The sequence below is a fragment of the Solanum lycopersicum genome, chromosome 1, assembly GCF_036512215.1.
Source record: "Solanum lycopersicum chromosome 1, SLM_r2.1".
Lineage (NCBI taxonomy): Eukaryota > Viridiplantae > Streptophyta > Magnoliopsida > Solanales > Solanaceae > Solanum > Solanum lycopersicum.
Genome location: NC_090800.1, coordinates 2,031,092 through 2,297,568, shown reverse-complemented (window position 1 = coordinate 2,297,568; position 266,477 = coordinate 2,031,092). Strand labels below are relative to the sequence as shown.

The 266,477-nt window shown below is 31.9% G+C and overlaps 24 protein-coding genes, 1 long non-coding RNA gene, 17 other non-coding genes and 1 pseudogene across 63 annotated transcripts; 28 read left to right on the top strand and 15 right to left on the bottom strand.

The window, feature by feature from the left end:
- The first annotated feature begins 24,976 nt into the window (after positions 1-24,976).
- On the top strand, positions 24,977-25,861 carry OFP3 (OVATE family protein OFP3). The gene has a single exon (XM_010317128.4). It carries the CDS (start codon positions 24,977-24,979, stop codon positions 25,859-25,861), a length of 885 nt encoding a protein of 294 aa, XP_010315430.2.
- Positions 25,862-41,181: 15,320 nt separating this feature from the next.
- Positions 41,182-41,385, top strand: LOC138340786 (uncharacterized). Its single transcript, XM_069293010.1, is given in 1 exon segment — positions 41,182-41,385. A coding segment is annotated over 1 exon segment (204 nt).
- Positions 41,386-48,139: 6,754 nt separating this feature from the next.
- LOC101254931 (uncharacterized) lies at positions 48,140-57,646 on the bottom strand. Of its 3 annotated transcripts, none has more exons than XM_004228517.5 (13): positions 57,502-57,646; positions 57,225-57,329; positions 55,938-56,011; positions 55,779-55,850; positions 55,630-55,658; positions 54,161-54,211; positions 52,951-53,001; positions 52,797-52,856; positions 52,608-52,690; positions 51,845-51,992; positions 50,138-50,188; positions 49,636-49,740; positions 48,140-48,540 (listed from the first exon to the last, which is right to left on the bottom strand). In XM_004228517.5, the coding sequence occupies exons 1-13, from the start codon at positions 57,555-57,557 to the stop codon at positions 48,391-48,393; spliced, it is 1,035 nt and encodes a 344-aa protein (XP_004228565.3). In that variant the 5' UTR covers positions 57,558-57,646; the 3' UTR covers positions 48,140-48,390. The 3 variants fall into 3 exon arrangements, with proteins under 3 accessions (XP_004228565.3, XP_069152127.1, XP_069152124.1); XM_069296026.1 differs by having other exon boundaries at positions 57,567-57,639; XM_069296023.1 differs by lacking the exon at positions 52,951-53,001.
- A 9,685-nt stretch (positions 57,647-67,331) lies between these two features.
- Positions 67,332-72,017, top strand: LOC101255231 (putative HVA22-like protein g). Of its 4 annotated transcripts, none has more exons than XM_010317155.4 (7): positions 67,332-67,519; positions 67,972-68,002; positions 68,132-68,178; positions 68,345-68,443; positions 69,382-69,438; positions 70,199-70,472; positions 71,624-72,017. In XM_010317155.4, the coding sequence occupies exons 3-7, from the start codon at positions 68,147-68,149 to the stop codon at positions 71,822-71,824; spliced, it is 663 nt and encodes a 220-aa protein (XP_010315457.2). In that variant the 5' UTR covers positions 67,332-67,519; positions 67,972-68,002; positions 68,132-68,146; the 3' UTR covers positions 71,825-72,017. The 4 variants fall into 4 exon arrangements, with proteins under 4 accessions (XP_010315457.2, XP_069152117.1, XP_010315465.2 ...); XM_069296016.1 differs by having other exon boundaries at positions 67,972-68,019; XM_010317163.4 differs by having other exon boundaries at positions 67,972-68,035.
- On the bottom strand, positions 71,987-72,660 carry LOC101255523 (uncharacterized). The gene has a single exon (XM_004228519.5). It carries the CDS (start codon positions 72,658-72,660, stop codon positions 72,136-72,138), a length of 525 nt encoding a protein of 174 aa, XP_004228567.1. The 3' UTR covers positions 71,987-72,135.
- A 5,581-nt stretch (positions 72,661-78,241) lies between these two features.
- LOC101259362 (transcription factor E2FA) lies at positions 78,242-83,792 on the bottom strand. Its single transcript, XM_004228853.5, has 14 exons — positions 83,338-83,792; positions 81,322-81,511; positions 81,099-81,149; positions 80,911-80,996; positions 80,750-80,838; positions 80,582-80,636; positions 80,342-80,394; positions 80,213-80,263; positions 80,075-80,123; positions 79,908-79,973; positions 79,755-79,831; positions 79,406-79,637; positions 78,850-78,916; positions 78,242-78,772 (listed from the first exon to the last, which is right to left on the bottom strand). The coding sequence occupies exons 1-14, from the start codon at positions 83,578-83,580 to the stop codon at positions 78,642-78,644; spliced, it is 1,440 nt and encodes a 479-aa protein (XP_004228901.1). The 5' UTR covers positions 83,581-83,792; the 3' UTR covers positions 78,242-78,641.
- A 2,307-nt stretch (positions 83,793-86,099) lies between these two features.
- Positions 86,100-88,569, bottom strand: LOC101255820 (protein SEEDLING LETHAL 1, chloroplastic). Of its 3 annotated transcripts, none has more exons than XM_010317178.4 (2): positions 87,503-88,569; positions 86,100-86,521 (listed from the first exon to the last, which is right to left on the bottom strand). In XM_010317178.4, exons 1-2 carry the CDS (start codon positions 88,406-88,408, stop codon positions 86,468-86,470), a joined length of 960 nt encoding a protein of 319 aa, XP_010315480.1. In that variant the 5' UTR covers positions 88,409-88,569; the 3' UTR covers positions 86,100-86,467. The 3 variants fall into 3 exon arrangements, with proteins under 3 accessions (XP_010315480.1, XP_010315482.1, XP_004228568.3); XM_010317180.4 differs by lacking the exon at positions 86,100-86,521 and adding an exon at positions 86,549-86,855 and having other exon boundaries at positions 87,503-88,559; XM_004228520.5 differs by lacking the exon at positions 86,100-86,521 and adding an exon at positions 86,935-87,185.
- Positions 88,570-91,560: 2,991 nt separating this feature from the next.
- 2-CP2 (2-Cys peroxiredoxin 2) lies at positions 91,561-95,834 on the top strand. The gene is given in 7 exon segments (NM_001329054.1): positions 91,561-91,815; positions 92,943-93,017; positions 93,600-93,681; positions 93,793-93,872; positions 94,743-94,868; positions 95,282-95,395; positions 95,487-95,834. Coding segments are annotated over 7 exon segments (804 nt in total). The 5' UTR covers positions 91,561-91,605; the 3' UTR covers positions 95,604-95,834.
- Positions 95,835-95,965: 131 nt separating this feature from the next.
- On the bottom strand, positions 95,966-98,777 carry LOC138347713 (pentatricopeptide repeat-containing protein At3g49730-like). The gene is made up of 2 exons (XM_069296029.1): positions 96,598-98,777; positions 95,966-96,288 (listed from the first exon to the last, which is right to left on the bottom strand). The coding sequence occupies exon 1, from the start codon at positions 98,641-98,643 to the stop codon at positions 96,775-96,777; it is 1,869 nt and encodes a 622-aa protein (XP_069152130.1). The 5' UTR covers positions 98,644-98,777; the 3' UTR covers positions 95,966-96,288; positions 96,598-96,774.
- Positions 98,778-102,597: 3,820 nt separating this feature from the next.
- Positions 102,598-108,592, bottom strand: LOC138347685 (cytokinin riboside 5'-monophosphate phosphoribohydrolase LOG7). Its single transcript, XM_069295988.1, has 7 exons — positions 108,356-108,592; positions 106,892-106,989; positions 105,357-105,387; positions 105,087-105,186; positions 104,930-105,000; positions 103,349-103,492; positions 102,598-103,061 (listed from the first exon to the last, which is right to left on the bottom strand). Exons 1-7 carry the CDS (start codon positions 108,464-108,466, stop codon positions 102,981-102,983), a joined length of 636 nt encoding a protein of 211 aa, XP_069152089.1. The 5' UTR covers positions 108,467-108,592; the 3' UTR covers positions 102,598-102,980.
- Positions 108,593-122,584: 13,992 nt separating this feature from the next.
- Positions 122,585-126,537, top strand: LOC101261145 (protein SMAX1-LIKE 3). Of its 2 annotated transcripts, none has more exons than XM_010317255.4 (3): positions 122,585-124,209; positions 125,088-125,340; positions 125,445-126,537. In XM_010317255.4, exons 1-3 carry the CDS (start codon positions 122,969-122,971, stop codon positions 126,477-126,479), a joined length of 2,529 nt encoding a protein of 842 aa, XP_010315557.2. In that variant the 5' UTR covers positions 122,585-122,968; the 3' UTR covers positions 126,480-126,537. The 2 variants fall into 2 exon arrangements, with proteins under 2 accessions (XP_010315557.2, XP_004228584.2); XM_004228536.5 differs by having other exon boundaries at positions 125,442-126,537.
- A 6,579-nt stretch (positions 126,538-133,116) lies between these two features.
- On the top strand, positions 133,117-137,747 carry LOC101261441 (uncharacterized). The gene is made up of 9 exons (XM_004228537.5): positions 133,117-133,344; positions 133,405-133,488; positions 134,833-134,942; positions 135,089-135,139; positions 135,825-135,968; positions 136,063-136,152; positions 136,366-136,472; positions 136,972-137,056; positions 137,235-137,747. Exons 1-9 carry the CDS (start codon positions 133,233-133,235, stop codon positions 137,331-137,333), a joined length of 882 nt encoding a protein of 293 aa, XP_004228585.1. The 5' UTR covers positions 133,117-133,232; the 3' UTR covers positions 137,334-137,747.
- Positions 137,748-138,032: 285 nt separating this feature from the next.
- Positions 138,033-138,644, bottom strand: LOC138340785 (NDR1/HIN1-like protein 2). The gene has a single exon (XM_069293009.1). It carries the CDS (start codon positions 138,642-138,644, stop codon positions 138,033-138,035), a length of 612 nt encoding a protein of 203 aa, XP_069149110.1.
- A 1,974-nt stretch (positions 138,645-140,618) lies between these two features.
- Positions 140,619-141,625, top strand: LOC101261735 (NDR1/HIN1-like protein 3). The gene has a single exon (XM_010317263.4). It carries the CDS (start codon positions 140,839-140,841, stop codon positions 141,526-141,528), a length of 690 nt encoding a protein of 229 aa, XP_010315565.2. The 5' UTR covers positions 140,619-140,838; the 3' UTR covers positions 141,529-141,625.
- Positions 141,626-145,216: 3,591 nt separating this feature from the next.
- LOC101262036 (NDR1/HIN1-like protein 1) lies at positions 145,217-146,503 on the bottom strand. Its single transcript, XM_004228539.5, has one exon. It carries the CDS (start codon positions 146,337-146,339, stop codon positions 145,704-145,706), a length of 636 nt encoding a protein of 211 aa, XP_004228587.2. The 5' UTR covers positions 146,340-146,503; the 3' UTR covers positions 145,217-145,703.
- A 7,967-nt stretch (positions 146,504-154,470) lies between these two features.
- On the bottom strand, positions 154,471-162,295 carry LOC138347658 (glycine-rich protein 2-like). Its single transcript, XM_069295964.1, has 2 exons — positions 159,842-162,295; positions 154,471-154,727 (listed from the first exon to the last, which is right to left on the bottom strand). The coding sequence occupies exons 1-2, from the start codon at positions 160,299-160,301 to the stop codon at positions 154,696-154,698; spliced, it is 492 nt and encodes a 163-aa protein (XP_069152065.1). The 5' UTR covers positions 160,302-162,295; the 3' UTR covers positions 154,471-154,695.
- A 5,805-nt stretch (positions 162,296-168,100) lies between these two features.
- Positions 168,101-171,981, bottom strand: LOC101262337 (uncharacterized). Of its 2 annotated transcripts, none has more exons than XM_004228540.5 (4): positions 171,464-171,981; positions 170,879-171,007; positions 170,549-170,798; positions 168,101-168,512 (listed from the first exon to the last, which is right to left on the bottom strand). In XM_004228540.5, exons 1-4 carry the CDS (start codon positions 171,701-171,703, stop codon positions 168,457-168,459), a joined length of 675 nt encoding a protein of 224 aa, XP_004228588.1. In that variant the 5' UTR covers positions 171,704-171,981; the 3' UTR covers positions 168,101-168,456. The 2 variants fall into 2 exon arrangements, with proteins under 2 accessions (XP_004228588.1, XP_010315572.1); XM_010317270.4 differs by having other exon boundaries at positions 170,549-170,759; positions 171,464-171,954.
- A 3,042-nt stretch (positions 171,982-175,023) lies between these two features.
- Positions 175,024-176,955, bottom strand: LOC101262645 (uncharacterized). Its single transcript, XM_004228541.5, has one exon. The coding sequence runs from the start codon at positions 176,023-176,025 to the stop codon at positions 175,291-175,293; it is 735 nt and encodes a 244-aa protein (XP_004228589.2). The 5' UTR covers positions 176,026-176,955; the 3' UTR covers positions 175,024-175,290.
- Positions 176,956-180,894: 3,939 nt separating this feature from the next.
- LOC138347647 (uncharacterized) lies at positions 180,895-186,521 on the bottom strand. Its single transcript, XR_011220266.1, has 2 exons — positions 185,561-186,521; positions 180,895-185,135 (listed from the first exon to the last, which is right to left on the bottom strand). It is a non-coding gene; the product is annotated as an uncharacterized lncRNA (long non-coding RNA).
- Positions 180,896-181,012, top strand: LOC112940781 (U5 spliceosomal RNA). Its single transcript, XR_003245046.2, has one exon. It is a non-coding gene; the product is annotated as a U5 spliceosomal RNA (small nuclear RNA).
- LOC112940850 (U1 spliceosomal RNA) lies at positions 181,942-182,102 on the top strand. The gene has a single exon (XR_003245090.1). It is a non-coding gene; the product is annotated as a U1 spliceosomal RNA (small nuclear RNA).
- Positions 183,351-183,511, top strand: LOC112940854 (U1 spliceosomal RNA). Its single transcript, XR_003245094.2, has one exon. It is a non-coding gene; the product is annotated as a U1 spliceosomal RNA (small nuclear RNA).
- Positions 184,116-184,232, top strand: LOC112940776 (U5 spliceosomal RNA). The gene has a single exon (XR_003245041.2). It is a non-coding gene; the product is annotated as a U5 spliceosomal RNA (small nuclear RNA).
- On the top strand, positions 184,970-185,130 carry LOC138341134 (U1 spliceosomal RNA). The gene has a single exon (XR_011213940.1). It is a non-coding gene; the product is annotated as a U1 spliceosomal RNA (small nuclear RNA).
- On the top strand, positions 185,640-185,756 carry LOC138341142 (U5 spliceosomal RNA). The gene has a single exon (XR_011213945.1). It is a non-coding gene; the product is annotated as a U5 spliceosomal RNA (small nuclear RNA).
- A 1,432-nt stretch (positions 186,522-187,953) lies between the features above and the next one.
- LOC112940779 (U5 spliceosomal RNA) lies at positions 187,954-188,070 on the top strand. The gene has a single exon (XR_003245044.2). It is a non-coding gene; the product is annotated as a U5 spliceosomal RNA (small nuclear RNA).
- Positions 188,071-188,983: 913 nt separating this feature from the next.
- LOC112940847 (U1 spliceosomal RNA) lies at positions 188,984-189,144 on the top strand. Its single transcript, XR_003245087.2, has one exon. It is a non-coding gene; the product is annotated as a U1 spliceosomal RNA (small nuclear RNA).
- Positions 189,145-190,223: 1,079 nt separating this feature from the next.
- On the top strand, positions 190,224-190,340 carry LOC112940775 (U5 spliceosomal RNA). Its single transcript, XR_003245040.2, has one exon. It is a non-coding gene; the product is annotated as a U5 spliceosomal RNA (small nuclear RNA).
- Positions 190,341-191,080: 740 nt separating this feature from the next.
- Positions 191,081-191,241, top strand: LOC138341133 (U1 spliceosomal RNA). The gene has a single exon (XR_011213939.1). It is a non-coding gene; the product is annotated as a U1 spliceosomal RNA (small nuclear RNA).
- Positions 191,242-191,831: 590 nt separating this feature from the next.
- Positions 191,832-191,948, top strand: LOC138341139 (U5 spliceosomal RNA). Its single transcript, XR_011213943.1, has one exon. It is a non-coding gene; the product is annotated as a U5 spliceosomal RNA (small nuclear RNA).
- Positions 191,949-192,719: 771 nt separating this feature from the next.
- Positions 192,720-192,879, top strand: LOC112940852 (U1 spliceosomal RNA). Its single transcript, XR_003245092.2, has one exon. It is a non-coding gene; the product is annotated as a U1 spliceosomal RNA (small nuclear RNA).
- Positions 192,880-194,099: 1,220 nt separating this feature from the next.
- LOC112940853 (U1 spliceosomal RNA) lies at positions 194,100-194,260 on the top strand. The gene has a single exon (XR_003245093.2). It is a non-coding gene; the product is annotated as a U1 spliceosomal RNA (small nuclear RNA).
- A 968-nt stretch (positions 194,261-195,228) lies between these two features.
- LOC112940774 (U5 spliceosomal RNA) lies at positions 195,229-195,345 on the top strand. The gene has a single exon (XR_003245039.1). It is a non-coding gene; the product is annotated as a U5 spliceosomal RNA (small nuclear RNA).
- A 593-nt stretch (positions 195,346-195,938) lies between these two features.
- LOC112940851 (U1 spliceosomal RNA) lies at positions 195,939-196,099 on the top strand. The gene has a single exon (XR_003245091.2). It is a non-coding gene; the product is annotated as a U1 spliceosomal RNA (small nuclear RNA).
- Positions 196,100-197,133: 1,034 nt separating this feature from the next.
- Positions 197,134-197,250, top strand: LOC112940773 (U5 spliceosomal RNA). Its single transcript, XR_003245038.2, has one exon. It is a non-coding gene; the product is annotated as a U5 spliceosomal RNA (small nuclear RNA).
- Positions 197,251-197,493: 243 nt separating this feature from the next.
- LOC138341136 (U1 spliceosomal RNA) lies at positions 197,494-197,639 on the top strand (annotated as a pseudogene).
- Positions 197,640-198,565: 926 nt separating this feature from the next.
- LOC112940777 (U5 spliceosomal RNA) lies at positions 198,566-198,682 on the top strand. The gene has a single exon (XR_003245042.2). It is a non-coding gene; the product is annotated as a U5 spliceosomal RNA (small nuclear RNA).
- A 1,156-nt stretch (positions 198,683-199,838) lies between these two features.
- Positions 199,839-203,787, top strand: LOC101262944 (uncharacterized). Its single transcript, XM_004228542.5, has 5 exons — positions 199,839-199,986; positions 201,015-201,123; positions 201,205-201,307; positions 202,630-202,822; positions 203,503-203,787. The coding sequence occupies exons 2-5, from the start codon at positions 201,043-201,045 to the stop codon at positions 203,543-203,545; spliced, it is 420 nt and encodes a 139-aa protein (XP_004228590.2). The 5' UTR covers positions 199,839-199,986; positions 201,015-201,042; the 3' UTR covers positions 203,546-203,787.
- Positions 203,788-208,497: 4,710 nt separating this feature from the next.
- LOC101263238 (multiple C2 domain and transmembrane region protein 14) lies at positions 208,498-211,890 on the top strand. The gene has a single exon (XM_004228543.5). It carries the CDS (start codon positions 208,715-208,717, stop codon positions 211,742-211,744), a length of 3,030 nt encoding a protein of 1,009 aa, XP_004228591.2. The 5' UTR covers positions 208,498-208,714; the 3' UTR covers positions 211,745-211,890.
- Positions 211,891-212,313: 423 nt separating this feature from the next.
- LOC101260855 (protein CHROMOSOME TRANSMISSION FIDELITY 7) lies at positions 212,314-217,608 on the bottom strand. Its single transcript, XM_004228858.5, has 6 exons — positions 217,314-217,608; positions 215,839-216,094; positions 215,644-215,739; positions 215,454-215,522; positions 214,802-215,151; positions 212,314-212,848 (listed from the first exon to the last, which is right to left on the bottom strand). Exons 1-6 carry the CDS (start codon positions 217,478-217,480, stop codon positions 212,713-212,715), a joined length of 1,074 nt encoding a protein of 357 aa, XP_004228906.2. The 5' UTR covers positions 217,481-217,608; the 3' UTR covers positions 212,314-212,712.
- A 6,571-nt stretch (positions 217,609-224,179) lies between these two features.
- Positions 224,180-234,181, top strand: LOC101265667 (coatomer subunit beta-1-like). Of its 4 annotated transcripts, none has more exons than XM_069291318.1 (7): positions 224,330-224,475; positions 225,459-225,545; positions 227,491-229,561; positions 231,386-231,895; positions 232,389-232,474; positions 233,174-233,417; positions 233,825-234,181. In XM_069291318.1, exons 3-6 carry the CDS (start codon positions 227,513-227,515, stop codon positions 233,376-233,378), a joined length of 2,850 nt encoding a protein of 949 aa, XP_069147419.1. In that variant the 5' UTR covers positions 224,330-224,475; positions 225,459-225,545; positions 227,491-227,512; the 3' UTR covers positions 233,379-233,417; positions 233,825-234,181. The 4 variants fall into 4 exon arrangements, with proteins under 4 accessions (XP_004228599.1, XP_069147420.1, XP_069147419.1 ...); XM_069291314.1 differs by having other exon boundaries at positions 225,444-225,545; XM_004228551.4 differs by lacking the exon at positions 225,459-225,545 and having other exon boundaries at positions 224,180-224,475.
- Positions 234,182-240,839: 6,658 nt separating this feature from the next.
- Positions 240,840-258,275, bottom strand: LOC101261149 (uncharacterized). 10 transcript variants are annotated; one of them, XR_011212357.1, is made up of 20 exons: positions 258,082-258,260; positions 257,913-257,985; positions 256,940-257,062; positions 256,037-256,206; positions 253,449-253,598; positions 252,811-252,960; positions 251,804-251,861; positions 250,715-251,037; positions 249,838-249,969; positions 248,205-248,324; positions 247,802-247,888; positions 247,406-247,525; positions 247,154-247,271; positions 246,923-247,048; positions 243,930-244,064; positions 242,844-242,992; positions 242,598-242,738; positions 241,961-242,180; positions 241,471-241,589; positions 240,840-241,238 (listed from the first exon to the last, which is right to left on the bottom strand). XR_011212357.1 is itself a non-coding variant. In XM_010317303.4 (20 exons), the coding sequence occupies exons 1-19, from the start codon at positions 258,136-258,138 to the stop codon at positions 241,491-241,493; spliced, it is 2,643 nt and encodes an 880-aa protein (XP_010315605.2). In that variant the 5' UTR covers positions 258,139-258,275; the 3' UTR covers positions 240,840-241,238; positions 241,471-241,490. The 10 variants fall into 10 exon arrangements, 7 of the variants coding, with proteins under 7 accessions (XP_010315605.2, XP_010315603.2, XP_069147371.1 ...); XR_011212356.1 differs by having other exon boundaries at positions 240,840-241,302; positions 255,938-256,206; positions 258,082-258,252; XR_011212355.1 differs by having other exon boundaries at positions 255,938-256,206; positions 258,082-258,252.
- Positions 258,276-261,547: 3,272 nt separating this feature from the next.
- CF-10 (STKc_IRAK domain-containing leucine-rich repeat receptor-like protein kinase) lies at positions 261,548-265,403 on the bottom strand. The gene is made up of 2 exons (XM_004228558.5): positions 262,455-265,403; positions 261,548-262,316 (listed from the first exon to the last, which is right to left on the bottom strand). Exons 1-2 carry the CDS (start codon positions 264,835-264,837, stop codon positions 261,808-261,810), a joined length of 2,892 nt encoding a protein of 963 aa, XP_004228606.2. The 5' UTR covers positions 264,838-265,403; the 3' UTR covers positions 261,548-261,807.
- Between the last annotated feature and the right edge of the window lie 1,074 nt (positions 265,404-266,477).

The window sequence follows — 266,477 nt, the reverse complement described above, 5'->3', positions numbered from 1 at the left end:
AACGAACCATAAATTTTGCCAAACATGTAATGATGTCCCCAACTAAAATATTATGATGGGCGGAGGCAGTAATTTGGACTGAATTATCTTCTTGCAGACAGCTTCTTTCGTTTATTATTATGATAAAAATATTAGTTTACATGTCTTTGGTTTATTGTGTTTCGATTATCACATATTTGCTGATGTTACCGATCTTTCTTGTAAACTTTACACTGCCTTTCTTAATAACTGCTATGCTTCTTTATTGTTTTCGTCTTGTACTTAAGTTTGATGCACTTGAGCCGGGGGTTTATCGGAAACAACCTCTCTACCTCCTCGAGGTAGTGGTAAGGTCTGTGTACACTCTACCGTACCTTGGCCCCACTTAGTGGGATTGCAGTGGGCATGTTATTGTAGTGTACATGTCTCTCTTTCAAATTTTATTGGCACACATTCTCAACTAGTTAGAAATTGATATTGCGTCAACTTATAGATTCAATTGATTGGAGGGAGATGTTCTGCATTTTGTACAAACTCCACTGACTTCTCCGTTATTCCAAGCTCCTAAATTGAGTAGTATTCCATTCTTGTGATATATCTCATACTCCAATATAACAGATTAACTAATTAGTTAAGGAGGAAATTTGTAGATAACAAAAACATGTTAATTTTGTAGATATTTGATTGTTAGGTACACTCAAGGAAGAAGATCTCGATTATAAATGTTTGACTGGGTATGTTATTGTGTGTACGTCTCTCTTTCAAATTTTATTGGCACACATTTTCAACTAGTTAGAAATTGGTATCGTAGATTCAATTGATTGGAGGGAGATGTTCTGCATTTTGTACAAAAGCCACTGAAATCTCCGTTATTCCAAGCTCCAAAATTGAGTGTAGTATTCCATTCTTGTTATATATCTCATACTCCAATATAACAGATTAACTTATTAGTTGAGAAGGAAATTTGTAGATAACAAAAACATGTTAATTTTGATATTTGATTGTTAGGTACACTCAAGGAAGAAGATCTCGATTATAAATGTTTGAGTTCATTTTGCTTTTAGAGGACCTTAAAATGCTAAAGAGTGACAAATAAGAGAGAGTTATTCATCAGAAGTCCCAAGGTTACCTGGGAATTAGAGACTTGTCAATACATAACAAAAGCATGTTGATGAAATGATTATGCAGATATGACAAGTGGATCAAGCTTTGCGGAGAAAGGGTTGTGAATGCCAAACATGGTACTGAGAATCACTGGAGCACCACGGTTGTTAGTTCCCCTTATGGCGTGGGTCCTTGGAAGTAGTATATCAGCAAGTTAGGGGTGGAACTCTATCTCAATTGTAAGTTTTAAGGTGGGCAGTTGATTAAAAGTTAGGTTCTGGAACATTACAAGCTGATTTTCCTAGTCTCTATGCAATAGCCACAAGCAAATCTTCAACCATCTCTCAAGATAGAGCTGACAATACCTGAAAGGCTGGAACTCTCAATTCAAAAGGAACTTCCAAGACTGGGAACTACAAAACCTTCTCAGCTTACTGGAGAGACTAGGAGTTGTCCAAATCAGTGATTAATCACCTGACAGACTCATTTGGGGGGATAAAGCGATTGGTAAATATTTTGTGAAGGCAGCATACAATTTACTACGTGCTCAAAATAAAATGCTAGTGAATTGGCAATGGAAGTTAATCTGCAAAACCAGGTTATCCCCCTAGGTGATTTGTTTTAGATGGCTAGCCCTTCATGAAGTCTCCCTCACCCAAGACAACCTCATCAGGAGAAAAATCCACATTGTCAACAGATGCTTCATGTGTCACCAGACCCTAGAGATCAACAGACATCTTCTTCATTGTCAAGTAGCCACAGGAATATGCAACATGTTCATCTCAGTTTTTGGTCTAAAATGGGTTGTGCCAAGTAGTGTTAAAGATGCACTGGTTAGCTGGAGCTCATGGAAGGTCATAAAACCCGTCAGGAAAGTGTGGAAGATGATCCTGCTTGCATTTTTTTGGTGTGTATGGACAGAAAGAAACAATAGATGCTTTGAAGGAACCTCTTCCTCAAGCTACATTCTTGAGTCTTAAAGAGTTCTAACCCTCTGTAGCTGGAGCAATTTCCCCCTGTCAATTCCCCTGAAACTTTTTTGGACTTTGTTAGGTCCTAACTTTAGATATTAGCCTTGGTAATAGAGCTAACAATGTAAATTATGCATCTTCTTGATGCCTTCTATGAAATCTTTTATCCGGTTTATGGCACAGTACTCATGTTGAAATTTGTTATTAGGTACAGTACCATATTACTTTGATGACCTTCGCATGAAATTTATTGAACTTGTACAATGCTTATTGGAGTTTTGGAATGAATTTAGGCCAACTTAAACAGTGAGTCAAATGGAGGTAAATCTACCTAAGGTCAGATCAGGAGCACTACAAAGATATGTATTGCTTAAACAAAGGGCGAGCACAGGTCAGTAACGATTGAGCTTTGTTCATTTTTCTATTTTTGTGTGCGTTTTTTGTAGCTTTGATCACTTCAGTACAATATTATGCTAGATGGCTTTTTGCCAAGTGTTAATGAGAAATTCTTGAGTACATATCTTCTGATAATCATTAATTTTAAACCAGTATCATATTTCTGTCATCCTTCAGTTATGTTTAAACCCCGTGCGAAAATGTCTGCACTTTATATGATTAGTAGTTCCCAATTAGTTGATGATGTAATCAGTTGATGGAGGCTGATGAGTTTTATGACGAAGATAGTAGATACTTGCTTACTTACACAGAAGTACAATACATTTCTTTTGGTATTGCAATTTGAGTAGTCTACCAAGTATTACTCCCTCCGTTTAAAACTTTTTGTTGTTTTTTTTTGGACAGGGATGTACAAGTATCAATAACAGCAACTTGGCGTTCTCTAGTTGTAACTAGGAAAATACTATTATAAGTTGTCTTACGGTTTGTGTATTTTGGTCAATGTAGAGTTTGAGACAGAAAGATTGGGCTGCTTCTTTGTTCTGGCATGGTTGGAGTTGCCTCGAGAACGTTCATCATGAAGGTTAGAGTTGTCAATGCATTCGCAAACTTACTTTTTTCTCAGCAGTGGAGGAAAACTTATTTTCTTGTCCAGTAAAGTTCCTTGTTGAAAAGGTGTTTACCACATACATGGCAATACAAGTATGCCAGTAAGACCAGATTCGATATCCCTATTATACAATCGAGACAGAGATCTCAAACATCAACATCGTTGAAATAGTAATTTGTTATGTTATATAAGGGGTATATATTGTGTTCTTGAACTGATAATTCATCAATACTTGCACACCATTTGAATAGAGGGACAACATGCGTTGAGATCATTGGACAATTTTCGCATTCTAGGGAGGTCACTCGCCCTATCATTCTGTGTCTCAACTAGTTCTTATTTTGTTAAAAATCTTTTGGTTGGCCCAGTGATGGGTTTGAGACTTTCATGTCGGAGGTCTCAAGTTCGAAATCCCTTGCCAGTGAAAGGAAGGGGTTTGCCTTCTGGGTCGATCTCATTGCAACGGGCTTGTTTAGGTGGGTTACCTCTCCTATATGGTTTGCGAGTGATTTCCTAAGAACATAGGACCCTGTGTGCACCCAAAGGGGGGGGGGGTAGCAAACTTAGAACTATCTACTCTTATTTCAATTCAAAACTAAGATATTCTCTATTTATATTTCGCAACTCCTAAATCCAATGTCGTATGTGACTTTGTTTAAGATAACAAGATTCATGCACCAAGACTGTAATTGTTGTATTTCTTAAAATTTTGTGTCTAGTCAAAACTAAGATACTTACATTAAATCGATAGAAATAACTATTATTTGTAATTTCCTTGATAATAAGATAGGACCACCCTAGCCTCAAGCCAAACAGTTGGTTTGAAAATGAAATGTCCATTCAACTAGAGTATAATGTAGACATCAATTTAGTATTTATCAAACAAAACTACCATATCCTCTTTGTTTAATATCAATGACTATTCAAGGACCATTTAGGGGCCCAATATCAAAATGTGACCTTAGGTCAATATCAAAATTAAAATCTTATGTCTATGCAATTTCTTACATGAGCTTGAAAGTCACTATTTGGTACTTTTAATCCATTAAACAAAGCAGTACAATGTGATATAAATGTTGTTTGATGTTTATCTTCAAGTTCTTTCTTCATAATCCAGCTTGCCCCATCTTCATGTTCAAAAATAATTTCACCAAGTGTGGCAAGCTCTTGAAAGAAGACAACATATTGATAAATTATGCCAACTTGTTTTCTCCGAATTTAGCTAGATAGTCTCTTGTCGTAAAACCTTACCAATTGACATACATTTTTTTTTTCACAAATCATAATGATTGTTTTTAGTCATGAGTTTCTGCGAACAGTGTTGGTTAACTAATATCGAAAATAAGCAAGCTAATATACACAAAAAATATTTAAAATTTTGAATTTCTATTTGGTGTCATCAAAATGCTAAAAAAAGAGAGACAAAGTTCCCTATTTTAAAAGAAAGGTAAAAGAAAGTCAGTCATTAATGAAAATGCAATGAATATTGGTCACTAGTCTATAGACCAACGCACAAGAAAAATATTTAAAATCTTGAATTTTTATCGATTAAAAATTATAGACTAATACACACGAAAAATACTTAAGATTTTTAAAGTCCTATTATGGGGAAAAAGGGTAAAAAAAAAAGTCTTGTAATGTTTTTGCATAAAATGTAGCTTTATCGAAAAATTCATGTGTTAACACACATGGAAAACTGAAAAATCTCTTATTTCTATTGAATTGCCCCTAAATGCTAAAAATAAAAAAGTAGTGTGAATCATGGTGAGGATAAAGGTATTGTTTTCCTAGATCATTAAAAACGTTTTTTTTAAGTTTCTAAAAAAAAAAAAATTTGAAATTCATATCACCAAAAAATTCATATACTAATGCACACTAAAATTGAAAAAATCACTTAGTTTTTGTTGAGTGGATACTAATGTTGAAAAAGTGGTGTGAATCATGGTAAGACTGTATGTATTGTTCCCCAAGTCATTATGGAGGATCATGCCAAGATTTTATATATAAAAAAAGTGTCTGAAATTCATATCACCAAAAAATTCATGTAATAACACATAACGAAAAATTTAGAAAATTGCAAAATTCATGTTGAGTGGCCCTAAATGTTAAAAATGTGGTATAAATCATGGTGAGAATATAAGTATTGCTACCCATGGTCTTTACAGAGTTTTTGCGACGAAAGTGTTTGAAATCTATATCATCAAAAAATTCATGTATTAACACATGAAAAATTGAGAAAATCGTCTAAATCCGAGTGATCCTTAATTGTTGAAAAGGTGACATTAATCATGGTGAGGCTATAGATATGATTCCCCCATTTTATTTTGGAAGGTCATGTAAAAAGTGTGAAAAATTTCACATCACCAAAAAATTATGTACTAACACACACGAAAAACTTAAAAATTACCCAATTTCTGTTGACTATCCCCTAAATACTTAAAATTTGGTGTGAATCCTGGTGATGCTATAGGCATTATCCCCATGTATATACGAGGGTCCTATAATGATTTTGCAGAAAAAAAGTGTCTGAAATTTATATCACCAAAAAAAATTTATATACTATAATAAGCATCTAAAATTGAGAAAATCACTTAATTCATTTTGAGTGCCCCGTAGATGCTAAAAAGTGGCTTAATCATGGTGATGGTATATGTATCGTTATCCCAAGTCATTTTGGAGGGTCTTGTTAAGCTTTTACAAAACAAGTGCTCGAAATTCATATCACCAAGAAAATCATGTACTAACACACATGAAAACTTAAAAAATCACCTAATTTATGTTGAGTGGCCCCTAAATGCTAAGAAGTGGCATGAATCTTGATTTAGGCTATAGGTATGTTCCCCGAGATCATTATGGAGGATCTTGTAAAGCTTTACAAAAAAATAAATAAATATTTGAATACATATTATTGAAATTTTCATATACTAACATACACGAAAAATTGAGATAATCGTCTTAGTCCTTTTGAGTGGCCCATAATTGTTAAAAAAGTGGTGTGTATAATGGTGAGCGTATATATATTGTACCCTAGGTCATTACAGCGTGTCCTGTAATGTTTTTGTAAAAAAAATGTCTAATATCTATATCACCAAAAATTTATGGACTAACACATATGAAAAACTAAGTAAATTAAATGTCAAAAAAATGATGTGAATCATGGTGAGGCTATATATGTTGTTCCTTGGAGCATATGGAGGTTCATGTAAAGTTTTTTTTGTAGAAAAGTATCCAAAATTTAAATCACTAAGAAATTCATATAATAATACATATGAAAAATTGAGAAAAACGCCTAATTTCTATTGAGTGGCCCTAAATGCTAAAAATTGTGGTATGAATCATTGTTAGGCTATAGTATTATTTCCTGAAGTTATTATGGAGGAACCTGTAATTAAAGCCTTGGAAAAAAAAAGTGACTCTTTAATAATGAAAAACTCCATGTATTAAAATGAGGATAATTCTAAATGAAACAAATTTTTTCTTCTTGATTATAGTATGAGGGAAAATACCCAAGTACCCCTTCAACCTATGCCCGAAATCCCAGAGACACACTTATACTATACTAAGGTCTTATTACCCCCCTGAACTTATTTTATATGTAATTTTCTACCCCTTTTTAGCCTACGTGGCACTAGTTCGGAAAAAAAAGTCAATCATCGTTGGGCCCACAAGATAGTGCCACGTAAGCTAAAAAGGGGTAAAAAATTATTAATAAAATAAGTTCAGGAGGGTAATAGGACCTTAGTATAGTATAAGTGTGTCTCTGAGATTTCGGGCATAGGTTGAGGGGGTACTTGGGCATTATCTCATAGTATGAAATACAACTTATTTTGAAACAAAGTGAAAATAAATTATCACTTATTTATCACTTGTTTAAAAAAAGAAGGAAATAGTAACAAATATGAATCTAAAGAGTAATAATTGATTAGAAATTTAGTTGAAAATATAAGGAAAAATCATTTTCTTTTATAATTGAACGTCATATTCATGGACTTATTAATAGGTACTTAATACTATTTTTCATCAATATGTCATTAAATGGAGTCACCTACAAAATTTTGTGAGCCCAAAAAGTCATATATTATCATTTGAAGTATCTTCAATGTCTCAATCTCTTTTAACTCTCCCTCCTCCCCCCCCCCCCCCCCCCCCTTTTTTTTAAACTAAAATGACGGTCTGATGCATAAAATATTTTATATTTATATATAATTCAAAAGATAATCATACTTTAAAAAATGTGATGTACACAGAAATATAACCATTTGTAATTGTTTTTATAACACAAATTCATGACGTACAAATTACGCGATGATAACTTTATTTATGACACAATCAACCAAAAGCCCCATGTTAAGAAAATAAAAACATGACTTAATTGTTGAATAAATCAAGAAGAAGAAGAAGAAGAAATTAGTCAAAGAAATAAAATTGATAATAGTGAAGTGAACTATATATTTGTCATAGCACAGGAAAATCGACGTAATAGCGTTTATCTGCTTTGGACCTTGTTTGAACTTGAAAATGCATTCATTTTTTCTGTGGGACGAATTAGATACATTGTCAACGTTTTAACGGAGGTCCATGAAAATTTTCGATCATTTCATTTTGGGAATTGCGGATAACAAAATTTCATGGATTATAGCACACAAAAATCGGTAAAATCTGCGATTACCTACTTTGGGGCTCGTTTGAACTTGAAAATGCGTCTGTTTTCTCCGCGAGATGAACTGGACACATTGCAAACGTCTTAACGGACGTCCATGAAAAATTTCAGCCATTTCGTTTCGTGAACTCTATATTACAAAAATTTCATGGACTATAGCACACTAAAATCAACAAAATTTGCATTTACCTACTTTGGGACTCGTTTGAACTTCAAAAGGCGCGTGTTTTCCACGCGGAACGAACTAAATGCATTGCAAACGTCTTAACAGACGTCCATGAAAAATTTCAGCCATTTCGTTTCAGAAATTCAAGATCACAAAAATTCAATGGACAATAGCACACGAAAATCGATAAAATCTACATTTACCTGCTTTGGGGCTCGTTTGAACTTAAAAATGTGTTCGTTTTGCCCACGGGACGAAATGGATACATTGCCAATGTCTCAAGGGAGATTCATGAAAATTTTAGTCATTTTGTTTCTGAATTTCCGAATAAATAAAAATTCATGGACCATAGCACAAGAAAATCGATAATATTTGTCTTTGCCTGCTTTGGGGCTCGTTTGAATTTAAAAATGCATCATTTTTTTCCGCGGAAAGAACTAAATCCATTTCTAAGGTCTTAACGGACATCAAGAAAAATTTTGGCCATTTTATTTTTGGGATTTCTAGATCAAAAAGTATCCATATGCTATAGCACACGAAAATAAAAAAAAATTTAACTTTGCCTGCTTTGGGGCTCGTTTGAATTTGAAAATGCACCATTTTTCCCGCATCCATTTCTAATGTCTTAACAGACGTCCATGAAATTTTTTGCCTATTTTGTTTCGGGATTTCTGGATTAAAAAAAATTCATGGTCTATTGCACACAAAAATTGGAAAAATCTACCATTGCCTACTTTGGGGCTCACTTGAACTTGAAAATGCATCATTTTTCCTCGCGGAACAAACTGGTTTCATTTCTAAGGTCTTAACAGACCTTCGTGAACATTTTTTAACCATTTTGTTTAGAAATTTTGGAGTAAAAATTTTTATGGAGATAGCACACAAAAATTGGTAAGATCTATCTTTGACTGCTTTTGAGCTCGTTCGAACTTGAAAATGCACCATTTTTCCCCGTGGACCGAACTGGTTCAATTTCTAAGGTCCTAACGGACATCAAGAAAAATTTTGGCCATTTTATTTTGGGATTTGCAGACAAAAAAAATATCCATGGGTATAGAACACGAAAAATAATAAAATCTGTTTTTTCCTTCTTTGGACTCGTTTGAACTTGAAAATGTATCATTTTACCTCGCGGGATGAACTGGTTCCATTTCTAAGGTCTTGACAAATGTCCATAAAAAATTTTGGTCATTTATATTTTCGGTGAAATGTGGTCAATATCACGAAGAATAAAGATTCGCGAGGCTTGCAAATGGAGCCCGGAACTAGCTGCTGCTTGTGAGGTATGGAAAGAGATCGTATTTAATTTTGCAGCAGTGGACGTTTTGGATAAGTAAAAACAGTAGACATTAAAAAGATACATGGCTATAGTACAAGAAAATCGAAAAAATCTACCTTTGATGATTTTGGGATTGTTTGAACTTGAAAATGCACCAGTTTTTTCGCGGGACAAACTTATTCCATTTCTAAGGTGTTAACGGACGTCCATGAAAAACTTTAGCCATTTTGTTTTGAGATTTTTGGATAAAAAAATACATGGGCTATAACACACGAAAGTTGGTAAAATGTGCCTTTGCCTGCTTTAGAGCTCATTTGAACTTGAAAATGCACCATTTTTCCTGTGGGACAAACTAGTTTCATTTCTAAGGTCTTAACGGACGTCAATGAAAATCTTTGGTCATTTTTATTCGATATTTCTGAAGAAAAAAAAGTAGGCAATAAAAAGTAGGCAATAGCACATGAAAATAGGTAAAATCTCTCTTTGTCTGCTTCAGGGCTCGTTTGAACTTGAAAATGCATCATTTTTCTCCGTATGTTGAATTGGTTTCATTTTTAAGGTCTTAACGGACGTCCATAAAAAATTTCAACAATTATGCCTTGAGATTTCTGGGTTAAAAAAATTCATGGGGTATAGCTAAAGAAAAATCAGTAAAATCTCTTTCGCTGCTTTGGGGCTCATATAAACTTAAAATGCATCATTTTTCCCCACTGGACGAACTGTTTCCATTTATAATGTCTTAATAGATGTCCAAGAAAAAATTTCAGCCATTTTATTTCAGGATCAAAAAATTTCATGGACTATAACATACCAAAATCGATAAAATCTATCTTTGCCTACTTTAAGCTCGTTTGAACTTTAAAATGCACCAGTTTTTTCTACGAGATGAACTTATTCCATTTCTTAAGTCTTAACGGACGTCCATGAAAAAATTCAGTCATTTTGTTTCAGGATTTATCAATAAAAAAATCAATGGGCTATACGACACGAAAATTGATACAACTTGTCTTTACCTGCTTTGTGGCTCGTTTGACGTCAAAATGCACCATTTCCCCCATGGAATGAACTGGTTTCCTTTATGAGATATTAATGGACGTCCACAAAAAAAATTGGCCATTTTATTTTGAAAATTTTTAATAAAAAAATTCATAGGCTATAGCGCACGAAAATTGGTAAAATCTACTTTTACCTTCTTTGAGGCTCATTGAACTTGAAAATGCATCATTTTTCCCTGCGGGATGAACTTTTTCATTTCTAAGGTCTTAACGGTTATGCATGAAAAAATTTGGCCATTTTATTTCAGTATTTTCGAATTAAAAAAATCTATTGTCTATACCACATGAAAATCGATAAAATTTATCTTTGGCTACTTTGGGGTTCATTTGAACTTGTAAATGCATCATATTTTCCCATGGGACGAATTGATTCCATTTCTATGGTCTTAAGGGACATCAATGAAATTTTTTTGCCCTTTTGCTTCGGGATTGCCGAATCAAAAAATTTCATTCACTATAGCACACGAAAATCGATAAAATCTTCTTTTGCCTTTTTTGGGGCTCATTTGATCTTAAAAATACATCATTTTTCTCCGCTGGACAAACTCTTTCCATTCTTAAGGTGTTAACAAACGTCCATGAAAAGTTTCTGTCATTTTATTTTGGTGTTTTTCGATCAAAAAAAGTTTATAGGTTATAGCATACGAAAATTGTTAAAATTTGTCTTTGCCTGCTTTATGGATTCTTTGAACTTTGAAATGCACAACTTTTCTACGCGGGATAAACTGGTTCCATTTCTAAATTTAACGGACGTCCATGAAAAATTTAGGCCATTTGTTTTCATGATTTACGAATAAAAAATAATTCATGGGCAATAGCACACGAAAATTGATAAAATCTATTTTTGCCTTCTTTCGAACTTATTAGAACTTGAAAATGCTATATTTCTCCCCTCGGGATGAACTTGTTCTATTTCTAAGGTCTTAATGGACTTTAATGGAAAATTTCGGTCATTTTATTTCGGGATTGCTGGATAAAAAACAAAGGTTATAGCATACGAAAATTGGTAAAATCAGTCTTTGCCTACTTGAGCTCGTTTAAACGTGCAAATGCACCATTTGTCCCCACAGAATGAACCGGTTCCATTTCTACGGTCTTAACGGACATTTTTTAAACTTTTGACAATTATGTTCCAGAATTCTTGGAATTAAAAAATGTATGCTATACAAATGCACCATTTTTTCAGTTTAAACTTAAAAATGCACCATTTTTTTCAGTGGGACAAACTAATTCAATTTCTAATGTCTTAACGGACATCTATGAAAAATTTCGGTCACTTTTGTGTTGAAATTTTCGAATAAAAAAATTCATAGGCTATAACATACCAAAATCGATAAAATCTACCTTTGCCCGCTTTGATGCTCGTTTGAACATGAAAATGCACCATTTTTCTCCTTGGCATGAATTGTTCCATTTCTAAGTTCTTAACGGACGTCCATGAAAAATTTTGGTCTTTTTATTTCGAGATTTTCAGATAAAAATTTCATGAAGTATAGCACACAAAAATCGGTAAAATTTGTTATTGCATACTTTGAGCTCGTATGAACTTGAAAATGCACCTTTTTTCTACACAAGATGAACTGATTCCATTTATAAGGTCTTAACGGACATCAATGAAAAATTTCGGCCATTTTGTTTTAGCATTTTCGGATAAAAATAAATCCATGGATGAAAATTGGTAAAATATGTATTTGCATGCTTTTGGGGTCGTTTGAACTTTAAAATGTGTCACTTTTCCATGCGGGATGAACTTATTCCATTTCTGAGGTCTTAGCGAATGTTCATGAAAATTTTCAGTCATTTTATTTTGGAATTTTTGGATTAAAAAAATCATGAGTTATAGCATACAAAAATCGGGATAATATGTATTTGCCATCTTTGGGGCTTGTTTGAATTTGAAAAATGTACTATTTTCCCGGTCGAACTAATTCAATTTTTAAGGTCTTAATGGACGTCCATGAAAAATTTCAGTCATTTTATTTTTGTATTTTCGGATGAAAAAATTTAATGGGCTATAGCACACAAAAATCAGTAAAATCTATCTTTGTTTGCTTTAAGGTTCATTTGAACTATAAAATGAATTATTTTTCCCGCGGGATGAACTGGTTCCACTTCTTACGTCTTAATGGAAGTCAATGAAAAATTTCGGCCATTTTGTTTTGGGATAGCTTGAGCAAAAAAAAATTATGGTTTATAGCACACGAAAATCGGTAAAAGCAGTTTTTGCGTGCTTTGGGACTCGTTTGAACTTGAAAATGCATAATTTATCCCCATGGGATGAACTGATTCCATTTCTTTGGTCTTAAAGGACGTTCATGAAAACTTTCATCCATTTTATTTTAGGAATTATTGATAAAAAAAATTCATGGCTATAACACACAAAAATCGATAAAAAATCTCTCTTTTCCTACTTTGTGGCTCATTTTAACTTAAAAATGAACAAATTTTCCACGCAGGACGAACTAGTTCAATTTCTTAGGTCTTAACATGCACCTATGAAAAATTGCTAGCCATTTTCTGCAGGCATTTCCGGATAAAAAAATCCATGGGTTGTAGCACACCAAAATCGTTAAAATATACCTTTGCCTGCTTTAGGGTTCGTTTGAACTAGAAAATTCACCATTCTTCTCCGATGGACGTACTAGTTCATTTCTAAGGTCTTAACAAACGTCCATGAAAAAATTTTTGTCATTTTATTTTGGAATTTTCCGATAAAAAAAATTCATGGGCATAGCACATGAAAATCGGTAAAATCTGTCATTGTCTTCTTTGGGCTCGTTTGAACTTGAAAATGCACCAGTTTTCCCCATGGGATGAACTGTTTTCCTTTATGAGATCTTAATGGACGTCCATGAAAAATTTTGGCATTTTGTTTTAAAATTTTTGAATAAAAAAAATTAATGGGCTATAGCGCACGAAAATTGGTAAAATCTATTTTTGCCTTCTTTGGTGCTCGTTTGAACTTGAAAATGCACCAGTTTTCCCCGCGGGATGTACTTGTTCATTTCTAAGGTCTTAACGGTCATCCATGAAAATTTTTGGTTATTTTGTTTTGGACTTTCTGATTAAAAAAAAATCTATGTGCACCATACGAAAATTGATAGAATCTGTCTTTAACTACTTTGAGATTCGTTTGAACTTGTAAATGCACCATTTTTTCTCCGGGATGAATTGATTCCATTTCTAAGGTCATAAGGGACGTCAATGAAATTTTTTGGCCTTTTGTTTCAGGATTGCCGGATCAAAAAAATTCTTCGGCTGTAGCACACTAAAATCAGTAAAATCTTCCTTGACCTTCTTTGGGGCTCGTTTGATCTTAAAAATGCATCATTTTTCTCCACGGAGAAAATGGTTATATTTCTAAGGTATTAACAGACGTCCATGAAAAATTTCTGTCATTTTAGTTTGGTATTTTTTTATCAAAAATTCTTTAGGCTATAGCACACGAAAATCGTTAAAAATTTTCTTTGCCTGCTCTGAGCTTGTTTGAACTTCGAAATACACAATTTTTCTCTGCAGGAAAACTGGTTCCATTTCTAAACTTAACGGACATCCATGAAAAATTTAGGCCATTTACTTTCATGATTTTTGAATAAAAAGTAATTCATGGGCAATAGCACAAGAAAATGGAGAAAATATGTTTTTGCCTTCTTTGGGTCTCATTGAAACTTGAAAATGCAATATTTTCCCTCAGGACGAACCGGTTTATTTCTAAGGTCTTAATGGACGTTAATGAAAAATTTTGGTCATTTTTTTAAGGGATTGCTGGATAAAAAAAAACCATACGCTATAGCCTACTAAAATTGGTAAATCAGCTTTTGCCTACTTTGAGGCTCGTTTGAACTTGAAAATTGCACCATTTATCCCCTCCGGATGAACTGGTTCCATTTCTAAGGTCTTTACGGACGTCCATGAAAACTTTCAATATTTATGTTTCAGAATTTTTTGATTAAAAAATGCATGGGCTATATAACACGAAAATCTGTAAAATCTGTCTTTGCCTGCTTTGTGATTCGTTTAAATTTGAAAATGCACTATTTTTCCTGCGGGATGAAATGAATCAATTTGTAAGGTCTTAGTGGACATCCATGAAAAATTTTGGTCATTTTGTATTGGGATTTTTGAATAAAAAATTTCAATGGGCTATAGTACACCAAAATCGATAAAATCTATCATTTCCTGTTTTGGTGCTCGTTTGAACATGAAAATGCACCATTTTTCTCTGCGGCACGAACTGGTTTGATTTCTAAGGTCTTATTGGACTCCCATGAAAATTTTTGGCCATTTTATTTTGGGATTTCTAGATTAAAAAACATCCATGAGCTATAGCACACGAAAATTGATAAAATCTGCCATTGCCTGCCTTGGGGCTTGTTTGAACTTGAAAATGCATATTTTTCTACACGAGATGAACGGATTCCATTTATAAGGTCTTAACGAACTTCAATGAAAAAATTTGGCCATTTTTTTTCAGCATTTCCAAATAAAAATAAATTCATGGACAAAAATCAATAAAAATTGTCTTTGCCTGCTTTTCGGCTCGTTTGAACTTTAAAATGAGCAAATTCTCCTAGCAGGACGAACTTATTCAATTTCTGAGGTTTTAGCATACGCCCATGAAAATTTTCAATCATTTTGTCTCGGGATTTTTGGATATAAAAAAAATCATGGACTATATAGCACACAAAAATTGGTATAATCTGCCTTTTCCTTCTCTGGGACTTATTTGAATTTGAAAAATGCACTATTTTCCCTGCAGGACGAACTGATTTAATTTCTAAGGTCTTAATAGACGTCCATGAAAAATTTTGGCCATTTTGTTCTGATATTTTTGGATGAAAAAAAATCATGATCTATAGCACACAAAAATTAGTAAAATCAATATTTGACTGCTTTAGGGTTCGTTTGAACTATAAAATACATCATTTTTCTCGCGGGGATGAAGTGGTTCCACTTCTTAAGTCTTAATGGACGTCAAATAAAAATTTCGGCCATTTTATTTTAGAATTGCTTGAGCAAAACAAATTCATGGGCTATAGTACATGAAAATTGGTAAAATCTACATTTCCGTGCTTTGAACTCGTTTGAACTTGAAAATGCACTATTTTCCTCGTCGGATGAACCGATTCCGTTTCTAAGGTCTTAATAGACGTTCATGAAAAAATTTTGGCCATTTTGTTTTGAAATTTCAGGAATAAAAAAATACAAGGGATGTAGCACACGAATACCGGTAAAATCTGTCTTTGTCTACTTTCGACCTCGTTTAAACTTTAAAATGCACCATTTTTACCACGGGGCGAACTAATTCTAATTCTGAGGTCTTAACTGATCTCCATGAAAAATTTCGGACAAATTTTATTTTGAAATTTCTTGATATAAAAAATTCATGGCTTATAGCACAAATAATTGGTAAAAAATTCCATTACAAAGGTCTTAAAGAACGTCGATAAAAAATTTCAGTCATTTTGTTACAAGATTTTTGGATCAAAAAATTCATAGGCTATAGCACATGAAAATTGATAAAATCTGTTTTTGCGTGCTTTGGGCTCGTTTGAACTTGAAAATGCATCATATTCCCCGCAGAACGAACTGGTTCCATTTGTAAGGTCTAAACGGATGTTAATGAAAAATATCGTTCATTTTGTTTCGGGACTTCCAGATCAAAAAAATTTCATGTGCTATAGCATAAAAAATTTATAAAATTTGTCTTTGTCTGTTTTGGGGCTTGTTTTTTAACTTGAATATGAACCATTTTTCCTCAAAGAATGAACTGATTCAATTTCTAAGGTCTTAACGGAAGGCCATAAAAATTGTTGCCATTTAGTTTTGAGATATTTGGATAAAAAAAATTATGGGCTATATTACATGAAAATCGATATAATATGTCTTTGTTTATTTTAGGACTCGTTTGAACTTGAAAATACACTATTTTTCTTCCGAAATAAACTGGTTCCATTTCTATGGTCTTATAGCACACAAAAATCGTTAAAATCTGTCTTTGCCTGTTTTGAGGCTCGTTTGAACTTAAAATTTTACCATTTTTCCTTACTGAACAAACTCATTCAATTTCTAAGGTATTATGGAACCTCCATGAAAAAATTTGATCATTTTATTTTGGGATTTTTGGATGAAAAAATACATGGACTATAGCACATGAACATCGCTAAACTGTGCATTTTCCTGCTTTGGAACTCGTTCGAACCTGAAAATGCACAAGAACTGGTTTCATTTCTAAGGTCTTAACGGACGGCCATGAAAAAATTTTGATCATTTTATTTCGCGATTTTCGAATAAAAAATACAAGGGCTATAGGACACGAAATAAAATTTGACTTTGCCTTCTTTGAGGCTCGTTAGAACTTGAAAATATATCATTTTCCCGTGAGGTGAACCGGTTCTATTTCTAAAGTCTTAATGGTCGTCCATGAAAAAATCTCGTCATTTTGGTTTGAAATTTCTAGATTAAATAAAATTAATGGGCTATAGCACACAAAAATCAGTAAAATCTGTTTTTCCCTACTGTAGGTCTCGTTTGAAGTTCAAAATGTACCAATTTTACCCGCGGAACAAATTGGTCCATTTTTTAGGTCTTAATGGACATCATAAAGAATTTCCGCCATTTGTTTCAGGATATACGGATAAAAAAATCTTATGGGTTATAGAACAAGTAAATCGGTAAATCTTTTTTTGCCTGCTTTAAGGCTCATTTGAACTTAAAAATGCACCATATTTCCTCGCGGGATTAACTCGTTTCATTTCTAAGCTCTTAACATACATCCATGAAAAATTTCCTTCATTTTCTTTTGGAGTTTTAGACCAAAAAAATCTATGGGTTATATCACACAAAAATCTGTAAAATCCTCCTTTGCGTACTTTGGGGCACATCTGAACTTGAAAGTGTACCATTTTTTCCAGCGGGACGAACTAGTTCCATTTCTAATGTCTTAACGAACGTCCATGAAAAATATCAAACATTTTGTTTTGAAATTTCTGATTAAAAGTAATTTATGGTCTATAGCACACGAAAATTGATAAAATTTGTATTTCCCTGCTTTGTGGCTCGTTTGAACTTCAAATGCATCATTTTTTCCCGCGGGATGAATTGGTTCCATTTCTAAGGTCATAACAAATTTCCATAAAAAATTACGATCATTCAGTTTCGAGAATTATTGATCAAAAGAAGTCCATGGGGTATAGTAGACGAAAATTGATAAATTTTATCCTTGCCTTCTTTAGCATTCATTTGAACTAGAAAATGCACCATTTTTCCCCGCGGGACGAACTGGTTCCATTTCTAAGGTCTTAACAGACATCAATGAAAGATCTTGGTCATTTTGTTTCGAGATTATCGGATTCAAAAAATCCATAGGCTATTGCCAGCTTTTTGGCTCGTTTAAACTTGAAAATACATCATTTTTCACTGCGGGACGAACTCATTCCATTTCTAAGGTCTTAATGGACGTCCTTGAAAAATTTTAAATTTTTTGTTTTGGGATTTTCCGATATAAAAATTTATGGGCTATTGCACACGAAAATCGATAAAATCAGTCTTTGCCTTTGGGGCTCATTTGAACTTTAGAATGCACCATTTTTCCTCGCGAGATGGACTCATTTCATTTCTAAGGTATTAATGGACTTCCATGAAAAATTCTAATCATTTTATTTCGAGATTTACGGATCAAAAAAATATATGGGCTATAGCACACCAGAATTAGTAAAATCTGTCTTTGCCTGCTTTGGGCTCGTTCGAACTTGAAAATGTAACATTTTTCCCCAGGACGAATAGATTTTATTTCTAAGGTCACAATGGACGTCTATGAATCGAAAATTATATTTTGAGATTTTCGGATTAAAAATTCATGCGCAATAGCATAGGAAAATTGATAAAATCTGTCTTTGCCGACTTTGGGGATCATTTGAACTTAAAAATGCAATATGCTTATTCGCGAGACGAACTATTTTTCTAATGTCCTAACGACCGTTCAATAAAAAAATTAGGCCATTATGTTTCGAGAATTTCGAATAAAAAATTCTCACAAGAAAATTAGTAAAATCTGTCTTTGCCTGTTTTGGGGCTCGTTTGAACTTGAAAATGCACCATTTTTTCCCGTTGGTTGAACTGGTTCCATTTTTAAGGTCTTAACCGACGTCCATGAAAAAATTCTATCATTTTGTTTCTAGATATTCGGATAAACAAATCAAATAAAAAAATCTGCATTTGCCTGCTTGCTCGTTTGAACTTGAAAATGCAATATTTTTCTTCGTGAAACGAACTGATTCCATTTCTAAGATCTTAATGGACATCCATGAAAAATTTCGCTCATTTACTTTTGAGATTTTTGGATAAAAAAATTACATGGGAGCACACGAAAATAGATAAAATTTGTTTTTGCTTGTTTAAGGCTCGTTTGAATTTGAAAATGCACTATATTTCTTGAGAGCGAAATGGTTCCGTTTCTATGGTCTTAACAGACGTACATGAAAAAATTTGGCCATTTAGTTTTGAAATTTAAGGATAAAAAATATGGGCTATAACACACGAAAATCGGTAGAATCTCCCTTTGCTTGTTTTGGGGCTCGTTTTATTTTGAAAAGTCATCATTTCACGCGGGATGAACTGGTTCCATCTTAAGGTGTTAACAAACGTCCATGAAAATTTTTGGTCATTTTATTTTGGCATTTTCGAATTAAAAAAAATTCATGGGCTATAGCACATGAAAATAGGTAAAATTTTATCTTTGCCTGTTTTAAGGCTCGTTTGAACTCGAAAATGTACCTTTTTTCTCGCATGTCGAACTGGTTCCATTTCTATGGTCTTAAACGACGTCCATGAAAATTTCTGTCATTTTATTTCTACATTTTCAATAAAAAAATCCATGGACTATAGCACACAAAAAACAATAAAATTTGTCTTTGTCTTCTTTGAGGCTCGTTTGAACTTGAAAATGCAATATTTTTCCTCGCGAAACGAACTGGTTCCATTTCTATGGTCTTAAAAGACATTCATTAAAAAAAAATCGATCATTTAGTTTTGAGATTTTTGGATAAAAAATTACATGGGTTAAGCAAATGAAAATCGATAAAATTTATCTTTGCTTGTTTTAAGGCTCGTTTGAACTTGAAAATGCACTATATTTTCCGAGGGCGAACTGGTTCCATTTCCATGGTCTTAACGGACGTACGTGAAAAAATTTGACCATTTAGTTTCATGATTTCAGGATCAAAAAACATATTGTCTATAACATACGAAAATTGGTAGAATTTGTATTGCCTATTTTGGGGCTCGTTTTAACTTAAAAATTAATTATTTTTTCATGTGGGATGAACTGGTTCTATTTAAGATGTTAACAGACGTCCATGAAAATTTTCAGCGATTTTATTTTAGAATTTCCAGATAAAAAAATTCACGGGCTATAGCCCACGAACATTGATAAAATTTATCTTTACCTGCTTTAGGCTTGTTTGATAATTGTAAATGCACAATTTTTCTCCGTGGGACGAACTGGTTCCATTTCTAAGGTTTTAGCAGACATCCATGAAAAATTACTGTCATTTTGTTTTGAGATTTCCTGAACAAAAAATGCATGGGTTATAGCACATTAAAATCAATAAAATCTTCATTTGCCTTCTTTGAGGCTCGTTTGAATTTGAAGATGAGTCATTTTCTCCACGAGATGAACCGGTTTATTTCTAAAGTTTTAACAATCTTCCATGAAAAAATTTGTTCTGTTTATTTTGGGATTTCTGTGTAAAAAAATTAAGGGCTATTGCAAATAAAAATCTGTAAAATCTGTCTTTGTCTACATTAGGGCTCGTTTGAACTTTAAAAGCACGATTTTTCCCTGTGGGACGAACTGGTTTCATTTCAAATGTCTTAAATGACGTCCATGAAAAATTTTGAATATTTTATTTCAGAAATTCCAGATTAAAAAAATTCATGGGCTATAGTAAACGAAAATCTGTTAAATCTATATTTGCCAATTTTGAAGCTTGTTCGAACTTGAAAATGCCTCATTTTTTTCCGTGGGACGATCGGGTTCCATTTCTAAGATATTAACGGATGTCCATTAAAAATTTTGGTCATTTTATTTTGGAAATTTCGAATAAAAAAATCTATGAGCTATAGCACACAAAAATCTCTAAAATATGTCTTTGCCTACTTTAGAGCTCGTTTGAACTTGAAAATGTCTCATTTTTCCCGTGGGATGATTTGGTTCCATTTCAAAGATATTAAAGGATGTCCATGAAAAATTTTGGCCATTTTATTTTAGAATTTTCGAATAAAAAAACACATCGGCTATAGCACATGAAAATTGATAATATCTATCGTTGCCAGCTTTGGGGATCGACGAACTGGTTCCATTTCTAAGGTTTTAACGGACGTTCATGAAAAAATTTGGCCTTTTTATTTCAGGATTTTTGGGGGAAAAAAATTTATAGCTAGCTCACGAAAATCAGTAAAATTTGTCTTTGCCTCTTTGAGGCTCGTTTGAACTTGAAAATGCACCATTTTTTCCAGCGGGACAAACTCGTTCCATTTCTAAGGTCTTAACGGACGTCCATGAAAAATTTTAGCCATTTTGTTTTGGCAGTTCTAGATAAAAAAATCATGGGCTTGCACACAAAAATCGGTAAAATCTGCATTTGTCTTCTTTGGGGCTCGTTTGGATTTCAAAATGCACCATTTTTTTCCGCGGGATGAACTGGTTCCATTTCTTAGGTCTTAATAGACGTCCATAAAAAATTTCGACCATTTTTTTCTGGGATTTTAGGATCAAAAAAATTCATGGGCTATATCACACGATAATTAGTAAAATCTGTCTTTGTGTTCCTTAGGGCTCGTTTGAACTTGAAAATGCACCTTTTTTTCTCGCGGCAATGCGCCCATTTTTCCCGCGGGATGAACAGGATACATTGTCAACGTCTTAACGATTGTCTCTGAAAAATTTTGGCAATTCCATTTCGTAAATTTCGAATCACAAAAAATCCATGGACTATAGCACACGAAAATTGATAAAATATGTGTTAAATTGCTTTAGGGATTGTTTAAACTTGAAAATACGCTTGTTTTCCCTGCGGGGTGAACTAAATACATTGTCAACGTCTCCATGAAAAATTTCTGTCATTTCATTTCAAAAATTTCATGGACTATAGCACACGAAAATCGACAAAATCTGTATTTACCTGGTTTGGGGCCTGTTTGAACTTGAAAATGCGGTCATTTTACTCGCGGGACAAACTGGATACATTGTCAACGTCTTAATGGACGTCTATGAAAAATTTTGACCATTTCATTTCGGGAATTTCGAATCACAAAAATTTCATGGACCATAGCACATGAAAATCGAAAAAATCTTCATTTTCGTGCTTTGTGGCTCATTTTAAATGTAAAATGCGCTCGTTTGCCCCACGAGACGAACTGGATACATTGTAAACGTCTTAATGGACGTCCATGAAATATTTCAGCCATTTCGTTTTAGAAATTTCGAATCACAAAAATTTCACGGACTATATCACACGAAAATCGATAGAATCTGTGTTTTCCTGCTTTGGACCCGTTTTCTCCGCGGAAGGAGCGCTCAAAGAATCTTTTATACCATCAAATTATTTTTATTTTGTAGCAAATAACTTTTTTTTTTATGTTTTCAAAAAATTAAAATTTTCACATATTATAAAATTTACATGTGGATATTTAATTTTATGGATAATTTGAAAGTATAAAAGAATCATTGTTAAAATTGAAGTAGAATCTTCAATTCTTTTGCAGTATTTACTGTTGAAAAACGGGGGGGGGGGGGGTTGAAATTAGTATATTGCCCTCATAGAGAGGGATAAAAGGAATAGAAAATCTTCAATTCTTTTAAACCTTGGGAAATTTACTTGGTATATTGTTATACAATGACTCGAATTCATTTTCATTTACATGATTTAAATTTGAGATTTTAACTACAAAAATGAAAACAATAGAGGCAAAATGTAAAAGATGGAGAAAGTGATAATGTTATTTGATTGTATTCACTTGTTTGATCTTTAATCGGTCATTTAGCTATCCCCTAAGCCTTTATAAATGGCATCATAGTATACTTACCGCAACATAAGATGTCTATTGCGTGATAAGATGGATGATGTAAGTCCATATGTATCAATTCGTCTTTCAATTTATGAGACTATTTGATGATGGTATGTTGTATTCAATTTCAAATTTGAAATATATATATATATATATATATATATATATATATATATATATAATGAAAAAATTATATATATTAAGAAATTTTTTCAAGTTTCAAGTTTTCCTAATAAAATATGAATCGTTATTTCATGTTAACATAACTCTAATTTTTAAATATATCTTTCAATTTTAATCATAAAATTACTTTTTAAAATCTCAACCATTGCCAAACCATCTAAATATATGTTCGTTAATAATCAGAAATATCTTCAAACACTTAAATTCAAAACATCTGATTAAAGATAAATAAATTCTTTTTTAACATCTCATTACCACCTAAGTTGGTTTCATTTTGATGAAAATATTAAATACTAGTACATCTATATTATTTAATTATACAATTAATAGATGGGACCTTCTGATTTATTTTTTTTCAGAACTAGTATTTAATTCACTTACTTATAAAATAGTATAACGTATATATATATATATATATATATATATATATATATATATATATATATATATATATATATATATATATATATATTACATATAAATAAATGTAGTATACCCCACCTACCCCTCTTTCTTTTCATGGGCCAATTTCTTTAGAATCATATGTTTTGAACAACAAACTGTCCACATTGCATTAATTGCATTCCACAATTAACAAATATAAAATTCACTTTAATTTTATATTTACTTATTTACAACCAAATAATTATAACACGAGCAATGACGGAATTAGAAATTTAATAAAATACATATAAATTTCTTTAAATTAAATGTATATCCATAATCGTTAGTATTTAATTTAGAGAAAATGCATAAGTACCTCTTTAACTTATGTTTGAAATCTCAGAAACACACTTATACTATAATAAGGTCCTATTATCTCCCTGAACTTATTTTATAAGTAATTTTCTATCCCTTTTCAGCATACGTGGCACTAACTTCAAAAAAAGTCAATTGGCGTTGAGCCCACACAAATAGTGTCACGTAGGCCGAAAAGGACAGAAAGTTATTCATAAAATAAGTTCAAGGGATAATAAGAACTGTGTCTCTGAAATTTCGGACATATATTTAGAGGGTAATCGTGCATTATCCCTTTAATTTATATATATATTACATAATTTTTTAATAAAGAATATACATTGAATCATGTTTTGCCAAAGGTAACTTCACTCATAAATATATTTTTAAAAGTCTCATAAATTTTTTACTCACCAACTATTCAAATTTGAAGAGTTAATTCTCTCCTCTCATTATTTTTCATTTTATTCAAATAAAAGAACAAAAAAGAAAATAATGGAACTCTCTTGTAGACTTCATCTATCTATGATTTAGCTAAAATTTTAATTAAAAAATATTAAAGTATAATAAAGTAAATTACATAAAAGTTAAAAATAATAATATGCAATATATAATACATTTAAATTTATTTTTACCTAACTACTATATAGTACAATTCCTCAACGTATATATTATTCCACCACTGACAATAACAACCTCTATTTTTTCATGGGTCTTACTCTTTTAATTTGAATTTAAATTATATATACTAATAATATCAAAAAATAATAAATATTGGGATAATTCACAAACACCCCCTCAATTTATGCTCGAAATTCAGAGACATACTTATATTATACTAAGGTCCTATTATCCCCCTGAACTTACTTTATAAATAATTTTCTACTCTTTTTGGGTCTACGTGACATTATCTTGTGAGCCCAATGTATGTTGACATTTTTCTTCAAATTAGTGTCACGTAGGCTGAAAAGGGGTAGAAAATTATTTATAAAATAAGTTCAGGGATGTAATAGGACTTTAAGTATAGTACAAGTGTGTTTCTGAAATTTCAAGCATAGATTGAGGAGTTATTTATGCATTTTCTTTAAAATATTTGATAACTTTTAACTTGTAATAACAAGGTTGATTAGTTGATATTTTTTGTTAAATTACATACTAATAATTATTTAGTAATCTAATTATATAATTATTATTTTTTATTGTCAACACATAAAACTTAAACACAACAATAAACTACTCCTTCCTCCGTTCGGTATTGTTTGTCATCGTTTTCATTTTTAGAGTCAAATTATAAAAACTTTGACTAGAATTTTAAGATGCATTTTTCCATCATATTAATATGAAAAAATTGTAATTTATAGTACTTTTCGTATAGTTTTAAAATATCTAATTTTTTATATTTAAAATATCGAATTAATATGATATAATTTACCTTTAAAAATTAATAAAATTGACTTTCGATAAGTGCAACATAACAAAAGACCGAGGGAGTATATAGCATTAATTTCACTCACAACTATACACAACCAACAATACTCCACATCCCAACATAGCTAGAAGAAGAAAAAAACAAACACCCCTAACCCCAACCCTAACTTCAACCAAATAAAATAAAATAAAATAAAAATAAAAAGATCTCATAAATTTTTACCCACCATCACACCAACTATTCAAATTTCAAGAGTTAGTTCACTCCTCTCATTATTATTATTTTCATTTCATTCAAACAAAACAAAACAAAAACAAAAAAAAAAAGAAGGTCAAATATGAAACTCTCTTCTCTCTTCAAGAACTCATCACAAAATTCTTCTTCTACTACTACTACTACTCCATGGCCATGGTCATTACCAACTTGTGGAAAGCCAAAAACCCTTTCATTTAGATTAGAAAAGAATCAACACAACATTTACAACTCTACTTTTCATCTTGATGATATTAATGACACAACAAGTTGTAGTTTTGATGACTTCTTTAGTGAAATTGATGAAACAAGTTCCTCCTCTACAACAACTATCAATGGTCAAGATTGTATAGAGAAAGTGATTAAAGGGTTGAGATTAGAGAAAGAGAGGTTATTTTTTGAGCCAGAAGAAACAAGTTCAATTCTTGATTTTCAAGAAAACAAGAACATTAGTATTACTAGTAGTAATATTAATATTAATGTTGTTGATGAAGGTAATATTATTAGTTTTGTTCCAATGGGATTGGACTCAAATGATCCTTTTGTTGATTTTAGAAAATCAATGGAGGAAATGGTGGAGGCATATGAGATTAAAGATTGGGAAAATCTTGAAGAGTTATTGACTTGTTATTTAAAGGTCAATTGCAAAAGTAACCATGGTTATATTGTTGGTGCTTTTGTTGATTTATTAGTCAATCTTGCAACTTTTAGTGACAACAATAATAATGTTGGCGTTGATATTGGTGCTGGTGTTGATGAGTCTACGATAATAATGACAACGATCGATGAAGAACAACAATGTTTATCATCTTCAACAACAACAACAACAACGACAACAAATCATTCTTTCACATCTCCATTGTCATTTTGTTCTTCTTCTTGTTCTACTAGTTCATCTATTACTAGTACTAGTGCATGTTTGTCTTTGTTGTTAGAAGAAGATGAGGTTATTCAAACAAAAAAACATTAATGTTGATAGCATTGTTTCATTATCTTTTGATTTTTGATTTTGGAACAAAGAAATTAGAAAAAAAAATTAAAATGTATATGTATACTAGTGGAGTAGTAGTTTTTTTTTTTTTTTTTTTTTTTGCTTCTATAAAAGTTGTTGTTGACTCACTTTTAATGTTTTTGGTCTTTTTTTAGTAGTAATAGTAGTAACTTTTTGTTATTTTTTCTTGTTGGTGTAGTTAGCAAGTGCATAAAATTAATTGTAGTGTTATATTGATATTAAAAATTTTATTGCATAAGTGTGTTTTTAAATTTTATATCTGAGGTTTAATTTTTATTTTGGGGCCTGATTAATATGAATTTGTATTTGGAGTCTGATTTTAGGAGAAAAAATATTTTTTTTTAAAAGGATGACTTTATATAATTAACGTTTGAATTATATATTTTTAATTAATTAAGAATAAATGCATATTTACTATTTCTATCATATCTAAATTCAAAATTATGAAGTAGGAGAATATTAATGACCCTTGTCAAGCTAGCGAACGGTCGATAAGTGACTTTGATTTCAGCTCATCAGTTACTAATAAAAGGATTAGAATTTAATAAATCAAGATCGAGACTTTATTACGCTTTTTACGTAGTCAGATAACCATTGAGTTTAATTCACGTATATCTAAAATATGTTTTGCGTATATTTTACGTTTTTCAAACTTCATTTTATGGAATTAGTTTGAATATATCATTGAAGGATTTTTTTTTACCAAATATGTAACAAAATTGTTCAATAAATGCTGAGCTGAAATTGAAATATATGTTGGTTGGGTAAATTTAATTTTTGAGGACTAAAGAGTTATCAAATGGTACAATAGACAACTCTACACTTCTTTTATGAGTTTCACACAGTTATAGTAACACAAATTATGGTAACTTAGGTACACTGATGTTAGGCAAAAATTTATCGCGTATCGATTATTTATATCAAGCCAATAAATATATAACTCAATGTCTCTTTGGTTTTCGAATTTGTTTAAATTATTGAATTATAAATTAACATTATATATACATATACAACACATTTTTAAGTTAAATATTGAGTTTTAACCAAAGTTACTAGCGTCACTTTTACATGTCTGTTGTTGATAATTAATTTATATTTTTACTTCATTAAATCTCATAATCATGACAAGATGAATTATTTTGATGTAAATATTCTGTGAGGCTAAGTATTTATCTTGATATTAATCACGACAAGATGAATTATTTTGACGTAAATACTCTGTGCAGATAAGTATTTACCTTGATATTATAAACATGTTGTAAGCCTTCGATAGATAACCTGACTTATTTTTATTACTCAATCAATTTCAATTTGTTTGTTTGACTTTGATTTAATATAGAGTTCAAAAATTAAGAAAATTTTTAAATCTTCTGATCTTAAAAACACGTAGAATTAAGAATGTATCAAAATATATTTTAATCTTATTGTCTTAAACAAAACAAGCAAAAAGTTAAAATTAAAGAAACAAATCGAAACATTACGCCCCGCAAGTTACTAGTGTTGCTATTTCCGAACAATTATTTGAATTGACTTATTTTATGAATTTTTCAAAATAATTTTGTATTATTTGAATAAAAATAATATAATATTATGATCAGATTTTGCAGAAATTTGCAGTTTACAACACATACATTAACTGCTGATCAAATAATGAAATACCAGATTTTTAAAAAATTGGAAAGTCATTATCTTGATAGTTACAATACTACTGGGCCTGAATTTTTTGGAGTGGTCCTTTTTTTCTGCAAAAAAATTTATTATAAACATAAACCTAAATTTGTGAATTAAAAAAAAAAATACATAATCTAAGATTCATTTTTTTTAATGTCCTTATATATGACTGGATTTGATTCCTTAAAAGTTAAAATCAGTAATCAATATCGTTGGCCTCTATGATAGAATCAATCGAAAATATTTAAATTTTTTATATTAAAAAAATTTCTCGTACATCACATGCTATGACACATGATAACTCATGCATCACAATATTGTGTTGCAATATCGTGATGCGTGTTTAATCATTTTAAATGTTTAATGTATCTCCTTAATGTATTCTTCGTTTGTATGATATTTTTATTTTAACGATCTAACCTTAGCACACAGAGGTGAACTCAGGATTTGAAAACTTTGGGTGCACCAATATAAACATAACTCAAATATAAAATAAAAAGGCTTAAGTCCGATTTGACCACTGATCTAGAGGGTGGTATCTCTAGCTTCTACCAATTGCACAAGAGTACTTCTATGTTTTTTTATGGAAGCTATGTCTTAATGTCTATCAATTTTTCAAAATAGATATACATATATACAAATGATTTTTTCGGAAGTTACTGGGTGCACGTGCACCCCCTGTATAGTGTGGCTCCGCCCCTGTTAGCACATTCAATCGATGAATATGATTTGAAATTGTAAATACTTTTTTTCTCCTTCAATTTCGAATTATACTCTCATATTTTTTACTTTCAAAATCTAATGAAATCGTGTCTTTTTAGTTTATGATTAAACTAATTCAAATTCTCAAAAACAGGATTTTGACATCTCCATCATGTTACAAAATCAAGATTTTCATTAAAAAAAGATTTAAAATATAAAAAACAGATAAAAAAGAAGTGATCGAGGGATCGAAATTCAATAATCAATCATCTACTATAGTCCATATATCTAAACACTATTAATAACACTATGTCTCAATTACAAAATAAGTTAGAATCAACTATGTAAACCCTTTTATGCCCCATATCTCCGACCCTCCTCTCCTCTCCCCTCCCGGGTCAGGGACGGGGTAATCATCATCTATCATATATATACGCATCATTAGTAACTATGTCTCAGTTATAAAATAAGTCAGAATCAACTATATTAAGCCCTTCTATGCCCCCAATCTCCGACCCTCCCCCCCCCCTCCTGTGGCGGGGGCGGAGAAGGGGGGGGGGGCTTGAATAATGAAAAACAATATGTTGGAGGGAAATTTTTGTTTTGTTTTAGGGTAGGGTTACCTTATCACTTCAATCCTCACTGGCTAAACAATGGAGAAACAAACAAAGAAACCTTATGGGATTGAAAGGAAGAATGTCACTGCCACAAGATTAAACTCCATGTGTTCTTGTGGTCCTTATATAATTTTATACCATATTATATGGCTATTTATCATACCATGCCACTAGTTCCATTTGAGCAACTACCTATTACATAACCATCACGAGTTTTGATGCTATGGTGAGACTGTATTATTTCATTCTTGATAAAAAAAAATCTTGAATTTGAATTGTTGATATATGGAGAAGACTATTGGGAGCGTCATCTCTTAGTGAACCCTGGAGGGCGCGGTCTGAATTTAGTCGAGGCTCAAAACAAGCTACCTATTACATGTGCATCTGTTTCATTGGTAGAGTCAGAAATTTTTATTTAAAAAGTTTAAAATATAAAAAAAAAAGTCATGAAAATTCAGTATCTATTTTATAACCGTCTAGAGACATAAAAAATAGTTTTTAAATCTTATACATATAATACAATTTTTCGCCAAAGTAAATCTCCTTGCACCAATATGGCTCCTCCAACCTTTCATTGCATGAATCAACTTGTGTAGCTAAACAACAAAAAATCATCAATAATTTTAACGAGTTATTTAGTGGTAGATTATATGGAAGATAAATTTTATAATTCATTTCAATTTATTTCTATAGAATATATATTCTCTTCGTTCGCTTTTATTTGTCATGATTTTTATTTATAGAGTCAGCTTAAAAAAATATTGACTAACATTTTGAGACGTATTTTTCATCATATTGATATACAAAAATTGCAACTTACAGTACTTTTCGTATAATTTTTTAATATTTAAATTTTCTGTTTAAAATATTAAATTAATGTAATCTAATTTAATTTTTAAAATTATTCAAATTAACTTTCGTAAAGTGCAATATTGACAAATAAAATTAGACAGATGAAATATAAGAAAGGAATAGAAGAGTGAATAATAAATAATATTATATTTTACACAATTTTTCATAAATATAAATTTAAAAAGGACCACAAAACCAACAATTTTTTTGGAAACAACTTTAGCATAATATACTCCACTATTTATGCTCTCTCTCCCAAAAATCGAGTACTTTATATATTATATAGCAATATGGAAATAAATAATAATAAATAAATAAAATACCAAAAATTAATTATTGTCAACTATCCAACTTAACGTTACAAAATAATATTAAAATATTATATATATACTTAAATAAAGTATATTAGTGCTAATATAATTAAATGATGGCCTTAATCTCAGAGCCAATAAAGATTCTTTTTTCTGAGTGGTGAACCTTCTAATTAAACTTTGTGCTATTAACCATTTTTTTTATATGGTAGTTTCACATTAATCAATAATAAATAGACGTAGAGTTTAATTTAACTGTAAAATTATCTGAATCATATAAATTAAGTCGAGGACTTCATCCATCAATGATATATCATATATTCTTCACCATATTTGAACACGGTGTAGTTTCAGGACGTTACATGCATATGTGGACGCCGTTTGATTTCAGTTCGTAATAGTGAATAATCTGAATCTGATATCATGAAAATGAATTTTGAGTCATTTTTAATTATTTTTTTTTAGCTGAAACGACGATTAAAATAAAACGAAAAAAATAAATAGGTAATGCTAAGTTAAATTAAAAATAAATATATATATTTCATTTTAATCTTATCCATAATTATTTGTGGGGTTTCATAGAAGCATTTCTACATAAGCTATGCAGTATGTTTTTGTCTTATTTCAAGACAAGATATATCTATCTTTGTCTTTGTTTGTATTGTTATTCGAGAAAAAATAATTAATTTTGTGGCTGTAAAAAATAAGTATAATCTATATATTTAATTATAAACCTAAATAGTTTCAATAATTTGTGAAATTAAAAAATATGTGATTAACTTGATATATTGGATAAAATATTATGTTATATAAAATTTGAATCATGCATAGATAATTTTGGTATAATTTAGTTATCAATTAGGAATTTTTGGGTTAAATTAAAATTATAATTATAGCCAAACATTAAACAAATCATATCCCAAAGTATTATTTTGTACTTTAGCTAAAATAATATAGAACAACACTAAAGTAGATTAATTAATACACAATTATCATTTATTTTAATAGAGACATAAATCTCGAATTTAACTCAATTTTAAAAATAAAATCTCGCAAATTTAAAATCAAATATCTGGAATATTTCTAGTATAAGACGGGGGTCCAATATTGATAATAAACTAGAGGGAATCGAATTTTGATACTATGATAAAAGAAATAGATCGATATTAAATTTAATTTAATTCATGCAAAGATTTTCGAACCTAAAAAAAAATAAACCACAATTTGATTAAAATTTAAAAGTTAAAAACCATTAAAAATAAGATAATTTGAATGTTGATCCCAGAAAATGAATTAAATCAATGGGCCTTTAATCTGCAGGCTATAAACTGTCAATTAATCAGTAGAAAACAAGAAATAATTAATTTTTATTATATTTAAAATTTCGAGGTTATCTTCTCTGTTAATTAATTAATGACCATTAATGAAAGTTTCATTTCCAAGAACAATTAAAAATATTAATTATAATGACCTAATAACAAAATGGTACTAAAATTGGTACCCCTTATTTTTATTTTTTTTAATTTTAATTTTTAATTTGAAAATTATTTTGAAATTATGATTTGTTGTATGGGCTAAAGCCCAGTAATATTATGTCATTCTTATATTCAAATTTTGTATGGATTTAAATGTAGATCTCATAATATATTATGGACCCAATTATTGGTACACCACTTCATAGATTGATGATCAAATTTATAAAGGCCCATTTTCTAATGTTATATTGCTTTGATTACACTTTTTTGAGTCGATTATCTATCGAAAATATACCTCATAAGGGTAGAGGGAATGTTTACGTCCATTTTATTGTTTTTTAGATTCACTTGTGAGATTTTACTGGATATATATTATTGTGAAAGGTTATCCTATAATTCTTTGTAAAAACTCTTTTTAATTTTGTATTGTGTCGTTTAAAAGTATATTAATCATCGAGCATATGTTATATTCTTCGTTAGACGTTTGTTATCGTGTTGAAAGGGTTGTTGGAGCAATCGTTTTGGGCCTTTTGCAATTATTTATTTGATTAAAGCGAGGAAGATGTTCAGTAAAATAGGTCATTCGATATAAAAAGATTCATTTATTTCTTTTATTTCCAACCATCTTTAATACTAAAACCATTACTCCCCATATTCTTAATTTATTTGCTTTTTTTCTTCTTACTTCATTTCTTAACAACTCCTTAATTTCAACTTTATGACATGTTTAAAATTACGTAATTAAATAACACTAAATACTTAAGATCAGAGGATTAAAAAACACTTCAGTACACTCAACATATCTTTAATTTAAGAACAAACGACTTAAAAGTTTTCTTTTAACAATCGTGTCAAGTCAAAATTAGATAAACGAATTGAATGTTAATCCCTACATTATAATTTATATCACTCGTGTTCTTTTACATAATCAGTTCCAGAATTTACTAACAAATTAATTTTAAAATATTCATTTTTTCTCTTAATGAGCTGATTTATAACCTAAATTGTTATTGAATTATTTTAGACCACAAATTTTCAAAAATAAAACAAAACAAATCTCGTATCCAGTCAAATTACATCATATAAATTAAAACGGAGAAGGATTAAAAAATAAATAAAAAATCTTGACAATGGTATCCCTATGACATGATTTCTAGGAAGATAACTTGCAAATAAGGACTTTAATAACTTGTTTTGGGAATTTGCAAGGAAAGAGACTTATGAATCTGAATCTGAGATATATGAACTGTCAAAATAATGCTACAAGTTTTCCTATATTGAGTGTCAACTTATTTATGAGATTTTGCATTCAATGCTAATGTATATATGCAATCAAGGAATCCACCAATAACTTGTGACCACATGAATAGGGTGGTATTAAAAGGGGTGAGGTAGCATATTTAAAATTTGAAATTTATGAATTCGAAATGTTACTATATTCATCGACCCTTTTTTGTTGGGGTGAAGGAATTGAGATAAAGTAGAGACAGTGTTAAATTTTGAAATTTATGAGTTCGAATGTTCTGCCCTAAATGCACCCATTGAGGCAGAGGAATTCGATGACATTTTCTATATAAAAAAAAAATTAGTACTCCTTTCGTCCCATCTGAATCAGATTAGAAACCATACAGTCTGAATACAATTTTAGCTAGTCGCTTTAGTTTATTGATCGTAATAATTTGTAAATATATTCAGTATCTAACGAGTATTTCATCGGTATATATATCGATTATTTATGAATTTTCTTATTAACTAAAGAGTATACACACAAGAAAAATGCAAAATTGGCATGAAATATTTATGAAGGGAAAATGCACAAGTACCCCTTCAACCTATGTCCAAAATTCCAGAGACAAACTTATATTATACTAAGGTCCCATTACTCTCATGAACTCATTTTATAAGTAATTTTCTACCCCTTTTCGATCTACGTGACACTAGATTGTAAAAAAAAGTCAATCAGTGTTGGGCCCACAAGATAGTGCTACGTAGTCCCAAAAGGGATAAAAACTTATTAATATAATAAATTCAAGGGTAATAGGACCTTAGTATAGTATAAGTGTATATCTGAGATTTCGAGCGAAGGTTGACGGAGTACTCATGCATTATCCAATTTATGAAAGACAAATTCATCACAAAATTCTAATGTTTACAAACTTTGTGAGGAATTTATGGAAGATTTTAATTTATTATGCCATGGAAAAAGGTTTTTTTTTCTTTACTAGATGACTATCTTATATTATTCAATGACCATGGCAAAAGTTTCAAATAAAAAAAGTAGTTAATATTGCAAATCAAAACTTTACATCTCATTGGGCAAAATAATAGTTTCTACCCCCACTTTCCCCTAAAACAAATACAATAATCCATTCTATTTTATTTTTTGCTTTTAATTTTTATATATGGAACTTACATTTTTATCAAATCTTTAATATGGGCCCTTGTTCTCCAATAAGGTGATTTGATAAGAACTCAATTGCTCCAACTATTAACTATCATTTTCATTTGTCAAATCTTGAAGACACTTCTTTTTTAAAATAAAAAATAAAAAAAATTGATACAATGAAAAAAAAAAGTCAAATAAAAAAATCTTAAGATTAATGTTATAAGAAAAAATGTTAAGTCCTTTAGAATTATTTTCTTAAATGGCTTTGACTTTTGAAGTAGTGAGGGAGAAGGCTCAATCAATTATTTTACTGTAATTTAAATTCAAAACTTATCAATTCAAATTACGTTATATAAATTAAAACAGAGTGATTATAACTTTCATAAGACCTAATTAATGTCTTTATCAAACCACAAACATTGTTTGGATCTAAATTTTGCTCATTTTCTCTTTCAAAAACTTTTTATCATGTCCAAAATGTGTAGTTACTTTCCAGCCTATGTTTTTCTTAATTTTTCTATTTTCTGTCTCTTCTTATTTGGAGACAAATAATATTGTCTCCCATTAAGAAAACAACTAAATAAGAACTTAGATAATGTTTGTATTTTTGTCTACTTATCAACATACTGTTTATTCATCCCTAACTAATCATAGAACTCCCTCTAAATATATAATATTTTAATCAGAAATTTTGAATTTAAATATCAAAATAAAATAAATTTTACGTAGTACGAATTTGAATTAACTAAGTCATTAAATTTTGAATATTAAATAATTAAACATGTTATAGAAAATGGCATTTTTTAAATGAACTTAAAATTTTAATTATAGGAGTAATACTTTTCAATCTTATAGATTTATATGGAATGTCTTGTCTCATTACCAAGTATACATGGTATTTGTCCATATTTATTTTTCTTTATTGTAATTTTAAAAAATGAAGAACCTAGATGTTAAATGGCCTTTACTAATTAACATTGATGGTAGCATGATAGTTATAAATAAAGTGGCGGAGTCAAGAATTTTACGAAAAATATGTAAAAAAGAAATTATTGTGTTAAGGATGTGTAGAAATAAATATTCATTTATAATTATTAATATTTAACCTCGATAAACTATAAAATTTTTCGATAAAAATTGTGTATAAAATCACTGTTCACCTAAAATTGATGATTCTTAATTAGATGTCTGAAGTTTAAGGTCTTGAAATCGAAAAACCCTATTGGAAACTTTGTCCTAAAGAAAATGACTCATACTTTATGGATATTTTAACTAACTAGGATAAGACTTTTAGACACAAAGCCACCAATCAAATTAAACCACATTTTAAAGTCTCAAACTTAATGCTCCAAACCAAAACCATTATTGCTAGTGAGTAGTTAAGAATCACAAGTTCATTGCCTTCATTATCTTTTTATTTATAAAATATGGGACTCTAGTGTTTTGTCAATTAATCTTTAACAATAAGGTGATGTGATTAATAACTAAATTGCTCCAACAACTATCATTTCAATAGAGTCACTTTCTATTTCTATGCACATTTGACATGATACCACTACTTGAAGATCTTATGTTATAAAATTGTAATGAATTTTGATATTCATTTACTTATTTTGGTGTGTGTGTGGGGTGGGGGTGGGGGCTAATAGCTATACTATAGTCACTCTACTTTTTTTTAGAGCATAAGGCATTAAGCTATTTTTTTTATAACAAGAAAATTATTTAAATGCGTATAAATATTATTATCACAGAAAATCACTATTAACCAATTAAGAAGTATAATATTATTATCATAGAAAGTCACTATTAAACAACCAGGAAAGTTTCATCGAAATCTCAAAGTGCAACACAAAAAATGACATAAGACGTAATAAACAAATTAAAACAGATGGAGTAATAAAAATTGCGCCTCTAAACGACTTTTGGATTAGTTTTTAAAATAAAAAATAAGTTAAGCAATAATTAGAATTTTCAGTTCCATGAAAACTAATACAACAATACTTTAAGATTTTATTTTTTACTAACCACTCTCCATTTTTGGACTTAGGTTTATATTAGTCCCTTAAAAATATTCCTAAGCAATTTTTGTCCTTTTAGGTTTCCTAAACCTTGGAGTATATTTAGTTTTCATTAAAAAAAAATCACAAATTTTATTTGTTAGATTTGTGGAGAACTATGGTAATAATTTAACTCAAAATATCAGAAAAGTTACATTAAATTCTAAAAATTATAACATTAAAAACTATATTGTATAGCTAGGTAAAAACATTATTTGTATATACTTATATTACATATTGACACTCTTTAACTTCTACATTTTTTTATAAAATTCTGATTCCGTCACTATTTTCTAATCATCTATTTAGAGTTTGACAATTCTACTTTTGTAGTCCCACATGTTTCCAATAAACTTGTTTTTGCCCCTACTAACTTTTTTCTCAAACAAAAATAACCACAATTTGAAAAAACTATTTTCTTTTTTGTACAAACAACTCTCCAATTTTTAGAAACAATTGGACCCAAATTTTTTTCATTTCTTTATCAAACACCTTTTATTAGGTCCAAATATTCAATTATTTTCAAGCTTTTGTACTTTCAAGTTATTCTTTTGTCCTATCACTCTGTCTCTTTTTTGTTGTCAAATAAATAATGTCTTCCATTAAGAAAACAAATTAACATGAAATAATATATAGTTAGTTTATGTGTCTACTTATCTACTAGCTAGGTATTTTTTCTTTCGTCGTATAAGTTAGGGCTAATTATAAATCTGATTTATAATATTTTAGATTACGAAATATATTTTATATTAAATATAGTAATAGGTTATACTGTATATGTATATTATTTGTATGTATCTATTAGATATATTTTAATTATATTGATAAACTAATTAATCGAAAAAATATATTCTTAATTTTAATTTTTAAGGCAATGAGAAAAGTCCAGCTAGAAAAGATATAGATATTTTGAAGTCCAATTATTAGGACAATTTGTTTTGTTTTCTTAAAGTAATGGGGGAATTTTCAAATTAGTTTTTGAATTATTCTTTGTTAGTAATTGAAGCCAAATATGTGGCTTTTCTTATAAAATAGGTTGGTTCAAATATATATTTACAAATTAATTTAAGAAGGATTTTAATTAATGCGACTTTTATATTAGGAAAATATATTTAAATTTGTAAAAATTATTAACAGTTGATTTGGGTATTACGCTTGATACATTGACTATTCGTCTGTAGGTTCCATGAAAAAAATTGGATTGACTTGTTGTAATCTTGTCGTTCATGTTTATTGTGAATATTAATTCACGATGAGGACTAGAGACCTATGATATGTTTATGATTGTGGAAATAACAGTATGTTATCTGTTTTACTAAGTTGTGATTATCGGTCATATTTCATGTAACTAGAACTAACTGATAATTCTATTTATACACTTCGAATTTTACGTATATTGATACTGCATTTGCTATTCTTTTTATTATGTATGACTCATATGTCTGATACTACTTCGTAACCTCCAATGTGATCCTAGCGTTAACTAAATACAAGATGAAGCTACGTCTTTCAAATTATCTTGAAATCGTCTTGTTTTTAACTTTAATTTCTAGATTGAGACTTTTGTTAGTTCTCTTATTTTTCTTTGTTTTTATTATTTATCGACGTGTGTTCTTTTATTAAAAATTAATACAAATATTACTCACAATAAATGAAAATCATTTAACAAATTAAAATATTTATTATTTTCATTCGATATTCGATATCTTTCTGGCCACAAATAAGTACAAGGGAGCTCGTGAACACTTTATTTTTCCAATGTGTAATGATTGTTAACACTGTTGAAATAGCAAGTTGGTAGTTACAAAAAAAAATATTGAATAAAGACAATTCTGAATAATAATAATTACTGCCACCAAATTAATTTTAAAAACAATTTTTTTTTTGGTACTTTAAGCAATTGAAAAAGCCTTAAAAGAAGAGGGTTGTTTTCTTGTGAAAATTAAAAACTTTTGTACTGAAAAAGTTTTATTAAATATGACTATTATTTGCCTTGGTAAAGTAACCTATCACAATTCACATGACATTTTTGAGTAAATTTACTCTCCATATAATTTTAACGTAATGCTAAATGATCAAAAAAATTTAATAAAAATTTGATTAAAAAATTTAGAAGTTTACGATTTTTTTATTCTAAAATAAATTGATTTTTTTATTTTTAATTAAAAAGATAAAAATATTTTTAAAAAATAAAATAACATATGTAAAGTATCATTCTTGTCAAATTCTGATCAATTATTTTATTTAATTTTAAAAAAATAAAAAGTAGTTTATTATTTTATATTTACCATCAGAATATTAATATTTTTTCTATATGTTCTTAAAATTAAATTTATAATATTTAAAGAATAAAAATGAACTAAGAGAGTATCTTAAATCTTGTTTGCTTTGAATTTGTGAAAAATGGTACAATCACTTTAATGAATACAGGGTCCTTTATTATGACTAAGACTAATGCATGTTTAATCACATTTAACACTCTCACTTTCTTTGAGATTTATTGTTAAGTATTATTTGATAATATATATAATATAATAAAAATTTAAATAAAATTAGTATATATGTTTATATTTAAATTAATAATATAATTAGTAACAGTCATCCAAATAAGTTAAGGATCCTTTAAAAATTAACCTCTTTTTAATAATCTCACGATATTGTAATCGCAGTATAATTTTGATTTCAATCTCTACTCTTCGGATGAGAACTCTGTAGTGAATATTTTGTGTGGACGAGATGAACCCTTCACTGTGTAATAGTGCACACGATATCTGAATCGCATTTAGTAAGTTCTATGCGATAAATTCGATTTAGAAAATGTTGAAGAAGATTCGATCCCAGAGTATTTACCTATTATTTGATAATACACATAGTATGATAAAATTTAAATAATAATTAATACATACGTGATATTCAAACTAATAATACAATACAATTAGTAACAACCATCCAAACAAGTTACGAATCCTTCTAAAATTAAAGTTTTAAAATAATTCCATAATAATATGTAAACACAGTACAATCTCGGTCACTATTTATGTTCTTCGAATGAGCACTCTATAGTTAGTTCTTCGTGTGGGCCAGATAAACCCTCCGTTGTGCAAACTATACATGAAATCTGAACCGTATTAAACAAGTCCTATACGATAGATTCAACTCAAAAGATATTGAGAAAGATTCGATCCCAAATTATTTACGTAAATAACCACCTTTCAAACTAACTGAATCATCCGACGGACTAAAAATAACTTTTTCTAACTTTTTAGTGGGGTGGGGTGAGAGGGGGGGGGGTATTTTCACATGTCAAGGCAGGGGAACAATCAAGAGGGGATGACCACATTTTAGTTTTAATGATAATTAAATTGTTTGTATATGTACAAACTTCCAAACCTCACATAAAACCCTATTTACCACTCTCATTTAATTGCATTTAAAACAATTTTGTCTTTTTTTGTTACTATTTTATATTTTTATACTCATATTTTATGGTCCATTTTCCAAATTATTTTATTTTATTTTATATTTCCAAATCCCAATGTATATATTTCCCCACCATAAGAGGACTGCAGCTCCAAACCCATGAAGGATCTTTGACCAAAGTATATTTTATATTATATAGTTTTTTTATTTATATTTATAGAATAGAATAGAAGAATAGAAGCATCAAATTTCAGAGTATTACTCATCTTTGTTCCCTTGATATATAAATATATAATAATAAACAATTTAAATTCATTATTTAATATTTTGATCCAAATTATGGAGGGAAAAAAAATCTCTCTCAAGTCAAACTAGGCTCCCTAAAATCGCATCTAAGATTTAAAATAATTATTTGAAAATTAACTATATGTTTTGTTTTTATAAACGATTTAGATATAGAAAGTTCACACGATAAGCTATTTGCTTAGTAATAGAGTGTCTGTATGTTAATTGTATCGTTACGTATTAACTATAAAAAATCTCATACAAGTCATAGAAAATAATGAAATATGCTCATCGTTATGTTCATCGAAATATTAATTTTTAAAATTAAATTAAATTAAAATTGTGTTATATCTTTTTATTTATACTTTATATTATTCCACAACCATGATTTGCATAAAAAGCAGTACATGGTTTTTTAAAAGTAGCACCTTTACTTGGACTAAAATAAAAATTACTTTTTTGAAATAAAACATTTATTCTAATTTACATCTTTTCACTTCAAAATAATTTATATTTTAAATTTGAAAAAATATTTTTAGTTAGAAAAATTGATCAGAATTTAGTTAGAATGATATTTTATCCATGTTATTTTATTTTTTAAAATATTTTTCTTCTTTTAATTTGGATACATTTTAACTAGAAAATAAAAAAAATTATTTTAAAATAAAAAAATATATTGTAATTAATTATAATGCAGCATATTTTACTGAATTTCAACTATTTTGCCTAAATTTCAGCAACTGAATTTAATATTATAATTATTTAAATTTCATTATATAAATTCTCTCAAAATGAAGCGACATGTAAACTCAAATTTTTTAAAAAATAATTAAAATCCGTCTGTTTTAGATTTTACAAGTCTTCAAAAATAAAAATAAAAATTTAATATCAACCTCATCGAATGTACCATATCTATGACCGATAATGTTATACATATATAGTAAAACTCAAAAATTTTGACTAAATTAAAAACAGAATGATACAAAAAAAAAGTAATCTTAATATCAATCTCATCGAGTGCACCATATCTATGACCGATAATGTTATATATATATATATATAGTAGAACTCGAAAATTTTGACTAAAATAAAAACAAAATGATACAAAAAAAAAAGAAAAATAAAAGTACATTACTAATAATAATAGATTACAATTTTCACAGCATTTTTAATCACCCCTTTCACTAACAAAATACAACTTAATTAAATCAAAAAGGCTGTGAAAATGGAACCCCTTTTTTTTTCTCCTAATTCTAAAAATTCAAACAAAAATAAAAATACTTCAAAAAAAAAAATTACTATAAATAAACTATTCCTAGAAAACCCATTTTATATTAATAAATATTTATGGGTCTTCAAAACTCTTCGATATTACGATATTTTTGAAGAGTTTGAACAAAATATTAACACCGACTAGAGCTACGAAAAAAAAAAAGAAAAAGTCACGTGACTATAACCTAAAGGTCACGTGAGTATCACCTATAAGTCACGTGACTTCCGCCATGCAAGAACGGCGAGCTAGCTCCGGCGACTCCTGGCCGGAGAGAAAAAACCCCATTCCAGATCTCAGTAAAAGCCCTAACGATAATCCCATGATAATACGGAGAATTTAACTGCAAAAAGCAATTCAAAAGCTCTTTCAAATCGTCTTTAGAGTAAATCTCTTTTTCCAAAATCATCTGAAGCATTGATTGACGGAAATCTAAATACGGGTCGTCGGAGTCTTTTTCAACGGCGACGCTTTCGCCGCCGATTCGGCCGAATCCTTGAACGGCTTTTGAGGTTTTGAAATCGGAAGATTCGTTGGTTGTAGAATCGGAATTAGGGGAGAAAGTCGTCGTCGTCGTATCCCATGAACTGCAAGAGGAGTAATTTGAGTAATTTTTGTTTTGGGTCTGAGATTTTGGGGATTTACGGGGTTTTGGGTGGAAAATGCTGGAGAGTTTTGGCCGGATGCAACTACTGCTGCAGCCGATTTTAACGGTGACGTTACTGAGAATGATTCTTCTCCGGTGAGTTGACATTGCCGGAAAAAGTAAAAGTTGCAGAGATTTTTTTTTTTTTAAAGCTGTTGAGAGAGTGAGGAAGAAGAAGTGAGGAGAAAGTTATATATATAAATGGTTCATGTTGGGGTAAATGGGTCGAGATATAACGGATAACTAATTTCGAAATTAATTTTTCTAAAAATAAATAATATTAAAATTTTCGTAACAACTCGGAAATAACTTTTCTTTTCGTTTTTTCATTCGATATTCGGAGTTCATGTTAGAATCTCGACTAAATTTGGATCGCGCATTACGAGGTCCTTTTCAGGGTGGCGTTTTCAACATGATTTTTTTCATACCCAGAGATCGAACATGAGACATCTAATTAAGAGTGAAACGCTCTCGTCAATGTATCATAATCCATGTTGGTTCAGATTTAACTTATTGTTACTAAAAACGAGCTCAGAAGATATTGTATTTTAATTAGAGGTTATGAGTTTGACTCTTTATGAGTACATAATTATTTTCGTAAGGGAGTGTTTTACCCTTTTAATTTGAAACTTTTTTTTTTGCGTAAAATTCAAATTTGATTGAATTTTTATATGAATATCAGACTTCAAACTGATAAAAAAAAAAGGAGAAAGTATATATATATATATATACTTTTTGTAAAAAATTATCAGTAATTAATATTTATATTAAGTCAATAAAAATACGAGAGGCATAAAGATGATTTTATATACTGTTTAAAAGTCATGATTAATTAATTAATATTTTTACTTTATTATTATTATAGCATAGATTATAATGAATTTTTTTTTTTGAGATATATAATATTTGGCATCATATAATTGCAAAGACAGAGAGAAGTAAGATTGTTTTATATGTGTATATTGACGAAATTTTATTTTATTTTAATAAAAATTTCAATTTTCTCTTTTGTCTTCGAAAATTGTTCTTTTTTAATCGTAAAAACTTATTTAAATTTCTCTTTCTACTTTTATTTTCTGACAAAAATAATGTTTTCTTTGACGAATAGCGTACAAACTTTTGATATTCAATCCGCTAAAATAAGTGAAGCTATAAATTATTTCGTACCAAGTGAAATAAAAAAAAATATTTATTTTTAAAGTTATTTTTTTTTAGAAATTAAAAAAGAAGCGAATATAAAATAATATATAAATTAAAGGTATCTTAATTTTTACGATAGTGTAACAGCTAGTTAACTTATTGATAATCGTCGTTTTAATTTTTTTCACGCTCGTTAAAATAAATAATAGATGATTTATCGGCTATATTTCTAGATTGAACATTTGTGGAAAATATCTTATTGGATTATTTCATCTCACATTTAATATAAGATATTAAATTCATCATTTTAGTATAAATGATTAAATGAAACTATTTAAGAAATTAACCAATACCTCAAATCAAAAATAAAATTAAAAATAATTGTCAAGTTTTACGTTTTCAAAATAATATTTATTTTGAAACAATTTTTTAAAGTTAAAGTGATTGTTATGTTATAAATATTTGCCTTGAAATTTTGATTATAGAATTTTTTTTAAATAAACAAGTATAATTAAAAAAATGATATATTCTATGTTAATAATTTAACTAACTAAAAGATAGATAAAGTAATATAATAAAAACTAATCGAAACGTTCAATTAAAATAACAAACTTAGTTATTGATTGATACACACAAGTAGAGATTATTTAAATGAAATTATTATTAATAATTAATATGCAAGTGAGATTAATTAAGGTAATTAAAATATATAGTGCATGAATGAGTAATTAAATTATTAAAAATCTGACAAATACAGAAGGTATAATGATTTATTAAAATAAATAAAATGATAAGCCATTGATTTTCTGCCAACCATTTAGATTTAATTACATGTTGTGTGAGCTTCCTACTAGTTTACACATGTGTTTTAAGCCTCAAATATATGAAATATAATTTTATTCCGTGTTCTGTTCGGTTAGAAAAGATAGTTCGATTTCTTCCCTTAAAATCGTATTTAAGAATTTCTTACCTCATACACGATAGATGATAATGAGAAAGGGCGTTGCATCGACTTGTCGAATATATTGGCACACTTAGAGATTTCATCTCTGGTGATAATTTTTTACTTAGTGATAGAAATGGAGACAGTTATTGGCTTAAATAATATATCAAAGTTAATTATATTCATACACCTTATATGTAATTTCTAAATCATTTTAATTATCAATTTAAAATTTTACTCACACATTCAAAATAAATAAATAAAAAATGCTTTATGGATTTAATTTAACTTACTACAATAGATTGCTAAGATATGTTTTTCTTTTCTAAGAAATGAGATTTTTTTGCCATTTTAAATATAATTAGAAAATGTTTTTTATCATCTAGAGCATTTATTTGAAAAAATGAGGTTTTCTTATAAAAAAAATAAATCACAAAATTAAAATAAATCATAAGTGACTTAAAAAATCAGTTCTCCCTATATTTTCAGGTTGATATAGTGAAAAAGTAAGAACATAGATATTTTTACGAAGTCAAGAGCCTATTATACTTTGTATTAAATATTACTCCCTCGTTTTTTTTTCACTTTATGCGATGATATTTGATTAAAAATGACAATTTTAACGATAGAAAGAATTTATAATTTAAAATAGGTTATATAAGATATAATGAAGCTAAAATCATGATGTAGAGAGTAAAATTACTAATTTAAAGTTTTTTTTTTCAATAAAAAACTATAACAAAATAATGAAACAAGCACTATAATTTCATTTTTGAGAAAGTTAAAGGACAATTTTTGCACAATATAAAGTTAAAAAGTCAAATATCTTATTTAATATAGTATAATATATGTCTTATTACACATGTATATTTGTGGCTCAGAGAAATACTATTTTTCTTGTTTTCCTTTTAATTTGTTTCCAAATTAAATTTGACAAAAACTTATTGTTAAAGTAAAATAAAATCTTGTTAATTAAATTTTACTATGTAAGTTATATAAATTGAGGTGAAAATGTTTATAAATTAATTATGGTTTAGTAATAAAAATGTACTTTTTTACCATGATTAAGTTATAAATAATTTTTTTTATTAATAAATATTTTTTGGTGTTTGGTTTATTAATCTCATATGAAAAAGAAAGAGAATATGTATGTTGAAGGTTAAATAAATGAAAGCAAGGACCACCTATGGATATTGCGAAATAATAATGGTTTTGTACTCTTTAATCAAAAGCCTTTTAATCGAGGATGTGATGAGTCGACATGGAGAAAATCGAATAGAATAATTATGTCGATAAAAACTCATGAGAGTCATCAACCTATTAACCTACACATACCAGATGGTGTACATTGAGCGAAAGCTAGTTTTGACTTTAAATCCAATGAATAAATCTTCTTCGATGAAGAAAGCGTTATGATTAATCTCAATTGTCTAGTTTCAATATACGGTAAGCGCTCCGATTAATTATATCGCGTTAGTGAATATTGAGCCTTGTTAAGTGCAAAATCATCATTATTAAGTTCTTTGCTAATGTGGATTAAATTTTTTTGTTATATATTTATCAATATTTTAGGGGTTGGGGGGTATGGGATGGGAAAATCGAACTTTCACTAACAAGATAGGAATACAGATAATCAACTAATTAAACTACTGATTAGATTTATCATTTTATCATGGTGGTTTAGTATATGCATACAATACATATTGAGATTTTGAAATTATGGAAAAAAATTAGTTTATTTACGATCTTATTAATTATTCGATTAGAATTAAAGAGAAATATACATACAATAAGATATCAGATTCAAACATGCTAACCTTTATAAAAATTCTTTAAGCTCTAGTAAATAGGATAAAATTATATTTTTCAAAATTCCATTACAACGTACATACTAAACATTGAATGAAAAAATAAAATAATATAAATAATGATTTATCCACTTGCTAACCAACTAGGTCATGAATGCAAATTAAAGACAAAAGAATTAAGAAAATGAATATAGCATTAAAGTAAATTCAGAGATTTCTTGTATTTCATGACAAATCTATAAACTTTAGGGGCAGTCAAGGGTAGGCCACAACTCATAAATACAATTAGTACAATTGGGTGGCTTTTTTTTAAAAAAATATAATGATTGAGAAGCTAAAGAAACCCTATTTTTTTTAAAAAAAAATATATAATGATTGAGAAGCTAAAGAAACCCTAGCAAAGTTAGAATATCATGTCACGATACGAGTTTAAGTTATATATATATATCGTTAATATAAAATAATATTACAAATATTTAGAGGTAGAGTCAGAAGTTTAATATTACATATTCTGAATTTTAGAATGACGAATTCAAAAGTTTGAGCATAGATTTTAAGTATTTCTTTTTACTTTGTTTGAAGTTTATGGAATTAGAGTTGAAGATAGTGTTGTGTTTAATTATATTATTTGTAAAAAAGAATATTTAAAATAGGGTTCATAGTGAAAAAATAATAGGAAAACATGTTATAAGCTGTTTTTCAAATTTGAAACATAGAATTTTGAAATTTTCATGGCCAACATGATTTTAATATTTAAATACATTATTCGAACAAAAGCTACTCATTTTGACCCGAATTCGTACTTAAATATCTTCCCTCGCCTAATTTGAATGTATCTTATATTTTTGTGCTTACAAATTTCACATTTTAAGAAGACGAATTTACATATAGATGTTATTCAGATGACTCAACTATCATCTTTTTGCGAGTTTTACACATCAATTATCAATTGTTTTTTTTTACTAAACTATTAGGAAAAATGCATAAATACCCCTCAACTTATGTCCGAAATTTCATAGACAAGTTTTACTATACTAAGGTTCTATTACCCGATAAACTTATTTTATAAATAATTTTCTACCCCTTTTCGGCCTACGTGACACTAGCTTAAGAAAAATGTCAACGGCCCACAAGATAATGTCACGTAGAACGAAAAAGGATAGAAAATTATTTATAATATAAGTTTATCGGGTAATAGGACCTTAGTATAGTAAATCGTGTCTCTGAAATTTCGGACATAGGTTGAGGGGTACTTATGCATTTTCCAAACTATTAATTGACAATTGAAATGTGTTTTAGTGCATAGATAATAATAATTCAGATAAAAATAAAAACTGATAGTTGATATATAAAGCTCGTATAAAAATAATAATTCAGATATATTTTTTCGACTAGGTAAAAAAAATACCTTTTTCCCCTCTGAGAAATAGGTGGACAGACTCTTTTGTACAAATTTATTTTTGGCTGCAAACAATTATTACAAAAATTTAATTTTTTTTTTATGATAAAAGGGGGTCACTTTGCAACCATAAATTACAAGTCCATTCATGTTAAAAAGAAAACAAGTTTCATCATTGCAATGGGGGCTCACACCCCTCTTCATTGGTTTCTGCAGCCATTGCTACAAATAACATTACCAATCAATGGCAAAGAAAAAAAACGCAAATATACCCTCGAACTATCGTAAATGATATGCAGATATTCATCGTCATACTTTTGGGATATTGGTGTTCCTGTCGTCCAAAAATTAGAGCATATATGCTCTTCACTCTAGCGAAAGACACGTAACATTTACGATAGTTCGAAGATATTTTTATCCTTTTTCTCTTGAAAAAAAATAACTGATATTTTTTTTCAAAAAAAAATTTTAAATTGTGATCGAACGTGTATATAATACAACAATAAACTTAGTGTAACTCCACAAGTAAAGTAGAATGTATGCGAAGTAGAGAGGTTGTTGTCTTTCGACTTTTGCTTTAAAAAAATAGTCTAAAGTAAAATTAGAAGAAATAACATAAATGAAGATAATCGTGACAAAATTTTATAGACGAGCGAAGATATTGTATCGTCCTAAATAATAGTCATAACAAACCATAACAATAATCAAAGTAATAAGAATATCACAAATAATAATTAAACTCAAAGAGTACAAGAGTAGTAGTACTAATAAGCTAGACAACTCCACCTACATTGATTTTTTCTTTTCTTTTATAGCTTTAAAGGGTCGTTAGTTGAAAACAAGTTATCGAACGATAAGTTATTCCATTATATATATACAAAATAACTCGTCCCCCCTTACTATAACAAAAATGGTGAGATAAATAATTCAAGAATACCTAATATCTCCAACCAAACGTGAGATAATATAATTCTACCTTTCGTTCTGAAATTATTATACTTCAAACCTCACACCAAACAACTCTTAACGATGATGGTGTTTGAGCTACCATTAGTATATTTCTTGAATATATTGCTTACCAAGACTTCAGCTGATGAAAAAAAAACCCTAACATTTTCTGTTTCTGCCCAAATTTGATGTCGAATCTTGCATGATTTTCATCGACTTCATTGACTGTTAAGACGATCCTCGGATGCAAGCAAGGTTCGAGACTCTTACTCGATCGTCACCGGACGAAAGTGCACAAATAACCACTTGAAGGAACAATGTTTAAGACATAACACAAAATTTATACTTTTAGTTCTCTCAAAACCAACTTCAGTTCCTAGGAGTTGAAATTGAACACTTACCATTGTTGTCTTTGATACAAGATATGATATGAATTTCATAAAAATCAAACATTCTCTTGAAATAATGATCTGAATTTTGTTGAACCAGAAACAATCGATCACATATTAGCTCGATTTTATTGACTGCCTGAAGGCGTTTCCAGAAAGAGATAACGTCTACTCGGAGTCTATTTTTGAGAAATAATTCTTGATTAAGCCAGAAACATGCTTAGCTACCCATAATGAGCCAGCCTCTGTGCAAGAAAAAGCATGAGTAAAATTCTCTTTTTCTACTGCTACAACAGCACCTGGTACCTTATTGGAGATCTGTAAGAACAAAAGTGGTTATTAGATCAAATATCAGTGTATACGGGCAGCTTTCAGGTTATATATTTCTTGACAGAGATACGTAGACGTTATTATCTAGGCAACTCAAGTAGACAACTCGAGCCTCACGGTGCACCTGAACAAGCCTGATATGATATCAAAGGCAACTCAACTAGACTGCACACATTCACTCCATCACATTTGGGACATCGAAAATAGGATATGCATACTTTACTTAGTAGTGTAAATCTCAAATTCGTCATTTCAACTCACAGCTTCACTTTGACTTGTATACTTTGTCAATATCTAATTTCTCTAACAAATGAGTTAATCACTTCCTAGTTCTTCGAGAATTGATCATTGACAATGGTTTCTAATAAGATAATCAAGTCGTGGAAAGAGTCCACATCCATTTTTTTATATGTATAATCGTGATGTCTGGGCCAACTTGTCGCACCTCGATTAAGTATACGGGTACCAGCTACCTCCCACCAGGCACATGTATCCAGTAACTCTATCGATCATGATTGAATAGATAGGAAGAAATCACCAAGTGTTTTTGCCTCTGCTAGGATTTGAACTCAACCAACTTTCATTGACCACGAAGCTATACCCTTAGGTGCAATAAGATGATTAAGTTGTTGTGGGAATTTACATTCTTCAGCAACATCAATGGAATTTACAACTAGATACATCTATTTTGTTAATTTCAAGTTCATAATGTTATGTAGGGATCATTATATTGTAAAATGTTAAACAATGAATAAACTGATAACCTAGGCAAACACACTTGGAAGTCTTAAACAACATGCTCATTTCTCTTATTTCCAAAATGCAGTAATTTCGACCATATTGTAGAATTTAAATAGAAATTCTAGATATTATCTCCTCCTAAAAACTCATTAAATTGATTCTTACAGTCAGCTTGCACAGCAGATTTAAAATGATAAAGCATGAGAAGTTTTAAGAATGCTGGTCGTAGCCGGATCTAACGTTAACGTGACATCATAGAAACGGTAAATCTTTGTAGTTTCACATTGCAAATATAAAAGGGAAAAATCTTCTCAATCAAATAAACAGTCAAACAATATTTACCTCTTCATAAAGATCTAAGGGACCCCAGTGATCGTCGACTCCAAACAAAAATGCCATCTGACTTTTCTTTTCCCTCATAAATGACCAATCAGGTACCTCAGAAAGCTAATACAGAAGGAGAATTAGGATAGACAGAGAAAACTTCTACGGAAGATTTACCAATATGCATGGTTTTGGGGCAGTTGAAAATTAATGTTTTTCTATGGGAGAATCCTGCCGTAGACTCTGGTCCAAGCTATTAGTGTGACATACATGATACATGCAGCTGTCGTGAAACAAAAAACACATGGTTTTTCACCCTTTATATGAAAAATTACAGTCAATAGCTTCCATAACCACCATTATCTTTAATAAGAAAATTTTGCATGAAAAATGTGCAAAATATGCACTACTTTGGAGGATCCAACATGTGGAACTTAAAACCAACTCGAAAGTAAGCCGCAGTGGATCAAATAATGAATACCCTTGGATCAATATATATCACGTAAAAGGACAAATTTACCTTTTCGAATTCGGTCATTGCCATGTATAGCATGTTCTGAACAGTATGGTACTGAAAAGCATATTGCAGTGGGCAGCAATGATTAGTATTCAAACTAAAAAAAAGATATACATGTGTGACTTCAAAATATCAAGTATCACAAAGAACAAAAAAAAAAATTGTTTCTTGATGAAAACTGCAATGAAACCAATAGACAAAAAGAGGTTATTGGTATTGTGCTTCGTTTTGAACAGTTGCCCTCAAGATCACAGCGAGTAGAACTAGAAGCAAACTGCAGCCATCTAGTTACATAATTCTTCAGTAACTAGGTAATCTACAACAAGCCGTCATAAAACGTTTCAGCAACTAGGTAATCTACAAGGAGCCATCATAAAACACCAAAACAGAGGGCTGAAATATGGAGGATTTCCAAATAACAGTGGGTTTATACATGGATCTACCAAGAGTGTACTTTTTTACCCTAGTTATGATGAGTTAACCAATAGAATACGAGATTGGTGAGTACTGTTCGGACATAAAACCGTGTTAATGGACAACTATTAGGAGAGTCTATCAAAATCTTGAAGGACAGAGGATGAATCTAGAGCATTCAGATTTTAGGAAGAGTTGATAGAAAATATGAATAGCAAGTTTAGACTTCAGTTAACATGAAACGAAATTAGAGTGAGACTAGATGAGATAGCAGTTTCCAAAATGCAGACTATTTATATATTTAGGCTAAGGCTCTAGAGAAATGCATTGGTAGATGAAAATGAAAAATATAGAATTAAAATAGAATGGCTAAAATAGAGGAGTCCTACCAGAAAATTATATGATAGGAGGATACCTACTAAACTTGTAGACACAGTAAATTTGATACTCTAATCCCCAACATATCCACAAGATGAGTTACTTAGAAATAAGGAGACATAACAATGCACTTATTCGTCAATAAGTACAAGTTGCACATGGAGAGGTAATAATAAGTTGTTCTACGAGATTGTTTGGTTGTGTCTGTTGTGGACCTCCAATTGCACGGTCCGTAAGTGTGACAACAGTATGATCAAAAGTTTTGAATGGGGACAAAGTAGATCTAAAAAACACATGGAGGAAAGACTCAAAAGACCAACAATTTCTACTTTCTAGGAATCCGTATGAACAAGCAAAAAAAAAAAAGCAGCAACGTGTCTTTATATGTGACACCAAATAGTCGAATTGAGGTTAGTCGTTACAAGAACACTTGTTTGACAACAGTTATATAAATTTGGTAAGAAATATTATAAGAGTGTAAGGATATATGTGAGATTTTGAAAATCATTGTCCTAAAAGAAATTAGAAGATAGAGGAAAGAAATGAACACAAATGGATACTGATTAAGGATTCCTATAGCTGATTTAAACTAATCTGAAACTGAAGTGTAATTATTCTCGTAAAAATTAGGACTTGACCATGTTTGCCTACATATTGTATTTCACCTTTGATGGCTTTCAGAGGGGAAAAAGGAGGCATGGTTTGCTTGCCATCAAAATTGACGTGGTTTGGCTTTTCATAATTGTTTTGGTAAGAGCTTTGACTTGGCATTTTGGGAAAGAATTGACTTACAGATCAACTTGGCAAGTAGAACTCATCACTCATTTATGCTAAACAGAAGTGAGTAACTGGTTGATCTAATACTTCAGATATGATTACCACCAGCGATAAAGAGAACCATAAGAAATTGATCCTCACCCTGAGGACATGTGAACAAAGAGCCTCCACTGCAGCTGGGGACCAGGAATTTCCCACAGAGTTTTTCACCAGAATCCTGGAGATCCAGACTGGTAACAATCCCAGAATTGCTACAATTGAACTAAAGCCTGTAGATAAGGTGCGAGATCTACAGAAGTTATAACCAAAGAACATCAGTTTTGTCACAGTAATTGCATGAGGAAAAAAATGCCCATGCTAATATCACACACAAACAGGAAAAGAAATGATAATATACTCAAAATCAAAAGTGTCCCTCAATTTGTTTATTGGATATTTCTGATAGATGCCACGAATTAAATCCGAGATAAATAAATTAGAAACTGCTCAAACTCTAAATGTACAACTTCAGTTCGGAGAGCTTCTTAAAACAAGAAAAACAGAGGCAAGAACCAGTTGCAATCAGAAAAAATGGACATACAAACTAGAACAATAGAAGTTACATGTCGAAAAAATAAAAACTACAGCCACTAAGTTGGAAATGCTAATCAAGTCATACGATCTGCAAAGAGAATTTAATAATTTCGAGCTAAAAGCAATCTGATTGCACATGCTCGTTACTCAAAGTACATAATATAATATTAATGGATTCTACAAATTTTTCATTGAGGATTGAAAACAAAGGTACAGAACTGATCTAAGAGAAAACAAAATACTCGCTGGTCCCAAAATGGACAGGAAGGGAAGTACAAAGCTCTCACTTAGCATAGAGAACAGAAAATGGAAAAAAGAAGAAGAGATTTACGCTGCAATCTTCTTTATAATAGATTGTGTTGAAGACTTGGTATTTACAGCTAGAAATGGATACAAGCAAATGCAGTATGCCACCTAGAAACCAAAATAGAAGTATCAGAATGATAATTAGAATTTTGATATAAAGAGGCATGGTAGTGAAAAAAGATTATACATAATATAAAGAAGGCATTCTCATCACCTTTCCTTGGAATCTTTTAAAAATGTCTAGAGATATGTATGATCCAATAGAATGACCAACCTAAGAACGGAGATCAAAATCAGCCAATAGCATAAGTTAATATTACAACATGAAACTTCTAACACAGCCAGAAACTGAGAATCTGAATATCTACCAGTACTATAGGAACTTCAACATCCTGAAGTTCATGCTCTATGAAGTTCATCTGGAAAAAAAGATTTGAAACAAATTAAATCAAGAATGCAGATTGATATAGACCATTGTTTTGAAAGGAGCTTTTATGGCGATTCCTGGGGCGCAAACTGGAGTGGGCATACGAAAAGACATACTGGGGGATATCGGGCTGTAAGTTCTGTTGGGAGCATCCCTACAAAGTGAGGCACATGACGTACCACAAGAAGGCTCACGCCTTTTGGAACTTATAAAAATAGAGGTAATTTACACAATCCCATTGTTTTTTCTAAATCCCTCTTTGTTAATACTCAAATTCTTCCCACACCAAAGAAAAAGATCCCTAACTCATATCATCAAGGCTAACCAGCAACCCTGAACATAAAGAAATCATCCTCAGACCAGTCCTAGCGACTTTGGCATGATCATCTTGCTTTACCCTTTCCTTTTTCAGTCACATTAGATTTTGGATTTTCATTTTTTTGTGCCTTAGGCATGTTATTTTCTTTGATGTTGATTCACCTTCTATTTTCTGCTTTTTTCTGGTTGAAGAATGCAATAAAGCATTAACTACATGTTCAAAATTTAAATTCATGTGGAATGTGACTTTGGAAGAAGTACAAGTTGTTGCATCCGGAAGTGGTAATATGGGTAGTTAATCTGGTTCTATAACTACGGCAACTCCAAAAGACTAGATATCTGATAGATGACTTTAATAGAGCTAAAGCAAAAGCAATCTACGAACTCCAAAGTAGGATACTATATACAAATCCTATTCCTATTCCTTGTTCGAAATTGCACAAATCCTATTCCTACTATAATATTAATTATTGAAATGTAAAATTGAATACTGATGGGACTTATGCCCTGTGGATTACGCATTTCTCCATGCCCTCAAACACCAATATAGACGTTGAACTTCCTCCTGAGGAAGAATAGACGAAGCTAATCCAATAATGAGTATGAGTAAAAACTGCTCTTGACTACATCCTTTAGCCACAAAATGAATGGTAATTTCAACGTTCCATTAACATAGATATAGCACTAATGAGGAAATATTAGTGCTATTGGCACCCTAACCATAAAAGAATTGCTAATGATATGCTTTTCACCATCCCATCCGCCACACCCCCTCCCCCAAAAAGAAAGGATTTCTTTTTTAAGAAAATTCTAAAATGTGGTAAGAAAATTACCTTGTGATCTGTTTGTTCTTGCAGTGAGAACAGCCTTCCATGCTCCCAATTCTAGCAATTGGAACAAATCATACAACTATGTTAGCCATGCAGTTGTTGGGGTATTAGTGCCAGGTGAAAGTGTAAAACAAGATATTAACATACACCAATGAATATTCATCTTTAAAGACTATCGAATCAGTCTATGACAAATCTTAGTTCAATCAAACTGTGAACTAAAATTAACGGTCAGAAAGGAAGAACAAACACCAGAGGCCCTTACAGCAACTCAAAACTGAGACTCCATTTTATCAAATGGATATCACATGTTCCAATAGAATGATGTGTGCAACCTAACTTGCACAGCAATACCAAAGCTCGACTTAGCTCACTGCATCCTTTTTGATAGACGGTCTTTTAGTTCCACATAGAGTCATATTGAATGCTAATGGAGTTCAGAAGTAGTAAGCTGGTGCAACTATTTCCATACCATGTTAGTCTTCTCGATGCTTGTATTTAAGAAGAGGTTCCAGTTAACGATGATCCCTTGTCATGGATAGAAGAACAGTTCGTGCACACATATCTGAAAGACATGAGTGTATATATACATGATAGACATGTCTCATTGGTCTCCAGTCTTTTAGTTCAAATATTCTTGAATTGACCACTTATACATATTAATTAGGGTACTTTTTAGGTTTTGTAACTTTTACTACTTTTTTCTCCTGCAAAAGAAACTGTTTTTTATGAAATATAAATACTTGGCAAAGACTAGGAATCTAAACCTGTTGTCCTATGAATTTTATCCCAAGAAGCAGGAATAAAGCTTAGGAATATAGAGTTAAGAGAAAAAATTATAGTAGGAATTGAACAATGCAAAAATATATTTAACCAAGTTTCTTTTCATACTTTATACAACTTCAACGCGCCAACCGCAATTTTTAAAACCTTATGGATAGACTATCTGCATATGATCCTGCTAACTCCCCTTTGCTAAAGGAGCTTCATAAACTCCAGGAAAGTTTCAGTAACCAGTAGGTTGTGAATGCGCGTACAATTGTTCCTGGTATATATCTGATTTTAAAGGGTTATGGGACTATGCGGTAAGGGTAGGGGCAACTTTTTGCTAATTTGTAAAGTTTTGATGAATCCAAGTGAAGCTCTCATTCCCATATTGCAACCGTTTGAATCAGAAAAGTAGCCATTGTAACATGGTACTCAAAGAATAAGGAGGTGGTGAAGACAGGTACTAGGCAATGAAGGGGATGACAAATCATAGAGGTAAGCAACAAATACATGCTGTTTGCAGTTCAAAGGTTATTGCGATAGTCAAAATGTTTTTATGTCTTGAAATACTGCTTACTTCATTAAGAACATGGGAACTGAAGAAAATGAGGGTGATCTTAGACAATAGAAGCAAACTTAAGCTGAGTATGGAGGTTGTGAACCAGCTGCCAGTATTCAAATTTATGTTGGCCTAAAGGCATTACCTTTTCTGTTTGAGCAATGTGTGAGATTGCTGAAAGAAACAAAACCAAAAATGGATCAATTAGTACAAAAGTTCATATTTTAAAACCACAAATGAGTATTTCTAGCTGATCAGGAATCTCGCTATTCAAGATGTGAAACTGTATCTTGCCTGTCACAGATGCAGTTCCATCCAGCAGAACATAGAGTGATTCCAGAAAATCAAGATAAAATGAGATAACACCTGCAGCAGTATACATAGTTTATTTACTGTAACACTTCATTAACACGTACAAAAACATAGATTCAGTGGCTTACAAACTATAACAACCTGGATTTCCAGGAATAAACAAAACATGAAACTTCGGGTCCTTCGCATGAATTTCCAGCAGATCCATCTTATAACTGACCCAGCATTACATGCACAAGATGAGAGACTACCCTCAATAATAAACACTAACAACATGATTTGATCTTCAATCAGCAGCTCATTTCTCATAAGTAAAAGGCAATTGGATAGTAAGTAAAATGCCAATCAGTTCGATATCATAGTAACCCATGAGAGTACCAAAATGCTATCTCAGCTATCCTAACTACTCCATCCGTTCCACTTTGTTTGGTACTATTTCCGTACTAGTCCGTTCCAAAAATAAAAAAATAAAAAATAGCACACTCTTATATTCCTAAAAAGGATGAAACTACTATAAACAAGAACTTTTAAAATAGAAAATATTTTTAAAATGCTTCAAGAATTCCTAAAAAACAACTCTTTACTCTCAACTACTACATATAAAAGCACCCAATGTGGCCTAGCGATCCACGAAAGTGGGTTGAGCACCATGAGGTCACAAGTTCAAATCCCATTTAAGACAAAACACTAGTCGAGGTGCGCGCAAACCAGCCTGGACACCACAGTTACCAAAAATAAAGACTACTACATATAAAAAAATATGCACAAAACATAAAGAATGATAATTTCTACACCAAAAGACTAGATTTTTAAAATAAAAAACTCACTATACACAATGACAAATGTGCTTCAAACTGAAACTCCAATAATCGAGTCTGTTGTGACTTGTGATCCAAACTGACTCTGACACTCTGTAAGGGCCTATGGGCTATTAGAGTCTTTTATTTGGAATCCAGACCCAGTAAGCATTTGTTAAAAAGGACTAGAAGTTAGAAGAATGGTTAGACAATTATGTTGAAGCTTTGGCTGTCAGTTATCTCATCCCCTTTCACTGTTCTAGTATCTCTTCTTCTATGTTAATCTCTCCTTAGTTAGTGCTTTCTTACTTCGTTGTGCGCATTATAGTTGTAACTTGTATTCAACGATAAATATATATTGCTTGAGTTGGATTCGAGTTTGTTTCAGAGACTATATTAGCAATGTCTAATATCTAGTACCCCTATCTATCTGATCACATTCACAAATCAGCCAGACAGACTCGAACCCCGAAAAATTACATTTTGCATATATATATAAACTCAAAATTAGTTCTTCGTGTGCTTACTTCTTTATATTATGAAAAATCCTATATCACATTAACCCTTCTCACTAACAATATAAATTAAATAAATTTAGAATCAAAAAACACAGCTGAGAGTGCAATAATACCCTGAAACGTTACTAAGCCGAAAATTTGCACGCTTTCTTGTATCAATTAGACTCAAATTTTCAGAACCCATTTGTAAATTTCTACACTTCGATGAAATTCTTCTCCTGAAAATCAAAAAACCCAGAAAAAAATCATTAATCATCGAATATATATCCAAAAAAAAATACGAATTTGACGTCTATTTGCATAGTTTACAAAAAAAAAACACAAAATGGGTATCAAATCTAACAAAAAAAGGTAAAATTATTTGGGATTTTTGCAGAGAATTTGTAGAACCTGGAGAAGTAAGAGAGAGTTCGAGTAATGGGAGAAAGATGATGAGCAAAAACCATGGATTTTACCTGAGGATTTTGTTCGAACTCAATGGAAGTGTTTCTAATTTTTTATCATTTTGTTTTTTCGAGACTCGATTAATAATTTCATATCAAATACATTTAAATATATGTATTTTTATTATCGGATTACGTTAAAATAGGGAGAGAGTCGGAGTAACACTTTTCGGATACATGTGAATGAACTAAAATACATGTATGTTAGGACCAAATATTGGGAGAGAGACGAGCGGAGGCGAGAGTAGAGAGAGTCAAATACGCACCTAATTTTGATCTTATGTATACGTTATACATGTATTGCAATGGGCTAGATATATGTATTTGAACTTCGAAAACCTGATACGTAAACATGACATTAAACTTGACGTCAGTTAGTAACTATAACTTTGGTGTGCACTAGCAGACACTTAAACTATTATGAAATTTAACAAATAGACGCATTCGTCCTACGTGACACCTTACGTGACAATTTTCTGTCATATGTGGCGTCCGAAGCGTATTAATGTCATGTAGGACACGTATATCTACACTTGTCCAATTTTTGTACCAGTTTAAATGTTATTTGTACACATTCAAAATTGTAAAAATTAGTGTTCACTAAAGCTAAGTAAATGACATATTTATGTATTATATCTATTAAAATTCAAGCAATTCGCGCCTTGACCGGTAGAAATTCGTAAGCTTACCCTACATGCACTCTACATATGGTTTTCCACCTCATATCCCGAGATACGAGTCGGATAAAGTTGATAGATTCATTTAAACCTTCTTCAATACAAAATCATCACGTTTATATATAATTAGAATTAATTTTTTGAAATATTCAATTTTTTTTAAATATTTACTTAAAATTATGATTTTATTTCATATTTAACATCTATATTTCAATTTAATTAATCTGAATTCGTGCATTGCGTAACTTAGTTGAGGATATCGTTCCTCCCACCTGTCATTCTCCAAACTCCAAACAACTTTTATTTTTCTTATATTACAAATTTCTATCTTACTAAATGCATGTCTCATTTTTGCATTTTTTTGAATTTATCTTGATTTCCAAAAAAAAAAAAATATATGATTTTTACTGAAGATGAATAAAATGTATTAAAATATCTTTAAATTTTGTGTTATATTTTTACTTAAGGTAGTGATGTCTATAATATATACTTGAATAAAACATATTTTTTTAATTTAGCTGAAAATATTCTTTGTGAAATGTTATATGTAAAAAAAGCTTAATTTGTTAGTTTGAAAACTCGTTTTGTAAATTGTATCAATCTTAGTTGCGCGGACTCTCCACTTTTGATATCGCATCCGTCTCAGATTCTTTAAAAATATATTACTTTTAGTGAATTTCACACACTCTTAATATTTTTTAAAAATCCGAACAACATAAATATCAATATTTATCAATATATATATATATATATATATATATATATATATATATCACAAAGTGAATATCATGATTCCCACTCATAATATTATTATTATTATTTTTAAAAAAAATTAGAAAAGTATAAAAAGTACACAAGTTCTAGCCTCTATATCTTAAAAACAAAGCAAGTTTGTCTTTTGAAGGAAAAAAGGAAACAAAATTAAAGGAGTTAATTTAATATTAAGTTGATGAATCAACATTCAATTTTTGAAACCTAGCTTCATTATTTAAACTACATAATATATGGGAATTGTTAATCTATTATATGTTTTCTAATTCTCCAATTATTTGTTGTCAACATATTAATATCGAAGACTTTTTCAAAGATGCATAGAAAGGGAATAAAAGACGGTTATCTCAAAAATTTATATAGTATATACAGATTTTTAAATTTCATATTCTCAAATTTAAAATAACAAAAAAGAAACTTTTTTTTCAGGTAAAAAATCAATATAGATTTAACTCGATGCAATCTAACTATAAACCCAATATCAATATGCCTTAGGATGAATTATTGAACAGAGTGGCCTCCTATGTTACAAATAATTACTTGGATTTTTTCTTTTAATTAATCCATCTTAACTCATTAATAATCCAATATGTTTTTCTGAAAAAGCAGAGTTACATCAAAATCAATTATTGTTTATTATTGGGAAAATGCACAAGTATCCCCTCAACCTATGTCTGAAATCCCAGAGACACACTTATACTATACTAATGTCCTATTACCCCCCTGAACTTATTTTATAAGTAATTTTCTACCTCTTTTTAGCCTACGTGGCACTAGTTTTTAAAAAAAAGTCAACCATTGTTGGGCCCACAAGATAGTGCCACATAGGTCAAAAAGGGGTAAAAAATTATTTATAAAATAAGTTTAGGGGGGTAATAGGACCTTAGTATAGTATAAGTGTGTCTCTGAGATTTCAGGCATAGATTGAGGGGGTACTTGGGCATTATCCCTTTATTATTTCATTTTGGCCTTCTAATTAAGTGGTTAATTCTCCTTTTTTTTAATCGATAATGATCGATCTGCTGCATCATATTTTTTGATAATGTACATGACAAGAAACTTCAAATGACTTAATTATACTTTGATATAAATTATATACTAATTTATTTCAGGGTCAATGAACTATCAAATAGATACATTGTATTGAATTTGTGGTATATGAACCATGTTAATGAACCTAATAAATGAGTCTATAAGAAAACCAAGTCTACTAGAAGGGGAAGCCTAGCTTGGAACAATATATGTCACGAGTTTGAGCTCTGGAAGTAATTATTAATTTTGTAGATTATATTTACTATATCACACCTTAAGAACTTTTTTCGAATTTAGCTAACGTGAAATATCTTGTGCATCAGAATGTCGTCCCACACTTGTGTAATTTCTTCTATCGCTCTCCTCATTACCCTCGACGGCAGGTAGGAAGATCCGTCACAGGCACGGCGCTCGGTTGAGAGTCTCCGTTCCAAAACACTTCAACTCTGAAAATCTGGGTACTGGGAGCGACTCTCTGAACTCCGCAACGGAATTGCAGCACGGACCGTCGTAGATACGACGGACCGTCACAAGTTTCATTACTGAATTTAACTCTCTGGACTTTGTGACGGACTTGCGGGACGGCCCGTCATGAATACGACGGACCGTCACAAGCTGCGTAACCCCGACTTGGTTAAATTTCTGCTAAAAGTTTTAAAGGGGTGTTTTGGACTATTCATGATTATAATTATGGAATTAGTGGGGTAAGTTTAATAATTTATTTACTTGGGGGTTAAAGAAGTTAATAAGGAAATAAATAGTGGGTTACTTTTATCATCTTTTATAATTGATTATATGATAATTAGGATAAAAGAAAAAGAATTTGGAGAGGAAAAATAAAAAGAACAGAGGAGAACGAACGAGCGAGAGAGAGAGAACGAGGAAGAAAGCAAAGGCATCGGGAAGTAGCTTGCTTGATCACGATTCTTCGGTAGAGGTAGGTTATAGTTTATTTCTATGTGATAGATAAACTCTAAATAGCGATCGATATGTATTGGGTGGTATTGTAAAGTCTTCTATATGCTTGATTGTGTGTTTGTATGTTGTGATTGTGTAATTGTGGTGGTCAGAATGATGAGACTGTTGAATCTTCAATCTTAAATCCTCTCTATTAAGATGGCGCCTTGACATAAAGAAGGCTTGATGAACTAAAATAATGAGATAAATGGATGGGAGTGTCACGTTCCGACACGGTAGTATTAGGGGATCGGAGTGTCACGTTCCGACACGGTAGTATTAGGGGATCGGAGTGTCACGTTCCGACACGGTAGTATTAGGGAATCGGAGTGTCACGTTCCGACACAATAGTATTAGGGGATCGGAGTGTCACGTTCCGACACGGTAGTATTAGAGGATCGGGTGTCACGTTCCGACACGATAATGATAAAGAGAATGAATCTTGAATTATGTTAATGTCCTCAAATTTAAAGAACCTATTTCCCAAATGAGTATGGTGTGGAGGCTTGAGTCCTCATAGGTGTGCTTGGTGTTGTTGTCAATGGTTCTTATACTTGTTGATTGTCACCTGTTAAGTATTATGGTTGATTTTATATTATTATTCAGTATATATTGTTTTCTATTTTGAGTTGGCCGATGATACCTATTCAGTACGTGTTCCTTGTACTGACCCCTACTTGTAATTTTCTTCTTTGTTATTTGTGGAGTGCAGCAAGCGTGCCATCGACTTCGACTCGTCCTCAACTCTAGCCAGTCTTCAGCACATCAGATTTCAGGGTGAGCTATTATTCCTAGCTCATGTTGGATTCTCTCCTTCACGTCGTGATGTCTTGAAGTTCGGACATGGACCATCTTTTTACTATTTTTAGCTTCTTAAATACTCTTAGATTTAGAAATTTGAGGATAGATGTTCTTGTTGTGATGACTTCCAGATTTTGGGAATAATAAGTTTTTAACTTTAGAAGTTGTGTTAATTGATTTCCTTTATGAGTTTTGGAGCTTCCGCATTATTTATATTATTTATAGTTGAACTACTGGTAAATGTTGGGGTTTAGATTGGTTGGTTCGCTCACCTAGGAGGCTAAGTGTGGGTGCCAGTCGCGGCTCGTTTTGGGTCGTGACATTATTAATATTTGTGTAGATTATATTTACTATATCACACCTTAAGAACTTTTTTCGAATTTAGCTAACGTGAAATATCTTGTGCATCAGAATGCCTTTTTATACTGAGTCACGATTAAGTCCTAGTTTAGGCGAAGGAAGTATGACTGTCTTAACAATAATTGAAAGTCAATTCACTCATTCTAATTTATATGACATGCTTTTTGCTTTATCGTTTCAAAAGAATATTATTTTATATTTTAAAATAATTAAATTACTTATATTTATCCTGAATAACTTTTATAATCACACAAATGTTACGATATAACTAAGGCTACTTAAAAAGTTTTATAATCATATAAATGCTATAGCATTTTTAAACAATGATTTTTTTTTTTTGCGTGATTCAAACTATCTCACATAAACTAAAAAGTAGTCTTGTTTTTTTTTTAATTATTTTCTCCATGCATGAAAGAGGGTTCACCTAACATAACTAACTTTACTTAATTTTCTAATGCTAGTTAATAATCTTAATTAATAAACAAATTAGGTGATCAAGATGATAGAAGCATGCATTTTCTTAATTCATAAAAATATCTAAATTTGACCTTTATTTTGTATATAGTATGGTACTATTTTAGAAAATTCAAGATAAACGTAATTTTTTTTTACACTATCAATTATTTTTTAAGACTACGAATATCATATAAATCAGATATGTCACATAAATATTTACGAAGTGAGACTATATCTTAATTAAGATTAAAATAGAGGATAGAATAATTTTTTTAAAAAAAATTATAATTATACGATAAATAATTTGAGACGAAAGAAACATAAAAATATACAAATTTAAGGTCTTATGGTCAACCATTTACGTGTATGCCAAGCAAAAAAAGACTAGCTTGTGTATAAAGACACAAGTCCATAAAGCAATGTGATGAAAAAAAATAATTATCTTTTCGATTTGTAATTTAAAAATCTATGAAGAAATTAATGTATCATTTTATGCAGAATAGAATATAGAATAAAATGATATGTTTATAATTAATATTCGTATAATTCTAATTAACTATCAAACGATTTTTTAATGACTTACTTATCAATTGCTTAGAATGGAAAACAAATAAAAATGAAAGAATTTAAGTTACATACTTAAAAATATAATTATTTTTTTGATTAATTGAAAATAACAAATTAAAACACATTTTAGGCTGGCCTACTATAATTAGTAAGTTTTTTTAACAAACTCTAACCCCAAATTGTTATATAATTTAAGTATTGCAAGCATTTCCAACCTTTAATTCCTTAATTCCTTCTATAAATGACCCAAAAAAGATGTGTTTGTGAATTGTGATTATCTTTTGAGAGTTTTACTACACGTAACTATCTAATAAAATTGAACTTTAATATAAATGTTCAATATCAGATGAAAAATAAAAAATATCATATAACGTTTATGATAAAAAGTATTTTAAAAAAAAAAAAGAAACATTATCTGTTATATAATTAGTGTATATTCTAAATATATATTGGCGCTAGGCAAGTGAATTTTTTTGACGATGGATTGAAAATGTTAAGATCCATTTTCTTTTCATCTTGCGGAAAAACTATTATAATCAATATAATTAAAGGCTTTACTCGAAAACATTCTTTCTATTTTTACGAGATAAGATAAGACCTTTATACTCACTATACACACTATTTCTTAATTAATTCTTTAAGAATCTCCATTCATGTATCAAAGCTACAACTACTTAATTATCTCATAATGGAGATCATGATACCCACTGATCATTTTAAATTATAATTAGAATAGGATAAAAAGTACACTAGTTATCTACCTCTATCTTAAATATAAAGCATGTTTTTTAAAATTAAAAAAAAAACACGATAATTGAATATGCTTTAATTTCGATTATAATAACTGCATGTCAAGAAATTTTGTACTTACTATATATCAAAGATAACTTTAATATTTTCAAAATTCAAACTCGAGACCCCAGATAATTAAGGATCAAAAAGGTAGTTTACTACCTCACTACAACCTTGATTAATTTGTTGGTTAAAACATAAGAAAAAGTATGTTTGTCTTTAAATAGGAAAATTAAAAGAAGGTATTTATAGATAGGAAGTGGATGGATTAAAGTTTATATTAAATAATAATAATAATAATAAAATTGTTATGTATGGACAAAACCTACCAAGTTGATATGAAGAAGCTACTCATTTTGTATATTTTGGTTCTAATAAAGAGGAAAAAAATATTGAATAATTGTTTCTTCTTATCCTAAAAGTATATGAATTAAAGATATTAATCCAATTTGTCTTTATTATTACAACTAATTATTTGTAAATACTAATCTTGTTACCTTTTCTTTTAAACCCATCTTAATTTAAAATTCAACATGTTTTTTTTTTACTTAGCCTTCGTCATTTTCTATTGTAATTCAAATTATAATTAGGATCCACAAAGCGTCGAATATGAAACTTCTGATAAGATTTTTTAAGACAGGTGGAATAAGGGTCAAAAGAGGTAAAAATTGTTTAAAAGGATAGTGTAAGCTACAAGGTAAATTAGATCCATATATTTGTACATAATTCAAATAATGTGACATGAAGCTTCCTATGGCTCATAATTAGTCCAAATCATTGATTAATTAATTTAATTACTTCTAGGATCTATAAAATATAAAAAAAAATATATCAAAGTCCTACACATTTAAGAGGTCAAATTTGCAACAAAGAAAATTAATTTGGGTAATATTTGATGCAGACAATTGAGACAAACTTTGAATCTAGAACATATATAAACTATATATATTAACATCCTTGATGATCTATTAAATGATACTTATGTTAAATAAATAATTTTTTAAAAATATTATTGATCTATATTTTTTATTTCGTTATAGTACATTAAATAATTTTTTATAACGTCATTACATATAACTTAAACTTTTTATGATTATGTTATTGTCCTTTTTTTTAATGTGTGTGGGGAACATAATTATGTCACATGAAACTTCCAAAAGGTTGATAAAACCAACCATAGGCTAATTTTATTATTTGTGGGTCAATTAAACATTAAAACAATTGTTGTGGTCAATTTAATCAAAGAATATATATGAAAGTATTTATAAAATCCTTGCTAGATAAGAAAAAAAAAACAATTGTTGATCGCGATAAAAGAATGGTCGAGATTCCTTAGTTTTTATTCATAAATTTTAAGTTTGGATTTTGAGAATGAAAATAAACTCATTGAAAGCGATATCTTCATATTTGAACTTTGCAATACGAAATTATAGATTTTATTGGACTTCAATACGGATACTATACAAAAATCTAAATAAAAAATAATAAAACATTGAAATTTAGCAAATGTATTTAATTGAGACAAAACATTGAGTCCAAAAAATTATAATTAAGCAAAGAATTTTCATTTAAACCCTTCATTTCTCCATTGATTCTTTTCCATGAAACTTCTTTTCATTTCTTATTTTTAAATTTTCAACTCTATTTTTCTATAAAACCTCAACCTAAAACTTTCATACACATTCAAAGGTAATTACATAAAATTAATTATAATAAAGTGATAAATTAATATGAAAAAAGGCAGTAAAATAATTATATGATTTTCATTACTTTAAAAAAAATTTAATTTGAGCAATAAATTTATCAAAAATCTCTTTATTTTCACAAGATACCGACAAAACTACAACATCCTTTCCTATAAAGTATAAACTCAACTTATAAAATATTACTGAATATATTATTATTATTATTATTATTAATCGATAGCTAATAAAGATAATTATAAATAAATTATAAAATATTAGTGGTATATTTTGACCTTTTCTCTTTGAATATAAATAAATAATAAATATTATCAAAATTATCCCATGACTCCACGAGACTTTCAACCGCTAAACTCGCCGTTTGAAAATAAATAATAATAAAAAAAGAATCCCAAGAAATCTCTTTCACTCAATTTCTTGTAAAATAAATGAGAAAATAAAAAATAGCTTTTTTAAAAGAAAACAAATAAAAAAAAACTGATTTTTTTTCTAAAAAAAAAACAAACAGAAATATAAAAATATAATACAAGGCGTCCCTCCTAAGAAATCGTCAAATGCCTTTCTCTTCTAAGTTTTACTTTATCCAAAACCCTCACTCACCTTTTTCCGTTAAGGATCGTGGTGACGTAGTAAATATTTTTTTATTATAATTTAAATTAAGAATTTTAAATATTAAAATATTTTATTCGCATTGTGAATTTGTATTGTGAAGTTTGAATAATTTTTTTTAATTAGGAAATTTAAATATCAGAATGTTTAATAGAAGTCATAGATTATAGTAAAACGTATTATTTTGAGATGTTCAGTAATATATATTTGTATTATGATATTAATTTGTCCTTTTCATTAATAATAGTCATTTCTCTATTACTTTTTTCAAAATATTATATTTATTACATGTAAAGATTGATATTATAAAATCACTCTTTTATTCAGAGTTTCTTAAAATATTTATAAAGTCAATAGAAAACAAATATTATTAGATAGTGAGTAAGTAAAATTTTGATTTTATTCAAAAGATTTGGCTATCAAGGTACTTATATTAAAGGACTGTGATAAATAATAAATATCCTTTCATTTTTAATCACAAATTTTAAAAGACAAGATACTTTCTAAAAAACATGATGACGTAATAAGTATTTTTTTTCATTTTTAATCAGTATTTTTGAATTTCAAAGTACCCAAATAGGGATTATGATTTTAAAAAAAAGTTTTTCTTAACTTTTAAATAAAATATCTTATATAATAAATTACTGAATCAGAATCATAACAATAATAACATATTTAGTAGTAAAATCTTATTAAGTAGGAATTCTGGGAAGACAAAATATACACATACTTTATCGCCATTTCAAAAAAGATAGAGCGATATTTTAATAAGATTCTCAACTTAAATATATGAAATTCAAGTTAAAAAAGAAGAAAACAATCGTTATGTTTATAATTATCGAACGATCACATAAGAAATCACCTTTATTATAGACTCAAGTTAAAAAAAGGAAAAAACAATCGTTACGTTTATAATCATCAAAACGATTGCATAAGAAATCACCTTTATTAGAGAACGTTTACTTAAAAAAAAAAAAAAAAAAAAGGTCTACCCCACCCACCCCACCAAATCATTATGTATATATATATATATAAACCTTACACATTCCAATAATAACAAATACTACGAAATTGTTCTCTTCATCATCCTCTTCTTTCACGTTTTCCCCTTGTTATATATATTCTTTTTTCCAGAATTTAAGATCCTTTCTAATGCACAAAAGAAACTATATTATAAAAAAAAATTATAAATTTGAATCCCTTCATATTATTAAACCCCTTTGAATCATTTATCTCATAGGTAAAAGATTGCAACTTCTTTTGGTTAATTAATTTCTGAGTTTTTTCTCCCATTTTTTTTAGTTTCAAGATTCAATTTTTATTGTTTTTTTTTTCAGATTTTTTACTAAAGGTTGAGTTTTTTTTTTGTGTGTGTGTGTTATTTTTTGTATTCCCTTTTAGTTTTTGGGTTTTGGGTTCTCACATTTGCAGTTCAGCAAGTTTTTTTTTTTTTCAAGATTCAATTTTTATGGGTATTTCTTATAATTTATGCTAATGGGTTGATTTTTTTAAAAATTTTCTTTTTAGGTATTTTGAAGATCTCTCAAGTTTTTCTTTGTGGTGATTTTAGCTTTTGGGTTTCTCTCATTTGAGTTTAACAAAATTTTTTTACACAGTTTGATCAAGATTTGATTTTTATGGGTATTTCTTGTAATTTTTGCTAATGTGTTGATTGTTTTTGCTGTTTTTTAGGTATTTTGAAGAACCCAAGTTTTTCTTTTTGGTAAATTTAGCTTTTGGGTATCTCCCATTTTGAGTTGAGCAAAAAAAAAAAATAGTAATAATTTACATTATGATTAAAGATTCAATTTTTATGTGTATATTTATTATAAATTTGAGTTTTTCTGTTTAGGTATTTGAAGAAAAGATGTTGGGAGAACTCATCACCAGCAGTTTAGTGTATGTGATTTTTTGTTTTCTTTGTTTTTAAGTATTGCTTTTGATGATTCCTTCTGTTTTTGTCTTTTGAGTTTTTTTGGGCTTTTTTGCTTTTTGTTTTGTATGTGTGGGGTTTATTAGTGTGTTTTTTGATTTTTGCTTTGTGATTATTTTGTTTTTTTGACAGATTGGTTCTTGGATATGCATATCCTGCTTTTGAATGTTATAAGACTGTTGAGAATAGCAGAGTTGAAATTGAAGAACTCAGATTTTGGTGCCAATATTGGTAAATAACTTTGTTTTTTTACTTTTTCGTTAGTTTGACTTGACGCATAATTTTATGTCGGTGTGGGGTTATGAGTTTCTTGGAACTTGTAGTTTTGAATATGTGTAATAGCTATATATAAGTTTCTTAAGCTCCCCCTATCCGCAAGGTCCGGGTCCCGGGGAAGGGTCCACGACAAGGGTCAATCCTTATCTTGCATTTTCTGTTAGAGTCTATTTTCAAGGCTTGAATGATCACGTAGAGTGTGTCGTAATAAAGAAATAGTGTCAAACAAAGTGAAACGGATAAAGTATTATTTTTGGATTATATTGGGGGGTGGGGTGGGGGGTTGTTAGTTGAGGAGGGGTGGGTGGGAGAGTTGAACCATCAAGAAAGCAAAGTTGGCAAAAAGGGATTTGTAGAAATGATTGGTATTGAGTAGTTTTTTGACATGTTCAAGCTTTTTGATTAATTAAAAGAAGTCTTATTTAACTTCTAATCAAATTATTTTCTTTTGATTAACTTTAGGTCAACCAATGTTAATCAAAAGTCTATTCTTTTAGTCCATATAATTGATGGAGTAGTTAGCAATTTACAACTCCACATATGAAAATGACATAAAAAAGAAGTATTAATGAGATTCTAGAAAGTAAATGGTAACATACTTTGGTCTTATTGGAACTTTATTCCTTTCTTGACTTGGTCCTTATCTTACATTAGAAGGGACATTACGTTGTTCAGATTGTCTAATATTGTTGTATCAGTGTTGGATCCTTAATAGATGCTTAGCCTTGTAGGATCCGACACACATTTTGACTATATTTCTAGAGAGACTGAGTAACATAGAGCAATGTTGAGTTTTTGGGGTTGGCAAGGGAGAGTCAACCATTTTGCTACATGTTTTCTTCTAATTGAACCGTTCCGATTGGTTCTAATTTGTTTTTTTTCTTCTTGTTCAGGATTATTGTGGCATTGTTGAGAATATTTGAGAGCTTTGGTGATGTATTCATGACATGGTATGAACTCAATAAACTTCTAGGTTCATCTGATACATGAAATCTAAGAATATGCTCAAACTCTAAATGTCGACGCGTTTTTGTCGTATTCTCCAAAAGAAGAAGACGTGACACACACCCGTCGACATTTTAAAAGAGTTTGAAAAACATAGCATGAAACTTCAATTCACATTCTTTTTTTAAAAAAAAATTATATTCAAAATTCATACTTATTTCGTGGAAGACTCATTCATATCATTAGGTTGGCCTTCCATTTGATACATGAAACCTACATTGCTAGCCTCTCGAAAAATGTTATCGCGGTCATGTCAGATCCTCTAAAATGAAGTATTTTTTGTGAATCATAGTACACCCACCGACTTTCTTGAAGAGTCCGAACAACATAGCATGAAATTTCAATCCACTTTCTTATCTATTACGAGTATGACTCATTGATATGATGATATCACTAGGTTATATACGCCTTTGTGGTCTGCAATTTGCATAGACTTCGAAGGCCTTCCATTTGATACATGAAACCTCCATTGCGTTAGACTTCCCAAAAATGTCATCTTACTCTGTGTCAGATCCTCCGAAAATGCACTACTTTCAAAGGATCTGAAGCACATCCATTGCCATTTATGAAGAGTCCTAAGAACATAGCATGAAACTACATCTTACATTCATCTTTAAAAAAAGATTTGACCGGTATCACTAGACTGTAAGCCCTTACGATGTGTGAATTGCATTTGACATTCCATTTTTGTGTTGTTTATTTCAGGCTACCAATGTACAGTGAAGCAAAATTGGCACTTATAATATACTTATGGTATCCAAAAACAAAGGGAACAAGATACATATATGATACATTATTGAAACCATATGTATCAAGGCATGAACCAGATATTGACAGGGGTTTTCTAGAGTTCAGAACAAGGGCATTTGACTTGGCTATTTATTACTGGCAAAATTGCACTGAATTGGGACAAGCTAAGTTCTTTCAATTGCTTGATTTTGCTTCTCCATCTAGAAGAGATTCACATCTTATCTCTGAGGTACTTTCACTCCCTACGTATTTTCTTCGAAACATCTCTTACTTAAATGTAGAATAAGACCGAGTATAACAAACCCTTGTAGTCTTGTCCTTTTTCAGGATACCCTGCATAAGCTTAGTGGACTAAATGGTTTTTCTTTAGGCAAAACATATTTTCTTGATTTCGTGAGTGTTTTTTCGAGTTGGTTATTCCTTTTTCGAAATTTTCAAAGATATACGATCTATATTAACCTCTTGCTGAAATGCAAGACTATCTATAACAGACCCTTGTAGTCTAGTTCTTTTGTGGACCCCGTGCATAAGCTTAGGGTATCAAACTGTGCTTTTTTTAGAGAACACGACTTTTTTTCTTAATTTCGTGAATGTTTCGTGTGTGGATGATTCCTTTCTGAAAAGAAGTTGAGCGATATTTGACTTATATTTTCTTCAAAAAAACCTCTTGCTGAAATGAAGAGTAAGATGATGTATAATGGTTTTCCCCTTTTCTGATCCCACGCATAAACTTAGTGCACCAGACCGTCCTTTTGTATTTTCTTGTATTTTTCGAAGATTTTGGGTGTGGATTAGTCCTTTTTCAAAATTTTCAAAATATAGGACCTTTTGAAATCGAATTCCATATTGGGCTCTAGGAAATCTACTTATTGGGCCTAGAAATCATATTGGACCGGCCCAACATCCATACATTTACATGATACCGTCTTTTTCATATTTCTTAAATTTTGTATCCAGACAAATTACTTCATTGAGACGATTTACTTCATATAAATTGAAACGATGGAAATAACTTATTTACCAACGAAGCTTTCACATTAAGTTACAAGAAACTATATAATAATGAGACAAATCTTACACGTTTAAATTTCATAGATTGTCTTAATTTTCTATTTTCCACTATACATAATTCATAAAAAAACAATCATACATTTCAATTTAAAAAAATAAACAATACTAACAAAATTAAATTCACAAATAATTCCCCGCCGTTCCTTTATTTTCCCACTATCACTATCATAATCTATTTTCTCATTTCCTCGTTACTTCCTCCTCTATTTCAAATATTTTACGAAGGTGTTTGACTAAGCTTATAAGTAAGAAACGAGTCACGATCTATAATATTTACGTGATTATAAATAATTTGACCAATTCTTGCAGCAAAGAAATGGTACTGACCTTTCTCGCCGATCGCCACCACCTTCGGCCCCACCATCACCATCATCGTCATCGTCATTCGGGTTCTTTCGGAGAAGTAAGCCATCATCCGATCGGAGGCAACCACCACCACCATCACCACGATCAGATAGAAGGCAACCACAATCTCCGCGGTCTTACTCCTCTCACCGGTCCATATACTAAACCTAGCCGACCCGAGTACACCTAAAGGATCGAACTCGATACCTAGACCCGGAGGATTATCTCGAACCCGGTTCGGATCCCAATATGGATTCTAATATAGACGCTCTAGTAACAATACATTTGTACATTGTAATTTGTATATAATCAAAAATGACGACGACAAAAAAAAAATCACAAGTATTTTTTTATTGAATTTTTTTCCTTTTTCTTATGGTTTATACATATAGAAAAATGAAATTCGTTCGTTGTACATTTATGATGCTAATTTTTTTTTTAATCGAAGTATATGTTCGGATTATTTGTATTTGTTGTTATCTGGAGCTCCGGATCCGAATAGCACGAAGTATCCAATCAACAGCTCTACTCAAAGGAGCAAAAATGCACCGATCAACGAATTCGATTACTCCGGCAACGGGATTGTTAACCGGAAATCGGAACCAGAGACGGCTAAATAAGCTCCGTCCGGATGAATCCGGCGAAGTCGACATCGGCTGAAGATAAGCCCAAGCGGCTTGCTTCACAAGTCGATTCCGTATTGAAATCTCGGAACCTGATTGGCCGTTACTAGCCGTAGCCATAGGCCGGGGAGAATTAACAGTTGCCGGCGGTAATAGATCTCTTAGAGAAGTATACGATACAGGTTTAATTGAGAAAAGCTCAAAATCATCGCTTACCGAATTCGTCATCGAAGACGAAGCCGATGACGTGACGGTAGCTGTAGTAGTTGATGCTGATGATTGAAGAGGTAAACTGAGCTTTGTAGGTAGCGTAACGGAGTTGCGACGACGGAGGAGAGGATTTTCCGGTGCGGCGGCGGTTGGCTCAACGACGGCCATAGCTGAGGGTAGTGAGAGAAAGTTCTAGAGAGAGAAAGAGAGAGACAGTAGTCAATAAGGGAGGCGTGTTTAAGCTGAGAGGGTTGGCTTTATATATAAAAATTAGAGAGAATTTTGAAAATAGAAAAATATTTATAATAATTTATTAGGTATTTATTAGAAAAAAAATTTAACAAATTAAGAAAATATAATAAAATTTATTAATTGAATAAAAATAAATATTTTTACACCAGAATGATAGAGTTTAGGATAAAAAGTTAGTAGGTAATAAGTATTATCTGATTTCTTATTCGCTAATTTTATTACTTTAAGTTATTTTATTTATCTCAATTATCATATTACCTTGTTGTTGGTACTGCTCTCGTCTATATTATTACTATTATAATATTTAATTTTGATATGTTTTACTTGAATTGATTGTTCATCAGAAAAATAACTCTACCTTCACGGTGGCGGAACCACCAACCGTATCTCCTTTGGCGAAAAATTGTACTTATTATTTCATATGGTTAAAATAATTTTTTAGGTATATATAGTAAATGTCAAACTCCCTTCGGTTACTTCGTGTGTCTATATCTTCAAATTTTGAATTCTCTTATCAAAAATTTTGACGTTGTCTCTGTTCACGAGAGAAAATGCATACACGTCATCTTTTCTCGTATCCCAATTACTCCATAAAATACATTGGTCAATGGTATGTTATTGCTATTAATTGTACTCTTTCTGTTCTTATTTAGTTGTCATTGTTTTAAGTCTCAGGTTCCTTAAGTAGTCAAGTAAATTTATCATTATCTATTTAATTAGTGTTTTTTTAAGTCAAATTTTTCAATAAGTAAAGACGAATCATCAATGTTTTTATATTTTATAATATTTGGACAAACGTATACTTTCAAAAGTAAAATAGAAAAAATAGTATGCATTTATTTTTTAAAATGACTTTTTTTTCTTTTTCAAAATAATTAACTCCTTTTAAAAAACTAAACCTTATAAATCGTGAATTTGAATTAATCAGAATTCTAATCGATTACAAAATGCTACATGAATATATATATAGCATATAAATTGATTTTATTTTTTATTAGAGAAAAAAATGTGTGTATAAGAAAAGCATGGTGATAGTGGAAGTAATTTTTTAAATTATAATTTTGGTTTGTTGGAGTAACGCAATTATTGACGTATATTGTCATTGTCTTTTTGTCTTTCTTTATTATTAATTATTTTTCTTTAAGGAATGTTTTCAAATAAATGAATTCTTATTTATGACATATTTTTATGTTATTGATTTCAATTATGGCAAGTTTTATTAACTAAATTTCATTATTTGTCCACTTAGAACCATTTACGTAATTAATTAGATAATATAATTAATCTGATCTTAAAATTAAATATAGAACCATTATAATGATATGAGCAAAAATTTAAACTAAAATTAGCTGGTGAAAGTATATACATAGACATTTAAATTGGTATAAAGTGAATAAACAGATACATTAGTCCTACGTACATGATAATTTTGTGTCTTATGTGACGTTTTATGTATATTATGTCACGTAAAAGATGTATATTTACTTGTTCAATTTTGTATAAGTGTAAGCAGTGGCGGATTCAGGTTTTTGATTTAGGAGGTTCGGGAAAAAGAAAGAGTAGTGCTTTGGATTTGAGGTTTGAACCCGTCAATCACTGAGTCAACCTCTAATCTTATATTTAATAGGTTCAAAATCAATACATAAGCACAAAAAATCTTTAAAATACTTTAAATATACAATGTAATTTTTTATCGAGAGGGTTCGAGTGAACCCCCTTGGAGACTCTAGGTCCCCCCCACAGTTGAAGTAAAGTTAAACGACATATTTCAGTATCCAAAGAGAGGAGTTTGAATTCGAAATTTATGGACCCAATAACTCTTTTAAGTTAATATGCTCTATATTAATATTTTTATGTACAAAATAAATTTCTTATAGAAAAATATAGAATTTTGATTAAAATTATTAGGTTTTATCACTACGATACGATATACTCTCTAGAAAAAAATAAATAATGAATTTAATCGATTATTGAAAAAGACAAAAATAAATTATGTGATTCATTTGAGTTTAGTCTTTATCATATTCTAAACAATTTTGTTTTGAGTAACCAACTTCTGAAAGTGATGGTGAATTAACGTGTATTTTATGTTATTAAATTAAAAAAAAAAATTGTCTTTTTGTTAAAGATAATCATTATTACATTTTAGTCAAAAGAAAAAAATATGCGTTTTATTGGTATTAAAAAATGCTAATTATAATGATTAAGCTAAGGATAATGACGCAGCATCTACGTGATTATAAAATGGAAAAAGTACAAATATACTTTTGAACTATCGTAAATAGAATGCAGTTACTCTTTGACATATTTTTGAGAGATTAGTGCTCCTGCCGTTAAAAAATTAGAGCATATATGTCCTTCACTCTAATGGAGACTAAATACAGACACGTGACGCAATCTTATCCGTAGATAAATTTTGGATTGATGGATAAGATTATAACACGTGTATGTCTGTTAGTATAAAGGGTATATATGATCTAATTTTTCGACGGCAGGGGTATCAATGTTCTAAAAGTATGACGAAGAATGTTTATATATCATTTACGATAGATAGGGGATATATTTGTCCCCTTTTCCTTATATATGTGCGTAAACCTATAATTTTTCTAGTAATTGTTTATTGATCATTACGATATTCTATTGTCACTCTTTTTTTATTTTGAAGCTCGTTATCCTTCGATTATATTAATTATCTTTTACAATTTATGACATATTCAACATTTCAAAAACATTTATTAAATTGAATAATTGAGGTATACGATAAACTTGTCCAAATACTATTGTTAGGTAAAATAAAATGAAAGGAATAATTTATATTAATTTATGAATTTTGGGGGATAAATTATTAATTCTTTTAGCATGTCGACATAAATAAATAGTAATGACCAACAAAGAAAAATGCAAGTACAACACGTGGTTCTTGTGATTGAAAGAGGAAGAATAAAAGAGACAAATAAAATAGATTAACAAACGCTCGATACGGATAAATTTTACCCGTTAAAAACATTTAGATAAATCATATTTTTGGATAAATACGTCTTTGTTTAATAATTAAATGCAGTTTGAGACGTTTGATAAGTTGTATAAGAATAAAATGAGGTTTAATATTATAATGTTGGTATTATTTAGTTATACAGATATTATTTCTTATGCATTACTTGATTTAATGCACTGAAATGAACATATGTTTCATAATTTATTTTAAACAGATGTCTTTTTATAAATATACCCTCCACAAATATTGTAAAAAAAGATTTGAGGAGCATTTGTATGTTTTTAATCATGGTAATGTATATATTAAAATTTCTTAATATTGTTAATATTATGATTTATCATGTATTAGTTATACATAATATAATGGGAAAATGCACAAGTACCTCCTCAACCTATGCCCGAAATCTCAGAGACACACTTATACTATACTAAGGTCCTATTACCCCCCTGAACTTATTTTATAAATAATTTTCTACCCCTTTTTAGCATACGTGGCACTAGTTTGGGGAAAAAAAATCAACCATCGTTGGGCCCACAGATAGTGCCACGTGGGCTAAAAAAGGGATAAAAAATTATTAATAAAATAAGTTCAGAGGGGTAATAGGACCTTATTATAGTATAAGTATGTCTTTGAGATTTCGGGCATAGGTTGAGGAGGTACTTGGGCATTATCCCTAATATAATATCAAATAAAGTATATAAAATATAAGTAATACACAAAATAAATGGAATTGTTTTTATTTTTGAAATTGTTTTTAGAAGTACTTTTTATCTTTTAAGCTATAAAGTTAAGTGAGTTTGAAAAGTCATAAATTGGAATTGAATGTAATTAGAAGTAAATGAAATAATTGTATGATTTGATATGTTCCCTTCCAACTAATTAATTAATTAATACTTATTTACTTGTAAGCCATTCCTTTTTTTTTATTGATTGATGGCAAGTCTTGGTCCACTAAAGTGCATGTTTTTAACCACTTATTTATTTTAATAATTAAATAGGTGTGAATTATCTGAGTCTGTTTGGTATTGCGGTTGGAAGTCAAGAAACATTTATTTTGAAAAAAAAAAAATTAATTTTTTGAAAAATATAAGTGTTTGGCAAATTTATAAAACTATTTTTAAATGAAAGCAGAAACTGTTTTTTTGTTGTTGGCATTTGATAATAAGCTAAAAAAATTAAGATTGATATATCTCTTCTATATATATATAAATAATTGTGGAATTAATATTTGAAATTTTATTTTTTATTTTTTAACTTATTTTAGTTACTAAATTTACTATTAGACTCATGTATTTAATTATTTCTTAATGCAAAACATAAAATTTTTATGTAATAAAAAATACTGAATTCATCTAAATACATATTTAATATTGTAACTTCGTGACAATGGTCTTCTCTTGACCACGTATATATATGATTGTTGAAATTTTTAACTTAATTTAGATGGCCTTAGGTTTATTTGTATCTGGCATCCGTCCTAGATAAACTGTTCATCTCATAGTGTAATGACTTACCACAAATAATCGATTTGGCAGTGAAGTATTCTTAGACGAAAACTAGGTTTTTAAGATTGATCATTACGTGCCATCGCCTCTCATCTATCCTTCATATTCAATTAAGGTGTCATTGGGAAGCGATAATGTTTTTTTTACTAAAGGCAAATCTAAAATAACAGACAATTAATTAATTCAAAAAAAGGCAAAAAGTCAAAATTTAAACTTATAAGAATTTCATGAAATTTTGAATTTATAACGCGTACTGACAAGACAAAGCTACTGAATTACAAATCTTTTAACGGTTTTTGTTATGATAATTCAAAATTTAATATTACAAAGACATAAATTAAAGTTGAGATTAAAAGTGCAGAATTATTAGAGCATTTTTAAGATTACTTTTTCTGTTAGGTTAATTACTTTAAGTTACTTTGTGTTCCATTAAAAAAACTTTTAAATATGTGGTGGTCATTAGTCACATACCAATAAATTCTTTATTAATGGCTTAATTAACAAGCAGTAGTTATTTAAATTTTTTATTTTTTGGGTCCAAAACTAAAAAGTCACTTTTTAATTAAAATCACCTTATTAAATTATACTATTTTTAGTCAATAGTTTTAAGATTGATGTAAAAAAAAAAATTAAAATTTTAGCTCTCAACAAGTGTTCTAAAAAGGCAATTGAATTTAACCTATATATATCTTCTGAGTCAAATCTTATCGTAATTTTAAGTCTATCTCATCTCCTTTCATAAATTTCGATCACAATAACGTTGTACATGAATCGACGTATTTATAGGTCACATGTACTGTCTCGAATATGATCATTTCTAATCTTGTCTAGCTTCGTATAAATCGAAGTCGTAAAAAGGAATCTAGGGACAAAAAAGTAAATTTCTTTTTTCTCAAAACAATAATTTATCCTAATTAAGGAGGTTGTAAGTGAGCATTATTTGATGGTAAATATTAAATTCTGTAAACTGTACCTGCAGAATCATAAGCTTATGAACTGAGCATCAAAAGAACACTCCAATATTGTGCTATTTCAAGCCAAAATTGCACCAAAGTGTATCATAAAAATGACATAAAAATATAATCTGATGTACCTGTTTTTGTTTATGAAGAAGAATTTTATAAATACGCGAAGTTTCGTTCCCATACTTTCAACTCAATCTGTTGCAGCACCTTCTGTGCAGCTCTGTTTGGTTACAAGTATAATAAAACCATGTCAAAGGGGTCAAGCAGATTCCGCAACTGTACAAAGTCTCAATCTTTTTGGCTTTGAGTAGTAAGTAAACCGTCCTGAGCCCTTCTAAAGGGCGAAACAGCAAGAAAGGAGAAGGTGAATTCTTGTTTCCGACTAAATAGACTGGAATTTTTCCAAGTTGAGCTTATTCGCGAGAGCCTGTATCATCTTGGTGGTACGTTCATTGGATCTGGTACGTCAGCATTAGTAGATGGAGGAGTGTGTGCCCGTGGGGTACCTAGATCATCTATTCCAAAATCATGGAGCAAGGTTTCCCCATCCCATTCAACTGTAGCTATTACGGAAGTTAAGGGGAACGGGGATTTAACAAAAAGATCTATGAATCGAAGAAACCTTATACGAAAAGGATACAATCTGTCTTCCACATATCTGTGATGCTAACATTTGCATCTGATAAGAGCCAGTAGTCTGAGTCATTCTGCAACAAACACAAAGTATTTATAACTTTAAATTTAGCGCTAGAACAAAGGAATTCTATTTTATTTTCGTGAATCTATGAAGTGTCACGTCATGAAGCAATATATTAGTGCATTTTCTACCACACGGCAACACTTAGTAGCCATAAATCTGTCATGACTAGAACATATGACCATGAGTTCAGATTTTACTATTTTATTTTCGTGAATCTATGAAGTGTCAAGTCATTAAGCAGTATATTAGTGCATTTTCTCCACGCGGCAACACTTAGTAGCCGTAAATCTGTCATGACTAGAGCATATGACCATGAGTTCAGATTTTACCATGTAGTTGGCGACCTTCTTATTGTGTATATGCAGTAATGACATTGACTTTTGAAACAGGAATTGAAGAGCGAGGTTTATTGATTGCCTTGTTTGGTGCGTAAGCATATCTAGCTTAGACCACATCATCTTGTTAATAAGACCAAGTTCTAGAGAAGCACACTTACATCAACATCTGAAGGGAGAATCTTCATCATTCCACCATTGTATTCCTGTGAAGTACCAAGATCAGAACTCAATTGATCAACATTGTGTGTTTGTCCTTCGTTCTCGGTAACACTGTTTGAAACAGTTGATATTTCCATGGTAGGATAATCCTTTGAGCCTGAACTTGAAGCAACTGGGATGGTCGTTGGAGGTTCAACACCATTCATCTCCTCAAACTTCTCCTCAAATTGACTAATCAAAACGGAAAATACCAGATAGGAGAGTCAGATGAGCTTTTCCGGAAGTTAGAAATACGAAATAAGGAAATAGCGACCAGGACAGATTAATGGCTCTACAAGCCGATGATACCTGACAAGGTAGACATCAATGGGACCCATTGTGCTTCTGAGTATAATTCTATATCTCCTCTGTGGATAGTCCACGGCCTGTGGATGAGACATGTTATTTCACCTCTGAGATATGTAAGATGTTATCTCATATTCGCTTCCGTTCTCTACTTACCTCATCGGGATCTGGGACTTCCAGGGTGGTGCCATGAGGAGCTTTAACTGCTATTAGAGTCTCATTCTGCCGTGATTAAAGAGTATAAACTAATTCATAGGTTCTTTGAGTAGATCACTCCAAAAATACAATGGCTATAAAAAAAACACATAAATGGCAAAGTTAACCTGAAAACAAGGTAGGCTCTTTATATCTTCTTCAGTTACAAAAAGCCACCTAATTCAGAGTTGAAATTGTCGTCAACAAACAGCGAAACATCAAATCTAGGTTACAACTATGTAGTTAGGACAGTTACAAGAAGTTACCTTTGGTTGTTTTCGTCTTCACTCATATCCCTCAACTTTTCTTGCATTTCTCTGCAATAATCCAAACATCAGCACAATGACATAGTTCAAGAAAGAAGCACAGACATTTGACTCTGACAAACCACAGACCTAATCCGCTCATCCAGTCTTCGCTCCTCCACTGAAAGTCTGTCAGTTTCGGCCTGCAAAATTGCAAGCTACTTACTAGAAAGTTCAATTTTTGGATAATACATTACTTCAAAGTGAAGTTCTCATACAACTAGAGTTCTATTCAAGCGCTGAAAACTAGTCTAACAGTGGATATCTATCATAACATAGATGAAGACACTATCTTAGCAATCAAATAGTTTAGGAAGCATACACGAATACCTTTAAAATGGAAGCATCATTATCCACTTCTCCAGGTCTAGAAGATTCAACACCCCTAAGGAGTGATTATGGAATTTTCACATCAGTATAGCTTCGGATGATTAACAGATCACTGCAAGAAGTGTCTAAGTAGAAATATGTGTTTATATCCAAGCAAAGCTAGCTTACTTCCATTGTATTCTGTTCTTGAGCTTCTTTTCAATAAGACCAATTCCTTCAAGCACATTTGTTATATCGTAGATCCTTCTTTTCTGCACCTGTATGATCCAAAAATTATAATCAGAGTTTAACAATGCAATGAGAAAACTTCTTGCTAAATGATATATTACCTCCAAAGTGTCAGCAGCTTGGTTAAGATCAAGCATACCATCTTCAGCATGCTTGATCAAGTTGATAAATTTCTTGGTTAGTAGACCTGAACAGAAGATTCAATTTTGGGTTTATTCCACCATAAACTCACGTTTTCCATAAAAACTTTTACAACAAATCAATCCCTGGGCAAAAAATCATGGAATACCCAATGAACTGTCGTAGCGGCAGCTTGCAGGTGTAAGGGGAGAAGGAGAACCTGCGAAATCGCAATCCACAAGTTAATTAAGACCATATAAACCAGTGCAACCAAGACAGTACAGACCGTTTTCTATAAATAACGTTTAGATAGATGCGGAGGGAAATAAAATTTGAACATTTACTCGTGTCCAGTTACAATCAAGACATAAAAAATTAGACACAAGCCTCACCAGCATTATAGACAGGAGTTTGAGGTCCAGATTTATTATTTTTTGTGGCTCTTGACCGTCCATGTGCTCTTCCTCCTTTTCCAGACACAGGCGTTCCAAGAGGACTATTGGCCACATCTGCATACCCGGAATTAGCAGTCCAGTCACTGGACTCAACCTCTTTAATATAGCCTGTCTTCCGCTTTAGTGCCTACAGGCGCATTAAGTGTGCAAAGTAGAAATAAGTGATCAACAAGTAAAACATAGCAAACTGAGGAACAATTACGACTAAACTCTGAATTTTCCCTGGGATAAATTAGAGTATATAGAATTAAAAAATTCTTGACTTGGGCACACAATTATCAAACTATAAACAACAAGGGTGGACAGCAGTGTAAGAAGGCTCCCTCTGTGCAGGCTCCAGGGAAGGTGACTGTAGACAGATAACTTCCTTATGGAGAGGCTGGTTCCAAGACATAAGCACTAAACCTTTCACACCTAAAATAATATACCTATAGAAGGAAAGCCATAACTAACAGAGCTTCAGTTTAATTTAGTGCTAACTAATTAGAGAACACAAACAAGTCCCAATTGTTACTTAAACAAAGGAATTAATTCTGAAGATGAACAAACAATAAAAATCCTCCCACTCAATCTTCTCTAGCTATCAATAGGACTCAAAACATGAATGACACCAATAATATCCACATACAAAAAGAAAATGGCATTCAGGTTTCATGAGGTTTATAAGATCAACAAAGCTACATTACATGTTCAACTATGTAACCAAATTGGTTGTCACGTGTGCAAACATGAATGACAGAACAGCATAAATCACAACCAACTCACTTTGACTCATTTACTCCTTTTTACCAAATTTAGCCAGCAGTATCTGGATGTTTCAGCTAACAAGAGGCAAATGACCTCCGGGGAAATTAGAAATGAAAAACCAAAGGCAGCTTAACATCTTAACCCAACAAAAGCCAATTAGCTACATACCAAATACCATCCATTAGCTTAACAAACCCAATACCAGGTTCCAACCACAATAATTAGCCTCAAAAGTTATTCACACATTGAAATACAAATATTGCAGATCAACAAAATCGCAAGTACCACAAAATGCACAAAACAGCAACAACTTAACTCGAAATTACACCTTTTTAACGACATATAATCAAACCCCACAATATATCTTTCTTCAAAATATCTTATTCATGTCTCTACTAATCAATCCCAGTTATAATCTGAAGTTCCATTTCAAAAGGCAAGACACACTACCAAAGTCCAACATCAATCCCAATTAAAAGCATCCATAAACGACAATCTTAGTTCAAACAAGAATGCTAGTAACCACAAAATGCACAAAAACAGCAACAATTGAACTCAAAATTACACCTTTTTAGCTACGTTTAATCAAACCCCACAAGATATTCCTTTGAAATCTCTAATTCACGTCTCCACTACTCTATCCCACCTCTAATTTAAAGTTCCCATATTTCAAAATGCAAAACTCACTAATAAAATCAAACAGCAATCCTCAACAACTACACTATTAGCTCAAACAAGAATGCAAGTAAACACAAAATGCACAGAAACAGCAACAATTGAACTCAAAATTACATCTTTTTAGCTACATTTAATCAAACCTAACAAAATATCCTCCTTCGAAATCTCTAATTTACGTCTCCACTCCTTAATCTCACCTCTAATCTAAAGTTCCCATATTTCAAAACGTAAACCCACTATTAGAATCAAACAGCAATCCCCAACAACTACACTATAAGCTCAAACAAGAATGCTATTTACTGCAAAATGCACAAAAACAGCAACAATTCAACTCAAAATTACATCTTTTTAGCTACATTTAATCAAACCCCACAAGATATATTTCTTCAAAACATCTAATTTCAAGTCTCAACTACTTAATCTAAAGTTCCCATATTTCAAAACACAAAAACCCACTACACAAAATCAAACAGCAATCCCCATAAAAAAACAACACTAATAACTCAAACAAGAATCCAACAAACTCACAGGTGACTTAACCACAATAGCTTCAGGCTGCAAACTAGCAGACCCAATTCTAGAATCAACACCAGGTATAGAAAATCGGTGGTAATCCTCAGGTGTAACAAAAGGTGGCCTCATAGAAGCAAAGGGTAAGTATCTTTTGATCGGATGAGAGATCTGACTCCTCCCTCCACCGTTTACAACGGCGGATGATGACTGAGCAGTGGGTGGCGCCGCCCCACCAGTGGATGCACTAGAACCTGTCATTTTTTCCCTAGTTTTGTAATCAAAAGATATACCCTTTGAACTCAAGATTTTTGGATTGTTGAAGAGAAGGGTTCTGAGGGGATGGGGTGGGGGTGGGGTAGGGGTAAAGGGGGTAGGGGGTAAGGGGGGGGGGTAGGGGGTAAGGGTTTCTCTGTGAAAGGCAAAAAGGAGAAAACGAGGGAAGGGAGGGAATTTTGGTTTTTGTATATATGTGGAGGGAAGAGAAAATGTTAATGTTTTGTTTTTATTCATTTTGGTCCATATGAATACTTATTATTTGCAATTTGACCCTTCTATTGGTAAAAAATTTACTATTTTATTTTTATTTTTTTTGGGCGATCAAATGACGGAAGTCAAAAATTAGGGTAGAAAGTTACGTCGAAGAAACATGATTCTAGTAGGTAGGGGTGGCGTTCGCCATTCGTCGTTTGGCTCTTTGGTTTGCAGTTTTGAAAAAGTGTGGAGTGAATACCAAACCAAACTTAGTTCGATTCGGTTCGTTTTTTTCAATTAAAAATGATTTTTTCGATGAGAATGAAGAATAAATGAGGGTAAAATAAAAAAAAAGGTGTGAGATATATAAGAAAATTTAAAACTATGTTAAGTGATTGATGTTTCTCGTCAATATGGAACAGTTATTGTACTTAAATATTGTGTCACGCCGCTGCTCGAGGAAGACAAGGACGAAGATGAGTTTTTTACGTAATGTATATCGATAAAAATATGTTTGAATTTCTCTATTTTTCAATATTTATGTTCACCCTAATAATAGGAGCAACTTTTTTTGTTTGCAGTTTTGAAAAAGTGTGCGCTGAATACCGAACCAAACTAGTTCAATTCAGTTTGTTTTTTTTCAATTTGTTTTTAAAAATGAATTTTTCGATGAGAATGAAGAATATAAAACGAGGGTAAAATTAAAAAAGTGTGAGATATTTAAGAATCTTTAAAACTATGCTAAATGATGACGTGTCTCGTCAATATGGAACAGTTATTGTACTTAATTATTGCGTCACTCTGCTGCGCGAGGAGGACAAGGATGAAAATGAGTTTCTTACGTAACGTACATTGATAAAACTACGTTTAAATTCCTCTATTTTTCAATATTTATGCCCATCCTAATAGTAGGAGCAACTTTTCTACTCCCATCTTATACTAATCACTACTATTAATCCTATATTTTCTTATAATCTTATTATTTTTGTTTTAGATACTTCTCTTTTTTGCATTTTTATTATCGTAGATTCTACAAAAAATATTTTTCTTTAGTTGAGTGTTTATCCGAAACCTATCTACCTTACATGAAATGAGAGTAAAGTTTGCTTATAATTTATCCTCCATAATCCATATGTCACATTTTTTAGGTCACATTGAATATATTGTTGTTGTTTCAAAAATAGAAGCTATAATTCATTTTCGATGCTACGAAATTTTAAGATTTATTACAATTTTAAAGGAGGATAAAATCGTTTCATTTCGAATGACATGAAGGGTTGTGTTGGTGCTCGACACACACGAAACAATATTTTTAAAAGAGTCCAAGCAACATAGCCAGAGTAGTATACACAGGCAGAAACCACAACATAGACAGTACAGCCTGTGAGATGATGAAGAGATAACCCAAAGAGTAGATCACTACATCCTGTTAAGTTTTATTTCATACGTCTAACGTAACGTAGAAAAAAGACAACTCGATGCACAAAGAATCCTGCATTCACGAAGGATCCGGGGAAGGGCTGGTATGATGCAGAATCAAGTTAAAATTTCACAGTAAGTAAGTCAGGAGATCACAACGCTACTCTCAAGTACTCACCAATCACCAATCAAAGACGATAACGTTATTGCTACAGAGAAACCAGAGAGGATTATAGTGCCAGTACTGAGAAAATCGTTAACTAAACAACAACCACAACATAAACGGTGGAATCTCACAAGAGAGGTCTGAGGAAGGTAGAATGTACGCAGACCTTACCATTACCTCGTGGAGGTAGAGAGGTTGTTTCCAAAGGACCCTCGAAAAATCTTTAACTAAAACAAACACTAATCACATTATGAATATCAGTAGACAAGTCCTAGGCCAAATATAGCATATGTCAAGGCACACTGAACATCAGGTTAATGTACTCTCCAAATTGTATGATCATATCACAACTTACATCGACTATATGAAACAAGGACGGTATAATAAGCAATCGATGCATCAAAGTTCTAGCCTCTAGATGCTACAAATATTTAGAATGATCATTGATTCTTCAAGTTTCCTATGACGGTGCAACATTAGTAGGACCAAGAAGGCGGGGAATGATAGAAATCAATACGATTTTCAACACTGGTTCACCAAGTATACCAATAAATATCTATCAACTTGTTCGTCATCAACATAACCTCGTAGTTTTGTTATAGATATCTTACACTCGCTAACTGAATCTGCTTCTCACAGATGTAGAAGGCCAAGACTAGAGGAAAATGTTTTTTCTCCAATGACCAATATCAATGCAACTTTCTTCCTAATAGCAAAAGGATTTAATCAGAGAAATGTTGGAATGGCAAATGATGAATTGCCCCGTCCTATTACATGGAAAAGTATGTAAGATATATACTTCACGATACTCATGAGAGAAGGGATGGATTGTAACGGAAAGCAACGCATTGTCCTAGCATCTTAACATCCTTACTCGCATTATCAGCAATTACTCCAAAAATTATCAAGGAAATTCATGCATCTCGATTCCGTGCTTATTGTGTTGATAGTTTCTACATGTACAATGATAATGCAGTTCACACACTGCTGCATACCAAGCAGAAACACAACAAAACAAGCAAATTTAATCGAACTGGAACACCATCAGCCATACAAAAACTCTCCCCTTTTTACTTACCACATAGTCAATTAACTTGATTCTACGGTATAGTGATTAGCACTCTGTACTTTGCATTCAGCAACCTGTGTTCGACTCATATTAGGAACGACTTTATCAATCAATACTTCACTTATCACATATTCAAGCAAGCCACATTAGGTACCGCAACTTCAATGCATACAAACTAGTTTTTACACGTATAATGGCATCAAATATCCAAATGGATACTCGCATACAGATAGTGCAGTACACACACTGCTGCATATTAGAAAGCAGAAACACAACAGAAAAGCAAATTTAATCAAACTGGAACATCGTCGGCCATACAAAAAATCTCTCCCTTTTGCTTACTTACATAGTCAATTAACTTGACTCCACAGTATAGTGATTAGCACTCTGGACTTTGCATTCAACAACCTGTGTTCGACTCATATTAGGAACAACCTTATCAATCAACACTTTACTTATCACATATTCAAGCAAGCCACATTAGGTACGCAACTTCAACGCATTCAAAAAAATCTAGTTTTTACATGTACAATGGCATCAAATATCCAAATGAATACTCGCAGACGGATAGTGAAGTACACACACTGCTGCATATTATTAGCAAGCAGAAACACCACAAACAAGCAAATTTAACCAAACTGGAATGCCATCAGCCATACACAAAATCGCCCCCTTTTGCTTACCACATAGTCAATAAACTTGACTCAACAGTATAGTCTGGACTCCACATTCAGCAACCTGTGTTCGACTTATATTAGGAACGACCTTATCAATCAATACTTTACTTACCACATATTCAAGCAAGCAAATTAGTTACCACAACTTAAATGCATCGAGACTAGCATATAACAATTACGTTTTGATCGCAAGCAAGTTGAGATCAGCTGTGAATCCTCACTTACCATGTAGGTAACAAGATTCTATAGCATCAGGAAACAAGTAATGATCATCAAAATATATTTTTTATAAACAAAATGGGGGCAATATGGTTCAAGTTCAATCTATGTTTACATTATATGATCAAAATTTGTACACCAAAAGGGAGATTGTCTCACCGGCATAGACGAGCTACAACAAACTTCCAACCTATCACGAAATCGCGATTCGTGGGACTTCAACATCACAGGCAATGACAAGCACACACCTTTCTCAACACACATCTTGTGCCTTGGCTTTATCCTATTCTCTAAACTAAACGAGAAATACTGAGGAAACACAATCAATTCCTTCAACTCCCTTCCCATTTCCACCACAAAGTAATCGAATTTCGGCTCCAAATTCTCCTCTATACTGTAACAAAACAATGAAGGAAACCTCCTAAACATCACCTTTGCATCTCTCCTCGAAAACCCAATTCTCTGTAAGTAATCCAATCGAGGCATAAACTTAGTCTCCACTGAACAAGATAGCAAAGTCGCACATTTCGAAACATCTTCAATACCAATAGTACTCTGTAAGAAGTAAAGGGTCGGTCGGAGATTCTTTTCTACACACTTTGTGAGTAGCCGGGGTCGTCTACGGAGAACACCCGGAAGTTTTTCTCCGGTGACAAGAGCTTCCCGGAGTAAAAAAGTGACGGCGGGACGGAGGGTGGTTGAAATTCCGGCGGTTAAAATATCTGGGCACATGTGTAAAACTCTCCGAACATCAAGTATGGTGAGATTAACAGAGTAAAGGAAGTCAATAACCGATTTGAGGTCAGATAAAGAGGAAGAGACAATAAGGGGTTGTGAAGAAAGGCAATGTAAAGAGTCTACACCAAGTGAATCCAAAAAAAGAAGCTTTTCTTGAAGATGGAAGTTTTGGGGTGTGGGTGTGGGTGGGGTAGTGGAGATAAGGGTGGGTGGTTTTGGGTGTTGAGGGTATGAAATAGTGGAGGATTTGAAGGATTTGGGAGGAGAAATGGAGGATTTAGGAAGTGAAAAAGAGGAAGAAGATGAAAAATGGAGAGTTTCTTGCATGGTGAGTTCACTCACATGGTGATTTTCTGGTTGTTTGAGATGAAAAAATGGAGGATTTTGGGGTGGGGTGGGGTGGGGTGGGGGTGGGGGAGGGAATTTGTATCAGTGGTGAGGAAGATGGAAAGGGATAAGGGGATGATGTGAGTGAGATGACATTTCTTGGATATGTTTTCCTTTTGTGTGTTATCTTTGAAAGTTTCTTTCAAATAGGGTTTAACGAGCTATCGAAAATAACATTTTTACCTCTCTGAATTTATGATAAGATTCGTGAAAATAAACATCACTGTGTGGAATTACACTAAAGTTATTGTTGTTGTTGGTTTAGAAAGAAGAATGAGGGACAATTGCTTGGATTAAGGTTGTGTATCGATCGGTTCAGTTTGATTCGATTTTGAAGTTTATCGATTTGATATATTGATTATCGGTTTGTAGACAGACTAAATCGTTATAAAATCAATAAGATTACTCTAAATTTATAGTTGTTGGTTTAGAAAGAAGAACGGGGGGCAATTGCTTGGATCAGGATTGCGTATTGGTTCAATTTGATTCGATTTTGAAGTTTATCGATTTGACCTATTGGATATCGGTTTATAGACAGCTAAATCGTTATAGAACCAATAAGATGTCACTTTATAGATGATAAGTTTATCGTTTATTGAACTTTATCGATTCAGTTATTGGTTAAGGTGTTAAGATTTGACACAAAAAAATTATATTAAGAATCACTTAAAAACAAGGTGACAAACCAAATGAACCGTGCACATGAAATGATAGATTGCATCTTGCTCAAAAGTATTATTGAAAATCACTTAGAAACATGTAACAAACTGAATGAACCATGCACACGAGTTGACAAATTGCATCTTGTTCAAAAATAAGCCCTGATATATTATAGAATAATTGAGAGTTTGAAAAGGTCAAAAATAAAAGTTTTGAGTCAAAAACTTTATACATATTTATTAATTTACTGTAGCATACTTTTAACATGTTAAGAAAAAATATCAAACTGTTAAAAATTGACAATTCAAATTATAAAATATATTAAAATCGTTATCGAGACCGCTAAGTCAACCATTGTCAATAAATCAATTTAAAAATTTGATTCAATTTTTAACATCATAAATTGAATAATGTATATTTGACCCAATGGGCTAAGATAGGCCCAATTATATTACACCCGATGACATTGAAAATAGATAGTCTTAAATTTTTTTTTTCGGGGGGGGGGGGGGGGGGGGGGATTTTATAAATGATAAAAGAGAAATACAAATAAGATAATTTAGGATTTACCAAAACTTATAGAAATCAGACGTATCAACAAATCATTTACAAACAAGATAATTATATACAAATTCAAAATTTATACAATTGTGAACTTTTCATAACACATACAAATCAAATGCATCAACAAATTGTATACAATAGGGCAATTATATACAAATTATGAATTTATATAATTAAGATTCTCCCATAACTAATTCAAATCAAATGTACCAACAAATCAGATATATTCTGAATAAGTATATACAAGTTATATATTTTTACGCTTAGAATTTTTGCATAACTTATACAAATCATATGTATCAACAAGTCTCTCTCTCTCGCACACACATATATATATATTGCATAATATATATATATATATATATATATATATATATATATATATATATATATATATATTATGCAAAAAATATTTGATGAATATAAAAGAATCTAATGCGTATAAATGTGTATATATCCCCGGTAGACAAAAAATAATAATAATTAAATGTATATATTTGTAAAACAAATTAAAATCTAAAAATAGTGTGTAAATCATTCCGTAATGTTATAAAAAAATGAATTTATCAGAATATACAAATTAATTCACATAAATTACCACGATTCTTTCCCATGTTGTTCATCTTTTTGAGAGTTATTAGTTTCAGATTTCGAGTCTTTTAAAGGATTTAAGGTTATAAATGATTTTTTTATATATTTTTAAATGTTTTAAATTGTTAATTATTTTAAAGTAATGCATTTTACGTAATTTATAAATATATAAATTTTATTTTAAGTAAAAATTTTATATTTAAATTCTCGATCAAAATTAAATATGTTGACTCTTTGAAAATTAAAATGTGTCATATAAATCAAGATAAATAGAGTGTAATTTATCCAAACACAATACAATGTTATCAGTCTCACTTTTCACTTTATCGCGGAAAAGAGTCAATCGATAATTATAGCAAAATTTTATTTATTTCTAAAAATTTATGTCTTGTCAAACAATAGCACATAAAATGAAACGAAGAAAATATTTATTTTTTCTTTGATATATTCTCTAAGAAGAAGCAAAAGTAATGAAAAAAGTATATTCATTCTTCATTCTTCATCATATTCTGCATGGGTACAAAGTCGCCTTTTGAGAGAGCTTTATAGTTTTACCCTAGGGTGGACGTTCAATATTTCATTCGGATTTCTCAAATTTCGAATTTGATAATTCGATAATTGATAGTTAAAAGTAAATATCAAAAATTTAAATTTCGATTCAGTAAACAGTAAATTAAATTTTTATTTGGTTCGATGTTTGATAATACCATATTAAAGTTATAGTCGATTATATTACAAAGATAATAGTAATTTTCCAATAATTTGCTTTTCACGAAATATCGAATACTGAATATTAAATGATACTAACGTCTCATACTGCACACAAACCAGAATACCATGATACGAAAATTTTACTCTCGAATACCATACTAAATATCGAATTATTGAATACCAAATGGTACTAATGTCTCATATCAAACACAAACACGAACACCATAATATTAAAATTTAACTATCGAATATCATACTAAATATCGAATTACCGAATACCAAATGATACTAGCCTCTCATAGCGAACACAAACCAGAACATCTTAATACGAAAATGTTACTATCGAATACCATTCTAAATATCGAATTACCGAATACCAAATTATCACAAAATTTGATTCGATAACTTAGTTTTTGGTATTTTAAACTATCCCTAACTTATCCCAAATACGAAATTTCTCGATACGAATTCGGATTTAATCGGACTTCATTTGCGGGACACGAAAACCAAAAAGAAAAAAAAGAAAGGGAGGGTATATATATCCATTTTCAGTCTATCACTCTTTTGTCACACACAAATTCTACTGCTACTGTTTCTTCCTCCATTTTTCAATGGCTTCCATTGTTACTTCTACTGCTCTTCTTTCTTCATCAAACCCTAGGGTTTTTGCTTCTGCTTCTGCTTCTTCTGCTTTGCCCAAATTGCCTTCGTTTTCTCAGTCGACAATTGTTCCTTCTTCTTCATCTTTCAATGGACTCCGCAGCTGCAACACTTCAGTTTCTCGTATCAACAAATCCCGATCCTTCGTCGTTCGTGCCTCTGTAAGCTTACATCTGAAACCCCTTTTGTTTGCATATTTGTTTTGAGTAGTTTAATGGGAAAAAGTTAGGTATGATCGATCAATTGAGCTACTAAGATTTTTCCGTTTGTTTATGATTAGTTATCTCTAGCATTTCCCAGTTTTTTTTTTGTTATTGTATGAGTGAATCTACATTCAGGGTTTTGAATCTGCATTTACGAGGTAGGGTAAGGTCCGTGTACACTCTATGCTCGGGATAGACTCTAATTTTGGTATGATTGCTGCTTGGGTGTATGGGATAGGCAACTTGTGATTTGTGCATTAGGTGCAAGAGCTTGGGGATTACTGGTTATTGTAAAGATTGTTTTTTTTTTTTTGGTATAGTGGAGTTGAGTATTGGAGTTCAATGTGGTTTCGTTTTATTTGCGATATAAAATCTTCTATGTGCGTATCACAAGTGTGTTCATATGTCAAATATTAAGATTATGCTTCTATATATCATGTTATCAGTTTGTTTTCAAAAGTTCTTAGTGCTTGAAGTATTTGTTTTGGATATACTGAACTGAACTGTAGTTGGATTTCTGTGCTATTTTTCGTGCATTTATAGGACATATTTAGTGAAATAAGTCTCCTTAATTGGCAATATAGAATTCTCTGCACTTGGATCCTACTTGCACAGATTCACAACAGAACTATATCTTATGTACAGGGTGAATTAGTTACATCCTGGCTCTGCAGGTTTAGTCTTTTTGAAAAGGGTCGAGAGATTACATAACGTTGAGTCTTCACCTCTCCCTTGCCTCGCAAGAACGTTATTAAACTAGAAGAAAACAAATTCTAGGCATGTCTTTCTAAATGAAAGATGTTAGATCACTTAGATAACTAATTAGACATAATCCAATCAACTATTGGTGTTTTAGATAGATATTAAAATCTTCATGTGTGTCTGTACTTTTATATGATAAAAATAGATAAACTACTTTAGAAGACCAAGTTAAATAAACACACTCCTATTTCCTATTGTAGAGTGTTGAAATCCCATTTACCCAACAATTTGTTTTTTGCTTTACTTTGTATAAAGGTGTATTTCCTTGTTTCTGGATAGTGATTCATCTCTTTAATGTCATTTCTTGATACTTCTCCCAACAGAGTGAAGTCCCTCTTGTTGGAAATAAAGCACCAGATTTTGAGGCTGAGGCTGTTTTTGATCAAGAGTTCATCAAGGTAATATATTGGTGTTAAATGAATAAACAGTGTTAAATTATTAATTGTTAGTCCAAGATCCTCCCCTCTGTGTGTGTATGTGTCTATGTGCATGTGTTTCGCTTTTCTGCTTATCAAATTAAGAGGTTTCACCTTTTTTTCTTTTCGACTTCCTCCTTTTTCATTCATTATAAGGACCTGCCACTTCTTCATTAAAGGAGAAAAAGAATTATCCGCGATGCTGCAAAAGTTTGTATCTTGCTGTTAGGACATCTTCTATTAATGAACACCTTATTCTTTTGATTGACAAAAGAGTAAAGATTACTTCAGGAAGGCATTTTACTTGTTAGCTAACCTTTTTGTACAGCAATTAGTGAAGGAATTAGGATATGGAAAGAACAGAGTGCAGCAGAACTTCAATATACAAAGTTTTCTTTGTGCATTTTAGGTTTATTTTAGACTTTGAAACAATGTTTTCCTCAACTAGAACTGCTCTTTTCCTTCCTTCATCCCTTAAATAACTGCAAGGCGTTCCTTTAAACATCCAGTCACTTTGAGTGGTTTTCTTGGGCTATTTATAATTGAAGTATATTTTCTCTGCAGGTCAAACTTTCTGAGTATATTGGGAAGAAATACGTGATTCTCTTTTTCTACCCTCTGGACTTCACTTTTGTTTGCCCGACAGGTCCGCTTGTCCCTAATATCACTCAGCTTCTAGCTTCAATTATAATATATTTAACTGATTATGGTGATTTCTTAATGTATTGTTTTGATATAATCTTTCCTTCTACTGTAGAGATTACTGCTTTCAGCGATCGTTATGAAGAATTTAAGAACGTGAACACAGAAATACTGGGTGTCTCGATAGACAGTGTGGTATGTCTTTCTTTCGTTCAAAATTTTCCTGTAGTAGTTGATTTGTTACTTGGGAAGCGTACCTAAATGGTCTGTGCCTTGTTGCATTGTGCTGCTGCTTCTACAGCCCCTTTCACTTATTTAGAAAAGCCGTTTTCACTTGTTTTGAACTTTGTGCGCTGTGCTCTTAGATGAAGAAGTGACTTAAAATTAGCTTTAGAGATTTTCGAGGGTATATATAAATAGTTGGGGAAACAGTTGAATAAAGATAAACATGAAAACTATATATTGAACTAGAGGCGACAAGTGAAATGTCAACTGGGCACATTACAAAAGAAATTGTAGTTGGAAAAAAAGTATCATCTTGACTAAGGAAGTGAATACATATGTGAAAGATCAAAATAAGGGCATCCCGGTGCACTAAGATCCTGCTACGCGCGGGGTGGAGAGAAGGGGCGGACCATAAGGGTGTATTGTATACAACCTTACCATGCATTTCTGCAAGAGGCTGTTTCCCTAGTGGTAAGAGTGCAAAGTGTGATGTGTGGATAGGCGAATATTAAGAATTCGAATGCTAATGCAAACAAATTCTGATGTTTTAGTGGAGAAGGGTTGAGGGACAGGCTCATTATCACTGAATTTGAACCATGTGCTAGCTGACCATTGGGGGTATCTCGGTTGTTTGAAAAAACAAGAAGAATAAGTGAATAAAAGTAATTTAGTTAGCAATACTAATAGGATTTACTTATAGATCAAGATATCACGTATGCTAGAAGAATGGGCTTAGTACAAGGCACAAGTTAATAACAGTTATTCAATTGTACTGATTTTTTTCATTGGTCATGTTAGCATAATTTTTCCTAACATTGTTGATCTCATGTATTCTTGTAGTTCTCTCACCTTGCCTGGGTCCAAACTGATAGGAAGACTGGTGGTCTTGGTGATCTGAATTATCCATTAATTTCAGATGTGACAAAGTCAATTTCAAAATCTTACAATGTGCTGATACCGGATCAGGTATGATTGTTGCTGTTTCATACTGCATAGGTAGCTTTTAGAATTATTTGTTGATATTTTTCTGGCATATGCCTCTCATTAGTTGTCTACGTTTTTAAATTACGAGATAAACAAGTGAGAAATTTTGTAGTTTGGGGAGAGTACTTTAGATGCAGTGACACAAGCAATCAAGCACATAAACATGTTGCATAAGTGCTTTAGGTTGGATTTGTGTGTACTTTTCTCCATTTCATTCGACTACAGACAGTTTTTTTTGTTGCTATTATCACCTTAGATTCCGTTCAACCTCATAACCATGAATTTCATAGCTGTCAACCATGGTCTTTATGATTTATTCCGAGACTGAATGGGAAGCACCTTTATCATTTGAAGCGGAATCAGCTCCCTGATTTTTTTTTGTTATGTTGTTTTAGGGAATTGCGTTGAGAGGACTGTTTATCATTGACAAGGAAGGAGTTATTCAACACTCCACCATTAATAACCTTGCAATTGGTCGAAGCGTTGATGAAACATTGAGAACACTTCAGGTAATAAACACATCGCGACCCCAATATCATCACTATCATTAGACTATCTGCTGCTTAGATCGTAATTAACTATTTTGGTCTTTCGCGATAGGCATTGCAATATGTTCAGGAGAACCCAGATGAGGTATGCCCAGCCGGGTGGAAGCCTGGAGACAAGTCAATGAAACCAGATCCTAAAGGCAGCAAAGAATACTTTGCATCCATATAAGTCGATGAGATGATGGCTGCAGTATGTCTATTTGTTTGTTGTTAAGTGAGATCGTAGAGTTCTGTAACTTTTTTCTCTCGACCTACCTGCTTCGAGTTTTGAGCATTTTTCTGAATATTGTATGACCAAATCTTTCTACATATTCTGAACTTAGATCATAGATTGATAATGACAGCTTGTAAAAGGATGGTTCTCAAAACTTCTATGTTTGAAATTAGTCACTTGTGTCAAGATTCAAGTGTGTTTTGTATGTGAATTGTGACAGTTGATTGAGTCTTTTTGTCTCAGCCTTAGTGGACACATACATTAGCAACTTGTGCATACAAGACCGACTTGATGAATTAGTTATAGTCGAGGTGTGCACAAACTGGTTGATACTATGTACAAAAGATATATTACAACTTTTACACCTTTGCTTCTTTTTCTCAATAGATGTACTGTAAAGTTCATGTTACAATTTCACTATAACATCAGCTACAAATGAAGTCTTGAAGGTGTATTTCTTCCCATACAAACATGTCAATGGGAGGAAAACAAGAATCATAATGAAAAATGCGTTGACAACTACACGAACAGCAACGTTGTGCTCTACCATATAAGTATAAGAATCGTACACCATAGGGGAGACCTATCAATGATGTTGAAGACGATCAAGATTCAATGGAACATACACCATAGGGAAGACCTATCAATGATGTTGAAGACGATCAAGATTCAATGGAACTAATCATACACCATAGGGGAGACCTATCAATGATGTTGAAGACGATCAAGATTCACTGAAACTTATTGTCGATGTTACATGGGAAGATTACATAATCGACTTTTTCTCATGGTACATTAGCAAGCAATCGACATCCAAGTATATATTGAACCACAGGGTCACTAGTGATGTAGGCTTGTTTCATTCTAGTCTTGGAACAACAATCAACAGTAATGAACCTAACAATTCAATAGATTTCAAGCATCTCAGAAGTCAGATGTCAAATCTTACCAGAAAACACCTCAGTTTCTTCAAAGGGTAAATCTTTTTACCATTCTGAATCGACCCTTTCAAGCTCTTCTGCGTTTTTGAACATGAAGCTTGCACTGTACAGAGGTCTGTATCCTTCGAGTAATATGCAGTCAAACAGCATCAATGTAGTAGCATCCTCCTCAGTGATATCTCATATCATAATGTCTTGTCCTGACTTTGATGGCTACCCCAACGTCTTCGACGAGCTCTCCTCTTTCTCCCATCCAGTTGTGTCTTAACTTTTTCTTTCAAGTCTCTTTCGCCACGCCTCTTGTACATCTTGAAAGTCATATTTCTCTCTTCAGCCATTTTCCGCGCTTTTTCTGTAATCTCTGCAGCAATCTCTCTATTATAAAGCTTCCTTAGACCTTTCATAAGCTTGGCGAACGTGTCAGGCTGAGGCATCAATCCAGCATCCATCATATCTAAACAGTATGCACAAGCCTCTTTCACATGTCCATTTGAAAACAATGCGTGAATCCAAATGGTCCACGCAGACACATTAAGCTCACATCCTTTGGTCGTTATGCAACTCCAGACGTCTTTACTTAGTTCAAGCTTTTCTGCTCGTAAAAGTGAATTCAATAGGTCCTTTAGAGTACCATATTGAGGAGCAGACAGAAGACCTCTTCCAATCATTTCTTTGAAGTGATCACACGCTTCTATTAGACGACCTTGTTCAACAAAACCATTAATCATAATGATAAAGGTGTCAACCCCCGGACTGATCCCATTTGCTTCTATTTGGTTCCATACTCGCACACCTTCATCGATTTCCCCCAATTTACACGCTAAGCGGATTACTATACTATAGATGCTATGGTCAGGAGGTATACCGATCTTTTCCATTTCCTTCAAAAGTTCCAAACACTCTTCCAACTCTTCCTTCTTCTCATGAGCCAACATTATATGCAAATAAGTAGTCTGATTCAGGTTATACCCTTTCTGCAGCATATTATCCAAAAGTTCATAACCCTTTTCAATCTTTCCCCACTTACAAAATCCACTTATCAAAGTAGTATACGTCACGACATCAGCTTCACATCCACTTCTCTCCATATCCAAGAATACCCGCATAGCTTCCTCCATCTTGTCCTGCAAACAAAGTGCCTGAATTACTATCGTAAACGAGGTTTCATTAGGATTACAACCTTTTCTTCTCATCTCCTGCAACAGATCAAATGCATCAGCCATTTTCCTAGACAGAGCATAACCATTGAGCAAATTGTTATAAACCACGATATCAGGCTCAAAACCTGCCTCCCTCATTTTCATCAACACAACTTTCGCCTCTATAAGCTTACCTTCTTTACACCAACCACACAACAACGACGTAAAATGCTTAATCGTAGGGCTAAACCTAAACCTCATTTCATCAAACAATGCAGCTGCCTCTTTCACACTACCATTTTTGCACAAAGCATCCAACAAACACCCAAAGACATACTCATCTGGCTCAACACCATATTTAGGCATTTCATCCAATACTTCAATTGCTTTCTTTACCATCCTCCCCGACGCGAATCTCCTCATCAACACAATAAACACTTCTGGTGTCAAAAACTGAGGATTTTCTATCCTCATCTCTTCAACAAGTGCCCATACAGTACCAAACTGTCTCATTTTCCCTAAAATCTTTATCATTGCTTTATAAGCATCATGACTATGCCTATAACCAGGTTGCTTTGACACCCATACAAAAAATCTATACCCTAAATTACCAGCATCACCACAACGATTCAACACACGTTCAGTTAACCCTGAACGAGCTACAACACCAGATTCTAACAAAGCAAGTTCAAGTTTAGGAACCCTTGAGTGAAATTTTCTTAAAATTCTATAAACTTTTTCTACATCAGCTGAAAATTCATCATGATTTTTGTTCAAAGAGCTTAAAAGGGTCGATTCAGAATGGTAAAAAGATTTACCCTTTGAAGAAACAATGGCGTTTTCCGGCGAGAAATCCAGTGAATAAGCTGCACGGAAGCTCAGTGATGAACGCAAAAGAGTGACAGTTTTCAACATTTAGAGACTTCCAAAATTTGGTTTTCCGAACTGGGTTTTGGATTTTGGTTGAGATTATCGAGAGTTTTGCGATTTTCCAGATGAACACGGTGGTTCACGGCGGAGGATGGTGGCGATCGACGGGGCTACGGTGGTTTGGTGTATTATGGTTGGGCCAAGATAATATAACTAATTTTTGAAGAGAGCCCAACTTAATAATTGGCCCAATTTAGTTGGGCTTTAAATGGTGAACTATGGCCCAAACAAAATCATTTGGATGGTTTAGCCATATATCAAACAAAAAAACGGAATAAACTACCTTATTAGACATACATTTCATATATACTTTACATACCAATTACGTATCTTGTCGTTCATTAAGAATTTTTATAATATATTGAGGAAGATACACCTAGATACATGTATTTTTGTCACCAGATATAATAAGATAGGGAGAGAGGTGAGCGAGACGAGGAGGAAGGCGAGTGAGATCGTCATGTATCTGGAGATACATAGGAAAGTGGCAAGCGAGATGGGAGGGAGGGGAGTGAGATTTGTTATGTATCTCGAATACATGCAAATCTACTTATATATATATATTTCATATATACCATGTATACCAATTCTATTTGTATGTTTATATAATTATGTATCTTATTGTTCATTAAATTTTTTTATAATATATTGAGGAAGATACACCTAGATACATGTACTTTTGTCACCAGATACGCTAAGTTAGGGAGAGACACGAGCGAAATGGGAGGAAGGCGAACGAGATAGCTATATATCCCAGATACATAAAAGAGCGAGATGGGAGGGAGATGAGAGAGAAGAGTGAGATTTGTTATATATCTCACATACATGTGAATCTACTTAGATATAATGTATCTAGAATAAATTACATATAATTTTAATCACTGTATCTCGAAATGCATGTATCTAGACGTATTTGAATGAATCAAATCTGATGAGATTTGTAATATTGCAAACTAGAGTATATCTAAGTACTAAATTTATTTATTTTTAATAACTAATTTACTATTTTAGGTAAAGAAGAGAATTCTTTTTGTGATGACATTTTTTTTTTGTCACTTAGTGTAGTAAATTATCAAAACATTTGGTCAAAATTTTCAAATATATTACTGTTCTATTTATATATTAAAATAATATTAAGTATAAGATCAATTAAACATTAATTTTTTTAAGGATAGAATAAAACCCTTAATAAATTCCAAAATATTTATTTTTGTTAATATGAATTTTATTCGAACTTCTTTTTTACTTTTATGATACTTCTAAAATGCAAAAGAAAAAGAAAAAGTTATATGCACGATAGCTTCTTATGTTCCATTTCTTATTATTGCTAAATTTGAATTAATCAAAATATTAATATTAATATCAGACGCCAAATAAATAAAAAACGGTTCCCTAATTAAAGATCTTAGTGTTGATAACAAAATATCTAATAGATACATTAATGTTGCTCACATGTATATACCCACCCATTGTGGTAATTATTATGTTGATCAATTGTCTAATTCCCTTAATCAAGATGCTTAAATAATTAATTATCATATAGTAAAGGTTAGGAAATAAAATATATTTGTTTATATAATAATCAAATCATTATAAGTAACTACAAAAAGAATTCCAAATTAATTGATAACCTTATATTAAAAATAAGAACTCACATGTAATCACAAGTTCAAAATATATCTATAGTATATCTTATATGGTCAATGCATATTACATAAATACTTTATAATATATTGATATGATTGATTATGAAAATTAAGTATCTAAAATATGATGAGATCAAGAAGAGTTTCATTATTAATATTTAATATTTAATAAAAATATTAGTTTTTGTAGATTTGCTCAAGGAAAAAGAGACAAAATTGTTTGCTTCCATTTATATACACTTAAAATATTTTGGAGCTTATTTATGGATCAATTATAAATGTTAGACAATTTTGGGGACAACACCTACTACATAATTCTAAAGCCATGACAAAACTAAAGTTTAAAAATATATTAAAAATTAGATTTGTCTCAACATTGTGTATATTAATCATGTGAATACAAATTGGAGGACTCTTAAAATAAATAAAAAATTAAATTTTGCGTATCATGTTAGTCTATATTCTAATGGATCCTAATGTATCGAAGAGCTAATATCCAGAATGTTCTTGATTAATAAAAAACAGACAATCAAAGAAATGGAGAAATGATATGATTAATATTTTTTTTGCAATGATCGATTGACATAAATATCAATAACCCTTTTCAAAAACTAAAAAATTTTCTCCTAAATTCTTTTAAGCAACAAAAAAATTATATAATATATATATATATATATATATATATATATATATATATATATAATTACATATTTTTTTATTTTAGTTTTTAAAAAATGCAACATAACATGGAATACAATGATTTAGTTATAGAAGAACAATCAATTAATTTTGAATTGTGCCTCCAAAGTCCCCAACAAAGAATATAATATTACAAGGTCTTTTATAAGTTATTTTCTCCTTTGATAAGAATGGAATCAAGAATCCAAATAATGCCTATTTTATTTTTATTTTTATTTTAAAAAGATGGATCATATATGTTTCTTTTAAGAAAAAAGATAATGATTGTATATTGACTTTTTTTAAAAAAATTAAAAATATTGATCACTATTTAGTTCTTATTCCTATTTCCTTCTAACATTATTAGATATCCTTCGTCGTACTTTTGGGATATTGGTACCCCTATTGTCGAAAAACTAGAGCATATATACCTTTTATACTAATGAACATACACGTGTCATAATCTTATTCGTCGATCCGACATTTATTATATATCAGATCAACAAATAAGATTGCACTGTTGTCCCTATTTAGTCTTTCATTAGAGTGAACGGCATATATACTCTAGTTTTTAGACGACAGATGCATCAATGTTCCAATAGTTTGACGGAGGATATCTGCATATCATTTACGATAGTTTTAAGGGTATATTTGTCCTTTGTCCCTTATAATTAACAATAATGATCTTAATAATAAGACAAACAAAGTACTATAGCATAAATTATTAATCATTAATCATTAGCAATATAGTACAATAATTGAATATTACAATCTTGATTAGCACAAGACGTGTGTAATGGGCCAGGCCCACCTTTCTATCCGTTGGACTGGCAGTTAAACTGTCACTATCTAAAGCCCAATATATGGGCCCATTATCTCATAATTAACGGGTCTAAGGCCCAACAAGTTTGGCAATTTCAACAGATTTAATGGTTGATGTTGCTTCATTCATTTAAAAAAATGACAATGATTACCTATTTTCGCGATAACGAAAGTTGCGGTGGAATAATAAGTACTCATTTAATCTTAACGAAAAATCTCGAGTTCAGTTTCCATTATGTATGGAATCGTCTTTGCTAAGAAGCATTTTACTATTCAATGTGATACTTTTCAATGTAAATCTTGATTTCATCATGACCCCGATGGAACCACCTTATGATCGGAGGGTCATCCAAACCCCTTTCGGCGAAAAATTATACTATTCATATATGATTAAAATATTTTTTTATACATATGTAGTAGATGTTGAATCATCTTTGACTAGTACGCGTGTCTATTTTTTCAAACTTTGAATTTCCTGATGAAAATGTTAGGTTCGCCACTAACAGTGATGTCAAACACCGAATAACAAATCAAAAACATATTTCATGGTTAACGTTTGATATTGCTTTATTCCAAAAATGATATCACACCCTAACGCGGAACACATGATTACAAAATTATGCACCAACAAGATCTATAGTAGAATAGTCAGTAATTACTCATTCAATCTTTGCCAGAAAATCTCGAGTTTAAATCTCCATAAATAAAAGTCATCCTTTTACGTGAATATGAATCAAGATTTCGTTATACCTCAATACGAATATAATAAAAAAACAAAAAAAAATCACATGTATTTTCTTTCTTTTATAATTATATATTTATATAAAATATAAAATCATGTTAACATGATACATTTAAGGCAAATAAATTGCCTCTCCATAAAGGGACACACTAATAATAAACATACACAAAAAACATAAACTAAACCCTATTATAAAATCTACAAAAACAAAAAAAAATAAGAAAATTAAACATATATTTTCTTCATATTTCCTTTTTTTTTCCCTTCCAAAATATGTATGTTGCAATTTTAAGCCATCAACCCCCACAAAAATAAAAACATTTTTCTTCCAACAAAAACCCTTAGCAACATCACTATATATATATACTATATAATATAATATAATATTATATTTATATACCAAAGTTCCCAAAATAAAAACATATTTTATTTAATTAAGTAGTGTAATTAAATCTTTGAATTTCTTCATCCCATATCAAATTTGATGTAATTTCATCAGTCTCTGGAATATGTTCCTGTGAATTAACCAAAAAAAAAATTAAATATTCTTCCTTAAAAGCTAAAAATAAAAGTTGATCATAGGTTAAAATTCAAAAAAATGTTAGAAAAAATTATTAAATAATTCCAAGATATTTATATATCTATAAATCAATATGTTAAAAAACTTTAATTTTAGTGATTTCTAAATAAGATTATATGACACTTTAATATATATATATATATATATATATATATATATATATATATATATATAATTATTAATAAAACATAGTGTTTAATTAATTAAATTAAATTAAATTACCTCAAGTTGTTTAACTAATTGTTGAGCTGTTTGAGCAGACACAATAATTTTACGAGCTATTGGTGAAATAAAGCCTTCATCCATTGCCTTATCAAGAAAACTCAATAAAGAATTATAGTATCCCTCCACATTCAATAGCCCAACCTGCGTTACGAGTTTGACAGAACTCAATAATTTAAATCAAAGCTCAAAAAATTAAAATTTCGACGAGTGGACGTTTGACTTATAACTTAAAAAACTTATGAAGCTAGACACAAACACTACTTAAATAAAAATAAACGACAGATAAATTTTATAGATAAACAGTTAAATCTGTTGTTAATCTTAAACATATTTGACGATGAATACACTCTTTTAATTAGTGAAAAGATTTCTAGACTTTTATCGATTGAGTTAACTTCGAATAATAACTCTATCATAATTATTTTGACAGTTCGATCAAAAATATTTTTAATATTTTATAGAATAGTATGTAGATAGTATTTATAATTATCAAAGCCTTAAATAACCTTTCATTTGACTAAGATTTCCCTTTTTTTTATTATTGTTATTTTAATAATATTGTCATAATAAAGCATGATTAACGATTAATAGAGATTAGAACTCACATGACATAAGTTTTATCTTTCCATGTGAACCAAATTTTAAGGACCATGTGATTTGATACTTCCTTAACCTACTTTTTAATTTTGATTAAATATTGTTGACTTTGAAAAGAAAAAAAATAAAATCTCACAAATAATAATAATAATAATAATAATAATAATATATTTATTTTTATTATAAGTACTTGAGAATGTGAAAAGATGGTATGTTGAGAAACATGGTGACACAACATGTCAAGATCCATATTTTCAATTCTCAAGTTGAGTTAAAAATAAGGCATAGGAGTTTGAAAATCTTGAAAGTTTGAAATGTTTGTATATAATCACCACAACAACGACATATTCAGTATATTCACACATATCTAGTCTGAGAAGAATGATTTGTCCGAATTTTCATCCTATCTTTATAGAGGTAGAATTTTTTTCTTCTGAAAGACCTTTGTTGCAAGTACAGAATTTGAAAAATGAAAATATCGAAACGAAGAATAGAACAATATCAACAATAAATAATACGATAGCGTCGAATTTTTTTTTTCTTTTGGAGAATGATTGCATGGAGAATAATTTTAGTCAAAAGGGATAAATTTTCATGGTATGACCACCTTTAGAAAGCAAATTTTCACCAAATTTCTTCATTACTTTTGAAATTTATTTGTAAAGAACTTTTGAGTTAAAACATTCCATCATTCTATTGTTAATTTTTTCATACTCTTACCTAAGTATGTTTTTTTTTTTGCGTCGTGACGTATGCATGACACTCAGTGTTACTTAACTATGTCAATATAGTGTAGTCTCATCAGTAAGGTCTGGAGAGATGATAACTAGTTTGTACGTTACTTTGTGAAGGTAGTAGGTAGATAGGTTATATCCTGAACTCATAACGAGAATTAAAATCCTGAATCCAATTCTGATGACAAAGCGCGACGATTTGCACATTTTATGGCTAAGTATAATATAAAGGACAGATTTTTCTCACAGGTTTACGGTGGATTCCAAGTTGAGCCCATGTAATGACTTCAAGAAGTTCTTCAAGGGTACCATAACCACCTGAAAAAATTCCGAAAAAAGTAAACGTTAACGTGTAATGGATCCGATACACGTGATATTTTTGAAGAGTTCGAGCAATATTATACCAGGAAGGGCAATGAAAGCATCAGCTTGCCTTGCCATTTCAGCCTTTCTTTGATGCATTCCAGACACTGCTTTTACTTCTCCGATTGTTTCGCCCGTTATCTATAAGCAATGAGAAATCCGACACAGGTGCAACAACATTCTTTAAGAGTCCGAACAACATTGTTAAGTATATAAAACATGTCTCATAAGTATATAAATTAGCAAAACATAAAAAATAAATGAGATTTTTACACTATGATTTTTTCATGTTTAGTATAAGTATTTATTACCTCTCTAGGCATTAGAGTCCTTGGAATTACTCTGCAAATTCCAAAAAAAGAACACATAAATATAAACATAGATTAATAACATTATAAGAATATATATATATATATATATATATATTGCACATAATTACTCATGTGGAACAATGTTGCTTGAACTTCTCAAAAATATCAGATCGATGCATGTCAGATCTTCCAAAAGTAGAACATGGAGTAACATTTTTTTTGAAAAATCCGAGCATCATAAATGAGGTTAAAAAATGAGGCGAAAATCAAGAAAACTATTGTTTATTATGGGACAATGTTGCTCGAACATTAAAAAGGTATTGACGGATGCATATCAGATCCTTTAAAAGTAGTACATTTTTGGATATCCGAGGAACATAAATGTGGGGTTAAGAAATGAGGCACAAAGTTGTCAAGATAACAATTATTTGGCACATATTTACTATGAGACAATGTTGCTCGAACTTTTCAAAAATACCGCTAGATGATGATCATGTAACATCAACATGAATGTGGGGTTAAGAAATGAGGCACAAAGTTATCAAAGAAACTATTTCTTGACACATATTTACTATGAGACAATACTGTTCGAACTTTTCAAAGATACAGACAGATATCATTTCACATGATCTAACGTTGGACGTGTGATAATCATTTTTGGAAAGTCCGAGTAACACAGGTGTAATGTCCCTTTTTATCAAGATTTGGAAAATGCATCAATCAGTGCCCTAAAAAGGCTTCTAACTTTATACACTTCCTTTTTGCCTTTGTGACACACATTCCCACAAACCAAAATGGATTTCAAGGCCATACCACAAAAGACACTTTTATAGGATTTCTTGTTACTATAAAAGATTTACAGAGTACTTTTTTTCAGTTTTCACATGTTAAGAAGCTGTTCACTATAAGTGTAACAAAAGGATTAGTTTTTGTTTCTTCAATATATGACAAACACCAAACATTAATTATCAAGAAAACCAACATTTGATCCAATGATGTCTGCCTTTTGCATGGTCTATAGTCTAAAAACTAACTAAACATCATTGCCTTTGTTCCATCTTGTTCAACACTATTTCTTTGTCAGTCTGTTCCGAAAAGAATGACACGATATGATTATACTTCACTCATAAGTAAAACTTTATAGCTCTACACATATGATGTTAAAAAGTCTTGATCTTTTTCATAAATACTGTGTCAATATCCAAACTATATCACATATAAAACGGAGAAGAAAATAAAGCAAGAGGAAAACATGTTATTTTTCACCAACCCCATTAGCTAGAACGAAAAAAGGAGCTAGTCTGGTACACAAAGCATCCACCCGAATCAAAAGATAGACCAAAATTATGAGGTTTAAATGATGGATGTCTTTGAAGACCTCAACATCAAAACCTTTTTCCTATGTGTGTTGTCTTATCTATGTTTGTGTTATAGTGAGATAAAGTGTTCTATATATAAAGAGAGAGAAGTGTGTGTATAAATAGTATATTGTATGTATATATTATGTATAGAAAAGAGGATAGGGGATTAATTACCCAAGAACATGGCGCCCACCATCATGAACAGCCTGAGAAACAAGTCCCATTAGTCCCACACTTCCTCCTCCATACACCAAATCAATCCCTTTTTCCACCTTCAACACAAAAACCAATAAATCAAGAAACATTACACCCCATCATCACTTCAATCTTTTTTTTAAACTATAAACAACAATAGACAAACATAGTCGCACAAAGTGGAGTCTGAGGAAAATAGAAACGCAAGCAAAAAAGGGTAACTTTACCATATACAACAACGCACCAAAGTAGTCGTACAGAGCGGAGTCTGAAGAGGATAGAGTATACACATACAAATTTCAAACATAACAAAAATAGCAAAGGAAAAAATTTACTATACCAACTCAAAATTCACACACACACAATCAAGAAAACAAGCATGAAAATCAAGATTAGCTTAACATATGGACAAAAGTATTACTACTAGTATATGTTTAAATCCCACATGCATACTTTTTACATCAAAAACATATTTCATGACACCAAAAAAAACAACATCTAAAAGAGAAAGGGGGTCATGATATCAAAGTGGCATATTTGGCTTCTAATGAAAGCCATTTTTTTATAGTGACCCCATAAACTAAGATCATGCAAGAAGGCTGCTCAAATGACAGATATGTAACAGCTAACCACACCATTTTTTTTTAATCTCTCAGTCATGCCAAACAAAAGATAAAACCCTACATTAAAAAGTTCTGTTTTTTAAGAAAGAAATGTGAGAATAGAAAAACCCCATGTTGGAAACTCCAAAATGGGGTTTCCTGATTTCAACCATTTTTCAACTTACATTTAATGATTTGATGATAGTATCCAAAAAGAACAGAACTTTTTGAAGAAAAGCACAAAACTTTCTTTTTCTTGAAAATGACAACAAAAAAAACATGTTGGAATCATTTAAAAAATGGAATACAATATAAACAGACACTCAAAACTCAAAAATGGGGTTCTTGATTTCAACCATTTTTCAGCTTACATTACTAAAAAGAACAGATTTTTATCCATAAAAGGCACAGAACTTTATGATTCTTGAAAACCAGAGAATGAACAAAAACTCAAAAAACTCACAATGGGGTTCCTAATTTCAACTAACATTACTAAAAAGAACAGATTTTTATCAATAAAAAGTACAAAACTTTATGATTCTTGAAAACCAGAGAATGAACAAAAACTCAAAAACTCAAAATGGGGTTCCTAAATTCAACCATTTTTCAGCTTACATTACTAAAAAGAACAGATTTTTATCAATAAAAAGCACAAAACATTATGATTCTTGAAAAACAAAAAATGAACAAAAACTCAAAATGGGGTTCCTAATTTCAACTAACATTACTAAAAAAACATATTTTTTATCCATAAAAACTAAAAAAGCACAAAACTTTATGATTCTTGAAACCAAAAAATGAATAATATAATAAATAAAAATTGGATTTTTTTTTTGTTTACCAGTTGTTTTCCTAATTCAGTAGCAGCTTCTTGATAAGTAGGTTTATTTCCAGAACTACTTCCACAAAAAACACAAATTCTCTTAAACTTTGATCTTCTTTCTTCTTCCATTTTTGGTCTTTTTTTCTCTTTTTTCTAGATGTATATTTTTTGTATATATTGTGTATATTTGTGAATAATGATTTGATTAGACTAAAAGGAAGTTTAACCAAAGAAGAAGAATTTTGGGAATGAAAGAGAACAGAACAAAAGCTAAGTTTTTTTTGTTTTGTTTTATGATTAGGAGAAAAATAGAGAGTATTTATAGGCCCCATGTTCAAAGTATTATTTTACCATTTTTTTTAAAAGAAGAATTTAATTTTGACTTTTTATTTTACTTCTTTTTGACGTATCAAGAAAAAGATAATAGTCTCTCCGTCCGAGTTTCATTTTATGTGATACTTTCAAGATTTTGTGATTTAAATAAGTTTATTTTTTACAGTAAGTTTTTATATTTTTTTAAATTTTTTTATGATTTTTTATCAATTATTGTGACTTATACAACACAGTTAGCAAATATATAAATTTCATCTTTAAAAAATTGGAGATTTAATGCACGAATTTTTTATCAAACTTAAATTATTTGACTTTTCAAAAAAATAAAAAATATCATATAAATTGAAACAAGTGAATTTTTTTTTTAGATATTTAATATTTTTGAAAAAGGTAAAATTAATGAGTAAATTAATTTTTTAAATTCTATCAATTTCTTAAACTTTTTGTTAGTCCCTCTTCCCAATTCATTATTACTTATAACTTTTTGATTGTGGAGTCTTTATAAATTGTTTGATGTAACGTATAAGGTGGAGTAATTTCAAAAATAAAATATCAAATTATTTTATTCAGTGTTTGAACAAAAGTATTAGACAATTTTAATATTATTTATTTTATTTTTATATCGTAGTGATAAAACAAGTTATCTCATATATAAATGAGTAAGATAAAAATATTTTTAATCGAATAAAGATTTTATTTTAAGTAATAAAAAGAAGTCACCTAATAAATCATAACGATAATAAGAACAATAATAATAATAGAAAGAAGGAAAAAAAAAAGGTTGTTAGTTTAAACTTATAAGGGTAAATGTGTCTCATAATTATTAGGATTCGATCAATTTATATTTCGTGTAATATAAGATTCATTTTTGAAAAATCTCTTTTTAATAAAGACTTTTTTATATCTAGTGCTCAAAATTGTTATCTTTGATTAGAAACGGAGTTACACTCTTAAAAAGTAAATAACATCACATAAATTCTATATAACGATTTTGATTGAATAAGTAAAAACAAAATTTTAAACCTGATATTTCTTATTTAATATGTAGATCAATTGATCAAATCGACTCGGTCACTTTTATGTATACAGTTTGAAAACTTGTTTTGTTTTCATTTGTGAAGTGCTAATACTGTTTTCAGTTACTGGCTAACCAGTATAATTTAAGAGATTTAGTTTCTCATTTTAAATGTTTATTTAATATATTATATGTTACTACTTATTTTGTACTTACTACATACATTCTGTCCCTTCAATTATTTAAATATTGTTTTCCAAAAAGTAATATACTGTTATTATACTGTTTATACATCTGTTTTTAGTCCTTTTGCCCCATCTAAAGTTATTTCAAATAATCATTTATACCCCTTTGGACCATTTTAATTTGTATATACAGGATGGGGCGTACGTATACTCGTTAACTAATTGTTCGTTATGGCTATAGTCAATTTTTTATTGTATAATAATATTTCACTAGTTAATTGTTTCATATGAATATAGTCAATTTTATATTGTATAATATATCATTAGGCATTTTGAAAGGCAAAAATTGATTTGATGCATTGATGTAATGATCTTGTCTTTAACCTATTTTGTTAACTAATAATAATTTGTTTGTGTAAATAGTAAGTAAGATATTAATCTTATATTTGTATGATAATTGCTATATATTCTTTTGATTGATGATATACCTGACATGTGATTCACGTGTAAATTAAAAAAGAATTAATTTTTAAGGGGCCATTAATATTTGTAAATTTATAAAAAAAAGTTGATAATATATTACTATTTAACTATTTAATATATTGTCCTCTAGTCTCGCTTCTACCTCGCTCGCATCAAGCACATTCTCTCTTGAAGTTGATGAGTGTGTCCTCATCTAAGTTTTGACGTTTGATATAAGATTATAATAAGATTTTTTTTAAAAAAAATGTTATTATAGCCTCTTGCTACATATATATGTTATTAATTATTTATTTTTAATCGATCGATCAATAATTTGATTATAAAAACTATATTTGAAAATTTGGCTCAAGAAAACAAGACCCTTATTTCTATTGGGCCACAAATAAAGGCCTACTCAAACTTAGTAGGCTCAAATTATGAGATGTGTATAACATAAGTGAGGAGAAGTTATACATATATTCGCGCGTTAAAAATAATTATATTCGCTGATTAAAACGTTATATATAACACAAAGGGTAACGATGAATGATTTAATCGTGAATGGATCTTACAAGAAAATAACAATAACGATAACATATATATAGAGCGGATATATAAGTGGTTTCTGAGGATGCTGGTGAGTATGCAATGTTATTTGTTTCTTGTGAAAATAAGAAAATTATTTTTAATAGATTATCAGATCAAGTAGTTCGTATCAAAACCAATAAAAATAGAAATTCAATAGTTTAAATAATTAAGAAATATAACAACAATATATATTCCTCTTATTTTATTTTATTCAACATGTATATCAAAAATAGAAATTACAATTTACTTGTTTATTTTAACAAAATGAAAATAAGTAATAATTTGAACAATATAAAATAGTACAACAATAAGAAAAAAGAAAAGTATTGAGAACACCATTAAACGTGACATGAATTATTAATTTCATCTCCAAACTGTTATAACCTTAAAAATATATCTCTTTACTTCACTAACTGAACTTAATTAACTCTCGATCTTGTAAAATTATTAAAATACACCCCTAAATTCTCGTCATGTTTAAAAATATTTTCAACATTTTCCTCGTTTTTTATTAAAAATGTCGTACTTCTACAAGAGTTTTAAACCACTTGCTATGTCATTTAACATATCGAGAATGTGTCTAAGCTTACCTAATCAAGTAGAATGACGTGTTTAATACTTTCAATAGTTCAAAAATATTTTCCAAGACTTCTCTCTACGAACAAAAAACTAACAACTTATAATACAATCGAATCATAAAAATAAGGAAATATGAATCTTGTTTAGTATAGACTCGATATAATTATAATACAGATATCGAATATCGAACGGAAATGACAAGGAAGGTAATAATAAGTGGAATAGAAATAAGATTGATCCGACAAAGTAAGGCTGCAATGTGTTAAATCAAATTGGAAAATGTGAACCTAAACCTAAAGCCAAAAACTCTATAAACTTCAAATCAAATGTAATCACAAACTGAGTTTGCAATCATTGTGCTTTTCTCTTCTTTCCTTTTCCTTTGATTGATTGATATTGTTTTTTTTACTCCCTCCTTTTATTTTTGGAAATTTTTAAAAAATTTCATTAGCTTAGAAGTTAATTATTTCGAAATATAATGTAATATTATGATTTTTATAAAATTTTAGTGTGTTTAAAATATGTTTAGATACATGTATTTCAGAATATATAAAGTCAAAATTAGATATAATTTATTCAAAATATATTGTGTCTACGTAGATTCGGATGTATAAGAGATATATAACAAATAATTAGGTATTTTATACTCGCTCGTCTCCCTTCTATCTCACCCATCCCTTTTACTAAGTATCTGACATCATATACATGTATCTAACGTGTATCGCGTGTATCTGGGATGCGTGACAATCTCGATCGCCTCCCTCTTCATCTTACTCGTTTCTCTCTCGTCTGATAGTAAGAACACATTTATCTACATGTATACTCCTCAATATATGGAAATAAATTCTTAATCGATGGTAAAATACGTAATTACTTAAAAGTATATTAGATAAAACTAATACATGAGATATGAAATATGTACGTCTAAAAAGATAGTTTTCCTTTATTTTTACTTGTCTGGTTTTAATTTACAAGTCTTGTAATAAATAATTATTCTTTCTATACCGATGTTTTCGTCATATTTTGATTTGACACAAAAAAGATTAAGAAAGTAAAAAAAAAAATTCTTAATATTTTAGTTTTAACATAAAGATATATTACACGTATCTAATCTCGTAATTTTAAATATATCACGTAAAAATTATTTATTTATTTTTTTGCATTGAGAAAAGGGACCTTAATTTTCTTTCTACCAAATCACTTCACTCTGTTGGCTATGTATTGTTTGTAAGATGTGAGATGTCACAATTATGCCTTACCGACTAATCACTAGTCCCATTCCTCCTTCATTCACGCTATGATAATTCACTTTTTATTTTTATTTATAAAAAAATATTTTTTTTCAAAAAAAAAAATCTAAATTTTTATGTTTTAATTAGATCTATTGTAAGGATAATAAAGAAAATTCCTCCATAAAATGCTGTCAAACACGAAATATATTTAGATATCGTTGGTCTGAATTCAATCTTTTATGGATTCATTCGAATAATATCCTCTCACATGGATTGTTTCTCTCAAGTATTAGTAGTAATATTATATCTAAGTGATTTTGTCTGACCTCGAAAATATACAAAAATATAATCATCGATCTATCTAGGAGCATTCATAAAAATCTGACTCTACCATTTGATTAAATACTGCAATACGTCTTGAAAATCTGACTCATTAAATTTATGAAGGTTGTAATTAGTTGACTTTTAATTCAAAAAGAAAAAAGAAAAAAATATATATTTATCTTAAACTCATAATGTTCATTGGTCCGTAACGAAATATTAATTATAAATCATAATTCCGTATATATATTAGTAACGAAAGTTAAAAATACAAACCTTATTACATATACCTAATACAAGCATTACTGATCTAAGTCGTAAAATTTCACACATGTATATATATTTTATGTCACATTGGATCTAAGTCAAAATTAGTCTCTAGACAAGAAAATCCAAATGTTTATAAACACAAATCATAATTGTCCATTCGTGTAATTTTGACAAAGACTTTTGTAAAGCCTTTTATAATACACTTGTGGTGATTCATCATCTTTGGATTTTTGCTCAACAAGAAAAATATTTTAGTGTCCCACCACACGTAATATTATACGCGACGATATAAATATATATATCTATCGAACGCTACTTTGGAAATTAAAAAAAAAAGCATATGGAAAATAGGTTTTATAATAAGTCTCTTCTTGCCAAAGAAAATCTCTAAGTTATTTAATGGATGAAACGTTTTGTAAAATTAAATTCATAAGGTAGATATTTCAAAATCCATTTTGTATTAATTTAGTTATTTTCTTGTATTTCTTCTTTTTGTTTATTAGATAAAGTGACCAACTAATAAGTGGTATTAATGTATAGAAAAAAAATTAATTCTATTCATTATAGACTAAGGATATATAACAACAAAATTCAATAATAATAATTAAAAAAAGTGAACCATATCCTTTTGAGTAGACCTCTTATATATATTATTATTATTTGTCAAAGAGTGTGTAAATAGTTTGAAAAAAATGGAAAAAGCTACGTATAATACAAAGGTATAGGGATAATCTTGTTGGTGTGAGTCCATTTAGAGAAAAAAAAAATGTTGATTTAGTTTACGAATAATATTACACCATATTAAAAATATTTTGACTTGATCGCTTAGTCGTTCAATAACTGACATCATAAGCAATGATTCGACGAGATGAGACGGTGTGATATTGCTCTTTTTATTGACGCGTCACACAAAATTTAGTTCGAAAGGAAGATTATATATTAGGTTTGTGAAAAAAGTTTTATATTGATCAAAGGTTTGAAAAAGTTTTAGAAAAATTGCATATAAAAAGTTTTACAAATCCTTTTGGAGAATATTGCACACAAAAATGTGCAAGTGATTGGATTATTATTGTATTAGACTTTTTTTCTTTAAAAATTTGAATTAATTAAACCATAAAATGTAAAATTATATTCGAATATCGAGTGTGAAATCAATAATTAATAAGATACTAAACTATTAAAAAACTAGAAATTGGATAACCTATCTATTGACATTTTGCTAATAGTATTTTGTGAAGAAAAATCTTAACAATTGCTTATGTTCCTAAGTGTAACTTAATTAATATTCTAAAAAGATACTAAATATCTATAAATAATAATAATAATTTGATCATAATTGTCTATTTCACTAGATGTTGGAAGACTCTTTTAAGTATCTATAAAGATTATTGAATTAATCAAATATCTTAATCATATAGTTTATTGTTTAGAGAAGACACATGTTTGGATTTAATATGGACACCATAAAAAATTGTGATAGAGTAATAACTATAATTCTTTTTAATCAAATATTTTATGTTTTAAATTTAAAAATCGACACGATCTTTTCTAAGAAGTACAGAGTGTGTTACCCTCGAAGTAGATTGTGCAACACCGATATGAATTATTCAATTTTAATTTTCACTTTCTCACGAAGACGACAATAAAAGATTGTGATGAAATAATAAATACTATTAGTCACTAAGCAGGCATTTTAGGATATATATGATCCTTGAATATGAAATGACTTTTGTAAGAAATGTTTAACCTGAGATTGACTTCTCGATAAGATTTCAAATTCAATTAAATCTCCAAATAATTATCATATCCTGAATGAATAATCTCAAAAATATGTTTGATTGTCATACACATGTCTTAACTTTTAAAATAGTAATAGATATGAAATGATATGAAAATCAAATTTGTTATTTCAAAGATTTCTCCTTGACTAGAATTGTGTATATAGTGTGTTTTTATATGGGACCCAAAATATCTTATAAGTATTTATTTTTTGGGAATTAATATGAACTAAAAAGATTAGGTCATAAAGATAAAACAATTTCTTGAAATTATTACTTCAATTTTTGAAAGCTATAATTAAAAGTGAAATTGATAGTGACACTCATTGATCAGATACTTTGTACTTTAATATAGACAAAGGTCTATATCAGCCCACAAATTAATATTATCTGCCCCCCCCCCCCCCTCCAAATGAATAAAAAAATGTTTGTTTTTGAATATAATTAAATTAATTGGTTAGTGATTATGCTTGTAATAAATTTGAAAAAAAGAACATATACAATATGATTATACATTAATCGGTTTGATTCAGGTTTTCTTGATTAACTTTACTAAAGATCAAGATCTAATTAAAAGAATTTTGTCATATATCAAGAAAGATACATATACATATATGTATTTTTGCTACAGGTGCACTAAAACAAGGAGAGAGAAGAGCGATAGGAAGGGTGTGAGCGAGATTTATGATGTATCTCAGATACGTGCGGATCACAGATACATACTAGATAATATATTTGTATGAATCTGGTATGTTTCACATGTACCTCGGATACCTTACATAGGAGAGTGACGAGCGAGATTTGTTATGTACCCATATGCATTCGAATTCACTAGGATACAATGCATAAAAAATACACCTAATTTTGATCATGTATATCCCGAGATACACGTGCTTAAAACGTACATGAATGTATCTGACGTCACCAAAATCTGATAAGATTTGTAATATTGAAAACTAAAGTATATTTAAATAATTAACTCTTAAACTAGTGGAATTTATGTAAATTTTCCATATAAATTCCCCTACTCTAGTCTTCTATTTGGGCTCCTAAACCAACTAAGGGACTTAACTGGATTAGAAGTTCTTCTACAAGGTCATCTTATTGGGCCTAGAACTCATATTTGGGCCAGCATTTGAAAACTCCAATGAGGCTAAGCCCAACAAGGCCCAGCTATTCATACTATGATGAATCTGGGCATTCCTTACCAATAAATCTAAACTCGAGCCTGGATGAAGTAATCGGAATAACAAGTAGTTATCGTTGCGGAAAAAGTCAGAATATTTTTTTTGAGTTTAGGATCTATCGTTTGATCTATCAAAAAAAAAAAAACTATCTTTCATTTAAAATATTGAAGTAAGATCTGCACGCATCTTATCTTTTTTTGATTCCACATATAAAATTATACCAAATATATTAGAGAAAATTTTAAAAATAACAAAGATAATAGACACAATAAGGCTATATAGCTATAGTTTTGATAGTTTCGGACTATAGCCATAGTTTTGTTTCCTATGGCGATTTGCGATTTGTATATTTCACTTGTCTGTTTGTATATTTCGCTTGCAGATATATGTATAAATGGATGTTGGGGTTTGTAAATTTCATTTGTGAATATCTAAACAAGGTAAATATATACAAATTTTGTATTATACATTTAGGGATTTTTTCAGAACTCCGTTTGTTTATTTCGAATGTCAATATATAAACAAGGTCATTTATTATGATCTTTTTATAAATCGTATACAAATATCTAAGGTAAGCATATACAAATTTTGAATTTATACAATCAAGAATCGAACTATATACATTTCGAATTCATACAATTAGGGATCGAATTATTCAAATATTAAATTTATATATCATTAGGAAATCGAATATAAAGTTTTATGAAAGTATTAAAAATAATCTGTTGCCAATCTGTGTTTAAGAAAATCACAAATTACTGGTTGTAATAAATAAGATGAACAGAATTTTATTTGTAAAAAATAATTTAATCTGTAAAACTTACTAGAATCTTGAATACTCTTTTTGATAATTTAAGAAGAAAATCAAGTCCACTGAATTCACAGTGTCCCCTTAAGGAAATTATTCCCCTCTAGTATCCGAGGTTTGATTTGGAATATAACCTCCCAGGGTAAAATGATCTTAATCAGTAGAGTATAGATACCAAAAACTCTACTGTCAGCGAATCAATCCACAGCAGGAAAGTACACAAAGAAAAATGTGTTTTTTAAGAAGAAGGAAGATCAAAAAATTCGTTAGTAAATATTCTGAAGGCTGAATGGTATTTATAGGCAAGAATAATATATTCTGAAAGGTTGCAACCCTTTCAGAATTGACACGACCATTAATGAAAGGTTGCAAACTTTCAAATGGTATTGACTGTTCCTGAAAGTTGCAACCTTTCAGAACAGTGGCGGGAATTTTTTTAAATATAATGGAATTTAAAACGGGTCACACGCGCGGATCCGAGTCGGGTCGGGTTAACTAAAAAGTTGAAACATTTCGGTTAAGGTTGCAACCCTTTCAGGATTGACACGACCATTAATGAAAGGTTGCAAACTTTCAAATGGTATTGACTGTTCTGAACTTTCAAAACAGTGGCGGGAATTTTTTTAAATATAACGGAATCGGATCCGAGTCGGGTCGGGTTAACTAAAAAGTTGAAAACATTTCGGTTAATTTCTGTTATCAACTGATTAATTGAAAATAATTTTTGGCCATTTAATTAATTAAATAAATAATTAAAATAAATTTGTCCAAAAAATTATCTCTCGATCATTTGCCGAAGCCGAAGCGAGCGACGACGACGACGGCGCGAGGGGGGTTCCTCTTTCCAACCCTTTTAATAATTAATAGGAGTGTTTATTTATTTAAACTCTCCTATTTTCATTTCCATTACCGATGAGGGACTATTGCCTTTTTTATTAAAGCATTAGAGGACTTTTCAAGTTCCCAACATTTCAAGTTCTAAACTTTTCAAATTCCTCTCCTTCCCTCTATTTTCCATCAATTCTTGTTACATACCCAACATAATCAAAACTATAATTATATTACATAATATACTCTAAATATTTATCATTTTACCTAATTTTCCTAATCTATTGTTGTATTTAAATTGAGTCTCATTTTTCTCAAAGCAAAGTAATATTCCATCATACAAGAAGCATAATCCTAGGAAAGAGTGAATCACAACATTCCCTTGAGTTCCACAAAAGGCTCCACCTACCCTTAAATAAAAGTAAGGTTATATAAATTTGACAATCATTAATAAAAATTATATTGAATATATTATTGTTGTTACAATATCGATTCATAAGAGGGCCAAAAGGCATTAGAAAATTAGCAAGGGCTAGGGAACATTCCCTAGAGATGATTGAGGAATTTTTAAATTATAATAATAAAGCAAATGTTTGCCATTTATTTTCTCATGATATTATATTCTTTGGACAAAGTGCATTGAAACATAAAATTTGGTCATTACAAAATAATGGCCTAAAAGTAATCAATACTTTTTTTGGAAAAGCTATGTGTGTATAGTACGTAATCCATCAACTTTTAACATTTTATAAGAAGGTTGTCATGTCAAAATTAGAGTAACTTTTCAAAAAAATTACAATAATTTATATATATATTTTTAATATTTAATTATTTTTTAAAATATTAAATAAATATAATTCAATTTAAATATGAAATTTACTCTTGTTTTTAATGTGATATTTATATAAAGTTGCACAAATTACAAATTTTAAGAGTTTTGTTGTTTTTTTTCCTTAAATTTTGTACCTAGTCAATATACAAATAATAAATTCTCACTTTTGCTTATTAATTTTAGCAATTTAAAAATATATGCTTAATTAAACTTATTGGAATACTAATAATCAAATTTGAACTTTCAAAATATAATTAACATGAATAACTTAATAAAACAAAAATATTTGATAAATAATTTCTTTAAAAGGAATTCAAAAGCATATAAACGAGTAGCTCTTTTGAGTAGATAATACAATATTTTGCTTTTAATAGTGCTTTATTACATAGAATTATGCTTTAATTACTTTAACCAAAAAGAAAAACAATTTATTTAATATTTTAGAAAGAACAAACAAGTTACTTCTATGACAACTTGACTCCTCTATAACTTTTTGGAATAAAAAAATAAATCATTACTGAAAAAACTTAGGATTTGATGTTGAAAGATCTAAAATTAAAGTTATTAATTAGAAAGTTAAAGGCATTATAAAAAAAAAGTGATTAGCTCATGAATGATGATATTGGAAACTTGATTGCCATGACAAATATTAGTTGATACATACATATTATATTGAAAGTATAAAAGAAATTAAATCAATAATGAATCTTCATATATATTATATTGACAGTATAAAAAAAATTAAATCAATAAGTAATCTTCACACATGTGATTGATTACTTATCTTATTTTTTATCTTGCTGATTATTTTTGTGAAAATTTGATAATTTCATTAAAAGGAAGCAAATTTCGCTATATTAAAAGTTCAAACTGATTGTCGACCTTCAAGAGAGTTGAGATTATCCTGATCGCGTTATACTAGTTAATCAATACTAAAAAAATCAATCATTGAAAGTTTTGATGGTAAAAATTTACGACTAAAGTGAAATTCGATCGTTAAAAATGGATTATTATACCTTCTTTTAGTGATCAAAATAGTCTTATTGGGAAAAAAAATATCTAATGGGGTCTCCAAATACTAGATTAACTTAATCTTTGCCTTATATATATGCTCACATACTTCATAGTGGTCCACCTAATTATAGCTTGTAATATACAATTAGGGTGAGCTTTTAAAACAACTTTTTAACAATTGTGAGCTTGGGGGTGGGGTGGGGGGTTAGAAACCTTTTGTATGGGTGATATTTGTTTGTGTATGATAATTTATTTTTTTTGGTTTGGGGGTGGTGTGTGTGTGTGGGGGGGGGGGGGGGAGGAGGGGGGATTGAAACACTACTTTTCATGGCTTCTAAAGAATGCTCTCTTTTTACTTTTTTATTTTGATTTCTTGTTCGATGTTCAGAGTTTATCGTAGTCCGTAGAGTTACGATTAAGTTTGAATTACGTATTGGAATATTCATTTGAAAATGACTCTTTCAACTATAATATTTTCTTTATATATAGAGCTTAAATCAAATTATTTAATTAAAGATGAAACAGTTTCGTCATCACCAGAACCCGAATTAATGTTGGTCTCTCTCTTCCTTCCAATCAAAACAATCTTGTGATGTCTTTTAAGGCAAAACAAAGATGTGGGAGATAAACTTTATTGACTAGCATGCTATGGTTCTTCTTGAAAGAAGATAAATTATATTCACTCATTTTTATATTATGGACCATTTACTATATCTAGCAAAGTTTTTGTTTTCTTCTACTTTTTATTTCAATCATATAGAGATGAATGCACGATTACAACATTTTGAATCCAATATTTTTAATGAAAACTACAATTTTTATAAGAATATACCACTTTATTTGTTACGTTGTAATTTTTGAAAGTTAATTTGATTAATTTTCATAGTTTAATAAAATTATATTTAATTGGTAATTTAAACAAAAAATTTAAATATTCATAAACTATATGAAATATACTATAAATTGTAATTTTTTGCATATCAATATGATGGAAAAATACATTGCAAAATGTTAGTCAAAATTTTAATAATTCAATTTAATTATAAAAAAAATTATAACAATTAAAAGTGGACGGAAATCGTACTAAACATCATAAAACTTAAGTCTATATGTATATATAGTAAATATTAGACTTTACCCCTATATCTATAGGCCATATATCTAACAAATTTTATATTCCTTTACTTCTTCACTAGCTAGAAATAGAGAAAAATTAATTTTATGAGTGGTATTTTCATCCACACCACCCAAACCCCTCGCTTGTCGCAAATCTGATCTCTAAGCTAGACTTAAAATAAAAAAAAAAGATTTTTGTTAGATTTGAACCCTCGTTTCACTAATAATTTCAACTTGTGTTAACAACACAAGGACACTCATATACTCCTCGTGGGTCTATTGTTAATTATATGCTAAATTATGTTAGTTTCTCTAGATAGATATACATATATAATATATATACACATGATTTTTTTGAAGTTGAAAAATGATCACCCATTTCTAGGTGTGGGTCCGCCTCTGCTTGCCCCCCACCCCCACCCACCCCACACGCACACACCCTATCCCCCCCTTCCCGACACCCCGCTCGCACTACCCCCACCCATCACTCATAGCTTCTATCCTTGCCTTTCGACTCCTTATTTCATCTTTATAGTATTTATCTGAATCATACATAAATATTTTATTAATAATATCTATTATTTTATTTATCAAACATTACAAAAACATCTTCCTTCGTATCAAGCATACCCCGAGAGTAGTTCCCAACATATTATTTTGCCAATACTAAAAATCATATATAAGATGATTGAGAGGAATTAAAAGTGAGTGAGATCTCTAGTTAATTGTGTACAACACAAGTTAACATTTTCTATGATTCTTTAATAATTTAATATTACAAATGTTTTTTTTCCATTGGATTTTTCAAAGATTTATAAAGTAGATAGGGAGTGGAGTTGCTCTTCTTTATATGATATATGTATATAAATAATATATAATAATATAATATATCACACTGAAAAATGATACCACAAATCTAACATGGCATGGGCCAATAAAAAGTGAATTTGGCCCACAAGCTCGTTATTGTCTCATTGGTTCGCGATTAAATATTTATACATATTTTTATTTAATTTTCTAATATAAATACAAATTTTAAAAGTAAAAGCTTTTGAGTTCATCCGAATTCATGATGTTTACACACACACACATATATATATATATATATATATTATTGAAAATATTTCTTAACTATCTAGGCACAAATTATTAGTTTCATTCACGAGCTACAAACAATCTTAAAAACATTTTTTTGCTTGAATAACTAAATTGATATACACTCTTGATCTTGCAACATGAGTGAACTACACCCCTAAATTATCGCTAAATATAGGGTATTTTCAACAATTCTCTCGATTTATTATTAAGTCATATGGTGAATCAAAAGTGTATCTAAGTTTAGTTAGTTGAATACATGAATGTTTTTAAATCTGTTAATAATTTCGAAAACAATACTTATAATTAATTATACTAAATTTAAAGATATTATTAATATTTCTCTCACATTATATATTGATAAACTAATTAACCGAAGAATAAATTAGCTGAGTCTTCCTTTAAAATAAGGTACAATATGTGTATATAACAAAAGAGATCAATAAACTAAAGTTGAGTTGCCTTTGGTAATAGTGCAATTCTTCCTCCTTGTCAGCACATGCATTCCACTTTCCACTACAAATCACTTTTGGACTCAAAACCAAATTTTTTTACCTCATCTACAAGTAAAGAACAAGCCCTCAAGTACTTCAAAATACAAAATAAAATTAAATTAAATATATACTTTTTATATATATATTTAAAAAAAAAAAACTTGCAAATGTCCCCATCATATCACCACCCCCAACCTTATGTTTTTTCACACTTGTCATTCCATATAATACAATCTTACTCTATATTACAAACAAACATATACCAAAAAAAAATAAAAATTAGGGCTTAATTAGGGTTTACTCTTTATTAAATTACAACTCAAGCAAGTTATAAAGATTTATATATATATATGAAAGTACTTTTAATTCTCTAGTACTCATGATGATCATGAAGCCAAGACTTTCACAAAGGGTCTACACCTTAGCTTAACTAACCCTAGCTCCAAAAATTTGTTAAACTTTCACTTCTTAATTTCTTGATTAAGTAATTGAAGATGAGGAGTGGTGGTTGCACAGTACAACAAGCTCTAACATCAGAGGCAGCAAGTATAGTAAAACAAGCTGTTGTTCTAGCTAAACGTCGCGGCCATGCCCAAGTAACACCTCTCCATGTAGCAAACACCTTACTTGGTTCTTCTTCTGGCTTGCTTAGATCAGCTTGCCTTCAGTCTCAGACTCAAACTCAATCTCATCCACTCCGTTGTAAAGCCCTTGAGCTTTGCTTCAACGTGGCCCTTAATCGCCTTCCTACCTCATCATCTTCGTCTAGTAGCCCCATGCTACTAGTTAATCCCTATCAGAATCAGAGTCAGAGTCAAAGTCAGCATCAACATCCTTCTATCTCTAACGCGCTTGTAGCCGCCTTCAAGCGTGCTCAAGCTCATCAAAGGAGAGGGTCAATAATAGAAAACCATCATCATCATCATCATCAACAACAACAACAACCTATTTTAGGTGTGAAGATAGATCTTGAACAACTCATCATTTCTATCTTGGATGATCCTAGTGTGAGTAGGGTCATGAGAGAAGCTGGCTTTTCAAGTACTCAAGTCAAAACCAATGTTGAACTCATGTGTAACACTACTTCTCCTTCAAGCAACTTCAAAGAAAACAACAACAACCATATAGTAAAAGCAAGTTGCAACAAAGTAAGTAGTAGTACTCCTAATTCTTTTCTACATGTTAAAGATGAGGATGTGCTGAGTGTAGTGGAAAGTCTAATGAACAAAAGGAGAAAAAGTATAGTGATAGTTGGTGAATATATTGGTAACTTAGAAGGTGTTATTAAAGGAGTGATGGATAAAGTTGACAATTGTTTTACTATTGATCAATCTTTGAAGGAAATTAAACTCATAAGTGTTCCTCTTTCAACTTTTGCTAATATCACAAGAGTTGAAGTTGATCAAAGAATTGGAGAGTTGACTTGTCTTGTGAAAAGTCTAGTCACCAAAGGGGTTATTTTATACTTGGGAGACCTTAAGTGGATTATTGATTATAGGGCTAATAATAATAATAATTTTGGCTATTATTGTCCTGTGGAACATATAATCATGGAACTTGGGAGATTGATTTGTAGTATTATTGGTGAAAATGGAAAATTTTGGCTTGTGGGAATTGCAACATTTCAAACTTACATGAGATGTAGAAGTGGTCATAATTCATTGGAATCCATTTGGGGCCTACATCCTATTACTGTTCCTACTGGAAGTTTGGGCCTCAGTCTCAACTCTGAGAGGTAAGATAAAAACCGTTTAAGTTTTATGCACTGTCGATATATAGATTTTCAAGTTAAGTTCGTTTATATGATATGCAAATCTTTTGAAAATATAGAATTCTGGAATTAATTATGAAATTTGTTAATGTATGTGGATGATAAGACTTTTTTATAATGTATTTTTAATAAATAGAATTAGATATAAACTTTTTTCTATTCCTACTTTTTCATGGAATTTATAATGAGACTGAAATGGTAATACATATGAAAAATAGATAATAACATATTATAGCATATTAAATTGACATCACAATGTACAAATTCTTTAAGACTATTAGCGTTGTATTACTATATTTAAAATGAGTTTAATCTTTCTTTATTCTTATTTTTCTTGAATTTGATTGTTATTTGGTGAATCATTTTTGAATTTGATTGTTTGATTTTATTTTATTTTTAATCTAAAGTAAGTAGAAACTAGAAAAAGTATTAATTACCCTTTAGTATTTATATTAATTTTTCTCAAAAGTATTACTCCTTAATCCTTCTTTTACCTTTATTCTTCTTCTTCTTCTCATTCTAGGTAATTTGTTGTTTGACCATTCACTTTTTCCTTTTTATCTTTTTCCTCCACTTTCATTATGGTCGGTCATCTCTTTATTTCCCTAAAAATATGATAAAGTAAAGTTTATAAAATAATTAAAAAAAATAAAGTTTTTACATGGTGTAGTTACTATAGATGAAAATAATTAGTGACAAACAATTTCTATTATCAACAAATATTCATCATTAATTTTATTTAGCGACAGATCAGCGATGAATTTCATATCTAATTCTAGTTTTTGAATAGTGACTATTGTTTTTGTCTAACATGTTAAATTTTTCAATGTTTTTGTATATAGTGATACACAACTTGAACTTAGAAGCAAGGCAAGTGAAAGTGAGATGATTCTTGATAGTGTGGATGATGATGATCATGAGAATCAATTGACTTGTTGTGGTGATTGTTCTTCTAAGTTCAAAGTAGAAGCATTAAGATTTCAACAAAACAATGCTTCTAACATTGAATCTTCAACATTGACCACATCAAGTTTACCTTCATGGCTTAAAGAGGAGAGGCAAAGACTTGATAGTACTCATCATGATCAAAATCAGGTTAATTACTTAACTAAATTCAAATCTTGATTTATCTTATACCCCCCCCCCCCCAAACCCCACATTGTAAACTTGACTTGATATTTTTGTTTTTCGTTCAGAAGGGTGTTTCAGTTGAACAACTCTGGAAGAAGTGGAATTCAATATGCAACTCGTCTCATAAAAAAACCAAGACATTTGAAAGAAGTTTAACCTTTCCTACTTCAACATCACCTTCTTCAATAATCAACTCACCATTTCTTGATCAAGAAGAACAAACATGGAGAGGGGGAAATGATACTACTACACGCGAACCAAGTTTGAGAATCTACATTCCTGAGCATAGTGATAGTGACAACCCTAGGAACGCGTTTTCTTCAAATTCCACTTCCTCAATTGATCAAATCATGGAGATGGAATACAACATTTCAATGTTTAAGGAGTTCAATTTGGAAAACTTGAACATTCTTTCCAATGCATTAGAGGAGAAAGTGTCATGGCAAAAAGAGGCTATCAAAGAAATTTCAAGGACAATATTGGAATGTAGGTCAAGAATGATAAAAAGATCAAATGGTGAAGCCAAAGAAGAAACTTGGTTATTTTTCCAAGGTCATGATGTTCAAGCAAAAGAAAAAATTGCTAGGGAATTGGCTAGGGTTGTGTTTGGTTCTTACTCAAGATTCATCTCGATTGCTTCGAGTAGTTTTTCTTCCATGAAGTTAGATTATTACAAAAGATCACGAGATGAACAAAGTTGTAGCTACATTGAGAGATTCATACAAGCATTGTGTTCAAATCCACATCGCGTTTTCTTCATAGAGGATGTAGAACAAATGGACTATTGTTCTCAAAGGGGGATCAAGAAGGCAATTGAAAGAGGTAAAATTACAAATTCAAGTGGTGAAGAGGTGAGTTTAAGTGATGCAATTATCATTTTAAGTTGTGATCATGAGAGCTTTATTAGTTCTAGGTCATCAAGAGGTGTGTCTCCTATTGGTGATGGATTAGACAATGAGGAAATGAAAAGTATTAGTCCTAATTGTGTTTCTTTGGATTTAAACATCTCAATTGACCATGGTGATCATGAAATTAGTGTTGATGATATTAGACTTATTGAAAGTGTTGATAAATGTATTATGTTTAGAAATCAAGAAATGTAAGGATAATAAATTAAACACCTTATGTATCATGATTATGTGATGAAATTTTTTTCCTTTATCCTTGTCATTTTTCTTTCTATCTTTTCACTATTTAGATATCTAGTATACTATGGTATTTGTAGAGTTATAAAAAAAATCATGTCGTTAAGAATTAAATAAAATACTTAAAGTTATGGTGTATGTATATATATAAATATATTTCTCTTATATTAGAAAAGGCTTGTTTCAGCATACCTGCTTCATTGTTGTAAAGGATATTTCTATCTTTTCACGTCTCTATTATAGCTATTTATCTTTCCCTTGTGTCATTAATTTACACCTTACTTTGTGTGTTCATCGTTATATATATATATATATATATTAAAAGGGTTTTTTTAAAAAAATATATATTAAAAGAAGACCTAAATATTTCTTTATTGCAAGAAAAGCCTTGTTTAATCCCAAATAAAGTTGCTAAAACCTATAAAGATAAAGGACTACATTTAGAATCTTACAAGAACATAATTATTGTGTCCTAGCTTTCTTATTTAGACTCCTATTAAGTAAGAAAATCAACATAAAAAATTAAAGAAAAAAAACATGAAATTTTGAACAAATAAAAAGGAAAAAGGCAAAGGTGAAAATAATAACTTTTGCTTTTGGTCTGTAAAATCAACAAATGTCAGAGAGAAAAATTGTGTTATAATAAAGTTGGTTTCTACTCCTTTCTCTTTACATGAATCCATAATAGGGAAAAGACTTTAAAAAAATATTTTAGAAAAATATAGTTAATTTAATTAAAAATAATAATTCAACTTTTATTTTATTGTATAAAAATTATTAATTTTTTTTGTAATAAGAAAATCATAAAAAAAAATTATTGTAAGCGTTGTCCCTTGATGGAAAAATAAAATAAAATGAGCCCTGCAGAATATGTATCTGAATTGATTGAATTTTATTGTGGATATCAAACATTGTGTGAAAAAAAAAAATAAGCACTACTTTTCATGTTATATATGTTTTTGGAGAAAATATATATATTTTTTTTCACTTTGATTTTTGTCAAACCCAACATTCTTATCTTCAAAAAGCATAATGTAAAAACTTTTAGAAGAATAAAAATGGGTTATTCCAAAAAATTAGAACAAAAAATCTTAATTTATATGATTAGAATAAAATTAAAAGTTGATCTTATAATGAAAAAGTTGAAGAGAAAAATAAAAGTAAAATGATATGAAGAACATTGATAAGTATCTCTTTCTTTTAATTAAACCTTAATGAAGTTCTTTAATTCAACTTTGGAATAATTAAAAGTGATTATATCTTTATCACTTTAAATAATTAAATTGAAAACTAAACTTATGTGTAATATAATAAGTGTGGAAATTGTCCAAACTTTTGAAAAGCTCTAGAGTTTCAACAAGAATCAAATCTTTTGAATAAAAAATTAAAGAAATATATTTATATAATATTAAGACGTTTGAATTTAACTAGCAATACATTTATATTTATGTTAATATCTCAATGTATATATAAACTTTAGCAATTTTAGAGTTGTCAATATAGGCTAGTCCATCCCATCCGGATTAATTCATACAAGTTTCAATATTTTACGGTCCAGGACGGGCTAGCCCATTTTGAGTGTGGCCAATAAACGGCTGGCCCAACCCATAAGTACGTGGACTACAGGCTTGCTGGACCAGTCCATTTTTTAAAAAAATAATATTGAATTATTAAATTAAATTATAAATTATAATTTAAAAATATTATCATAAATATCGACAAAACAATATTACATGAAGTTAATATTACTACTTTTTAATCAAATCTACAAATAAAATTATCTTTATAATATTTATTAAGTTTTTTTTTTCAAGTAAAAGTAAAAATATCTAAATAGAAATATTAACCTAATTGTTTTGAGTTTGGACTCTCTTTAATTTTAAAATTTAATATTGTATTATATTTTTTAATTAATTTTTATTGGTCCACGGGCCGGTCCTACCGATATTTATCAAGTCTCTCAAATCAGCAGACTTATTCAGACCGAGCTAAAAAGCCCTTTTCTCAAATGGGCTTCAAAAATCGTAGCCCAACCCTATTAAATCTCGATTAAGTCAGACCGGCCCAACATGTTTAGCTTATATTGACGGCTCTATTCAGTTCTAAGCTTCTAAAGAAGGGGTGAATGCGATATTTTAGATAAATCTTATAGAGGAGAGCGAAGAACTTTATAAGACAATAACATAAATTGACATAATACACACTGCACTTTGGATTTCGACAACAATATAGCTCAACAAACAAATTCATAAAAAAAATATATGAAAACTTAAAACAGATTATATGTGTTATGAATTTGAATCGTGAAAATGAAAATGTCATCCTACTCCAATAAAAATGTATACATTAGTTTTATTGACATGTGGTAGCTAGTGTTTGGAATCTTTTAACATTTTTTCACTCAAAAGTATAAAAGAGAAAACTAACCAAGGAAGTAAAGAAGATCCTCCACCAAACATAAATAACAACTAATTAATGAATAAAACTCTAAAAAGTATTAATGTAGAAAGTGGACAGCCCTTTTAATAAACACCTAAAAGTTACTAACTTTTAACCTTTTCTTATCTCAAAAATGAACTTTCATCTAAAGCACCTTTTATTGGTGTCTTTTAACAACCTTTTATCCATTATATATTAATTATATAATTAAATCGTATAATCTTAAATTAAAAATATATGAAATATAGTCTAATTTTATAATTTTAAATATAATATGATGAAATTCAAAAATGGTTTAACCGAATTGTTGAAAATAAAAAGAAGTATTTATAAAATAAATAGACTAAAATAATAAAAAAAAAATAATAAGATGGTAAGACTTTCTTCCTTAATTATATTTTAAATTAATTGTGTGGTGAAAATGGAAGCACGTGGGACACATGGTAAGCATAATTGTATAAACTTTTTCAATTGAGTAAGTTTTCGAGTTTGAGTTTTAGGTGTAAAATTTTCTTTTAGTAAGAAGAATTTTTCTCGAATAAATTTTATATAGCGTAAATCTAAAATAATCAAGCTTCAATGTAGATATTGAGTATCAGATGGAAAAAGAAAAGGGTACAATTTATTTGAATCGAATATTTATACTAAGTCAATACATACATGTCATGTGTTTAAATATATAGTTAATTTTACTTTATTAAATCATGTAATAATGAAAATTACATTGATTTAATATGAACATTCAGATAATTTTTTTTTTTAAAAAAAAGTCATGTACATTTATCTATTGTTAAACACAAAATTTAGCAACAACTTTTATAGTTAAATTATTTGTAGCTAACAAAAGTTTATAATAATTTATTACTAAATAAAATTATCTACAAATTTTACTATTTAAATAAACAAAATTTATCTGTCCTAATTTTTATTTGTTTGGCTAATTGGTTCGACTACTATGTGAATTCAAGGACAAAATCATTCCTATATTTTGATTTAAATTCGAAAGGATAATATATATATATATATATATATATATATATATATATGAAAAACAACTTTTGTTATAAGAAAAAGGATATATACTAAAGTTTAAATCTTGATCATTTTTGAATCACCTTCACCATTACTCTAATTTTATTATTTGTTGAGTTGTATTGGATATTGGGCAACTTTCATATATAGCAAACATAAAATTCATATTTATATGTTATAGCAAAGTTCGCATAATTGCACTCCGTTACAAACATATAAATGTATAATTCACTATACATATACAATTGAAGCGAATTGTATAAAATGAGAAAGAGAAAGAGACTTGGGGCAGAAAATTATATAAAACGAAGTGTATAAAACAAATTGTATAACTATAAGTGTATAGAACGATTATATAATTTCTATAAAAAATGAGAAAGAGATAAAGGCAAAAGAGACTTGGGCAGGGAATACATAATTGAATTGAATTGTATAAAACGAGAAAGAGAGAAATTATATACAATTTGAATTTATATAAAACGAGAAAGAGAGAGGCAAAAGAAACTGAGCAGAGAAGTACTTTTGTTGTATAATTAAGTGTATAGGACGAAAATATATGTATTTGCATGTGTATATACAATTTTCTCTCGCTTTATACAAACAGAAACACAATTTATACATTTCGTTTCTGTTTGTATAAGCGAGAGAGGTAAGGGTGGAAAACGAGATTAGGGAGAGTGGCGAGCGAGATCTGGGAGAGGGAAACAAAAATGTATGTATTTATACAATTTTCTCTCGCTTTATACAAATAGAAACAGATTTTATACACTTGTGTTTGTATAAAAGTGAAAGCAAGCGAGCGAGAGGTGGAGCAAGAGAGGAGAGTGGCGAGCGAGAGCTTGAGGGAGAGAGGTGATTGACAAACAGTTTGCTACTGGAAACAATTAAATCAAAGATAATTATAATAATTAATTTGATTTATTAGTTTCCCATTATATACAATTTTCCTTTGAATATTTGAGGTGCATTAGTTTTGGAAATAATTTGTTAGGAAATATTCATGATAAGCATTTAGATTATAATTTCTTGTTGCCTTTATGTTTGATTGAACATTTGCAATTATATGAATCTTTTGATTTATTTAATTCATTAATTAATCTTGTTTTGTACCAATTCCAAATGGAATATAAAAAAGGAAAAATATTATTAAATATTTGTCTAAATATAAAATTGCTAATACATGGTTAGTGGATCCCAATTAATTTGGAAATCAAGCAAAACCTCTTTTTAAATTCTTTAATTTCTAAAAGATGATAAAGATAATGAATTATTGGGTTTTGAAACTTCTATATGAAGCCTTTATGGAATATTTTAAACACAATCATTATTGCTAAATCTATATGCACTTTGGGTTTCTTTTTTAGTTAATGAGTTTTTTTTTTTATTTATGAATTTAATCACCTTTATAACTTTAATAACTTTTTTAAAATCTTCATTATTATATCTTAAATTCCTCAATAAACTTCACTCAATGAGTTACTCCTGTCCTTTTCTAGTACACATTATTAACACCACTTTTAGTGTAGTGTATTTTCACCGTCTGAAATTTTATCACGTTTCAATTTTTTAAGAGTTAACTCAAATTAAATTATAAGAGAAATATTTAAGCTATGTATTTATTCGTTACATGTATAAATTTTGTCCACAACATAAAAATAGAACGGAAAATATTAGTAGACAAAGATCAATAATATTTAAGCTTATGTATTTAATCCCTTAGGTTTGAATTGATATTGTAGTGGCTAATTATCCTCTAAGTGGCTATTTGTGCACACCCTTTTCGGACCAATTACACATTACAAATAGAATAAGCCCAATACCTTGGCCAACTTATATATAGAGAAGCCCAATCCAAAGTAAGGTTCATCAACCAAGTTATTTAATGGGAAAATTACATAAATTTCATTTTTATGAATTAATTACTTAAATACAATCTAGTTTACAATACTATGTATCTTATCGGATTTTGGTGCATCCAGATATATCCAGATACATGTATCTCGTGATACACGAGGGTCAAAATTAGGTGTGATTTGTTGTAGATTCATTATATACAAGTGGATTGTGTAGGAATACATAATAAATCACGCTCATCACTTTCCTGTGTATATGATATTCCAAGTACATAAAAATACATGTATTTAATGTGTATATAGTGTGATTTACATGTATATGATATACATATCGGATTTCACTCGCATCCCTTCCCATCTTGCTCTTTCCCTAGTGTATCTAGTTGCAAGAAGTACATATATTTAAGTGTTTCTTCCTCACAGGGAGCTCTTAATTAGTTGTAAGATATATAATGTTTTGAAATTATATTTAATAATAAAATATAGGGTATTGAAGTATGTCTAATTATGTAGTTTTTCCTTATTTAATCGCACGATCTATCCCTAGAAATTGAACATGTATATATCGAGTCATATGTCTTTTAAAGGTGCGGGATAAAAATTAATAAAATATTATGATATGAGTATATAAACTTATACTCCGCAAAAAAGTATTTATCTCGATGGGTAAAAATTAAGGGAAAATTATGCGGTTTATAACCAAACTTATGCTACTTAATTACTTATTTTAGCTATAGTTTGCTATAATTGCCACTCGCGACTAACATTATACATTAATTATGTGGGTTGACTTCAAGTTTATATAATTAGCGACATAAGTATATGTATAATTTGTCAGGATATACAAATACATATATATAATATATACAATTATCTAATCGATATACATATACAACTCACATCTCTTCCCCTCCGTGACCTCTCTCGCTCGGATCTCTCCCAATGTCGCTCGCCTCTCTCCTCCCTCTTCCAATCGCGCTCGCCTCTCTCTGAATCTCTCTTGGCATATGTACAAGTACATATGTATAACATACAATTATCTAACCGATATACATATACGATTCACCTCTCTCCCACTCTTTGCCCTCTCTCGCTCGCTTCTCTCTTCTCTACCAGTATTTCTCGCCTCTCTACTCTCTATAACATGTAGTCACAAATTATAATTATCAAACTATAGCTATGGAGGATAATTAGACTATTTTTAGTGGCTATATTTGAAAGTTCCCCAAAAAAACTAATATATCACAGTAAAAGTGAGGCCCATTTATAAAAGCCCATTTTATTGTTTTCTTCTCACAAAACCCTCTCTTTCTTCTTCTTCCCCAAAATTCTCTTAAACCCTAAAACCAGAAAACACCTCGAAAACGACGACGTTTGTGAAGCCACCATGCATAGAAGGAACATTCGATTGCGAAGAGAGTACCTATACAGGAAAAGCTTAGAAGGGAAGGAGCGTTTGCTATATGAGAAGAAACGCAAAATCAGAGAAGCTTTAGAAGGTCAGTTTTCATTTGTTAAATTATTTGCTTTTTTTTTTGATGATTTTGGGTATTTTTCAGAGGGAAAACCGATTCCAACTGAGCTCAGGAACGAAGAAGCTGCTCTCCGTAAAGAAATTGACCTTGAAGATGAAATTACTGCTGGTATGTATATAATTTCTAAATTTTGAGAATTAACTTGATTATTATGATTCAAGTTGAGCTGTATTTTATCGAATTGAGCTGTATATGGTCGAATTGAGCTGTATTTTATCGAATTGAGCTGTATTTCGTCGAATTGAGCTGTGTTTTATCGAATTCAGCTGTATTTCATCGAATTCAGCTGTATTTAGTCAATGATAGAGATAACAAATTGGTAAATTGATGAGAGAGGAATGTTAGTTTTGTAATCCTGTGAAACTTACACCTTTCAAGTACACTATCCATTTTTGGGAGTATGTGAACATGGGGTAGTTCAAGTTAAACCATAGCAGAGAGTGAAGCCATACAACACAAAAAATTAAAATTTTTACGGCTTAGGTGTTCTACGGAGTTCTTCAGCACAGGAACATGTGAGAAAAGCTCAATCTGGCCTATATAATGATATACGAGAAGTAATCGTTATATATGTGCGTCTGTGATTGCATCTGTGCATATCATTCTACATATATGTTTGTTAAGAGACAAGACTACTGATCAGTGTAGAAGTTTAGATAGTGGGTATTCATAATCAGGAGGCAAATGTCCAAAGAACAAAAATATAACACTGTAGAAATACAGTTCGGAGTACTTCTCTTGAGTTAAGTAGGAATCACATGAAGTCATGAACTAATATAAATTGCTTGATCATATTTAATCTACAGTGACATGGCAAGAGAAGGAGAGAAAACACCATAACTATTTCCTTGGGGGATAGAAAGATGGATCCCAATGAGTGGAAAAGGTAGGAGGTTCTCAATTTGATGTGAGCCTTAAGTTACATTTACAAATAACATAATCTTAAGTTCTCATCTCATATCTAAGATTGCTCGATCATTGTCCAATAGGGTAGAAGCTTTTTAATCTTGTAAGTTGCATAACCATTATCTCAATATTGGAAGCACGATAGAACAGATAACAGAATCTCAAACTCTCGCTCATGTCTATTCTCTTTGTGGGTTAATTCTTATGGAATGTGACAAGGAAGAGAGAAGCAAAGAGGGTAAACGTTTAAACAAGATAATGGAAGGATATGAAACCCTTGATAAACTAGAAATTATTGGATGCTGTAAATCTTTACAACTCTCTTTAATGCTTGTATCTTCATCATGCCTTTTCTATGACAACATCTCTCTCTCTGTTTAATCTTTTGTCAATAATTCACTGATGGGAATTGTAGACTATGCACGTACAAGTAGAACACAGTAGTTTGTTGAAATGTTGGCTAGCTGAATTCATAGAGTTTTAGTTGTACGTGCTATGTTTTTGCTATAACAAGGCTTTTGTCTATTTTCAATGATGGTGATGCAGTACCTCGATCAACTATTGATGATGAATATGCTAATGCACCTGAAAAAGATCCCAAAATTTTGCTTACCACTTCAAGAAATCCTAGTGCTCCTCTTACTCAGTTTGTCAAGGTTGGTGTACCCTTAAATTGTACTGTTATTATATTACGTAGTCCACTATTCCATTCTCACTCTTTCTTTTAGAAGTCATTATATTTTTTCAATTAGACATTTCTCATGTATTCTTTTCTTTTTCCATGTTGTTTGTATGGGCACAGGAGTTGAAAATTGTGTTCCCTAATGCTCAGCGGATGAATCGTGGTGGTCAGGTTGGTCTGCTAATGGGAATTCTTTTCTTGTTTAATACTTCTATTATTATGAGCTAGTAGAGATGGCATTGGGAGCTTACAGCTTGAATGATTCATAATTAGAACTGGAACTGTTGTCTCTAACTTCTTGTCGGAATAGGAAGAGGTGTTCCATCTGTTTAAATTACAGTTTAAACTTGTGTATATGTACATTTTTGTGTCTTACATGTATACTGGAACACAGAGAGTAAATACTAGAATAATGTGTCAGGCTCTTATATATACACTTCTGCAAACTATCCAGAAAAAATTAGTTGAATATAAAAAGAAGAGAACAGATGGCCATGGATGTCTCATATTTACTTTTTTAATGAAAAGAACTCTTGATTCTTTGACTCTTAGACCCCTTGTTTTTGCAAGGAAAATGATTTGTCTTAAGCACTTGTTAACATTTATGTGCTTGCAACAAGCTATTAGTTCTTAAATTCTATGTTGTTTGATTTCTTCAAAATATCATCTTGGTGCATGTCGGATCTTCCAAATTTAGTGCATTTTTAAATCATCCGACACGGTGTGGACTCCTTATTTGGAGAGTCCAAGCAGCATAACTTCAAGATATTTACGGTTTCACAATTATGTTTAAGTATTTGTTTATCATAAGTTTGTATTTTACTCATTTCTTTAAACTTTTAATTTTTTTTTCCAGGTGATATCAGAAATAATTGAAACCTGCCGATCTCATGATTTTACAGATGTAATTTTGGTCCATGAGAATCGTGGTGTGCCTGATGGTATTGTCATTAGTCATCTGCCTTTTGGTCCAACTGCTTACTTTGGATTGCTCAATGTGGTATGTGGTCTTACTCTTACCCTGTTAAGCGCAGAAGTCTTCTGCTGTCTATGTGAGTTGTAAGATAATGTCCTCATCTACTATTTTCATACAGGTGACTAGACATGATATTAAGGACAAGAAATCTATGGGAACGATGTCTGAGGCGTATCCACATTTGATTTTTGACAAATTTTCAACTAAGGTAATCCCCGACATCCCTTTTTCGATGAAGAGTGTAACACATGCGTTTCAGTAGACTTGCTACTGACGCTGAGATTTTTGAAACTGAATGATCATTTTGCCAAAATCAGTTACTGGATGTTTAGATAATTCTTGATTATCTAAAGTCTTTGATTTTTTAGTGTAGCATCTAATATACTGTTCTATACTCACCCGGGATATTTTGATCATGCAGCTTGGTGAGAGGACAGTAAACATCCTAAAGCATTTGTTTCCTGTGCCCAAGCCTGATACAAAACGTATCCTCACATTTGCTAACCAGTCGGACTACATCTCATTCAGGTTTATTATTTTGTTCAGTATCATTAAGTTCTCTACTCTAGTAATGGAGGTTGTTAGTTTTAATATTTAGTTTTACTCACGTACAAGGCATGCTGGGATTATGGCTCAGCAATATTTTTTTCCCGTTTGATCCTCGATCCACAGATTTCTCATTTTGGTAAATAGAAGCTATATAATCAGAATGAAGCTTGTCAACAATTGCGTTGGCATTAGCTATCCTTAAACAATTAGATTGAATAGTTGAACCAGTCCCTTGTTCGAAGAAACCCTCCACTTCAATCGGTATTTTTTTCATTAAAAACATGCATGTGATAAGAAATCCAGTGTTTCACTAAGATTTCGAATAATCCTCTGGTGGAGGGTCCTTACCACTAGGCTAACCTTTGGTTGTCTTGTTAACTGAGAGAGGATAGTTTAAAACAGGTATAAATTTGATGGTTTACCGACTATGCAGCTCCCCCTCCCATTTCTTTATACTAAATTTGATTGAAACATGCAGACATCACGTCTATGAAAAGCATGGAGGTCCAAAATCAATTGAGCTGAAAGAGGTTGGCCCTCGATTTGAACTACGCCTTTACCAGGTAACAATAATTATACCAAGACACTAGTTCTTGAAAATGGGCTTTATTTAGTACTGTCTCTTTGTCATATGAATTCCGTGCTACGTTGTTAGGAATGTGTGATTGATTACCTTGATCCGTATTCTATCTGTTGCTGACATAGCTCATTCCTGATCGAGTTACTTGTTTTTAAATGTAGATCAAATTAGGAACGATGGATCAAGACGAAGCTCAAATCGAGTGGGTAATAAAGCCTTACATGAACACATCTAAAAAAAGAACCCTTCTAGGGGACTGATCAACATGCTACAGAATATGAACTCTGAATCCTCTGCCTCTGCCCATTTGCACTAACAGAAGTCGATCGTTGCTGGTAAGTCATCTATTCGATCGTTCAAATGCAGACGTTTGTTCCAGAGAGATACTGTAAAATCTCTCTGTAGGTAAAGGAAGAGATTCGACAACTCTTTGTTTCGCGACAAATGACACAACCAAGCCTTGACTTCTCATAAAGGATTCGACAATTTTTTTTAAGTAGTGTTGGCTCCAACTCAATTTTATGTGCAAAAGAATGCTCCTTCCGTCTAGTTTGACTCGGCACGGAGTTTAAGAAAGGGAACTTTTAAAACTTGTGGTTCAAAATGAATGATAGTGTCTGTAAATCATATCATTAAGGATAAAATAGATATTTTATAGCTAAATTTTAACTTAATTTAGAAATGTGTCATTTTGTTTGGAACTGACTAAAAAAGAAAGTAAGTCGTATAAATTGGAACAGAGTGAGTACTTAATATGTATAAACTTCGTCTTTTAAGGATATATTGATTTTTTTTTGAGTAATTAACTACTATATATCAAATTCCAATTAACTTGAGGATCGATCGTTTGTATGAATTATATTTTATTCAAATCATACAAAAAAAAAATAAAAAAATTCACACACCTTTGTCAAAGGTTTAATTTAATTATCGTAACTCTTCGTATCAAGTCTGATATATTACGAGACCCAACTAGGAAACACCATGCAATTGGTTCTTTGAAAAGCAGATGCATTGCTAGACTTGAGTGGAACCCTTAGTCCACAACCAACAGTAAACTTGATCTTTCCCGTTGTGATCCAACCCGATTTTAGCCTCATCTGAACGTTAAACACCGTGTATATATTAAAAGCTCCGTTTTTCTTCTCATCTTCATAATCCGATTTCTCTCTATCTCCAAGTTGAATATTGGTTTGACCCTTGATCTCTTGATGTAAAGTAGTCGTGTTCTTAGAATCCTGAGAGAACAATTCAAAGTTCGTTGTAGCAAATTTCTTTTGATGGAAATTCGATTTAGCTTCTAAGAGTTCATACTTGACACCAATTTTTTCATTGGAGTTTCTTATCTCGAAGTTTAGGTTAAGGTCATAATCGAGGGTAGTGGTTGATGGAGAGAAGTCGAATTTCGCCAATGAGGCATCTGATACATGGAAATAGACCTTATTGGGTCTCCAAATGAGCCAAATGGCTAGAATAAGGATGCCAAAGATGACAATAATCGCACAAAGTATCTGAAAAATGCATGCACAAACACAACTGAAGATACAATTGCAACAACAAAATTTCCCCATGATGGGGTTTTTTCTTTTCTTTTTTCGATTTAATAGTAATAAATTTTGATTGGAACGATTTTTTTTTTGGTTCTAATACAGAAGAATCAAAATTGTAGGGAGGATGATTCTTCTGTATTTGTGTTGCTGCCTAGTTTCAAAGGCTGTGTTATATTATTTGATTTGTGAGTTTATGAAATAAATGGTTAAGAGGGAGTTGTGGAAATGCCAATAAATTTTAGTGTGGTTAAGGTTGAATACATGATATGTTTCTATTTTAGTCAACTTTGTTTAAATTTAGTTTCTTGTTTAAATGGAGAAAATTTGAGTCATAAGTATAGTTATAACTTGTTATATGATATTATTAATAGTATATAATACTCCCTCCTTCCGGAATTGTTTGTCATGTTGCGCTTATTGAGAGTCAATTTGACTAATTTTCAAAGGTAAAATTGGATCACATTAATTCGATTTTCTTTTTAAAAAATAGATATTCTAAAACTATATGAAAAGACTATAAATTACAATTTTTTGCATATTAATATGATGAAAAAATATATCTATAGTCAAAGTTTTTATAGTTTGACTCTAAAAATAGAAACCATGACAAACAATACCGGAAGGAGGGAGTAACATATAGTAGGATATATATTGTAATTAAGGAAAATGCACAAGTACCCCCTCAACATATGCTTGATATCTCAGAAACACTTATACTACTAAGGTCCTATTACCACCCTGAACTTATTTTATAAGTAATTTTCTATTCCTTTTCGGCCTACGTGGTACTAGCTTGAAAAAAAAGAGTTAACCAGTGTTGGGTCCACAAGATAGTGACACGTAAGCCGAAAAGGGCTAGAAAATTATTAATAAAATAAATTCAAGGGGGTAATAGGATCTTAATATAGTATAAGTGTGTCTATGAGATTTCGAGCATAGGTTGAGAGGGTACTTGTGCATTATCCCTTGTAATTAACATTATTAGCATAATTATATTTGGATAAAATGTCAATTCTTGTTTTGAATGTTTATGATACTCCTTAGTTGTTTATAAATGCTTTATCTTCTTTATTTATTAATCCTAAGTTTAATTGAATTTTGACATGGTATTGTTCTATTGTTTGGTAGTTTAGCTTGAATTATCATTCATTTAATTAGTTCTAAAAAGTAATGTTGCATTTTTATGTTTATTGTTATTTGGTTTTTTAAAGGCATAATACATATATTGGACCCTAAACTTGACTTCAAATTTTAACTTTGACCTCCAATTTTCATAATGCACAAACAAGCACTTTAACTATTTAACTTTTAAATAAATAAACACATGAGTTCTACATGGCACAAAACACGTAGGACACCATGTAGGACAAAAATTGACATGTAGGATGACATGTAGGACATGTGTGTCTATTTGTTCAACTTTATACAAGTTTAAGCGTCTACTTGTGCACACCCAAAGTTGAAGGGCATAAATGTGATTCGAAGCCAAGTTAAAGGGCATATTTATATATTATGCCTTGTTTAAAAGAGTGCTTTATCATTAATTTGCTAGGCAAGTAACGTGCTCTCTAACAAAGACGATTTCAAATTTATGAAAACTTGATTTGAAATTTCTGATTAAGGATGAAACAGTATTTTCACTTCATCACAATCCTCATTGATAAGAGTGTATACATGATATCGTAGCCTCATGATATATTAAGTCTTTTCAATGGGTTTATGAGATAATTGTTCAAATATTTTATCAACATAGTGTTACCTAAATCCTAATGAACTAAATACGCGATCGCGTACACGAGTAAAATCCTCCGGCTCTTATGCAATAGCTCGCAAATCACATAAAAAAGAAAATTCGCACTAGGCAAGTCTGGTGCGATGAGCTCGACTCAGAAGGCAAATTCCTTGCTTTTGCTAGCAAGAAGTTTCAAACTTGAGACGTCAAACATGGAAATCATAAGCTAAAATCACTGGGCCATCCGGAATGATATGTTTTCTAACGAATAACGATAGTTGAATGCCTATCGCGAAAAAATACAAATTATTATATTTTCGAAAAAATACTTTAAAAAAAAGTAATTTTAAACTAAACCTCCCCAAATTGGGTTCCACACACCCTAATATATATATATATTAGCTCACACAAAAATCGTTTCACATTCTTCCACTAATATTCAAACTGCTTTTTCCCCTTTTTCTCTCAATTTTCCGTTCAGTCATGCCGGAGCCCCACTTGAACGGAGCTTATTACGGCCCTTCAATTCAACCGCCGTTAAAAACCTACCACCGTCCAGGACACGGCGGCGGCGGCGGAGGCTGCTGTTGCAATCCATTCACCTGCTGTTGCAGCTGTATCTTCAACTGCATCTGCACTTGCATCTTCCAAATCCTCTGTACTCTCTTAATCATCATTGCCGTCGTCGGATTCATCCTCTGGTTCGTTCTCCGTCCAAACAAGGTAAATTTCCATATCTCCGATGCTTCATTAACTCAATTCGATTTCTCAACTAAAAACAACACTCTTCACTACGATCTACATCTCAACGTCTCGATTCGAAACCCTAATAAACGAATTGGGATTTACTATGATTCAATTGAAGCTAGGGCTATGTATCACGGCCAAAATTTCTCGATTGTGAAACCCGACCCGTTTTATCAGGGTCACAAAAACACTACCGATTTGAATTTGGTGTTTACGGGTCAGGATTCGGTTCAATTAGGATCCGAATATAATATTGAGAAGGATACTGGGGTTTATCAAATTGGATTAAGGCTTTATTTGAGGATTAGGTTTAAATTTATTTGGATTAAGACTAAGAAGATTAAGCCAATAATTAATTGTGATTTAAAAGTACCATTTAAAGGTAATGGTACTTTTAAGAGGACTCAATGTAATCTTGATTGGTAATTTTTTTGGTTTTATTATTTGTTGGATTATTGAGATATTATTATTCAATCCATTAGACAATATGGTATTATTATTATGATTATTATTATTACTATCATATTGTTTTTTTTAATGTTGTGACTAAATAATTTTTTTGTGTGTTGTGTTACTTTGTTTTTGAGCTTGCTTTTATAAACAAGCTATATTTCGTGTAATTTTACGAGTGGGGGTCTGAAGAGTATGATGTGTATATCGTTTTACTATTATCGTGATGTGAAAAGGAGTGATCGTTTTAATTAGGTTATAGGTTGTGTCCAAAGAACGAGAGTGGATTTCCAATATTGAAGGTCTGTTTGGATTGACTTTTAGCTTATGACTTATAAATCAAAAATTATAACTTATGATTTGTAATGTATGATTTTTGACTTATTTTTGTTATTTTGGCTTTAAAAATAAGTGCTTATAAACACTTTTTAACTTTACCTAAACATTTTAAAACGATTTAAAAGTTATTTTGGCTTAAAAACACCTAAAATAAGTCAATTCAAACGGATACTAACTTCGTTGTACTTTCTTAGCTTAATGGTGAAATTGTTAATTGATTAGTTGTAGGTTTAAATTCTATTTGGAGAGATTTTTTAGTTTTCATATAAAAAAAAGGGTATAAAATGAAAATATATCTCAAAAAGGTATTACGTAGACAGTTTACTCGAATGCAAGTAATAACGATTTGTTATTTTACTGTTATTAGTTTTAAATAAAGAGTTTGTTTGAATTGATTTATTTTAAACTCTTTTAAGTCCAAACAACTTGAAAGCATTTTTATAATATTTACATAATATAAAAAAGACATTTTAAAACACTTTAAAATAAAATTACAAAAGAAAACCAGAAAGTCATAAATTATTATTATTAATACAATAAATTAAAACGCCATTCAAATAGACTCTTAGTTTTCACATACAAAAAGGTCAAGTTACAATAATTCCGTTACATAAAAGTTTTGAAAAAAAAAGTGGCCCTTTAGAATTAATATTTGGTTGTTTAAATATTTTGAATTTGAATTATGCTAAATAAAATAATAAAAAAAAGAAGCTAAACTTCGTTTTCTAAAATTTATTTTATCATTATAAAGTAAACAAAAAAATTGCACTTTTTCTGAAAATATGGTTTTAGGCCTCCAATTACGTTGAGTTGTCCTGATCCGCAATGGCTTCAAACCTAGAAGTAGAAGGGATGTAGTTTTGACGGAGGTTCATTGAGTGTGTTGTTGTTAGAGAACCAAAGGTTATGGTGGGATGCATACGATTAATTTCTTTCTAAATCGAGGTCTTAGTTGAAGTCCAAAATAGATATCGGACGGTGGATAAAAAATCCGAAATACAATTTATTTTTATATTTGGATCATGCCAAACACACACTCCCATGGCTAAGCCCAAGCCCAAGCCCAAAGAGTATTTATTGGGCTCCATATCCTTCAGAAATAGTAAGCTAGTATATAAGTTATTAACAAATTATTACTTACCATAATATCCATAAATCGGTATCGTGTAGATGAAATAACGTTTATTGATCACTTTTATCGATGTAAGGGTAGAATCGACCGGGTAAATGAAGTGGTAAAGCAATAAATACTTGAGTTGTATGGTAAAAATGACGCGCCATATTGAGTTCTTTAAAATTATTTAATGTGGTAAACATCGTATTGAAGTTCACTCGCAAGTCTATATATTTGTGTATATAAAGTCGATAATCTTGTTAGATTATATCAAATATATTATTAGATATTTGAAGTCGCTTAAAACAACTAAGCTTTAACGAAATTATAACTTTGGACAACTCATTCTAGACAAATTCTATAAGAGGTAATGATGCTCGTGTTGGAGAGTGGGAAGACACTATCGAGAAGGAATGACACTTCTAAGACGAAATTATTTTTCCTTACTTCCATTAAGAAAATTATTTTTCTTACATTGATATTTTCATCGAATCATATGTATTGGTCAATATAATTTCGTGTAATCATATATTCTTTGCAACTTACTTTCATAAAGAAAATAATTCAAAAACTATAACCAAACAAATCAAAAATATTTTTCTCCGTATCGAACACCCACTCTATATGCTTGTTTGAGAGTAAGCTCACATTATTAGGTTATCCATCCATCAATTTCTAAGTTTAGATTATATAATCTATTAATTTCTTCTTACACCTAAAAACAAAAGTCTATTTTGTTTTTGTTCTCTTAAGCACTAACAAACATCTCTTATTTATTTATAATAATAATTAAATTAATATTTTAAAAAAGGTATTTCCAGCAAAGCAAATATCTCATTAATCAAAGTTAATTACTCCATTTTAAAAACTATATATTTTAGGAAAAATACATTAAAGAGAAAATTATTCTATTCTTTTAGCTAAAATAGTTTGTTGTCTTTATGAGTTGTTAGCCATTTCATATGATTCACTTATATATGTCTACAATAAATTTCTTAATCCCAAAAGTTATTTATTTTTACGTTTTCGCGATTATTTGTTATTTAATATTTATTTTTGATTTTTAATAAATTTAAACTTTATCGTATAAAGCCCATCATTAGAAGGGGAAATACACCTTATTAAGATATATTTTCTCATTCACATAGATTAAATTTGAGACATCTAATTTGAAAAACGTAATCGAAAGCATCTCTTATTTATTTTGAGAAAGTTGTGTTTTTCTCGAAATATAAATATAGTACTTCTAAGTAAAAGGCATTTTCCCAAAACCTATTTTTAGATTACTTTTTTTTTTTTTTAAAAAAAGAGAAACTTTATCATTTTAGTAAGAAGAAAAAAAAAGAAATGCTCTAATTTTAGAAATGATATTTAATTTGAAAGTATATCTACAATTTGAAAATCTTATCTCTTTGTTAAAATTACAAATTTAGCCATTTTTATTTTGTTTATTTCATCCATTAACTATAAGCCTATAATGGATGATGATGATAGTTTCCCACTAGAACACTCTTGGATTATTTATTTTTTTCATTACGTTTATATGATATAGTTTGATTTAATTTAAAGTTTAAAAATATTTTTAGAAAAATTATGATTTAAAATAATTTTTGATATTGAATTACTGTGACTATAAGAAAACTTTCAGTATATATTTGTCTTTTATCAAAAGTCTCGATTTTACTTTTTTTATTAATATTTTTTTCGTTACCTCTAAATTACTATACATTTTTTAATTTTTCATTTAGTGTTCAATATCTTTATTGAAACTTGACTATTTTATACGGAGGAAAGCTCTCCCTAGCAAAACAATTCACACTCAAATTTAAAAAATTTTAATTAAGAAAAGAGCAACTCCATCCACATCGTACCCCTAAATTGATATTTCTCATTGACTTTTAGAGTAAACAAAACGTGTAATCACATGGGCTTATAAACTTTTATTTATCTTAAATTCATATAGACATAACGAATATACAGCTCATATGTTCCTATGGACCATACATTTTGGCAAATTTTAATTAATGCTATTTTTATGGTCTAAAATATTATTTTCGTCTTAATTTACGTGTTATTATTTAATTAAATAATAAAAAAAGTTTAAAAAATTATTATTATTTATGAACTTTATGATTTACATCATTTCATTAAACAAGAAATGAAATTTTTACGATAAAAAAGTGAATCACATAAATTTAAAACAGAAGTAGGAAAGAGTAAACATCAAGTTTAGCCATTTCTTAAAATATCAAATTAAAAGCATTTATAATACTAAAAATCAAAGATGCTGACAACTTGTATACCACAACACAACAATAATTGTTTCACTTTTTTTTTTTTTTCTAAAAGAAAGAAAACAAAAATATAGGTTCAATAATTCCGTGCTTCGAATAATATTTTAAGTTGAGTATCTATAAAAAAACAGTTTTATTATTCTATAAAAATATAGAAATAAGATTAACATACTACTGAGATCGCATTGAATATATTATTGTTATAAAAAAAAACAATAATATAATGATATATAATAAATTATAACCTGTAATAACAAGATTATGAATTCCCCATTTTTTTCCCTTCCCAATTTTAAATATTTTTTTAAAAGAAAAATATACAATTTCATCAACTATAAAGGAACAAAACATTTATTTTAAATAAGAAAAGAGAATTGATCGAGACAAACTTGACGGTCGTTATTTCAAACACTGACGGAGCAATCCCGGGCTAGTTGATACTTAACGGCGTTATTTCCAACCATAACCCCTCCGTAACCGGGCCGATCACCAAGTGGCACGTAAGCAGAGCACGTGACATGCAGATGGTAATGGCCCGTTGTTATGGACCCCACTTTCCATTTTACCCGTCCATCAATCTTAAAATCCAACCAAACGCCACCGTTTTGTTGATCCTCTGACAGGCCCGGCCCGTTATACGGAGCGATCGGGATGTTATTCCCATAAACAAACGGGGACCATATGTTCACATCCTTATGGCCTTGATACACCTGGGGTATCTGCGTGTAATACGTGATTTGTTGATTATGATACGTAGCGTATACATGCATGCTATCATAATAAATTCCGATTTTGCTATTAGGGTTTCGAGCATATATTGTGGTTTGGATAGAGGTCGAGAAGATGTTTGGGGCGGATACGTTGAAGGTAAAGATAGTTGTGTCTTGGAGAATGAAACGAGGTTTTTTGGGGTGAAGTACGGCCCATACTATGAGGATAGTGAGAAGAGCTAAGAAGAGGAAGATAAGAACTCCAGCAAAAATACGTCGAATTAGCTTTTTCTTCTTGCTCTTGTGGTGGCTACACTTTTTATCCGACATGTCGGTGATGGTGGTGGTGATAGTTGTGATGGCGGAGGGAGGAGAGAAAAAAAAGTTGTTTGAGAGTGGTTTGTGTAGGAGAAATGAGAAGGGAGGGGAGATGGGAAATGATTGACTATATATATATAGAGAGAGGTGTGTAAAGTAGTTGTAGAAAGTGTGTTGTAGCCTAGCATTGGTAAAGGGGGTACTAATATGTCAAATTCCTCCCACTTTCTTACCAAAGCATGGGCCCCACATGTATACATATAATACATTATAATAAAACGATATATGAAAAATAGATGCTCAATTTGTAACGTTCAATAAATCTATAGTGTGATGACTATAATTTTGAAATAAGGTGATAAATATGGACAAGGTTATATATATATATATATACACGCTCAATTTATGTAGCATTTTTTTTAAATTTTGTAGGACGAGTTTTCTTTTATTGCAATTTTTATGTACCTTTTGATTATATATGTAATTTTCAAACACATAAAAGTCTGTTTAAAAAAATTTAAAATTTCTTGTATGATATCATAAATAGAATTTTAACAGTTAGATCGCAATAGATAAAGTTATCTAGTGAATTAAAATATTCTAATGCAATTAGTTGAATAACTTATCCAATCATTGTAGTATAAATTAAAAGATAAATAATCTTGAAACTATTTAATATGCCTAGTTAATTGCATGACAAAATAATTCTTACATTTATTTTTAAACGATTATCTTTAATTTCTTTTATCTTACGACACCTTAGTGTTTGATTTACAATATTAAAATGATATCATATAAATTGAGACGATAAAATATATATAAGTTAAAACTTAAATGTATTTTTTTGTGTTATATCTTTTTTGGGTTTGACTATTTATATTAATTTAGTTGTAAGTTTCAAATGAAGCTTTAAGCAATTTCGAGAATTAATTGCTTTATCGAATTTACATAAAGTTGTGAGAATTACTTATTATGAAAAAAGTTGTGTGAATTATCTTTTATTTAATTACTATTAACTTGTCGGCTTGGTGTTTGAAATTAAAAATTATTAACAGATAAAAACAATAATAATTAATAATTTATAAAATATTATAAATTATTTAATTCTCGAAATTTGAACATTATTATATGATAATTAATTTTGTTTTGGGATCCAAGAGACGTATTATGCGGGAATAATATTTTATATAGATAGGCTAATTTTTTTTTTAATTTGGTCAATGCTAATTAATGATAATAAAAAAAATTAATCTAGGTTTTGTACAAAATGAATTTAAACTTTGCACTAAATATGATGCACCATCATAGGAGATCTAATCAGAGGTTATGTACTTTTCATATATAAAGAAAAAAAAAATACTTTTAAGAATTTTTAAAAGTATTTTTAAACGATTTATTATATTTATTTTAAAATTTGATTAATTCGTATTCTAAATTATTTACTTTGGGTGTAATTTTCTCCCGATCACTTTATCCAAGATGATTTTCATTTTCGGATAAACACATGAAGAATTTTTAAAATAATTAATATATACGATATATACAGGTGAAATTAAGATCGTTTGATGAATGCTAGTATTACATTATTTTAACTTCATCGCATTTATATGGTTTGAATCTGAGTTTTCTGATTGATATTGCATCATTTTGACTCCACCTCTATTTGTTAAATACGATATTAATAAATAATCATTTTATTTTTCGAAAAATAGGCATGTACACTACAATTTTAAGATATTAATGAATAATCATATGTTTTATTTTTTTTAAAAAAAACAAATTATTTATGCATATATACTACAACTTTTTTTAAATTGTCTATATATATATATATCTATTATCCATTGTTTTCTTTTGTCGTATAAATTCTCATTCTAATCCTCAAAAAAGAATATATTACTCACTTTATGTGATATTTTTAAACTTAGAAAGTAGGGAACATATTCCCTCAAATTAAAGATTATATGCTTGGACTTTATAAATCTTTAATCCAACGAGTAAGTTATCTCCCCCACCCCCCACCCCCACCCCCATCTAAAAAAAAAAAGACGATATCACAAATAATATGATGTAGACAGTTTATTTTTATTTTGATATAAGTTTAATTAATTTTTTATATCGTTTAAATCTGTAATTTATATATAATATATAATGAATTTCACGTGAATTCTTCGTATATTTATTTTTTCATATTCTGAACTCCCTTAATATAATCGTTCCAAAGCTTCCCTTCAATTAATATTTATATACATAATTACCTAAAATTAGTTGAACACTTTTCTCAAAGAATTTTTTTTTTTAAAAAAAAGTTAGGCATTAGGTATGCATGTGTAGTGATTCTTTTTAACTTTTACTTTCATTTTTCTTTTGTTATTTTATCAGAAATGATTAGTAACAAATGTTTAAATTAATTAGTATGAAAAAAAAAACAGTAAATGATACGTTTTAGGTGGCCAAAATAATAGGGAGAAAGTTCATCCAACTCACCCACCGACGACTATTCTATATATATTTTTTATTTCGATAATACGTTAGTGATATTGTTCGTTTTAAATATAAATTCGTATAATTTAGAGAATTAGGGCCCGTTTGGATGGGCTTAATAAAAGTAGCTTTAAAAAAGTACTTTTGAAAGTGCTGAAACTTATTTTTAAAATAAGCAATTATGTGTTTGGATAAAAGTGCTGAAGTTGCTATGTCAAACGTGAAAAGGGAAAAATGGAAGAAAGAGATGTTAGGGTTATGTGGATAATTTGGAGATTGTATAAAAATATTAAGGGCAAAAACATAAAAATGTGGTCAACTTAAAACAGCTTATAAGCTAAAAAAAAAAAAAAACATCCCTACCCCAGCTTTTAACTTTTGGCTTAAAATAATTTTTTTTAAACTTAAAATAAGTTATTTTGAGTATTGCCAAACAGCTAAATAAGTCAAAAATCAGCTTTTAAGTCAGTTTGACCAGCTTTTAAGCTGAGCCAAACAGGCTCTTACTCTTTGTTTTTTCTTATGATCATTTAAATTTAGTTATACTTCAATCTACTATTAACGAGGCTTACATAAAAATAATTTTGATACTCTTTGTAATTAACCAAGTACCAACCCATTAATGATGTTATATGTTCTAAATATTGACTCATACGACTTTAAAATACGCTATTATCTTAAATTAGGATGTTACGTAACTTATTTAAATTTGAAACGTATTATAGTCGTTGAAAAAATTATTTCTTATTTAAAAAAAAAAATTGCATTTAAAATTTGGATTCAAAAGCTTTTTAACTAAAAATAATTTTACAAAGTTATATTATTATTTTGAATTATATATTAATCTATTAAATCTTCCTAACATAAGAGATAATTCTAGTTAATTTGACGTTACAAAGTTGTATTAACATTTTCAACAATGGGGTCTAAATAATAATATGACAGATGGAAGTATTACAAATTTATAAAGTTTTATAATTATTTTACTATCTCAAATTAATATAATAATAATAATAATAATTAATTATATTATAAAATATTTTTACATTTTATTTATATTTTCTTAGCATGAAGGAAAAGTCCAATATGTTATTGAGTGGAGATGTTAACATTTCAACTATGATGACAATGAAATTTGTGGAGGAGCGTAGTAATGTTAATAATATGTAAAATTAATAAAAAAAAGAGTCACTTTCAATTTGTATAATTAAAACATAATTACTATGCTAAAATTTTTGTTTTTAAAAATAATTTAAAATAGAAAATAAGATAGTCTTTAAAGTTTTTCTTTTTGTTTTTTCATTCGGTGTCGGAAGTCCACATTAGAGCTCCGATTAAATTTCAATTGCGTTCTGCAAGGCCCGTTTAAGAATGGCGCTCCCAACAAAAAATTTCTGCATCCTGAAGACTCGAACCCAAGACCTCTAGTTAAGGTGAAATAGTCACACCAGTGCACCACAACCTACGTTAATTATATTTTAAAGTAAATTGAAACTTCAAAGTATAGTGACTTATTTTCAAATACGAATTGCGCGATGACTATTGTTACATCAATAACTTCAATATTAATGTTGTCATGGAGTTTTTCTTGTTGAATTTGAGACTTTAGGAGTCACCATATTATAATATTTTTAAAATAACTTTTTTTTTTAATCTGTTTAATTAATCTTATATCATATGGATTAAAATATAAGTTGTAAGAAAGAAAATAAAAGAGAAGACTTAAAAGAAAGAAGAGTCAAATTGGTATGTCATTATATATATATATATATATATATATATATATATATATATATATATATATATATATATATATATATATATTTCATATAATAATTGTGATAAGATGAATATTTTTTTCATGCAATCAACCACTCTAAAATGGTCAATTAAATAGTAGTATCATTTGTCATGATATTAATTTACCTACCTTTTGCCTAATCTCTCTAATGTAAGCTATATCCTAATGTCAATTATATATACTAAAAAAAGAAAATAGATTGTAAAAATAATTAGAGCTAACTTATTGCCTAAATAGTATATATATATATATATATATATATATATATATATATATATATATATATATATATATAGTTTGTATTTTTATTTGTTTAACTGCTTAAATTAAAAATAGCTCAAATGTCTAGCTTGTAGATCTTTTCATTTTCAATAGGGTTGGGTAAAAAAAGATCAAAAACTTATTATATATATAATTTATGTATAATAAGTGTATAATCGTACATCAGTTCGAAAAGGTAAATATTTTGAGTTTGACTAAATTTATATGTTAAAAAAATCTTTTTTAGCCATAAAACTAACCCATAGCTAAATTTGTATTATTTTTCATGAAATGAATTCGTAATTCATAAAAATGATATTGTCGTAAGTAATTTCATTCAAGGAAGGGTGGACCGCAGGGAGGATGTTTTAAGTAGATGACTGGTTCGCGGTTGGATAGGGATTTCTTTGAAAAAAGAAACTTGAAATAAGTTTATTTTTTTTGATATATCGTTATTTTCCATCAGTTCATATTTAATTCCGATGTATTTTAAATGCTTAAAGGTCCTGATAAAATGATTTAAAAAAAATTATTCTTTAAAATACTTGAGATTCTTTCACTTTTAATCTCAATTCTCATAAGAGCACTATTTCATAATAAATTCAATTATCTTTTTATCCGAATAAAATTGAACTCTAATACGAATATCTTTACGAATATCCTATGTTTGAATTTTCCAATTAGCCGTCCCCAAAACAGTACCCAAAGACTTGCTTTAAGAAGTCAACAATTGTTTGCTTGAAAATATTTGACTCTCACATGTGAATTAATTAATTAATTAAAAGTGTTGTTGGTTTTACATATTGTTATTGCACTTTCCTTTCATCTTCATTTTTGTAGACCATATTTTAAAAATTCAAAAGAATAAAAAATGTGGAGTTGGGAATTTATGTTCCCAAAAAAGGTGATTATTAAATAAAATCAATAGACTATATAGATTTAAGAGGGTGATAAAAAGAATTTTGAATTTATAGATTGTGAATAATAGTTTTTTTTTATATGTATTCATAAATATATAAATTGATTTGATGAGTTAAATTTATTACGATATTTTTATTACCTTTTAAATTTATTGAAAAAGAAATCAATATTTCGTTGATCATTTGGAATTTATGATTATTTTGTTTTCTTCACCGATAATAAATACTAATCTCGAACCAGTAAAATAATTTTTTCTTCTTGAATTCTTCTCTCCCTTTTTATGTTAGAACAAAAGAAGTCAAAATTATATTGTTAAAATAATAATAAAAATAAAAGTTTTTTATGGTAAAATTATGAAATTGAAAATGTTAGTAAATGTTAGTGAACAATTATTGGCTTAAGAAGATACAGAAAAGTAGGTCTAATAGGAAAAAAAAATCTCAAAATAAAACATTTGATCCATAAATTTATATAAAAAATAGATTTCTCAATTTATAAAATTAAGTTAATTAATTCATGAGAATGACCCTTAAACAAAAGGCTTTTAGTAGGTGGAATATTGTGGTTGGCTGATTAAAATGCATACATTATGTTGATAAAAAAAGTTTTAATTAAATAGAGTCACTTAAAAAATAATTATTACATAATCATCCACAATATATTATTCGGATCATATTAGAATAATATCGTACTCATATTAAATTTATTGAAAATATATTCCTTTTAGAAAAAATTCATAACACTCAACGATAAAATTGAACATTAAAAAAGAATTGTTTTAATAGAAAATTTGTTCTTTTTTACCTCCAAAATTGAAATTTTCTAAAATAAATTCAAATTATTCAAACTTCGTGATATATATTATATATAGTATATATCATCCCGTATTCAAATTTAAAAAGTAAAAATATCTTTTTATTCCTAAAAAATATCAAAGAAGGTGTCTCCACAACATTTTTTTTTATAGTTTAACTCTCCAATAATTCCAAATTACTATATAGAATTAAAGAAAAAATCATTTCAAGTTTGATCAAATTGTCACATTTTTCCTTTTTTAAATAAAATTATATATTTTATTCGGTGCTGGATATTCATTTTCAAATATTCTTAAATTTAAATTTTACATTGCGTAAAATCCTTCTAAAAAAAGGTATTGATTTTCCTATTTAAATTTTCATTTCAGTGTGACTGATCATCCTCTCGGAACAGCTACTGATCATCGCGTTGATAAGCTATTATCTCATCGATTATCTAATCAGACTGAAGTTATTTTCAAAGCTCGAATACAAGAGGTAAAGGAAATCGAATTCGTCCTCAAAATATCTTTTAGTGAACAATCCTTTTTTTTCCCTCCCTCTTTTATAACATCTTTTCCCAATTCTATAATGTTTTCACAATTATTTTCATTTCCTAGAAAATAAAAAGGATGTCATTAGATTAGGACTTAAAGTTGATCTTCAATAAAATAGAAAAATTAAGTCAGTGGGAAAATTCCATGAATGAGAAAAGTCCAAATGAAAAGTGGGGAGGAAAAAAAAAATTAGAAAATGAAATAAAATCAATTTTTTAATAACAATTTGCATACAATTTAGAATAAAAGAAATTAAAATAAAAGAAACAGAAAAAAAAAAGACCCTACTCAAAAATTGACATTTGAGGATTTTGAAATCATTAAGGTGAGTGTGTTATAATATAAATATAGTGACAAATGAAAGGATGCATTATAAAAAAAATAGTAATTAAAGTAATGTTAAATAATTTTTTTAAAATAAAGTGAATGATTTATCAAATCAATTGTGGAGCAAGCACTTTAAAAGTAGAAACATTTTAATTTGGAATACGTGAAAAATCTCGTTTATCACTCTCCTATATATTTAGTGTGTATCTTAGTGTGATTCGTCAATACATAATCATCTCACTCATCTCTCTCTACTTTAGTGTGTCTGGTAGCAAAAATACATATATTTAGGTAAATCTTTCTTAATATATAATTGAAAAAAACTCATAATTAATTATAAAATACACAACTATTTGAAAATATATGCAAAATTAGTATATATGGTATGAATATATGCCTAATAAGATAGTTTTTCCCTTGTTTACCAACCACAATCTATCATATCCGATCATGTATTTTTTGATATATTATCACATCGTATATAACTATTCGATATTTATCGTAGATTAATTTGAGAGTGCAACGTAGTTATTATTGTTATTTGCTTCTCTAGTCTCACATTGTTCTTCATCAACAGGACCAAATAAGAAAATATCTATATTATCACATTCCACAACAATAACAATAACATACTTAATGTAAAGGATGGTGTGTACTCATTATTACTCATATTTTATAAAGGTAAAAAGACTGTTTCTAATAGACGTTCGACTGATCAATTATTGGAGAATATCAAATTCAACATAGCAATAACTTATCAAACAATAAAAAGTTAACGCAAACACAACATTTAATCATGAATCAATGGTGTGTACAAGAAAACATAACATAATAAAACATCTACGATTTCCGATAGACGTTCGACTAATCAAGTTGTCACGATCCAAATCGGGCCGCGACTGGCACCCACACTTACCCTCCTGTGTGAGCGAACCAACCAAATCTAAACCTTAACATTTCAATATAATATCAACAAAAGTAATGCGGAAGACTTAAACTCATTAATAAAATCAATAACTATTATTATCCCCAAAATCTGGAAGTCATCATCACAAGAACATCTATGATCCAATTACTAAACTAAGAGTATTCTAAAAACTAAAACAAGTAAAAGCTAGTCCATGCCGGAACTTCAAGGCATCAAGACATGAGGAAGAAGATCCAGTCCAAGCTAGAAGCATTAGCTCACCCTGAAGATCCGATGTAGTGAAGACTGGCTAGAGTTACTGTTGAGTCGAAGATGACGGCACGTTTGCTGCACTCCACAATTAAACAAGAAGAAAACATAAAAGTAGGGGTCAGTACAAAACACGGGTACTGAGTAGATATCATCGGCCAACTCAAAATAGAAATCAATATATACCAAGTAATATCATAAAATCAACTATGATACTCAACATGTAGCAACAACAAGTACTATATCATTAACAATTACCGTCAAGTTCACACATGAGGACTCAAGCCTCAATACCATACTCATTTGGGAATCATGTTCATTAGATTGAGTATATTAACATCTTTCAAGATTCATTATCTTTATTTCTCTTGTGTCGGTACGTGACACTCCGCTCTCTCAATATTCATTAATCCTCTTGTGTCGGTACGTGACACTCCGATCCCCCTAAATCTACGTGTCGGTTCGTGACACCCGATCCCCTAAATCTACGTGTCGGTTCGTGACACCCGATCCCCTAAATCTACGTGTCGGTTCGTGACACCCGATCCCCTAATACTACGTGTCGGTTCGTGACACCCGATTCCCTAATTCTACGTATCGGTTCGTGACACCCGATCCCCTAATTCTACGTGTCGGTTCGTGACACCCGATCCCCTAAATCTACGTGTCGGTTCGTGACACCCGATCCCCTAATACTACGTGTCGGTTCGTGACACCCGATCCCCTAATTCTACGTGTCGGTTCGTGACACCCGATCCCCTAATACTACGTGTCAGTTCGTGACACCCGATCCACTAATTCTCCCTTTATCAATTCATCAAGCCTTCTTTCTTACCAAGGCATCATCAATCCCATTATTTTAGTTCATCACACCTTCTTTTATACCAAGGCCTCATTATAAACAAAGAGATTAGGATTTTGCAAGATTTGGGATTCAATAACTTCATCATGCTTATATAATCACAATTATATAATTACGTTCATGCAAGCATACAATTAAGCACATAGCAGGGTTTACAATATTATCAATACATATCATTCGCTATTAAAAGTTTACTACGAATATCGTAAGAGAAACCATAACCTACCTCCACCGAAGATTAGTGATCAAGCAAGCAATTTCCCAAGCTTTGTGTTTTTTCCTCTCGTTCGATCCTCTTTCTCGTTCGACTTTCTCTCTCTTTCTCTTGTTCTTTCTATTTTCTTTATTCAAACCCTCTTTCTTTTACCCTAATTAGTATATAATTAAGAATAAAATATGGCAATAATAACCCACTAATTAACTTAAGGTTACCTCTTTTAACCCCCAAGTAATTAGACTTATTAACATTAACCCACTAACTTTATAATTAAAGCAGGAATAGTCAAAAACGCCCTTTAAAACGTATAAGGAAATCCGATCCAGACTGGGATTACGCAGTTTGTGATGGCCCGTCGTGCCTGCGACGGTCTGTCCTGCAGGTCGTCGCAAGGTTCAGAGACTCAATTTCCACCAAAGAGTCTGTGACGGTCCGTCACGCTCGTGACGGTCCATCCTGCCATTCCGTTACGAAGTTCAGAGAGTCGATTTTCAGTACCCAATTTCAGAATTTCTAAGTGTTTTGAAACGAGACCCCTCGACGGTCCGTCGTGCTCATGACGGTCCGTCGTGGGTTCCGTCGTCCCAGCCTGTTTTTCCAGAAATAAAATCTGCTGCTCAAAACGACTAAACAGGTCGTTACATTAGATACCAATTTACCCATCGTTCGTCCCCGAACGATCACAAGAAGGAAAATAAGGGCGAAAAGGAGTACCTGAATCTGTGAACAGGTGTGGATATCTTTCTCGCATATCAACCTCCTTCTCCCAAGTGACTTCTTCAACGGGTCGATTCTTCCATTGAACTTTGATGGATGCAATTTCCCTTGATCTCAACTTGCGAATTTCTCTATCTAGAATAGCAACAGGCTCCTCCTCATAGGACAAATTCTCATCAAACAAAACTGAATCCCAACGGATAATGTAGTTTCCATCCCCATGGTATCTTTTCAACATCGACACATGGAATACCGGATGTACTCCGGACAGCCCTGGAGGCAAGGCTAACTCATAAGCCACCTCCCCTACTCGCTTAAGTACTTCAAAGGGACCAATGTACCTTGGACTTAGCTTACCCCTTTTACCAAACCGCATCACCCCTTTCATGGGCGAAACCTTCAGCAAGACTTGTTCACCCTCCATTAACTCTAAGTCTCTAACCTTTCGATCTGCATATTCTTTTTGCCTACTTTGCGCCGCTAAAAGCTTTTCTTGAATAGATTTCACTTTCTCTATCGAATCCCTCAAAAGATCAGTACCCCAAGGTCTAACCTCGAATGCATCAAACCAACCAATGGGGGACCTACATCTCCTACCATACAATGCTTCAAATGGAGCCATATCAATGCTTGAGTGATAGCTATTATTGTATGAAAATTCCGCTAAGGGTAAGAAGTTATCCCAATGTCCTCCAAATTCTATCACACATGCACGAAGCATATCCTCCAACACTTGAATCGTTCGCTCAGACTGACCATCGGTCTGAGGATGGAACGCAGTACTAAGGTCCAACCTAGTACCCAATTCCGCATGCAATGTTTTCCAAAACATAGAAGTAAACTGCGTACCTCTATCTGATATGATGGATAGTGGAACCCCATGCAACCGAACAATTTCTGAGATATAGATTTTGGCTAACTTCTCGGCATTGTAAGTCACCTTAACCGGAATAAAATGAGCAGACTTAGTTAACCTATCAACAATCACCCAAATAGAGTCGTACTTACCCATCGTCTTTGGAAGACCAACCACGAAGTCCATTGCGATTCTCTCCCATTTCCATTCCGGAATGGGCATTCTCTGAAGTGTTCCTCCGGGCCTTTGGTGTTCATACTTTACTTGTTGACAGTTTGGACATTTGGCAATAAAATCCACAATATCACGCTTCATTCTACTCCACCAAAAGTGTTGCTTTAGGTCGCGATACATCTTGGTTGCACCAGGGTGTATAGAATACCTTGAACTATGAGCCTCTGTCAGGATAGTGTTGATCAAATCATCGACGCGGGGTACACATACCCTTTCCTTGATCCTCAAAACACCTTCCTCATCGATTTGGGCTTCCTTAGCCTCTCCTCGCAATACCTTATCTTGGATTCTGCGCAGTTTCTCTTCATTAAACTGTCTTCCCTTAATCTTGTCAAGAAAGGAAGATCTTGCCTCCACACAAGCAAACAATCCTCCCTTCTCATTTAATTCTAATCTCATCAAGTCGTTAGCTAGAGTCTGAACCTCTCTAGACAATGGACGTCTAGAAGCTTGCAAGTGAGCTAGACTTCCCATGCTTCCCTCCTTTCTACTTAAAGCATCCGCTACAACATTCGCCTTCCCCGGATGATACAAAATGGTGATGTCGTAGTCCTTCAGTAGTTCCATCCATCTCCTATGTCTCAAGTTCAAATCTTTCTGAGTAAAGACATACTGTAGGCTACGATGATCCGTATAGACCTCACACTTAACCCCATATAAATAGTGTCTCCATTGCTTTAATGCAAACACTACCGCGACCAATTCCAAATCATGAGTTGGATAGTTACGTTCATGCACTTTTAATTGTCTGGAAGCATAAGCAATCACATTCTTCTCTTGCATTAGCACTGCACCCAAACCCGAATAGGATGTATCACAATAGACAATGAAATTCCTACCTTCCACTGGCAAGGTGAGAATTGGTGCAGTAGTCAACAGAGTCTTGAGCTTCTGGAAGCTTTCCTCACACTCATCCGACCATATAAATGGAACATTCTGCTTAGTCAAGTTCGTCAGTTGGGAAGCAATAGAAGAGAATCCCTTGACAAAGCGGCGATAGTAACTAGCTAACCCAACAAAGCTCCTTATTTCTGACACATTAGTAGGTCTTACCCAATTCTTCACTGTCTCAATCTTAGAAGGATCCACCATCACTCCATCCTTAGAAACCACATGCCCCAAGAAGGACACTGCATCTAGCCAAAACTCACACTTGGAGAATTTGGCATAAAGCTTTTTCTCCCTTAACATTTCCAATACCATTCTCAAATGCTCTTCATGTTCCTTCTTGCTCTTTGAGTATACCAATATGTCATCAATGAATACGATCACAAAAAGATCCAAATATGGCTTAAAAATCCCGTTCATCAAACTCATGAACGTAGCAGGGGCATTCGTAAGACCAAAAGACATCACTACAAATTCGTAATGCCCATACCTAGTTCTAGAAGCAGTCTTTGGCACATCCGTTGCCCGTATTTTCAATTGATGATAACCGGATCTTAAGTCAATCTTAGAGAAGACACAAGCACCTTGTAACTGATCGAACAAGTCATCAATGCGAGGAAGAGGATACTTGTTCTTTATGGTTACCTTGTTTAGTTGTCTGTAGTCTATGCACACTCGGAAACTCCCATCCTTCTTCTTCACAAACAAAACCGGAGCACCCTAAGGAGATGCACTTGGTCTAATGAAGCCTTTGTTCAACAACTCTTGAAGTTGGGCTTTTAACTCTCTTAACTCCGCGGGAGCCATTCTATAAGGGGGTATAGAAATGGGGCGAGTACCCGGTTCAAGATCAATACAGAAGTCAATATTCCTATCTGGTGGCATACCAGGAAGATCTGCAGGGAACACATCCAGAAACTCACGAACCACCGAAACCGACTCAATTGAAGGTACTTGGGTAGTGTCATCTTTGAGATGTGCCAAGAAAGCTAAACACCCTTTACTAACCATTTTCTTAGCACGAAGAAAAGAGATGATACGCACTGGTTTGGAAGTGTAGCCACCCTCCCACACTAACGGATCTGTCCCAGGCTTGGCTAACGTCACCGTTTTAGCATTACAATCCAAGATCGCAAATTGCGGAGAAAGCCAAGTCATACCCAGAATTACATCAAAATCAACCATTTCTAAGATAACCAAATCTACATAAGTGTTGCTCCCCACAAAGTTCACCAAACAAGACCTATATACCTTTTCAACTACCACAGACTCACCCACCGGAGTAGAAACAGGAATAGGAATATCAAGCAATTCACAATGTAAATTTAGACCATTAGCAAATGAGGAAGATACATAAGAAAATGTGGATCCAGGATCAAACAATACAGAAGCCATGCAATCACAAACCAGAAGATTACCTGTGATGACAGCATCAGATGTCTCCGCCTCCGATCTCCCAGGGAAAGCATAACAATGGGCCCTTTCGTTTGTTTGTCCGTTGCCCCTACCATGTTGTGATGTAGTGGCTCCAATTTTCCCATCACCCCGGTCATTTTGGTGACCACCATTACCTCGACCACCACGTCCTCCAGAATAACGGCCTCTACCATGACCACCTCTACCTCTAGCTATTGGGGGTCTATAACTCTGTTTGGGACAATTCCTCCTAATATGTCCAGTCTCCCCACATCCATAACACTCTCTAGAATCAAGCATAGGCCTCTCAGAGAAGTGTTGACCGGTCTGAGGTGGACCCCCAACTACAGTCTGTAGTGAAGACTGAATGGGTCGAACTGAGTAACCTCCGGAACCCTGTCCTCTAGAGTAAGAACCATTAAACTCACCTCCCTTTCGAAACCTCTTTGATGTAGTTGCCATGGTGAAGTCATCTGGCTTTACTCCTTCTACCTCTATCACGAAGTCTACCACTTCTTGAAAAGATTTCGCTGTAGCTGCTACCTGTAAGGCTGAAATCCGCAACTCTGATCTCAACCCCTTCACAAAACGACGAATCCGCTCTTGTGGACTGAAACAAAGTTGGGTGGCCTATCTGGATAGTGCACGAAACTTAGTCTCATATGCATTGACCGACATCCTACCTTGCTCTAGGCTCAAGAACTCATCCCTTTTCCTATCCCTCAAAGTTCGGGGGATATACTTCTCCATAAACAAGCTAGAGAATGAGGCCCAAGTCATAGGTGGTGCCTCTGTTGGTTGACACTCAACATGTGACCGCCACCACATTTTGGCGTTCCCTTGAAACTGATAACTCACGAACTTAACACCAAACTGTTCTACTATACCCATCTTGTGTAGTAGCTCGTGACAGTCAACCAGAAAATCATAAGCATCCTCAGATTCAGCACCCTTGAAGACTGGAGGTTTCAATTTCAAGAACTTACTGAAAAGTTCATATTGATCATTTGTCATTATAGGCCCAGTAGTCAGATGTGGAAACGTGCCTATTTCAAATGGAACATCCATGCGGGGAGCCGCAGTAGCCGCATGTTGTACCTCCGGAGTCTGAGGTGCTGGTGCAGAAAACACTGGAGGTGCCTAACCTTGATCAGACAACCCACTAAGATAAGCGAGAACCTGATTGATCATTTCTGGGGTAGGTTGGGGTGGCAATCCCTCATTCTGCACTTGTTCATATTCCCCATCCTCCCCTTCTCTTATTACTTCCTTAGTCGGTGGAGGAGTCACCGTCCTAGCATCAGATGGGCTAGGTGATCGTCCTCTTCCCCTAGAGGACGTCCTCCCACGACCTCTACCAAGGCCTCTTGACGCTGCTCTTCCTCGAGCTACAGCCCCAGTGGCTGGCTCAGACGCACCCTGTCCCGCCGGTGCTGGTGTTGATGTTGGCGTAGTCGTTGCTCTAGTTCTAACCATCTGTGAAAGAGAGTGAAGATGGTCAGATACCAATTTGTATCACCTAGATACCAATTGGACCCAAGTAATAGCACGAAAGAAAGAAAGAAAGAATGGAATTTTCCTAAAGTCTTATAGCCTCTCAAAGAAAAGTAAAGGCGTCCCCCTACCATTTCCTTAAAACTCTACTAGACTCGTTCTTGTGTGATGAGATCAACGAACCTAATGCTCTGATACCAAGTTTTTCACGACCCAAATCGGGCCGCGACTGGCACCCACACTTACCCTCCTGTGTGAGCGAACCAACCAAATCTAAACCTTAACATTTCAATATAATATCAACAAAAGTAATGCGGAAGACTTAAACTCATTAATAAAATCAATAACTATTATTATCCCCAAAATCTGGAAGTCATCATCACAAGAACATCTATGATCCAATTACTAAACTAAGAGTATTCTAAAAACTAAAACAAGTAAAAGTTAATCCATGCCGGAACTTCAAGGCATCAAGACATGAGGAAGAAGATCCAGTCCAAGCTAGAAGCATTAGCTCACCCTGAAGATCCGATGTAGTGAAGACTGGCTAGAGTTACTGTTGAGTCAAAGATGACGGCACGTTTGCTGCACTCCACAATTAAACAAGAAGAAAACATAAAAGTAGGGGTCAGTACAAAACACGGGTACTGAGTAGATATCATCGGCCAACTCAAAATAGAAATCAATATATACCAAGTAATATCATAAAATCAACTATGATACTCAACATGTAGCAACAACAAGTACTATATCATTAACAATTACCGTCAAGTTCACACATGAGGACTCAAGCCTCAATACCATACTCATTTGGGAATCATGTTCATTAGATTGAGTATATTAACATCTTTCAAGATTCATTATCTTTATTTCTCTTGTGTCGGTACGTGACACTCCGCTCTCTCAATATTCATTAATCCTCTTGTGTCGGTACGTGACACTCCGATCCCCCTAAATCTATGTGTCGGTTCGTGACACCCGATCCCCTAAATCTACGTGTCAGTTCGTGACACCCGATCTCCTAAATCTACGTGTCGGTTCGTGACACCCGATCTCCTAATACTACGTGTCGGTTCGTGACACCCGATTCCCTAATTCTACGTATCGGTTCGTGACACCCGATTCCCTAATTCTACGTGTCGGTTCGTGACACCCGATCCCCTAAATCTATGTGTCGGTTCGTGACACCCGATCCACTAATTCTCCCTCTATCAATTCATCAAGCCTTCTTTCTTACCAAGGCATCATCAATCCCATTATTTTAGTTCATCACGCCTTCTTTTATACCAAGGCCTCATTATAAACAAAGAGATTAGGATTTTGCAAGATTTGAGATTCAATAACTTCATCATGCTTATATAATCACAATTATATAATTACGTTCATGCAAGCATACAATTAAGCACATAGCAGGGTTTACAATATTATCAATACATATCATTCGCTATTAAGAGTTTACTACGAATATCGTAAGAGAAACCATAACCTACCTCCACCGAAGATTAGTGATCAAGCAAGCAATTTCCCAAGCTTTGTGTTTTTTCCTCTCGTTCGATCCTCTTTCTCGTTCGACTTTCTCTCTCTTTCTCTTGTTCTTTCTATTTTCTTTATTCAAACCCTCTTTCTTTTACCCTAATTAGTATATAATTAAGAATAAAAGATGGCAATAATAACCCACTAATTAACTTAAGGTTACCTCTTTTAACCCCCAAGTAATTAGACTTATTAACATTAACCCACTAACTTTATAATTAAAGCAGGAATAGTCAAAAACGCCCTTTAAAACGTATAAGGAAATCCGATCCAGACTAGGATTACGCAGTCTGTGATGGCCCGTCGTGCCTGCGACGGTCCGTCCTGCAGGTCGTCGCAAGGTTCAGAGACTCAATTTCCACCAAAGAGTCTGTGACGGTCCGTCACGCCCGTGACGGTCCGTCCTGCCATTCCGTTACGAAGTTCAGAGAGTCGATTTTCAGTACCCAATTTCAGAATTTCTAAGTGTTTTGAAACGAGACCCCTCGACGGTCCGTCGTGCTCATGACGGTCCGTCGTGGGTTCCGTCGTCTCAGCCTGTTTTTCCAGAAATAAAATCTGCTGCTCAAAACGACTAAACAGGTCGTTACACAAGTATAGCGTAATATCACATCCATCATATCAGCAACTTATCAAACAATTAAAAGACAACACAAACACAACATTTGATCATGAATTAATGATTTGAAAAAGAAAAAATATATATATATATATTTCGATAGACGTTCGACTGATCAAGTTTAGCATAATTTCACATTCAACATAGCAACAACTTATCAAACAATTATAAAAAGATAACACAAACACGACATTTTATCATGAGTTAATGGTTTGCACAAGAAAACATAACATAATAAAACATTCGAACTTCAACTTAATTTCTTACCTACGTAATAAAATTTATTTTCTTACAGTATAATTACATCAAAAAATCAAAAACTTGATGCACATTCTTGTTTATTACCATTCCATGTTGGAATATTAGAAGTACTATTCTTAAAATCTAATGTAATTCTTTCGCAAAACAAACGCATTTTCTCTGATTTATGAAAAACATTAGACTTAACCATAAGTAGTACCTCAAGTTTCAAATCAAACATAATTTGCCCTCTTTGTCTATCATTAACCATTTCTTTCACCACAGATTCCGTGTTAAAGGTTCGTTTCGAGCTAGGAAAAGAGAACGCATCCAGTATCTGAACGTTACTATCCTTCTGAATCTCGATATGGTCCACGTTAGACACGTCTAGTTCAACATATCTATACACCAACGATGTTTCAACTTGATTCAAAAGTATTGATGACCTAGTGTTTATATTTTTAACCGATACTTTCGTCTCCCAACTAGCTTTCAACGTCGTTCCAGGTCCGCCATTTCCTGATAAGTTGAATGCGCGGACCTCGAACGATTCCAAATTAAATGTAGGTTTCATTGTCATAAATATCATCATAGTAAACGTACTTATAATCATCGCAAATAAAAATAAAAATACCACTAGGCAGAGCATGACTCTGCCAAATGAGAACCCCTGATCTACATCAGGGGAGACATAAGGTAGTGGCCTTGCAGGGTAATTATATTCGTAATATTGATAAAATTGAGGGTCTGATTGGTAAAATTGAGGATTTGTTTGATAAGAATATTCTGATTTTTGATATCCCAAAACTGGTTTATCTTCTTCCTTTTCCATTAATTTAATTTTTTTCTTACTAAATCCCCTATGAATTCTTCTAATCTATTCTATTAAGAAAAATTATAGAAGAACATAGGGGATCAAGAAGAAGAAGAAGGAAAACTCACATGAAAGTGAAACTAAAATTATTCTAATCAAAATTGTTGTAGAATAAAAAAAATTGGTAGTTCAAAATATTTAGGTAAGCATTTACATCGGATCGAAGTATAACTTGATTGGTTTATAATTTGTTGACATGTGTGGACTAAGATTTACCTTTATATATATATAAAGGTTTGTAAATTAATATGTTATACTCTAGATTTGTTTACTATGTTTGGGAAAATAAATAGGAAATTATAAGCATATAAATTTTGTTTCATTTAACTTTAATCCAAATAAATTTTTGTGTTCATTATTCAAATCCAACAAAATGACTTAGGGCTCGTTTGGTGGGAAGAATAATGTATAATTAATTTCGAGATTTCATGTTTGATTATGATAAAATTGTGTTATTTCGGGATTAGTTAGTCCGAGATTGTAATTTTATTTTTACCTCACATTGGGGTGTGATGATAATTCTGGATTAACTAATCTCGAAATTACTTATTTCCAATCGAACAAGGCTTTAAAATAGAATCCTAATAGGACTTAGTCCATTAGGTTGATCTTCTATCAAATGAGCCCATTTATGTGAGGCCAAAGGCCCATTAGACTTAATATGAGGCAATTCAAATCAAGACCTTAGCTCTCACTTACATAAGAGAAATTTTCATAAATAGCACTATTTTGTGTTCATTTTTGTAATATATAGTGCATTGTTTTCCATTCAAAATGTAGCAAAATACACTATATTCATGCGTATACAGTATCTCGATCTAGTTGAAGTCGCGTGAATACAGTGTTTAATTTTCAAAATATAATTTCGATATATGTGAAGACATCAGTTGTATATCTAACTAACTGAATTCAAAGTATATATTTTCAAACTATATGTATAATTCAAGTGTATCTGAATGGTATACAAAGTGTTTGAGGAATCAACACCTAAAACTATAAGTTATATGTATATCATAGGTATATGTCAGATATTTATTGTCGTTTCTATCGAGAGATTGCTATTTTCATTAATTAAATTTGAGTCGCTCGATATTTCTAATTTTGATTATAGCATGAACGTGTAAAATATAAATTTTATTGCTTACAAATTTTGACGCTCAGTATAATCTTCATTCTCCTATGTCGACGCATCGAAATTACTTTCACCAAAATTTCAAGAAAAGTGAAAAAACAAAGTAAATAAAAAAAATTAGTAGAAAAAATCAAGAATTTGCAAAATACAATTCAAAGTAAAATGTCTTCATATACTATTGTAAATTTACACTGTTTCCTATTCCCCAAGGAAAGAAAAGAAAAATAAAAAAACTGTACAAAGATAAAAGAAAAATTCTAATCTAGTAAAAGGGCAACAACGAGTTGACTTAACGTCGTTGTAAAAACTCATAAACTTCATAAGGTAGTTCCGATACAATCTACGTTCTCATCTTTTATCAACTCCCCTTTATCTTTAGACCCATGCCCGAACTGAACTTTCAAATCATTGCAATAAACCCTAATCCTCTCTGTCTTTGACTCTGTCTTTGAAGAATATTCATACCCCATATTAACCTGTATCGCGAATTTCAAAACCCCCGAATCATTTCTTAATGCGTTAGCGTGTGACAAAATCCCATTCTCCAGGAAGGTCCCAGGTAACGTTGTCAAATTAGAAAACAAGAAAGTAGAACCTTTTTCCCCCAAATTAAAAGGATCAACATTATTTTCTCCTAATAAATTTGTTTCATAGAAAATCCCAATCTTCCCTTGGTTTACTTTTATAGCTAGCTCATTATTTGGATTCTTCATTGATACATTAACTTGCCAATTACCTAACATTGATGTACTTGTGATCATGAGTCCTGTTGGGACTTGTAATGACATGATTTGAAACTGAGGCCTTTCTTTTCCAAATAACATCCATATGATTACACTGAACATGATCATAGACATGACTAGAATTAACATCATGGTCGTTAAATAACGACCGAACGACGTTGAATTATTGTTGATGTTGTTACCAATTTGATCTTGCAATGGTAAATATTTTTGGGAATAATTCACACTATATGAATTATTATTATGATTGTTATTGTTAGGGTAATTATAGTAAGTACTAGGCATGATAAAACTAGAATTGTCATATGATGAAGGAATTGTTTGTTGATGAGAAATATATTGGTTGTGTCTAGCCATTGAAGGGTACCCCATATTTGATTTTTGTTTTTCAATATCTTTTGAGAAATCCATGATTATAATTTTCAAATTATATTTTTGTTTTCCTTCTCACCTTTTTTACTTTAAAAAAATAGGGAGAAGGATAGAGAAATGTATGAAAAAAATATTGAAAAGATTGGGATTTTTTTATATTAAAAAAAAAAAAAGTGGAGAAGAGGTTAAGTATTGTTAATGGGATTGAATGTGTAATGGATAAATAGGATTCAAACACACACAAAAAAAAAATGTGGAGTTAAACGCAAGAGTTGGAGGGGAAGGGCTTGATTATCAACCATTTGTAACTAATATTTTATCTTTATGGTTTACACTTTTCGAGTTAAAAAAATCTTATTTGTAGCGTGTAAGTAATTTGTTTTTGGATACGTCTATTAAGTGTGATTTGTAATTGATATATATCTTATGAGTTACGACGACGACTTTTTTGAGTTAAAAACATCTTATCTACAAAGGGTGGTTGTTTTTTTGGACACGTCTATTAAACGCTTATCCTAATTCCTTGTGTAAATTGTACTTATTGTTAACATTTTCTCAAATATGTGTTATATGTATAAAAGGTGTTTTATTGCATAGAAATACACTACTAAAAGGGATAATCTAGTACACAAAACACGTCAAGATATGGAGTAGGGTTATCATTCTAAAAGAGTGCGATATATCCAAACATAACAACCATTAGTGATTGATTTCACGTCTGAAACTCATAACATTTACGTTTAGAGATAACTCTACAACTGCTTCAAAAATGCCCTTCACATCTCATAAACTCATAACATTTACGTTTAGAGATAACTCTACAATTGCTTCAAAACTGCCCTTCACATCTCATGCTCACACAAAGTCGGTCAAGGGCAAGATCACATATCGAAAGGAATGCGATATACAATCTATCTTGACATAATATTTATTTCACGGTTCAAACCTATAATTTATATAAATCGTATAAAAATAACTTTATCGTTGTTTCAAGACATAGCAAAGTTTGAGAACCCAAAGATTAGGACAAGTCTACAAACTTTTTGGTGTCATGAATTTTCATTGATGAGTCTTTTCATCTGTCTACAAAAAGGCAAAATATGTTACCTAAAACACCCTCACCAATCAAAATTGGCAAACAATCCATTTCTCTCTCCGTTCATCTTTATTTGATCGCTTTATACTTTACACGCTCTTTAAAATACAATTATTAATAAAAGTATTTTACCACAAATCAGTATATTACTCAAAAACTAATCCAAACCTCAAATATTATTTAGCAAAAACTTAGTTAAATCCAAAAGGCCACAAAATTTTACAAAATGGCATATGTGGCCATAACTAGAAGCATTTATTATAATACACATATTTAAAGAGAAGTCACATCACAATTGTCACATTTAGACACCAACAAGGGGAGAGATTTAAAAATAGGCCTTTTTGCCAAAATATATCACCATTTTCCCTCAAAAAGGCAATTGACAATTAGATAAAAATTACACACATAACCATATGCTAAGTTCAATTATTTAAATCTACCAAATTACTATATCTAATGACCAAATTACTATATATCCATTAGGTCCAATTCTTTAGGTTTTTGCCATTTCTCATATGCATGGATATCTTTGATCAGTTTGTTGAACATCTTGCCTATTTCTACCACCTGTCATACAGAAAAATGAATCAGAATTTGACCCTACAAAAACACACTACATACACATGAAAAATCTGAGCTATAATAAAGTTATCTCGGTATAATCAATAGGTTAGGGTTCACAACAATAATAAGATATTCAATATAATCCTCTGAGAGGAGTGGTGTACGTTGTAAGGATAGAGGTTGTTTTCAATAGGTTACGAGCTCGAACAGTGGAATTGGTTATTATTTTTGTCTCGAGATAGCGTGTCTACATTACACTACTTTGGTCAATGACCCTTCTTCTCCGGACCCTAAGTGAAAGTGGGATGATTCATGCACCGAGACAACCGTTTTTGTGAATACACAATCATTAATTCTCATAACCTAAAAGTTCATAATCTTGTTCACATCTTAGTAGCTACTAGAAGAGGTGTCAAATGGACGGATTGAGTTAAAACTGAACATGCAGACTATCGAGCCGCCCAAAAGCTCCATTCGTTCTTAAATGGGCTAGTAAGTGGGTTCACAAACAACTCATGCTTGAACACGTTATGTTTTCATGAGCTAATTTTGTTCGGAGGGTGTTTAGGGGGGGTGGGGGTTAGCATTCAAGAGGTAAACAACCTAACTATACTATGAGAAAATGAAATTTCAGAATGATCTGCCATATATAACCAAAAGATACAAGAGAGGGTCAGATGTCAGTTGCTTCTCCCCAAAAAAACACTTTCTTCATGTGTGCCCTATCAGAAAAAAGGGGTGAAAAAGGAAACAAAGAAAATATTTCACTCAACTAAGAACAAGTCACGAAAAATTGATAAAACTTCATAGAGTGATATAATTATAACTTACCTAAACTAAGAACAACGACATATCCAATGTAGTTTCACACAATGGAATCTGGCTAGGAGAGGATAGTATAGGATATACGTAGATCTTACTCTTAATAGAGACATACAAAATGGGGTCTGACTAAGAGTGGATAGGAGATACGTAGATCTTACTCTTAATAGAGAGATACTAAAAGAGGATAGGAGATACGTAGATCTTACTCTTAATTGAGAGATACAGAGGTTATTTCCAATAATTCCTCGACTAACTCACCTAAGATTAAGTCATAAAATTTGTTTCTTCCTTCCTCTACTTCTTGTCAAAACCAAATAAAGAAAATGGAGAATTCTACCATCCCTAAGAACATCATATTCTTCAAAGAACAGTTCGATGCACTAAGCTTTCACTATGAACAAAGTTCGAAAGAGGATCGGACTACAACGATCTATTCATGTTACACTTGTTCATACTAGTATACCACACAATCTATCCTAGATTTGATAGATAAAATTATACAATACCTATCGTGAAATTAGTCAAGATAAGTGTAAGTTTAACTTAGAATATCATTTGAAATAATTTCACCACTCACCTTTTCGTTCACTTTAAGATCAAAAAGTAGAAAACACTTACTTTATGAGCAAAACCCCCTCTTGCCAAATGTCATACCCTATTATACAAACTTACATGACAAAAGCTTTATTCTTTTGTTCTTTTTGATTACTAATCTTAGTCAAACTAAAATCATTCATACAAATTGAAACGGAAAGAATAACGAAAACAGTAGCGTTTAGCATGTGATGACAATGTTTTTCAACTTGTTGAGCTTTTAAACTAAGACTAGGGCATGTGTATTCACATTGAACTAGGGATGGCAACGAGGCGAGACAGATAGAGACCAGGAGATAATGCTATGCAAAACGAGGCAAAGCATGTCGAAATCCGTCTCGTTGTTATCTCTACATTGAATGTAGTGTAATGTAGCAACATATATATTTTCATAAGTGAGGTTTGAAGAAGATATGATCGACCTCTCGGCTCATTAATCGAGATAACCCACAATTAATGGATAATATTCAAAAAAATAAGAGATTAGTAACTCAAAACAATTATGTTACTCACACTCTTCAAAAATGTCGACACATCCTTATCGTTATTGAATTCGACAAGCATCCGTCAACGTTTTTGAAGAATCCGAGCAACGTAACTCGAGGATATGATTGACTTGCCTTGTTTCTTTCCACCATTGTTGTTGATGTTGCTAGGTATTCTAGGGAGGAAGACACCAGTTCCACCATAATCTCTCACAGAACTACTTTCACCATTAAAACCACAGCCATTGCCACCGAAACCCACAAACGGCGAAACCCAGTTACCGGCGAACCGGTTCAGGCCGAGGTTTCTTCTCTGAATCCCGATGAACCGGCTCTGTTCTTCCTTCTGTAAAAATGGAGCTCTAACTTCCATCAAACTCTCAACCTATACAGAAACAAAAATTGAAAAATCGAGAAATAACTCGACGAAAATCAATCCCATTTTGTTTAGATTTTGATTTCTACCTGGTGGTGAAGTTGAACCGGTGGATAAACCGGTGGTGGACCGGTTGTTTCTCTTCTACTCCGTTCAAAATAGTCTGAAATTGAACAATCTGTACAGGTGCAACACCTCTCAGCCGGTCTGAACCGCCGCTGCAATATCGAGAAAAAACAGTAAGTAAAAATGAAGAAGGAGGTCTGAACCTCTGCAACAATGGCGAAATTCGAAGAAAAAAAAACAAAACAGAGAAAAAACGCAGTACTAATGTAACGAAAACTCAGAGATTCTATGGAGAACCCCTTTTACCTCAGCAACGGGAAATGGCTTTGGAAAACTGTGAAGAACTTGTTCAGCCATGAAAATGGAGCAATGATGATGAAGAAGAAGAAGAAGAAGAACACAAGCGTAACAACAGCAGAGAGAAGGACCGATGGGGTTGTTGTTTTTTAGCTTATGGAAAAACAGTAAGTAAAAATGAAGAAGAAGCTTTAAACATCTACAACAATGGCGAAATTCGAAAAAAACAAAAACAAAAACAGAGCAAAATGCCAGTACTAAACTACTAATGTAACAAATAATTAGAGATTTAATGGGAAAACCCCTTTTACCTCAGTTATTGGAAATGGCTTTGGAACACTCTGTAGAACTTGTTGTTCAGCCATGAAAATGGAGTTATGAGGATGACGAAGAAGAAGAACACAAGAGTAACAACAGCAAAGAGAAGAAGCAATGGGGTTGTTGTTTTTGAGCTTATTATTAGCAGAAGAAACAGTTTCTTCTACTGGAAAAATATCAGAAGGTAGCCATAACTCTCCATCGTCAAGATTTTCCGAAGAAGAATTCTCCATTTTCCCTCAAAACCCACCAAGTATTCCAACTCAGAAACTCATATTATAAGCTTTTAGAGAGAGAGAAAAGAGAGAGAAAATTGACGTTACAGTTCTTCTTTTTTTGCCTGCTAAAAGGTGTGAGAGAGAAGGGTGGGGTGGGTCATGTGACCAGAGGACTTTGGGGGTGGGGTGGGGGTGGGGGTAGGGGGTATGAGGTTTCTGCCATTTTTAGGTTTGTTCAGAGCTTTTGTAGAGCTGAAGAGTTGCAGTAATGGCTTCTCTATTTGGAAAGTTGATAAGTGACAGCTCGGGGAAGATGAATATATATATATATATAAGAGCATATCACATAGTAATTTTCGATATTGTCAAATTTCAATACAGATATTGAATATCGGATAAGAAAATTAACAACGAGAATTGCTATCAACGAATATTTTTGTTATAAGCAAGAGTTGTGGTAGGATTGTAACGGTTAAGTATTATTTCATTCATAATCATAAGTTTCGAATTTGACTTCTACGTGAATTTAAATTTAATCGAATTTTAACGTGAATATCGATATCGAATACTAAAAATTTATTTGAGCTTGCCCTCATAAGTCACTTTCGAGTATAGATAGTAATATAGTAAACTCTCATTAAATTATATAGGTAGGATCGTGAAATACTATTATTTTATAGAGGTATTATTTAATCGATAAATTAATATTTATTAATTTAAAAGAGTTTTTCTGCATTGTAAAATTCATTTAGAGGTTAAATCTGAGAGAATTTGAATGAGCTCATTTGAGAAAACATCATTTATAAACTCGAGATCCGTGATTAATGCTCTCAGTTATCGCAATAAAATGAACGTGAATTACTTGTTGGAGATATATGTTCAGAGGTTCAAATATTAGAAGAAATTATGGATATTGTTGGAAGAATAATGTTAATGATAAAGTTGAAGATGATATAATACATTTGAAACTGATTACGCGTAAACAAACCCTTATCGCACCTTAACTCTTCACAATTTTATGATGCAGTTTGAAAAGATAACATCCAAAATTTTCGAATACATTAAAGAAAAGTTAGAAGTAGCTTACACAATATTTGAATTTTTTTGAAAAAAATAGAAAACAATAGAATCATGTTTATTAAGGTGATATATTTTTGTACTTTTTAAAATACATTTATTTAAAAAATTGATGAAACAATATATCTATATAGGAGTGTACTAAAAATATTTTATCTTATTGAAGTAAGAGATTTTTTTTATTCATCCAAATTGGAATCGAAGAAAAATATTGTCTTAGAGAGATTATTTTAACCGAAAATTAATTTGGTAAGATTTTGTTGTAGTTGTTTTTTTGTATACAAGTCGATGATATTCTAATTTTGTTGTCTTACTCTTTTTCAAATTCATATTAATTATATTTACTGTGAGGACTTTTTATGAAACATTATGATTATAGAATGATATAAATTTATTGATTTTTTTAATTATTTATATAAATTATGAATATAAGTCATACTTTCTCTTAAAAGACTATGATCAAACAAATGTTAAAACCTTACCTAAAAATAACTTGACAAAAAATATTTTTAAAAATTAGAATAAAATGCTAGTTAATATTATGAAAAGAAAATAGTATTTCTAATAAATGTACTATATTAATCGATTTATATATTAATGAATCAATTTAAAACTTTTTTTTTTTACAAATATGGAGAAGATGCAATCTTTGGGTGTTACTTTGTAGTAGCAAAATTGATCCTTTTAACTTTCAATAAATTCTAATTTTATTTTTTCTAATATATGATTAAACATATTTAATTTTTAATTATTCGAAACTTCTATATTTGATATTTGATATTTTTCTCCTTTTTATTATAAATATTCATAGTTTTATTCTTGATTATCAATTGTTTCATCATTTAATTATCATATTTATATTAAAATTATATTTTTATTTCAAATTTAACAATAATTTTTTCCCTGAAATAATTAATATATATTTTCTATATAAAAGGATCAAAAACATGATTTTAGTTAACTTAAATAGAAAAATAATTATTGATTATTAATTCAAAATTAATATCATTTATTAATATTTGAGTTGCTTCAAAGCTACCAAACAATATTTATTAATTCTTACAATTACAATATATGGTGGAATTATTTTTTACAATATATGAACTACCTCCACTAAGCCCACTTCAACTTTCTAATTTTAAATTTGGGTTTATTTTTCTTTGATTAAATTATTTTATTTATTATTTATCTAACTTATATCAAAACATTATATATATATGATATGAATTGTTGTTGGTTTTAAATAATATCATATATAATCTCTTAAACATAATATGAAAATTATGATGAATTAGGTACTTAGTTTTGTACTTTATATGTGCACTTTAATAAAAGGGAAAAAAAGCATTTGTTCAACAACATCACTAATTAGGTACTTTATCTAATTAATAAATACACAAGTAAAATACACATTATTATTATTATTTTGTTATTTGAAGTCTATATCGAATTAAAACATGCTAAATACTTATTATCAACTTCACAAGTATGGGGTCACAAAAGTTGTTGTTGCACATTTTTGCTAAATATAAAGAAGCATGAATTATACTTTTTTTTAAAATCTCTTATATTAAGTATTTACTAATTTATGCCTTTAACATAACTTTTTCCTCAAAATTATGAGTATAGATCTTAAATAGTATCACAATTACAAATACGTATCATCGTACGTTTGTGACATTGATATTTCTATCATTCTAAATCTAAATATATATGCCCTTTAGAAATACATAACATAATCTTATTCAATTGATACAGTACAATTTAAACCATAGGAGCATCAATATCTCAGAAATATAATGAAAATATTTACGTATCTCAAAAAGGTGACAAAAAATATCTGAATTCTATTTATAATAATTCAAAGATGTATTTATCATTTTTCCTTTTGCCCTTTTATATTCTAATATCATTTACATAATATTTACAATAATTTGAGAATATATTTAGGGTGTGATCGGTATGGAGGAAAATGTTTTCCATGGAAAATATTTTTTTGAAAAACAAGTAGATTTTAGACTTATTTTCTCATGTTTCTTTGGTTGGTGAGTAGAATATATTTTCATGAAATGATTTTTAATGTTTAAATTTATGAATAAAAAATATTTTTGAGAGATATCTTTTATTTTTACTAGAGTAAAAAATAATTTATGAAATTACGCTGATTAACTAAAAATTCATTACACCAACATTACATTTATTTAACACACATAAGAAAAGAAAAAAAAATTGAAATAAATTTCAAAATTAATTCACACTTATTTTATGAAAAATTCAATTCATGGAAAAATTCTCCATATTACATTTCATCAAACTCCCAAAATAACCAATATAGTAAATAATCTATTTTATATTTAACAAAAAAAAAAACTTATTTAGTGGCAAACTAATCCAATTTCCTTAATCACTTCCCTAATTATAAACTAATATTATGGTACATCTTCCTTGCCATATACCACAAATGCAGCAGATTCCTTCTCTTCTGCTCCAAAAAAAAAACCGTGTGCAATTAAACCGCCGGTAAACTAACAAAAACCGGCCGGTGACACCGGTCCAAACCGGCTCCGGTAAACTCCGACGATCACCGGATCATTCTTGCAGTGATGAAAACTGGGTATTTCTTCATTTCCATTATTACCCTTTCTGCATTGCTCACATTTAGCTTTCATCTTCACCGGAAACGTATCTTGTATCCTCGGAAATGGATTATTCCGATGCATCGGAATTGAGGATACACCCATGGAGTAATTGTAATCGTCTCTCTGAATCTTCAAACTCTGCAACTTATCGTTCAAATTTTCGAGTTCTAACGGTGAAATTTGATCGAAAAACGGTGACCCGAATTGATTCGGGTGGGTTCGTCGGAGGAGAATGGGATTACCCGGTGGCGGTGGCTTTACGGAGGAGAACGATTCATTCTCCGTAACGAATCCACCACCGGGTTTTATAATCTTACGATTACGTGATTTTCGCGACCGTTTTAGAACCACGAGAAAGAAACAGTCTATTTCACGAGCAATTAAACTGAAATTAGCTTTACCGGTGATGGGGATTCGTCGTCGATCTTCGAACTTTGAGGTTTTCCGATCACACAAGTAAATTGAAATCTGATTTGGTGAGATTCCGATTCTTTGGCTTAACATTAATTGAAATGCTTTGAATTCTAGTAAAGGGTATATGCGTATACTTCCGATGTTCATCTCTCTTTCTCCGTCGTAAAATACCACCGGAAACTCTGGTCCTGCACCGCCTTCCACCATTGCTCCGGCGAATACCACGTCAATTTCCAGTGAACCAAACAAGTGAGATATGCTAGGAAGCTGAATACACCCAAACTCCGGCAACTAACACGCAATCCCCGGCAAAACCAATAACTGAATCAGCTGAAAAAGGGAGTTTTTTCTCGAACTCCGGCAACTAACACACAATCCCTTCCAAACCCAATAACTGAATCAGCTGAAAAAGGGAGTTTTTTCTCGAACTCCGGCTACTAACGTGCAATCCCCGGCAAAACCAATAACTGAATCAGCTGAAAAAGGGTGTTTTTTTTTCTCGAACTCCGGCAACTAACACGCAATCCCCTGCAAACCCAATAACTGAATCAGATAAAAAAAGGGGTGCTTTTCCTCGAACTCCGGCAACCAATACGTCAATTCCCGGCGAACCCCACAAGTAAAAAAATGGAAAAACAGGGGATAAATGAGTTTTCTTCTCTCAAACTCCGGCAACTAATACGTCAACGCCCAGCTAACCCAACACATGAAATTACAAAAGGGGAAAAGGGAGTTCTTTTCTCAATCTCCGGCAACCAATACGTCAATTCCCGGCAAATCCAACAAGTAAAAAATAAAAAAAAAACAGGGGATAAGGGAGTTTTCTTCTCTCAAACTCCGGCAACAAATCCGTCAACACCCAACAAACCCAATACATGAAATTACACAAAAAGGGGAAAAGGGACTTCTTTTCTCAAACTCCGGCAACTAATACATCAATTTCCGGCATACCAAACACATGAAAAATGAAAAAAAATGGAAAAAAACAGAGCTCCGAAATAGTAATTGTTAAAGGGTTTATATATATGCAGAAACAGAGCCCAGAGGTGGGGTTTAAGGAAGGTTTGATTAGTAAATAAGATAAGGCGGTGGGGATAATTCTGGAATAAAGTATTGGTATTGAAGAAGACAGAGTAGCTTCCAGATGCTTTTGATGGCGGAAGAAAAGGGGGATTGGTTGGGGGTGGGGTAGGTAGGGGTAGGGGGTGGGGGTGGGTGGGGGGTGGGAATTGAGTGTAATGGTGGTTGCTTGGGGATCAAGTAAAATATAAAATTTGTTAACAAATTATCCCTTTTTATGTTCTTTTTCTAAAATGCTAGTTTTTGTCCTCACCTCGAAATCGAGTATCTGTAATGAGATCTGACTAATCTTAATTCGTACAAAAAAAGTCACTGTCGAAAGCTAAATCGCTTTCGAGGATAGTAAGATTTTACACTTAGAGTTTGAATTCAAATAGTATGGATAAAGACAGAGGAATCTTTTATTTAAGGTAGAATTAGAATCAACGATGATTTATACGAATCCCTTTTTAAGAGATATTGATTCCTGTTCTGTTATGATGTTCTACTATTAATCTTGAAGTCGCACTTTAAAAAGATAAAAACGTTTCTGATAAAAACATGATTGTCTGATCATATGTATGTGATTAAAAACAGAGAAATACTTATTAATCTATTGGAGGTAGATCTAAGATCGTAAGTTATTTATCTGAATTTTTCTTATTAAAAAAGTACACTATTTATTTTTTTTATATTGTTGATTTTTATCCTCGGGTTGAAATCAATTAATCGTTATTGTAATCGTATAATAAAATTTGATTTATTAAGAAAAAATTACGATTTAAAATATAAAACGAGTTCGATAAAAATAAGATTCCATACTTAGGTTTAAACTCAAGAATTATAATTAAAGATATAAAAATACATATTAGTTTATTATTAGATGTGAAGGCACAATTAATTTATTTGAATCTTTCTTTATCACAAAAATACACTCTATATGCAAGATTAGAAAATATTTATAAATAAATAGATATATGATATGTTGAAATTCTTTGATTTTTTGAATATATTTATTTTGTAATATTTAAATCTCCTAATTAATATAGATATGGTCAATTTATTGCTTCAATTTTGTTTGATTGCTAATTTTAATCCCATTAAAGTTTTGATAATATTTGTAGGAATACGTTTCTATTTATATTCTAATCTTGTGAAGAATAAATTATCACATATGATATGGTGTAACGTTATTAATTTAATAATAATGTTAATCATAGCTAATTACTTTTCAAATTCATCACTTAACTTAGTAATTTCGTTTAATGTAGAAATGGTTGTTAATCACACTATCAACAATCGCTTGAATTTTTTTTATATTATTTCGTCTTTTCGATTATTTAATTTGAAAATATATACTTAACTACGTAAAAAGATTGTTTATATTATATTTATAAAAGTAGTTACTTTATTAATATATTTAATTTTCTTTTTATTGAATTAAAATTCAATCAATAAATATTATATTTTTTAAAAAGACCTACTAATGTATAGTGTTTTCTTATGAAATTTGATATGTTACACCGATAAAATTGACACAATTGAGAAAATTTTAATAGTTTCATACGTGGTAGAATTTTCATGTTTAAAAGAACACAAAATACATAGTTCCTCCGTCTAACTACAGTTATCCACTAAAAAATAAGAGAGGATAGATAATATTAAACTTAGTTTATAATTTATTATTAATTATAGTCCTTTCCTTATTACATTTCTCAAAAGATAACATTTGATAAGAGAGGATACATAATATTAAACTTAGTTTATAATTTATTATTAATTATAGTCCTTTCCTTGTTACATTTCTCAAAAGATAACATTTATTACAGAAAAAATTACTGAAATACATGTTTTATGTTTCACTTATTATCAATATCTTCTTCTATTTCTAAAAATCTCTAAAATCTCTTATTTTTTTAGGGATAATACCCAAGTACCCCTCAACCTATGCCCGAAATCTCAGAGAGACACTTATACTATACTAAGGTCCTATCTCCCCTGAACTTATTTTATTAATAATTTTTTACCCCCTTTTAGCTTACGTGGCACTATCTTGTGGGCCCAACGATAGTTGACTTTTTCTTTCGAACTAGTGCCACGTAGGCTAAAAAGGGGTAGAAAATTACATTTAAAATAAGTTCAGGGGGGTAATAGGACCTTAGTATAGTATAAGTGTGTCTGAGATTTCAGGCATAGGTTGAGGGGGTACTTGGGTATTTTCCCATTTTTTTAATGTATTTGGGGTGACATATTAATGCATCTGAATCAGTATTTAGTGTATCTGAGATACATATTATGTATTCAATTTATTATATAATGTATTTGAACTAGTTTTTAATATATTTGAGCAACATATTATGTATCTGAGATACTCTGTAATGTATCCGAGCTACATATTAATGTATTTGGTTTGTGTTACTTTTTAAGAGATTAATATAATTACAAACTAAAGAGAGATATATTTTAATTTCATATTAATACTATGATTCCTAAAATTTATTCATTTTTATATTTAAAGAGTGATATAGTAAAATTACTCTTTTATTTATAATATTTTAAATAGTGCGTCAAGTCAATAATGAATAACTATTATTGAATAGAATAGTACTTTTAAATCTAAATAAAATATCAATTTCAAATTATAACTCAAAATTATATCTGAATAAATTATTTGAAATAAATAAATTTGATCAATTTATAAGTTTAGATAAACGTAACGTCACCTAAATGATGGTAGTGTACCAAAATAGAAGTTTCTAAACATGAAAATATTGTGTGTGCAACAAATTGTGAAGTACCATTGTTCAATTTGCATTGAAACTAACATACTTTTCTTCTTTGTCTTATGAGAGAAGTTATTCTTTTTTTTTTGTTTTAATTATCAGATATTCGATATTTATTGATTCGATTAATTTTAATTATATTCGATTTGTAATAATATGAATGAAACTCTTTTTTAATCTCATTCATGAAATAATACGGGACATGTTAATATTATTGTCAATTTTTCATATACAAAAAACTAAAGTATATATTATGATATGACATTTTTATATTTGACTTTTTTCATTTTTCAATTTCTTAGGTAGATGTGTGACACTTATAATGAAAGGTATATAAAAGTTTAATTTCACTAAAAAGTGTGCTAAACCGTAGTTAAAATCAGATAGATATTTCTATTTTAATATGTCTTAACCTTTGTAAGAATATATAATATTTACCAAGTAGGAGAAAACAAGCACAAAAAGTCGCTCACCGATCTATACACACACAAAAAAAACTTCGATTTGGATAGATATAAAATAATAGGAAAGAACAACGAGAAACATACCTACCTTGACGGGGTCAATGGGTGACCCCATAAGATTCATGGCCTAGGTTGGTAACTTTTATTGCACTTTAGAAGGGCACCAACTTAAAATCTGCCTAAGTGATCAAGTCTACGTCATAATTTTCTTGATTTTGTTTACATATGTTAAAATGGGGTGATAATATTTTTGTTTTTCCTCATCATTTCTCTATATTCCTTCCAATTATTTTTATGTTTTGAGGATTTATAACTTTGTCTAATATGAAAAGTTTTTCTCTATTTTTCTAACCTACCAACGCGCGATTGATTCATCTGAACCTCATTTACGAGAAAATTTATTGCATGTATAATGTTAGATTTTTTTTTTCATATGTATGATAGGCGATGAATTCTCTTGGCTTATTCATTTGTTTATTTCTTTCAAATTTTTTATCGTCCTTAGTAAAAATTTCAGATTCTGCAATTCAAGTATTTAAGAGTACTGAGTACAAAACAACCTAAAACAACATTAAGTGAGATCAAATTTTAAATTAATCAAACAACAAAGTATACAAAAGAAACATGATGATTTTCGATCGAACTTAAAGGAGCGATGAAATAGAAGAGAGAAAAAAAGAGTGTACAGAGTACCACATTGATAAAATACAAGTAAATACTAACTTTGTCCCAATATAAAATTGCAGCACAGATATGCTTAAGAACTCACACAGCCATGCAGTGAGCACAAAGCAAATTATTCTTTCGCCTTTTACTAAAGAATACCGTGTGTGCATTGCAAATAGTGGCATATGCCAATTTTTGGAGGGGTTCTCTTCTTTGAGCACCTCAACAATTCTAGTTTTAATGTTCTTTAAGAAAAATAATCGTAAGTAGTATGAAGTATATTCTGTCATACTTTTTTGAATGATTGTAAATAGTATGAGATATGTTCTGTCATACTTTTAGGACGTTGTTGTCTCTAATCTGTTTCTACTAAGTTACTTAGTTTGTAATTGTTTCTTTTGGTTTGGTCCACCTCATAGAATTAGACGAAGTGCACATAACCAAAGATGTATGTCACGAGACGGTTGTATGTACCTTAGTTTTAGTCAAAGTGCACATAACCAAAGACGTTACGAGATGGTTGTATGTACCTTAGTTTGTACTTGTTTTATTTTGGTTTGGTTCACCTTGTAGAATTAGTCGAAGTGCACGTAACCAAAAACATTACGAGACGGTTGTATGAGATGAGTGTTTGGTATGAAGGAAAAATGTTTTCCATGAAAAATATTTTCGTCCAGGAACACACCCAATAAGTTGAGCAACTTTTGCAGCAAAGCATAGATTTTTGTTAACATCAGTTTAACACCTTTAATTTCACTACCAACTAGACACTTTGACTTTGTTACTAAAGTGGATCATGTGATTACTCGCGCAAGTGAGATACGATGAGCTCGATCGAGAAGACAAATTTGTTGCTTTTATTAGCAAGAAATTTCGAACTTGAAACCTTCAATATGAAAGTCTCAAAGCCCAAACCACCGTGTCACCTAGAAGGTTATGATTTTACTCAATACTGAAATTCACAAGGGTTTTTTAATCATATTTTATTTTTCCCATGACTATGGTAAAGATTTACTTGTTGTCTATTTGGCTGGCAATTAAATGAAAAGAAAAAAAAAAGAGATGAAGTAACAAGATATCCCTCATCGGTTGACACAAGAAAAACAAGTAAAAAGATGGGTATAAAACAATAGGAAGGAACAACTAGAAACATACTTACCTGGATGGGGTCAATGGGTGATCAATAAGACCCATGGCCTAGATTTGTGACCTCCATTGCACTTTGGAGGGGTGCCTACCTAAGGTCGATCCAAGTGGTCGAGCCTACGTCATAATTTGTTGCAGCGGGGGCTTGCGTTCGTGCAGCCCCTACCAATTCTTAAAAAAAATTTTCCTTTTTTTTGTGTGTTGCATTGTTGATTTATATTTGTATCTTTGAGCTTTTATGTAATTGTTGAACAATGAAAACCAGTAAACATATGATTGTATCATTAATTATTTACATGATGAGAAATTTTCTCGAGCTACGGAACTAATGAGTCGAACAATATATATCACAGCATGTCAAGAGTATCTTCGAAGTGTTTTATAATTGTATCATTAATTATTTACATGAGAAATTTTCTCGAGCTACGGAACTAATGAGTCGAACAATATCACAACATGTCAAGAATATCTTCGATGTGTTTTAGCTAAAGAATACAGTGCGCACGTTGTAATCAATGGTATACGCCAATTTTTGGAGGGATTCTCTTCTTTAGAGGACCCAAACAATACTAGTTTTAATGTTTTCCTTTGTACCAAAAACACCCTATAAGTTTAGAAACTTTTGTAGTTAAGTTTAATTTTCCCATGCAAGAGTATGATAAAGATTTGTTTGATATTAAATGAAACAAAAAATAATGTGTAAAATATTCCTTTTCTTTTAATGCAAAGGTAATTAATCTATGTGAACATTGTCAAGTCGTTTTGTATTGTGTGAAATAGGAGAGTAACTTCCATATTAGTGGTTAATATTTATCTCAAGTGTCAATGTTTTTACTCTGTGAGAAAATATTCAGAAGACTTAAAATTACTTTTGTATGATAACAAATTTGTTACTTATAGAGTAAGGGTAATGAAAACGTTGATTATACATTAGTTTCTTATATTCTTTTAATGGATGAAAACGTAAATAATTTTCCTATTTAAGGATATCATTCGGGAGCTAAACACATAGGAAAAAAAAACAAATGTCCTTTCTTTCATTTACTATCTCCTTCACCAATTTCTTTATTGGCTTAAATAATCATTCTCCCTATTGTGGATTCCCGGGCAATTGTTTTTGTGCAACTCCAAACTTTCAACCATGAGTACACGTGTTTGAGAGTAACTGTGGAAACTTGGGGAGCGACCGCCTACAACGATTTACACCGGAGTTGGGCCGAAATCACTTTCACGGTAGTGGCTTGTCATGACACAGTGTTTATGTTAAGTTATTCACTACTTTATAATATTAGTCCAATATCAACATTGTAGTATGTTTCCCAACAAATATATCCCTCATCGGTTGACACAAAGGAAACCAAGCATTAAGATGGTTATAAAAAAAGAAAAAGAAAAAGAAGGAACATTAAGAAACATACATACTTGGACGGGGTCAATGGGTGATCAATAAGACCCATGGCCTAGGTTTGTGACCTTCGTTGCACTTTGAAGGGGTGCATACCTAAGGTCGGCCCAAGTGGTCGGGACTGCTTTTTCTTTTTCTTTGCCTTATGAGAGAAGTTATTCTCTATTTTATTTTAATCATCGGGTATTTAATATCTATTGACTCAATTAATTTAAATTATGTTCGATATAACGATATGAATGAAATTGAGTGATCATCTTGAATGATTCCATGTACCCCATGCTATTTACATGTATACGAATGACAACTTTGAGAATTATCAAGAAATGAATAATTAAATAGTCGAAAAGTGACTTATGATATTTAGGATCTTTTGAAAATAACTTCTTTAAATTGTGCTCTTACAAAATAGACGTAATCTCTTGGCTTATTCATTTGTTTATTTCTTTCAAATTTTGATTGTCCTTAACAAAATTTCAGACTATAATTCAAGTATTCAAGAGTACTAAGTACAAAACATCCTAACGCGACATTTCATCAATTAACTTGTGACCATATATTTCTCCTGAATCACCAAGAAACTGAAGTGAAAACAAATCTTAAATTAATCGAACAATAAAAGTATAGAAGAAACATGATGATTTTCGATCAAAGAGCGATGAAATAGAAGAGAGAAAAAAAGAGTGTAGAGAGTACCACATTGATAAAATACAAGTAAAAACTAACTTTATCCCAATATAAAAGTGCAGCACAGATTGGCTTATCAACTTACGCAGCCACGCAATGAGCACAAAGCGAACTATTCTTTCGCCTTTTACTAAAGAATACCGTGTGCGCGTTGCAAATAGTGGCATACGCCAATTTTTGGAGGGGTTTTCTTTATTGAAAGCCCCAACAATACAAGTTTAACTTTTCTTTAGGAAAAAATTACAATATACTTTTGAATTATCGTAAATAGTATAAGATACATTCTGTCATACTTTTAGGATATTGATGCTCTGCTTCTACTAAGGTACTTAGTTTGTATGTTTCTTTTGGTTTGGTCCACATAGTAGAATTAGTCAAGCACATAACCAAAGACATTAAGATTAAGAGACGGTTGTATGAGATGAGTGGTCGGTACGATGGAAAAATGTTTTTCATGAAAAATATTTTTGTCTAGGAACACATCCGATAAGTTGAGCAACTTTTGCAGCAAAGTATAGATTTTGGTTAACATCAGTTTAACACCTTTAATCTCAGTACGAACTAGACACTTAGACTTTGTCAGTAAAATCGGATCATGTGATTTACTCAATACTTGTGTTTTTCTAATGACACCCCCACAGATAAGAGAGGTAATCCGCAGTAGGGAAAGTTAGGTACAACGAGAGCTCGATCCAGAAAACAAATCTCTTGCTTTTGTTGACAAGAGATTTCGAACTTGGACCATCCCAAAAGTTATAATTTACTCAATACTGAAATTCACAAGGGCTTTTTAATGTTTATTTTAATTTGTCTTGTTTGCAATTAAATGGAAAAAAAAAGAGAAAAAAAGAGATGAAGTAACAATATATCCCTCATCGGTTGAGACAAGAAAAACAAGTATAAAGATGGGTATAAAAGAATAGGAAGGAGCAACTAGAAACATACTTACCTGGATGGGGTCGATGGGCGATCAGTAAGACCCATGGCCTAGGCTTGTGACCTCCATTGCACTTTGGAGGGGTGCCTACCTAAGGTCGATCCAAGTGGTCGAGCCTACGTCATAATTTGTTGCAGTGGGGTCTTGCGTTCGCGCAGCCCCTACCAATTCTTAAGCAATTTTTTCTTGTTCATGTTGGCTCATGAAAACCAGTAACATATAAGATTTTAATTAACATGGACAAAAACAATGAGGAGAAATTTTCCCAGCTAATGAATCTAACGAACAATATTACAACATGTTAAGAGTATTTTCGGATTGTTTTAGCCCAATGATTTAAGGAGTGATATAAAAACCTTTGCTTTAAAGATACAACATTCCATACGCAACTCGATGAAAAAAAGGTGACGAGTTCAGTGTATCAACATTTTTGGAGAGTCTAAAAAAACATAGATTATACCATAGAAGAAGCAATTTAAACAAACACAACTGTTATCTTTTTTTCGAATCGATCAGTTGAAAAACACCATTTGCAATGTTTGATTGAACACGTTGAAGGAAAAAAACAAACAAAGAGAAAGAGTGAGTTGAGTACCACATTGATAAACAAGGAGTAAACACATACTTTGTCTGAGTATAAAATTGCACCACAGATTAGCCCTAAGAACTCACGCAGCCACGCAGCGAGCACAAAGCGAACTATTCTTTCGCCTTTTACTAAAGAATACCGTGTGTGCGTTGCAAATAGTGGCATACGCCAATTTTTGGAGGGGTTCTCTTATTTAGGAGTTACCCAACAATACTAGTTTTAATGTTTTTCCAAGAGTATGATAAAGATTTGTTTGATATTTAAATGAAGCAAAAAAAAAAGAAGATGAAAGGCAATATCGTGGATAATAATCGTAAGGATAAGTTACATCTTTTATGCTCTCTGTAATTAATCTATGTGAACATTGCTAAGTCGTTAGTGTATGTGAAATAGGAGAGTAGCTTCCATATTAGTGGTTCATATTTATCTGAGTTTTCTTACTTCGTAAGAAAATATTCAGAAGACTTAAAGTTATTTTAGTAGATTATACGTTAGTTTCTTACATTCTTTTAATGGATGAAAATGTAAATAATTTTCCTATTTAAGGATATCATTTGGGAGCTAAACACATAGAAGAAAAAAACAAATGTCCTTTTCTTTCATTTACTATCTCCTTCACCTTTTTTTTATTGGCTTAACTAATCATTCTCCCTATTAGTATATAATGTATCCGGACTAGTTTTTAATGTATTTGAGCTACATATTATGTATCTGATTTATGTTATAATGCGTGCGAATACTCTGTAATGTATCCGAGCTACATATTAGTGTATTCAGTTTGTGTTACTTTTTAAGAGATTAATATAATTACAAACTAAAGAGAGAGATATTTTAATTTCATATTAAAACTATTTAATTCCTAAAATTTATTCATTTTTATATTCAAAGAGTGATATTGTAAAATTACACTTTTATTTATAATATTTTGAAGAGTGCGTCAAGTCAATAATGAATAACTATTATTGAATAGAAGTAGTACTTCTAAATCTAAATAAAATATCAATTTCAAACTATAACGATTTCAAATTATAACTCAAAATTATATCTGAATAAATTATTTGAAATAAATAAATTTGATCAATTTATAAGTTTAGATAAACGTAACGTCACCTAAATGATGGTAGTGTACCAAAATAGAAGTTTCTAAACATGAAAATATTGTGTGTGCAACAAATTGTGAAGTACCATTGTTCAATTTGCATTGAAACTAACATACTTTTCTTCTTTGTCTTATGAGAGAAGTTATTCTTTTTTTTTTGTTTTAATTATCAGATATTCGATATTTATTGATTCGATTAATTTTAATTATATTCGATTTGTAATAATATGAATGAAACTCTTTTTTAATCTCATTCATGAAATAATACGGGACATGTTAATATTATTGTCAATTTTCCGTCTACAAAAAACTAAAGTATATATTATGATATGACATTTTTATATTTGACTTTTTTCATTTTTCAATTTCTTAGGTAGATGTGTGACACTTATAGTGAAAGGTATATAAAAATTTAATTTCACTAAAAAGTGTGCTAAACCTTAGTTAAAATCAGATAGATATTTCTATTTTAATATGTCTCTAACCTTTGTAAGAATATGTTATATTTACCAAATAGGAGAAAACAAGCACAAAAAGTCGCTCACCGATCTATACACACACAAAAAAAACTTCGATTTGGATAGATATAAAATAATAGGAAGGAACAACAAGAAACATACCTACCTTGACGGGATCAATGGGTGACCCCATAAAATTCATGGCCTAAGTTGGTAACTTTCATTGCACTTTAGAATGGCACCAACTTAAAATCTGCCTAAGTGATCGAGTCTACGTCATAATTTTCTTGATTTTGTTTACATATATTAAAATGGGGTGATAATATTTTTTTTTCCTCATCATTTCTCTATCTTCCTTCCAATTATTTTTATGTTTTGAGGATTTATAACTTTGTCTAATATGAGAAGTTTTTCTCTATTTTTCTAACCTACCAATGCACGATTGATTCATCTGAACCTCATTTACAAGAAAATTATATTGCATGTATAACGTTAATTTTTTTTCATATGTATGATAGTCGATGAATTCTCTTGGCTTATTCATTTGTTTATTTCTTTCAAATTTTTTATTGTCCTTAGTAAAAATTTCAGATTCTGCAATTCAAGTATTTAAGAGTACTGAGTACAAAACAACCTAAAACAACATTAAGTGAGATCAAACTTTAAATTAATCAAACAACAAAGTATACAAAAGAAACATGATGATTTTCGATCGAATTTAAAGGAGCGATGAAATAGAAGAGAGAAAAAAGTGTAGAGAGTACCACATTGATAAAATACAAGTAAATACAAACTTTGTCCCAATATAAAAATGCAGCACATATTGGCTAAATAGCTCACGCAGCCACGCAGTGAGCACAAAGCGAACTATTCTTTCGCCTTTTACTAAAGAATACCGTGTGCGCGTTGCAAATAGTGGCATACGCCAATTTTTGGAGGGGTTCTCTTCATTGAAAGCCCCAACAATACTAGTTTTAAATTTTTTTGTATGTCTTATAATATAATTTATAGTATTATGTATGAGCAAAATTTGAGTTACAATACAAAAAATTCAAATTTAAATTGCTTTTACTAAGGTACGTAGTTTGTATTTGTTTCTTTTGGTTTGGTGAACATTGTAGTATTTGTTTCTTTTGGTTTGGTGAACATTGTAGAAGTAGTCGAAGTGTGTATAGGCCACAAAGAAGATGAAAAAGAGAAAATAACATTATGAAAATGTTCGTACATTCAGTAAGAGAAAATAACATTATGAAAATGTTCGTACATTCAGTATGAAATGTTTTTCATGAAAAATATTTTCGGTCAAGAACACATAAGTTAAAGCAACTTTTGTAGTAAAGCATAGATTTTTGTTAACATCAGTTTCTACACTAGCACCTTTAATCTCAGTACAACTACATACTTGACTGTCTTTTACTCGATACTTTTCTTTTAATGACAAGGAAAATTCGTAGCCGGTACTTTGGGTACGTAACAGATAAACCCCCATACCTTGCTTCTATGCAATTTCTCATAAATCACACAAGAGATGTAACCCATACTAGGCCATTCCAGCGCCACGAGCTCGACCCACAAGGCAAACCTCTACTATCGCCGGCAAGGGGAAGGATTTTGAACTTGAAACCTCCAACATAAAAGTCTCAAGCCCAAACTACTAGGCCACCCCGAAAGGTATGATTTACTCAATACTAAAATTCACTAGGGCTTTCTTAATCTTATTTTAAGTTTCCCATGGGTATGGTAAATAATTATTTGCTAATAAAATGAAAAAAAAAAAGAAAGAGATGAAGGGCAATATATCCCTCATCGATTGACACAAAGAAAACAAGTATAAATATGTGTATAAAAGAATAGGAAGGAACAATATGAAACATACTTACCTGGACGGGGTCAATGGGCGATCAATAAGACCCATGACCTAGGTTTGTGACCTCCATTGCACTTAGGAGGGGTGCCTACCTAAGGTCGATCCAAGTGGTCGAGCCTACGTCATAATTTGTTGCAGCGGGGGCTTGCGTTCGCGCAGCCCCTACCAATATTTAAAGCAAATCTTTTTGTGTGTGTTTTCGCATTGTTGATTTATATTTTGTATCTTTGAGCTTTTATGTTATTGTATCATTAATTATTTACATGATGAGAAATTTTCTCGAGCTACGGAACTAATGAGTCGAACAATATCACAACATGTCAAGAATATCTTCGAAGTGTTTTAGCTAAAGAATACAGTGCGCGCGCGTTGCAATCAATGGTATACGTCAATCTTTGGAGGGATTCTCTTCTCTAGAGGACCCCAACAATACTAGTTTTAATGTTTTCCTTTGTACCAAAAACACCCTATAAGTTTAAAAACTTTTGTAGTTAAGTTTAATTTTCCCATGCAAGAGTATGATAAAGATTTGTTTGATATATAAATGAAACAAAATATAATAAGAAGATGAATGACAATATTGTGGAAAATATTCCTTTTCTTTTTAATGCAAAGGTAATTAATCTATGTGAACATTGTCAAGTCGTTTTGTATATGTGAAATAGGAGAGTAACTTCCACATTACTGGTTAATATTTATCTCAAGTGTCAATTTCTTTACTCTGTAAGAAAAATATTCAGAGGACTTGAAATTATTTTTGTATGATAACAAATTTGTTACTTATAGAGTAAGGGTAATGAAAAACGTTGATTATACATTAGTTTCTTATATTCTTTTAATGGATGAAAACGTAAATACTTATAGAGTAAGGGTATGATAGGCGATGAATTCTCTTGGCTTATTCATTTGTTGATTTCTTTCAAATTTTGATTGTCCTTAACAAAAATTCAGACTATAATTCAAGTATTCAAGAGTACTAAGTACAAAACATCCTAACGCGACGTTTCATCAGTTAACTTGTGACCATATATTTCTCCTGAATCACCAAGAAAATGAAGTGAAAACAAATCTTAAATTAATCGAACAATAAAAGTATAGAAGAAACATGATGATTTTCGATCAAAGAGCGATGAAAAAGAAGAGAGAAAAAAAGAGTGTAGAGAGTACCACATTGATAAAATACAAGTAAAAACTAACTTTATCCCAATATAAAATTGCAGCACAGATTGGCTTAACAACTTACGCAGCCACGCAATGAGCACAAAGCGAACTATTCTTTCGCCTTTTACTAAAGAATACCGTGTGCGCGTTGCAAATAGTGGCATACGCCAATTTTTGGAGGGGTTTTCTTCATTGAAAGCCCCAACAATACAAGTTTAACTTTTCTTTAGGAAAAAATTATAATATACTTTTGAATTGTCGTAAATAGTATAAGATACATTCTGTCATACTTTTAGGATATTGATGCTCTGCTTCTACTAAGGTACTTAGTTTGTACTTGTTTCTTTTGGTTTGGTCCACATAGTAGAATTAGTCAAGCACATAACCAAAGACATTAAGATTAAGAGACGGTTGTATGAGATGAGTGGTCGGTACGATGGAAAAATGTTTTTCATGAAAAATATTTTCGTCTAGGAACACATCCGATAAGTTGAGCAACTTTTGCAGCAAAGTATAGATTTTGGTTAACATCAGTTTAACACCTTTAATCTCAGTACGAACTAGACACTTAGACTTTGTCAGTAAAATCGGATCATGTGATTTACTCAATACTTGTGTTTTTCTAATGACACCCCCACAGATAGGAGAGGTAATCCGCAGTAGGGAAAGTTAGGTACAACGAGAGCTCGATCCAGAAAACAAATCTCTTGCTTTTGTTGACAAGAGATTTCGAACTTGGACCATCCCAAAAGTTATAATTTACTCAATACTGAAATTCACAAGGGCTTTTTAATGTTTATTTTAATTTGTCTTGTTTGCAATTAAATGGAAAAAAAAAAGAGAAAAAAAGAGATGAAGTAACAATATATCCCTCATCGGTTGACACAAGAAAAACAAGTATAAAGATGGGTATAAAAGAATAGGAAGGAACAACTAGAAACATACTTACCTGGACGGGGTCAATGGGCGATCAATAAGACCCATGGCCTAGGTTTGTGACCTCCATTGCACTTTGGAGGGGTGCCTACCTAAGGTCGATCCAAGCGGTCGAGCCTACGTCATAATTTGTTGCAGCGGGGGCTTGCGTTCGCGCAGCCCCTACCAAATCTTAAGCAAAATTTTCTTGTTCTTTGTTGGCTCGTCTTTTAAACTTTAAACTTTAAGCAATTTAACATGGACAAAAACAATGAGGAGAAATTTTCCCAGCTAATGAATCTAACGAACAATATCACAAACATGTTAAGAGTATTTTCGGATTGGTTTAACCCAATGATTTAAGGAGCTAATGAATCTAACGAACAATATCACAAACATGTTAAGAGTATTTTCGGATTGGTTTAACCCAATGATTTAAGGAGTGATGTAAAAACCTTTGCTCTAAAGATACAAAGTTCCATACGCAACTCGATGAAAAAAAAGGTGACTTTTACGTTTGAAGGATCCAACACGAGTCCAGTCTAAAAAAACATAGATTATACCATTGAAGAAGCAATTTAAACAAACACAACTGTTATCTTTTTTTCGAATCGATCAGTTGAAAAACACCATTTGCAATGTTTGATTGAACACGTTGAAGGAAAAAAACAAACAAAGAGAAAGAGTGAGTTGAGTACCACATTGATAAACAAGGAGTAAACACATACTTTGTCTGAGTATAAAATTGCACCACAGATTAGCCCTAAGAACTCACGCAGCCACGCAGTGAGCACAAAGCGAACTATTCTTTCGCCTTTTACTAAAGAATACCGTGTGCGCGTTGCAAATAGTGGCATACGCCAATTTTTGGAGGGGTTCTCTTATTTAGGAGTTACCCCAACAATACTAGTTTTAATGTTTTTCCAAGAGTATTATGATAAAGATTTGTTTGATATTTAAAAGAAGCAAAAAAAAAAAAAGAAGATGAAAGGCAATATTGTGGATAATAATCGTAAGGATATTACATCTTTTATGCTCTCTGTAATTAATCTATGTGAACATTGCTAAGTCGTTAGTGTATGTGAAATAGGAGAGTAGCTTCCATATTAGTGGTTCATATTTATCTGAGTTTTCTTAACTTCGTAAGAAAATATTCAGAAGACTTGAAGTTATTTTGGTAGATTATACGTTAGTTTATTACATTCTTTTAATGGATGAAAATGTAAATAATTTTCCTATTTAAGGATATCATTTGGGAGCTAAACACATAGGGAAAAAAAAACAAATGTCCTTTCTTTCATTTACTATCTCCTTCACCAATTTCTTTATTGGCTTAAATAATTATTCTCCCTATTGTGGATACCCGGGCAATTGTTTTTGTGCAACTCCAAACTTTCAACCATAAATACACGTGTTTGAGAGTAACTGTAGAACCTTGGGGAGCGACCGGCTACAACGATTTACACTGGAGTTGGGGCGAAATCACTTTCACGGTAGTGGCTTGTCATGACATAGTGTTTGTGTTAAGTTATTCACTACTTTATAATTTTAGTCCAATATCAACATTGTAGTATTTTTCCCAACAAATATATCCCTCATCGGTTGACACAAAGGAAAACGAGTATTAAGATGGTTATAAAAAAATAGGAAGGAACATTAAGAAACATACATACCTAGACGTGGTCAATGGGTGATCAATAAGACCCATGACCTAGATTTGTGACCTTCATTGCACTTTGAAGGGGTGCTTATCTAAGGTCGGCCAAAGTGGTCGAGCCTACGTCACAATTTGTTGCAATGGGGGCATGCGTTTGCGTGTCCCTACCCAATTCTTAAGCAAAAATTTTCTTGTTTCAGATTTTGTTCGTCTCTCGGGTTGGGGGACTGCGCGAATGCAGGTGGGGAACTGGTAAGATTGTCCATCTCCAGTCTTATCATTCACTTCTTGTTAGTTATTGTTATCTTTTGTATTCAGATTACCTAATCAGAAATAATAAAAGACGAAAGGAAAAAACAAATAACTAATTCGAGTCCACAGAACCAACTGTGTGTCCTTAAGAAATTTAATCTCCCCAAGTACCTGAAATTGCAAATTTATTCCTCCTGAGATAAAACGGATTAACTATTAAAGAATTAGGGTACCTCAAACTTTGATAATTTCAACGAACTCAAAATGACAGCAACAAATCACACACATAGACACGATCGATCAATTTTATTTTGTAAGAAATGTATGCAACAGTAGGGAATAATTCAATGTTGAAAAATGATAGAAAACCTCTCTATTTATAGCCAACAAAGGGTAAAAGTCACAAGTTTTTTTTTTTTAAAAAACAACCTTTCAGAAAGGTCACAACCTTTTGGAAAATGCACAACCTTTCATAAAGGTTACAACTCTTTGGCAAAGTCACAACCTTCATGAGAGTCACAACCCTTCAGTTCATGTCCACACCTTTAAAACCCAACAGGTATGGTGGGGAACTTCACGTTTAAAGTTCAGATATTCAACGACTCTCTACGATTTTAAAAAGTAACTCAAGCATTCAATCTTGCATGCCTCGTATACTTTTGCACTCAATAGCCACTACGCTACGAGTCATTATTGGTATTAGTTCTAACATGATGATTATTAAACTTTGACCTTTTATGTGTTAGGTGAACCAACTTTGCCAAATTTGTTAGAGATGTGAAGCTAACGAGTCTATGAATAGAGCATCGAAATCGTGTGGCTTTTGATCCATAGCTAACAATATCACAACATGTTAACAATATCTTCAGATTATTTTAGCCTAACAACATACTGATACTTTCGTCACATTGACAGACACCCCAATGATTCAAAGATGTTTTTCATGAAAAATATTTTCCTCGTGTTAGAATTTAGAAGAAATTATAATTTTAATTTCTCCCAGTAAAGATTTGTTTGCTATTAAATGAAAAAAAATTGATAACAAAAAGATGAAGGGCTATATATCCCTCATCGGTGACACAAAGGAAAACAAATATTAAGATGGGATAAAATAATAGGAAGGAACAACAAGAGATATACTTACCTGGACAGGGTCGATGGGTGATCAATAAGACCCACAACCTAGGTTTGTGACCTTCATTGCACTTTGGAGGAGTGCCTACCTAAGGTCGATACAAGTGGTTGAGCCCATGTCATAATTTGTTGTAGTGGGGGTTTGCGTTCGCGCAGCCCCTACCCCATTCTTAAGCAAATTTTTAATTTGTTGTAGTGGGGGTTTGCGTTCGCGCAGCCCCTACCCCATTCTTAAGCAAATTTTTTCTTTTGTATATACAGAATTCGTAAATTACATATCTCTCTTAAGTTCTATGTTTTACGGATGAACAACTTTATTACCATTTTTCATTCATATAATTTGTTGAGTAATTTCAACATCCTGCCTAATGCAAGGCCCACGAGGGGTTGGGTGGCACGAGGTGGAGTCATGATCGAATATAATGCTTGCTTGTTAGACTTGGTTAAGAAATAAAGATGCGCCTTTCCTATCAGGTATAGCTTTTGACATGATGATAAGCGCTTGATCTTAACATAATCTGCTAAGTGAAGGAGTTTGAGAAATCCTTTCTTTTAGTTGTCAGGGCGTTCATGAGTGATATCGAAATCAATTTCATTTCGATATAATGCTGGCTCCTTCGGATGGGCACGTCAAAAAAGATCCAAACTAGACGGAAGCTCTAAGATCTTCGACACATGCGTGATGCATGACGTCTAGCTACTCAAACATGTACTAGCATACAAAAGAGTACGACCAACATAGATTATAAGGCCACAGTATATAATCTATAGGTCCTTCACTATACACTTTTTGAAAAACACAACCTGCATTCCAGTTCAACTATTCAAGATGCTCAGTTCGCGACACCTTATCCATCATCTTCTAAAAATATATCTCCTTATAATAAAAAAGAAACCAAATCGACATCATATCTTAAATTAGATGATCGAAAAAGTATAAAACAAGACAACTTAAGTAGTTTCTATTTGAAAAACATGTTAGATTTTCAATCATAAAGTTACTTAAAAATAAGCATAGAGCAATATTGAAAAGGAGTGAGTGAGGTGAGTACCACATTGATAAAAAAGGTGTAAATACAAACTTTGTCCCAATAACAAAATGCACCACAGATTAGCCCTAAGAACTCACGCAGCCACGCAGTGAGCACAAAGCGAACTATTCTTTCGCCTTTTACTAAAGAATACCGTGTGCACGCTGCAATCAGTGGCATACGCTAATTTTTGGAGGGATTCTCTTCTTTAGAGGACCCCAACAATACTACTATCAAATTTTTTTTGTTACTTGTCTTATAATTTAATTTATTTGAGTAAAATTATAGTGACAGTCCGCTTTTATGCAATAGCTCATAAACTACACAAGATAGGTAATCCGTATTAGTCTTTTATGCAATAACTTACACTACGCTTTTATGTAATAACTTGCAAACCATACAGCATGGTAATCCGCACTAGGCAAGTCAGGTACGACGAGCTTGATTCGTTGGCAAGAGATTTCGAACTTGTGACCTCCAACATTATAGTACTAAGTCCAAACCACTAGGCTAACCCCAACTAAGAAGGACTTTTTAATCTTATTTTTTGCTTTTGTTGGCAAGAGATTTCGAACTTGAACCACCCCGAAAGTTATGATTTACTCAATACTAAAATTCACAAGGGCTTTTTAATGTTATTTTAATTCGCCCATGAATATGGTAAAAGATTTGTTTGTTGTCTATCTTGTTTGCTATTAAATTTTTTTTTTTTAAAAAAGAGATGAAGTGCAATATATCCCTCATCGATTGACACAAAGAAAAACAAGTATAAAGAGGAATATAAAAGAATAGGAAGGAGCAACAAGAAATATACTTACCTGGACGGGGTCAATGGGTGATCAATAAGACCTATGGCCTAGGTTTGTGACCTCCATTGCACTTTGGAGGGGTGCCTACCTAAGGTCGGCCCAAGTGGTCGAGCCTACGTCATAATTTGTTGCAGCGGGGGCTTGCGTTCGCGCAGCCCCTACCAATTCTTAGGCAAAATTTTCCTTTTTTTTTTGTGTTTTTGCATTGTTGATTTATATTTTTATCTTTTAATCTTTTATGTAATTGATGAACAAATAATCTGTTCAGTAGGGACCATGAACACATAATTGTATATTTAACATAGACAAAAAAATGATTGAGAAATTTTCTTGAGGGAACTAATGAGTCTAGCGAACAATATCATAACGTGACACCCTTTGTGAAGGGTAGATAAAACTTTATATGTATTTCGAGATCTTTGATTAAGGACAAAAAAAAGAGAAATGATACACGAGCAAATTTTAGTTGTGAAAAAAATAAAATAAATGCAAACCGGGTTCTCAATTATTATTTGGACACATGCAATATATCTCCCAACACATAGAATTTTAGACTAAAGCTATTGCGTTTGGCTGAACCCGTAAGCTATAGACTTTGCTCGAGCATGGAATTAGTTGTAGTGCACACAAATGTCTCAAGACACCACGGTAATAACAAGAAAAAATTGTATGAAAAAGGACGAAATCAGATTGCCCAAGTAGACACTTAAACTTGTATAAAGTTGAACAAATAGACACACATGTTCTACATATAATTTTTTGTCCTACGTGTATTGTGCCATGTAGGACTCACGTGTTTATTATTTAAAAGTTGGATAGTTAAAGTGTCTGTTTGAGCATTATGAAAGTTTGAGATCAAAGTTAAAATTTGAAGCCAAGTTTAGGGTCCAATATATGTATTATGCCATAAAAAAAAGGTGACTTGTGCGTTTAGAGCGTCTAGCGCAACATTATTTTAGGAGAGTCTAAACAACGTAAGATTATACCATAGAAGAAGCAATTTAAACAAACACAAATGTTTTCTTTTTTTCGAATTTGATCAGTTGGAAAACACCGATGTTTGATCGAACACGTTGAAGGAAAAAAAAAAACAAAGAGAAGGAGTGAGTTGAGTACCACATTGATAAACAATGAGTAAACACATACTTTGTCTGAGTATAAAATTGCAGCACAAAATTAGCCCTTAGAACTCACGAAGCCACGCAGTGAGCACAAAGCGAACTATTCTTTCGCCTTTTACTAAAGAATATCGTGTGCGCGCTGCAAATAGTGGCATACGCCAATTTTTGGAGGGGTTCTCTTCTTTAAGAAGTATCCCAACAATTCTAGTTTAACATTTTTCACGTGGGATGCTTTACTTGTTTAATCTTATATAAGTTTAAATATTTATTTGAGTAGGTTCAAAGTTGGAGGACGTAGATACACTAATGGTCATGTATGGAACTTTAAATATTTTAATCACTTTTATCTTCACTAGAATTTTTTCGTTACGCCAAGGAGATCTAGTAGTTTAAATATATATAACCAAAAGGATAATATATGAATGTCGTTTAACTTAGCTTCAGTTGACGTCTATGTCCTTCAACATTGAGTTTGTGACCTCCATTGCACTTTGGAGGGGTACCTACCGAAGGTTGGCTTAAGTGGTCGAGCCTACGTCATAATTTGTTACAGTGGGGGCTTGCGTTTGCGCGGCCCCTACCCAATGCTTAATCAAAATTTGTTGGTTTTGGTTACTAGTAATTTTCTCTCACCATTGTTCATTTTGATGTTCGTAATTATATAGAAGATTTTACGAAATGTACTTTGAAAAAAGTCAACTTGTGTATTTATGAGTTGGGTACAAGAACATTTTTGAATACTCCTAGATTATAAGACATAACCTTACAAGATGCAATTTCAAGAACTTTCACTAGCTATACACATTTAAAATTCTGAACTTGAGCAATGCCAAATATTCTTTCGACTTTTACTAAAGAATATTGTGTGCATGTTGCAATTAGTGGTATAAGACAATAAAGTCCCCCAAGGAGACAATTACTATTTTTTGTCTCGAATACCTAAAGCACGACACTTATTTTAGGACAAACACTTATTTTGAGACGGAAAGATCAAATGTCTTAGCCACAACTTCTTCAGAACTAAACTATATTGATGAAGAATGGCCTTATATCCCTAATCTGATAAAGCTTTTCTTTCATGTCCTCAATCATAGAGGCAGACCTATACTTGCAAGTGGGGATGAACGTGTATCTGTTAACTTTGAAAAAAAATCACATGTATATCTATCTAGAGAAACTGACAGAAATTAGAATATAAAACAACAGTGCACCAAAGAGAAGCATATGAGTGCCCTTGTGTTGTTGGTACAGTTAGAGGAACCATCTTTGAAATCATGGTTCAAATCGTGTGTTTATATTTCTTTCTATTTTGAAAATCCCGACTCCAACACTAATCGAAATTCAACATTTAATATTTGAATACAAGAAAGTCAAAATGACAAAAACTTAAGTCGTTTCTATAGATAATGGACTGAATATTTATGTGTACCACATTGATAAAATACAAGTAAATACAAACTTTGTCCCAATATAAAAATGCAGCACATATTTGCTAATTAGCTCACGCAGTCACGCAGTGAGCACAAAGCAAACTATTCTTTCGCCTTTTACTAAAGAATACCGTGTGCGCGTAGCAAATAGTGGCATACACCAATTTTTGGAGGGGTTCTCTTATTTAGGAGTTACCCCAACAGTACTAGTTCCAACTTTTCTAATATGGTCTTATAATGTTTTTTATACTAATGTTTATTTTTTGATTATGATATTGTTAACAATCTTTGTTGAAGGTTAGCAAAATCTTTGATTTAATTAAAGAGTGGAGAAATATTTTTCTGTTTTTTTTTTGTTAAATGACGGAAAGGAATAAAAGATTTCGATGTTGGAGGTCTCGAGTTTGAAATTCCTTGGATTTTGATGTTGGAGTTTTCAAGTTTGAAATCCCTTGCCAGCAAAAGCAAGGGATTTTACCTTCTACATCGAGCTCGTCTCACCAGACTTGCCTAGTGCGGATTACTTCTCTTATGTGGTTTGCCAGTTTTTCTATAGAAGCGGGGTTTTACCCTGTGCACACCCAAAAAATAGCAGCTGCGGTTTCTCTTATCATTAAAAAAAATAAAATAATTTAATTGATTAATGTTGTGAGATTTAAACTTTATATAAGCAAAATGTCTCTCATTAAGCCTTAGTGAGATCATCGGAACACACAAAACATGTTATTATTACACAAAGGAAAAGAAGGATTTGGATGGGATATATAAAGACTACGAAAGAACAACAAGAAACATACTTATCTGAACGGGTTAATGGGCGATTTTTAAGGCCCATGAGTTCGGTTAGTGACTTCCTTTGCACTTTAGAAGGGTGCTTACTTAAAGGTCGGTCCAAATGATTGAGCCATCCATTCCGATATTTCATATATCATATTTTGAACATATATTTCTAAGAAGCTGAAGCAAATTCAAAATTTAAACAATGTTTATACAAGAAATGCATAAAAAAGAAATATATTTTAAAAAAAGAGCGAGAGAATCAAAGACGTATCTAAGATTTTGAAAGGACAAGTGCACTTTACAAAGAATTGAATTGAAGATATTAAATTTGAGTGATTTGGCCTTCATTTTTTTTACATAATTAAAATGATGAGTCTATTTTTGAAAAAAATATAAATTTATAATATAGGGTTAAGTTTTATTTTGAAAAATTGAAATTACAACTTAGAATCTCAATAACATATTTTATTTCCCAAAATAGGACTAAATATGCTCAATTCACTAAGATTAGGATCAAAATGAACAAGTCAATAACTTAAGAGACTTGAATCGCTATTTTCCTTTTTCCTTAAGTATCAATTTTTGATATTTTTTTCCCCAAATCAAAACCTCCCTGCTGCTCCGCCGTCAATTCGCCGCCGTCCGTCCGTCCACCTCCCTGCGCCGGCGTTCCGCTGCTGCAAGTCTTCCACACCGGACGCCGGCGTCCTCCGTAACTGTAAGTTTCTCTTCAAAAACTATTCCTGGCCTTATTTATTATAGTTGTTCTTTTTTTTTTTTTTGGTCAAATCGTGCTTTGCTTTGTAATGATTTCTATAGTATATGCTTTGATATGATTTTCCTTGAGTTGAAGGTCTATTCGAAATAACCGGAGTAGTATCCGTGTATGTTGTTGTTTATACCTAAATTTTATGGTTTGCTTGATAGAGTTTTGCTGGCTGTATTTTCATCTAGTAGTTAGAAAGAGGATGGAAGACGTATTGATGATCCAGTATTGAAAATATATTCTTATTCTAAACATGTATTGAAGAGAAATAATAAGATGAGGCACTTAAGGGTGTGACTTAGTGATCAACGAACTTGGTTGAGAATCAATAGGTCATTGGTAGCGCTATGTGATTTCGTTTTCATTACGTTCAAGTCTTGGTGGATAGAATTATACGGTGATTGTAGTGGTAGGAGGTAGGAGGTACCGCGTGAAATTAGCTGATAGCTGACCCAGACTCCACGGTGTAGAAGCTGCTAAATATTCATACATTGCTAAGACGAGAGAATGGAATGGCTACCACTACTTATAACAACAAGGAATTGGAAAACTATGGTAAATTCAAGCACTATTTGCAAAATCAAAACATCTTACGAACTTTCCTGCCAATTCTATGTGTACTAAGCTGTCATCCAAGGACTTCTCCATATAATGTCGGATATACAATTTTTTCTTCATTTGCTGTTGCATTATCCCTGTTCCATTCAGTGTTTTAGGAAAGCGAGCGCAAGCAATGAAGCGAAGCGATGCGAGCCTTCTACGCGTCACAGACTAGAATGAGTATGTGAGCGCCTCATCGCTTAAAGCGTGAAGCGGCGCCTTATCGCTTTTTTCCGCTTCACGCTTCCTGAACACTGGTTCCGTTAGTACCTAATTTGTATGGTTATAATCACCATATACTACCTGGAACACCTTTTTAATATCCCATTGCTTCTCACCCTTGCAATAATGTTTAAAAAGGTTTTTCCTCTTCCCATCAGGTGTCCTTTAACTGCACGCTAAAGAAAGATGAAGGAACAGATGGCTATATTAGGGAATAATAGAATTGAAGATGTTCGGTGGCTTTGTTCCTTAACCGAATCTGAGCTTGTAAGTTATCTCTGCTCATTTTTTCCTTTTTCTTTTGGGTGATGACCAATATCTTATGCGTGATCTGGTTGAATTTTTTAGGATTTATTGATAGGTTTGAAAGTTCTGATACAACAACGTGCCAAAAAGATTGGTCACAAGTCTTTAGCTAACAAGTTTGATTTGAAGACCCTTCGAGCCCTCAGTGAGTTTTTTCTTGCTCCTCTCCATAAGTTTGTAACATTTATTCATTACTTGAATGGTGCATCATCTATAAACTGCTGTTTGCTGTAAAAATTGGTGAATTCTTTGTCTGTTTTTACGTTCTTTCAGATGGATAGTAACTTCTGTTATAAAAAATATTGTTACACTTGAGCTCGATAACGAAAAAATTGCACATTTATAGCTAGTAAAGAACAAGGGAGAAGGAAAGAATGAAATCAGAAGATAAGAAGAGGGGTTATGAGAGGAGAGAACTCAGGTTTTCAGTCATTACATCTTTATAATACTTCCAAATATAATTTAAAGAAAGATAGGTAAAATGGGCAAACAAGTCGGAGATGACATATTAGAGGGTTCTAGAAGGCTTAGTATGTACTAGGAGCGTCTTGAAAGAGCGTTTATCTATGAAGAGTGTTAATGGAATCATAAGCATCCATGAGGGTGACAGGGTTGGCTATCCTCACTAGAGACTTGATTCTCTTGTTTCTATACATTGACAAATCAAGTTACAAAGTGTAATTCTGCAAGATAAAGGTTAATCATCATCATTTTGGTTGCTCCTTATAACTGTCCACATTTCCACATCGCTGAAGTTTATTGAACTTATATATAAAATCGCTAAACCTCCCGAACATTAGCCAAGATAGAACATCCACTGGGAATCCTTTAAGTGCTCATTAAATCAGTAATTAACTCGATTCATTACTTGTTAAACATAATTCAGCTTCATCTATCTAAGAATTTGATTGGTTTCAAAATATTTTCCTTTCCTTCTAATCCAGCCCTCGGATTGATGCCACCAAATTCAGGAAAATAAAGCTTCATTTTCGGAGCTTCTGTGCTGAATAGGGGATGTGATTTGGTACTGGTTCAATGACAGAAGCGAGAAGCGGGGTGAAGTAGTAAGCACAGAGCAATTACTGCTTCTTCTTATAAGAAGATAAGAAGAAGAATCATAGCTTATACATAACTTGGTATTTAGAAACACAATATATTTTTTCACATTTCTTAAAAGTTGCTTCTTCTTGTGTTGTGTTGTTTGTCCTGCATGAATATCTTGCACTACTCTAACTTCAAAAAACTTTACCATATATGCCTTAATGCGATCAGGTTTACTCCCCTGGATATTTTGCAAAACAATTCACATAATCACACCTGTTTTTCGGCTGCCAAGGCTTTAACCTTACCAAAGTCTTTTTCAGTGTAACTATTACTCTTAGTTATAACTTGCAGAAAGAATCCATGTAGTTGACATGTATCACACGTTGGTTTAACTGAAGTTTTGATCACTTCACTATCTGGCAGGTTTCGTTTTGATGGAGAATCTTAAAGGAAAACTTAGAGATCTCTCCGGTACACCTGATACAGCCGAGTCCTCATCAACTTTAGATGCATGTAATTTGTTGAATTATGTTCGAGACAAGACTTTTGCAAATATGGGGGTTGAACAGCTGAGCTCCTACATTTGCAACGACAAGAGGAAGAGAATTTTGGAGATGTAAGTTCTCTAGAACTCATTTAATCATTACCCGTAAGTTGATTTATGGATCATATTGGATATTATTCTGAAGTCATTCTTCCGGTCCATCCTCGCCTATGATTCCCCAACTTGTAGATATCTCAGTTGAGACAAAGATCACTAGGTGATTTCTTCTCGTTTGTCTAAGTTTTGGTGGACAAAGTTACGTGGTACCTGTTGGTGGTGGGAGGTAGTAGGTATACCGTTGAATAACCGAGGTGCACGCAAGCTGGCTCCAGATACCACGATTATAAGACAAAAAGCATAACTTCACGATTCATGCATTTTTTGAGCAATCTCATTTTCTGAAATTTAATCAGATACGCATAAAACTTTTGGTTTCCTCGATACGTTAAGTCACATTATATTCTATAGTTTATAGGTCTGGTAAAAAAAAAAATTATCTCCCCTGGTGTCTGGTTATCCTCAGGGCCGCGACTAATTCAGATTCATGTTGTGTAAGGCCCATTCCAGAGGGAAGCACTCCTTTTCATGGTTTTTTCTATTCTCAGGGCTTGAGCCTAAAACCTTTGGTTATACGTCTTGTAATTGTACTCTAGATATCGGGCATTTCGATATTATTTTTCGTCTTTTCGAAGATACATGATTTCAGACCTACACTGCTTGTGTAATTTTGAACTATATTATGTGTGCTGTAGGTTTTCTGAAGACATGGCTCCAAATAGAAAGCAGAGGAGTTAACAGTGACAACAGTAGATCCATGTAGCAATATAATTTAATTCCTAAAATGTAATATTCAAATTTTGATGTTAGGGAATATTATTTTCCATTTTTGCTTTCATTTTTTGAACTATATTATATCTAGCTTTAATATTTTTTTTCACTTTTAATCACAAAAGAGTTTGTTTAAAGAAAGTATAGAGGATTCTCATATAGTGCTTTTAGAGACGGATTCATAATTTGAAACGTATCAGTTCATACTTCCTTCAATGTTCTCAAGTTTTGTATTGGTTTCCCACCTGATATCATGTACTTTCATTAGACTCGATGAATTTGGATTGACTTATATTAAGCCCATATAAGTTGAGAAGCAAGACGACGTATATATCAATTCAGATAATATGATAATCGAAGTATATGAAACAACACATAATAATAACACTAAAGAACAAGATAGTAATAGAGTAATACAATAACATATTCTGTTAAATTTCACTAAATGTGTCTGAGAGGCTAGAGCGTATATCGAATTTATTACCTCGTGAAGATAGATAGTAATAGAGTAATCACCTCTCATATTGATACGACAATAGATAATTTTCAATTATAATTAATCTTCTACCGTAATCCTGGTCCTCTATTTAACTAATGGTGTTATAAAAAGTATAAAAGGTACTTCTATAAATTACTTGTTAATTAGTGAGCATTCGTGTAATTGAATGGTTATATACTTATTTATTGGAAAAAATACTATATATTAATTTGTAAATGTAAATAAATATAAACTCTCTTCCCAATGCTCACACATATCTTTAAAAAGTATATTCTCTGATCTAGTGAGTAGAAGTGATAAAACCCTAATCTAGAGATTATACGAAAATAATTTTATCGTTTAAGGTAAAAATAGATTTAGTATAATTATAAGTTACGAGTTTATATAAATCCAGTTAAAAAAGGATTCAGTAAATAATGCCATAGGTATTTAATCGTGTTGATATTTAGGGATGTAGTCTAGTGGTTAATGTGCGTGGTTAAGGTTTCGATTCAGTTTTGAACGAAGACAAAATAAACGCTAAATAATTCTTCACAAATATAAAATTTTAATTTCGTTACGGATCAAAGCTCTCCTTCACTTGAAAATATTATTACATCCAGTGATGGATTCAAAATTTCCATTAAGAGAGTTCGGAAAAAAGAAAATAGTGGTTTGAACCTCTAATCTTATATGCAGGAGGTTCAAAATCAATATATAAACATAAAAATCCTTTAAAATACCTTAAATATACAACATAATTGTTTACCGAGAGGTTCACCAGGTCCACCCCTGATTAAACCATATCTTAGTTCAATCAGTATTCACTCGATTATTTTATTGAATACTTATTATCAGTAGATATATCTATAAACTTTCATATTAACTTATACGGATGATTTTTATTTTATGTAACACTGTTGAAATTTGAATTTCAATATTTAATATTTACATTTATTTTATTGATCGCCAAATTACAAAAAAAATGTTTTATATATACAATTTTTTTTATTACATATCTTCAATTCAATTGAAGTAGGAACACTATTACATAAATTACAAAGAGAAACAATTATGGAACACAAGAACAAAGCAACGTTCATTTTTGCAGAGATTAATAGTAATTTTTATAATTTTTTATATATATTTTATCTGCAAAATTTTCATCTGCTTTATGCAAGTGGCATTTTCCAAAAAAAATTAAATAAAAGATAAAAAAAAGAATTAATTCTTTTTTAAAAATAATAATTAAAAATAAGAAACTGCCAAAAAATGAACTGAATTTCATGAATGTTTTATTCTTCAGATATTATTACATTATTAATTGTTTACTAATTACATCATACTTAATGATAATCTTATTAATTAAATTAATTAACGGTCTTATTTGTTGATATTTACCTCATTTAGAGGGTAATTAACTAATTACTATGGATGGAATACTGTAATTAGTAAAGGTGAAATAACTTATCAAACTTTCAATCCTTTCTATTTTAATCATATTACGTACTCGGTGAAGATTCGAATAACTAATTTTAGTTTATTTGATGGTATGGTAAGTTACCTCTCTACTTTCGATTTCGAACACTAAAATGCAATTGAGTTTCGTAGGAAGTATTTTTCTATTTTCAAAAGTAAAATTTTTTGACGTAAATTTAAATTAATTTGATTTTACAAAGTGAGTAGTGGATATCCAACACTAATCGGTAAGTTGTTTTTTAGAAAAACACTCCTTTTTTCCGCTTAGCATCTTTTGAATTTCGAAATTCAAATAAAATTATCCATGACTGTAAATTTTTCATATATTTTTAAAATATTTTGAAAAATTGACAGTTATTGTAACTTATTAGTTCTTTTTGTATAGATAACTTATTGGTTTATTTTATGAATATTCCTGATCAAACTTAAATTACTTGATTTTTAAAAAATGAAAAACGTCACATAAATTTATGTTTTTTTTTCCTCAATCGTCCTATTGAGTACAATTTGCATTTTCATATTTGCATGATTTTTATTTATTTGTATTTTTAATAATGATATAAATATAAACATGAGGTTATCATGCATGACCAAAGTACACAAAAGTGGCAACCCCTAAAAATTATCCTCTAATTTCATGATTTTTCAAATGCAAATTTCATGATTTAATATTCATGTAAATTTAATTATCACATTGTTTATGTTTTTATTATATTACAACTCGATAATTTCATAAAAATAGAAATAAAATCTGTAGACATCTATCTATCTCACCATGCTGCCTTACTTCTATAAAAGTCGATGGAATGAATGTTTTGTTCATCTTTTTTACGGCTCGTTATTGCAGCGTTTGTTCATCAGAATATTTTACGCTCTTCAAATCGTCAGTTATAGAATTATACTGAATACACTTTTATTATTGTATTTTTTGTACAATTTTTTCACTACTATCTTTTTTTTCTTCTTACTGTGTTTAATATGCTTTAATTACTCACGTCGATGACCTATCGTCATATTTCTATCTTTCAAGATCAGATTACGTACTCATTACCCTTTCCTAACCTGATAGGATTATAATATGCTTGATTACTTGAGTCGATGATCTATTGACAAATTTATATTTTTTCAAGATCAGATTACGTACACATTACCTTTCCGAACTCGATAGGATTATAATATGCTTAGTTACTCAAGTTGATGATCTATCATCATATTTCTATTTTATTAAGATCAGATTACGTACACATCATCCTTTTCGAATTCGATAGGATTATAGTATACATAATTACTCAAGTAGATGATCTATCAACATATTTCTATCTTTTCAAGATCAGACTACGTACATATCACCCTTTTCGAACCCGATAGTATACATAATTACTTAAGTCAGTGACCCGTCGACATATATCGATCTTTTTAAGATCAGACTACGTATACATCACCCTTTTTGAATCCGATAGGATTATTATATATATGTTTAACTATTCAAGTCGATGATCCATCAACATATTTCTATTTTTTAAGATCAAACTGCGTACACATCACCCTTTTCAAATTCGATAAAATTGTAATATGCTTAATTACTCAAATCGATTATCTATCGACATATTTCTATCCTTTCAAGATCAGACTACGCATACATCACCCTTTCCGAACTCAATAGGATTAATTTAGGTATATATTATTGTTGTTTGAACTATTTTGAATTAAATAATTTCAGTATAGTGCTCAGATTTGATACCATATGTCTACATCAAATCTCAAAACCCCATGCAACTGCCACGTAGGTTCTTTGTTTTCATGCCACGTGTCATTTTAAAAATTATTTTTAATTACTAACTATTATTAATATAATTTATTTTTTATAACCTTCTATTAATTTTAGGATAATAATTAATAGAAAATTAAGGATCGTACATTAAACCAACGGTCCCATACATAATTATTTTTTTATTTATGAGTTATGACACATAATCACATGTCAATTAATATTTTGCTAAATAAATCTTTTGAGATTTTGTACTTTTTATTTTTTTTCTATATAAAGTTGCTAGTTTAAACTTTAAACTAATCCATTCTATGAAATAATAAAAATTATTTTTTTAATCAAAAATTTTAAGTTCGAGATTTCGAGTCTTTCGTCACCGTAGAGTGCAAGACTGGTGAATATTTTTCTAAATTAATTCAGCTTTAAGATTTACTATTACGTTCCTTAATAAAACGATTTGTTATTTTTCCTTTCTTTCATAAATTATGTGTCAAGTTAAACAGTACCGCGTAAATCAAAACAAATGCAACACTTATTTTTATACAATGTATAGAATCATTAGGTGTGATGGATAAAAATAAATAGTCATAGCATAAGAAAATAGTGATGAAATGAAAATTTTATGTCTTGTTTGGTTGTCTGTCAGGTTTGGGATAACTCATTCCATCATTTATATTACAGTGATGGAATAAGTTATCCCAAAATAACTCATTCCAGCGATAGAGTCAGGATTTTCAATAAGGGAGTTCAAAATTCGTAAAAATAATCACACAAAGTAGTCGAAGGGGGTTAGACATCTACTATATATGCATAAAATATTATATTAACCATGTATAAATAATATAATTTTCCGTCAAAGCGGGTTCGGATGAACCCTTGTACCTAGGTGGCTCTGCCCCTGACTCGTTCCCAACCATACGACCCGATATATATATATGATTAGTCGATTACATAAGTAGTAGTACCTTTCAAGAAAAATCAACAACAATACGTTAGTGAAAAAAGGATAACACATACATAAATCTTATCTCTATTTTTATAATATAACAAAATTATTTTCGATAGATATTTCACATAACACCGCAAATTTTATTTTATTTTTAAAAAAAAGGTAAATAACCTCAACGGGAAAGTACCATAAATGACAAATACCACTCCACTTTCATGTGAAACATAAAATAATAATAATAATAATAATTTAAAATTATATATATAATTAAAAAATATATAAATTTAAAAAAATATAATTTTTAAAAAATAGGCTCCTTCCCCACTTTTAAAAGCCTCACAGTCTCTGAACTTTTCTTCATTACTATACTCTCTCCATTTCTCCGATTAACCGGCAAAACTCACCGGAAAATAAATTCTGTTAAACCCAAAAAAAATTCAGTTTTTTTGATAGATATCTCAAATGGGTGATCAAATTTGTACTAGAAAAGTGATTGTAGAAGTTTGTAATGCTAAAAATCTAATGCCTAAAGATGGTCAAGGTACTGCTAGTGCATTTGCTATCGTTGATTTTGATGGACAACGACGGCGTACGAAGACGAAGTTTCGAGATCTGAATCCTCAGTGGGATGAGCGTCTTGAGTTTTTGGTTCATGATGTTGATTCAATGGCGTCTGAGACACTTGAATTGAATGTGTATAATGATAAGAAGATCGGTAAACGGAGTAATTTTTTAGGGAAAGTTAAGATTTCCGGTAGTACTTTCGTCGGAGTTGGGTTTGAAAGTTTGGTTTATTATCCTTTGGAGAAACGGAGTGTTTTTTCTCAGATTAAAGGTGAGATTGGGCTTAAGATTTGGTTTGTAGATGAAGAAACTCCACCGCCGCCGACGGCGACGGAGGAGAAAAAGGAGGAAGTTGCAGCGGAGGCAGCGCCGGAGAAGAAAGAGGAAAAAACCCCAACTCCGGCGCCGGAGGTGACAGAGGAAAAACCCTCTACTACGACTGATGAAAACAAATCGGAATCGGCTGAGAAGAAGGAAGAGGAGAAGAAACCAGATGAATCAGGTGAAAAGAAGGAAGAAACCCCGCCGGAGAATCCAAAAGACGGCGAAACACCGGCAGCAGCAGCAGCACCACCACCTGAAGTAATGGAGCATCCACCGATAGCTCAAAACAAACCCCCAAACAAAAACCCATCTGCAAATGAAAACACCAGTGAGCTCAAAATCCTTCATAAGAATCTCTCTACCGGAGTTGATCGTCGAACAGGGGCATTTGATCTCGTCGATCAAATGCCCTTTCTTTACGTTCGACTCGTAAAGGCGAAACGGGCTCATCACGAGCCCGGTTCGTCTGCTTATGCAAAACTGGTGATCGGAACTCACAGTATCAAAACCAAATCACTCGCTGATTACAGAGAATGGGATCAAGTTTTCGCATTCGACAAAGATGGATTGAACTCAACTTCATTAGAGGTTTCGATTTGGGTCGAAAAGAAAGAATCAGACGATAAAATCGTCGAAAATTGCATCGGAAATGTATCGTTTGATTTGCAGGAAGTACCCAAAAGAGTGCCGCCGGACAGTCCATTAGCTCCACAATGGTACAGTTTAGAAGGTGTCACCGGTGATCAGAACCTTGCGGGGAATGACGTTATGCTGGCGGTGTGGCTCGGGACTCAGGCGGATGAAGCTTTTAACGAGGCGTGGCAGTCGGATTCCGGTGGGCTGATACCGGAAACCCGAGCCAAAGTTTACCTTTCTCCGAAGCTGTGGTATTTAAGACTAACGGTTATCCAAACCCAAGACTTGCAGCTAGGTTCGGGTGGTACCGAGCCTAAGGTTCGGAGTCCGGACCTCTACGTGAAAGCTCAGCTCGGGGCGCAGTTGTTCAAGACGAGCCGTACCACGGTGGGCTCGTCCAGCTCGGCGTCCAATCCCACGTGGAACGAAGACCTTGTCTTCGTGGCCGCCGAGCCGTTCGAGCCGTTTTTGGTGATCACAGTGGAAGATGTTACTAATGGTCAAGTGGTGGGGTATGCTAAGGTACAAGTCACATCCATCGATAAGCGCACCGACGACAAATCGGAGCCGAGATCAAGGTGGTTCAATTTGATTGGTGATGAGAAAAAACCATACGCGGGTAGAATACACGTGCGTACTTGTTTGGAGGGTGGTTATCACGTGCTTGACGAAGCAGCACATTTAACAAGTGATGTCAGAGCCACAGCAAAACAACTATCCAAACCACCTATTGGATTGCTTGAAGTTGGTATAAGAGGGGCCAACAACCTCCTTCCCGTGAAAACAAAAGACGGTACACGTGGCACCACCGACGCCTACGTGGTGGCCAAGTACGGGCCTAAGTGGGTCCGTACGCGTACTATCCTCGATCGTTTCAATCCGAGGTGGAACGAGCAATACACATGGGACGTGTACGACCCTTGCACCGTGCTGACGATTGGGGTGTTTGATAACGGGAGGTACAAGCATGACGACGCCCTCAAGAAGGACGTACGGCTCGGGAAGCTGAGGGTACGACTCTCGACGCTCGACACGAATAAGGTATATATGGGTACTTATTCACTTATGGTCTTGCTCCCTAGTGGTGCAAAGAAAATGGGTGACATTGAGATTGCATTAAGGTTTACTTGTTCATCATGGTTGAGTTTGATACAAGCTTATACTAACCCTATGTTGCCAAGAATGCATTATATACGCCCATTTGGTCCCGCCCAACAGGACATACTAAGGCACACGGCTATGAGGATCGTGACAGCGAGATTGGCTAGATCCGAGCCAGCATTGGGACAAGAAGTGGTTCAATGTATGTTGGATTCCGACACGCACATATGGAGCATGAGGCGTAGCAAGGCGAATTGGTTTAGGGTGGTGGGGTGCTTGTCAAGAGCGGCCACGTTAGCTCGTTGGCTCGATGGAATTCGTACGTGGGTGCACCCTCCAACAACAATCTTGGTACATATACTATTAATAGCCATTGTGTTATGTCCACACCTAGTGTTACCTACAATATGTATGTATGCATTCTTGATCATTTCCCTAAGGTACCGATATCGTCAACGCGTTGCAATCACAATGGATCCTCGATTGTCACACGTAGATGCAATAGGGCCCGATGAGCTCGACGAGGAGTTTGATGGGTTCCCGAGCTCGAGGCCAATGGAACACGTTCGTGTACGATACGATAGGTTGAGGGCACTAGCCGGAAGGGCACAAACACTACTAGGTGATGTAGCAGCACAAGGAGAAAGACTAGAGGCATTGTTCAATTGGAGGGACCCTAGAGCTACTGGTATATTTGTGATTGTGTGTCTATTTGCTTCACTGGTGTTTTATGTGGTTCCATTCAAGGCATTTGTGGTAGGGTCAGGGTTGTACTACTTACGCCACCCTCGGTTCCGCGACGACATGCCATCCGTCCCCGTCAACTTTTTCCGGCGACTACCGCCACTTTCCGATCAAATTCTCTAAAGATTGTTCAGTGGTGTTGTTATTGTTTTTTTTAATTATTTTAGCCTTTTAGACTAGTTTTTCATGGTTGCTCTCTGTTTACTTTGTGTAAAACATGGCAATTGGCATAAAATTATTTATTTAAATTCATTGTTTTGTTTTCTTAATATTGTATGTATATATTTTTGACCGTTGGTGTATTGGGACCAAAAAAATGATAATTGTATACTTTTAAGTTTGGGTTGGTGGGGTGTGTCAAAAAGTGGACCAAATGTTGGATTTTAATGTGAAGTGACCGTTATGTTACTTGCATCTGAAAAAGAACAGAACAGGCATATTGTTTTTAGAGTTAATTGTAAAAAGAACAACTTATAGTTAGAGACATGAAACTCGTAAAACGAAATTATATTTATCGAGACCAATGAAGGACATTAGAATAGTATATAAAGGTCGAAGGTGAAAAAATGGTGTTGAGGTTGTGGTTAAATATGGATTTTCACTTCTTATCGAGGAGTTAGAGTTGATTCATGCAAGTCAGAGTAAGGAATTATCCACTTTATCGTCCCGAAGAGCGGCCTACAAAGAAAGACTCCAAAAAGTACCAAATGCTTAATCTTCAGTGTGTAAACATCATAACCAAAAAGTTCCAATCTTTAAATTCCTATGATTTTGCATAAATATATAGCAAAAAGACATCTAATTTCTTATAATATATATGCTAATGTAGCCAAAGGTTGAAGGAGAATACTGCACTAAAGCAAGAAGGGTATACTATTAAGGTCATCAGTCCCAGTATTTCTACTTCCTGTTTCCGCGAGGCAGAGAAGAAACACGTTGCTCCTATGGCTGTCGTTGATGCTTTGTATTCTGCGAAAAAAGCAAAAGAAGAAAGCTTCTATTGCTGCCAAAGGATACGCCTTTACATCAATCTTTATTGCAGAGTTGTAGTTCCTTCTTGGAGACTAGTTCGCTGGAGGATCCCTCACTTGCTACAAATCAGATGTTGTATAAACCAAGAACGAGTTGCTCCTTGTATAACTCGAGATGAAGGCTTTTCCAGCTGAGGTTGGCTGAGAATAGGCTAACTCGGACTGTTTAAGAACTAAATCCTTGCAAAATCTTTCCCTGCATTAGAAAATGAGAAGCAAGTTCAGACTAAACTTAAATCATAAGCAATCCATGTATACGTGGAACTTTGGCGTTCCAGACAGCAAAATATAACAATTACTTCGCAGATAACAGTCATGCAATAGAAAGTAGACTGAAGTGTCAATATAATTACAGATTTTGTGGATCCTCCATTGTATCTGGAATTGCATCTTCATCATATTCAATAACCAGATTGGCCAAAAAAAACTAGAAAAAAGGTTCATCTTTGTTGAAGTCTGTCTATGTATGGTTCTTCTGTTGCCTTCAAAAGTTGTGTCATTTCCTACAGTCCACCAAATGGCTTGAGGAATGGTATTCTAAGTCTTCTGTGATTTCTTGCATAACCATCCTTTGTTCCAGCATAGCTCAAAAATGGATTTTGACATGCCAAATATTGCCAAAAACATGCATCATAACTGACTAGTAGTTCTACAGTGAAAGAAGAGGTTGACATGCCAAATATTGCCAAAAACATGCATCATAACTGACTAGTAGTTCTACAGTGAAAGAAGAGGTGGCCAACATTTTCATAGTGTTCTTCACACATGGGACACCTACTGCAAAGCTGAAATCCCTTCTTTTGGAGGTTGGACTGAGTGAGAAAACCTTCCCTAGTGAACTCCATACTTGAGCAGTTTCTAAGCAACATCCAATCTTTCATCTTGGTGTACGTCTACACATGAGGATACTTTTCTTTATAACAGAGAAATTTCCGAAGGGCCAAGTGGTGCATAGCTTGAAACTCAGTGAATAATGCTCCCTACCCCCTCTACGTCCCTTCTCATCTTAAGAGACCATTGATGCTCAATTACAGAGATTACAGTTACTTCAGTATGACTGCAGATATCAGACTTTATCATTTGGCAATTGAGATAGAGAACTAAACATCACATTATGAAAGGAAATACCACTCAAGTACCCCAGAGATCCTTTGAAACTGATAGCCAAGGATGGTTGCATCTTGTATCCTCTATTCTCCTGTAAGCTTGACTAAAGCATAATCCTTCCCCAAGGTAGAATCCCCTTTATCACCATTGACAGCTTAATCATATCTGAATTGAAAACTGCTACACATTGAATATAGGAAGAAGTGGACAAAACCTTCTTAATCATTAAGAAATGGACTTTGGGCTTAACTCCGCTCCAAAAGCTAGCTCACGAGGTGAAAATTGCCCAAGATCATAAAAGGAGGCAAGAGTTCATTTCCTCCACTGATGTGGGACACTTAACGGTAATCATCTCTAAACCATCTTGACAGTACTCAATTATATCCCTCATTATCAAGATAATTTTTGCGTGGAAAGACAAGACATATTTGGTATTACAACGCTTTAACTTTTGTACCATATCCACTTTTACAAAGCATTATGTCTGAAAGTGTAATAGCACGGGAGTGTAAAAATCTTTGGTAAACTTTAAAAAGTTGGAGAGGTCTTGATCTTGAGAAGCACCACAGTCCATACACAAAGAGTCTCAATCATGTATTCCAGCAGCAGTGAGTGCTACACCATTTTGCAATATAGATAGAGTACAATGTAGTACCCTAGTAGGATCTTCTCATACTATATAGATAGAGTAACCATTCTGACCTACTGAATACCACCAGGACCCGTTTCATAAATTATCAAGTGTGAGTCGAGAAGAACTCAGCTGCAAATCCACAAAGACACTTACCAAGTCAATGCATCAGACTGCTTACTCTATGAGAATTAGGTCTGTTGATCTGTGACAGTTGCTTTCCTTCTTTTTCCAGTGGTCGTGTTTCTCAGACATGAACTTTTTGTTTCCAATTGAAACTAATAAGAAGCAATTACTAGTTTGAACATCTAACTTTCGTCATTTTAACTTCACTGACTACTGAGCATGCAACTTATTTTCAATTAAAACTTCAAGAAACCATAACAACTCTGAGAAAGTGAATGGTGTTACCTAACAGCATCAAGTAAATAGCTGGCGATATGCTTTCTTCTGTTGGAGGGAGTGACCCAAATGGCTCTAATGCCACATAAAGCAGATACAGATTCCTTCTCACACAACACTACTCCACTGACGCTTTCATCAGACTCTTCACAGCTTTTGGTTGGTTGATTTCTTCTTACCATTTCCCTCTGGAAACTCACTCCCCCAAATTGGAGCGTGGTTGAAGTCTGTCTTGCTTCCTTCTCAGGTGAGCCATTACACCTGCTACCTTCTGGCCTAGAGAGTAGCTTATAAGCCCTCTTAATGGGCTCCGCTACCAGACATCCAGATATTCTTTGAGAAGATATAAACAGATACACCTGTTAAGGAAAAATGTTTCAGAGTTCCATTCACAGAGCTAGTAAAATACAGCCAGACACATAACCACCACACAGAATTTTTCTCACTAAAATTAATCAGCAAAATGGAGACTGACATTTGTCATAGGACGATTAAGAAGCTCATTGAACTCAAGTAACTTACAATTCACATTAAAAGATAAAATGAAGCAAAGAGTAGGAAGCCGGAAATTTTAAATTTGCTAATAATTGGTGAACAACTTTGGACAATGAAGTTTGTTTTCTATGACCATAAGTTTATTAGAATTGCAAGAGTAGGTTACCTTGCATAGCTGATGATATATCCACCCATCTCCAAGTTCCATCTCCATCATCTTCATAACCTCCTTTACCTGCCAACAATGCACTCTCTCTTAAGTCTGTAAACTATGTTTAACATGACTAACTAGAGAAATGCCAATCAAGGAAGTAAAGATACAGTTTTTCATGCAAAAACAAATAGTGTTTGTAAACCTTGTTTTTCTGAGGAGTAGGGTCATCGTCCAGCACCAAGATAATTCGCCCAATTTCAAGTGAAGGAATTTGAATAGTTCTTTCATTCCGCCAACCCTGGACATTTTGTCAAAGCCCGGAGGGACAAAACTTTAATGTTATTTCATCAAGCACAATAGAATATTTTGAAATACCAAATTTTTGTTACTGAATTACCTTCAATGGAATACCATGCGTATAATTCTTGTGAAACGTTTTATGAAACTTTTCATCCTCTTCATCACCTTTGGCATATTTGAATCCACAGATAGTACAACTATGTAATAAAAAATCAGACTGCCCGAGTTCCAAATAGAATTGGGCATACTTTCTCTTCTTATTCAATATCTTCCCAGACTTTGCCACCTCCAAGTTTGGCACCTCCAAGTCTATTTGCTTGGATGCTTCACCAGTTGATGTGCCATTCATTTGCCTGCAAAAATCAGCTTAGCATAAGCAAAGAACTTGAAGAAAAAATAAGAAACGTCATCAATGTTATGTTAAATAGTAACAACTCTGAGATACAATTTCTAGTCAAGCACATGGCTAAAGCCCCAGTTTAGCAGAAAACCAATTTGCTTGAGAAAATGACTTAAGAAAGACCAGAGTAATGATCAAACTTATATACTGAAAAGCATTCAAATTTAGTATAATGGTGTGATTTTAAGAAACTGCCATGAATCGTTTCCCCTTATTTGCCTTAAGTGACTATGTTTCTTTACAATACTCATTTCACCCTTTTGTCTTATAAACAAGTTAATTGAAAGCCGATGACAGACACGATGAACAACTATGTGTTAGCTCATTTATATATACAGTCCATCGTCTCCATTTTCCTTTACTTCAATTCTCACTTATTTAAACTGACAACAGACCAGTAAACCACATACTCAGAGACAAAAACACTAAGTGATTTCTTCTCATATGTCTGATAGACAGAGTTATCTGGTAACAATGTTGGTGAGAGGTAGCAGGTACCCCTAAAGAAGTAGTCGAGTTGGGTGCAAGTTCACACAGACACCACAATCATCAAAAAAAAAAAAAGGAAGAATGACTAGCAAACCACTATCGTTGAACATTCAACGAAGCTCTTATACAACTAGGTGTAAGGTAAAATTCGAACAAAACAGCAATACCAGCGAAAGATAATCCATAGAGATGTCCAAAAGCAAAACTAAATAAACTACAGACAATTTGGATAAAAACAATACTAGCAAATCACAATTGAGGATGTAGCTAACAAACTAAGACTTCAATTGAACCAAGTCCTTCAATACAAAGATTCAAATTTTCCATCAACATTAATAACCCCATTTCAATTCATTTATCGTACTTTCCTTTTTCAATTCGCTTCAAAAAGAATGAATCTTTACTTACTTTTTAGCAATTTAAACGACATTTTGGTACATTACACATATCTCAATTCAACATAGCCAAAAAAAAAACACAAACAAATCAAAAAGGGTATTTTTGATCAATAGTTCGAAATCATAAAAATTAAACCCCTCAAATTAAAATTCTAGATCCGCTACTGCTACCAATCAAACACTTCCCATAGCAGCATTCAAAGGGTATCTATGTATGTACATCAGAAGGGGGGGAAAACCCAATTCAATGAAATGAAACAGAAATTAAGTGAATTTAAACCATACCCATTTGGATTTTGAGGTCTTCGCTGGTATGTAACCAAAATTTCTGGCTGTACCTTCTTATACTCAAAATCATCACTGCAGATTTGAGATGAATCTACACTTTTGTGCGTAATCGATGATGAAGAAGAAGAAAATGGCTTAAAGAAGCTGTTAATCTTCGATTGCATTGCTAAAATCTCACTGATTTCTTCGATTTCCCTTCAGCCCTTTTTCACATTACATATGAAAATTTTGGTGTAAGCGCCATTTTTCTACAAGATTTTCCCGCCTTAATTAGCTAACGTGATTATAATTTGAATTAATTATTACTCGTGGACTATTTTTAGGTATAATTACATTTGTCTATCTCTTCTCGTATATGTATACATGTACAATTATATGATAGATATATAAATATAATTCGCTTCTCTACTTTCTCTTTGAATCTAACTTGTCGAATATACAGATATATATATATATATATATATGCACAATTCAACATATATATACAATTCGAATTGTATGTGAAAAAATCAATTTAAATTTTTCGTTTTTGAATTTTAATTCTATTAAATTTGGATTGAGTTAGATTTTTAAAGTTGGTTTTGACTTTTGGAGTCTTTAAAGCTAGTCATAACAATTCATTTTCTTAAAAAAATGTCATGTCGTTAAAAACTTTTCTCGGATACCTACATAGAAGAATAAAGAATTTAAGGCATAAAAAGCTATCAGCGAACGCGTTAATTGAGTAAAAATTATGTGTCTTCTTATTTATTGTTAAAATTATTATATTATCCCTTTCGTTTGATTTTATTTGTCCATTATTTTTTAAAATATATTTATTTCTTTTATTTATTACTTTTACAATATCAAGAAAAGACAAATATTTTATCTTACTGAAAAAAGTCATGTCCTTGAAAAAACTTGAAAAAATACTTCTCAAATACCTAAATAGAAAAGCAGAAAATACAAGGCATAAAAAGTTATAAGCGAACGCGTTTTACAAGTAAAATTATGTGTCTTCTTATTTATTGTTAAAATTATTATATTACCCGTTTCTTTGAATTTTATTGTCCACGATTTTAAAAAATATGTTTATTTATTTTATAAATTACTTTTATAATATCAAGAAAAGATAAATATTTTATCTTTTTAAAAAATGTAATGGCGTCGAAAACTTGAAAAAATGTTTCTCAGATGCCTAGATAGAAGAGCATAGAATATAAAGCATAAAACGCTATCATTGAAAGAGTTTTACGAGTAAAAATTTTGTGTCTTCTTATTTATTGTTGAAATCACAATATTACCCCATATGTTCTAATTTATTTGACCACTATTTTAAAAATATATTTATTTATTTCATTTGTTACTTTTATATATAAAGAAAATATAAATATATATTTTATCTTTTAAAAAATATCATGTCTTTTGAAAACTAGAAAAAATGTTTCACATGTCTAAATAGAAGAATAAAGAATATAAGGCATAAAATGCTATCAACGAACGTGTTTTATGAGTAAATATATGTTTCTTCTTATTTATTGTTGAAATTACAATGTAACCCCTTCCGTTTAATTTTATTTGTTCACTGTTTTAAAAATATATTTATTTGATTATTTTGTTTTTCACTTTTATAATATCAAGAAAAAAATATTTTTTTTATCTTTTAAAAATAGTCGCGTCAATGAAAACTTGTAAAAACGCTTCTCAGATACCTAAATAGAAGAGATGAGAATATAAGGCATAAAACGTTATCAACAAACGCGTCTTATGAGCAAATATCTTATTTATTTTTGAAATTACTATATGACCTTTTCTGTTTTATTTTATTTATTCACCATTTTTAAAATATACTTACAAGCAAAGATAAATATTTTATTTTTAAAAAAATGTTATGTCGTTGAAAATTTGAAAAAAATCACTTCTCATATACCTAAATAGAAGAGATGAGAATATGATGCATAAAACGCATTCAAACAATGAGATTTATAAGTAAAATTTTGTGTCTTCTTATTTATTGTTTAAATTACTACATTACCGCTTCAATTTAAGCTTATTTGTTCTCTATTTCAAAAATGTATTTATTTATTTCATTAATTATTTTTATAATATCAAGAAAAGATTTTTTCTTTTTTTAAAAATGTCATTTTGTTGAAAACTTAAAAAAAACATCTCATATACCTAAATAGAAGACCGGAAAATATAAGGCATTAAACGCTATCCACAAACTTCTATTATGAGTAAATATATACGTCTTCTTATTTATCGTTGAAATTACTTTATAACCCTTTACGTTTAAATTTTTTTGTCAACTATTTCATAAATATATTTATTTTATTTATTACTGCTTATAATATCAAGGAAAGATAAATATTATCTTTTTAAAAATGTCATGTCGTTGAAAATTTGAAAAAAACGCTTCTCAGATACCTGAATACAAGAGATGAGAATATAGTGCATAAAACGTGTTCAAAGAATGCAATTTATAAGTAAAATTATGTGCCTTCTTATTTATTGTTGAAATTACTATATTACTCCTCCAGACTAATTTTATTTGTCCATTATTTCTTAAAATATATTTATTTATTTCATTTATTACTTTAATATATAAAGAAAATATAAACATATATTTTATCTTTAAAAAAATATAATATCGTTGAAAACTTGAAGAAACGCTTCTAAGATATCTAAATAGTAGAGCTGAGATTATAAGGCATAAAACGCTATCAGCGAATGCGGTTTATGAGTCAAATTCTGTGTCTTTTTATTTATTATTGAAATTACTACATTACCCCTTCCTTTTAATTTTATTTGTTCACTATTTTATAGATATATATATTTATTTTATTACTTTTATAATATCAAGAAAAGATAAATATTTTATCTTTAAAAAAATTTCATGTCATGTAAAACTTGAAAAAAACACTTCTGAGATACCAAAGTAGAAGAGAAGAGAATATAAAGCATCAAACATTATCAGCAAACACGTTTTTATGAGTAAGTATCTCTTTCTAAATTTTTTTTTTTGAAATTACTATATTACTTAATTATATTTGTCCACTAAATTTATTTTAATTATTACTTTTATAATATCAAGAAAATATAAATATTTTATCATTTTGAAAAACGTCATGTAGAAAACTTGAAAAAACGCTTCTGAGATACCTAAATAAAAGACTAGAGAAATTAAGGCATAAAACGCAGTTCACAAACAAATTTTATGTGTAAATATCTGCGCCTTCTTATTTATCATTGAAATTGCTATATTACCCCTTCAAAAGTTTACTTGTTCTCTAATTCAAAAATGTATTTATTTATTTCAGTTATTACTTTTATAATATCTAAAAAGATAAATATTTTATTTTTAAAAAAAATGTTATTTCGTTGAAAACTTTAAAAAAACGCTTCTCATATAGCTAATAAGCTAAATAGAAGACCGGAGAATATAAGGCATAAAATGCTATCCACAAACTTGTATAATGAGTGAGATTATATGTGTCTTCTTATTTATCGTTAAAATTACTTTATAACCCTTTACTTTTAAGTTTATTTGTCAAGTATTTTAAAATTATATTTATTTATTTTATTTATTACTTTTATAATATCAAGAAAAGATAAATATTTTATCTTTTAAAAAAATTCATGTCGTTGAAAATTTGAATAAACTCTTCTCAGATACCTTAATAGAATAGATGAGAATATAAGGCATAAAACACATTCAACTAATGTGATTTATGAGTAAAATTTTGTGTCTTCTTATTTATTGTTGAAATACTACTCATTCACTCTAATTTTATTGTCCATTTTAAAAAAAATATCTTTCTAGTTATATATTTGCACAAATTTGATTCTTATCGTTAAATTGGAAAAATGTGCTATCATTATTATCTCTGGAGATAGTTCTTTTTCGTTGGTTCTCAATTGCACTTCTCGATGAAATTGAAGATAAAATTTTTCTTGAGAAATCCCATATTCTAATACCCACTTTCAATTGAGGTCAAGAAATTTCAATTTCTATTATAAACAAAGAACCTCTCCAATGAAATCTGCGATTTTATCTTTCAAAGTCGAGCTAAAAATATTTTCCTTTGAAGTGAAGAAAGTGAAGTGTTCATTTTTTTCTTCTTGTTGTTGTATCTAAAATTGGGCGAATATTTTAAAGGTATTGCTACTTAAAAAGTATATTGTAAATTAAAAATGAAATTATGAAAATATAAAGTCTTCTTATATTAATTGCCATGGCCGCTAATTGCCATGGCAACAGATCGAGATGAAGAAATATTAACTTGTAAATAGGGGATGATGACAGATGAGTGTGTGCGTATGTGAGATTTTATTTGATTAAATTTATTAAATATTATAGTATCTAATTAAAAATTGAAAGCTGTTAAATTAATTAATTTTAACTTACTTATTGTCTTTCACTTCCCAACATGAAAGTGAATACACTTGCTGTGTCACGTCACCATTTAAGGGTGTCAATATCACCATTTAAAATACTTCAAGGGGGTAATAGAACTCCGTAAAGTATTTGTGTTTAGTTGAGAATTGGGTAATAGATTGAGAGACATTTGACCATTTTCTCTTGCTTTTATAATATCAAGAAAAGATAAATATTTTATCTTTTAGAAAAATTTCATGTCGTTGAAAACTTAAAAGAACACTTCTGAAATACCTAAATAGAAGAGCTCAGAATATAACGCATAAAACGCATTCAAAAAATACGATTTATAAATAAAATTTCGTGTCTTCTTATCTATTGTTAAAATTACTATGTTACCCCTTCACTCTAATTTTATTTCTCCTTTTTTTAAAAAAATATATTTATTTATTTCATTTATATCTTTTATATATCAAAAAAATATAACTATCTTATCTTTTTAAAAATTTTCACGTTGTTGAAAACTTGAAATAACGCTTCCCAAATACCTTAATAGAGGAACAGAAATATAAGGCATAAAACGCTATCAACGGACGCATTTTATTAGTCAAATTTTGTATCTTCTTATTTATTGTTAAAATTATTATGTTACCTCTTCCGATTAATTTTATTTACTATTTCAAAAATATATTTATTTATTTCATTTATTACTTTTATAATGTCACGAAAGGTAATATTTTATCTTTTAAAAAAATCATGTCGTTGAAAATAAAAGGTATAATTAAACGGATACCTAAATAGTAAAGTTGAGAATATATTACATAAAATGCATCTAAAAAATGTTATTTATGAATAAAATTTTGATAAAATAATTATTTTTCTCGATATGATAAGAATAATAAATATATTCAAAAAATATTGGACAAATAAAAATAAACGGATGGGATAATATCGTAATTTCAATAATAAATGAAAATAAGACTAAAACTTACAAGTAAATCGCATTCATTGAATGCGTTTTATGTCTTTCTTAACAAAAAGGGGTATTAATGTAATTTCATCAATGAAAAACATGACACTAAAATTTACTTATAAAACACATTAGTCGAAAGCGTTTTATGCCATATTTTTTCAGTTCTTTCTATTTAAGCATTTTAGAATTTTTTTTTTTACCTTTTTTTAAACACAAAAATAACGTTGTGGGTTGATAGATTATTACCTCTTCTAATTAAATTTAAATTCCAACTTTATCGATGAATATTCAATATTTCTCAATTTTAAACGGAAGGGATATTAATGTAAGTCTAGATTTGATTTGATAGAATGAGAATGCGATGCAATCTGTGTTGTAGCCTCGCTATCCGTTTTGTAACGTCTCTACTTTGGTGATTAATTAAAAAATTAATTACCAAATATATAGAAGAAAATATAGCAAGTCATAAGAAAACAGTGCAAAGTCTAATAGAAGGAAAATACCAACTAAATAATGCAAAAATCAAAAGATAATAAACAATATACTAAGATAGATTGTTAAAAACAATAATAAATAACGATGGATATAAAAAAACAAACTATAGTAATATAATCAGTACAACGACAAAAACCAACCACATTAAGCAAGACAACACTACACTATCTACTAACTCAATATATGTTTTCCACACCTTCCCTTTGCCCTCAACAATTTAAAGGTGTAACATATTCTGTCTTATCGACCCCCCACCCTCCATTTTTTCTTTCAATCTACATCTGTCTATCTCCGTGACCTTTATAACCAACCTCTACCACTTTTTCATTAATACATAATCATATCTTGTTTTTATATGTCTAAACCACCTCACTTTCGCTTCCTCGCATCGGTCACTCTCACCTTATTCTAATTTTATCACTCATATTATATCTATACATCCATCTTAGCATCCTCATCTACACAATATGTATCTATTGTACATAGGATTTTTTGATTGATCAATACTCTGTCCATACAACAATGTCGATCCAACCACCATGCTATAGAGCTTAAAAAAATCAAATTAAATATTCAGAAAGTTTGAGTTGGTTAGGACTATAGCCACTCATACATGCAATGCAACAAAATAACAGAGGAGATGCGTATGCTTAAATGTTCAATTTAATATTAGTGTTATTTGTGAATACTCAAAATTAAAGAATTAATATATATCAACTAAAATCAAGTTTAAAAAAATACATTTACATGTATTATTCCTACCAAAAATAAGCTATTAACTATTTCATTTATAATTTATTACATAGAAAAAACTCAAATATATCGTTGACTTTTAAGAAAAAATCATCAATATCCTCCGTTTAGTCTATTAAAGTACTATTTTCGTGAGAAAAATAACTTGTATTCATACGATTATTTCTCAACTTAAAATAATTTTGTTTTTTTTAGAATCATTTTTTATATTTGATAATTTAAACTATGCCATCAATTTTTTTAAAAAAAGACCTATACATCAAACGTCCCTTAGAGATTCGACTTAATTATATTATTTTTGCTAACAAATAACATTGAACCATTTCTCAATCGAAAATGACATATAAACCAAACTTTTAAAAAAGAAATAAATAACCCTAACGAAAGATATATCAAAGTTCGATAACATATTTGAACATTCTGTTATTGTATTTTGTTGTTTACAACTTAACAAACAGCACACTCTATACACTCTCTCTCTGGATCTTGCAGATCTGAGTATAGACCAAATTTTTTGTTCCTACAACCGAATTTCTCCTCTGAAGATTCAATCTGATTCAACATTTGCTGGATTTGATCTGGTGAGTGTGTTATTGTTTAATTTCTGCTGCTGTGTAATCAGTTTTATCTTCTGTGCGCCATTGATTTTCGTCCTTAATTGTGTTTGTTGCTCGATTTCTATATCTGGGTCATCGTGTATCTATGCTTTGCGTATTGGGTAGGGTAGGCGTTGAACTTTAGGAATTTGATGGTGTAGGGCTAGATGTCTCTGTTTAGTTATGCTAGTTTGATCGATTTAGATTTTTGTGTATAACTAATTTTCGTTCAAGTTCTGTTCTTTGTTTGATTTCTCTATTTGGGTCATTTTGTATCAGTGATTTGCGAATTGGGTTGGCGTTAAACTTTAGGAATTTGATGGTTTAGGGCTAAATGTCTCGGTTCAGTTATGCTAGTTTGATCGATTTTGATTTTTGTGTATAACTAATTTTCGTTCAAGTTCTGTTCTTTGCTCGATTTCTCTATCTGGGTCAATTTGTGTCAGTGATTTGCGTATTGGGTTGGCGTTAAACTTTAGGAATTTGATGGTGCAGGGCTAAATGTCTTGGTTCAGCTATCGATTTTGATCGATTTCTCTAATATCGTAGTTGAGTTATTTGTTTGATTTCTCTATCTGGGTCATCTTGTATCTGTGCTCTGCCTTTTAGATTAACCTTAAATTTTAAATTTTTTGTTCCAGGACTGTTTTTTTGAATGATTTCTGTATCTGGGTCATCTTGTATCTGTCGTTTGCTTGTTGGGTTAACATCAAACTTCAATTTTGTCCTAGTTCTGTCTGTTGCACGATTTCTCTATTGGGTTGGCATTGAAGTTTAGGAATTTGATGGTGTAGGGTTAAATGTCTACTTCGGTTATGCTAGTTTGATGAATTATATTATGTGTACAACTGATTTTCGTCCTTGCTGTGTTGTTTATTCGATTCTCTATATGGGTTCCCTTGTATCTGTGGTTGGCTTGTTGTGTTGACATGAAACTTTAATTTTTGTCCCAGTTCTGTTTGTTGCAGGATTTCTCTATTTGGGTCATCTTGTATCTGTGGTTTGCATATTGGGCTGATGATGAACTTCGGGAAGTTGATGGTTTAGGGATAAATGTCTCATTCAGCTATGCTAGTTAGATTGAATTATACTATTGTACAACTGATTTTCGTCCTAGTTGTGTTATTTGTTCGAATTCTCTACATGGGTACCCTTGTATCTGTGGTTTGCTTGTTGGCTTGACATTCAATTATTGTCCTAGTTCTGTTTGTTGTATTATTTCCATATCTGGGTCATCTTGTATATGTGATTTGGATATTGGGTTGGCGTTGAACTTTAGGAATTTGATGGCTTTGGGATAAATGTTTAATTCAGTTATGCTAGTTTGATCGTATTATATTATGTGTACAACTGATTTTCGTCCGTTGTGTTTTTATTCGATTTCTCTATATGGGTACCCTTGTAACTGTGGTTCGCTTGTTGGTTTGACATCAAACTTAATTTTTGTCGTAGTTCTGTTTTTTGTTTTATTTCTATATTTGGGTCATTTTACATCTGTGATTTGCTTATTGGGTTGGCGTTGAACTTTAGGAATTAGATGGCTTAGGGCTTAATGGCTCATTCAGTCATGCTAGTTTGATCGATTTATAGTATGTGTACAACTGATTTTTAGTCCTAGTTGTGTTATTTGCTCCATTTCTCTGTATGGGTACCCTTTTGTCTGTGGTGTGCTTGTTGGGTTGACGTCGAACTTTAATTTTTGTTCTACTTCTATTCTTTGCTCGATTTCTCTATCTCTGTCATCTTGTATTTATGCTTGCTTACTGGGTTGACCCCAAACATTAACATTTTCATCCTAGTTCTGCTCTTTGCCCTATTTCTCTATCTGGGTCCTCTTGTATCTGTGTTTGCTTATTGGGTTGTCACCACACATTAAAAATTTATTCCTAGTTCTGCTCTTTTCTCGATTTCTCTACCTGTGTCATCTTGTATCTGTGCTGTGCTTATTGGGTTGGCATCCAACTTGAGATATTTGATGGTTTACGGTTAGATGTCTTGTTCGTTATGCTATTTTGATCAATTTGTAGATCTGACTTTGGTGGTTGAATAAGAAAAGCTGTGTGCTTCTTCCAGTTTGTTTGGAAGGTTGTTACCTATGCTGTTATATTATGTTGTTAGTTTAACTATAATGCTTGTTTTGATTTTTACTTAAGTTTTATTAGATTGTATCGTTAACTTTGTCGATAGGTAACAAAGAAAAGTTCCATTTTGTGTAAAAAGTGATTTGGTGTGATTGGTCATTATCTTCTTCTTTTTTTTAAAAAAAATTTGTTTTTACTTGTTATTTAATAATCCTAATTTATCGTTTACCTTACCTTTTTATAGTAGCTCTACCCCGTATTTAAGTGCACCATTACGTAACAACATAAACTCCGTAACAACATAAACTCAGTAATTTTTAAATTTCAATATCACATTTTTGTTGTGTTTACCACTTCAATAATATAATTTAGTATTGACTTGGATTCTGGCTTGTAGTAAGATTGAATCTGGTATTGGGTTGTCTGTTCCTTATATTGCTAAAGAATCAAAGGAGCATCACTAAGGAGTCGTTTGGTTGGGCATAAGTTATCCCATGATTATATATCCCGGGATAAGTTATCCCACCATGTATGTGGGATAAGTTATCCCATCATTATGGTATAAATGGTGGGATAAGTTATCCCAAACTTGGCAACCAAACAAGACACCAAAATTTTATCCCTAGACTATTTATTTTTATCCCTCACACCAAACAACCCCTAAGAGTTTAATTATCTTGCAGTTCATTACTTCATTTCGTGCTTTTTCCCCAGTTTTTAAGACGTATTGTGATTTTTGATCTCCTTGTAAAATAGATGCATTCACAGAGTTGGTAGATAGAACAGCAATTGTAGTAATTTAACTGGCGCAATAGAAGAAAACTAGGACTCCTTTTCTTGAACCTTATGACTATATTCCTTCTTTTGTAACTATAAATATTATCAGGTCGAAATTTATGAGAAGATACATTAATTTCAGGTAAGGTGACTAGAAGAAAAAAATGGAGAAGTCATGCTCATTGTTGATACATTTTGATAAGGGTACGCCTGCTCTTGCCAATGAGATCAAAGAAGCACTTGAAGGAAATGATATCCCCGCCAAGGTTGAAGCTATGAAGAAAGCCGTAATGCTTTTATTGAATGGAGAAACCCTACCTCAGCTCTTCATCACTATTATTAGATATGTCTTGCCTTCTGAGGATCACACAATTCAAAAACTGTTACTTTTGTATTTGGAGATCATTGAGAAGACAGATTCTAAGGGGCGTGTGCTGCCCGAGATGATCCTAATCTGCCAGAACTTGAGGAATAATTTGCAGCATCCCAATGAGTACCTTCGTGGAGCTACGTTGAGATTTCTTTGCAGGCTGAATGAGGTTGATATAATTGAACCTCTAATTCCATCAATTATGAACAACTTGGAGCACCGACATCCATTTGTGAGGAGGAATGCAATTCTTGCTGTGATGTCTGTTTACAAGCTCCCACATGGTGAGCAGCTCCTGGTAGACGCACCAGAGAAGATTGAGAATCTCCTAACCACTGAGCAGGATCCATCGGCTAAGAGGAATGCATTTCTTATGCTCTTCCAATGTGCTCAGGAGCGTGCCATCAATTACCTCTTGACTCATGTTGATAGAGTCTCTGATTGGGGCGAGTTACTTCAGATGGTTGTATTGGATTTGATTCGAAAAGTTTGCAGGACAAACAAAGCGGAGAAAGGGAGGTATATCAAAATTATTATATCATTGTTAACTGCCCCTTCTGCTGCTGTTACATATGAATGTGCTGGAACTCTTGTTTCTTTATCTTCTGCCCCAAGTGCTATAAGAGCTGCAGCCAACACCTACTGTCAACTTCTTCAATCTCAAAGTGACAACAATGTTAAGCTTATCGTGCTTGATCGACTGAATGAATTGAAATCTTCGCACAAAGATGTCATGGTTGATATGATAATGGATGTCCTTAGAGCACTTTCCAGCCCGAACCTTGATATCCGTAGAAAAACACTAGACATTGTTCTTGAATTGATCACTCCCAGGAATATTAATGAGGTTGTTCTCACTCTGAAGAAAGAAGTTGTGAAAACTCAAAGTGGTGAGCTTGAGAAAAACGGTGAGTACCGCCAAATGCTCATCCAAGCCATTCATTCATGTGCCATAAAGTTCCCAGAAGTGGCAAGCACTGTGGTCCATCTATTGATGGACTTCTTGGGTGACAGCAACGTTGCTTCTGCAATTGACGTGGTCGTTTTTGTCCGGGAGATTATTGAAACAAACCCAAAATTAAGGGTTTCCATTGTGACAAGGTTACTAGACACTTTCTACCAAATTCGAGCAGCACGTGTTTGTTCCTGTGCCCTTTGGATCATTGGAGAGTATTGTCTATCTCTCTCTGAAGTTGAGAGTGGCATCGCAACTATCAAGCAGTGCCTTGGAGACCTACCATTTTTCTCAGTTTCTGAGGAAAGTGAAGCTGCTGATTCTTCAAAAAAGACTCAGCAAGCAAACTCCATTACTACTTTGTCATCTAGAAGACCAGCTGTACTTGCTGATGGGACATATGCTACTCAAAGTGCTGCATCTGAAACTGCTTTCTCTCCCCCGACAGTTGTTCAAGGATCTTTAACCACTGGAAACTTGAGATCCCTTCTTCTCACTGGTGATTTCTTCTTGGGAGCAGTTGTTGCTTGTACACTGACTAAGCTCATTCTGAGGCTGGAAGAAGTTCAGCCATCAAAACTTGAATTGAACAAAGCTACAACAAATGCATTACTGATCATGGTCTCAATGATACAGCTAGGGCAGTCTCATGCTCTTCCTCACCCAATTGACAATGATTCTCATGACAGAATAGTTCTTTGCATAAGATTGCTCTGTAATACGGGCAATGAGGTTAGGAAGATCTGGTTGAGCTCTTGTCGCGAGAGTTTTGTTAATATGCTTTCTGATAAACAACTACGAGAGACAGAGGAGATCAAAGCAAAGGCACAAATTTCTCGCTCCCAGCCAGATGACCTCATTGATTTCTACCATTTGAAGAGTAGGAAGGTTAGAAACTTCTATCTGAAACATGGCGTGTTTGGACGATACAATAGGTTCTCTTTTCTAATTCCTGCTTATACTTCACTTGCTATCTACTGAAGATGTTAATTAGTAAACCTTTTGTTAACTGACCAGCATAACAGACAGTCTGATCTTGTATCCATACTCCTTAATCTGTCTTCGTTCAGGCCCTACATGGGTCATTCTCATCTTGTCTTATTTTTCCACCTTGCCGAACCACATACTCATCTGGGATTTTGGGTGTTTATTTCTGCCCGTCGAGGAAAAGAAAAGTAGTTTATTTCTGGTGTACCTCTGTGTTTTCATGGCTTAGTTTTTGTCTTTTATCTCCATGATAGTATTTCAATCAAATAATTAGAGTTATACATGTGTTTTGGTGAGTTTCTTTAAGCATGGGGAGTAAAAAATTGATGAAGTTTCCTTTAAAAAAGAATGTATTAGTTGTGATGCGTCTTTGTAATTTACCAGTAGAGTAAATTGGAAATCTTTCCCTAATTTATATGTGGTGCAAAAAATTGGACTTTCTAATACTGGCGGCACTTTCTGGAGTAAAACTTAACTTGCCTTGCACCTGACCTGTCTATACAAAGTAAGAAAAATTGAGCAATTACGTGAACTCTAATTTTGAGATTTTTGTTTTAGATTATGCTAACCGACTACATTTGGCATTTCTTTTAAAATTATTCTGGAAAACAGTTTTCTTGAGTCAAGGGTCTATCAGAAACAACCTCTTTACCCCTCAAAGACCGGGTTAAGGGTTGTGTAAACCCTCCCTCCCCCAGACCCTACTTGTAGCACTATACTGTGTATGTTGTTGTATTTGACTACATTTCACTTTAAATACACAACTGTAAGATCTCATTGGCAATTGATACTGTATCTTTTTCTTTCTTTCTAGCACCATTAAAATGGAGAAAAGTTTCACAGCGAAACAGATTCCTTTTGTTGTTTCTTGAGTCTTACTCAATTTAAAATGAATAGTTTTCTTTTCCAGCTAATTAAATAATATTTTCATTCTATATAACAAATAGAATAGGAAATAAATGTCACAAATATGGTTGTGTAGACAAATAACTCCAACTTCAAAAAATATGGTTGTAGAGACAAATAACTCTTCTTACTATATTACAGACTTAAATCTGTCCACGTATTAGAGGTTTGGGGTGTTTTTGGTGCCAATTGCGTTTTGAATCTCCAAAAATTGTGAATGAATGAAAGTGGACTTTGAGCCCCAAAAAGGTTGATAATTAGGTCATGTGGATCGTGGAAAGCACGAGCTTTTCCATCAACAACGTTGGTATTAAGACTTGAAGAGAAGGTCGTATGGTTGCACATGTTCCTAAGGTTATTGTATTATATGTGCAGCTAAAACGTGTAGGTCAAAATTACTTTTTGTTGCTATAGAGAAGGGGTAGAATACAATATGTAGGCTCTTTATCTATTAATATAACGAAGACATAATTTGCTCTGGTCCCCACTATGCAACCCCTTTCACCTTCTCTATTTGTCCTCCCTCTAAAGAATATTTGAGTTGTAACTAATTACACCTTATTCCTCTATCCCAAACAAGTTACAGTTGGCTATATATGAATCTTCACTATCCATGTCCTGCCTTAATTGAAATGAACCTATGTTACTTTAAGGCTCAAGTTTTTTTTTTTTTTCGTTCTCCTTATTTAACTAATCTGTGCAGTAATTTCTAAATCATGCGAGGGTTTGTCTAGTTAATTCATTTTTTTCTCCCTTGGTGCTTAGAATCAAAATGCAATAGTTGCTTCTCCATGTCCTAACTAAATATATGTATGCCAGGGAATGAGCCAACTGGAGTTGGAAGATGAAGTCCAGGATGATTTGAAACGTGCCACTGGAGAATTCGTCAAGGATGAGAATGATGCTAATAAGCTAAGCAGGGTACTGCAGCTTACAGGATTTAGTGATCCTGTTTATGCTGAAGCATATGTAACAGTTCATCATTATGACATTGTCCTAGATGTTACCGTGATAAATCGAACCAAAGAGACACTTCAGAATTTGTGTTTGGAACTGGCAACCATGGGTGATCTTAAGCTCGTTGAGCGTCCACAGAATTATACTATAGCTCCTGAGTCAAGCAAGCAGATAAAAGCTAATATCAAGGTGTCTTCCACCGAGACTGGAGTGATTTTTGGTAACATTGTCTATGAGTCTTCAAATGTGCTCGAGCGAACTGTTGTTGTGCTCAATGATATCCATATTGACATCATGGATTACATCTCTCCTGCTGTTTGCAGTGAGGCTGCTTTTAGAACTATGTGGGCTGAATTTGAGTGGGAAAACAAGGTAGAATGCCATGCTTTATTATTTCACAATCATTTGATAGTTCTTTTTTTGCTGCTTCTAATTCTCTATGCCTTTTGATGTCATAAAAGATCCGTTCCTTTGAGTTGGAGAATTGAGACAAAGTCGTTCTCTTATGTTTTGATGAATCATGTCATATGATTTCTGGGTTTTTTTGGGTGCCTTCAAAATGGGTTACGAGTGGGTTTACCAATTCTTTTTCGGAAATTAGTGGTCCGAAGGTGATAGTTCTCTTGCTAGTATGTTTCTTTGATGTGTGTTCTTGAATCTTGATCTTTTAATGGAGTTGTTTGATTTAACAGGTACATTTGTGATTTGATGCTATTAGACTCTCGTGTGGACTTTTCTTTGTCCTACTGTGAAAATAACAGAGCAACAGACATATGAATTATAAATTTATGCACTGATGAATAGTCCAGACTGAAGTGGTCTGATCAAAACCATGAGCTCCTCAGGCTAATATTTTACTTTGCAGGTTGCTGTCAACACTGTCATTCAAGATGAAAAAGGATTTCTTGACCATATTATCAAATCAACCAACATGAAGTGTCTGACTGCACCGTGAGTTCTCTGGTCACTCGCTACGTGCTATATTATGGTTATTGCTGTTTGATCATTTCTTTTTAATTTGCATTTTCTTATTTCTTATTTTGTTTTTATTGATATCAAATATAATTTACATTGTAGAGTGTGTATATTCTCCATAGACAGCATTTGTTTAACTGTATGCAATGCTGCGAACTGTTGGAACAAGCCTCGTTTTTTTACTCCCGTAGAGTTTTTAACTTCATCTACCAGAATCATATTGTGCTGACCAAGAAATGAGATTCTTTTTTCCAAATTAGATTTGTCTAGTACTCTTCTAATTGAGGGTTACTACTTAGTTTCTTTTCTATCATCTCGAGATCAGTTTCTTTATTGTAACAGTTTTTCATCTACACTTGTTGAGTGTATTTTAATTGCACCAAATGTAGAAGATATATCAAGTAGATGTTTTGTTTTTCACTTGCTGCATATGTGAGGCCGTATTCAGTATACATCTCTGGATGTGTGTGTGCACTTGTGTAAATGTGTGTCGAAATATATATATTCAAGTTCCTTGTAGAACGTAGAAGTTACCTGTGAGTTGATTTATCAAGAGAAAGAAGTACCGTGTTACTTGTTTGTTGCTTTAAGTCATTTAAGTCCTGTTTCCTTATGGTACATGGCTGCTGATCAATGTATAACTTTTACGGTATTTGCTTTCGTACATAATTCCAGATCTGCTCTGGAAGATGAATGTGGATTCCTTGCTGCTAATCTTTATGCAAAGAGTGTGTTTGGAGAGGATGCTTTGGTGAATTTGAGCATTGAAAAGCAATCAGATGGTAAGCTGAGTGGTTATATTAGAATAAGAAGCAAAACACAAGGAATTGCTCTTAGCTTGGGAGACAAAATAACACTCAAGCAGAAGGGAGGCAATTGATCTTATTGTGTTGTTATGGTCCTCTCCTAGACAGCAAAGGTACCCTACTTCATCTATAAAGACATTTTACAACTTCCTTGTCTTTGCCTCATATGTTTCCATTGAATCGTTAGTTTAGGTGGGCTTTTCTTTTCTGCAGTTTCTGGAAAACCACACGGAAACGTATACAAAATACCTATATATTAGAAGTGTGTTTCAGATATCACTCCCTGGGTACCCTTTTCTTTTAACTTCTGAACGTAGTAACTTTACTCCCTGGTACCATTTTAATGTGACACAGATAAGAGTTGTTAATTGTATCAGTCTCAGTTGAAGTAATTGGTTAACGATATGCTGAACAAGTTTGTTCGACTAGGAACTCATCGCATTGTTTACTAACATAGGTGTCGTTCTCTAGATGGATAGCATCTTTGAGTTACCCTCTAATCGGTTTTCACTATTTGCAGGTCATTAAAACATGAAACTGAGACTCCTTCACATCTCCCATTTGTAGCTTGGAGGAGTGCTGGGGTTATTGAGTTAAAAACCTGTAGAAATTGTATTACTGCACTTACTTTTAGATTCGGATCCGCGAAATTCGAGCATTTTACTCTTCTTTGAGGACATTTTTTTGTAGAGAAAATTGGAAAGAGAGTAGTGCTGCTTTATCTCTGTGTTGTAAGTTAACTGAATTTGGTACAAGTCACTCTTTGCTTGTTACTTTCTGTAACTTCCAATTCCTGATTTCCATTTCTTTTTTGTAAACAAAGGTCAACTCAGTTTCCATTGCCATATTATATATTGAAATTTTAGGCTTATTTCCATTTTTCGTATGTATTAGTCCATGATATTTTCGTAGTATTATTGTACCAAGCTCATATTTTTGGAATTGTGGGGCTAGAACTAGGTTTATAAGATTATCTCGACTTTTCGTGTGTGTACTATTAGTCCATGATTTTTGTTAGAGTATTGTTGATGCAATTTTCTTGAATTTTCGTGTGCATTAGTTTATGAATTTATTAGGATAGAGTTAACCCAAAGTTTTTAACCATACTATTTCACTTCAAATTTTATAACGTCCATCCATGAGGTTTTTTTTAAAAGAGTTTTGGGTCCACAAAAATAAGAATTAAATATTATTTTAAATGTTTGTGTATTAGCCCATGTATCTAGCATTCGAAGTACCCAAAATTTTTTCACAAAAAACTTTATGAGGACCACCGTAATGAGTTGGGAAATCTTCACATATACTCACAATATTTTTTTTACGTCAATTTCCACATTTACAAGTCCTTTTTTAAGAATCACCCAAATTCTCCGATTTTTTGTGTGTATTAGCACATGGATCTAGTGCCGGAGCACTCAAATATTTTTTCCCAAAATTTTTTATGACGACCTTTATAATGAGTTGGAGGAGTGCTAGGGTTACAAACCTTCACAAATAGTCACACCATTTTAACACTTATTTCCGCATCTACAAGCCTTTTTTTAAAGAATAGCCCAAATTCCCCAATTTTTCATTTGTATTAGCCAATGGATCTGACGCTTGAATCATCCAAATTTCTTTGCTAAAAAACTTTTGAGGACCTCCGAAATAAGTTGGGGAACATTCACGTATACTCACGCCATTTAACACTCATTTTCTCATTTACAAACCCTTTTAAGAATTCCCTATATTCTATGATATTTCGTGTGTATTAGCCCATCAATTTGGCGCACGGAGCATCTAAATTTTTTTTCTCGAAAAGTCTATGAGACCTCCGTTATGAGTTGGGGAACCTTCACGTATACTCACATTATATTTTGAAGTCCATTTCCACATCTACTAGCGTTTTTGAAGAATCACCCTAAAATTCTTATTTTTCATGTGTTAGCACATAGGTCTGGCGCTTGGAGCACCTAAATGCCCAATTTTTGTGTGTATTAGCAATAAATTTGGCTCCCGCCGCATCGAAATTTTTTATGAGGACCTCCGTAATGAGTTGGGGATGCTTCACATATATTGTACCATTTTTAATTTCCATTTTCGCATTTAAAAGCCCCTTTTAAGCATCACCTAAATTCCATGAGTTTTCGTGTATTTTATCCCACGGATTTGGTGCCCGTGCACCCAAAATTATTTTCTCAAAAAACCCAATGACAATCTCCGTAATGTGTTGGCGAACCTTCATGTAACTCACACCATTTTTAACGCCATTTTTGCATTTACAAACTTTTTTTTAAATCGCCCAAATTTCTCAAATTTTTTTAAAAATAGCCCATGGATCTGATGCCCGGAGCACCCAAAAATTTGTTTCCTCATAAGACTTTTTGAGGAACTCAGTAATTAGTTGTGGAACCTTCACATATACTCACACCATTTTTAACGCCCATTTTTTCATTTACAAGCCCCTTTTTAAGAGTTGCTCAAATTTCTCGATTTTTCGTGTGTATAGCCCATGATCTAGCGACTGGAGCACCCACAAATTTATTCTCAAAAAACTTCATGAGGACCTCCATAACGTGTTGGAGAATCTTCACGTATACTTTCATCATTTTTAATGCCCATTTTCACATTTACAAGCCCTTTTTTAAAAATCGTCCGAATTCCCTAATTTATCGTGTGTATATATATATATATATGCCAATGAATCAGGCGTCCAAAGCACCCAAAAATTGTTTTCTCAATGTTTTAGGATCTCTGTAATGAGTTGGGGAATCGAATGTCCGTCAAGACCTTGGCTATGTAGCCGGTTAGCCCTCACGGCCAGTCCGACCCATTTTAAAGGTCAAACGAGCCCTGAAACGCGCATACCCCCCATTTTGACGATTTTCATGTGCTATATGCCGAAATCTTTTGTGGACATCCATCAGGACCTTGTCCATGCAGCCGGTTGGTCCTCACGGCAAGTCCGATCCATTTTCAAGGTCAAACAAGCCTCGAAGCACGCATATCCCCAATTTAGACGATTTTCGTATGCTATAACATCATTTTTTTGGTGATCAAAATTTCGATGCCAAAAATACTAAATTTTTTTGTAAATGTCCATCAAGACCTTTACTATGCAAACGGTTGGCTCTCACGGTTAGTTCGACCATATTCAAGGTCAAACGAGCTCTGAAGCGCGTATAACACCATTTCGACCATTTTCGTGTGTTATAGCACACCATCTTTTTGGTGATCCGGATTTCAAAGCCAAAAATGCCAAAATATTTTGTGGACGTCCGTCAAGACCTTGGCTATGCATCCGGTTGTCCCTCATGGCTAGTCCGACCCATTTTCAAGGTCAAACAAGTCCCGAAGCGCGCATACCCCTCATTTCGATAATTTTCTGGTGATCCAGATTTCGACTTCAAAAATGCCAAAATTATTTGTGGACATCCGTGAAGACCTTGGATATGCATACAAATGACCTCACGACCATTCCAACCCATTTTAAAGGTCAAACAAGCCTCGAAGCGCGTATAACACCCTATTTCGACGATTTTCATGTGCTAAAGCAAATAATTTTTTGGCGATTCGAATTCCGATGTCAAAAATGCTGAAAGTTTTTGTGAACGTCCGTCAAGACATTGGATATGCAACCGGTTGGCCCTCAAGACCATTCCTACCCATTTTAAAGGTCAAACGAGCCTCGAAGCGCGCATACCCCCTATTTCGACGATTTTCGTGTGTTGTAGCACACCATTTTTTTAGTGATCCGGATTCTAACGTCAAAAATGCTGAAAGTTTTTGTGGACGTCCATTAAGACCTTGTCTATGCAGCCAGTTGACCCTCACAGCCAGAACAATCCATTTTCAAGGTTAAACGAGCCCTGAAGCGCGCGCTTACCCCCCATTTCGAAAATTTTCGTATGCTATAGCACACCATTTTTTTGGAGATTTAAATTCTGACGTCAAAAAATGCTGAAATTTTTTATGGACGTCCGTCATGACCTTGGTTATGCAGCCAATTGGCCCTCACGTTTAGTCCGATCCATTTTCAAGGTCAAACGAGTCCCGAAGCGCGCATAATCCCCATTTCAACGATTTTTATGTGCTATATCACACCATTTTTGGATGATCCGGATTCCGACGTAAAAAATGCCAAAATTTATGGTGCACGTTAATAAAGAACTTGTCTATACAATCGGTTAGATCTCAGGGCTAGTTCGACCCATTTTCAAGGTGAAACGAGCTCCGAAGCGCATGCCCCCACTTCGATGATTTTCATGTGCTATAACACCATTGTTTGGGTGATCCAGATTCTGACATCAAAAATGTTGAAATTTTTTTTGCGGTCACTGTCAAGACCTTGACTATGCAGCAGGTTGACCCTCACGGTGAGTACGACCCATTTTAAAGGTCAAACGACCCCACAAGCGCGCATACCCCCTATTTCGATGATTTTCGTGTGCTATAGCTTTCCATTTTTTGGATGAATCGGATTTCGACGTCAAAAATGCCAAAAAATTTTATGGACGTCGTTAAGACCTTGACTATGCATCCGGTTGGACCTCATGGATAGTCCGACCCATTTTCAAGGTCAAACGAGCCCCGAAGCGCGCATGCACTACATTTTGATGATTCTTGTGTGCTATAGTACACCATTTTTTTGGGTGATCCTGATTTTGACGTCAAAAATGCTGAAAATTTTTGTGGACGTCCGTCAAGACCTGACTATGCAACCGGTTGGCCCTCACGGCCAGTACGACCTATTATAATGGTCAAACGAGTTCCGAATCGTGCATAACCCCCCATTTTAATGATTTTCGTGTGCTATAGCACACTATTTTTAGGGTGATCCAGATTTCGAAGTAAAAAATGTCGAAATTTGTTGTGGACATCCTTCAAGACTTTGGCTATGCATCCGGTTATCCCTCACGGCTAGTATGATCCATTTTAAGGGTCAAACGAGCCCTGAATCGCGCATACCCCCCATTTCGACGATTTTCGTGTGCTCCAGCACACCATTTTTTGGGTGATCCGGATGCTGATGTTAAAAATACCGAAATTTTTTGGAGACGTCATTCAAGACGTTGGATATGCAGTCGGTTGGAGTTCATGGCCATTCCGACCTATTTAAAAGGTCAAACAAGCCCCAAAGCGTGCATATCCCCCATTTCGACGATTTTTGTGTGCTATAACACACCATTTTTTTGGAGATTCGGATTTCGACGTCAAAAATGTCAAAAATTTTTGTGGACGTCCGACAAGACCTTGGCTATGCAGTCGGTTGTCCCTCACATATAGTAAGACCCATTTTAAAGGTCAAACGAACCTCGAATAGCGTGTACCTCCCATTTTGTGGACATCTATCAAGACCTTGGCTATGTATCCGGTTGGCACTCACAGCCAGTCTGACTCATTTTAAAGGTCAAACGGGCCCTGAAGTGCGCATACCCCCCATTCCAACGATTTTTATGTGGTATAGCACACCATTTTTTGGGTGATCCAGATTATGACGTCAAAAATACCAAAATTTTTTGTTTGACGTTTGTCAATGTCATGGCTATGCAGTCAGTTGTCCCTCACGGCCATTCCAACCTATATTCAAGGTCAAATGAGCCCCTAAGTGCACATACCCCCCATTTCGATGATTTTCGTGTGCTATAACACACCATTTTTTGGGTCATCTGGATTCCGACCTCAAAAATACCAAAATCTTTTGTGGACGTCTGTCAAGACCTTTTCTACACAGCGGTTTGCCCTCACGACCAGTATGACCCATTTTAAAGGTCAAACAACCCCCAAAGCGCGCATACCCCCATTCGATGATTTTCGTGTGGTATAGCTCACTATTTTTTGGATGATCCGAATTTCGATATCAAAAATACCAATTTTTTTTGTCAATGTCCGTCAAGACCTTTGCTATGCATCCGCTTGGCCGTCAAGGCCAATACGACCAATTTTAAGGTCAAATAATCCTCAAAGCACGCATATCCCCCATTCGATGATTTTCGTGTGCTATAGCACACTATTTTTTGGATGATCCGGATTTCGACGTCAAAAATGCTGAAATTTTTTACAGACGTCCTTCAAGACCTTGGCTATGCAGCCGGTTGGCCCTCATGGCTAGTCCGACCCATTATCAAGGTCAAACAAGACCAGAAGTGTGTATAACCCCTATTCTGACGATTTTCGTGTGACATAACACATTATTTTTTGGATGATTTGGATTTCGATGTCGAAAATGCCAAATTTTTTTTGTATACATAATTCAAGACCTTGGATATGCAGTCGGTTGGCCCTTATGGCCTATCCGATCCATTTTAAAGGTCAAACGAGCACCGAAGTGCGCATACCCCCCATTTCGATAATTTTCGTGTGCCATAACACACCATTTTTTTGGGTGATTTGGATTTCGATGTCAAAAATGCCAAAATTTTTTGTAGACGTCCGTCAAGACCTTTTTCTATGCATCCGTTTGTCCCTCAAGGCCAGTACGACCAATTTTAAAGGTCAAATAATCCTCAAGGCACGCATACCCCCCATTCGATAATTTTCGTGTGCTATAGCACACTATTTTTTGGATGATACGGAATTCGACGTCAAAATTGCCAAAAATTTTCGTAGACGTTCGTCAAGACCTTGGCTATGCATCCGATTGGCCCTCAAAGCTAGTCCGACCAATTTTCAAGGTCAAACAAGCCTCAAAGCGCGCATACCCCCATTTCGACGATTTTCGTGTGCTATAGCACACCATTTTTTAGATGATCCGAATTTCGACGTCAAAAATGCAAAAAAAATTTATGGACGTTAGTCAAGACCTCGACTGTGCACCTGGATGGCCCTCACAGCCATTCCGACCCATTTTAAAGGTCAAACAAGCTCCGAAGCACGCATACTCCCTTAATTCGATGATTTTCATGTGCTATAGCACACTATTATTTGGGTGATCCAAATTCCGACGTCAAAAATGCTGAAATTTTTTGTACACGTCCGTCAAGACCTAAGTTATGCAATTGGTTGGCCCTCACGGAGAGTACGACCCATTTTAATGGTCAAATGATCCCTGAAGCGCGCATACCCCCATTTCGATAATTTTCGTGTGCTATAGCACACCATGGAATCTGGTGCCCGAGCATCCAAAAAAAATTCTCAAAAAACTTTATAAATACCTCTGTAATGAGTTGAAAAATCTTCACGTATACCCATAATCCGTCCATGATTCTTTTGGACTTGATCAACCTAAACTTTTTGGCCTAAAATTTTACTGAGTCCATCAATGACAACCTATTGAATAACTCCAATAACATATTCATGATCCACACGACTTTATCTGAATATTTAGAGCCACAAAATAGAAATTCAAGATTATCTCAAATTTCCGTGTGTCAATATTAGTCAATGAATTTTATATACCGCCAACTAAACATATTTTTACCTCAAAACTTTTTGTGTCCATCCGTGAAGACCTATTGAACGACTCCGTTTATATTTAATTTCTTATTTGTCATTAAAAATGATGTGGATCTACATGAATATGAGTGTACCACATGCACATGTGTAGGATGAGGAACTAGTTTAGTATATTGTGTTTCATTGACAAAGTTGTAAGTATAAGAGTCCAACTTACAACCAGAGTCAAATATAAGGTTTCCCATGTCATTCTAAATTCATATAAAGATACATTAAATATGCAATAAGAATATATATACCTCAGACAATAATTATAATGTGATTTCAATGGTTGTAATTGAATGTTTTAACCATAGGCCATTACAATTTCAATTCAATGGTCATAATTGAATGTAACCATCGCACTGATCGAGGAGGTTGAGCAGAAACTCTACGTTTTTGTTACTGTGATCGATGAGGCTCAACAAAAGTCCTACTTACCCGCTCAACTGGTGTCATCAAAGATAATAGATGACGATTGCATTCTCGATCCTCTTTCTTTACCACGAACTACATCGAGTCTGCAGAATGTCAATGAATGATCATTGGGATTGAAACATTCATCTTGTACAGCAAATTGTATCACTTCATAAAGCACAAACATCCCTAAATTATAAGTCAGACGTGGAAAAGCATTATAACGATTGCACCAAACATGCTTAAGACTCGCGTAATCTATGCTGTTAACGGCCTTCTCAAGAACAAAACAGACTGTACAAGCACACACGCTACGTAGCAGATAAGCAGACTTACCTCAGATACACTATTCCAGGTTAGTCGTATTCCAATGTGCTAACGGCTGCAGTCAGTATGTCATAAGCACTGCGGATTTTATGTCTTTCTTCAATTGTCATTGTAATATCCTCAGAAGACTGCAAACACAAAATCGATTACATGTAAATACACGTCCAAATGAAGCCCAATACACAGTTTCGTTCAACAATCTTAATGGAACTTGTTCTTAGAAAGTTTCATTGCACAAATACATAAAGTAAATGATCCTTTCTTCATATTAGACCTGAAAGAGAGACTTCTTACTCTTGAAAGCTTGAAACTTCGTAATAAATGACTTCCTTTCTAAAACTCACTCATTTATCAATTTATACGGTTCAGAAGGGACAAGGTAGCAGCACTTGAAATTACATAGGAATAATAACCTTATTGTATACATTACGAATAACTCGTATTATATGCAAGGTAACTTGAGAAATTGGAAGGTTGAGGTCAGAGTTTGATGTCATACCTCGAGTCTGTGCATGCTTTCTAATATATTTCTAATCGGTGTCTTGCATGATAGAAGAAGTTTCTGCATTTTAATATCTCCAAGCACAAGTAAGAGAACAGAGACTACAGAAAGAATTCTGCTTGAATGATCCTTTGCCAAGGCACCTTTCGAATGAGGCACATTTCCCCTGATAAATGATCCCATCACTTCCAATATCTGATTTAACAGCATGTTGCTCCTATCAAATAGGAAAAAACAAGGAAGGAGGTAATAATCCCTTGTCTGTCGAATCAAAGATTTAGTAGACTCGTCATCTTCCTCTGGAATGTTCTACATCAAAGTTAAAACAATTGAAAAGACATGAGTTGAAGGTATTACAAGCAAATGACATTCAGAACAAAATTGCACCAACCATGCAAATCAAAGCTCTGAGAAGATGGGCTTTCGTTTTTTATGCTTTATGGGCTTCTATATATTCGAGTTACAAGATGGTGTTCTTCTAAATACAAGTTAGTGGCAGAGACATAATCTTAACATCATGAAAGATTAAGCAACAAGTAATCAACAAAACTTTGGACATATCTATAAAGAAATTGTACACAAGGTTACAGGAAATTAACCGGTCATAAACAAAGGAGACTTGAAAAATACTTACATTCACAACATCTAAGAAGTACTCCGGAAGGACCTCGCTTAGTCTATTGATAGTTTCTTCAGAAAGTCGAGTAGGTTTTGAGTCTAGTGTGATAAGCAATCTTATAAAACCATAAATGTTGTCTACTGGTTGTTTCTGAGACTGCAGAACATATAAAATCAAGAGTTAAGTGGCTGGAGAAATATCATGATCATCTATCCCAAAACAAAAACACCTTATCAATACAGCATCTACTGTTTAACTCACTATCTCATCAAGAACAATTTTCTCCAGCATCTGCAAAACGAGCACATCATCTCCTATCTGCGACAACCAAGAACAAACAGCCCTAACAACTGCTTTGAAGGTTCCACGATTTGACTTCCCTTCGTGCTTCTCCATAGGATCAATTTTCTCTGCAGAAAAGCATCCAGGTTCCAGATTTAATATTTATAAACAATAGATCACAGCAAAAGAACAACTAAAAAGGTGTCTGAAAGAGAGTATTTTTACAGCAAAAAAGGATTTAAAAAATAAATGCAGAATATTTAAGGACGAGTTCCTTGCAAAGGACTCTTATTTCTTAGTCAGACTCAAATCTCAATACCTGCCAAATTTTTTGTGGTAATCTTTCTATCGGTTTCTCTTCTTTATTGATTGTTTAATGGCTAATCAATACACTAAGGAATAATTATGTCTTTTAGTCCAATATTTCTGAGGCAACACACTGACCATAACATTTGGGCCAACTTGTGCACACCTTGACTATTTCGCTGGATACTTGCTACCTAGCACCAACACAAGTACATGTAACTTTGTCAACCAACGAGAAAAATCACCTCTGGGATTTAAATCCTGGTCTCTATTAAATGCCAATTTATTGATTGCTAGGTTACACATTTGGGTTCTGTATAGTGTTATCAAAGGCGAAAAGCACAAAAAAACTCTAAGGTCCATGAGGGCTTTGAGCGTAGAGCGCAAATAAAGTGTGGACTTTAATGAAAAAGGCACAAAGGGAGAAAAGAATACAAATATATATGTTTAGTCCAAGACTATTAATTATAAACATGAATGTCAAATATATGACCAAAGAAATTGAAAAAATTATGAGAAAGTGAAATATCAATTATTTAGTGTCACTTCTTCATACGAAGCTCATTGGCAAGGAAATGTTTGCCTTAAAACCTTGATGACGACCCTGAAGCTCACATAAAGCGAGGCGAAGCTCTCAACACGTTTTGAGCCTCGCTTCAGGGCTTAAGCGCGCTTAAAGCGCGCCTTTGATAACACTTCTATAGTTTTCAAATTCTTAAAAGGACTGAGGAACACCAAAAAGCCTGATTCAGAAGGTACCAGGATAAACTTGAAAGCGTGAAAGCAATGTGATGAAGAAGCTAATGTAATCTGCAATCTGGATATGGCCAGCCTTGTAGGCTGAGTGTAGAACTTCCATGACTCGGAAAAGGATAAATGGTTCCAACTCGTGACCTACATTAAAACAACCATAGATGAAATAATATCGTGAGAATGACTGCTCATACTCATACAAGATAGAAGCACCAAAGATATATATTTGTGCTTCTTCTAATATATTTTGACTGAATCATTTTTTGTAACAATACATGTAGATGCTAACCAAAGAGAATTTCCCTTTATTTAAGTATATAACATTTCTTCCCGATACAAGAGAAGGAACATTTATTTAAAATATGTCTGAACCTATAAAGTCATATCATTTCTCCTGAGACAAGAGAAGAACGTTTATGTAAAATATTTTAGAACCAATTCAAACAATAAGGTCATTCACCGGAACCGTCATGGCCTGAAAGAACATACGCCAAACTTCTATCAAAATCTCGTCCAATTTTACTGTAAACACAAATACACACCCAAAAAAAGAACTTTTAGGGAACACTGACGTATTGGTGACACTCATGATCCATGAACATCAAATATAATATTTAAGAGAACATCAATGAAAACCTGAGAGACAATAATCCTCCGGTTCAATGCAGTAAACATGCTCCATAAAAGCTACAAATTAGTGGGCATATGCTGGAGGAAGAAGATGATAGTTATGATGATATAATATTATCAACACTTGTGATGAGAACATTGACTGGGGACAACAATTTATTGGAAATATTTTAATTTGTGACGAATTAGTTAGAGTAATAAGGAATTGCTTGAGAATCCATTTGAGAGGGGTGGAAAAAACGGTAAAGAATTATTCACGATAAAAGAATCGCGACCTGATGATTTCAATCCAACATGCTCTGAGCATACCAGGAATGTGATGAAAATTGATGTTATGACACACTTGCACTCTGTAACTCAAAAAGAATAGGTCATGCATTCATGGTAGTCCAACTGGTCTAGGAGCAAAAACCTTACTGATGCTAGAGATGGTTTTATTCAAGTTGTTAGTGACATTGTTGAAACCAGACCTATAGGCCCACCTTACCCCCATGGAATTGGAGGACATGTGAGTGTCAAGTAACTCATTTGGCAAGTACCCTTAAAATCCAAGTCATGTGGTTAACTTTATATGAGTTTCAAAGATATTTCAGGTAGAATCATGCAAACATTTTTACTCAACCAGTAATTCAGCCCTTCTTCTGCTCTATCAATTTCTCTCCATTTTGCTACTCCTAGCTTTGCGCCTTCAATTTTCCTAGCCTCTTTTCTATTTTCTTGTTTAATCAATGGGATTCACTCGCAAAACAGCTATAACACTTATTGAAGATATATTTTAAAAAATAGAAGTATGTTCTCTTAACAACATGAACTTTTGGATGAGATAGTCACACACTTCAATATTACCTCAAAGCGGCCTCTTAAGATGGTCCTCAGTCCACGTGCTTGGCCGATAAAAAAAACCAAGTTCGCAGTCAAGGGAGCATGTTGAATATATAAAAGAATAAATTAAAGTGTATTCCTCCAACAAACTTTTATATAAGATGGTGACCTCTTAAATTACAATATTCCCGCCAATCCCTGAATAACTAGGCAAATCATGCAACATTTGTATAAAGACATAATAAAGTATATAAATGGGATCTCTCTAATCAATTAAAACTTTTAGATGAAATGATCAGACACGCAAACAGTTCAAGATAGTATCAAAGCCTCTACGGTCTTGGTAGAGATCCAATAGATTCTCCTACCGGCAGGTAGTATCGGCCCAATGTTTTCTTTGTTTGCTCTAACGTTTGTAACTGTCTCCCCCTTCCACCCATCCTTTTTTGCCCAAAACCAATGTAGTTACCATTTAATCATTGTCCCTTCTCTATATATAATACATTTGAAAGTGTCATACACAAGGAATGTATTTGTGTAGTGTATATATTACCACATTTCTTTTTATTCCCACCCCCAACCCACTTACCATTTTCTTATATCCCTGATACTTAACTCAATCTCCATAATTTGATTGTTCTCTTGCATTCTTGATTTTTTGATTATCGAATTTGAATTCCCATTTGATTATTTAAAATTTTTAGTGCAACTTTGGACATATTGTAGTGGGAATTTGAGATGTTTGATCTTAATCTTAGTTTTCGAGATATTCCAGTTGAATCCGTTTCCATACAAGGGCAAATAGCACCGGAAAAAGCTCAACGAACTGTCACCTAAATGAAGAATTCTAGACCTCCAATTCCTCCATTGTTTACATTGAAATATCTAGTACTGTCAGTGATGATTAGTATCATGTCCAGATATTCGCTGCAATGGTTATGCATTTGATATACTGAAAACACATGGAGAAGGGGATGACTACGAAGAGTTTAGGAATATGAAGATTTGGTGAGTTATTTCTATTGGTAATTGCAGAGGCTGAGTTGCCGCAGCAGTGGTGGTTGGATCTTTTAGCCAACTACGATGCTTCAAATGAGCAGAGAATTGCTATGTCTCGGTAGCAGAGATAACAACAGAGGAAGAGTTGGAGAGGACCCAAGTTTCAGAGTTCTCGAAATTGTTTAGTTATATGCTGTTGAAGGATTTTAACATCAGTGATGAAGTAGAATTTCACCAAAGAAGAATTTTTGGAGAGGACCCAAGTGTCGGGGGTCACTCTGCACAAATGATGGGTAGCATGTATGGGGCAGGAAGTATATCTATCTAGGACTATTTGACAGTGAGAAAGAAGCTGCAAGGGCATACAATTAGACAGTTATAAAATGCAATGGAAGTGTGCTCTCCCTAACAACTCAAACTTTTAGATCAAATGATCACACACATCAAGCAATTTAACAATTTGAACACCAATTAGTTTTGTAAAGGACATTGATATCGCCATCTAGTTAAGGAGATAAAAATCATTCATGGCAAGGAGTTGTACTTACATATGCAGCATGAGGCTAAAGACTCGAGTATCACCTTGTCCAAGAAAGGGAAGTAATACAGACAGCAGACAGAGAGCTCCTGAATATCTCTAGGAAGCCTCATGAATGGACCATAGCTTACAGTTTCTACAGTGCAAGAAAAAGGGAAAACATGTGAGGAATTAATAATGTGAGATTCAGAATTATGAAACAAATAAAAGTTGGAACTAAATGAAGATGAATCTTAAGTACCATTGGAGTAGGTGCAGTAAAAAGCTCTTATAAAGTACTGCATATTTTCATATTCTTTTGCCGGTGTCATGCTTAAATTAGCAGTTTGTCCAACACGAAGCTGAAGACGTAACACAGCCTACAAGAGGCAATTATTGTAGAAGCACAAGATGAATTTCAGCTCAATGTGAAAACTTGAAGAACAAATGGATATGCATATAGCATAAATTTCAGCCTAAGAAAGACCAGTACTGGTGGTAGCTAAGTAGGTACCTTTGAATGTAATGGGTGTTTATCACCTAAGAGGACTAACAGCTTTGGAAGCTCCCCTATCCATGTACTATGATTTAATATTTCAAGATCTTTGGGATCCAGATAAAGGCAATTCTGCTCCTACAATCACCCAAAGTTTGATATTAGATAAAACGAAGAAAGCATATAGGGACATCAACCTTGTGCTGATTGTCTAGCAACAAGAGATAATCCAAGTTACTCATCCAGCTGGCTGCTAATACAAGACTTTTTCTTCAATTAAACAGATAACAGCAACCAGACAAAAGGAGTGTTCCCTTCGATTAAGACAAGGGAGTTATCACAAATTAAAAATGTGAACACTCCAAAGATATGCTAGGAATATCAAAAATGTGTTCTTTTGATAGATAATCTTACAGGAAGTAGCATTTCTTCAACAACAGAAAGGCAAGCCAATTTCATTGAGGACTCTGCACTGCAATTCTCAAAAACTTTCGTAAAAGCCTGCAATCGATTGAAAATTTTTACTTTTTAACACTGGCAGCACACAGCACATGAAAAACAAATCAAAAGGGGATCATAATCCTAGGGTCTAAATACAGTTGAAAATTTGAGGGCATGCTAAAGATTAAGGAATAACAACATAATCAACGTCAAACTTTTTTTATCAATTCCTCCAATATGTGATACTAAAACTGAAAACTATAGTTCTTCGAACTGCTTGACAAGACTGAACCATAAATCAAGAAAACAAAATGGTGAAGTTGCTAGAGAGACACTTGACTTAAAAAGTAAATGTTTTTCAGTTTGATGTGCAAACCTGAAGGATACGTGACTTCCAAGCAACAGACACTTGCATAATGAGTTTTGGGATAAAAGCAACCAGTGAAATTAAATGCTTCTCATGATGTACTTTACCAGCCTCTCTGCCATCGTGAATCTGCAGGATATAGGTATTCTATTATAGCATACCATCAGGACTAAGACACAGATACTCATCTTGAGAGGCAACTTAAACACAATTAGAGAGATGAAACAGGGAAAAAGGCAAGGCAAGAAATTTTCAGAAGGTCCGCAAATTTATGGGGAAAACAAGCAACTACGAAGAATCTAGCTTTGAGCTGAATAAATAAGCAGTAATGATGCCTAACATTTAGATTTTTATCCCAAGCTCTGCGTGTTGTGCATATTGTCAAAGCTAATTTACTTATTCTTTTCTTTTGTGAAAGGTTACAGACAGGATTTTCCAGGATTACATTACAAAAATGATAGAAAATTATGACTAAAATATCATTCTTTAATGTGAACATTTTACTTTTTCCTTTTTTGAGAGAGAAAGGCAAGTAAAACCAACTCACTGATTTAAGCAACGAAGGAGATAGAGAGCAGAAAATTTTTCACCAGTCAGGCAGGTATGCTGAAGAGACCTAGTGAACATTGAGAAAACAATGACATTAACTGAAGACTACTGGAGGACATTTTATTCTTTAGTTAGTTCCATATAACATGTTCTTAATAGATATTGCTTCTAAGCTTGTAGCGTTTTTTCCTGAAAGACCTCTAAAATTATACTTGTTAACCTTGAAGCAAGATTTCTATTTATGGTTCTCTGCATATAGAAAAAGAGCTTTACTAAAACGTGTAACAACTCCTATTAGTTTTTAGGAACCAAAGAGCCACCTCAGATTGAGGATTAAAAGAGCCACCATGCTCAACAAGATAAAAGGCTTCGCTGCTCCGATGATTTTTCTTACGGTAAAGCCGTAAAAGGTATAAGTATCCCCTCAGACTTGCCCCCCCCCCCCCGCCCCCCAACCCCCCAACACTCACTTTCAAAGTGGATTAAATACCATCCTAAAACAGGATGACCAAATATTTGGGGCATGGTGAAACATACACTAGCTGGCAAGTTCAGCAATGACATTCTCATTCCTGAGTTACTTTTTCACTTCTTGTCATCAAAAAGAGTTACTTTTTCACTTCTCACTGGCAACATTCTTAAACTTTTACAGGTTCAGAGCTTTCAATTGCTATTTACAGTTCCATTAATAATCGCACACTTGACCTACCTGAACCTAATTTAAGTGCAACAGCAACAACTAAATCGTAATCCCCACTAGTTGGTCACTTTCTCATTGTCTATTTGCTTCCAATGTTCTTTTAATGCTAAATTCATATTGATTCCTGGAGATTGTAGGCTTCTTGCTATGTAACATATCGGTCTTGATTCTCTTATCCCTGCTCATATTCCCTGACTCTGGATTCTATGAGCTATCCAAAACGAATCCCAGAACACCATTATCGATCAGAATATATCAAACATTAACCCCACACCAACAGTATTGTCCTTTAGCTCTCTAATTTAACTCCCAAGTTTCTTTTTCTCTACACTAAGTAAATGAAGGGCTTACTTCTCATTCATAGGCATAAAAATTAAAATCAGCATCACAAACCTTTTCAGATAGAGAACTCTCAATGAACTCCAGAAATCTTTCCAGCAACCCAGGTGATAATTTGGACCCATAACTTAGATGCAAAAATATTTCTGTAATTACAATATTCAGCATGAAATATCGGTCACCGTCCTGCAATATTTTTTAAAAAAATAAGATAGAAAAATTTAGAGAAAAATTACTTTCAATGAAAAAGGACAAAAGGAAAAGGAAAACAGAAAGAAAAAGAGAAGTTATTCCATCCATGACCCAATAACGTATGAGCATTTTAACAATAAATTTGTAAGGATGTCAACAAGGTAAATCATGGTCTACTTTACTCTAGCAAAGATGTCTTGTTTGGAATGATTGTCAAGATTGAAGACAATATTTTTGAGATGCGAGATAGGAAGGACTAGCATTCTTGTTCCAAACCTTTATTCACTGATAAAACAGTATTGTTTCTTTGAAGACTAAAACTAGTTTAAGAATGTTTGAACCACAGCTCAAACTTTAAATGCATGTGGCATGAAATTAACATGCTAATTACCAAGTGTAGTAACAGTTTGAACAGAGATATCCAGTTAACTTAGACTGGAGTGTTTAACAAGTTCAAGCATTCAAGACCTATATTTAAAGACGTCAATATTAAAATATAGGTGGTCCCACAAGAAAACCATTACTTTCCTCTTCCTTTCGTCTTTCTCTTGGAAACTAACAACTGAAAGAAAAGAGTACATTTCCCTACCCGTGTCTTCTCTTCCCTGGTTTCCAAGTTAGGGGAAGCGGGGAGGTGGGGAGGAAGAAAAGTTAAGCTAAGGAAACAAGAAAACAAACTCCAAAAATAAATAGAGAGTGACATGGATGAAGAAAAATAATATCAATAAGGAAACTGTACCTTCTCTGACAAGCAATGATTCGAACTTAAAGGAAACTCATCCCATATCTTTTTTAAAGTCACTGCTGATATACTTTGGTCCGATATACTAAGATTCTTTTTCTTGTAAGCAGGTGCCAGATTTTGGAAGTCGTGTTGATTATTGCCAGATGCATGAACAAAGAACCTGACCACAAGATCAATGCTTTGAAGTAAAAATGACATACAATCGAAGGATTGCACATCGACATGGGCCATGGAGTGGATTGATGGACTTAAGTCCTGGAAGCAGCTAACTAGAACGGGTAAGAGATCTGTCAATTTGTTGACAACACCAGAAAGATCTGCAAAACAAATGACTTCAGTTTCAGCAACTCTTAAAAGGAAAAAGACCATTTGAAAGTCACAATGCACGCAGGTAGGAGCTATATCCCAATAGATCATCACCGGACTGTAAGCAACCTCAGGCTTCAGCAGAAACTTTTCTGGTGCCGGCGAGGCAACCGGAGTTATTCAGAGAACTGGACAAAATTCAAAATATTGTTAAAGATGTCGTTTCAACCTCTTCATGTAGCGTTGTTTTTGCTTATAGCATAGGGAGTGTGAGTTTTTCTAATAACCTATATATCCCTCAATATCAACTAGCGCTAGTTCAATGGGTCGGGCTCTATCTCCACTTAAATACCATGTTTTGAACAGGGTTCAAACTCGCGAAGTGCACCTAACACACACACCATGCTCAACACTCTTATCACTAGACAGATTCCGAAGGGGTATGTAGTGGAGTTAATAATTGGATAACGCTTTGGTATTTTGGCCAATGGAAGAACAATAGCCCACAAGTGATACCATGTTATTAGATGTTTAACACAATCAAGGAGATCATCTAAGCTTTTGTGGACCAGATATCATGTGATTGTACATTGTGCATCTAGAGGATAAAAAATATTACCAACTCCCTAATGGTTGGTATAAGTACTCAATGGTTTCATCAAAGTATTCAATTTAAGTGTACGAGGTGTATTTATATCCATTACAAGGATTTATCAAAAGTAACCTTGGTCTTTTAAATGAAAGGAGATCTGGAAGTTCAATTAAACAGAGTCTTACCGGTAGATTTATCAGAGAGATCAAGGTCAAAAGCATGCAAGCTAGCCCGGGTTGCATCCTGTACAAGTGAAAGAGTAATTATCTTACAGGGAAGTATTGCAAGCACGGTATAGAACAACGGCAAATTGCAGTACATCAACCACTAGCTGGCAGAACTATCTCGCCCCTAATAAACAAGGAAATACAAACATAAAAAAGGTAACATGAACACCAAAGAAAGTTAAATTATAATGGTCCACTTTTGCAATGCCATTAGGAAAGGAGAAACTTAATCCATATGCAGGAGGATTTTCTGAATTTGCAAGTCTAAATAAAGAGAATAGGCCAGTCATCAATCTTATGTTGTGTACAATGATAGCAACTAAGAACATGCATTCCAATTTATACAGTTTGCGTGGCTACATTCCATTCTATTCTACATCAAGTCCCCCCCCCCCCCCCCCCCCAAAAAAAAAACTAGAAGTTATATTGGCTAAGCTTTTCGATGAGATTATGATGGTAAGGAACTCTACTGAATACAAGTGTTCGCACATCACTGTACAAGTAGGCAAGCTTGGTGATCACTAGTCACTACATTTCTTACCTATAAAACAGAAAACAAAGATGGTAAGTTTTCACCTCTTCACTGTTGTCAAGATTCAACCTACAGATTATTATTCAAAAGAACGCCAAGTTACTGACTTGGACGATTAGCTAAAACCTCCATAGCACTTACTCATGGATCCTAACAGAATAAAGAAACATGCTTTTGTCGGATATAGAAGATAAAACTTCATAGAACCTGAATAGGAGATAAGACAGAATAAGTATGCGTTGTATAAGAGCCAGAAATATCAACTAGACTGATTTGATGCAAAATTAAACATTGCACACTTTCTTGACTACCAAAACAAATTATTTCCTCTGATCAGAATACAAAAATAATTTACTGTAACTAACACAGAACCGTAAACCTTCAAAAAAGAATGCACTTGAGTATGCTGATGGCACAAGTAACAAAATAGTACATTGTAACTTAAGGAGTCGCCTTCTCCTTGATTACTACACGGTAACAGGGACAAGCAGCGAACCAACCCAGCAAGAGCATTCTTTAGCCTCCCTTTGTCTTGCAAGTAAAATTTGTTCTTCTGCAGAATGTCCTCATAGTTCTGGAGAATCTGTAAAAAGAAGAAGCTTATTGAGAGAAAAACTCCATCATGGCATTTAAGACAATAAACTCTAACAAAATAAATGAAAATGAAATAAAATAGAATGCTACATAAAGATCTTACATCAGACAAAATGGTGAATGAAGAAGTTTAGAAAGACATAGCAAAAGAAGAGTCATGAAACACCACTATACAAGAAGAGCAGTTTCATCAATTTAAAGACAACGGGATGAGAAAAACAAAAGCAAGAGCCTAAGACTCTTCTTCTCTGATAAGTAACCTAAATATGATTATATTTAAGCAGATTATCAAAGTTTACATCCACATCTGAACTGGAATGTATTGGTCAAAGAAAATATCGAGAAGGTATTTTTTTGTTAAAATCAAGATATAGATAGAGAATTACCATCAACAACTAAAACAGTGCCCAAATAAAAATCCAGTTGGAATTTGGAGCAATATTAAGACTTCCCACAAAGAAAAACCTACATATCTACCTTCTCAGCATACAGCAAAAAGCAAGATGGAAAATACTGGATCAAGAGGTCAAAAAATTTGAAAGCCATCAACCGCACTTCAATAGCCATGTGTGTCATTGCATTAAATATATATGTCATCATCAAGGAATTAATTGGCCCCTTATTATCCTGCAACACAAACAAATAGCGTCAGCCCCGTCTTTTATAGGTGAGACATAATACAAACTACAAAGTCCTGTATCAAACAAACAACATCCATAATCACAGCAAAAAGAAAATACAGCTATCTGCACTTAAATACTAAGAGAATATAAGCAGATACAGCAAAACCACAAACAGAAACAGGGGATTCATGGGAAGGTTTAACTAATCTGAAATCCTCAAGACGAACAAGCAGAAATGGAACTAATAGTAAAATTTGAAGGCAATAGAAGCAAACTCTAGCTCTTCTTAAAATTTCACCCATGGAAATCAAATTAACAGCAGAGAAAACGCACATGCTGTATTGCTTCAATGATAGTGTGAATGCTTCATTCAGTATCATCATCATCCCCAAAAGGAGAGAACTACGAGCACAAAGGACTATAGGCCTATTCGTCTAGTGGGAATCGTCTATAAGATAATCTCTAAGGTGCTTTCTGTTAGACTTGAGAAAGTGTTCGACGAGACAAACTGTCTCTACTTCGTAAAATGTTTTTGTGGAGGATAGACATATTCTAGATGCAGGGGTGGCAAACAAAGTGGTGGATTCAAGGATAAAGCAAGAAGTGTTGTGCAAACTTGATCTTGAAAAGGCCTATGATCATGTGAACTGGAGTTTCTATATGCCATTATGCTTGAAATGGGATTTGGGGAGAAGTGGAGGAAATTGATTCATTTTTGCATCTCTTCGATTATATTATAGATGCTTCCCACAAGACATTTTCTAGATGCAGGGGTGGCAAACAAAGTGGTGGATTCAAGGATAAAGCAAGGAGTGTTGTGCAAACTTGATCTTGAAAAGGCTTATGCTCATGTGAACTGGAAATTCCTAGATTCCATTATGCTTGAAATGGGATTTGGTGAGAAGTGGAGGAAATTGATATATTTTTGCATCTCTTCAGCGAGATTTTCTGTGTTGGTGGATGTTAACCCGTGTGAGTTTTTTGGAAGTTCGAGTGGTCTGAGATAAGAGAATCCTCTATCACCAGTGTTGTTCATTCCAGTTATGGAAGCTCTAAGATGATAGAGAGAGCTATCTTTAGGGGATTGTTTGAAGGGTTTCGATGTTGCGGTTGGGGGTGTAGGGACAGTATCAATGTCTCATTTATTGTTTACAAATGATGCCCTATTTTTTAGTGATGCAGTTGAGACTCAATTGGTTTATTTAGGCATAGTTCTCACTTGGTTTCAGGTGGTCAAGATGAGGGAAGTGACACTACGATAGTTTAGGCATGCGAAGAGGAGAAATATAGATAACCCAGTGAGGAGGTGTGAGAGGTTGGCGAAGAAGGGCATTAGGAAGGATAGAGGTAGGCCGAAGAAGTACGGGGGAGGGATTAGACAAAACGTGACGCATCTTGAGTTTAACTATGACATGGCCTTAGATAGGATGGTTGAGAGGGAGTGTTATCAAAACCAAAATGCATAAAAAAGCTCGAAGGTTTGTTGGGATTTTAAGCGCAAAGCACAAATAAAGAGCGGGCTTTTAATGAAAAAAGACGCAATAGGAAAAAAAATATAAATATATATGTTTAGTCCAAGACTAACAATTATAAGCACGAATGACATTTATATGAACAAAGAAACTGAATATAGAATAAAGTAAAATATCAATTGTTTAGCGTCTCATTGGCAAGGAAAAGCATGCCTTGGAACCTTTAATAACGGCAATGAAATGCACACTAAGCGAGGTGAAGCGCAAAACACAATTAGAGCCACGCTTCAGGGTTAAAGCACGCCTTTGACAGCACTATTTGGAGACTGTGAATTAGGGTAGAAAGCTAGTTGGAAGTTGAGCATTCACACGCTTCCTGCACGATAGGCATGGTGGTCGTGCTTAGACCTTCTTTCTTACTAGAGGTATTAGCACTTTACTAGTGGTATTAGCACTATTCTCGTTGTTTTTTATTCTTCGGATTTGGTTATCACCTTTATTTTTTGCGCTTTGACTATCGCATTAATTTGTTGTCACTACTGTTCTTTCCTCTCTATGTTGTGTACTGCTCTTCATTTCACATTGTTTCATCGTTGTTACTATTCTTGTTTCTGTTCCCCTTTTGAACTGCTTGAATATGCCTTATTTAAGCCGAGGGTCTTATCAGAAATAATCTAGCTATCTCTGGCAGGGTAGGGGAAGGTCTGTGTACACTATGTCCTTCCCCAATCCCACTCATGGGATTACTGGGTATGTTGTTGTTGAAGTACAACAAGAAAAACGATGGTCACTTAAGTGGGATTGTAGTGCATGGAAACTACTACACGTGATGAATAAATTTCTCTAGGAAGTGTTGAAGAAAGAGGCTTACAAGTGTAGTAGTAGTATGCATACCAAATGCACTTTCACTCCTAGAAACCATGCCAGGTGATGAAGAGAGGACTGGAAGAAAAAAGGTTAATGAGCCTACCTCTTTACAGCCAGGAAAAATAACTGATTTGAGAAGTTGATATAGTGCTTCACGGACCAACTTATCATCATCACTGATACGTTCCCTCAGTTTCTCAATAACAGCAAGCTTATGCAGTTTCAACTCAGATGGGAATTTAAGAAGAACGTCTCTAATTCCGATTAATGCATCTGAATTTAACAGAGATATCACATGGGTAACGATTACATTATACCATAACTTCAAAGACAAGAAATAAGGCATAAAAGCAACAATATGGGTAGAACTCGTTTTGCAATCTCAAATACTTGCCTTACTCAATATAGGATGTTCACAAGACACCTAATATTTTTCTAACCAAAGGAACAAATGACTTAAAAAAAAAAGTGAACTTTAAAGCAGTGAAAGGCTAGCTCTAGAAGAGTGACATAAGTTCATCTGTTATAATCATACTACTGCCACTTGAAAGTCTTTTCCAAATAGAAACCAAAAGGAAAATAGAATACCAAATAGAGAAAAAGCAAAAAGAAGAACGGAAGGAGAACGCAAGTGCCAAAGGGCACACATAACATGTAAGTAGAAAACAGATACAACATTGCATGATGCGGAGTTTTGTGAAATTTCTGGAATAATCTTCTCATAGCTTTTATCACTTCACCTCGGGAGCCACCCGAAAGGAGAATTGATTAAATGCAGCAACTTTGCTTGATTAGAGCATATGCCATGTAAATCAATTGATTGATTTGTTCTTCTTTCTATCTTCTGTTTTTTCTTGTTTTTTTTTTTTTTTGAAATAAACAATAAAAAATCAGAAAGGTTAAGTGTAACAGTTCTGTTTTTCACTTTTCTACTCTTTAATGTGTTGAAACTGCATGATATTCAGATCGTTGTCCCCGATAAGCAATAATCTTAACAAGTTTTTACCTTTACGAACTTTCGCATTGTGATGACTTGTTTGCTGAAGAAGCTCTTTCAAGGTTAAACCTTTCTTGCTCACAGCTAAACCAGCCTTCTCCGAAGCTATACTTTGCTCAGGTAGAATGATTGCTGCAATTAAGTCATCAATAAAGCACTTTAATTCGTTAATTCTCCTCTACCGCAGATACGGATGTTATACTTTTGGGGAAGAAATTAAAAGAGAAGACAGGGTGTTATACTTCGCTCTGAAAGAACTTTTTCATTTCTTGAAAAAAAAACTGCAATACTTGTATTACTTATGTAAAAAAGTAGTATCTGTTTCTGGTTTGTATCAGTAGCTGCTGAACTGGATTTAACAAATGAACCGGCAGCAAAAGGTGTTGAACATGAACCAGTGGCCAATAGTGGCAGAGGAAGCCGAAAAAAGGGACAGACCTCCGGAATGTCTACGATACCATTGCGTATACGGTATACTCGGGGTAGAAGCTTCGTATAAAAACGTATCACCATGCTATTAAGTATTTTACTTGCATTCTTTTATTACTAAGAGGTGGAATACAACACAATGGTATATCCCATAACAGGTCGCATTCTCCTACTCTTTCCCAGAAGTCGACGACTATTCACAACTATTACCTTGACACTCAAAGAAGAGTTCTACCCAATTCTCTATTTCTCTCCTAGTTGATCCTGATTCGACATTAGAAGTATATTGCTAAAGGTTCCACCTTTTCTTGTGTGTTCGGGAAGATCATTAATCGAGAAATACCTGAATTCACATTACTAATTGACCCCCATTAACCCAAACTGGTTAAAGCACCAACTTTAACACATAAAAATGGATGAAAAAATAACCAAACATACAATTACAGAAAAAGGGGTTATCCATTTTACCATTCTTTTTAACTTAAACTATATATACACAAACAACACAACACATATGCAAAATACACCTTAAAACATTCAGCATTTTTTTTACCTTTTGATTTGATTTCAGTGTTGGTGGCATTCTGTGCAGGAGGCAATTTTCTTCCAATCTTCCTTCTTATTTTCTGCAAACCAAATCAAAAAAATCCCAGTTCAATAAACACAAACAAGAATCGATTTTTATTAACAATTTCAAGATTCATTGAATTTTTTTTTTTTACTTTGAAATCAACACCACGTTTTTGCTGCTTTTTTGATTGAGCTTTATTCTTCACCATTATTAATCGCAGAGAAAAAAGTTACTAAATTTTTTTTAAAAAATCAAGAATTTGAATTAGGGTTTATCAGCTAACACAGTTTGCAAGGGTTTTAGCAAGTTAGGTAATAAGGAAGAAGAAGAGAGAAAAAAAAAAAATATATATATATATATATATATATATATAAAATTTTTATTTATTTTTAAGTCTCAATTTAATTTAATTAATTTTAAATTAGTTAATAACTTATTTATTTTAATTCAATCCATTTTTAAAATTAGACGGATAGGCAATTCAGATTTTTTTTTTTTATGATAAGGAAAATCGGCAGTTGCTATTCTTCGGATGTGCACGGGGTAAAACTCTCGCTCTTATGTAATAGTTCGTAAATCACATAGGAGATGTAACTCGTATCAGGCGAACTCGACCCAAAAGGCAAACCCCTTGCTTTCGGTGGCAAAGGGTTTCGAACTTGAAACCATATAGAAGTTCCAAGCTCAAACCACTGGGCCACCCCGAAGGGTATAGGCGATACAGATTTTGATCAATCAGAAACTTTGTCTAAAAAGATATATTTTTTAAAAAAAAAAAGATATGCTAATAGATAGTCGTAATATAAGAAAAACATTTTACCAGAAATTGTAAGAAAATAAAAAAAGACTTATTAAAAAGTTTGACGAACAGAATTATGGCTCGATTTTTAACACATTTCAATCTAACTTTGGAATCTATCAATAATTGGTTTGTTTATTAATTTACATGTTCAATTTCAATTTAACGCACTTATTAACACTCGTATTCGTATACGACACGGTGAAGAAAAACAATTAGAAATTGAAGAGTTAAAAGTACTTTTAATAATAAGATTGTAAAGTATTCATTAAACCTATTTAGTTGTATTTAATTGATTTAAAGGTTAAAATTATACAACATAGTATAATTTAAGAATTTTAATTGTAAATTCATTATTATTTATAATTTATAAGAGTGGAATTTAAGTTTTTTTCGATCCGTTTATATTAATTAGTGGACTTCTGATGTAAGGGAATTAATTTTTGACGGCCAATTATTTTATAAATATGTTTATAAATACTTAAAATTTATATAAATTATATTAAATTATCATAATTACGTAAAAACTAATATAACAATTACCCCAAAAGCTAGCTCTATTAATTAACTATGATTATATGATAAATACGTCATGTATGTTATAAAAATTTAATTATGTTTTTATGTCTAAACACCATTTCAACTTCTAAATACATTTATTAAATTTAAATTATTAAATTTATAAATGCCAAAAATGGTTAAAAATTTTAAAGATTCTATATTTGCCAAAAAATAAATAAAACAGAACTTTTATGACAATAAAAATAACATTTACGTCTCAAATTTAAGTTAGTTGAAAATTTATAATAAATTATTATAAATTAACTAACTATTGCGCACTAAAATTAATTTACTCTCTTTTTTAATATTAATGTGTCCAATCTGTCCAGCAAAGGTTATTTTAGGTTGTTACGTATATTTTTATAATTAATCATGAATTTTCGGTCGAGCGTTAAAAATTAAATTGTCATTGATATAGTTCAAATTAAAAAATTTTGACATGAATTTAAATTAATAAAGCCTCAACACAAATATTGAGTATAATCTGAGTTTGAAAAAAAAAAGATTTTCCCGCCAGACTAGAACCTACTTAATATTTATAATTGTCAACCTTAGAAGTCGGAATTTATTCACTTGTTTTATATGCGAATTTATTCTAAAAATAGTGTGTAAATTGAAGTTTAGGTCTAAATTTAGTCAATATCATACAAAAATTATATCGCAAACAACTAGTAGAGTCGTCATCAGATAAATAAAATTTCTTCACATTTTTAATCAGAATTCTCAAACTGGGATATGAGATTAGAAAAACTTCGTTTGGAAACGCTTCCTCCTCTAATGAATCTTACACAAAGGTATTCTCCAGATAATATTCGTAATTGAAGTTTAGGTCCTACATCGTGTAAAATTACATCAAAAGCAACTAGTAGAGTCGTCGTCAAGAATTATGAATGGATAGATACATAAATTTCTTCATATTTTAAATCAAAAGTCTCAAACTGAGATATGAGATCGGAGAAATTTCATTTGAAAATGTTTTATCTTTTGATGAATCTTACGTAATACGAGTTTAAATCGATCAGATAAATACCGACCATCAAATTTTATTTTATTTTTAATTAAAAAAAAGGTTAGGAGAGTCACAAATTTGTGTTTTTTTTTTTGTTGATATTTTGGTTAGGGAACATATGAAAAGTGACAAGGACTAGCACCAAATATAAAGTGTTTCATGCATGAATAATAGTAATAAAATATACATCCCCTTAAATTATGCTAATTATATTAATTAGTGTACAAATTATAGTCTTAATTCCATGTCAATCAAGTAATCTAATTTGTTGGTTAGTTTAAAAACCATTTTTTGATGGCTTGAAAATGACAATCTTGAAGTTCAGCTAGATTTTGACAATATTATTATTGTTTTCTTATGTCACAGTTCGAACTCGTAGTCTCGATAACTGTATTGTGACAATTGTATTGTCGCTCCAACGAAATTGTACCGTGACATGTAGGTCACACGAAGACAACTATATTGTGATATACAGGTCACACGGAAATAATAGTATCATCATCTCAAAGCTCCCATTCAAGAAAACTTAAAATCTTTTATTATTGGCGTTTTCAGGACTCAACGAGGGACTATGCTGCTTGGATTCTTCAAAAATGTTGATGGTTCTTGCAACAATATTTTTAGAGAGTCCGAACTACATAGTTGACGATAACTAAAAGACATGCCCTTTTAAGGGTCAAAAGATCAAAGGTAAAGAACATATCAACTTTAGATTAAAATGTTATCAACAAAATAAGATAATCTAATACTATGCTCGAACCCTCCAAAAATGATGTTGTTTGCACTCGTGTCGGATACTCCAAAAACCATAGCTTTCGGAGAATCTAACACACACGTGACAATACTTTTTTGAAAAGTCTAAGCAACATATATCATACTTTTTCTCAATGTGATCAACAAAATGAGATAATCTAATACTATGCTCGAACCCTCCAAAAATGACGTTGCCTGCACTCGTATCGGATACTCCAAAAATCATAGCTTTCGGAGAATCTAACACACACATGACAATACTTTTCGAAGAGTCTAAGCAACATATATCATACTTTTTTCTCAAAACAACAATGATGAGGGAAACATAAGGGTTATCTTCTCCAAGTATTGCCCTATTTGAGCAGAAGGAAGAAGCTATATGGTTAGATTCTTCGAATCAAACGACATATTCTATTACCGGGCTACTTCAACGTCAGTATGTATTCAGCACAGAGCTTCAGAAGCAGCAAACTAAACGACGAAAATAGGCAAAGGTGAAAAAAATGCTCTTAAATCTCACCATTGTAGAAGATGAAAATAGTGACTGAGCGAGGAGTTCAACTGATCGATGTATAGTTCTCCTTCACCGCTATTTTATATCTACAGAAGGAACTGAGGCTACACATAGTTTAAATTTCTAATACATTCACATTGAAGGGGGAGAAATGAACGAAGGCACGTGGAAAATACGATCAAAATCTCAATACAATACAAAGAAAATTGATATCTACATCTACTACATAGAAGTACCTCCATTATCTACCATCAGCTGATGTAAATGAATCTGCAAATCCAGTTGGTCTTGCTGGGATACTGCCCTTACTGTCCTCGAGATCCACGTAACTTAAGTCTTTTCCTTCCGATTCTTGCCAACCCTTGACCATTTGATTGAGGGGAAGACTGTAGTCGATACCACAATAGTCCTCTGGATCATCCTCAAGAGGCTTCCATTTCTCAACAAGTGGGGACAGCACGTTTACAGCGTGGCCCATATCTGGCCGTTGACCAGGTTCTCTTGCAGTGCAATGACCAGCAAGTTCAGCTAAGGTGGAAATGCTCTCGGTTATCTCATCTTTCACGTCTAGAGTTGGATCAATGACTGTCATAAGCTTCTCTTTAGAGGATTTGGCGTTCCAGAACCACGAAACCAAGTACTGGCTTTCCTCAGGTCTATCCTCATCAAGTGCCATCATCCCAGTTAACAACTCCATTAGCACAACACCAAAGCTAAATACATCAGCTTTCGTGGTGATTTTACCCGTAACTGGACCAGATAAACATCTCATGTTAGTTCAGAAAACAGCACATTGGGTATGCAAAATAATAAAATGCTATTCACATTAACATGCATTTTTTAAAAACTATCTTTTCTCTTTGACAAAGTAAGCAAAAAATTGCTTACCAGCATATTCAGGTGCCAGATATCCAAAAGTTCCAGCCAGCCTGGTGACAACAGATTTCTCTTTATCAGGAGCGAGTTTCACAAGTCCAAAGTCGGATACTTTTGCTCGGAAATCATCACCCAACAAGATATTTGAGGATTTGAGATCTCTATGAATGAAGCTCTGATGTGCTAGTGTGTGTAGATACTCCACACCTCTAGCAACATCTAAGGCAATATTAAGCCTTTTCTTCCAAGAGAGAGGCTCTAACTTGAAGTTTTTCCAGCGGAAAAGATGTCTACTAAGTGCACCTTGTGGCATGTACTCATAAACCAGAATTCTTTCACTACCTTCAACAGAGTATCCCAGTAGAGACACTAAATGTCGATGCCGGACTTTTGAGAGGACATCAATTTCAGATCGAAATTCATCCAAAGCTTTGTTGCTAACAATACCAGCCTCCATTCTTTTGACAGCTATTTGTGTCCCATCATCTAATTCTCCCTTATAAACCACACCAAAACCACCACGTCCAAGTTCATTTTCCGGAGAAAAATTCTTAGTCACATTCCGAAGTACTTGAACCGATATGAGCAAATTCCCAGCTTCGATCATATGGGATTCACCACTGTGTATGCTAGCAGAACCACTTGCATTTACTGTGGAAAGACTTCCATTAGTCTGATTGGCAATCGCAATCTTGACTACATTATCCGAATCAGACGGATCTCTAGGATGAACCACAAGAGCAGTTGGAGCTTGATGCTTATCTTTACTCTTCTTACAGACATAAATGTACAGTGGAATAGCAAGACAAACCAAAAGTAGAAAACCAGCAATAGGAACCACAACTATAGCTATCTTTGACTTTGAGTCCTTTTTCTCGGGTGACTGTTCACTGGGTTTAAAGATCACAGAGCTTGAACTGTTGGGTCGTGAAGATGGTACAGACGACGTGGGTGAATCTGCAGGAGTTGTGCTGTTGTTTGGTGAAGGATTTGCTCCAGGAGGATTAGAAGTCAGCTTTGGATTTCCATTTAGAACAAGTTTCAAAGGGGTGGTAAATTTAGGCAAAGGTGGGGAAATATTGTTATTACTCAAATCAAGAATAGACAGAGATTTCAAACTAGTCCAACTAGATGGAACAAAACCAGAAAGATTATTTGATTCAAGATAAATGCGAGTAACGGTTTCAAGGTTCGCGATTGAAGGACTCAAGGTCCCGGAAAGATTAGACTTGGGCAAGTTTATAACACTAACTTTTTGGTTATCGTCACAGCTTATTCCCCACCAACGTCCGTCACAAGGGTTGTTTCCAGACCATGATTCAACAAGCCTAGAAGGATAATTCACCCCATCAAGAAACTCTAAAAGTGCCATAACCTCAGGGGCACATACTGCTCCTTGTTTGGTTTGACAAAAAGAGTTGGACATAAAACTAACATTAGTAGCCTTGAACTTAGGAACTGGTCCCATAAAATGATTATTATTCAAATCAAGATTGTCTAATGGCATATTAGCTAAACTTTCAGGGATTAATCCAACAAGGTTATTTGTATTCACACTGAGATCCTTCAGATTTGTTAGATTACCAATCTCTACTGGGATTTTACCTGAAAATTGATTCCCATGAAGCCAAAGATGTGTAAGTGATACCATAGTTGCAACAACATCTATTGAACCACTCATACCATCACCCGACTGATCGTTCAACCAAAGCATCTTCAGCACTGCATCCTTGAAAGTACCTGGAATAGGCCCTGAAAGCCTATTTGAAGACAACAACAAAACCTCTAAAGAAGACATAGTTCCAAGAAATTCAGGCAAAGGACCAGCTAAATTGCAGTTTATCATTGTTAAATTGATCAACTGAGCTGAATCTTGAAGCCCATTTGGCAATGACCAACCACTAGTAGCATTTAGAGGATTTTCATCTAAAGCCAAAACTTGTAGATTCACAAGTCCATCAAAAAAATCTAATGGGATTGTGTCAAACTGATTGAAATCCAAGTAAGCAAAGCTCAATTCAGATAAACCACTAAAAGATGGCAACTTTCCACTAAATTGATTCTTTTGCAACCCCAAATGTGTCAACCTAGACAACTTATTCAAGTTTTGAGGTAAAGGCCCTTTTAACCCTAACCCCATAACTTGAATCTGCTGAATTCTACTACCACTACACACAATATGTGGCCAAACTGGAGAACCACAAGGGTCTCCACCATTTTCAGGCCATTTCAAGACCTCAGGATTTTCCAACCCTTTTCTAAACTCATTAATAATTGACAAGTCATTAGGGTCAGTGACAGTGAAAACAAGTGAAGCAAAAGCAAGAAACAAAGCTACAACAAACCATATGTGGTGAAAATATAACTCCATAGATGATCCACAAAGCAACAACATTTGAGCATTTGCATTAACATTCAACAACAAAAAAGAAAACACCCCACTACAACAAAAATCAAGAAAGCTTCAATCTTTGCCACCTAATGAGGTTGATTCTTGAAGACCCCCATGTCAAATCTTGAGACAATAAGATGTGGAAAACATGGGGTTCAGATCACTAAACCCCAAAACATAAAAAAGGAGAAAGAGAGTGATAATTGGAGTGAGAAAAAGCACAATGCTTGGTAGTTGCTACTTGCTACTACTATGGTGTTGTTCTTGCTGACAACACAGTAGTTTTTACAGAGTAATCCAAAAAATTTGATCTTTTTTATGATAAATGAAGATTTAGTAGCAAGAAATGACCATATAAAAGTGGATTTTTCATCTAAAGAATGCTAAATCAAGAAAGTGACAAACTTACACCATATAATAATGGTATGTTTAGAGGGAAAATTTGTCTTGAAGACAAGAACTTCTAGGGGTATTATGGTCATTTTCTTACATATATGTGTATGTATTTAATTGGAGTAATTTTTTTTATTTATTTTTTTTGATTTCATGTTTTTCATCAAGTCATATTCAAGATGGACTTGGTAGGGTTGGTTGGGAAAGTAATACAAAGTGATCGAACGGTGGATTGGTAAGTGTTCATTCATTTTTAATAAGAGGTTTCGGATTTAAGTCCTTAAGATACAGAGTCGATTTTGTTAGAGAGCGTTTACACCATTGTGAGACTTTTCAAACGCGACTATAAATTTAGTCGAACTTCAATGCAGATACTAAACAGTGGATGAGACCCCTCTAAAATAAGAATTTAAAGTGATGAATATAACATTTGGCGAACAAATGATACTTTTGAACTCTTTATAAAGTTCGGACAATTTTCTTTATTTTGAACTAATATTTAGATTTTCATTCACATCTTTGATCTAATTTGACAAAATGTCAAAGTCAGGTTCAATACGAGGCCCTAAGAAACTGGAAATTGTGGGACGTGAAAATACATGTTCCTAAATGTGTATGCACTGGACAATAGAACTTTGAATAAAGAATATACAGATTCATATACGAAAAGGTGATGAATGAAATATCTCACATCGTGAATAAAATTTTGAGCTTTTATAAGACTTCGAGCAAATCCTTGTTCTCTTTGCTAGCTTTTGAAATAAATGATAATATCCAAGATTTAATTTAAAAACTCTTTTTTTTCAGACAAAAAATCGATTACTTCAATTTTATTAAAAAAGACAAATCGCATTAAAAATCTCATATTTAAGCATAAAAAATATATCATAAATTAAAATTAATCAAAAATTTAAAACAAATATTGAATATCGAAACGAAATAAATTTAAATAAAATATATTTCTCCAAAGAAAATATTGAATTTTAGTTTTTATTACTCTATACTATCAAAATTCAAAAGTACTACCACTCCTCCCATCCCAAAATGTGTGGTTTACTTTATTGCAGGTTCAATATTAATTTTATTATACTTTAGACTAACTTTTTTTTTTTTATATATTAGAAATATTTTACAAAAGTATTTTGTTAACTACTTTATAACAGGTTCAATATTAATTATTTATTGCATGCCTAACAAGAAAACATGATTATTAATGCACATGAATATTAATTGTACCAATGAAGTTTAAG

Coding starts and splice junctions, on each gene's coding strand:
- OFP3 (XM_010317128.4), top strand. CDS start 24,977: ATGAAACTCTCTTCTCTCTTCAAGAACTCATCACAAAATTCTTCTTCT.
- LOC101254931 (XM_004228517.5), bottom strand. CDS start 57,557: ATGGTTTTTGCTCATCATCTTTCTCCCATTACTCGAACTCTCTCTTAC. Junction 57,330..57,501: donor ACTCTCTCTTACTTCTCCAG/GTTCTACAAATT, acceptor TTTGATTTTCAG/GAGAAGAATTTCATCGAAGT. Junction 50,189..51,844: donor TTTGTTCACATGTCCTCAGG/GTGAGGATCAAT, acceptor TATGCTTTTCAG/TACCATACTGTTCAGAACAT.
- LOC101255231 (XM_004228518.5), top strand. CDS start 68,147: ATGTTGGGAGAACTCATCACCAGCAGTTTAGT. Junction 68,179..68,344: donor CTCATCACCAGCAGTTTAGT/GTATGTGATTTT, acceptor TTTTTTTGACAG/ATTGGTTCTTGGATATGCAT. Junction 69,439..70,198: donor GGTGATGTATTCATGACATG/GTATGAACTCAA, acceptor TGTTTATTTCAG/GCTACCAATGTACAGTGAAG.
- LOC101255523 (XM_004228519.5), bottom strand. CDS start 72,660: ATGGCCGTCGTTGAGCCAACCGCCGCCGCACCGGAAAATCCTCTCCTC.
- LOC101259362 (XM_004228853.5), bottom strand. CDS start 83,580: ATGACAGGTTCTAGTGCATCCACTGGTGGGGCGGCGCCACCCACTGCT. Junction 80,395..80,581: donor ATGATGCTTCCATTTTAAAG/GTATTCGTGTAT, acceptor GCAATTTTGCAG/GCCGAAACTGACAGACTTTC. Junction 80,264..80,341: donor AGACTGGATGAGCGGATTAG/GTCTGTGGTTTG, acceptor GGATTATTGCAG/AGAAATGCAAGAAAAGTTGA.
- LOC101255820 (XM_010317178.4), bottom strand. CDS start 88,408: ATGCAAGAAACTCTCCATTTTTCATCTTCTTCCTCTTTTTCACTTCCT. Junction 86,522..87,502: donor GTTGTAGCTCGTCTATGCCG/GTGAGACAATCT, acceptor AGTCGAACACAG/GTTGCTGAATGCAAAGTACA.
- LOC138347713 (XM_069296029.1), bottom strand. CDS start 98,643: ATGTTGAAAACTGTCACTCTTTTGCGTTCATCACTGAGCTTCCGTGCA.
- LOC138347685 (XM_069295988.1), bottom strand. CDS start 108,466: ATGGAAGAAGAAAGAAGATCAAAGTTTAAGAGAATTTGTGTTTTTTGT. Junction 103,493..104,929: donor TTGGAATCCACCGTAAACCT/GTGAGAAAAATC, acceptor CTCGTAACGCAG/GTTGGGCTATTGAATGTGGA. Junction 103,062..103,348: donor AATTAGTTAAACAACTTGAG/GTAATTTAATTT, acceptor GTTAATTCACAG/GAACATATTCCAGAGACTGA.
- LOC101261145 (XM_004228536.5), top strand. CDS start 122,969: ATGAGGAGTGGTGGTTGCACAGTACAACAAGCTCTAACATCAGAGGCA. Junction 124,210..125,087: donor CTCAGTCTCAACTCTGAGAG/GTAAGATAAAAA, acceptor TTTTGTATATAG/TGATACACAACTTGAACTTA. Junction 125,341..125,441: donor CTCATCATGATCAAAATCAG/GTTAATTACTTA, acceptor TTTTTCGTTCAG/AAGGGTGTTTCAGTTGAACA.
- LOC101261441 (XM_004228537.5), top strand. CDS start 133,233: ATGCATAGAAGGAACATTCGATTGCGAAGAGAGTACCTATACAGGAAA. Junction 133,345..133,404: donor AATCAGAGAAGCTTTAGAAG/GTCAGTTTTCAT, acceptor GGTATTTTTCAG/AGGGAAAACCGATTCCAACT. Junction 133,489..134,832: donor TGAAGATGAAATTACTGCTG/GTATGTATATAA, acceptor ATGGTGATGCAG/TACCTCGATCAACTATTGAT.
- LOC138340785 (XM_069293009.1), bottom strand. CDS start 138,644: ATGGGGAAATTTTGTTGTTGCAATTGTATCTTCAGTTGTGTTTGTGCA.
- LOC101261735 (XM_010317263.4), top strand. CDS start 140,839: ATGCCGGAGCCCCACTTGAACGGAGCTTATTACGGCCCTTCAATTCAA.
- LOC101262036 (XM_004228539.5), bottom strand. CDS start 146,339: ATGTCGGATAAAAAGTGTAGCCACCACAAGAGCAAGAAGAAAAAGCTA.
- LOC138347658 (XM_069295964.1), bottom strand. CDS start 160,301: ATGGCAACTACATCAAAGAGGTTTCGAAAGGGAGGTGAGTTTAATGGT. Junction 154,728..159,841: donor ATCTGATGCTGTCATCACAG/GTAATCTTCTGG, acceptor TGTGGAGTGCAG/CAAACGTGCCGTCATCTTCG.
- LOC101262337 (XM_004228540.5), bottom strand. CDS start 171,703: ATGGAGAATTCTTCTTCGGAAAATCTTGACGATGGAGAGTTATGGCTA. Junction 171,008..171,463: donor AGCCATTTCCAATAACTGAG/GTAAAAGGGGTT, acceptor TCGATATTGCAG/CGGCGGTTCAGACCGGCTGA. Junction 168,513..170,548: donor CAATGGTGGAAAGAAACAAG/GCAAGTCAATCA, acceptor TCTGTATGACAG/GTGGTAGAAATAGGCAAGAT.
- LOC101262645 (XM_004228541.5), bottom strand. CDS start 176,025: ATGGTGGAAGGCGGTGCAGGACCAGAGTTTCCGGTGGTATTTTACGAC.
- LOC101262944 (XM_004228542.5), top strand. CDS start 201,043: ATGAAGGAACAGATGGCTATATTAGGGAATAATAGAATTGAAGATGTT. Junction 201,124..201,204: donor CCTTAACCGAATCTGAGCTT/GTAAGTTATCTC, acceptor TGAATTTTTTAG/GATTTATTGATAGGTTTGAA. Junction 202,823..203,502: donor AGGAAGAGAATTTTGGAGAT/GTAAGTTCTCTA, acceptor TGTGTGCTGTAG/GTTTTCTGAAGACATGGCTC.
- LOC101263238 (XM_004228543.5), top strand. CDS start 208,715: ATGGGTGATCAAATTTGTACTAGAAAAGTGATTGTAGAAGTTTGTAAT.
- LOC101260855 (XM_004228858.5), bottom strand. CDS start 217,480: ATGCAATCGAAGATTAACAGCTTCTTTAAGCCATTTTCTTCTTCTTCA. Junction 216,095..217,313: donor AGACCTCAAAATCCAAATGG/GTATGGTTTAAA, acceptor TGATTTTTGCAG/GCAAATGAATGGCACATCAA. Junction 212,849..214,801: donor TATTTACTTGATGCTGTTAG/GTAACACCATTC, acceptor TTTCTAATGCAG/GGAAAGATTTTGCAAGGATT.
- LOC101265667 (XM_004228551.4), top strand. CDS start 227,513: ATGGAGAAGTCATGCTCATTGTTGATACATTTTGATAAGGGTACGCCT. Junction 229,562..231,385: donor ACCATTTGAAGAGTAGGAAG/GTTAGAAACTTC, acceptor TATGTATGCCAG/GGAATGAGCCAACTGGAGTT. Junction 232,475..233,173: donor ATGAAGTGTCTGACTGCACC/GTGAGTTCTCTG, acceptor ACATAATTCCAG/ATCTGCTCTGGAAGATGAAT.
- LOC101261149 (XM_069291270.1), bottom strand. CDS start 258,138: ATGGTGAAGAATAAAGCTCAATCAAAAAAGCAGCAAAAACGTGGTGTT. Junction 251,862..252,810: donor GCGACTCCTTAAGTTACAAT/GTACTATTTTGT, acceptor TCACTTGTACAG/GATGCAACCCGGGCTAGCTT. Junction 248,325..249,837: donor AGAGTTCTCTATCTGAAAAG/GTTTGTGATGCT, acceptor TATATCCTGCAG/ATTCACGATGGCAGAGAGGC.
- CF-10 (XM_004228558.5), bottom strand. CDS start 264,837: ATGTTGTTGCTTTGTGGATCATCTATGGAGTTATATTTTCACCACATA. Junction 262,317..262,454: donor TCTGGCACCTGAATATGCTG/GTAAGCAATTTT, acceptor TATCTGGTCCAG/TTACGGGTAAAATCACCACG.